Source organism: Canis lupus, chromosome 25, assembly GCF_048164855.1.
Source record: "Canis lupus baileyi chromosome 25, mCanLup2.hap1, whole genome shotgun sequence".
NCBI classification, from domain to species: Eukaryota; Metazoa; Chordata; class Mammalia; order Carnivora; family Canidae; genus Canis; species Canis lupus.
In genome coordinates this window covers 1,896,225-2,168,847 of record NC_132862.1, presented here as the reverse complement: position 1 = coordinate 2,168,847, position 272,623 = coordinate 1,896,225, and the positions used below count along the sequence as shown (strand labels likewise).

At 52.8% G+C, this 272,623-nt stretch overlaps 15 protein-coding genes, 3 long non-coding RNA genes and 2 pseudogenes across 60 annotated transcripts in view; 13 read left to right on the top strand and 7 right to left on the bottom strand.

Annotated features, from left to right (window-relative positions):
- LOC140617026 (uncharacterized) overlaps window positions 1-11,341 on the bottom strand; it is a 15,710-nt gene extending 4,369 nt beyond the window's left edge. For both annotated transcript variants that reach the window (XR_012017301.1, XR_012017302.1), the window contains exons 1-2: window positions 11,202-11,341; window positions 10,747-10,936 (exon numbers count right to left, since the gene is read on the bottom strand). This is a non-coding gene — a long non-coding RNA (uncharacterized lncRNA). The remainder of the gene's footprint in view (window positions 1-10,746; window positions 10,937-11,201) is intronic.
- Window positions 11,342-11,435: 94 nt separating this feature from the next.
- Window positions 11,436-43,975, top strand: EIF4B (eukaryotic translation initiation factor 4B). Of its 4 annotated transcripts, none has more exons than XM_072797808.1 (15): window positions 11,436-11,648; window positions 20,436-20,573; window positions 21,528-21,736; window positions 25,544-25,660; window positions 27,422-27,476; window positions 28,098-28,232; window positions 32,692-32,829; window positions 32,915-33,088; window positions 36,786-37,014; window positions 38,082-38,194; window positions 39,852-40,065; window positions 40,624-40,679; window positions 41,225-41,330; window positions 41,613-41,685; window positions 42,010-43,975. In XM_072797808.1, exons 1-15 carry the CDS (start codon window positions 11,636-11,638, stop codon window positions 42,088-42,090), a joined length of 1,851 nt encoding a protein of 616 aa, XP_072653909.1. In that variant the 5' UTR covers window positions 11,436-11,635; the 3' UTR covers window positions 42,091-43,975. The 4 variants fall into 4 exon arrangements, with proteins under 4 accessions (XP_072653909.1, XP_072653908.1, XP_072653911.1 ...); XM_072797807.1 differs by having other exon boundaries at window positions 41,222-41,330; XM_072797810.1 differs by having other exon boundaries at window positions 11,491-11,648; window positions 38,082-38,179.
- Window positions 43,976-47,547: 3,572 nt separating this feature from the next.
- TNS2 (tensin 2) lies at window positions 47,548-62,764 on the top strand. 6 transcript variants are annotated; one of them, XM_072797803.1, is made up of 29 exons: window positions 47,548-47,640; window positions 51,855-51,963; window positions 52,451-52,488; window positions 53,354-53,392; window positions 53,702-53,740; window positions 53,867-53,916; window positions 54,037-54,208; window positions 54,454-54,504; window positions 54,835-54,957; window positions 55,055-55,119; window positions 55,978-56,061; window positions 56,495-56,607; window positions 56,700-56,760; window positions 56,998-57,073; window positions 57,307-57,436; window positions 57,532-57,597; window positions 57,694-57,807; window positions 57,920-59,131; window positions 59,244-59,394; window positions 59,513-60,105; window positions 60,223-60,312; window positions 60,533-60,658; window positions 60,832-60,924; window positions 61,016-61,093; window positions 61,245-61,322; window positions 61,564-61,732; window positions 61,806-61,874; window positions 61,985-62,014; window positions 62,141-62,764. In XM_072797803.1, the coding sequence occupies exons 1-29, from the start codon at window positions 47,563-47,565 to the stop codon at window positions 62,277-62,279; spliced, it is 4,236 nt and encodes a 1,411-aa protein (XP_072653904.1). In that variant the 5' UTR covers window positions 47,548-47,562; the 3' UTR covers window positions 62,280-62,764. The 6 variants fall into 6 exon arrangements, with proteins under 6 accessions (XP_072653904.1, XP_072653906.1, XP_072653902.1 ...); XM_072797801.1 differs by lacking the exon at window positions 47,548-47,640 and adding an exon at window positions 48,136-49,218; XM_072797804.1 differs by lacking the exon at window positions 47,548-47,640 and adding an exon at window positions 49,308-50,173.
- A 217-nt stretch (window positions 62,765-62,981) lies between these two features.
- On the bottom strand, window positions 62,982-78,877 carry SPRYD3 (SPRY domain containing 3). Of its 2 annotated transcripts, XM_072797811.1 has the most exons (11): window positions 78,721-78,877; window positions 75,972-76,118; window positions 74,483-74,558; window positions 73,843-73,967; window positions 73,385-73,520; window positions 72,352-72,537; window positions 66,130-66,279; window positions 65,693-65,750; window positions 64,930-65,049; window positions 64,670-64,842; window positions 62,982-64,350 (listed from the first exon to the last, which is right to left on the bottom strand). In XM_072797811.1, exons 1-11 carry the CDS (start codon window positions 78,741-78,743, stop codon window positions 64,216-64,218), a joined length of 1,329 nt encoding a protein of 442 aa, XP_072653912.1. In that variant the 5' UTR covers window positions 78,744-78,877; the 3' UTR covers window positions 62,982-64,215. The 2 variants fall into 2 exon arrangements, with proteins under 2 accessions (XP_072653912.1, XP_072653913.1); XM_072797812.1 differs by lacking the exon at window positions 64,930-65,049.
- LOC140617027 (uncharacterized) lies at window positions 67,055-75,315 on the top strand. Of its 2 annotated transcripts, none has more exons than XR_012017303.1 (2): window positions 67,055-67,502; window positions 68,063-75,315. It is a non-coding gene; the product is annotated as an uncharacterized lncRNA (long non-coding RNA). The 2 variants fall into 2 exon arrangements; XR_012017304.1 differs by having other exon boundaries at window positions 67,055-67,538.
- A 13,448-nt stretch (window positions 78,878-92,325) lies between the features above and the next one.
- On the top strand, window positions 92,326-96,172 carry IGFBP6 (insulin like growth factor binding protein 6). Its single transcript, XM_072797800.1, has 4 exons — window positions 92,326-92,715; window positions 94,840-94,982; window positions 95,165-95,284; window positions 95,826-96,172. Exons 1-4 carry the CDS (start codon window positions 92,385-92,387, stop codon window positions 95,946-95,948), a joined length of 717 nt encoding a protein of 238 aa, XP_072653901.1. The 5' UTR covers window positions 92,326-92,384; the 3' UTR covers window positions 95,949-96,172.
- A 68-nt stretch (window positions 96,173-96,240) lies between these two features.
- SOAT2 (sterol O-acyltransferase 2) lies at window positions 96,241-106,383 on the top strand. The gene is made up of 15 exons (XM_072797799.1): window positions 96,241-97,466; window positions 97,949-98,004; window positions 98,516-98,652; window positions 98,969-99,028; window positions 99,484-99,591; window positions 100,504-100,780; window positions 101,119-101,188; window positions 101,756-101,840; window positions 102,344-102,389; window positions 102,595-102,724; window positions 103,878-103,975; window positions 104,388-104,486; window positions 104,982-105,117; window positions 105,576-105,721; window positions 105,924-106,383. Exons 1-15 carry the CDS (start codon window positions 97,391-97,393, stop codon window positions 105,972-105,974), a joined length of 1,575 nt encoding a protein of 524 aa, XP_072653900.1. The 5' UTR covers window positions 96,241-97,390; the 3' UTR covers window positions 105,975-106,383.
- Window positions 106,384-120,188: 13,805 nt separating this feature from the next.
- Window positions 120,189-121,043, top strand: LOC140616928 (small ribosomal subunit protein eS17-like; annotated as a pseudogene).
- A 1,128-nt stretch (window positions 121,044-122,171) lies between these two features.
- Window positions 122,172-155,242, bottom strand: CSAD (cysteine sulfinic acid decarboxylase). Of its 4 annotated transcripts, none has more exons than XM_072797789.1 (15): window positions 155,092-155,242; window positions 135,027-135,163; window positions 134,640-134,766; window positions 134,481-134,571; window positions 134,122-134,228; window positions 133,596-133,711; window positions 133,058-133,137; window positions 131,803-131,857; window positions 125,581-125,697; window positions 125,440-125,504; window positions 125,090-125,171; window positions 124,471-124,670; window positions 124,262-124,313; window positions 123,898-123,987; window positions 122,172-123,010 (listed from the first exon to the last, which is right to left on the bottom strand). In XM_072797789.1, exons 2-15 carry the CDS (start codon window positions 135,150-135,152, stop codon window positions 122,837-122,839), a joined length of 1,482 nt encoding a protein of 493 aa, XP_072653890.1. In that variant the 5' UTR covers window positions 135,153-135,163; window positions 155,092-155,242; the 3' UTR covers window positions 122,172-122,836. The 4 variants fall into 4 exon arrangements, with proteins under 4 accessions (XP_072653890.1, XP_072653892.1, XP_072653891.1 ...); XM_072797791.1 differs by lacking the exon at window positions 155,092-155,242 and adding an exon at window positions 154,337-154,409; XM_072797790.1 differs by lacking the exon at window positions 155,092-155,242 and adding an exon at window positions 153,576-154,021.
- Window positions 154,176-164,660, top strand: ZNF740 (zinc finger protein 740). 7 transcript variants are annotated; one of them, XM_072797792.1, is made up of 7 exons: window positions 154,176-154,441; window positions 155,622-155,943; window positions 158,795-158,944; window positions 159,283-159,372; window positions 159,847-159,970; window positions 160,298-160,416; window positions 161,361-164,660. In XM_072797792.1, the coding sequence occupies exons 2-7, from the start codon at window positions 155,935-155,937 to the stop codon at window positions 161,448-161,450; spliced, it is 582 nt and encodes a 193-aa protein (XP_072653893.1). In that variant the 5' UTR covers window positions 154,176-154,441; window positions 155,622-155,934; the 3' UTR covers window positions 161,451-164,660. The 7 variants fall into 7 exon arrangements, with proteins under 7 accessions (XP_072653893.1, XP_072653897.1, XP_072653899.1 ...); XM_072797796.1 differs by lacking the exon at window positions 161,361-164,660 and adding an exon at window positions 160,765-161,105; XM_072797798.1 differs by lacking the exon at window positions 161,361-164,660 and adding an exon at window positions 160,758-161,105.
- A 449-nt stretch (window positions 164,661-165,109) lies between these two features.
- On the bottom strand, window positions 165,110-180,289 carry ITGB7 (integrin subunit beta 7). 8 transcript variants are annotated; one of them, XM_072797769.1, is made up of 17 exons: window positions 180,138-180,289; window positions 179,074-179,134; window positions 174,055-174,172; window positions 173,397-173,600; window positions 171,547-171,748; window positions 170,938-171,108; window positions 170,094-170,335; window positions 169,586-169,744; window positions 169,231-169,326; window positions 168,981-169,070; window positions 167,931-168,077; window positions 167,434-167,627; window positions 166,870-167,093; window positions 166,424-166,643; window positions 166,064-166,272; window positions 165,586-165,746; window positions 165,110-165,352 (listed from the first exon to the last, which is right to left on the bottom strand). In XM_072797769.1, the coding sequence occupies exons 4-17, from the start codon at window positions 173,595-173,597 to the stop codon at window positions 165,272-165,274; spliced, it is 2,397 nt and encodes a 798-aa protein (XP_072653870.1). In that variant the 5' UTR covers window positions 173,598-173,600; window positions 174,055-174,172; window positions 179,074-179,134; window positions 180,138-180,289; the 3' UTR covers window positions 165,110-165,271. The 8 variants fall into 8 exon arrangements, with proteins under 8 accessions (XP_072653870.1, XP_072653873.1, XP_072653871.1 ...); XM_072797772.1 differs by having other exon boundaries at window positions 174,126-174,172; XM_072797770.1 differs by having other exon boundaries at window positions 179,074-179,158; window positions 180,138-180,274.
- An 828-nt stretch (window positions 180,290-181,117) lies between these two features.
- On the bottom strand, window positions 181,118-201,834 carry RARG (retinoic acid receptor gamma). 11 transcript variants are annotated; one of them, XM_072797779.1, is made up of 12 exons: window positions 201,607-201,834; window positions 200,987-201,190; window positions 200,539-200,602; window positions 200,346-200,393; window positions 196,495-196,825; window positions 185,963-186,111; window positions 185,608-185,749; window positions 184,822-184,982; window positions 184,493-184,669; window positions 183,946-184,150; window positions 183,376-183,534; window positions 181,118-182,420 (listed from the first exon to the last, which is right to left on the bottom strand). In XM_072797779.1, exons 5-12 carry the CDS (start codon window positions 196,676-196,678, stop codon window positions 182,221-182,223), a joined length of 1,377 nt encoding a protein of 458 aa, XP_072653880.1. In that variant the 5' UTR covers window positions 196,679-196,825; window positions 200,346-200,393; window positions 200,539-200,602; window positions 200,987-201,190; window positions 201,607-201,834; the 3' UTR covers window positions 181,118-182,220. The 11 variants fall into 11 exon arrangements, with proteins under 11 accessions (XP_072653880.1, XP_072653879.1, XP_072653883.1 ...); XM_072797778.1 differs by lacking the exon at window positions 200,346-200,393; XM_072797782.1 differs by lacking the exon at window positions 200,987-201,190.
- On the top strand, window positions 192,160-206,553 carry LOC140617020 (uncharacterized). 4 transcript variants are annotated; one of them, XR_012017299.1, is made up of 6 exons: window positions 192,160-192,765; window positions 193,248-193,293; window positions 194,256-194,441; window positions 203,571-203,798; window positions 204,321-204,470; window positions 206,401-206,553. It is a non-coding gene; the product is annotated as an uncharacterized lncRNA (long non-coding RNA). The 4 variants fall into 4 exon arrangements; XR_012017297.1 differs by having other exon boundaries at window positions 205,251-206,553; XR_012017300.1 differs by lacking the exons at window positions 203,571-203,798; window positions 204,321-204,470; window positions 206,401-206,553 and adding an exon at window positions 195,633-197,025 and having other exon boundaries at window positions 192,161-192,765.
- A 1,929-nt stretch (window positions 206,554-208,482) lies between these two features.
- Window positions 208,483-209,241, top strand: LOC140616927 (uncharacterized). Its single transcript, XM_072797584.1, has one exon. The coding sequence runs from the start codon at window positions 208,570-208,572 to the stop codon at window positions 209,239-209,241; it is 672 nt and encodes a 223-aa protein (XP_072653685.1). The 5' UTR covers window positions 208,483-208,569.
- A 6,685-nt stretch (window positions 209,242-215,926) lies between these two features.
- On the top strand, window positions 215,927-218,282 carry MFSD5 (major facilitator superfamily domain containing 5). Its single transcript, XM_072797764.1, has 2 exons — window positions 215,927-216,110; window positions 216,667-218,282. The coding sequence occupies exon 2, from the start codon at window positions 216,685-216,687 to the stop codon at window positions 218,035-218,037; it is 1,353 nt and encodes a 450-aa protein (XP_072653865.1). The 5' UTR covers window positions 215,927-216,110; window positions 216,667-216,684; the 3' UTR covers window positions 218,038-218,282.
- A 7,024-nt stretch (window positions 218,283-225,306) lies between these two features.
- On the top strand, window positions 225,307-248,553 carry ESPL1 (extra spindle pole bodies like 1, separase). Of its 2 annotated transcripts, none has more exons than XM_072797763.1 (31): window positions 225,307-225,459; window positions 225,944-226,036; window positions 226,200-227,258; window positions 227,726-227,830; window positions 227,978-228,098; window positions 230,854-230,990; window positions 231,926-232,119; window positions 232,426-232,665; window positions 232,894-233,038; window positions 233,140-233,278; window positions 233,481-233,620; window positions 235,578-235,712; window positions 237,308-237,427; window positions 237,916-238,087; window positions 238,363-238,491; window positions 238,591-238,747; window positions 239,235-239,344; window positions 240,610-241,598; window positions 242,014-242,350; window positions 242,546-242,707; window positions 243,313-243,526; window positions 243,618-243,808; window positions 244,349-244,476; window positions 244,612-244,734; window positions 245,990-246,145; window positions 246,255-246,425; window positions 246,550-246,654; window positions 246,808-246,923; window positions 247,589-247,672; window positions 247,806-247,970; window positions 248,211-248,553. In XM_072797763.1, exons 2-31 carry the CDS (start codon window positions 225,956-225,958, stop codon window positions 248,410-248,412), a joined length of 6,327 nt encoding a protein of 2,108 aa, XP_072653864.1. In that variant the 5' UTR covers window positions 225,307-225,459; window positions 225,944-225,955; the 3' UTR covers window positions 248,413-248,553. The 2 variants fall into 2 exon arrangements, with proteins under 2 accessions (XP_072653864.1, XP_072653863.1); XM_072797762.1 differs by having other exon boundaries at window positions 225,308-225,464.
- On the bottom strand, window positions 246,278-247,744 carry LOC140617010 (large ribosomal subunit protein eL30 pseudogene; annotated as a pseudogene).
- Window positions 248,554-250,061: 1,508 nt separating the features above from the next.
- PFDN5 (prefoldin subunit 5) lies at window positions 250,062-253,608 on the top strand. The gene is made up of 6 exons (XM_072797761.1): window positions 250,062-250,239; window positions 250,420-250,522; window positions 250,778-250,809; window positions 251,787-251,861; window positions 251,978-252,083; window positions 253,396-253,608. Exons 1-6 carry the CDS (start codon window positions 250,168-250,170, stop codon window positions 253,470-253,472), a joined length of 465 nt encoding a protein of 154 aa, XP_072653862.1. The 5' UTR covers window positions 250,062-250,167; the 3' UTR covers window positions 253,473-253,608.
- A 190-nt stretch (window positions 253,609-253,798) lies between these two features.
- On the top strand, window positions 253,799-259,604 carry MYG1 (MYG1 exonuclease). Its single transcript, XM_072797760.1, has 7 exons — window positions 253,799-254,032; window positions 254,121-254,233; window positions 256,903-257,062; window positions 258,535-258,687; window positions 258,821-258,943; window positions 259,054-259,235; window positions 259,377-259,604. The coding sequence occupies exons 1-7, from the start codon at window positions 253,814-253,816 to the stop codon at window positions 259,576-259,578; spliced, it is 1,152 nt and encodes a 383-aa protein (XP_072653861.1). The 5' UTR covers window positions 253,799-253,813; the 3' UTR covers window positions 259,579-259,604.
- Window positions 259,605-259,863: 259 nt separating this feature from the next.
- Window positions 259,864-270,460, bottom strand: AAAS (aladin WD repeat nucleoporin). 2 transcript variants are annotated; one of them, XM_072797759.1, is made up of 16 exons: window positions 270,212-270,460; window positions 269,214-269,341; window positions 267,138-267,193; window positions 266,751-266,842; window positions 266,512-266,558; window positions 266,183-266,281; window positions 265,718-265,861; window positions 261,768-261,888; window positions 261,414-261,538; window positions 261,208-261,268; window positions 261,026-261,116; window positions 260,772-260,865; window positions 260,626-260,693; window positions 260,409-260,490; window positions 260,244-260,328; window positions 259,864-260,118 (listed from the first exon to the last, which is right to left on the bottom strand). In XM_072797759.1, exons 1-16 carry the CDS (start codon window positions 270,332-270,334, stop codon window positions 259,894-259,896), a joined length of 1,641 nt encoding a protein of 546 aa, XP_072653860.1. In that variant the 5' UTR covers window positions 270,335-270,460; the 3' UTR covers window positions 259,864-259,893. The 2 variants fall into 2 exon arrangements, with proteins under 2 accessions (XP_072653860.1, XP_072653859.1); XM_072797758.1 differs by lacking the exon at window positions 270,212-270,460 and adding an exon at window positions 269,597-269,733.
- Window positions 270,461-272,623: the final 2,163 nt, after the last annotated feature.

Below are 272,623 nucleotides of genomic sequence, written 5' to 3'. Positions count from 1 at the left end.
AGTCTGGAGTAATCCAGGGAGGCTTCCCAGAAGAGGAGTGGTCTCAGCTGGTCCTCAAGGGATGGGCAGGATTTGCAGAAGAGAAGAGGGAGGAGACCAAACCAGGCAAGGCAAGGTCAAGGTGGAAAGAGTATATAACTTGGCCAGGCTCTGTGATGGGTTCATCCCCAGCTCCTTCCCCAATCACATTTATCTTTACTTTTTTTTTTTTTTTTTTTTTTTTTTTTTTTTTTTTTTTTTAGAGTGGGAGAGGGGCAGGGGGAGAAGAAGAGAGAATCTTAAGCAGGCTCCATGCCCGGAGCGAAGCTGGATGTGGTGCTCTATCTCACCAGCCTTAGATCATGACCTGAGTCGAAATCAAGAGTCAGATGCTTAACCAACTGAGCTACCCAGGCGCCCCTTACCATTACCTTTGATTGTCTATTAGAGAGTACTTCACGATTCATTTCTCATTTATGCACAGACTTACAAGAAAAACATTAATCAGATGAATTATTTACCAGCACCTACCAAGAGCCCACAATTAACCGCAAATAAGTAAACTCTGAGGAGCAGGGATCTGGCCTTTAATTGTTTCTTAAGCATTAAAAAGCTTGACCTTGGGATGCCTGGGTGGCCCAGCAGTTTAGCGCCTGCCTTCAGCTTGGGGCATGATCCTGGAGTCCCGGGATCGAGTCCCACATCAGGCTTCCTGCGTGGAGCCTGCTTCTCCTTCTGCGTAGGTCTCTGACTCTCCCTCTCTCTCTGTGTGTCTCATGAATAAATAAATAATCTTTTTTTTATAAATAAAAAATCTTAAAAAAAAATAAAAATAAAAAATAAAAAGCTTGACCTAGGGACGTCTGGGTGGCTCAGTTGGTGAAGCATGAGACTCTTGGTTTCAGTTCAGGCTGTGATCTCGGGGTCTTGAGATCGAGCCCCACGTCAGACTCTGTGCTCAGCGTGGAATCTGCTTTTAAAGACACTCTCTCCTGCCTCTTCCTCCCCATGCATGCTCTCTCTCTCTGTCCCTCAAATAAATAAATAAATCTTTTTAAAAAAAAATTAAAAAGTTTGACCTGGTAAGTGAGAAGGAAAGGACAAGAACTGGAACCTGCTACTGTCAAACAAAGCTGTCCTAGCAAAAAACCCCAGACTGCCCTCCTGCCTGGCTCCAGAGGATTCAGGCTTGAAACACTGCATGGGAAATCTTCAGCCAAAGTCCTCACCAGTCTCTCCTTTGACTAACAATCACCATCCCAGGAAGTGGGAACTATAGCAACTTTCATAGTGTAGGTTGGATAGAGGAGTGGGGAGACCACCTATACCCTTGAAGCATAAATTCTCATCAAAAAGATTACAAAGTACATGGCCTTGGAAGAGAAGAAACACAAACATGTATAAAAATACCTCCTGGAGTTCAATTAGGAGGATGAAATAAATCAAATACACAATTAAATAGGAGACCAGGCCAAGATGATGCCTTGGGATGCTGATTGGAGTAGGTAGGCTTCTCCTGCAAATGATCTGTCAAGACTGAGAAGGTACAGGCTATTCTAGGTGAGGAGAACAGTGAGTAACACTGGGAAATCTCAGGGCGAGGCAGAAGTAGGGAGTGACGGGTAAGGTTAGAGAAGCAAGAAGAACACAGTTTACTAAGTGCTTTCAAAGCTAGAGACTAGTGCCATGGAAAGAGATATGACACGTATTAAATTTCTCCAGAGAAAACAGAGCCAAATGGAGAGGGGAAGGAGGAAAGGGAGAGAGAGAGAGAAGAGATTTATTTAGGAATTGGCTCACATGATTACAGACACTGAGAAGTCCCATGATTTGCCATGTGTAAACCAGGGAACCAGGGAAGTTGGTGGTATAATCCAGTCAAATCCAAAGGCTGAGAACTAGAAGCACAGCTGTCCGGGTTCAGGAGTAGATGGATGACTTAGCACCAGCACAGAAAGCAAATTTGTCCTTCCAGCTGCATTTTTTGCTCTATCCAGGCCCTCAGTGGATTGAATGATGCCCACCAGCATCAGTGAAGGGGATCTATTCACTCAGCCAATCCAAGTGCTAATCTCTTCCAGAGATACCTCACAGAAGCACCCAGAAATAATCTTTTACCAGCTCTCTGGGCATTTCGGAGCCTAGTCAAGGAGACACAATAAAGTTAACCATCACAGAGCTCGGTTTTAGGAAGATTGTTCCAGGCACCATGTGCTGGGTGGACTGGGGAGACTGAGTGGAGATGAAGTGGAGACAGTCCAGAGTGGAAAAGAGAGTCATAACGAGAGCACGGGCAGTGAGGATGGATAGGAAGGGAAGGACGGGATAGTTGGGCAACAACCCCTACCACCCTCTCCCGTGCCCACCCCGTTCCAGTCACAGTGGTCTCCTTACTGGACCCCAAACACACCAGGCACACCTAGGGCCTTCGGCTTTGCAGCCCTCCTCCCTGACACCTGTCATCTCAATTCCTCATTTCCTTCATCTCTACACAAATCCCCATGACTACCAAACACAAAATAGCGCCCTTCCCCACCACGGCCCTCCTAGCTCTTTTGCTTTATTTTTCTCGATGGTACTTATCACTATCCGAGCTAATACATATTTATTTATTGTCTGTCCATTACTGATAGGATGTAAGCTCCATGAGGGCACAGATTTTTTTTTAGGTTCACCATTGTATCCTCATTGCCCAAAACAAAGCACGCAGTATGAATCCTCCATGAATATTTGGGTTGGGGGGCACCTGGGTGGCTCAGTCAGTCAAGCATCTGCCCTAAGCTCAGGCCGTGATCCCGGAGTCCCCGGATCAAGTCCTGCACTGGGCTCCCTGCTCGGTGGGGAATCTGCTTCTCCCTCTGCCTCTGCCTCTCACCCCGGCACATGTTTGCACTCTCTTTCTCTCTCTCTGACTCTGTGTCTCAAATGAATAAATAAAATCTTTTTTAAAATTACAAATAAAGAAATAAAGATGTCTAAGACGCCATCAAAAATCCAGAACGTAAAAAAAAAAAAAAAAAAAAAAAATCCAGAACATATCTAGAAGACACAGAGCAGAGGAGAGCAGAATCCAAATCTCCAATGAGTAAAAAAAGGAAAACAAAATACAGAGAAAAAACATTTACTGGAGAAGTGACAGGTACGAGGAGCATGATACAAGGCCACAGATGGGAAAGTAAATCACTAGATCAGAAATAATAAGGAAATGACTGGGTTGAACATGAAACCTATCAGGAAAAGGAGATGGGGTGACCACCACGAGAAAGAACCTTCAGGCCTTTTTCCCCCCAAGACCTTATTTATTTACCTGACAGAGAGAGGGAGGGAGAGCACACAAGTAGGGGGAGGAGCAGAGGGAGAGAGAAGCAGACTTCCTGCTGAGCGGGGAGCCCTGATGCAGGGCTCGATCCCAGAACCTTGAGCCAGAGGCAGACGCTCACCCAACTGAGCTACCCAGGTGCCCCTCCACTAGGCCTCTGACCAGGCTGCATCTATAGGGTGCTAGCCGTAGGGGGCCAGAGAGGACAGATGCACCACTCAAAGAACACACAAGAGCTGCCCTCCAGAACGTAGGCGGAGGTGAGAAACCCAGAGTCGGGGGCATCTTTTGAGCTCATGGAGAGCTGGGATTCAAAGATATGGTCTTGGGGATCCCTGGGTGGCTCAGCAGTTTGGCGCCTGCCTTTGGCCTGGGGTCCCGGGATCGGGTCCAGCATTGGGCTCCCGGCGTGGAGCCTGCTTCTCCCTCTGCCTCTCTCTCTCTCCCTATGTCTATCATGAATAAATAAATAAATCTTTAAAAAAAAAAAAAAGATATGGCCTTTGCCCCATCTGAACAGGAGTGACAACAGCAGCTTTGGGAATTGATGAGTCACTAGGAAGAGAACACGGAGCACGAGTTGCAACTTGTGGCCCGGGGCTCAATCGGCCCCCAGATGTGTTTTATTTAAGCTACACTTGGTTTTAATTGTTCCAATTAAGTCCACTTTCACATGTTGGAACTTTCACAAAAAAACTGCTCCCTTCTGGTTGATCTTTTAAAACCTGGAAGAGCTAGCGGGTGCCGGGCCCACGGTTGAGCGGACAGTAAGAGTCCGGGCCGCAAGTCCGGGTGGCATGTGTCAGCACTTGGTTCTGAGGTATAGAATTCCAGAGTGACCCATTTTCATCATCTGTCATTTTAAAAAAATCTTCTTTGTCTTCTGGCCTCTATCATTTCTGATACGCCCATGGCCATTCAAATTGTTCCCCTCTATGTGGTGGGGGACTTTATTCTAAATGCTTCCAAGATTTTCTCGTTATCGGTGGCTTTCATCATGTCGACCATCATAAGCCAATGCAGTTTTCTTTGTACTTATGCTGCTCAGGGTTTGCTGAACTTCTTGAATCTTAAACAAATGTGGGAAATTTCTTGAAATATTCTTCACCTCCCTCTCTCTCGCCTCTCCTGCTGAGACTTCAATAACATGTTACATCTTTTCATATTGTCCACAGGTCCCTGAGGCTCAGTTCATTTTTTTCCTCCATCTTTTTTCCCTCTCTTTTTCAGATTTGGTCATTTCTATTGATCTATCTCCAAGTATAGAGCTCTTATCCCTCTTTTGCTGTTAATCTCATCTCATGAAATTTATTTCAGATACTGTATTTTTCAATCCTAACATTTCCATTTGGTTTTTATATTTCTCTGCTTAGGTTTCCTAACTTTTCATTCATTACAAGTATATCTTATTTTATCTCAATGAGCACAGTCATACCAGCTGCATTAAAGTCCTCCCCTGATCATTTCAACATCTGAGTCATCTTAGGGTTGGCCCCTGTTGACTGCCTTATCCCTTGGGAATGGGTCACATTTTCCACGTTCTTAATGTGTTGAATGACTGTGATTGTATCCCGTACATTGTAAATGTTATGTTATGGAGACTCCAGATTCTGTTATACCCCTCTGTTGTAGGCAGAATAATGGCCCCTAAAGATGTCTGAATCCCTGGAACCTGTGAAAGTGTTATGTCACATGGCAAAGGAGAATTAAGGCTGAAGATAGAATTAAGGTTGCTAACTGGCTGATCTTAAAATAATACTGGATTACCCAAGTGGGCCCAACGTATCACAGGGGTCCTTAAAAGCGAAAGAGGGTGGGGACTGCCTAACTGGTTCAGAGGGTAAGACATGACTCTTGATCTTGGGGTCGTGAGTTTGAGCCCCACGAGTATAGAGATTACTTTTCTTAAAGGTGAAAGTGGCAGAAGGGAAGTCAGATGAGAGTGATCAATACAAGGATTCAACCTGGTGTTTCTGGCCTTGAAAATGGAAGAAGGGGACCATGAGTTGAGTCAAGGCACTAAAGGGAAGCTGGAAAAAAGCAAGGAAACAAATTCTCCTGGAGAGCTTGCAGAAGGAATGCAATCCTGCCAACATTTTGATTTCAGCCTAGCGTAGTTCATTTCAGACTTCTGACCCAGAGCCATAAGAGAATAAATGTGTTGTTTTAGGCCAGTCAGTTTGTGGTAATTTCTTACAGTAGGAACAAGAAACTAATGTATCCTCCAAAGGTGATCATGTTTTTATTTTAGCAAGCAATGAAATTGGTTAGATCCAAACTGCAAACTCTCTCTCACTTGAAACAGACAAGCAGCTCAGATCTTACTTTCAATTCATTCTCTCTCTTTCTCTCCCCCTTTCTTTTCTCAGCTGAACTGTTTACACCCTGCTTTAGGACTCAAGGACCAGCCAGATACTGGGGCAGAATCAACATCAGAACTCTCTCTTCCTTACAGGATTCCCTCTTACTTTGTGGGAGCAGAGACTGTCCTGGGCAATGCCTTCTTAACAGCAGAAATGCAGCAGATTTTCTAGCGAAGCTTGAGCCATCCTGAACCACACCTGCTGTAACACCCCACGTTGGTACCTTTTTCCAAGTTTCAGCTCCCACCCAAAATCTGCTTGTCTTTGTTCCACAGCTTTCAGATAGCTGTGGGGCTTTATTTTTTTTTCCAGTTAATTTTTACCTTTGAGAGAGTTAATCCTCTAGGAACCTATTTACCAAAACAGAAACAGAACCCCTATATAATCTTGATATATATTTAAAATTAACCTTACAGTCAAAACTCAGTGATAAAAAGACTTATATTTCAGAGAAATACATATCTTTAAAGCACTGATATATTTTGGTTAGGACATAAAGCAGCAATGATAATTTGATTATTTCAGCTACCCAAGCTTAAATGAACTATATTCCATTATTAATGGATTAACTTAGTCCTGGTTATCTAAGAATTGTCTTTGCCAGCTTTACCAGAAGGAAGACCATAATATCCACAATTAGCATCACAGATTCACAAAATGACCAAAAAAAAAGGTTTTTTTAATCATCTAGTTTAATACCCTCATTTTACAGATTAGGCTACCAAGGCTCAGAAAAAACAAAGAGAATGCTTTAGCTAAAATTTGTTAATTAGTGTACTTGAGATTTTTTTTAATGTAAAGCTTCCAGGGGCACCTGAGGGGCTCAGTCAGTTAAGCATCCAACTCTTGATTTCAGCTCAGGTCATGATCTCAGAGTTCTGATCAGGCTCTGTGCTCAGCAGGGAGTCTGCTTGAGATCCTCTCTCCCCCTCTCCCCTTCTCCCCCTCCCCCTCCAAAATGAATAAGTAGATCTTTTTGAAAAAGACAAATGACGGGGATCCCTGGGTGGCTCAGCAGTTTAGCGCCTGCCTTCAGCTCAGGGTGTGATCCTGGAGTCCCAGGATCGAATCCCACATTGGGCTCCCTGCATGGAGCCTGCTTCTCCCTCTGCCTGTGTCTCTGCTTCTCTCTCTCTGTATCTCTCAGGAATACATAAATAAGATCTTAAAAAAAAAAAAAAAAAAAAGACAAAAATGTCAAGTTTCCAGACATAATTATTTATATATATTAGGAAAACGGGAGTTTTCAAAAGAAAATTTGGACAATTTCAATTAAATTCTTATGTGAACCTCAAATACTAAATTAACCCAATTAGCTTAGTAAATTCAGAGTCCGGAAAACAAATATAAATTTACATGCATTCACTTGTTTGCTTTGTTTTTTTTGTTTGTTTGTTTTGTTTTTAGATTTATTTATTTGAGAGAGAGAGCATGAGAAGGGGAGAGGGAGAGGGACAAGCAGACTCTCCTGTGATCAGGGAGTCCGAAATGGGGCTTGATCTTGGGATCATGACCTGAGCTGAAGGCAGATGTTTAGCTGACTGAGCCATCCAGGTGCCCCCGTTTGCTTAATTTAGTTTCCAAACATCTTTCTACTTCTGACTAGTCTAAAGGAAGTAATCTTTTTTGCTTTATTCCTGTGAAAGAAGCCACTGCTTTTAAGGGCTGTGTTTTCTAGTTCAAGAATAATAAATGAATCCAGGCATATGAGTCAATATGCATCATGATAACTTCCTGAAAACCACCTCAGTGAATATAAATTCCTTGAAAATCTGACTTCAGCACCAGAAAATACATATTGAGCACCAACAGTGTTCCACATGCTGATGCACAAAGAGCACAAAGATAATCAACATGGATGTCGCCCTGAAAGAGCTGATAGGCCAGGAAGGAAGGTAGTTTAAGGATGAAGGTAACAAGTGTCAAAAGGAAGGTGAAGGCACAGTCCTGGTGGGGTTCAGAGAAAGAAGCTCGGAAAAAGCTTCCTAGAAAAGGTAACAACATTAGAAGAACCTCAGAAAGATAGATTCTTTGCTGACCCATTCGGTAGTGAAAGAGGAAAAAGTATTCCAGAGAGAGAAGAGCAAAGAGAGAGAGAGAGAGAGAGAAAAAAAAAAAAGACTCAACATTAGGAAAGCACAAAGTATCCATGGCTGGAACATTACAGAAACAAGAAAGGATAGTAGGGAATAAGTGCGAACCGGTCATTTGTGGCTGGAGAAAACACAACCTTCCATGTCTGCCTAGACCACATAGTCATAGAAGGTAATGGGTGGGGAAATGTGTTCTGACCTATGCTTTAGGATAATAACTCTGGGGGTTACGTATAACATGGATTGAGGCAGGGGAAGTCTATAGGCAGGAAAACTATAGGTTAGGAACTAGTATAATGGACAGGGTGAAAAATGACAGGGGAAATAATAGGAGCACGGAAAAGAAATTATCAAAATGAGACACTGCAAATGTCAAGACTTGGCAAATGATTTTTTTTTAAGTATTCTTGTTTTTAAGATTTTATGTATTTGAGAGTAAGAGAGATAGTGAGAGACAGCACAAGTGAGGGAGGGGAGAGGGAGAAGCAGCACCCCTACTGAGCACAGAGCCCGAGGTGGGGCTCCATCCCAGGACCCTGCGAACCATCACCTGAGCAGAAGGCAGACACTTTACTGAGCCACCCAGGGGCCATCTCCACCTCCCTTCCCCCAACCCCACTGCTGGGAAGTGATTTTTGATAACCACTTTCTGACCCACAAAAACTGAGATAAGAAATGTTTACTATTTTATGCCAGTAAGTTTTAGAGTAGTTCATTACATGACAATGGGTAATTAACACAGTTTATTCCTTCTGGATTTCTTCAGAACAAATGACACAAAGTGGTTACCATGGACTTATTTTGTGATTTTAACAGTTTTACTTATTTTTAAGATGTCTTTGGGAAACTGGAAATAACATGGACCTGATAGCTCTGCCACTTGCTGGCCATGTGCACTTGGGTTAGGTTACTTATTGTTTCTGAGCTTCGGAGTCATTATCTAAAAATAGGATTATTTACCTTAGAGGGCCATTGTGAGAATGCAATAAGCTAGTTTGTTAAGTGTTTGATATAACTCCTGGGATGTATTAGGTGCTTGGTCACTATAAGTCTCTCCCTAACCCACATGACCCTGCCTCATCTAGCTTTTCTGTGAACTTTCTAAAATCTACTGTCCCCAAAGGCCAATGCTTTTTTTCTTAATTTTCAAGTAACATTGCCTTTTAATGATCCAAACCGGAAGAAATACAGAGTAAGCCTTTCCCTAGTCCTATTAGATTGGAATCTAACTTTTAACAAATTCCCAGATGATAAGTAAATTCATCGAAATATGACAAGTACTGGACTAACCTAATATGACCAAAAAAGAGCCTATACACTTCTCTGAACCTGCCTCACCCCAGGCTTTGCCATGTAAGTAAATGGGATCATCCAGGTGTTAATGCCAAAAACACGGAGTCTTCTTTGATAGCTCCCTCTCCTGTTCCCCTCTCATCTAATCAAGCAGCAAGTCTAATTCCAAAATATATCTGCATCTGTCTCCTTCCATCCCTACACTCACACCTAAGCCACCATCTTCTCTCACCAGGACTACAGGAGCCAGGTCAACTTATCCGGGTATAGAAGGTGCAGTAGCTGAGCTCCACCATAATTTTAGGGACTCTCAAAAACATTTTAGTTTAAAATCATAATAAAAAGCAGGGATCCCTGGGTGGCTCAGCGGTTGAGCATCTGCCTTCAGCTCAGGGTGTGATCCCTGGGTCCCGGAATCGAGTTCCGCGTCGGGCTCCCTGCATGGAGCCTGCTTCTCCCTCTGCCTGTGTCTCTGCCCCTCTCTCTCTCTCTGTGTCTCCCATGAATCAATAAATAAAATACTTTTTAAAAACTATAATAAAACAGGGCAGCCCGGGTGGCTCAGCGATTTGGTGCCACCTTTGGCTTGGGGCGTGGTCCTAGAGTCCCGGGATGGAGTCCCGCGTCAGGCTCCCTGCATGGAGCCTGCTTGTCCCTCTGTCTCTCTCTCTGTGTCTCTCATGAATAAATAAATAAAATCTAAAAAAAAAAAAAAAAACTATAATAAAACAAAGGTTTAGGTCAAAACATGTCTTCATGTATAACATTAATATATTGGCCAGAAATCATAAAGTATAATTCTATAGTTAATTGTGAATTTTTACGTATACACCGATGTAACCACCTTCCACATCAAGATACTAAGTCATCCTTTTCAAAATTTTATTTCAAGTCATGACATTAAATCGTGTAACTTTACTGCATAAAATTGCATGAAATCCTTCCATGCTTTCCCACCCCCCTTGGAATAAAATCCAGGGACCCCCTAGGTGGCTCAGTGGTTGAGCATCTGCCTTTGGTTCAGGGTGTGATCCCAAGGTCCCGAGTTCGAGTCCCACATCGAGCTCCCTGCATGGAGCCTGCTTCTCCCTCTGCCTGTGTCTCTGCCTCTCTCTCTCTCTGATGAATAAATAAATAAAGTCTTAAAAAAAAAAAAAAGGAATAAAATCCCAACTCCGAAACCTGGTTTACAAAGCCTCACGTGACCCAACTCCCCACTGCCTCTCACTGGGCCTTGCATCACTCTTCCCCTTCCCTCAGCATCCCCCAGCTACCAGGCCTTAAATGCCTCGACTGGTCCAGGAAGCTCCTACCCTGGAGCGTATGACCTGCCTGCATCCTCTGCCTTCTTCTAAAGCTCTTCCTAGGGATGTGCAGGAGGCCACTGGCGATCTGTAACCCGGATCTCTTTATTTTTTCTTTTTTTTAAATTTTATTGATCTATTCATGAGCGACAGAGAGAGAGAGAGGCAGAGACACAGGCAGAAGGAGAAGCAGGCTCCATGCAGGGAGCCCAACGTGGGACTCGATGCCGGGTCTCCAGGGTCACACCCTGGGCCGAAGGCAGGTGCTAAACCGCTGCGCCACGCAGGGATCCCTACCGGGATCTGTTTAAACGTCACCTCCCCAGAGGCCTTCCCTAGCCGGGCCATCTAAAGTCGCACCCAATCATCTGTGAATCCAAGCACCTTGAAATCACCTGCAAAGTGTTCATCCTTCCTCAACATTCATTCACAGCTTCCCGTCTGTCCTTCCTTCACTTGGACTAGAACGCCCTTCGCAGTTGTGTTTTCCGTCGAATCGAGAAATGCCAAGAATCGTGCCTGACACGTGGCAGGTGCTCCACGAACGCTTCCCTGGAATGACATCCTAATACGGGACACGATAACCTAGAATAAAACGCAGCGTTAGCTGGAGGAGGCAAGGATGCCACTGGGCTGTGAAATCCTAAGGGCCTGCATGTGGATGAACGCAGCTCAAAAAATGAAGGGCTACGTAGGTCAAAGCCCATGGCAATCAACTTGCTCGGTATTTGCTCCTTATTCCTTCTTTTTTTTTTTTTTTCCCTCCATCCTTACGCAAGACACCGGGTTTGTTTCGCTTCGACAAAAAGCAATCAAAAAAAAAAAAAAAAAAAAAAAAACGTTCAGTAACTTAGCCACATCCGTCTCCACACGTGGAAACACCAAAAGTAAAGAAACTCAGCATCTTCCCTTTCCCTCCAAAGCCAATCGCAGCGCAGCATCCCGCGGCCCGGGCCGTCCAGGTCCCGCCCGCCTGGCCCCGCCCCTTCCGCTTACCCACCGCCCGGAAGTCCGCCGGGCCTGGGACCCGCCCCCTCGCCCGCGCGGAGCCCTGCGTAAAGCGAGAGGGACTTCGCGACAGCCCAGGCCCCACCCCTTTGGCCACATGTCGCGCAGGCCTTCCCGTCGGACGCCGCGCCGCCTCCTCGCGCTGCTTTACGAACCCAGAGCGGCGCCGCCCCGCCCCCTCCCCCTCCCAGCTTCGCCTCTCCTAGCCCGACGCTCCCGCTATAATCACGTGATCGCCTCATCCGGGTCCTTTGCGTTCTCTCTCCCTCTCCCAACATGGCGGCCTCAGGTGAGTGAGCGGCCGAGCGCGGCCGAGGACCAGGCTCGTTCGCCGCCCTCCGAGCCTGATCCGCGGGCTCCCCGGAATCGGGGGGCGGGCGGCAGCGCTCTCCTTCGGACTGCGGGGCTGCGGCGGGCTGGCGGCTCGGCCACGTGAGGTTATCGCCTCGGGATGTCGGGGGGGAGGGGACGGCGTCCTTCCCCTCCCCCTCACACCCTTTTCACCCCGTCAGCGCGAGGTTGGAGCGGGGAGGAACGCCGGCCTCCGGCTTGGGCCCGAGCGACGGGGCGCGGGGAGGAGGCTCTGCGGGAGGCGGGGGCCTCCTCGTGGGCGGTTGGCGCGCGGGCGGGCGCACGGCGGGCGACGTGTGCGAGGCGCGAGGCCGCGGCGGGCGGGGTGGGGGTGGGGTGGGGGCGGGGGGGCGGTTAGAACGCGGCGGGGAGGGCGCGGCGCGCGTGCGCGGTAGGCCGGGCGAGGGGCGCGGGCCTGGGGCGCGGCGGGGGCGCGGCGGGGCCGGGGGCGCGGCGGGGGCGCGGGCCTTGCTCTGCCTCCCGCCTGCCCTTGCGCTCGCTGCGCTCCTGTCGCCCGGTGCGGCCCGCTGCCCGCTGCTCCCCGAGGGTGGACGTCGCGGGGGTGGGGGTGGGGAGCCCGGTGCGGTGCGCCCACGTGTCGGAGCAGCGCGAGCGAGGATGGAGACCCAGATGGTCTCGAGGCCTTTTTTTTTTTCTTTTTCTTTTTCTTTTTCCCTCTTCCTTAATCAGTACGCCTTTACTGATCAGAAAGCAAGCCAGGCATGTTCTAGGTGCCGGGGAGGGACCACACACACACACACACACACACACACACAAAAAGGGGGGGGTGAACAAGATCAGATCCCTTGACAGCTTCCATTTTTGGTATATTTTGATAGGTCCGATAGTAGAAGTCAGCTTTTCTTTCTCTTTTCTTTCTTTTTTCTTTTTTTTTTTTTTTGTAACTACTGGGGAGTGCTTTTAAAATATTAGTGGATACAGTTGGGGTTTTTTTGTTTTGTTTTTTTGTTTGTTTATTTTAGAGGACTTTGGAGTAGGGAGTATCAGTCAGTGTCCTGCAAGTCTGCATTTCTCAAGGACTTGGCGATGGGTTTGGGAATATTTTCAGCATTCGCTTTAGTTTGGGGGATGATAATTTATTTCTCTGGCATGATCATGGGTTCTGCAAAACATTGCTTGCTATCCCTAAGATACTCATTTCTCATTAGAAATGGATTTTCTGGGGATTCCCCGGGTGGCTCAGTGGTTGAGCGTCACCTTTGGCCCCAGGGCGTGACCCCGGGTTGCTGGATCGAGTCCCACATCGGGGTCCCTGCATGGAGCCTGCTCCTCCCTCTGCGTGTGTCTCTGCCCCTTTCTCTCTCTCTCATGAATAAATAATTTTTTTTAATTGATTTTCTTTGTCAACCTAGGACACTAAGAATTAGGTATGTTTTTGGAAAATGTTGAGGGAATTGAGGTGCGCTTGAATATTATAATACTTTTCATTTGTGTAGCACCTGACAGTTGACCAGGCACTCTTGTGTATGTATGTTCTCATTTGATCCTCTGTTAGATAACGTGGGCAGATGGTGGTATCTCCAGCAGAGAAAGATTAAATTGTTCAAGGTCACATGGCTGCAGGTAGCAGAGCAAGGTCAAAATCTTGGAGACTCCTGACTGTCCTCCATTATCAACTTGGAAATTACAAAGTTGGCTTCCATGTGATCGTATTTTGGGGATCTACCCAAAAACTTTATCTGAATTAGAGTACTTATTTGGCCTGGATTTGCCATCTTGACGGCTTGGTGCCATAATTTAGTGAAAAGCCCATAATTCGTTTTTCACTAAAACGTGGCTTTTTTAGGGGTGGAAGACACGTTGGCAGTCTGTGCCCTGCATTTTACAGAACTGAGCGAAATCTAGACTAAAGGGATTTGCTTGGTGTCCACTTCTGTTCTTCCACGTTTACCCCCTTTTTGAGCCCCTCATCTCTTTACTTGGGTTCCATAAATCTTCTTAGCTTTGTAGTATGTGTAAGAAACAGTATCTTGAGTACGAGGTTACATCTGACAGTCTGCCCTTGGGGAATTTGGTATTTATCAGACTTTTCCCACTTTGCATCCTTTCCAGTCTCATTGGTTTTGTTGAGCGGCCAATATTACCAGATACAGCCATGTTAATGAGACTAAAATTCTTGGTGTATTTTCAATATACTTCTTGATGATGCTCAATGTCTTGTTGAAAATATGTCTTATATTTTCTCAGTGAAAATACCCTTGATATGATAGAACTTCACAGGCCCCTTGTAAATGAGACCAAAAAATTCTTTGCAGCAATACCAGTATCCAGTTGACCCTTCGATTTTCAAGAACCAAAAGTGTCCCAAAACGGACTATTGAACTGCTCTCCTTACTTGAGACAAATGCTTTCAAATTGGAAATAGTGGTTGTATGCACAGAAGACAGAAGGCCTTTCACTTGTATAGCACTTGAAAATGTCATCTTGTTTAATTATTTTCACAGGGATAGAATAGTTGTTTACATACAGTGCTTTTCCTTAAAGAGTAACATAGTTTCATTATATGCTGTTCACATACAGGTTTCCCCTGCTCTCCAGGGGTAGAGCATTTTGTAAACTGGAATGGCATAAAGCAAAGAAGCGATGACCATTAGTTTTTAGGGAAATTTTTTGGAGCATTCCTGGTACCTTGGGGTGTATCTTGCTAACAAGATAAAGCACAGATGTTCACAGACAGTTCAAAGTTTTGGTAGTTTGATGTTGAGTATAATTCTGGGGGAATGAGCTTGAATGTGGCACACTGTTGAAAGTGTGTGCTGCCTGCATTATGGCTTAATAGCAAAACAAACACCTGATGCTGTTTTTTGTTTTGGTAAGAGCAAAGATTCTCTCTAGGTTTCTTTCAGTTAGGGAAAACAGGTAATGATGTAAGTCTTTCATAAAAGCAAAATGGCATAATGCAGCCTTTTGAAAAGCAAGGGCTGGGGATCCGTCCCGCATCGGGTTCCCTTCCCTGCATGGAGCCTGCTTCTCTCTCTGCCTGTGTCTCTGCGCCTCTCTCTCTCTGTCTCTCTCTGTGTCTCATGAATAAATAAATACTTAAAAAAAAAAAAAAGGCAAGGGCTACCTATATTACTATTTTTTAATTCCATTCTCTACCATATGTTATTCTGGGAGTAGGATACCCAGATTCAGAAAGCCAAAACTAAACTGTATGAAAATTTAAATGCAGATACAAGGAGAGTGTCAAAGTAAAACATAGTGTTTCTATGTAGTTCTTAAAAATATATATATGTATACTTTTAGGGGTGCCTGGGTGGCTTGGTTAAAGCATCTGACTCTTGATTTCTGCTCAGGTCTTGATCTCAGGGTCATGAGAGCACTGAGTCAGCTTGAGATCCTCTCCCTCTCCACTCCCCTCCCTACTCACTGACTCGTGCACACACTCTCTAAAATAAAAATAAAGTCTTTAAAATATATATATATCTTTTTTAAACAGCTTTTTAAGTTCAAATTTACATACCATATGTGTATGGCTTGACAGTATATCCTACCACTTTGTTCATACTAGTCTCATAGCATCTTAGAATGTATTCACTTTTTATGAAGATGGGGGAAAGAATTAACCTCGGAGTATTGTTTTTTAAAAATTAAGTGCATATTTCTAATTAATTATATGTGTGTATACTTAAGTGCACACACCAAAGTCAATTTGTGTTTTTACATCAACAACCATATTGAGTGTGGAAAGGTAAGGGGAGGGCAGTATGGCATTTTCCTCCCACTGTCAGTATGAAGAAGTTGAGTCATGTAACTGAATTGGTGAGGTCAAGGTGGTGCAGCTTACTCTTACTTGGTTTTTATTCTCTACTGTGCTCAACTGTAGTGCAGTAAGGTGAGGCCTGTGGACATTATGATATTACATTGTATGAAACCTCATGGCTTGGCTTTAAACAGCAGCATAATTAATTTAGTTCTAGGCACTCTAGTATAGGTGGACTGATTTGCATTTATACGGTATTGTTTCTTTAAGGGAACATTTGTTGATCATTATTCGTTTTTAATTCTGCAAGATTTGGCAAGATTCACTTTCCAGAAAGAAATGCCTTGCCGTATTAGAAGTCATTTCTTCCACCACCAGCCCCCAATCTGTTTATTTGTATTTACCTATTCTTTTTTTTTTTTTTTTTTGTATTTATCTATTCTAAACATAAAAATGAAATCATACAACGTGGAGACTTTTGTTACTAGCTTTTTTCATTTAGCATATTTTCAGGGTTTATAACATTGTGGGATGTATGGGTACTCATTCTTTTTTATTGTAAAATCTGTTGTATGAATATTTACATTTAACTTATTCATTCATTGTTTGATGGGAATTTGAGTTGTTTCCCGTTTTTTTCCTATTATGAATAACGCTGCTGTAATCTTGTCCATACAAGACAAGTCATTTTTATGACATTTTCTGACTTCTTAGCCTGTAGATACTAACATTCAGAAGAATTGATAACCCTATAAAATAAGTGGGATTTAGTCTGACAAGATCTAAAATTAAGGAATGTAAGTTTTGACAGAGCCTCACATGAATGTTCGGACTTTGTGAATTCTTCCTAAATAAGAAATAATAGCTAAAGATGGAGAAGTACAGCTGCGTTGTACAACAAATAAGCTTTATTGCTTATAGTGCTTTAAGATGTCCTTTTGAAATTAAGATCTAGCAGCCAGTCAATAGACTTTGTCACTTCAGTATCTGACATTTGCTGCCTTTGTTGCTAATACAATGCAGTGGTAAAAGGAAAACATTCTGAGAAAACTAAAGGAATCCTATATTTTACATACAGCAGCCTGATAATCCTGAAGACTCAGTATTGCAGTCACTTCTAGTAGTGTGTTTTATACAGGGCTAGCATCTCCTTTTGTTTGTCCTTTATTTATTGATGTGAAGCCACCACTTAAACCAGTGTTTCTCAACCAGGAGACAATTTTGTCTCACCCGTCGAGGAGTCATTTACAGTGTCTGAAGGCATTTTTGGTTGTGACAGCAGGGTGGGGTTTTTGATACTAGCCTCTGATGAGCAGAGGCTGGAGATGCTGTTAAACATCCTACAATGCACTGGACAGCCCCCCACAACAAAGAATTACCCAGCCTAGAATTACCCAGTGGTGCAGAAGTTGAGAAATTCTAAATAAGAGTTAAGCTGGTTAGTTGTTTTGTTTTAAGATATTATTTATTTATTCATAGAGAGAGGCAGAGTCACAGGCAGGGAGAAGCGGGCTCCATCCCAGGTCTCCAGGATCAGGCCCTGGGCTGAAGACGGCGCTAAACCTCTGAGCCACCCGAGGTGCCCTGTATTTATTTTTATATCTGTTGTAGGAAACCCTGTTTATTAAGGACTCAGACGTTTTGTCTGCTAGACTGAAAGGTTTTTAATGCTATCTTTTAAGGTCTTTTATTTAACCTGTACAAGTATATAAAGAGCTTCAGAAGTACCTGGTACTTGTTCAGTAAATTGCAGTCATGATTAAGTCAGCAGACAGGATTTAGTAAAATTTCTAAGGTGTGTGTGTTTTCCCTTAGTCTGTGTGGGTCTGGCCTTAAATAATTGAGACACTTACTGTTTCTTACATGAGGTAGTTGGTTTAACTTTTTCACCAGTTCACATCAGATTTAAAGAAATTAAGAGTTGGACCAGTTTGATCACATGGCAAGTGATTATCCAGAGAAGACTTGAAATCCTAAGCATGTAATGGGCCTAGATAGATATTGGAGGAGCTAAGGGCATGGAGGATTTAGATAACATCATCGTTTCTCAGTTATTGGAGTGAAATAGAATGGAAAAAACACTAGCACCCACTTTAGTTTACTGATTTTACTTTCTAAGGGCTGGTTAGTTCCTTTAAATCTGTTTATATTTGTACTAAGTCAGTGCTGCTGCTAGATTTAAATGAACATAAGTTACAGATCCTGTGAAAGAATTTTATCTTGTCTTTAAATGAAGACTGCCCATCATCCAGTGATTTCTCAGCCAGAAGTTTTTGGAGGGGACAGCAACAGAATCAGAAGAGGGAGATGTATGGTTTAAAAAGATACTCTGAACCAAACAGTGCTCTAATTTTTTTTTTTTAAGTTACGGTGTTTATTATTTTGAAATTCTCAATAACATAAAAGGAAAGGGGGATTTGTTGGTCAAGAGTTGGGGAGAGGGGGTTAAAAAAAATCAAGAGATAAAAGTTGAGAAACCCTGATCTAGAAAGTTGGTAGAAGCCAAAGTCAGACCAAAGACAGGTTAATTCTAGATTCTGCTGTTTTGATATTAGATATGTATATAGAACAAGGGGGACAGGGGTGCTTTAATAAATTATTATTGTTTTTATGTTGAACTTGACCTCATGGACTGACCACCAGTTTTATATTTATTTCCCCAGTGACCAGGCAGATCAATAATTGGGTATTAGCTGATGGTACTAGGTTAAGCCCAAGAGAGTAAGGCTTTCTAGGATCATATTAGTCCCCAACACTTTTTGAATTAGAGGATGTGGAAAGGATGAAAATAAGCCTGTACAATGTGAACATTCTACTTCAGAGGCAGGCTTTATATCTTGTTCACATTTGCTTAATAAATTTTTCCCAGGCCTTTGCATATAAACCAGGTGTGCAAAATTCATGGCTACAGGACCCAAACTCTGGATAACTGCTTTCTTTCATAGCATAGAATAGATCCAAAATATAATTTGGTTAATCAGAAATGATGCTTTTATTTTTTTAATTTTTTTTTAAAGATTTTATTTATTCATGAGAGAGACCCAGAGAGAGAGAGGCAGAGACACAGGCAGAGGGAGAAGCAGGCTCCATGCAGGGACTGGATCCGATCCCGGGTCTCCAGGATCACACCCTGGGCTGAAGGTGGCGCTAAACCGCTGAGCCACCCAGGCTGCCCAGAAATGATGCTTTTAAAGCAGGATTGGTATTAAGTCACTTGGAAGAATCATGGAAACTACATCCAACACTATTTTCCCTCAGTATTATTGCAGCCGAGTTCATCTGGTTGGCACATTGAGACCATAATGCCTCAGGTTCTTAGTATGTCCAGAAGTCTGTTCATAACATTCATAGCAAGCAGGTCACATTTATTTCCTGAAAGTTGGGTGGGTTTGTTTGTTTGTTTGTTTGTTTGTTTGTTGAGGTGGGGACAGAGGGAAAGAATCCTTGCTGACTGCAGAACACAAAGACCCAAGCCTCAGGCTCTATCCCACCACCTTGAGATCACACCTTGAGATCACGACCTGAGCAGAAACCAAGAGTCAGCCACTTAACCAACTGAGCCACCCAGGAGCTCCCTGAAAGTTGGATTTTTTAAAAGAAAGGTGCCAGATGAGAGAGCATCCTTTGGTTAAACAAATGGTTGCATCATGTTACAAATTCTTAGTCTTCTTGGATTGAAAATGAGATGAGAATTGGAACATGGAGGAGGAACTCATGATTATAAAAGCCACAAAACTGGTCTTTGTTAGAACAAAGCTGCTTGCTTTTTTCTTATCATGTAGGGGCTGCTTTCAGGAGCCAATTTTAGGATTTCAGTCCTTTTGGCTCTTCTGCAGTAGCTGCTGACTGGTGCCATCTCAGAAAAAGTCCTGAGAGATAGTTAAAGAGATCAATCAGTCCTGAGATCAGTCCACTAAAAAGAGCCACTTGGAAATTGTAAAGATTTCATAACCACAGAAAACATTTGAATGTGTTAGTTCTTAGGGGTTACTTATGCTTTCCCCTTAGTACCCTGTCTCATCTGTGTAGTGTTAGGGTAGGTGAGGAATTTTTTTTTCCCAGCAGGCAGAGAAGTCCAGCTCTGTAGAGTCTTACATTGTGAACACTTTCAAATGACAGTGAGTAATACACTTTACCATGGTTATGGTAACCCCTGCCCCTCCTTCCATAGAACTAATAGCAAGCTCTTAGAGGCTGAGGCTCCTGTGGGAAGAGGTCTAGATTTGGTATCCAAAACCCTGGGTTTAATTCTAGCTCTGCTATCTAATATCTCTGTATCTGTAGGATAGTCATTTAACCTCTCTGAGGGTTAGTTTTCTTTTTTGTAAATTGATAGTAATGATTCCTACCTCATGTGGTCATTTTACAAGTATCAAACAATCCATATAAATGCCAAAATGAGTATGTTCTTAGGGGTAGGAGCTTTGTTTTAGTTCTTTGTATATCAGGAGCAGTGAATGTAGTTACCTGTCTTTTTTTTTTTTTTTTTTTTTTTGTCTTTTTTTTTTTAAGATTTTATTTATTCATGAGAGAGAGAGAGAGGCAGAGACACAGGCAGAGGGAGAAGCAGGCTCCATGCAGGGAGCCCGATGTGGGACTCGATCCCAGAACTCGGGGATCATGCCCTGGGCCGAAGGCAGACGCTGAACCGCTGAGCCATCCAGGGATCCCTAGTCGCCTGTCATAAACACAAGTAGTTACTAAATTAAAATTTTCCAATGATATGTGAGTGAATATAGTAGAAATAAAAGGTTGATCCCACCTGTCTTAATGCTGAAACTTTCTAGACCCTTCATACATAAGCAAATTCATTTTGGCAGTTTTCACTGAGTTTTCTTGCCATATGCCAGTGTATCGTGCTTTGTCCTCATTTATATCTGTATAGTATGCCGTCTTGTCTTTTGGTGGCTCTTCATGTTGCTTTAACAGTAGTGCACTGTACCACTCTTTAAATACCCAAGGAAATGATAAACGATCTTTCTTTTTGCTTTTTTAAAACAGCAAAAAAGAAGAATAAGAAGGGGAAAACTATCTCCCTAACAGACTTTCTGGCTGAGGATGGAGGGACTGGGGGAGGAAGCACCTATGTCCCCAAACCAGTCAGCTGGGCTGATGAAACAGACGACCTGGAAGGAGATGGTAATTTTTTTTTTTTATTTCCCACAGTGCTTGGAGTTTTCATTCTTTTCAAGGCCAAACCCATTCCATAGTAATAGTTCACACTTGTATTCTGAAAAGAACCTACTCATTTTGTAGAACCATAAGTTTTATGTATAGAATTTAAGGTTTAGGCTTTTAAGAGTTTATGACTAGGGGCTGAACAGATTTTTCTCAGGGTAGTATTATTTTATTTGCAAAGTTGAAGACTAGACTACTAAAATTCTATGACGTCCTGATATCACAATGTGATCTGCAAGCTGTTTATATTTCAGAACCAAGAAATAATTTCTTCTGGGAGCTATTTTTATGAAGTCAGGGGTAAACAAAATGATCTGAGGAACGGGATGGAATTGAGTTGTGTTTTGTTTCATTTTTAAGAGGAGGATAAACCACAAAGAAAACACTTTGTCCACCCAAAAAGTTAGGAATATGAGAGTTGTCAGCAGTGTTTAAATACATCTGGACTGAGAGGGACCCGGGTTTGAGTTCTGCCTGTACTAGGATTATCATCTCCTGCTCTGCCATCTTTGTAAACTTGATCAAGTTATTGAATCTCCCTGACATCTGAGTTTCCTTTTCTGTAGAAATGAAACAACCTCACAGGATTATTAAAAAGATAAGATGGGATATAATGAATATATAATACCTGGCTCATAGTAACATTCCATTAATAGTTGTTTCTTTTTCTTTGCTGCATAAGGAAAAAGAGTTACAATAATATTGTCAACAAAAGCCTAGGCCTTCAAAGGCCTCAAAATACTTAGAAACCAAGAGATAGTGAATACTGGTTGCATTGTTAACCTGGTTCTGACATTTCAGAAGCACTTTCTCTATGTAGCTTATTTAATCCTTGGCATTTACCATGGGTCCTCATCATACAACAGCAGTAAGGGAAATTTTCTCTAATTTCTTCTGTTTACTTTTCTATCCTAGTTTCAACCACTTGGCACAGTAATGACGATGACGTGTATAGGGCACCTCCAATTGACCGTTCCATCCTGCCCACTGCTCCACGGGCTGCTCGGGAACCCAATATCGACCGGAGCCGTCTTCCAAAATCGCCACCCTATACTGCTTTTCTAGGGAACCTGCCCTATGATGTCACAGAAGATTCCATTAAGGAATTCTTTAGAGGATTAAATGTAAGTGTAAAGGTTTAAGGAAGTAACTGCATATGGAGACTAGCATATTGGTAGTGACAGTCTGAATTTCTAAGCTGGGAAAGGTTCTGAGGCTGTCTCTAGACTTGGAAGAAATGGGTATATAATTGATGAAGTGGTGTTTAGGCACTCTGAGAATGTTCTCATCCCACACCAGTCAGATAGTCTTGAGCCTTAGTGATGCAGAAAAAAATCTCTCAAAAACCTACACCTCTTCTCATTAAGAATCTTCAAAGTGATATACCCAGGAGCACCTGGCTGGCTCAGTCAGTGGAGCCTACTCTTGATCTCAGGTCATGAATCTGAGCCCCACATTGGGTATACAGATTACTTTAAAAAAATAGACCAGTTATGTTGTAAGATTCAAAGTTTCTCTGAACTCAGTCATTCTGTTAATGACACTCAGGCTTATATCAAAATTACTTCTTAGTTTTATATATGAATACCTTTAACTGAGAAGATACATAATTTACATTAGCAAGAATGTGCTAAAATTATTAAAGGTTCTTGGCGCCTGGGTGGCTCAGTCAGTTATGCATCTTTCTTCGGCTCAGGTCGTGATCCCAGGGTCCTGGATTGAGCTCCATGTTGGGCTCCTTGCTCAGTGGGGAGCCTGCTTCTCCTCCCTCTGCCTGTCGTTCCCCTTGCTTTTGTGCACATGAGCTCACATGTTCTCTTTTTCCATGTCAGATAAAGAAATAAAATCTTTAAAAAAAAATAAGTTTCTGTGAGCTTGATGCCACATATAGTACAATTCACAGTGTTTATAGGCATGCTTAAAAAGCTTAAGGGAGGATGTTTGGAATGCTGATCTAGAAGATTTCAGAATGATTGAAAAGTGAATATACAAGTGCTTAGGAGAAGCTCTTTTTTTCAGACTTTGATTTAAAAATACTTAGGGGGATCCCTGGGTGGCGCAGCGGTTTGGCGCCTGCCTTTGGCCCAGGGCGCGATCCTGGAGACGCGGGATCGAATCCCACGTCAGGCTCCCGGTGCATGGAGCCTGCTTCTCCCTCTGCCTGTGTCTCTGCCTCTCTCTCTCTCTCTCTGTGACTATCATAAATAAATAAAATAAAATCTTTAAAAAAAATAAAATAAAATAAAATAAAAATAAAAATACTTAGGACCCCTGGCTGGCTCAGTCAGTAGACCATATGACTCTTGATCTCAAGATTGTAAGTTCAAGCCCTGCATTGGTTATAGAGATTACTTAAAAAAAGAAAATCTTTTTAAAAAAAGAAAGAAAGGTGGGGCGCCTGAGTGGCTTAGTTGGTTGAGCGTCTGCCTTTATCTCAGGGTGCGATCCCGGAGTCCTGGAGTTGAGTCTCACATCAGGCTCCCTGCATGGAGCCTGCTTCTCTCTCTGCCTCTCTCTGTGCGTGTATCTTATGAGTAAATAAATAAATCTTAAAAAAAAAAAAAAAAAAGATATTTAGGATTTCAAAAATCAGAATGAGTCACAATTTCCAGTTCTCGAGTTTTTCTCCAGGGTCTTTGCCAATGGCAACGCATTAAAAAATACATTTCCTTGGAGCGCCTAGCTGGCTCGGTCTGTAGAGCATGTGACTCTTGATCTCAGGGTGGTGAGTTCAAGCCCCGTGCTGGGGATAGACTTTACTTTTTCTTTTAAAAAGTGCATTTCCTCTAAAGATCTACTCTCTCCTCCACTTTTACTTTGTTTATTGACTCCCTTCTGAGATCCTGTTCTCTGCATGGGCTACTAGCTTTTATGGCTGGATTTTCTGGTATGATTTAAGATTTTATTTTTAAGTAATCTCTGCACCAAATGTGGCTTGAACTCCCAGCCCTGAGATCAAGATTCGCATGCTCAGGGGCCTAGGTTGGTTCAGTTGGTTGAGCATCCAACTTGGTTTCAGCTGGGTCGTAGGATTGAGCCCTGCCTCAGGCTCCACACTCAGCGGGAAGTCTGCTTGAGAATTCTCTCCCCTCTGCCCTGGCTCATGTGTTCATTCTCTCTCTTTCTAAAATAAGTAAAATCTTTTTTTTTTTAAGATATTATTTATTTATTCATGAGAGACCCAGAGAGAGGCAGAAAAGCAAGCTCCGTGCAGGGAGCCCTACATGGAACTCAATTCCAGGACCCCGGGTCACACCCTCGGCTGAAGGCAGGTGCTCAACTGCTGAGCCACCCAGGGATCCCCTAAAATAAGGAAAATCTTAAAAAATAAAGTCTCATGCTCTACTGACTGAGCCAGCCAGGCACCCCCACAGTGTGATTATATTTTTGACTGCCACCTATAAATCTTCCTCTCTGTACAAATAGGTAGTACAATTAGAAGGCTGACCTGTTTTTTATTTCACTTTCTTGGCCTCTTCTATAGAGTGTTAAGTAACCTCTGGCCTATTCAGAGCTTTTCACTGTTAATGCTCTAGAACTGTATTTGGAGCTACTTCTACCTTTTATATTTTGTTCCTTTTGGAGCTACTTCTACCTTTTATATTTTGTTCCTTTTCCTGCTATCTTCAAGAGTTGCGTTAAATTAGATTTTTTTTTCTTAAACTAGAATTTAAAGAGGCTATAACAAAATCTGTATGTTGGGAGTCAGAATAAATTATCAAATCAGTGATGTAGAAGAATATAATTTGAATACATGCAAAATACCAAAGAAATGAAGTAAATGGGTAAGAAAACATGTGGAAGCCCTCAAAAAGCTGGCCAAAAATAGTTTAAAATATTTGGAAATGAAGAGTAGTATGTACCTTGTTGTAAATAACAAATACAAATTAGTGCCACGGAAAGTTTTATGAAAATTGAAAAGAGGGAATCCTGCAAACCTACAATTAGAAAACACAAGGTAACCTCAAAATCAGGTTAGTATAAATTTTTCCTGTACTTTAAGAGTAAAAATGCAATAGTTTGCTATCTTAGAATTAACAGGAGGTAGGGTTTGTGGGGATTTTACAATACAGTGTTTGATTCAGTAAAAAATTGGTTAATATATGAATTAACTAACATTTCTCAGGTAAGGTCTCCAAAAAAAATACACTATTTAGAAAACTATGGCAAAAATGGAGTCAAATTTCTGAGATAGAAATATACATATTAAAACCAAGTACAATATAAGCGTAAAGAGATAAACTGTGGAATGGGCAGTTGCTCTTTATTGAAAAATATCTAAAAACTAGACTTGTAAAATGAGGCAAAAGTCAGGGACTCAGAGACTACCCTGAACTCATGTTTGGGTTTTTTTTTTTGGGGGGGGGGATATTTTTAAGGGTTAAATTCATAATCAGATCGGGAAGGTTTAATGGCATAGAGTGAAGTCTTTCTTCTATCTCTTTGCACTGCTTTCTCTTCTGGAGACAATCAGGTTCTTGTGGTTTGAGTTTTTTGTTGTTGTTATTTTAAATAGGCTCCAGACCCAGCATGGAGCCCACTGTGGGGCTTGAACTCAAGACCCTGAGATCAAGACCTGAGCAGAGAATAAGAGTCAGACACTTACTCTGAGCCACCCAGGCACCCCAGTTCTTGTGTGTTCTATTTTTTTTTTTTTTTTTTTTTTTTTTTTTATGATAGTCACAGAGAGAGAGAGGCAGAGACACAGGCAGAGGGAGAAGCTGGCTCCATGCACCGGGAACCGGATGTGGGATTCGATTCTGGGTCTCCAGGATCGCGCCCTAGGCCAAAGGCAGGTGCCAAACCGCTGCGGCACCTAGGGATCCCTCTTGTGTGTTCTTTAGAGAAATTCACTGCATATGCACTGGTTAGGGGGGAAAAAGACAGATGGACAAGAACACTTAATTGGGAATGTTTCTTTACTCCTTCAGATCAGTGCAGTGCGTTTACCACGTGAACCCAGCAATCCAGAGAGGTTGAAAGGTTTTGGTTACGCTGAGTTTGAGGACCTGGATTCTTTGCTCAGTGCCCTGAGCCTCAACGAAGAGGTAAAAGAAAGAAAATAAGGTGGGGAGTTTGAGGGGTGGGAGCTAACCAATCTTATGTTTATCAATATGTTTTTGGTTGGGTCACTAGCTATTTCAAAGTATTTCATAATATCTACCCAAAAAAGCACGGTGTAACAGTTAATATTCAACATCTAGCAAGTCTCATTTTCCTCAGGCAAGTTCAACAGGCTCCAGTAACTCAGGGAGGTAACTTAGGTGGAAAATAATGGAAGAAACCCACCACACCAAGTCTTTAATAAAAGCTCTCGTTCATTCATTCATTCATTCGCAGCTTTGTCTCCGCTCTTAGGGCTTTGCTCTTTCAAAATAATCTTACCAGATCAAAGGAAATAGAAAAGTTGTGTTAATCATTTTAGTGTTAAAGGCATTATATGGTTTTTAAGGAAGTTAATGGTGTTTTTGATAATTTTAAGAGAGTTTGGAAACGTTTCTCATTGGGATGTCATTTGTAATAGGGAATCTCTCAGGAAAATGACAGTAAACATTTAGTGCTTCTGCTTTTTAACATTGCCCAGAGATGTTTTTCTGTCCAGACACACTAGAGATTTAGTAGGAAAAGGAGATTGAGCTGTTAATACATTCGGGGCTATGAGGATTAAATCTAACTCTAATGACAGTTTGAGTGATTTGTGTCATGCAGTGATCCTTAAGATAGCCCAAGCAGGATATTGAAGCATTTAGTTAGTTACCTATTAGTAATAGAAATTTCTAGTATAGGACCTGCATTTTTTTTTTTTAAACTTCTAGTGACTAAAAAACAAACTAATTATATCTGGGAAGGAAAAGGACACCCTTTTTCTCTCTTCATTTGACACAATTTAAATCAATACCTCTTAAAATACTCCTCCTGTCTCATAATTAAGTACAACCATGGTAATCTGAAGGAAATGTCAAAATTAAATATATGAAAAGCTTAAAGATGCTCCAAAGTTTTTCTTCTCAGATCATTTTTAGGTTTTATTAACATGACTAATTTTTAACTTCTCAGTCTAGATAAGGGAAAGAATACCATATGGTTTTATTGTTTGAAATTTGCTGTATTATTATTATGTAAAATGCTGTCATGGTCCAGACTTAGGAGTTCCTTTGTTTCTAGAGATTTCATCATGGTGATATTTAATATAATCCTAGGTGTTTTCAACTAAAATTCACTGTTATCCTTCTTCAACTGTAGATTCTACTGTGAAATGAGGAAAAATCAGCAGTAGAATTAATTGGGTTCAAAGTGTATAAGTAATGATGTGGGAAAGGGAAGTCAGAGGGTGTCCTGGAGGAACTGATTAATCCAAAGGTAATACTGAGTGAAAGAACTGGAGATCATACATATCATACTTACTGCGCTTTTGCTGGTGCATAGTAGGGACTCTGCAAATGTCTGAGTGAATAATTGCTCTGAACCCAAATATGCCTTTTATTTTAGCTAGTTGCCACACTTGATAAATTGCCTTTGATAGTTAAAAGGCTAATATTGTGGAATACAACTTTATAAAAATAGTAAGATGGTTGTTGTGACGTTGATATAAGCCCAACTTAAATTTGTTAATTCTAAGGGGTTATTTCAGTTTTCAAGTCTTTATAAAGGATTCTTTAGCCAACAAATTGGAGTGTTGGCTAGATTACAGTGTTTTTCCTTTATCTTCCTTCCCCCAGTGCTTCTGCTATGCCCAGACGTTCAAGGTCACTCATGGGATTTGTGCATAATGGGGCAAAAGGTTGGTTAATGTGGTCCTATGCTCTCAGTCTCTAGGTAACAGGAGAATTCGAGTGGACGTTGCTGATCAAGCACAGGATAAAGGTAAGAAAGCTGATAGAAATCTTTGTTTTGTTTTGGTCCTAGGATGACAAAGCAGAAGTACCTCTTCTCAGAAGTTTTTAATAGAAGTGGAGAGCATAGGCCTGCTTGAAACTGGAACACTAGTTCTCAACTAAGATGATTTTGCCCCACAGTGGACATTTGTCGATGTGTGGAGACAGTTTGGGTTTTCAGAACTGAGGAGTACTGCTGACCCCTACTGGGCAAAAATACAGGGGTTGATCATAGGATGTGCGTAGGACAGACCGCTTCCCACAGCAAAACACTAGTATTGATTGAGTTGGAGAAACTGATTGATCTAGTAGAACATTTAATATGTAATAGATTAGGTGTACCTAGGAGCACCAGAGGGGCTGATTCGTTTATACTTCAGGGGCTCCTAGCCTGTACACAAAAAGAGACCAATAAGCATTAGACCATGTGAGGAAATGAATTACTCGGTTCAGTTGAAGATGCACTTACCGGACTTGGGGCAGCTTCATGGTGGTGCTGAAACATGAGGAGGAAATCCAGTGTATTGGAGGAGGGGTCTGAACATATGAGAAATACCGGGCAGAAGATTTTGTGTGCTAACTTGTGTTTTTTAAATTTATATATCTACAGACAGGGATGATCGTTCCTTTGGCCGAGATAGAAATCGGGATTCTGACAAAACAGATACAGACTGGAGGGCGCGTCCTGCCACAGACAGCTTCGATGACTACCCACCTAGGAGAGGTGATGATAGCTTTGGAGACAGTAAGTTTATTTTTATCAAGTGGGTTTCTTCTGTGTTCTGGGGACTGTTTTGTAATAGGACAAGTGTATGAATGTAAGTGATCACATTAGCGGAAAGGGAGGGAGCAGTAGACACAGAAAAATTTTAGAATATCCAAAAGAATTGATAGATACAGAAGAAGAATTTGATAAATTTAAATTAAAAAAAAAAAACTTACTAGGCAATAGATGGGAGATTTTTCTCTTTGGAGAAACAGTTGTTTAGGGGGCGCCTGGGTGGCTCAGTCAGTTAAGTGTCCAACTCCTGATTTCAGCTCAGGTCATGATCTCAGGGTCATGAGATCGAGCCTTGTGTGGGTCCCTGGGCTGGACATGGAGTCTGCTTAAGATTCTCTCCCTTTGTACCCTACCCAAAATAATACTAAAATAACGTAAGAACAATTGTTTACAAAGAAACCCAACAGCCGTCTGCCTTTGGCTCAGAGCGTGATCCTGCTTCCCAGGATGGAGTCCCGCATCAGGCTCCCTGCATGGGGCCTGCTTCTCCCTCTGCCTATGTCTGCCTCGCTCTCTCTTTCTCTCTCTCTATGTGTGTCTCATGAATAAATAAAAACTTTAAAAAAAAAAAAAAATCTTGTAAAGTAAGGCACTAACGAAAGGTCAGCAAGATTGCTGGGTTAAAAACATACAAAAGTTAGTTGCATGACCAACAGTCAAAAATGGAATTTTTTAAGGTATCTTTTAAAATAACTAAATTCATTCTCTTCAAAAATAAGGGTCTACCATGTGCTAGATAGTGTTCTAAGCTCAGGATATAGTGGTGAACAAAACAGACAAAAATTCTATCCTCATTGGACGTTCTTTATACTAAGGAGAAAAAACCGTGCTCAAATAACTAATTTAGAGAAAAGAAAAGGGAAATAGAGAATGTTATGGGGTAAGAGTTGGAGTGAATCAACAACTTTCTGCTGTGAATCAACATATACTGCTGAAGTACAACAGAAGATAACCAAAACTTTTATGGGGAAAACCAGGCAACTTTATTGAAATACATGAAGAAAGAACTCTACTTCAGTGAAGAAACGATGAGATAGTGGTTTGTCCATATAATGTAACATACAGATAATGATCCAGATAAAATTCAAAATCTAACATTGAGAGGGTAAGAGAAAATTGTGTAAAAATTTGAAAAAACTGTCATACAGTGTTAATACATAAGTCCCAAAAATGTATGCATGGTAACCTTCATGACTGTGAGTGAGAGTAGAAGGGAGCCCTTTAGCTATGTTTGTAATCCTACTAAAAAAACTGAAGTAAACACGGCAAATTATTGGCATCTCTGGGCAGCCCTGGTGGCACAGTGGTTTAGTACCGCCTGCAGCCCAGAGTGTGATCCTGGAGACCCAGGATCAAGTCCCGCGTCAGGCTCCCTGCATGGAGCCTGCTTCTCCCTCTGTCTGTGTCTCTCTCTGCTTCTCTCTCTCTCTCTCTCTCTCTCTCTCTCTCTGGGTCTCTCATGAATAAATAAATAAAATCTTTAAAAAAAAAATTATTGACATCTCCTAAACCTAAGTACAGTTACAGAAGTCTGGTGTAATTGCTTCTGTATTTTCCTGTTTGAGATAAGTAAAAAGAAGTAGGACAATCTCAGTTCATAAGCATTTTATTTATTTTTTTTTTTAATTTTTATTTATTTATGATAGTCACAGAGAGAGAGACAGAGGCAGAGACACAGGCAGAGGGAGAAGCAGGCTCCATGCACCGGGAGCCCGATGTGGGATTCGATCCCGGGTCTCCAGGATCGCGCCCTGGGCCAAAGGCAGGCGCCAAACCGCTGCGCCACCCAGGGATCCCCCTCATAAGCATTTTAATTCGGTGAGACATCTTGTGAGTTCTGTACCAAATAAAATTGAGGAAGCAATAAGGGAGAGAATTCGCATTTTTGAATATAGAGTCCTCCCTAGCCTAATAAGATGTCTGGGAAGGAAGAAAGAATCAAGTTTATATCTGACTTTGATCAAGACTTTGTGACCAGGCAAAGCTTTGGGAAGAACTCCCTGGGGTATTTTACTTTAACATTTATGCAAGAGGTTGTTAATGGGAAGAAATGGCTCTTAAAAGAAAGAGCAGTCTAACCAAGGGTCTTGTTTTGAATCAAGGGACATGACTACTTTTTCACTTATGACCTTGAACTTAGAGCAAGCGGGGTGAATAATAAGAAAGGGAAGGTGCTGTAATTACCCAAAGTTCTCAAGTTTGTGAGACTAGTTGATGGCCCAGAAGTCAGCCCTTCCAAGACGTTACAGACTCCTGTTCATGCATTGGGCCCATAAGAGACATGGCGGCAGGGGGTGGGTAGTTGTACTAAACGCTATTGTAAAATCTCGGCAAACACTTGTATGTTTCCTGGCCAACTGTTTTAGTGAGGGCAAGATTATTATCATTTTAATTAAGCAAAATTAAGTATACATAGAGTTCATTTGCCTCTCTAGAGATCAGATATATATTCCAAAATAAACACAAGGTTGATTTTTTTTTTCATGAATTCTGTTTTAGATTCTCTTCTGTGTATAATGGTTTACCAACATTAGCATATCCTTTAACTTACAAATTTAAACTAGCAGGGAATGTAGACAAACTGATGTTTCAAAAATTCAAACATTGTCTTAAAAAGAAACTCGTTGATTGATCTGCATGCATAAATTAAGTGCAAAAATGTTAAGTTTGTTTTTGTATTAAAATTGAGGTTTTTCGGGATCCCTGGGTGGCGCAGCGGTTCGGCGCCTGCCTTTGGCCCAGGGCGCGATCCTGGAGATCCGGGATCGAATCCCACGTCGGGCTCCCGGTGCATGGAGCCTGCTTCTCCCTCTGCCTGTGTCTCTGCCTCTCTCTCTCTCTCTGTGGTGTGACTATCATAAATAAATAAAAATTAAAAAAAAAAAATTTAACATTTAAAAAAAAAAATTGAGGTTTTTCATATAAAAATGGGGATTCCCAGCTTTTCCAGAAAATTGGAACATCTGGCAGGCTAGCCAAAGCTAAGTAGCCCCTGCCTCCTTTTATAAATGCCTTACACCATGTAGTTTGCCCCTGAGCTCTACAACATTCTTTTATACTAATTTCTGGCATTTTGGCACCTGTGATCCTGATATTTGTATATGTGTGTAAAATACAATTCTCAAGTGTTGTGAACACATATACAGTAAGTATTTTTTCATTCCATTTTTAACAGTTGCTTTGTATAGATGCCACTGATTTATTTAACCCATAGCTTGTGAACTCGATAGCCTGAATTTTAAAAACAGCATTGTAGGGGCACCTGGGTGGCTCAGTCAGTTAAGCATCTTGCCTTTGGTTCAGGTCATGATCTCAGGATCTTGGGGTTGAGTGCCTTGTCCTGCTCTCTGCTCCTCCCTCTCCCTGCCACTTGTGCTCTCTCTCTCTTTCTCTCTCCTCCCTCTCTCTCTCAAATAAATAAAATCTTTAAAAACATATAAAATTAACAACATTGCAGTGAGCCTCCTTGTACATGTCTTTTTAATATGTCCAGTTATTTTCTCAGGATAAATTCCTAGAAATTGAATTGTTGGCCCACAGGGTACACATGATTTTAAAGCTCTTAGTGTATAGTTGTGAAGCAACTTTCAGAGTGGTTGTGCTGTTTTAGACTCTGCACCAGCAAAGGAATTGACTTATTCCCCTAAATTTTACCAACACTGAAAGTATTTTTTATTTTAAAATCTTTGCCATTTTGGTGGTGGGAGATGTCCTGTTAATTTAGTTTCTGGGGCAGCCCAGGTACCTCGGCGGTTTAGTGCCACCTTCAGCCCAGGGTGTGATCCTGGAGACCCAGGATCGAGTCCCACGTCGGGCTTCCTGCATGGAGCCTGCTTCTCCCTCTGCCTGTGTCCCTCCCCCCCTCCCTCCCTCTCTCTCTCTCTCTCTCTCTCTCTCTCTCTCTCTGTCTCTCGTGAATAAATAAATAAAATTAGTTTCTGTTCTTTAAGTAATAGCCAATTAATCCACTGTCCTATGTCATACATATTTTTCTCATTTTGTTTGTCTCTGATTTGGGTTTGTGTGTTTTCCAATGCTAAACTTTGTTAAGTGGCCTTTGATTAGTTCTTTAGAATGAATAAAAAATAGAGATTCCAATTATATTTTTTTCTAGTGTATTTCAGTCTTTAATGCTCAAAATTCATTATGAGATACTTAGAGATTTTTTTCTTTAACTCTTAAATTATTAGCTTAGCAGTGTTTATTGAACCATCGGAGAAAATTTTTTAAATCAAATACCAAGAAAACAATTCAGTGCACATTTTCACACTTTGAATTTAAAGGGGTTTATTTTTTTATAAAAACAACATAGCAGTGACTGTCAAGTCACGAAAGCAAATTGACTTCATGGGCTATCATGCTTCTTTCTGTTAATGGTGTCAAGGGAAAAGGAATGACATTACCTTGTCTGTTTTCTCTCTAGAGTATCGAGACCGTTACGATTCAGACCGATACCGTGATGGATATCGGGATGGGTATCGTGATGGTCCACGCCGAGATATGGACAGATATGGAGGCCGGGATCGCTATGATGACCGAGGCAGCCGAGACTATGACAGAGGTCATTACAAAGCACAACTACGTGAAATTGCTTTCTTGCCTTTCTTCCTCTGGTGTGATGATCATAATTGGGGATATATTTACAGGCTACGATTCCAGGATAGGCAGTGGCAGAAGAGCATTTGGTAGTGGGTACCGAAGGGATGACGACTACAGAGGAGGCGGGGACCGCTATGAAGACAGATACGACAGGCGAGACGATCGGTCCTGGAGCTCCAGAGATGATTACTCTCGGGATGACTATAGGCGTGATGATAGAGGTAATCATTTTCTTTTGCTTACTAACAGAGCAGACCACTGAAGAAGCTGATTGGAAAATTACCGGTTATGTCTCAAACCCCTTAAGTGGAGTTTTTGGGAGGAGGGGGGTGTTTTTGAAGATTTTATTCATTTGACAGAGCACAGGCAGAGGGAGAGGGAGAAGCAGGCTCTCCACCGAGCAAGGAACCCGATATGGGGCTCAATCCCAGGACCCTGAGATCACGACCCAAGCCAAAGGCAGACATGTAACCTGTTGAGCCACCCAGCGCCCCCTTAAGTGGGTTTTGAAACAGGATGAATTTACACGTTGTAAAAGGTGTGGCACAGAGTAAAGCAGGAGGAGCACTGAGGAAATAGAGCAAAGTCTTTTGTTTTGTTTTGTTTTGTTTTGTTTTAAGATTTTATTTACTTATTCATGGCAGACACAGAGAGGGAGAGGCAGAGACACAGGCAGAGGGAGAAGCAGGCTCCACGCAGGGAGCCCAATGCGGGACTCGATCCAGGGTCTCTAGGATCATACCCTGGGCTGAAGGTGGCGCCAAACCACTGAGCCATCGGGGCTGCCCAAGTCTGGTTTTGCTTTAGCTTAGAGATTTTTCACTTAAAATTTATTGAATATACAAATGGGCCAAAGGAAAACATTTGCCACAGTCTCCTAGGCACAGCAGAGTTAAAAACCAAGCAATGATGATTTCAGTGCTTTGGCACCACAAGTAATTGATACTCATTAACTAATGGTGAGATGTCAGGCCCCTAAAATGATCTCTCAAAAAGTATCGGTAAATGGCCAAGATTCATGTTCTGACTTCATTAATGTCATCAAAAAAGTAAGATGTCTGGCCCAGAGTTTTTCTCTTCAATTATTTTTAGACAGCTTGCCTGGCCTTTTAACATCCCCCCATGTTAGTGCTGACTGTGTGCCAAGTGCCTTTTTTTTTGTTTGTTTTCCAAACAAAACTTTCAGTTCATTCTTAAAAGCATTGCTGTTAACTACTTCCTCTATTTCAATGTGTGCAACTTAGAAATACTAACGCTGAGCATTTACTCTGCACCACAAGTGAGCTGAGTGTTCTCACAGGTATTATACAGTCTTAAGAATTCTATCTGGTATAGATAAGATTCTCATTTCCAATTTACTAGAGAGAAAAGTGGAGGCCTGGGTGTGGGCTTCGAGTCTCCTGGACTTACGACCTTTTCCTCTCTCAAACCATTCTTGCCTCCCTTGGTAACTGCATCCCTCATCTTTTTTTTTTCCAGTGATCTTGCCCCGGGTTCCCTCTTAAGATCTGCCCTTATTTCCAGAGTCACTGCCATTGTTTATTCTTCATTGCTATATCCACATTACTAACAAATTTCCCTTCCTCCTTTCATCTTCACACTGGCCCAAACTTTTTGGAACAATGGCTAATTAGATTATTCTGTTCCTAGTCTCTCCGTGGCCTGAAAGGTAGCCTTTTGGGGTTTTGTTTTGTTTTGTTTAAGATTTTATTTATTCAGGAGAGATACAGAGAAAGAGAGAGGCAGAGACACAGGCAGAGGGAGAAGCAGGCTCTCTGTGGGGAGCCTGACACAGGACTCGATCCCAGGTCTCCAGGGTCACACCCTGGGCTGAAGGTGGCGCTAAACCGCTGAGCCACCCAGGCTGCCCAAAGACAGCCTTTTGTCTGACCCCTGACATATGTGAGTCCTCACTATTCTACCTACAGTTTATCTCTTTAGTGCTGTCTGGCATTAGGTGCTTGCTCAGTTTTCTAGACTTTCAGGAGTTACCACTTTGAAACCTTCACAGGCTTCCCCAGACACAGTCACAGTCTAAGAACTTCTTTGTGGTTAAATCTGTTTTGTAGAGCTTAGCATACTGTATTCTTTTTTTTATTCTGATCCTGCCACTAAATTGGGCTCCTTTCAGCAGAAACTAAAAACTACCCAACTGTCATATTCCTGGCCTTAGCACAGTATCTGAAATATAGGAGCTCATTGAGTAGGTAAAAAAAAAAAAAAATGGAAATTATTAGAGGAGAAAGAAAAGAATGTTACTATAGTGGGAGGAATGTAGAGTTCTTTTGATAATAGCAGATTTCATCCTTTGGACCTCCAGGTGTTAGGTGTATGGCTTAAATAGTTACTCTTTCTGATCCCCAGTTTTACCCTTTAAAAGGGCTAATGGGCCCTTCGCAAAGTTACACATAATAAAACTGGATCTGGCATAAGTTCCTGGCTGGCTCAGTTGGTGGAGCGTGCACCTCTTGATCTCAGGGTCTTGGGTTTGAGCTCCTTGTTGGATATAGAGATTACGTAAAAAACAAAATGGTTTTTGTTTTTTTTTTTTAAGTATCTCAGAAGTTTATATAAATTGCCAGCCTTTTTTTTTTTTTTTTTTTTTTTTAAGATTTTATTTATTTATTCATGAGAGAGGCAGAGACACGGGCAGAGAGAGAAGCAGGATCCTCACAGGGAGCTCAATATGGGACTCAATCCCAGACGCTGGGGTCATGCCCTGAGCCAAAGGCACTCAATCACTGGGCATCTGCCTTCAGCCCAGGGTGTGATCCTGGTCCCAGGATTGAGTCTCACATCAGATTCCCTCCATGGAGCCTGCTTTTCTCTCTGCCTGTGTCTCTGCATATCTCTCTCTCTCTCTCTTTCATGAATGAATAAATCTTTTTATTTAAAAAAACAAAAAAACCCTTATAGAAAACTTAAATTTCGGTAAACCATCCCCTCTTTGCAGATACATTCGTATGTCCTTTAGTAAAAGTTTGCATGGGAATGATAAGCCCCAAATTTGAGCATAGAGGTTATAAGAACACAGCTAGGTGTGTCATCAGGGGAAAGATAATCAGGAGCCTTCAGTGGACTTTTCGAGTGTTTTATTACTTAAGCCAGTGGTTGGTATACGTAAGCTTTATCTTTTGTATGTTTGAAATTATTTAGGATAAACACTAATTTTGAGAAATACAATTCCCTTGAAACACTAAGGTTTGTCTTAAAATATTCTGACAGTTTGGATCCAAGGAGAAATCAAATTCCTTTAGAGTTTATATTTAGCCATTTGGTACTGTATGCTTTGCTCCATGAATCATTATGAGATTTAGATTCCACACAGAGCCAAGAGTATAGGAAGTAGAGTCTTTCCCGTTGTATTGTCACAAGCTCTTCTCAGCCTCCTGAAGTAGTTCATCTTCCAGACCACGTTTTTTACCAAGATACTTGCATCCAGTAGTTTATCATAGTTGACCATTTCTTCCTAGTAATAGTAGCTGTGATGACTCACCATGTAAGTCCTCAGTGTGTAGCACAGCCTCATGGGTGGCGTAGTGGGAAGATTGATTGTCCTTGGTTGTTTAAACCACCCATTTATTTTCTAATGCTCTCCCTTCTCTACTGGATTGGCTAGGCTGCTACTCTCCCGTGTGGCATTTTCTTTTCTTTTAAGATTTTTATTTACTTGCTTATTCGTGAGAGACACAGGGAGAGGGGGAGAGACATAGGTAGAGAGAAGCAGACTCCTCGCGGGCATCCTGATGTAGGACTTGACCCCAGGACCATGGGATCACAACCTGTGCCAAAGATAGATGCTCAACCACATGTCCCCCCATGTGGCATTTTCTAAGAGCTGTGTCTGGGCATCTGACTTTTGGCCATCAGCTTCTGAGGATTTTGAAAAACTGTTACTTAGAGTTTTATTTAACTTAGGTCCCCCCCAAAGACCCAAACTGAATCTAAAGCCTCGGAGTACTCCTAAGGAAGATGATTCCTCCGCTAGCACCTCCCAGTCCAGTCGAGCGGCCTCTATCTTTGGAGGGGCAAAGCCTGTTGACACAGCTGCTAGAGAGCGAGAAGTAGAAGAGCGGCTGCAGAAGGAGCAGGAGAAGCTGCAGCGCCAGCTGGATGAGCCAAAACTAGAGCGACGGCCTCGAGAGAGGTGAGGCTCTCTTCAGTTACGGATCTCTGATCTGGGAACAAATTGCTTCCTGAAGGACGGGTGTGGTACACATCCCAGGGCACATCTGGGAAATTCATGCAGACGTTATTAGTTGTCACTTAATAGCATCTAGTGTACACAGGCTGGGGCCAGTAGGTGCGCTGCAGTATATGGGACAGTTGAACCCTATGAAGAGTTAGTTGCCTGCCGGCCCTCGTGGCTTTTAAAGGGGCTTAACTGGGCTTAACTTCTGACAACTATAAATTGATGATCGATTAATAGAGGAGTAGGCAAATTACGGCCTATTCCTCCCCCCGCCCCAAATCCATTTATTTGAGAAAGAGCACAGAGAGAAGCGGACTGCTGAGCAGGGAGCCCGATGCGGGGCTCCATCCCAGGACCCTGGGATCACGACCTGAGCCGAAGACAGACATTTAACCAACTGAGCCACCCAGGTGCCCCAGTGCTGTTCCATATTTTGTAAATAAAATTTATCTGACCCATTAAAAAATTGACCAAATCTTGCTTTAGTATATGGGGTAAAGCCACCATTATGAGATGAGTGGAAGTGCCTCTATTCGAGTTGCTGGAATAAAGAGAAAATGTTTTTACTTCTATAAAACATAAACTATATATAAATTATTTTACATTTATTTTTACTCGTGTGTTATGTCAGGTATATTATTTAAGGATATTTCAGGATGGTAAAGGAGTCGGTAGTGAAGTGTTGGTTATTAAAAAGTGGCATTGGATCTAATGGGGTAGAAACCTGTAAAATGGCCTAGTTTTAAATGGCTTTTAGAGTTGTGTTACCAGTAAGGGAGGGCTGTAGGTTAGGTAGGAGAATATTCTTCATTTTAGTTGAAGCTTCAAGTGTTTAGAGCCAAAGTGTATTTATCTTTGTAGCTTTCAAATGGTTTGAGAGAAACAAGATGTGCACACCCACCCACAAATACAGCAAGCCTGAGGAGTATGAAGTGATGGTTCTTGAGGGGTCAGCATGGGTCCAAAGTGGCCTTCAGTGAGCTGGACATAAGTTGTTTTCTTTTTTTAATCTCTTTGTACAGACACCCAAGCTGGCGAAGTGAAGAGACTCAGGAACGGGAACGGTCCAGGACAGGAAGTGAGTCATCACAGACTGGGACCTCGGCCACAACTGGCAGAAGTAAGTCAGACCAGGGTGGGTATCACGTGTTATTGCCTCTTTCCATAAATGAGCCATAACCAAATTATGCAGTCACTGTGGGGTATTAAACTCAGTCATGGGGGCTTTATTTCGGTTAGCATAGGTTGAGCAGAATATTACATCTAGTCTGAAAAATCTAAGAAAATGGCATCAGAAGAGATTTGGGCGACCTGTTTAATGATCTTCTACTAAAGAGTATACTTGACTGTTAGATTTGTCCCTTCTTTTTGTTTTGACATTCCAGAATTTTCCTTTATTTAGAGCAGTCACAGTCCTACAGCTCTCTTGCCAGCCTTTTTGGATGTCCTGTACGACCAGAGCAATGTCTGGAGCAATGATCTTCTACTCTTGATCTTTCTTTCCTTCCTTCCTTCCTTGAATTTATCGATTGGTCACAAACATCTTTAGTGTTTTGGAAACTGAACTATTAAATCATAACATCTCTCTTCCCTTATTGCGAACCAGTGTTTTGTTTTTTAAGTTTCTTCCTCCCACCTCTAAGTTGATTTGTACTTGAGCATTTCAAAGCGTGGCTCCAGACTGAGATGATTTGGAAGTTCATCCAAGTGTTGTAGAAGTTTTCTGGAAATTATTCATACTGGAGTAGCCACCCTTTTAGTAACAGGAAGGTAATGTCTGTTTGTGACTAGGTGGAAGTGTGATGGTTGGATTGATACCTCCTGAGGAGGCTGCACTTAAAACGTAGAAAGAATCTGACAAAATAAACATTTAGTTGGTTTTCTGGTTTTGTTTTGTTTTTTTGCTTTTTTTTAAGATTTTATTTATTCATGAGACAAAGGCAGAGACAGGCAGAGGGAGAAGCAGGCTCCATGCAGGGATCCCGATGTGGGACTCGATCCCGGGACTCCAGGATCACACCCTGAGCCAGAGGCAAACACTCAACCACTGAGCCACCCAGGCATCCCAAAACTTCTAGTTTTGAGAAGACATTTACTGCCCTTTAAAAAAAAAAAAAAAGATGGCCTGTTTTTCCTATATATCATAGTGTGTGTGTGTGTGTGTGTGTGTGTGTGTGTGTTGAGCCTCCAACTTGGAGTTAACTCAGTGGATCCTGGGGTTTGAGATTTATCAGAGGTCCTCTTCACACACATATACATATTCTCTGGTGTAGATATTTTTTTTTTTAATTTTTATTTATTTATGATAGTCACAGAGAGAGAGAGAGATAGAGAGAGAGTGGCAGAGACATAGGCAGAGGGAGAAGCAGGCTCCATGCACCGGGAGCCCGACGTGGGATTCGATCCCGGGTCTCCAGGATCACGCCCTGGACCAAAGGCAGGAGCTAAACCGCTGTGCCACCCAGGGATCCCTGGTGTAGACATTTTAACACTGAAAACGTAGCAAGGCTATAATCCTAAAATAAAGAGTACTCATTTCTAGGAACAGTCAGGTGGCTTTTCTTGGAGAGCCATTATTTTTCCTATTTTTCTTGAATCATTAAAACATTTCCTCAAAGTGATAATTAATAACCACTGATTTAGGGATAATTTCATCTATTGGGAGCCATATCCAGGTCTTTAAGAATAATGAAAAGAGGTCAATTTGGGTGGGGACCATTTTCCACTCTGTTGAGATCCTAATAGATCGCTGCTTTTCCTGATAAGGTAACCTTACCACTCTGATTTCACAGATGCACGAAGGAGAGAGAGTGAGAAGTCTCTAGAAAATGAAACACCGAATAAGGAGGAAGACTGTCACTCTCCGACTTCTAAGCCACCCAAATCTGAACAGCCTCTGAAGGTAATGCCAGCCCCTCCACCAAAGGAGAATGCTTGGGTGAAGCGAAGTTCTAACCCTCCTGCCCGATCTCAGAGCTCGGACACAGAGCAACAGTCCCCCACGAGGTGAGTCAGCGTGCAAGTGTTGCTTAGCTGTAGAATCTCAAACCTTGTGATGTCATGCTGGAAAGTGCCCTGACTGTTGGTCTTACGTAGCGTCTTTTAAGTTCTGCTTTCTTGGCTCTCAGCTCCCATTCAGCGCGTGCTGCTGTGCTGCCGCGGGCTCATTTAAGCCATTGTTCAATTCTCTAGAGTTTTGATAACTGGTTGGCATCACTTTGGCTACTCAAAATCTGCAGATTGGTATTCAAGACCTGCCACCGCCACCTCCGGCGGCATGGCTTTTAGGGGTCAGATTACTTCCTTAGGTCTTAGGATTCTCATTTGTAAAATAGAGAGTCCTACTCCCCCTGCAAGATCAGGATGATTCTGCAGGACAGGGTACTTCTACTTAGTGAGTGATCAAGTAGTCGCTTTCATTGTTGTCTTTCCTATATTTCAGTGTCCTACAACGTTAAGTATATATTTTTGGTTCTCTGTAAAGTTGACTGTTTGGTGAACGATTGGAAGTTCATCTGTTCCTTCCCGAAGACTAGTGAATGTAATTATGTGCTTTTCTTCTAGTGGTGGAGGGAAAGCAGTCCCGGCTCAGCCCCCGGAGGAAGGACCAGCAAGGAGAGGTAAGACCAACAGGAAGTCCGTGTTTCACGTAGTAGCCGGAGTCCTCAGTGAAAAGCCTGCAGAGGACTCCAGAAACAACCCGTGTCCTCCTGCACCTGTTTTGTGCTCAAGGTTCTTAAGTTACCTACCCTTTTTTTGCCAGTAGAGGGCAGGAGTGGTCTCTTTGGAGAAAGCACAGCCCTGCCCTTTCCTGGTAGAACATTTCTTTGGAAGGGAAAAAAAAGAATCGGAAGGAAATTCACATGCTCAGTCCAGATTAGAATGTCACCATCTGTAAGGCCAAGGTCACTACTGAGCGTCACAGTCCTTCATTTCCAGTTTGCTCTTCATGATCCATCACCCTACCGTGGAACTTTTTAGTGGGTCTTAACTTGGGGTGAGGGGAACGTGGGAAGAAGGGCTTGGGAGGGAAGTCTGGGTTGGGGTGAGGCTGAGTTTCCCTCGATGCACAGGGGCACGCTTTTCTGCAGCTCAAGGGAAACTAGGAAGGAGACTGGTTCTTTTACCTGCTTTTCATTTGTTCTTGGCATCTCCACTCAAGCAGATGAAAACAAAGTAGATGGGGTGAGTGTCCCAAAAGGCCACAGTGGGAACTCCAGCCGTGGTCCAGGAGACGGAGGGAACAAAGACCACTGGAAGGAGCCAGACAGGTACGCATGTTCTCTCCTCACTCACACTCTCACCTGGTGCTGCATACGTGTCTTGTGGTTAAGCCGCCCTTGGTCCTCCGAGCACTGCCAGGTCTCCTACTGTAAACAAAGGAAGGTCAACCAGACAGTTATAACGCGTCCTCCTAAGAATCTAGAAACACAAGTCCACACAGATAGCAAGGACTGCTGCCTGGAGGTACCTGCGCAGTGCCCTCCCAGTGGCTCGTGGGTGTTGGGACAGTCCCCTCCTAAAGATGTGGTTTTACACTCACACCTCTGCAGGAAAGACGGCAAAAAGGATCAAGACTCCCGATCTGCACCTGAGCCAAAGAAACCTGAAGAAAATCCAGCTTCCGTAAGTGTGGGGTGCTTGCTCGTTTTTTGCCCTTGAGCCCCTTTACGTTTGGGGCTACAAGCAGAGTGGTGGGAAGTCAGGTACTGCTGCTTGTTGGGAGAGCACACACAGCCTAGTGCTCCCCTCCCCTCCCCTCTCTGGGGTGAAAGATGGTGTAAGGGCCTGTGGGCTTCTGACCTGCTCTCCCAGGGGAAATGCTAAGAAAGCCAGCGGGTGTGGCCTGGGCTGGCCCCTCCTTTTTGCCCAAGTAGCAGTATCCTGTTTCTTGGTTTGGGATGTGAGAGTTCAAGGCCTTAGAGATTTTCTCACTCTTGTCCCTTCCAGAAGTTCAGTTCTGCAAGCAAGTATGCTGCTCTCTCCATTGATGGTGAAGATGAGAACGAGGGAGAAGATTACACCGAATAGACCTCTGCATCCTGTGCTTTCTCCTAGTCTCTCCACCCTGGAACATTCGAGAGCAAATCAAACCTCTATCCAGACAAGACAATAAAACTCACCATCTCCTGGAGACCTTTCTTAACTTTTTTTTTTAAAAAAACAAAAAACAAAAAACAGTGAAATGAAATTCTTTTGCATGCTGCTGCAGCCTTTAAAGTATTGAACTAACTGGAGAATCGCCAATGTAGCCAGAGTGAGAGAGACGTACAGCTTTTAACAGAAAAGTTGTGCATTTTTCCGACACATGCAGTTGCTGTGTGATTAGGGCCTGGGGGCCTCCATTTAGCAAAACGGCAGCGGCAGCGGCGGTGGTGCCGAGTCTGGAATGTGGGCAGCAGGGCAGGCTTCAGGAAGAGGGAGGGGCTGCCTCCCGATTCTCACTGATTCTCACTGATTCTCACTATCCTAGTGCGGCGTGCGGGAATTCTCAGGCATCCCCTGAATACATTTCCATCCTTGGAAAGGTAGGTTTAGTCTCTGAAGTGGTTGTAGTCTCAGGAGGCTGCCTGCCCCCCTGATTTAACTCTGAGTTACTGGGGGAATTTCTTCACTTTTACCCCCGGGGGTGGTTGAGAGTCTGTAGGCCGCTGAAGAACAGGGCTGCTTGGTGACCAAAATGAGCGGGAAATCGTGGTTTAAAAAGAGGCGCTGGGGAAGTGAGAAGTATCTTGCACCAGTGATGGGGGGAATGCCGTGACCTCCAGTGACCCCTGGGGCAGGGAGCGCTTCGGGGTCTGGGAGTCCCCAAGTCTCCTGTACATCCCGGTTTTGCCGTCTCAGACACTGTCCTCCTGAAAGTTCACACGTACCCGCATTCTGTTGAAATCTTGAAGCTTTAAAAAACGTAGACTCTCGTCCCGGGCTTCCGATCCTCGTGCTCTTTGCCGTCACCCCCCAGAAGCAGCTTCTGTTGAAATCCCCCAATCCAGGCGTTCTCTGTGCCCCCAGGAGCAGAGGCGAGCGCGGAGTCTCGCTCCTCTCCAGCAGGTCAGGGCTCCTTGGCGTCTCGCGCGCCTTCCCTCCTCTCACACCTCAGAGCTAGGTGGGAGGGAGGGCAGATTGTGAGTCGTCCGCCACCTCGATGGGGCTTCTTGGTTCTGCTCTGACAAGGCTTCTCTCCACTCAAGTCCCACACCAGTGTGCGGTTGGGGCGGCTGTGGGGGTTTGGAGGGGTGTTTTAAGCTTCCCTTGAGAGAACAAATGATAATGGGGAGAACCTAACCAGGGCCTGGTTTCTGCTGCAACACAGTAGCTTCACTTGCCTGCTTTTATGTGCACCTTTGTACTGTCCGCCCAGGAGCCGGCGTCCTGAGGGGCGACCCCTTCCCCCCCTCCCCCGCCTCTTGTTGGCAAGGCCCCTGCCATCGGTCCTGCTCGGCCCCTCGAGCGGCGAGCGGGGTGGGAGTCTGCAGCAGAGCTAAGGAATCCTTCACCCCGTGGACAGAAAAGACTTACCAAGTGGAGGGACTTTAAATAATTGGCTCGACTGGCCGGTAGCCAGGAAGTGGCTTTGAGAGAGATACCCAAGGCTGAAAGGGTTTGGTTGGGGGTTTTTTTTTTGGTTTTTTGAACCATTGAAAAGGTAGGTTTTGCCCTCTTCAGGTCTATTTCCAAATGGTTGTATCCAAAAAAAACTTTTTTTTCCCACTCCCCACCTGTCCCCCTGTTGCCACAGAAGCAGGGGCCCTGTCCCGCTCCCTAATACGTGTAAAATTTGTACAAAATATCTTCTATGAAAATGATTTGTAATCTGTAGACTTAATACCTGGGAGATGTCTTGAGATGTAAAATCCCATCCTTTGGGTTGTGGGGTTTTTTGTTTTCTCCAAATAAATCTGATCTTTAAAGTTCACCTTAATGCTGAAATTCTTTTGACCATATACCTGTGCCTTTCCGTGGCTCCCGCTCGCTCCGTAGCCCCTCGGCATTCAGGTCTGCAGGTGCAGGGGTGGGTTCCGGGGGGGCCCGTGTTTGGGGCTCTGAGAAGGCGAATTTGCATCCGCTCCCGCCAGCGTTTTCGCCCGGTGCCAACTTTTACCGTGACCTTCCCGGAGTCCGCTTCCTGCTTCGTGGCCGGGAGGCCGGGCCGCGACCTGTGGCCTGCGGGGCTCCTCGGGCCGGTTGGCGCCGAGGCCCTTTCCCCTTCGTTATTTTTTTAATCTGAGGTTAATTACTGCCAACAGGAAGTTGGCCTGTTGTGGTTTTTTGAGAGAAAGGGGGGAGGGGAGAACCTCAAGCAGGCTCCGCACCCAGCGCAGAGCCGACGGGACCCCGCGACCTGGGCCAGCCGGGCGCCCCCTTCCCCTCCTGCCGGAGCTCAGGCGGGATCTTCCCAGGGGCAGGAAGGCGGCCGCCCCGAAGGAACCTGGGGGGGGCAGGGAGCCCAGGAACCTGCGCCCAGGACTGGGAGGAAGATGGGGCCGTGCAGACACCTGGGAGCCCAGCCGCCAAGGCCCCACACAGGCCTTCGATCGGACCCATGGCTGCGCCCAGTGGCTGAGGCGGGCCAGCTGCGGCGGCGGGGCGGGGGGGCGGGCACGGGCAGGCCCGGTGGAGCGCAGGTGCCGTGGCGACCGGCCTCACGTGACGCCCCCCAGCTGTGCTGCAGCAGGAGCCTGGGATTGGGGCGCCCGAGCAGCGCCGGGAGGGTCGCTTCCGGGGTGCCTGGGCCCCGCAGGCCTGGACCCGGGGGGGCGGGGAGGCCCGGGGGGGGGGGGCGGCGGCTCCCAGCATCCGGGCCCCAGGAGGGGGCGAGCTCCACGGCTGCCCCCATCCGCCTCGACCCCTCACCCAGCAGGAGCCCGAGGAGGCGACCCCCAGCACCCGAGCCCCACCCGGTGCTCCCCGCAGCGCCAGCCCGGCCCGAGCACTCGCGCGGCGTGGGGTGACCGCAGGCCGGGGGGAGGCGCACCCGCACCGCCCCGCCGCTTGACACGGCGCCTTCACCCTCACCTTCCTCACAGCTGCCCTCCGCCCCGGCCCGGCCCGGCCCTCAGTCTGAGCTGAAGTCCGGCCACCATCTGGGGAGCCCCCGGTTCCGGGGAACCTCACGAGTCCCCCTGAGGGGCAACACCGCCGGCCTGAGTGGGAGGCTCGAGCCCTGCTCCCCTTTAGGATGAAGACCTGGGGCGCCGCCCGGCTCAGGAGAGCCTGGGACGCTTGATCTAAGGGTCGTGAGTTCAAGACCCACGCTGGGTGTAGCGACTGCTCAAATAAATAACAACCTTATTTTAAAAAAAGAAAGAAAGAAAGCTTAAAACTGACCTACCCCCTTCGGCAGGCCTCCCGGGCTCCTCGTCAAAGACCTTAATGACATCTGGGAAGGACGAGGTTCTAGAAGAGCTAGCTATAAAGGGGCGCCGGGCTGGCTCAGTCGGTGAAGCGTCCGACTCGATCTCAGAGGTGTTGAGTCCAGGCCCCGAACTGGACTCCACATTGGGCCTGGAGTCTACTTAAGAAGAAAAAATTTTTTTCTTAATTCAAAAACAAAAGAACTGTAGACTCCAAAGAAGCAAATTTTCACATCCTATGTATCTGGATTACATAATCAAATCTTCCCCCAAATACCCAGAATGACCCTCAGCCCTGCCCCCTGGCCACTAGCCTCTGATCCCCGTCGCCTTCCTTGGGGCTTCCCCAAACTCCTACCTGTCCCCTCCTCCCAGTGCCTCCTCACCTTTGTCCTCCCCCACCCCCGCCCCCTCCCTCCAGTGGTTCCCACAGCTCGGACCCTGCTCTGACCCCGAGACCCAGGCCCTCTAGACCTACTGGACACCAACCCAGCCAAGAGCAATAAGATCTAGGCTCCCCAGTCCAACCCACAACCCCCCCCCAGTTCCAAATGCCAGTCTCTGAGGGACCCACACTGTCACCATGTCTCTCCCCAGCCGCCAGACTGGAATCAGAACCAGGTTGGAATCAGAACCTTTGCCAAAGGCCAGGGGAGCACAGAGGCAACCCAGTTGAGAGCTGAGACAGGGAGGGACGATGGCCTTGGAGCTGGTGGCACTGGCTGCCTTGGCAGGCCCTGGACATTGAGCCCTGGGCACCGGCTTCTCAGAACCCACACCCCCCACACGCCAGTTTCCAGCGCGGGAGATCCAGTGGGGAGGGGGAGGGGGCAGGGTCGGGACGTGCTCAACACTAGAGACCCATGTGGAATCTGAGAATGGGAGAAGATGCAGAGTTTCTAGAAAAACCTCCGTCCCTTTCTTCCAGCTTTCCCTCCAGGGAGACCCAAATCACGCGAGGGCCCATGGGATGCTCCCCGGCACCGGGTCCCCACACTGCACAGGAGCGGGGGTCAGTGCCAAGGGGACGCGTGCCGAGTCGTCCCTAAGCCCTGAGGATGGCTTTCTCTGTGCTCAGGAGGGAGGGAGGGAGGTCCAGCGCCAGCTCCGGCTCTAGCTCCGGCTCCAGCTCTGGCTCCAGCTCTGGCTCCACCTCCAGCTGCTCCAGCTCCAGCTCAAGCTCTGGCTCCAGCTCCAGGTTTAGCTCCAGCTCCAAGCACCGGCTCCAGTCCCAGCCCCAGCTCCAGCTCCAAGCACCAGCTCCAGCTGCAGCTCCAGCTCCAGATTTAGCTCCAGCTCCAAGCGCAGGCTCTTGCTCCAGCAGCTCCAACTCCAGCCCCAGCTCCAGATTTAGCTCCAGCTCCAGCTCCAGCAGCTCCAGCTCCAGCCCCAGCTCCAGCTCCAGCCCCGGCTCCAGCTCCAGCTCCAGCCCCAGCTCCAGCTCCAGCTCCAGCTCCAAGGGGAGGCTCTGGCTCTAGCAGCTCCAACTCCAGCCCCGGCTCCAGCTCCAGTCCCAGCTCCAGCTCCAGCTCCAAGTGCCAGCTCCAGCTCCAGATTTAGCTCCAGCTCCAAGCGCAGGCTCCAGCTCCAGCAGCTCCAACTCCAGCCCCGGCTCCAGCTCCAGCCCCGGCTCCAGCCCCAGCTCCAGCTCCAGATTTAGCTCCAGCTCCAGCAGCTCCAGCAGCTCCAGCTCCAGCCCCTGCTCCAGCCCCTGCTCCAGCTCCAGCTCCAGCTCCGGCACCAGCCCCGGCATTTTTCCGCCCCCTCCAAGCGCCGAGGGCTGCTGGGCCGCCGGGGGTCCCAGGGGTCCCGGGGTCGCGGCCTGGGCCCCGGGGCGGCGCGGGGCGTCCTCGTCTGCCTGGGGCGCGGGGACCCGGGGCCCTCGGAACCGTGTGCGCGGCCTTCCGGGCTCGGCCGCCGTGTCCCGCGCTCCGCCGGGCGGCCTTCCCGTCCCCGCGTCCCTCCGCGGCCCGAGCCCCGGGAGAAGGCGGGGAGCCGGGAGGGAGCGGGCGGGGGGAGGGGCGGGGAGCGGGGGAACGTGGGGATTGGAGCCCGACGGAGGGAGGGGAGGGCGGCGCGAGGGCGGCGCGGGGCGCGGGCCGGGCGGGAGCGGGCGAGCGCGGCGTCGGCGGGGCGCGGGCCGGGCGGGATGGGCTGGCCCGGGGGCTCCCCCTGCTGCTGCCCCGCCCCCCCGGCGCGCCCCCGCCCCCCCGGGCGCCCCCCGCAGGTGAGTGGCCGCGCCGCGCGGGCGGGAGGGCGGCGGCCCGGGCGTCACGGAGGCCGGGCGGGGCCGGGGCCCTCGGGAGGCGGGGACGGGGGGGATGGGGACGGGGACGGGGATGGGGACGGGGGGCCATGGGCCGGGGATGGGGACATGGGGACGGGGATGGGGACGGGGATGAGGACGGGGATGGGGACGGGGACCGAGGGCCGCGGGCAGCCGGGAAGGGGAGCAGGGGGCGGGGCGCGGCCCGCGCTCACACGGCGGTCCCCCGTCCCCCTGCCCCCCGTCCCCCGTCCCCCTGCCCCCCCGTTCCCCGTCCCCCTGCCCCCGCGTCCTCCGTCCCCCCGTCCCGCGTCCCGGCCCCGCGGCCCACCCGGGCCCCCGCGCGCCGCAGCCGCCTCCCTGCCCTCTCCCTCCCCGGGCCTCACCCCTCCTCCGCGGCGGGCTCGCGGCCTCTCCTCCAACCACAGCTATTTCCAGGAAGGGGGAGTGTGGGTGGAGGGGTTTCTCCAAACAAACCCGAGGCTTGGGAGTGAGAGGGGGGCCGGGCCGGGGAGAGACTGGCCGGCTCCGGAATGTTCCAGGCAGCAGGAGGGTGAGGGTCCCAGGGGTCTCTGCCCTGAGCGCCCTCCCCCTCCACCCTGGCTCTCCCATCCCCATCGCCCCGCCAGTGGGGAGGGACCCAAGCCGCTTCCCCGCCACCGACCCAGGGGTTAGGGAGCCCCCCAGAGGGAACCACCAGGTGAGGGGACTTCTCAGGCCCTCTGGGGGCGGCAGGTGTAGGGAGAAGGGGGTTCCTAATCAGGGGCCCCCCCAACCTAGCCACCACCACAGTGCTCCTCCTCCCTGCAGCTCCACTGCGACCCAGACCAGGCCGGGCCCAGTTGCCCACACTGGCCAGGGCCCTGGAATGTCCCGGGGCCCAGCCGGGGTTGGTGGGATGGGAGTGGGTTTGCACAGCCAGTGCCCCTCTCCAGTTACACGCTAGGGACCCAAGCCTGGCCACAGAGCTACCTCCGGGCCAAGGTACTCTGGGGACAGACTTCCTGACCTGGAAGGGGAATTAGAGCTTCAAAGGCGAAGCCTCAGCCCAGACCCCTGCCAGGCAGGCCCTAAATAGTGTCCTGAGTGGACTCTGAAGGGGGCTCGTCCCAGAGGAGGCAGGATTAAACCAGCCCTCGGGCACGAAGGCGGGAGAAGCCTAAGGACCTGGTGGGAGAAGCCCGAGCTCTGGTACATTCAGTAAATTCCATGCAAATGAGGGAGGCACGTTGGCACATTCTTCCAAGTGACAGCTCCAGCCAGCCTAAGGGCTGCCGGCCAAGGCTTAGGCCTGAGGACCCCGTGGCCCTTAACCCCATATATTTTTGGCAGATCACTCCCCCCACACACACCCACTTCCAAGGCCCCAATCCACCTCCTTCCCTGACTCCCGGGACAGGAAGTTGGCCCTGTTCCCAGGAGGGAGGCAGGAGGCCCACGGAGGGGGTTGGAGCATGTGTTGGGAGGGGGCCTCCTGTCCAGTCCTTAGGCCTGGGACAGCTGCAGAGCAAGGAGAGCAGAGCTAGGAGGGCCATGAAGGTAGTACTCAGGCTGGGGGGGGGGGGGGGGGCAGGGCCCAGCCCTAGGGCCTGGGTGGGGGGCTGACACAGCAGCCTGGGAAGAGGGGCTGAGGGGCCGGGAGGTCTGGCCGGAAGAGGCCAAGGAATGGGGGCGCGGGGCAGGGTGTGGGGAGGACATGGGGACTGTCAGGAACAGAGCAGCGGGGTGCTCTCAGGAGAAGGCCTTGGTCTGGAGCTGAAGGCTCATCTTGGGGCGAATTAGGCCTTCCAGTGGGGGAGGGGGAGGGGGAGGAGGCCTACTTCCCAACCCGGGGAACTGAGGCAGGAAGCTGCCCCTCAGGAGGACTCCCGATGCTGGGCTGGCTGGGGCAGTGTTCCCAGCTCCCCCTTCCTCCCCACCAGAGGTCCCCTGAGAGCCCGACAGTCCAGGCTGGGAGGCTGGCCTGACAGGGACACAGCGTTCCCCACTGGCCCTTGAGCCCTGCCCTGAGACCTGAATCCTCACCCTGCCCCCACGCACCCCACGGAAGGTGGGGGCTGGATCTCAGGATCCTTGTAGATCCCTGGACAGGGTGGATCCCTGCAAGGAACAGCTCCAGAGCAAGGGGACTGGGGGGCCAAAGATCCAGGACAGACACTCCCAGCAGGGTAGATCCTGGGAATCTGATCTCCTGGCCTCCCCCACATCCTCCCCCCCCCACTTCCTGGAGCAGCGACCTGCCCCTTTCCCGCCTGCACTCCCCTCCACTTCCAGGGCCGGGCTTCTCCTCACACCAGCCAGACAGCCTGCCCTCCACCCAGGGGAAGCAGCTGCCTCCGCCAGGCCGCTTCCAGGAAGCCCCGGGCCGGGCCCCAGCATTGTTCGGGCCCGCGGTCGGCGCCCCAGCCCGCCGGACACCATGAAGTCCAGCGGCCCCGTGGAGAGGCTGCTCAGAGCCCTGGGGAGGAGGGACAGCAGCCGGGCCAGCAGCAGGGTAGGAGTGCCCGCTGGCGGGGAGGAGGTGTGGGCAGCGGGACGGGACCAGGACTGGGCCAGACCCTGCCCGCGCCCTCCCGGCTCTGCCGCTCTGGGGCTCTGCCTCTGGAGCGGCGGGGCTGTGCGCGAGCAGCACAGTCTGGATCAGAGCAGACCCCGCGTCCACCCCGCTCCACCCCGCGTCCACCCCGGCTCCGCCGACCTCCCGGCCCGAATTCAGGCCGGCCCTGGGGATCCCCGCCCCCTAGAGCTGCACTGGGTATACTTCACTGTGGGACCTCTCCAGGCACTATCCTGGAGCCCCAGAGCAGGATATCAAGCCCCTTCCCTGAACCTAAGAAGTTTGGGGGAAATGGGGTGGAAGTGGCAAAGGGAGGGGGCGCGGCGGCCAGGTCTGGAACGTGCTTTAGATTCTGGGGCTTTGCCTGCCCTTGACATCATCCGTGCATGCTGTTAATGCCAAGATGCACCCCACTCTCCTGACAGGTCCAGCAAGGCTGGTCCGGAGAGTTCAGGTGGTGGTTAATTCAGCTGCTTCAGGACAGCCAAGAGAGCAGAAGTGCTTCCCGGGGCCCCAGGATGGCGGGCCAGGAGGCCTATCACTCCATCTCCCCACATTTTCTCAGCCTCGCCCCCCAAAAGAAGCAGCTCGAGGCAACATGAGACAATATTACTGCGGCGGGGGGCTGGGGCAGAGGTGCAGGGGGGGGACGGAACTTGAACTCCCCAGGGAGTGGCCAAATGCCTCTTAGGAGTTTGGGGGCTTGATCAGGATGGACAAGAAAGAAACCATTCAGTGCAGAAAAATGGGTAGAAGGGAGAGGAGGCATGGGTCCCCGGATGGAGGAGTGAAGGGGACCCACAGCGGGAGGAAGGGACTGAGGGCCCTAATGGGGCCTCCCCACCTCACTGCACCCCGGGTAGGGAGGGGCCGATAGGGCATCTCGTCCACCCCTGCCCCCATCCCATGCTGGAATCCCCAAATGACAGGGAGCTCCCTACATCCAGAAGTCGCAAGAAAGCTAATGTCTCCAGGCCGGCTCCTGTCTGCCTGTCCCTCCAGCATCACCGCCCCCTCCTTACACAATTGCGGCCTGCCGGCCTGCCGCCTCAATGCACAATGAGTAAACATGTTGTTCTGACAGAGGGGGAGGAGGGCATGTCAGCTGTCTGAGCGTGGGGACAGCGGGAGCCAGGGCAGCAGAACTGGCTGAGGCCGCTCCTGCCGGGTCAGTCTGGGTGTTGGGCGGCTGACATCCCACATCCGTGTCTGGATCCCCCTCCTGCTCACTCTCCACAGGGACCTTCATCTGGGGAGGGCATATGGGAGGAGAAATGGGGAGCCCTGGGCAGAGAGCACCCCTCACCCAGGAGGGAAGCTCCAGCGCTCGGGGAGGCAGTGACCACCCGGGTTCACGCACCAGGGCCCTCCGAGGGGCCCGAGTGATTCCTCAGAGAGGAGGTGAGCCAGCTGGGGTGATGCAAGGGGGCAGATTCCACACACCCTCAAGGACAGGCCCCGCAGTGGCTCAGAAGCAGGTGTGGCCGAGGGCCTCTTAGGAGTTTGGGGGCTTGATCAGGACGGACGGGGAGGAACGCAGAGCGGCACCGAGACCCAGCCCAGACCCAGAGACGGCGCCGAGCCCTGACACTGCGCCCGCGTGTCCCTCCACCCCTAGCCTCGGAAAGCCGAACCACATAGCTTCCGGGAGAAGGTGTTCCGCAAGAAACCACCGGTCTGCGCGGTGTGTAAGGTGACCGTCGATGGGACTGGAGTCTCATGCAGAGGTGAGGTGCCCTGTCCCATGACTCAGAGCCTCCACCCAGCACCACTGGGGGCACAACTCCAGCGGGCGCACTCACAGAACAGCGGCCGTAACGTGCGTGCTGCCCCTGGACTGGGCAACATGGGAACCAAGAGGCAGCTGCCTCCCCTCCGCACAGGCCTCGCTCCCCATGAGACACCCCCACCCCGCAACCAGGAGACCTCTCTTACTCTCGGCTGCTTCCCCACTCTGACCTGTGATGGGGACCTCCTTCCCTCGCCCCCACCCAGCCTAGCACGTTAGCCCAGCCTGGGCAGTACTACCCCACTGCCATATGCTTCCCCTGAACTGCCCCTGTGCCCCCGCCCCCTGCTCCATCTCAGCACAGTCTCGGAAGTCCCAAGATCTGGTCCCAGGACCTGGGGGGGTAAGGGGTGGGGAGGGCCGCCCCCCCCCCGCCCCAACAGGCCCTTGCTAACCTCTCTCTTCTCCCCACCACCCCTCTCTAGTTTGCAAGGTGGCAACACATAGAAAATGTGAAGCAAAGGTGGGTGCTTGATTGGGGGAGGGGGACTAGAGTCCCTTGCTCTGACATAGGCTCCTCCAGCCACACTGGCATCAACCTTCCACCCCTCATCACTGGGGGACCCCTGCTGGGGTGGGAGAGGGTGCTGTACTGGGCCCTTTAAGAACCACCCTACTCCACCCCCTGGAGGGCTGGCCCAGGCCGGTGGACAGGAGACAGCGTTTGTCTTGGTGCTGTGCCCAGGCTGCAGCTGGCGAGAGGATGGGGGTGGGGAAGAGGAGGAGAATGAGGAGGAGGAAGGGTGGGGTGGGTGGGTGGGGGAGCAGGATTTCAAAGACTGGGCAGCCGGATGGGCTGTGCCTTCCCTCTGGGGAAGGGTCCTCAGGATGCCTGGGTGGGTCTGGTCCTGGGCCCTGGACAAGGCAGGGCAGATGGCACAAGATAGCAGCACTGTCCACTGGGGACCCGAGACAGCCCCATGTCAGGAGGTTCCCCGGTCCTCCTCCTGCAGTGCGGGGGGTCCCGGGGCTTGGAGTTGGCCTGGGGGGGCTGTGTGCCCAGGGGCGGGGTCTCCCGGTGAAAGAGGCCAGTGTCGTCCCTAGCCATGGCCTGCCTACATGGCTCTATATATAACTCCGGCCCCGCAGCTGGATGAATGGGGGTCTGTGTGGGCAGGGGGCTGGGAGCCAAGAGCAACAAGTGGGGGGCCCAGGGGTGGGGGACCGCGAGGCCAGAGGGGAGGCTCCCTTAAATAGAGGCACCTCGGCTGGAGTGTGTGGCCAGCTGCTGAGAGCCCCTCCACCTTGCTGAAGCCGGGGGGCAGCCCCATCCTCAGGCGCAGGAGAGCCTCCTGCACCAGCGCAGTCCCCCCTCGGTGTCCTTCCAGGTGACTTCGTCCTGTCAGGCCTTGCCTCCCGCCGAGCTGGTGAGTGTGCGGAGGGGGGGGGGGTGTAAGGAACCTGGCTGAGGTGCCCCAAGGTCTGGCGGCCACCCCGAGGGCCCCCAGGAGGCGCCCCTGGGTACCTGGGTGGACTGCTGTGGGTGTCGCTCGTCCCGAGGGACAGGGAGGAACTGAGCCCTTCCGCGCTTCTTGCCCGTGGGCCGGCTGGGGGCAGGACTCCGTGCCCTCGGCCCGACAGCCCCCGACAGCCAGCCGGGGCGCCCTCCGCACCGTCCGGGGTCCCCCTGGGCCCCGCCCCGCCCTGACCCCGCCCTCCTCCCGCCCCTCCTCCAGCGGAGAAACACCGCCCCCGTGAGGCGCATAGAGCACCTGGTGAGTGATGCCGGCGGGGGCGGGAGCAGGTGCGCCTGGGAGCGCGGCCCCCCGGGGACCCCCCGGCGCTCTGGGGGGCGCCTGGAGCGCGGCCCAACCCGTGCGCCGTGTCCTCTCCCCCACCAGGGATCCACCAAGTCTCTGAACCACTCAAAGCAGCGCAGCACCCTGCCCAGGTAAGCGAGGACGCCGCGGGGGGGAGCCCCCACCTGCCCTGGGGACCCCGAGGCCTCGCGCTGCGCCCCCGCCGGCCCCCGGAGCCCCGGCGCGTGCCCGACGCTGGCTTCGCCCCGCAGGAGCTTCAGCCTGGACCCGCTCATGGAGCGCCGCTGGGACCTGGACCTCACCTACGTGACGGAGCGGATCCTGGCCGCCGCCTTCCCCGCGCGGCCCGACGAGCAGCGACACCGGGGCCACCTGCGCGAGCTGGCTCACGTGCTGCAGTCCAAGCACCGCGACAAGTACCTGGTGAGGGGCGGGGCCTCCCGCAGCCAGCCAATGAGCGGCCCGGGAGGCCCCGGGGGCGGAGCCTCCCGCTGACGTCGCGCTCGCGGGGCGGGGCCTGCGGGAAACGCCCCGCCCCCCCGGGCCGTCCGGGCCACACCGAGCCTGCGACCCCCCCCTCGGGTTGGGAGGAAGACTTTGCTTAGGGCCACAGCAGGGGCGCCTCGCTCCTGGAGGTCACTTCCGTCAAAGCCCCGCTTCGCTTGCAGCTCTTCAACCTTTCAGAGAAAAGACACGACCTGACCCGCCTAAACCCCAAGGTAGGAGGGGATTAAAGCCATTAAGCTGAGCCCCCCCCAATCCCCCCCAAACTGCCCCCCCCAAGCCCCTGCAGCCTCATTAATAGTAGCGATTGGCATCCACCTCGTTCTTACGCACTTTCCCGGATGACTTGCTCCCCGAGACACTCCAAAGCATGGCGCAGCAGGTACCAACCCATGTGCCAGCGAGCAAGTGTGAGGCTCTCCTGGAGGACCAAGAGCCCCTTGACCCTGGCCCCGACTGACCCTACACCCACTCCCTCTTCCAGCCCCACCCGTCTCTCTCCGGTCGCGGCCCCCACCCTCAGTTGTACCCCCACACCCGCCCAGGTCCAGGACTTCGGCTGGCCCGAGCTGCACGCGCCCCCCCTGGACAAGCTGTGTTCCATCTGCAAAGCCATGGAGACGTGGCTCAGTGCTGACCCACAGCACGTGGTCGTACTGTACTGCAAGGTGGGCTGGGACCTCGGGTTCACGGGGCTGGGGTGCCCTGAGCCTGGGGCGCCGGCTGGCCCTCCATTCCCCTCTCTCTCTCTCTCCCTGTCCTCAGGGGAGCAAGGGCAAGCTCGGCGTCATCGTCTCCGCCTACATGCACTACAGCAAGATCTCTGCAGGGTGAGGCTCCCTGGCCCCTGACCGGCCCCTTCCCCAGTGACCCTGTCTCCAGCTGCCGGTGATGGGCCCATCCCCCTTGAAGCCCCCCTTTGTGTTTGGAGAGCCGTTTCCTATAAACTTGGCCTTTCCACCTCCTTTTTTCACTTGTATCTCACCACAGTTCCCAGCAGAGGATTTGTATCAGGTTCCCAGAGCTGCTGTAACAAAATGTCACAGACTGACTCAGTGGCTTAAGACAACAGGAACTAGTTGTCTCCCTGGAGACTAGGAGTCTAAAACCGAGAGGCCGGCAGGGCCGCGCTCCCGCTGAGACCCCGAGCAGGACCCTTCCTTGCCCCTGTCTAGCTTCTGGTGGTGACCAGCAGTGCTTGGCGCTCCTCGGCTTGCCGCTGCGTCCCTCCAGCCTCCGCCGCGGTCATCACGTGGCTTTCTTCCTGTGTGTGTGTCTGTGTCTGTCTGTCTCTTCTCTTCTTCTAAGGGCACCCATCATAGTGGATTAAGGGCTCATCCCTACTCCAGTATAACATCTTAATTAATTCCATCTGCAACGACCCTATTTCCAAATAAGGTCACGTTCTGAGGTACATATCTTTTGGGGAGACACAGTTCAACCCATAACATGGTCTCATCACCCCCGTTTTACAGAGGAGGAAACTAAAAACTCAGGGAACACTTGCCTGAGGTCCAGCGAGTAGTCAAGTGACTGTATGTGGGGCTTCTAGTTCTTTCCACCTCCACCCCGGGGCTTCCTCTAGAGTTAGGGGATCACACATCTCCTCCCTCCCCTGGGGCTTGGGGTTGGGAGGCCTGGACAGATACCAGCCCCTAATCCCCCACACTTGGCCCTGCGGTCCCCAGGGCAGACCAGGCGCTGGCCACGCTTACCATGAGGAAGTTCTGCGAGGACAAGGTGGCCGCGGAGCTGCAGCCCTCCCAGCGCCGGTGAGCAGCCGGGGTGGGGCTGGGCCACCGGAGCAGCGCGGGCCCCCGAGGCCGAGGGTCGCTCGTAGGAGCAGCACACCCGCGGGACACAGGGCCTGCGCTGAGACCTCAGGCCCAACACGGTCCCTGCTCTCACGGAGCTTGTGGGAAAGACAGACTTGCAGGACAGTCGGAGCCCACCTCGTCATGGGAAGCAGAGGGCTGGGGGGAAGAGCAGGCTAGGCGGGGGAGCCAGCAACTACAGACCTTTGAGACGGCAGAGGGTTGAGGTTAGATGTGAGGAAGAACTTTCCGGTGAGCCGGGAGACGGGAGGGGCGTGCTGAGAAGGGCCGGCCTTCCCAGGCTGGGCAGGGGTGTGCTTAGTAGAGATGAAACAGAGGGACCTCCAGGGGCGAGGCTTACGTCCCCCCCTCCTGCCCCCGACCCCCGCAGGTACATCAGCTACTTCAGCGGCCTGCTGTCCGGCTCCATCAGAATGAACAGCAGCCCCCTCTTCCTGCACTACGTGCTCGTGCCCGTGCTGCCAGCCTTTGAGCCCGGCACCGGTGAGTGTGCCCCGAGGCGCCCCGCGGGGAGGCCTGTCCTCCAGCCCCTCCGCTGAGCGCCCCTCCGTGCCCTCTCCCGCCTGCCCCTCCAGGCTTCCAGCCCTTCCTCAAGATCTACCAGTCCATGCAGCTGGTCTACACCTCGGGAATCTAGTGAGTGCTCTGCTCCCGGCCTTCCTGCCCTTCCAGCCTCCCCAGGCGCCCCCGCCTCCAGCTCCGGCCACTGTACCTGGTGCACCAGGAGGGAGAGGCTGATGCTGAGCAAGCTGGAGGCATCTCACTGGGGCTCAGACCCCAGGCTCGCGGCTCCCTCCTGACGCCCCACACCCCCGCCGCCACCCCAGCCCCACTGCCTCCCATTCAGCCTCTGTCCCGCCCTCTCCTCCTCAGTCACATCGCCGGCCCCGGGCCGCAGCAGCTCTGCATCAGCCTGGAGCCGGCCCTCCTCCTCAAGGGCGATGTCATGGTGAGGGGGCCATCCTGGGGAGGGGGTGCATGGGGGGGCGAACCCGCCAGCTGCACGGTCTCCCGTGAGTCATCCAGAGGCCCACTGGCCGGCGGAGAGCCCGTCCCCAGCGAGGGCATCGCCTTGAGCTGAGGCAGGGCAGAGCCGCAGCCTGACAGTCCCCAGGACGGAAGCACAGAGGGGACGCCAGCGGACAGGAAGGCCTGACCCCCGGTCTCCCTTCCCTCATCCAGGTGACCTGCTATCACAAGGGTGGCCGGGGGACAGACCGGACCCTTGTGTTTCGAGTCCAGTTCCACACGTGCACCATCCACGGACCACGGCTCACTTTCCCCAAGGACCAGCTGGACGAGGCCTGGGCTGGTGAGTGGGAGACAGGTGTGGGGCCGGAGCCCGGGGCGGGGTGGGGGCGGCCAGGGGGCCTGGCTCCTCACCGTGTCCCCCGCCTCCCCTCCCAGATGAGAGGTTCCCATTCCAAGCCTCCGTGGAGTTCGTCTTCTCCTCCAGCCCTGAAAAGGTCAAAGGTGAGAGCCAGCCCCGGTCGGGCCTACAAGTCGGGGCTGCAGGTCGGGGCTGCAGGTGACACCCCGGCCCTCAACACCTGGGTGGCCCTTCCGCAGGCAGCACCCCACGGAATGACCCTTCGGTCTCCGTTGACTACAACACCGCAGAGCCCGCCGTGCGCTGGGACTCCTACGAGCACTTCAATCAGCACCACGAGGACAGCGTGGACGGTGCGGGGCCGGCCCGGCCGCCCACTCCCTCCCTCCCCGCCGCAGACGCCCCTGAGCTGGAGCCTCCGGCAGGCCCCCGGCATTCACTCCCTCCCTGGTCCTCTCCCGCCAGGCTCCCCCACCCACACCCGGGGACCTCTGGATGGCAGTCCCTACGCCCAGGTGCAGCGGGCCCCCCGCCAGACCCCGCCGGCACCCTCCCCGGAGCCACCTCCGCCCCCCATGCTCTCCGTCAGCAGCGACTCCGGCCACTCGTCCACGCTGACCGCCGAGCCGGCCGCCGAGTCCCCTGGCCGGCCTCCCCCGACGGCCGCCGAGCGCCAGGAGCTGGACCGCCTCCTGGGGGGCTGCGGGGTGGCCGGGCCGGGCCGGGGCGCCGGGCGGGAGACGGCCATCCTGGACGACGAGGAGCAGCCCCCCGCGGCCGCGGGCCCGCCGCTCGGAGTGTACTCGGGCCGCAGGCCCGGCCTCAGCCGCCACTGCTCCTGCCGCCAGGGCTACCGGGAGCCCTGCGGGGTCCCCAACGGGGGCTACTACCGGCCAGAGGGAACGCTGGACCGGCGGCGGCTGGCCTACGGGGGCTACGAGGGGCACCCCCAGGGCTACGCCGAGGCCGCGGTGGAAAAGAGGCGCCTCTGCCGCTCGCTGTCCGAGGGGCCCTACCCCTACGGCCCGGAGCTGGGGAAAGCCGCCAGCGCGGACTTCGGCTACCGGGCCCCGGGCTACCGGGAGCTGGTGATCCTGGAGGACCCGGGGCTGCCCGCCCTGTGCTCGTGCCCCGCGTGCGAGGAGAAGCTGGCGCTGCCCACTGCGGCCCTGTACGGGCTGCGGCTGGAGCGGGAGGCCGGGGAGGGGTGGGCGGGCGAGGCGGGCAAGCCTCTGCTGCACCCGCTGCGCCCCGGGCACCCGCTGCCCCTGCTGGTGCCTGCCTGCGGCCATCACCACGCCCCCATGCCCGACTACGGCTGCCTGAAGCCGCCCAAGGCCAGCGAGGACGGGCACGAGGGCTGCTCCTGCGCCCTGTGCCCCGACGGCAGGTATGGGCATCCGGGGTACCCGGCCCTGGTGACCTACGGCTACGGAGGAGCGCTCCCCAGTTACTGCCCGGCGTACGGCAGGGTGCCTCAGAGCTGTGGCTCCCCGGGTGAGGGCAGGGGGTACCCCAGCTCCGGTGCCCACTCCCCCCGGGCCGGCTCCGTCTCCCCGGGCAGCCCGCCCTACCCACCACCCAGGAAGCTGAGCTACGAGATCCCCGCGGAGGAGGGAGGGGACAGGTACCCGATGCCTGGGCACCTGGCCCCAGCAGGACCCCTGGCATCCGCAGGTGAGGACGAGCGCCCAGGGAAGGGAGATGGGGGGGGCGGCACAGAGGGAGACAGGGCCAAGCTGGGCAGCGGGGGCCGCAGGCTCATGGCCCCTCCTGTCGCCTTCCCCAGAGTCACCCGAGCCGGCGTCCTGGAGGGAGGGCCCCAGCGGGCACAGCACCCTGCCTCGCTCCCCCCGTGATGCTCCACGCAGCGCGCCCTCTGAGCTCTCGGGGCCCTCCACGCCCTTGCACACCAGCAGCCCGGTCCAGGGCAAGGACGGGTACGCGGAGGGGCCGGGGTGGGGGCGCCCAAGCAGCCCGGGGGGCGGGGTGGGGGGAGCGGCTCCCGCCGGGGCTCCGCGCCCTAACCGCCCGCCCACCCGCCCTCCCAAACTGCAGCACCCGACGGCAGGACACCACGTCCCCCACCTTGGTGCCCACCCAGAGGCCAAGTCCCGGCGAGCCCTTGCCGTCCGTTCCCCAGGGAGGCGCCGAAGAAAAGGCTCCCGAGGCGCCAGCGAGGAGCGGGCTTGAGCTCCCGGCCCCGAGCCCCTTCCCCGCCGCCTCCCCGCCCGGCTCACCCCACGACTGGCCTCAGGAGAGGAGCCCGGGGAGCCGCTCGGACAGCGCCAGCCCCCGGGGCCCCGTGCCCACCACGCTGCCTGGCCTCCGCCATGCCCCCTGGCAGGGCCTCCGAGACCCGCCGGATAGTCCGGACGGGTCCCCCCTCACCCCCGTGCCTACCCAGATGCCCTGGCTCGTGGCCAGCCCGGAGCCGCCGCAGAGCTCCCCCACGCCTGCCTTCCCCGTGGCCGCTTCCTATGACATCAGCGGCCCCTCGCAGCCGCCACTGCCCGAGAAACGCCACTTGCTGGGACCTGGGCAACAGCCAGGGCCCTGGGGCCCCGAGCAGGCCTCCCCACCAGCCAGGGGCACCAGTCACCATGTCACCTTTGCACCTCTGCTCCCGGACCAAGTCCCCCAGCCCCCAGGTATAAAGGCCTTGAGGAGGGCGGGGCCCCCTTGGGAGAACCCTGTCCACCTCCCAGGGAGAGGGACACGACGTGGGCGCTAGGAAGCACCGGCGAGCCCAGTCCCTCCCGTCCTAGAGCCCCCTGCGCAAGAGAGCCAGAGCAACGTCAAGTTCGTCCAGGATACGTCCAAGTTCTGGTACAAACCACACCTGTCCCGTGACCAAGGTGAGAGGCCAGCGTGCCGCTCCCATCCCCCTCCAGGCTTGGCCTTGGCTCCAGGACCCGTCCTTCCAGTTGGCGCCCTTTCCCTGGGCTGAGTCTCACTAGCAGGTGGTTCTGGGCTTTGGGCCCAAGGAGGTTTAGACCCGACAGTGCTGGGGCGGCGGAGGCAGAGGGGCAACCCGGGGCTCAGGCAGCCACTGACACTGCTCCCGCCTCCTCCCAGCCATTGCCCTGCTGAAGGACAAGGACCCTGGCGCCTTCCTGATCAGGGACAGTCACTCGTTCCAAGGAGCCTATGGGCTGGCCCTCAAGGTAGCCACAGCTCCACCCAGCGCCCAGCCCTGGAGAGGTACGCGTGCCCAGACCAGAGGGAAAGGGGAGAGGAGTGGAGGGGACAGGCTGCCAAGGCAGGACAGGGCAGGCTGGGCTGTGCCACCTGCTACGGGGGAGGCAGGAGGTGCCCAGCAGGGGCAGAAGCTGGGCCCTAGGGTGTGACCGAGCCTTCCTGTCCCCTCCCCACAGGGGACCCCCTGGAGCAGCTGGTGCGCCATTTCCTCATTGAGACTGGGCCCAAAGGGGTGAAGATCAAGGGCTGTCCCAGCGAGCCCTACTTTGGTGAGCAGGGGGTACCAAGGTCAGAGGTTGGTCCAGGGGGGCCGGCGGGAAAGCTGGGGGCGCCTCAGGACCTGCCTCCCTCCTCCCGCAGGCAGCCTGTCCGCCCTGGTGTCCCAGCACTCCATCTCCCCGCTGTCCCTGCCCTGCTGCCTGCGCATCCCCAGCAAAGGTGGGTGTCCTGTCGGTGTCCTGTTGTCCGTCCGCCCGCTCCCCGTCACCCGCTGAGCCCAAGGCTGTGCCCCCTTGGGGCAACAGAGTCTTCAGCTCCCAGGGAAGGTGACTCCCCGCTCAGCTCCGCCCTTGGCCCTCCCTTCCCTCAGATCCTCTGGAGGAGACCCCAGAGGCCCCGGCGCCCGCCAACATGAGCACGGCGGCAGACCTCCTCCGTCAGGGCGCCGGTAGGAGCCCCCGGGCACAGGGGGGGTGGCGCAGAGAGGCCCTGACGTGGGGGGGGGCGGGTCTCTGACCGGGGGGATCGTCCATCTGGGACCTCAGCATCATGGGCACCTGCTAGAACGCAGGCTCCCGGGGCTCCTTCCGGCAGCTTCCACCGTGGATCCGGGGAAACCGTAGCGTCTGCCAATCAGCAGGTGCGCGGAGGGGAGGGGAGGGTAGGGACGAGGCCTCTCCTGCCCCTAGCCTGCAGCGTGCTCTACCTGACCTCGGTGGAGACCGAGTCCCTGACGGGCCCGCAGGCGGTGGCCCGGGCCAGCTCGGCAGCTCTGAGCTGCAGCCCCCGGCCGACCCCAGCCGTCGTCCACTTCAAGGTCTCGGCCCAGGGCATCACGCTGACAGACAACCAAAGGAAGTGAGTATGTGCACCAAGCCCAGGGAGCCCAGGGGCCCCCGCTTCTGGCTGTGACCCCCCATCCTCCTCGCAGGCTCTTCTTTCGCCGCCATTACCCGGTGAACAGTATCACCTTCTCCAGCACCGATCCTCAGGACCGGAGGTGAGCGTCCCGGCTCCCACGGCCCACGCTCCCGCCAGGCAGCCCCCCCCAGACCTCCTCCGCGACACACACCCTGGGTGCATGGCTTCACCGTCCTTCTCTTCCCGCAGATGGACCAACCCCGACGGGACCACCTCCAAGTGAGCCTCCCACGAGCCCCTGCCCCCCACGGGACCCAGGCGCTGCCTCCCTCTCCAGCCGTGGCTCAGCAGTGTCTTGTGGAAGGGATGTTGAGCCCCGTCCCCACTCTGCCTCTGCACCCCTAGGATCTTTGGTTTCGTGGCCAAGAAGCCGGGAAGCCCATGGGAGAACGTGTGTCACCTGTTCGCAGAGCTTGACCCAGACCAGCCCGCGGGCGCCATTGTCACCTTTATCACCAAAGTCCTACTGGGCCAGAGAAAGTGAAGGCAGAGGCCACAAGCTCGGAGCCCACGCCAACACCGCGCACCTCTCAGCACCCCACAGTCCTCACTTCCCCGGGCCCAGGAGCCCCAGGAGCCAGCCCCCTCCGTCGGGAGCGGGGAGCCCGGGACACTGCTCTCCTCCCTGCCCCCAGCCTGCTAAGCCAAGTGGATGGGCCTGTGAGAGGACCCCGCATGTGCGCAGATGGCAGAGACGGGCGTGTGAAGGGTGAGGCGGCATCGGCAGTTGGACCCCGGGGGGATCTGGACAGCCCCGCGTGCAGAACGTCAGGCCTGGAGGGGAGACAGGGCTTGCCAGCTCCACCCAGCTGCAGGTCCCAGCCTGGCAGGCCGGGGAGGCGGGCGGGGAGCAAGGCACTCCCTCCTCTGCCTCCCCTCCGAGCAGAGGGATCAGAGTGGGATCACATGAATAGGGGAGAAAAAAAAAAAGAGTCTATTTTTGTCTAATAAAGAATTTCTAGAACATTACCTCGGAGTCGGAGTCAAGCCTTGCTCATGGGAAGGTCAAAGCCTCACGTCTCCTGGGGCATCCCAGGCCACAGCCAGGTCCACAGAACACACACGATCCCCGTCCTTGGCCTCACACTGGTCCAGGTCTCCGGCGAGCAAGCTGCCTCAGCTGCGCCCACCTCTAGCCCTGCCCCTGCCCTATAGACTGGAAAGGACGCCCCTGTCCAGACTGTACTGATAAATACAGAAACTCCGTCTTTATTGGCTGTATAAACATCTCTGGGCTGTACATACATTTCATACATCGTAGCGGAGGGCCGAAGGGGGGACCCCAGCCACACAGCAGCTCACCCCCTTTCCCCAAGGCCCACCCACTCTGTGCAAACCAAGGCTAACAGCTCCCGCCCCCTTTTCCTCCCAGGAGAAGTCACTGTATGGGAAGGGGGTCGGGGTCAGGCGGCAGGAGACAGGAGGGCTTGGCTGGGGAGGACACATGTAAGTGCTAGAGTCAAACACTGAGGCAAAACAGGCAACTGGCACAGGCAGCAAGCTGGGGCCTGGGTGGGGTGGGGAACGGGGGCGAGGGGCCACACTGCCCTCTGGGCTCACGACCACGGCTCTGGGGCTCGGCCTCACCACGGCAGGAGAGACTGCTCTGGACTCTGCCTACAGCCCAGGGAACCAGAGATGGGGCGCCATGGGTAGCCCAAGGCTGGCCAGGAGGGAACGGGAGCCAAGGCCCAGCCCCCTCACCAAGCAGCCCCTCTCACTCCGTTAAACACACCACGGACACCCACCTAGGTGTGTATGGCTGCGGGGAGCCGGAGACCCAGATTCTCTGTGGGACTCTACGGCACCTGAGCAGGCGGCGAGGGAGCAAGCGGGCTGTCAGGGGAAGGAGCGGAGACCCCGGAGGAGCATTCCTGGGACAGCAGTCAGTGGAAAGAGAGGGAAGGCCCGAGAGAGCCCCCCTAGCCCAGCCAGGGGGGACGACAGCAGCAACTGGTCCACACGATGAGGACAAGGAACAAAAAAGAGAAGATGCAAAGAGAAATACTGTGATAAATAGGGGAGTGGGCAGTCTCTACTCCACCCTCTGCAAAGCCTCATGCCCAAATAGCAGCTGAGACGGGGCCCACTCCTCTCCACTTGCACGGCCCGTGGGGAAAAGCGGGTGCGGGAGTCCACCAGCCAAAGCAAGGGGGACCCACCAGTATAGCAACACCATCCTTTGGACCTGTTCCTTTCCAACCAGGGACTTAGGCCCAAGACTGACTGATGGTCAGGATGGCACAGGTCAGGAACGTGGGCACAGAGGGGCGTGGCGGGGACCTGTCCGAGAGAGGCAGAGGGGCTACGCACTCCCTGGGGCCTGCTGGGTAAGCAAACCCGGGGGGAGGCAGGAACTGGGCACCTGGTTCTGCAAAGGGTGAGGGAAAGGAGGCAGGGCAGGTCTAGGGGAGAAGCCCCTAGCCACTTAGGGGATGGAGATCCACTTTGACTTTCTCCCCACAGCTCAGCATCCCGATGGTGGGGAAGAAGCCCCCAGAAGGTACAACAGCATCCTTCTTCCCGATGATCTTGCCGTTCCGAGTGAAGAAAACCTGGGGGTGGAGGCAGGGCGAGGAGTGGAGCAGGCTGGCTCTGGCCCCCTCTGCTGATGCCACAGACACACAGGCGGGACCCCAGGGCACCCCCCCCTCCCAGGCCCTCCGAGGGGAGCCTCAGCGGGAAGTGGCCACTAGGGGGCGTCTGGAAACCAGGTCCCACGGCGGCCCAGGGGCACGTAGCTCCTCAGAGCAGCAGCCCCTGCCAGGGCTCCCCTCATCGGCGCGCTCTGGCTCCCGTCCTATCCCCCAAGGGGCAGGCCCCCCAGACCCAGGAACCCTAGTCCAACCCCCATCCCACACCCGCCCCACTCACCACCACCTTCTTGCCCTCATGCTCTTGCTCAATCTCTTCCCCATCTTCTTCCTCTTCCTCTTCCTCCTCTTCCTCTTCTCCCTCCTGGTGCAGGTACATGACATTGCGGACGTTCCGGACGGCACGGGCAGTGGGGGATAGGATCACTGTGTCACAGCTGTCATCACTGTCACCTAGGAGGCCGGGAAAACGTGAGCCCCTGTGGTGCTGCCCCCACCGTCGGCCCGACACGCCTGGCCGGCCACCCTCAACCCACTCACCCTCACTGTCCAGAATGTAGTCCCGGGGGAACATGATGCCACAACCCATGATGTCCCCTTTGTAACAGCGTGGCCCGAAGGGGTCCCCCACGCCACTGCCATGGAAGATCTTCCCATCATCTGTTGAAGGGAGGGGAGAAGAGGAGACTTGCACCCAAAGGAGGGGCTGATGCTCTGCCCCTGCACACAGAGAGGTCCCTGCTTCAAGCAGAATGCTGGCCTGCCTCCCTCTCTGCCCCACCCCCGGGGGTGGGGGGGTGTCAAGGTGAAACAAAAATGGAGACAGAAATAGGAAGAGGCCCCAGATTTAAAAAAGAGACACTCTGTTCAAGGGGCTGAGGGACAGACTCCCTCAGGGAGCTGGAGGGAGAGGGAGAGGGCTGAGGAAGGGACGGGGTGGCACCAGGAGCTCAGGGCAACTGCTTTCTAAAGAGAGCCCTAAAGGAAATCAAGCTGATCCAAAAAAAAAAAAAAAAGGCAGGATCTACAAGAAGGCGCAGAGGGAGCCAACTCAGAGGCCTGGAATGTCCAGTTTGGGCCCAGATCCCCCGCCCCTGTTCGGCTCCCCTGGCTTTTCAGGCTACGAGGAAAATCAGGAGAAAGCACTACCAGCCTGGGAAAGGGAGAGGAGACAGCAGCCGGGGAAAGTCTCCCCTGCCAGAGGCTGGAGGGGAGACCATCCGCGGGGGGTTGGGGGGTGTCAGGAACAGGCGTGTCTCTATGCCTCCACATACCCCGCAGCTCTAGGGCAGCCCCCACTCACCTGCATGATAAGCCACAGAGCCTCTGCTCCAGCCAGGGTGTCTGTTCTTGGGATAGTCCTGCACCAAGAAGGAAAAAGAAAACCTACGGTAGGTACCATGTGCGGAAAGAGGACAGGACAGAGGGCGTGTGAACCTTCAATCTTTTCAGACAGATGGCTGCTCACAACCCTGTGGCCTCCCACGCCTCTCGGGCACTAGAGAAGCCAGGGAAGCAGGGAGGGGGACGAGGGCACTTGGCTTTCCCAGCCAGGGCTGCAGGCCACCCCATCCCACCTTCAGGCCGACCTTCCATTGGGTCCTAGGTCATGGGGGGAGGGGGCTCTGTCCCAGGTTAAGACCCTCCCTCCACAGCCTGCCCACCTCCCCCCAACTTTCCCAAGAGCTTCGGGACCCCATCCCGCCAGCCCCGGAGCAGAGCAGCTCTACAAGTGCCCACCTTCCGGGCCAGCCCCAATGCGATGTAGCACTTCTCTCCAGGGTCCACGATCTCCACCTCAAAGTAGTGGCTACGGGTGCTCAGTGGGTGCCGCGCCTGGGCCAGCCCCACGTCGACGATGCTCTTGCCTTTGCCTAAGTACTCCAGCAGCTGCGGGGGGAGAGCCAAGGGCAGAATGACACCTGCCCCAGAAACCTGGTCCCAAGGCACTCAAGAGCAGCTTCCTGGGTCCAACAAAACCTCTCGCCAAAAGGGAAAGGATCCTAGAGGTGCATCGTGGGCCCCAATGTCCTAGGCAGGCATGGGAGAACGGGGCGCAGTGTGGGTAGCAAAGGTGGCAGCAGGGGCGGGAGGGCCGGGCCCCACAGCCACCTGCCACCTGAGCCGAAGACGCTCTCCTTGCCTCGGGAGAGAAGTGGGCAGCAGCGCAGCAACCAGGCGGCCAGGCACCAGTGGCCATGCTGGGGGCCTCTAGGCTCCGGCACCCCCTCCCTGAGCACCTGCTGGACAAGGCCTCCCCGGGGGCCCTGGGTGCAGAGAGGACCCCTGGAGGGGCCTAATGGGGACAAGGAGGGCACAGAGGGTAGGTGGCAGCTCCAGATGTCTGAGGAGCAGAGGAGAGCTCAGAAACCAACGTGCCTGGATGGGACTACCAGAATGCCTCAGGGCTGTTCTACTTGGCTTTGGACAGAGCTGGGCCGGGGGGCTGCCAAGGGGAGCCGGGGAACCCAGAACCACCGGCTCTACTCCTTTACCTAATGGCTCTACTCCTTTACCTAACGGACGGCAGCGGGACAAGACACGAAGGCAAGCCTTCCTGTTCACAGCCCCCCACAGCTCTCTCATACCACAGGGGTGGGGGGGCGGGGGCAGAGGGGAGGCGACTGATGGACTCTTGGGGCTCTTTGGTTCCACAATGGTCCTGCCTGGGCATGATGGGGCGGCAACCCCCAAGCTGGGCTGGGAGGATTTATTTATCAGTTGTCATGGTAACGGTGGGGTTCTGACTCAACCCCATCCCCTCTTGCCCCACCCTAGCATCACCTGGGAGTCCTTAATCCCTTTTTAATTAGCCAAACTGCCCCTCAAGACTTTACTCTACCCTCCAGCTCCTCCAGCCCCTCCAGCCCAGAAGAAAACACTGCCTGGGGACCTCCTCCACTTATCCCTGGCAAGCCTCTGGACCCTGGCCTCTCACCACCAAAGAACTCCTGCCTGAACAGGAAAGGAATTACGTTTGCCTGCACCAGCGTGGAAGCCTGTGTGTGTCTCCGGCAGACGCAGGGCCTCCATCCTCACCACTTTCTTCAGAGAGGAACCAGAAGGACTGGGTCCGTGCTCAGCCTTGGCTCCCCAGAGCACCACCACCCCAGGTCCATCCTCCCCTCCTCTCCAAAAGAGACCTGGAGGTGGGAACGGGGCGGGGCGGGGCGGGGGGGGGGGGGGGGGGCGGACGACAACCAGGGGAAAAGCCAGAGCTGCGTGGGCAACCTCCTACATCCACACTCAGGCTCTTTTTCAATTTCCTCCAGCCATGACCCTCTGTGTTTCGGGTTATGCTGGCCCTTGCATGTTTACGCCCCAGCCCAGGTGTCCTCCATTGGCTCACACTGCTTTCTTTCTGCAGAACGGGGTCCCTGGCAGGCCATCTTCTGACTTTCAGGGTGCTCATGAAGGCCCGTGTGGCTGGAATTCCCCTCACGGCCCCCTGTGTTCTCAGCTCAGCCTGGGTTCCTCCTCTGAGTCTCCCCACAAGCGGGAGGGGTGGCGCCTGGTGCACATTCACTGGCTTACACTCCACCCAGCAAGAGCAGCCCCCAGCCCACCCTCTCCGGCCAGCATTGCAGAACTGGGTGGGGGACCCCACAGCTGCCCTTGACCCACTCCATCCAACTGGCCTCAGTGTAGGAAACACAGTGTTCTCCACTCCCAGAGCCAAGAGCCAGCCGCTCCAGCTCCTGATCCTTGGGAAAAACCCGCCCAACCATCCCCTCGGCCTCAGCCCTGAGGAGGGCCGCCACTGCAGTCTTGTCTGTGGACAGGGTGGGGACGCTTCCTCCAGCTAAAAGGTCAGGAGGATGAAGCAGACGACGGTGCGACTCTGAAACCCACTCCCCAGCCGGCACAGTGCTCAGACAGGCAGATGGATGGACAGATGGACAGACAGCTGCCAGCTGGGAGGCCAGGTCCCTGCAAATGCTGCCCTCCACACGAGAGGGACACCCACCCCTCAGGGCAGAAGCTGCCGGAATTCTGCTCCTCCCTCAGCTGCTCTCCCCTCCTGCCCAGTGATGTCCCCCGAGTCCTCAGAGGAGTCATCCAGAGCTTTCTCAGCACTTCCGGGGGCAGGTGGGCACTGTGGGCTCCCCGACAGCCTGGCTCCAGTTCACTCCTCCCTCCTCAGACAGGGCTGTTGGCAACCGAGAGTGGACGGAGGTCAGCCCCGATCAGCCCGATCGGGGCCGCCGCAATCTCCACGCTGGTCCCTCAATCTGCGCCTCAGAAGCCTCAGTTGGAAAGACAATCACACAGTAACTCCTGTGACTTACGAGCCCCTTTGAGGAAGTGACTGGCTGCTTTAGGCCTCAGTTTCTTCACCAGTAAAAGAGGGTTACTACCACCCGCATTTCCAAACAGACTAAATGAAGTGCGGCAAGTGCCGGGGGTCATTACACGGCTGCCTTTCCCTAATCAGGAAGTGGGGTCTAGACCGGAACACACCAGCTCGCCAATGCTTAAATGCTTAACAGTCACCCCAAAGCTACAAAAGACCAGACGTGCCAATTGCAGAAGGAAACAGCCCTCCATCTCAGCCCTTACCTCCAACTACAATGGCTTCTGAGGCTCCCAGAACTGTCACCTTTCCCCCTAGGAGAGGAGCACGCCCCAGATTACTCTATCCCCTCCAAGCAGCAGTCCCCTCTTAGTGCTTCTCTGCAAACAATGCCCAGCCAACAATGCCCAGCGGATGGGTCCCCTACATGTTTGGTGGGGGGAGGGGCGCCCTTTCCTTGGGGCTCTCAAGCCCCCCTGACTCCTGCGCCTCCCTCCCCACACCCACAAAGCCTTGGGAGGCCAGACAGGTGGACTGGAGGGCACAGAGCTGAGGCTGCAGAGGCAAGTGCAAAGAGCCTCCTGCACTCCAACCCCCACCTGGTACCAACAGCACCACCCCAGCCTCCTCTCTCCCGCTGGTACCCGCCCTCCTCCTCTTGCCAGCAAAGACCCTAATCCCTCTTGACAGGAGCAAGGCTCAGTGCCCTGAGGCCTAGAAGCAGCTGAAGCAGGAACCCAGAACGTGCTCCCCACCAGCCAGCTCAGGCCCCAACACGGTCTCCTCCTGGCTTGGATCCGGGAGGACCCCTGGAGGGTGGGGCCTCAATCACCCCTCTTTGTGTACCAAAGCTGTTGCCCCGTCACTAAGGAGTTGTCAGAGGAGCTATGTGCATGAAACAAAGACAGAATGAGCCTAATCCCCCAGCTTTACCTCCTGCCCCCCACCCTCCACACATGACCTCACTTTGCAAGGCCTGGGGGCAGGGATGAGGTGAGGAGCAACACCCCCATCCCTAAGCAAACACAGCAGCAATTCTTCAACACCCTCATAGCTCTGCAAAGGTGGGGGGACTCTAGGAGGGGAAACTGAGGCCATAGGACATAGGGGCAAGACTTCCATTCAAGAAGAGCCAGGTCTGTCTGTATAAAAACAACAATTGAAGCTAGGTAGTGGGTAGATGATGGATGCTCACTGTATCATTTCTTCAACTTTTCGGTACATAAGAAATTGTTCATAATTTAATGTCAGAACCAAAAAAACGGGGGTCAGGAACTTGCTCTTTGTGGGAAGAACCAGTGAGAAAGGAAGGGAGAAGAGATAACTGAGATTCCAAACTGAGAGAGAGGCCCAGGAGGCAAAGGGTCCCATGGCAGCCCAATAAACTCACCTAGAAGGGCTGTGGCTAAGGGAACCGGTCAGGAGACTCACAGGGAAAGTAGGAACTTAATCCTGGGAACTCCAGATCCATCTTATAAGAAGGGCCAGGAGGAGAGATGACAGGCTACAGAAGGGGGGCTGGGGAGAAGGACACAGCACGTATCTGGTAGTGAGTGGACAGGGCAAGGGCAAAGGATCAAAGAATGAATATCCAGGCTTGGTTTTGCTGCTAATTCACTGTTTGACGTTTGAACAAGTCTTTTCACTTCTGTTTGGGGCTGTTTTTTCATCGGCTGCACCAGAAGAGATCTGGGAACAAAAGGGCTGTCACAATGACTATGAGAGGTTGCTCTAAGTCATCCTGGGTCTGGGCGCCAGGGATGCTAAACATCTTGCACGTCAAGTAACGGTCTCCAGCTCCATGCTGGGAAGCCCTGGACTAGATGGCATCAGAGTTTCTCCCAAACCATTAATGTTCTAAAGGACATTCTACTGGAAACGTCACCCAAGACGGTAGAAACAGGCTCCAACCAACAACAGAGGTCTGAGGCCCCAGGGAAAGGCTCCCCACAGAGCGGACAGGAAAACAGGAAGAGCAAAGAGAAGAAACAGCTGAGCTAGACATCTTTAGAAATGGGAGGCACACGCATGGCCCAAATGACCTCTCCCAGGCTCCTCCAGGAAACACAACTCTGGTGGCTGGATCAGAAACACAGTGGATGGTCAGAAGCGACAAGAGGGCGCAGGGCAAGAGACAAGTGGGGATGGAGGAAACTGGGTAAGTCACTCTCATTTGGAAGATGGGGTAGTTGGCAAGAGGAGACAACAGGCATACAAGCCTCAAGAGGCTCACGCCCAGTCTCTTCCCCAGAGGACCAGGCGCTCAGGGAACAGTGTGCCCACCCTGCCACCTGTCCCAAGCTGGGGTGAGGGTCTGAGAGAAGAGCCAAACGTCACAGCTTACGTCTAAGAAAGAAAAAAATTATCCAATGTGTGACCTAAGGGCATTGGGGGAGGGCAGAGAGGAAGGAAAGCTATTTTTAAACGTCTACAGGATCCTACATCAATTAGAAAAGATTGCCTGGGAGGAGCTGGGGGCAGAGTGGGGACAGGTCCAGGCAGGGAAAGGATGCCAGGAAAACACTCTTGAGGAGAGGTCAGGGATGAGAGCTGGAACACCGCCCTGGCTCAGTCCCAAATTCAACTCTGTAGATGTTGTCAAATGATGGTAGAAGGGGGAAAAGAAAGGAGAGAGATGAGGGTCAGGGAGTGGGCATATGAAGCCCCCGGCTTACAGCCATCCCGTCCTCAGACTCCAGTGCCAGAGGGGGTGCAGAGTGTCAGAAGCAGCAGGAGGGCACATGGTCCATCTTCCCTAAGTCTGACTCACCTCAAACTCCAGAATGGGGGGAGCCTGGCTCATAATCTACTCCCACCCCCCACTGTTTCTGTTTTGCTATCAAAGACTGAGTTGAAAACAGCCTGGGTTGGGGTGAGAAGGCCAGAGGGTGGAGAAAAAGGTTGAGCCGGAGCAGGAGGGCAGCACAGGGACAATTCCAAGTGGGAGGTCCGAGCAGCCCACCAGAGGTCAGGGCCAGCACCCTGACTCAGCATCCACTCACACCCAACCCAGGACAAGGCATAGAGGGTAGATGTGAAGAATTTCCCTCTCCCGAGGTCCATTTGCTCCCCCAAGAAAGTTTCAAATCCAGGGAGAGACCAAAGCAGGTAGGATGGGAAGATGTATAAAAAAGCAAGCTTTGGAGAGTCAAGGATTCTCATGGAATCTTCCTCTGCCTTTATTCTCGTCTATTAAAATGTAGGGATAGACAGAAGACACTGACATTTACACTGACTCCAAACGGATCTCACTTGGTGGCTGGAACAGAAACACAGTGGGTTTGGGGTAGGAGTAGGACTTGTGACCACACATGCCCCACAGCACAGTGAATGGACAGCTCCAAAGGCACGTGTGCAGAGGGCAGCAGAGGGTACCCGATGCAGAAGGAAGCAAAGAAGGCAAAAGAGAACTTACTGCTGTTCTGAGAGCAAAGCAACTCACCTGAGCTCTCAGGGACAGGGAAGGGAAGGAGACAACCAGCACTAAGGAGAACACAGATCTGGATTCTAAGAATCATGTCAAGGCCCCTGATACCCATTTCCCAAGACCCTGCAAGAAACACCACCTTGCTCCCCATTCTAAGCAATTCAGACACGCGTATATGGCCCGGGGGGTGCGGCCCAGCCCTCCCTGGCAATGACCACCGCATCCCATGCTTCTCACTTACAGTTCCGCAGACTCTGACATCATGCAGCCGGCCCCACTCGTCCTCGTAACTGTCCACCATCATGACGCTGTCATCCTCGCGGCCCAGCTCAGCATTGAGGTGCAGCCGCACCTCCTCACCCAGAGAGTGCATGCCCACTGCTGGGAACAGTCCATCTGGGGACATGGGCATGATGGTGGAGCCCACCTGGAGTGGAGGGAGGAAGGGAAAGAGAGAGCTGCCGCCAGGCTCCCTTTTCCATAGCTCACCTGATTCTCTCCAGGGTACTTTCGAGATGATGCAACAAATAAGACAGACAGAAAAACAAAAGTACAGAAAAGTTGGAAAAGTTGCTAAGGACTCCTGGCCAAGCAAGGTATCCACAGAGCTAGATGGCAAATGCAAGTCTCTTGACTTACTGCCAAATAGTTTCGGTACATGTGAGTGTGTTCTGGAGCAGGTTAGTGAGGAGGCATGGATCCTATGGAGGGACAACCTCGTGGCCAAGGCCTGGGACAGCGATCCTCCCAGGGTGGGAGAGGGAGCTGGGTAGGAGAAGTAAAGAGCTAGGGGGCTCTCTCTCTCTCCTACTTGCTCTTACCCATCTCTTCATCACTACTAGCCTCTCTCTGAAGCAGGAAGGAAAGAACAAGTGAAACAAAAGAACACACAGAGGGGCATATCCTCACATCTTCCAGTCAAAGCTCCAAAGAGGACCTCTAGCTTATGCATCCAGGCTGTAACTTCTCCCTCTCTTTCTGCTCAAAACCTTCCCCTAAATCACCTGATCCTTTCCCCAACAATCTCTGCTCACCCTCCACTGCACAAACCTACCCCTCTGCATCTATCCTCTAGGCTAATGTCCCAGCATCCCTGGGCAGGGGCGGTGTCTTCTCCAAATGCAGACTTCAGGAGAAGCTCAAGATGGCCTGAAGGAGATGGGAATTCAGCCTCGGGGTCCCTGGGCAAGCCCCAACCAGTAGATCATTTGCATACCCACAATTCTTCGGATGGCTTCAAGCCCCTCAAATCCCACCCAGAATTTCCCACTCACCCGCTTCCCATTTTTGGTGAAGAAGATCTGAGCAGTCTGCACATCAAAGGACACAGGCTCAATGCCACAACCAATCCGGTCCCCAGAGTTGCACTTTGACCCAAACTGGCGGCCTTTGGCTCGGCCGTTGTACAGCCTGTGGACAGAGCAGCACAGACACAGGACCTAAGCCTGGCCTCCCAACTTCTCCACGGCACAAACCCCTGGGGCCTACCTTGCTGCTCCCAGTCACTCTGCGATGGCATCTACTTGTGTCCACACATGAGCTCCACCCGCCCCTCTAAGTCCAAGAACCTCCAAGTCTAGCTATTAGGCCACCTTCCCATCCTGATCAGAAAAGTCCACGAAAACATGCCAAGATAGGTGACGGAATGGCAGAAGCAATCCAGGGCAGTCCTTGGTATCTAAAGTTCCCGAATCCATAGGAAAGGGGTCAGGTTCCACAAGAGGCAACTCACTTGCCATCATCAGCATGGTAGGCTACAGAGTCAGGCAACCAGCCAGGCTGGTGATCCAGGCTGTAGTACTGAGGGACCAGCCCCACAGCAATGGTGCCCCGGACCCCGCTGTCCACAATCGACACCTGGAGGAAGGAGAGCAGGGCACAGTTAGCAGGTACCAGAAATGCAATGAATTGCTGGGGGTGCTGGGGAAGGGGAGCAGACATCAAAGACTCAAAGAGGCTCAAAGAGACGAAAGACATGCGGATTGGAGAAAAGACAGGGCACTCTGAACTGGGAAGACTAGGGCCCTACTTTATCATGATTACTCAGAAAATCATTTCCAAATCATGGGAAAAGATAGGACATGGAGCAGAGGCTGGGCTTGGGTTAGCAGGTGGGAAAGGACATGGGTCAGAGCCTGAGATACGGGTCAAAGCTACTACCTAGCTGAGGGGCAGGAGAGCAGAAGGACCAGGGTGACAGGACTAGGGCACCTATCTCTCATCTGAGACGCCTTGCTATCCTCTGCCCTTTTCTCAGCTAAAAAGACAGCCCAGAGGGAAAATTAAAAGGATCAGATCAAGAATCTAATAAAAGAGCTCCCTGGAGCTTAACATGCTCACCCCCTGCTCTGCCCACCCACTGCCTTGATCACCTCAAAATAATTGCTGTCCTTGGTCAGAGGTCGAGAAGCCACGTAGCAGCCAACTTCCCCGGAGTTTCCATGGTAACTGATGGAGGAATGAGGGCGGAGTTCCATTAGCAGCCTAGCCCAGGAGTTGGGGGGAGGGCCTCAGATCCCCACCCTCCCAACCCCACAAGGGCCAACACAGAGGAGAATCCATCAGGTCACACTTCAGGACATCTGCACAGACACCAGAACAAGATACTTGAGGTCACCTACCCCTCCTGCTGCCTCCAGCCAGGGTCCAACCCACACCAGACAAACACAAGCCCAGCTCTTTCATTTCCAGGGGGAAGAGAACTAAGCAGAGCCTCGCTTAGTTGCCTAATAGGGGGTCTCACAACCCTGTCTAACCTCAATCCCTCATGCTGCAGCTTCGGCCCTTTCCCTCTGGCTCTGGCCTCAGTGGAGCTGAAGAGCCGCGAGTCTTTATCCTCTGTACCAAAGCCCTTCATAGACTGGAAGATGGTTATTTGGTCCCCACGCCTCAGCTTTCTTGTCTCCGGGCTAAAAAGCACTACTTCTTCCCCGGTTCAGGGACAACTTTGAGAGAGAAGCAGGCTCAGGAGGAGTCAGGAAAGGGGTCAAGTCAGAAAACAAAGAGAAAACAGGAGATCCCCGGGTGGCTCAGCAGTTTAGTGCTGCCTTAGGCCCAGGGTGTGATCCTGGAGACCCAGGATCAAGTCCCACATCGGGCTCCCTGCATGGAGCCTGCTTCTCCCTCTGCCTGTGTCTCTGCCTCTCTCTCTCTCTGTGTCTCTCATGAATAAATAAATAAAATCTTAAAAAAAAAAAAAAAAAAAGGGAAAACACACACACACACACACACACACACACACAGCACAGGGCTGGAAAGTGGTGGGCAGGATGTACTACAGAACCATCCTTCCCAAAACAGGAAATCCACTGCCTCTGAATCCACGGCCACTCTCCATTGGACCCAACCCGACACGCAGGCTGAGGAGACACAGACACCCCACACGCCCCTGGAGTCCTCTCTTCCCCACAAGGCACTTGGGCAACTCGAGACGCCAGCGGCTTCCTACCTCTGACGTGAGTGCTTGCAACACAGACCAGAACACAGTGACCCAGAGAAACAGGCAGAAGGGGGCATGGGGTGTAGCCGCACACACTGCTCCACTCAGAAAGGCCTCCAGGGTCAAAGGCCCTCCCGGTACAGTGCAGACAGTCTTCTGCTTCAGAAAAAGCCCTTTTCATCTCTAAGACCTGGCAAAAATGGGGATCCCCGGTGGCTCAGCGGTTTAGCATCTGCCTTCGGCCCAGGGCGTGATCCTGGGGTCCCGGGACCGAGTCCCCCGTCAGGCTCCCTGCATGGAGCCTGCTTGTCCCTCCTGTGTCTCTGCCTCTCTCTGTGTCTCTCGTGAATAAATAAATAAAACCTCAAAATAATAAGATCTGGCAAAGCAAGGAAAATGTGGAAGCACTCCCCTAAACTCACCTCAAAGTGTCTCCATCTACAAGAATGTGCTTGAACCTCTCCTGGTATCGGAAAGCTCGGACCTCTCGAATCTCCCGGATCCTCCGGCGCCAGTTCAGAAACCGGTAGTGCAGGTTGAGGTCATCCATCTTGTTCATGAGAACAAACCTGTCACGGAAAGAAGGGGACTGAGAAGGAAGTGGGGCCCCGAGCAAAGCACCTCAGCCTGTTTGACCCAGAATGTGGAGAGGGCACTGGACGGATGCGAAGCCAGCCCATGATCCCCATCCTCATTCTTCCACTCAGCAAACGTTTACTGAGCTCCTACTACGTGCTCTGTTCCTGGTGCAAGGGGTATGGCTGTGAACAAGATGGGTGGAATCCAGGCAGCCCGGGTGGCCCAGTAGTTTAGCGCCGCCTTCGGCCCTGGGCCTGATCCTGGAGACCCGGGATCGAGTCCCACATCAGGCTCCCTGCATGGAGCCTGCTTCTCCCTCTGCCTGTGTCTCTGCCTCTCTCTCTGTGTCTCTCATGAATAAATAAATAAAATCTTTAAAAAAAAAAAAAAAGATGAGTGGAACCCGTGCTCAGCACTTCCAGTCTGGTCAGGGAGACACGACAGGTAAGACGTGGACCCAACAGCGCCAGACACTGGAGGACACAGCCGCGTGGTGTCACACAGAATAATGAGTCAAACTCTAAAAACGACTTTGGATACAGTGGACAGAGGAAACCTCTCTAAGCTGACATCTGAGTTGAGATGAGAAGAGGCCCAAGAAACAGTATTTCAGACAGAGGGGACGGCCGGCAGTTGAGTCCTGGGGCAGAAGGGGGCAGGCATGGCAGAGGAACAGACAGGCCAAGGTGGCTAGTCCGTAGGGAATATCCAAGAAGAGGACGGGAAGAAGGCAGGGGCCAGCAGGAGGCTCTAGGAGGCCCCATGGGCCACGCTAAGGAATCTGGATCTTATCCCAAGTGGGCTGGGCAACCTCCGGAGGGCTTTAAGCAAGGAAATGATAGGATTTCAAGGTTCAAAAAATAAAAAATAAAAATAAATAAAAATAAATAAAAGAATTTCAAGGTTCATCGGGTTGTTCAGGTCATTCAGGTGGCTGGCTCCGAACTGATCATAAGAGAAGCAAGACCCCAAGGGGCAACCAATTCGGCAGGCGGTTGCTGCAGCAGCTCCATGAAGCCACGGCATCCACGGGGATGGAAGCAGTGAAGGCGGAGAGGAGGGCGGTGGAAGAGGACCGGGGGAGTTGAAGCCACCTGTGAAGCTGATGGATGCATGGATGGATGGATGGATGGATTTTATGAATGAATGAATAAATGATTTTTTTTTATTTTTATTTATTTATGATAGTCACACACAGAGAGAGAGAGAGAGAGGCAGAGACACAGGCAGAGGGAGAAGCAGGCTCCATGCACCGGGAGCCCGACGTGGGATTCGATCCCGGGTCTCCAGGATTGCGCCCTGGGCCAAAGGCAGGCGCCAAACCGCTGCGCCACCCAGGGATCCCTGAATGAATGATTTTTTTTTTTTTTTCCTGGAAGCCAAAAGTGAGCAAAAACGGGAGGTACGAATGAATGACTGAGTCAATGAGAGAGTGAGTGAATGAATGAATGAAATTTTCCTGGAAGCCGAAAGTGAGGAAAACGGGAGGTACGAACGAATGAGTGAGTCAATGAATGAATGAATGAATTTTTCCTGGAAGCCGAAAGTGAGGAAAACGGGAGGAACAAACGAGTGAGTGAGTGAGTGAGTGAATGAATGAATGAATGAATGAATTTTTCCTGGAAGCCGAAAGTGAGGAAAACGGGAGATACGAACGAATGAGTGAGTCAATGAATGAATGAATGAATTTTTCCTGGAAGCCGAAAGTGAGGAAAACGGGAGGAACAAACGAGTGAGTGAGTGAGTGAGTGAGTGAATGAATGAATGAATGAATGAATTTTTCCTGGAAGCCGAAAGTGAGGAAAACGGGAGATACGAACGAATGAGTGAGTCAATGAATGAATGAATGAATTTTTCCTGGAAGCCGAAAGTGAGGAAAACGGGAGGAACAAACGAGTGAGTGAGTGAGTGAGTGAATGAATGAATGAATGAATGAATTTTTCCTGGAAGCCGAAAGTGAGGAAAACGGGAGGAACAAACGAGTGAGTGAGTGAGTGAGTGAATGAATGAATGAATGAATGAATTTTTCCTGGAAGCCGAAAGTGAGGAAAACGGGAGGTACGAACGAATGAGTGAGTCAATGAATGAATGAATGAATTTTTCCTGGAAGCCGAAAGTGAGGAAAACGGGAGGAACGAACGAGTGAATGAATGAATGAATGAATGAATTTTTCCCGGAAGCCAAAAGTGAGGAAAACGGGCGGTCCTCTTCCTGTCGCCCAAGCCCCGGGCAGCCGGGGCCGCGCCCCACAGCGCCCGTCAGCCGCCCCGCGGCCGCCGCCGCCACCACGCGGCCCGGAGGGGTGGGCTCCGGGGGCCGCCAGCGGCGCCCCACACCCGCGTCCGGCCGCCCGGAGCCGCCCCGCGCCCCGCCTCCCGCCTCAGGCCCCGGGGACACCGAGACCCGGGGCCGGCGTCCGGCTCGTCAGGGCGTCCGCGCGGCGTCCCGGGCCCGGCGCCCGGCCGGCGAGGGTCCTGAGGCGGGAAGCCCCGAGACCGCGGCGCAGGCCCCGCCCCGGACCCCCCGGCGCCCCCGCCTCCGGCTCCGGGGACACCCGAGGCCTCCGGGACCCCGCCCCCGATCCCCGCCTACCGGGGCCGCCGCGTCCTCCTCATCCATAGGCCTCTGAGCGCCTCGCACTAGCTGCTCGGCCGCCGCCACCACACACATCCGGGTCCCCGCCCTTCCTACGCTCCCCGAGGCCCGCCCCCCCGGGCCGGCCAATCCGCAGCGGCGCAGCGCGACCGGCACCCGCAGCAGCCAATCGGAGGCCGCGGGCGGGGTCGGGCGCGGCCCGCGGAGCCGGGCGCCAGCGCGGGGCAGGGGCCGGCGAGGCCGGGTTCGGAGGCTGGGAGGCGGCGACGTGGCGGCGCGGACGGCGCGCTGGGCGGTCACGGGGCGGCTGCCGCGCGGCGCCGGAGGGCAGCCCCGGGGAGCGCCCCGACGGCCCAGCAGCGCCGGGCGGCCTGCCCCGCCCGCGAGGACCCCGAGGCCGGCCGCCGCCCGGGCCCCGCGGAGCACGTGCTGCCCGCGCTGCACACGCCCCGTGCCGAGGCGGGGACGACGGCCCGGGGGACGGGGCCAAGGACGCCGCGCGGCGCCGACGCCCTGGCCGCGACCCCGGGGCCCCTAGGGAGGGCCTCGTCCCCGCAGCCTCTCGTCCCGCGGTCTCCCCCTCCGCACTTCTCTTACTTTCTCACCGCCCTTCGTTGTTTGGAGGCCGCCTCGGCGGCGCGGTCTGCCCCTGCTCGCCCGCGGCCGCCTGCACGCCCTGGGCCCCGACGGCAGCCCCTCGGCGTCGTGCAAACAAGCGCGGGGACTGAACGCACGCGGGAAACTGCGGAAGCCGCATTAGGGCCTCACTTCCGTGCGCCTGAGCTCGACCCCTCAACCAGAATCTTGAGGGCAGCCCTGGGGGCTCAGCGGCTTAGCGCCGCCTTCAGCCCAGGGCGTGACCCCGGGTCCCGGGATCGAGTCCAACGTCGGGCTCCCTGCATGGAGCCTGCTCCTCCCTCTCTGCCTCTCTCTCTCTCTCCCTGTGTCTCTCATGAATAAATAAACAAATAAAACGTTTAAAAATAAATAAATAAAATAAACAAGAATCTTTTTTTTAAATTTTTTTTAATTTTTATTTATTTATGATAGTCACAGAGAGAGAGAGAGAGAGAGAGAGAGGCAGAGACACAGGCAGAGGGAGAAGCAGGCTCCATGCACCGGGAGCCTGACGTGGGATTCGATCCCGGGTCTCCAGGATCGCGCCCTGGGCCAAAGGCAGGCGCCAAACCACTGCGCCACCCAGGGATCCCAATAAACAAGAATCTTGAACCGTGTGGTCTCTAGGCTCCCATCCACCCCCTGGATGACATGAATCCCCCGACTCATCTCCTGCGTCCTTCATTGCTACTCTTTGACCTCCTCTTCCCGAATTACGAGAACACCCCAAGCCTCAGCTCAGCTCTTCCCAAAGGCAGCCAAAAAGCAACTCCCAGAGTCAGGCCAAGGCTACTCCCAGAGTCCCAGCCATCCCACGTAGGCTCTCCTGGCTCCCTCCAGAACCCAGCTAGCTAGTTAGGGCACGGAATGTGCAGAGGCAGAAGAAGGTGTTCCCAACATGTTACTGATGGTTGGTGATTCCACTCAACCTTTCCTCATCTTCAGGTTCCAGATGCAGGGCCTCGGCCCTTTGGGTGAATCCTCAATCTGTTGGCGTTCTCGGGATTTAATTGGCAATTTGTGCTTGGTATCTAAATCCATTTGACTAAACGTTATTGGGATATAATTGACATGCAATAAGCCCCGCATATTTAAGGTGTACAGTTTGGTGAGTTAGGTATACACCCGCGAAAACGCCGCAGTCGAAATAGTGCACATATCATTACCTCCAGAAGTGTCTTCCTGCTCTTTTTGAAATCTCTCCCTCTCACCGTCTCATCCCCAGGAAACAACTAATCTGCTTTCTGTCACTAGTTTAGTTTGCATTTTCCAAAATTTTACATAAACGAAATCACAGAGTATATGCTCTTGTGGGGGAGGAGTGTCTGGCTCCTCTTATTTGTCAGCATAACTATCTTGAGATTCGTCCATGTTGTGTCATGTCTCAGTAGTTTATTCTGGAATTTTTTTTTTTTTTTTTTTTTTTTTTTTTTTTTTTGCTGAATAGTATGATTCACCTGTTGATGGATGGACGTTTGGTTGTTTCCAATCTTTGGCTGTTGCAAATAAAGCTGCTAGGAACATTTATGCCATATCTTTGTGTGGAGACACATTTCATTTTCTCTTTAAGATTGTATTTATTTATTCATTCATGAAAGACACAGAGAGAGAGAGGCAGAGACACAGGCAGAAGGAGAAGCAGGCTCCATGCCGGGAGCCGAAGGTAGGACTCATCCCGGGTCTACAGGATCACGCCCTGGGCGGAAGGCCACGCCAAACCACTGAGCCACCAGGCTGCCCTTAATTTGCATTTTCATAATGACTAATGATATTGAATATCTTCACGTGCATATTTGTCATCCATATATCTTCCTTGGCGAATATTATTATACTTCCTTTTTGCAGATGAAGATCCTGAGGCTGGCCTCCGTAACTAATCCCAATAGGTCCACAATCAAGATAACGAACATGTCTGTGCAAGTCATTTGCCCAGTTTTAAAAATCGAGTTGCCTTACTTAATATTGCATTTTGAAAGTTTTTTGTATATTCTGAATTCAAATCCCTTATCAGATTTGCGATTTACATTTCTTCTTGTCTTCTCATCATTTAACAGTGTCCTTCAAGGAGCAGAAGTTCTTAATCATGAAGATGTACAATTTATCAAGTTTTAACTTTATGAATCATGGTTTTGGTGTCCTATTTAAGAAATTTTGCCTAACCCGAGGTCACAAAGATGTTCTCTTGTGGTTTTTTTTCTAGAAGTTTTATGGTTTTAAATTTTTACATTAAGTCTATAATCCATTAATACATTTTTTTAATTTTGCTTTTTTTTTCTTTTTTTTTCCTTTTTTTTCCTTTTTTTTTTTTCTTTTTTTCTTTTTTTTCCACTGGTTCATTTTTTTTTAATTTTGAAACCAATTATACTTGCAAAACTAGTACATGGACTTCCACATGACTTTAGCCCAGCTTCCCCTAATATTAACATCTTACCATAGGTTAATCGTTGAAACCAGGATATTAACATTGGTATAATACTGTTAAGTGATTTACGGACCTCCTTCAAATATTGCCTACTGTTCCCCTAATGTCCTTTTTCTTGTACAAAATCCAATCCAGGATTTCACATTACATTCACTTGTCATCTCTCCTTAGTCTCCTCAATCTGAGACAGTTATTCATTCAGTCCTTCCTAAAGGGTAGTTAACCCTTGAACAACACAGTTTGTTTTTTTTTAAGATTTTATTTATTTATTCATGAGAGACACAGAGAGAGGGAGAGAGAGGCAGAGATTCAGGCAGAGGGAGAAGCAGGCTCTATGCAGGGAGCCCGACGCAGGACCCGATCCCAGGACCCCAGGATCACGCCCTGGGCCAAAGGCAGGTGCTAAAACACTGAGGCACCAGGGATCCCCCGAACAACACAGTTTTAAACTGTGCAGATCCACTTATATGTGAGTTTTTTCCTGATAAACACAGTACATTTGTGTATAACTTTTGACTTCCCCAAAACCTAACTGCTAACAACCCACTGTTGACCAGAAGACTTACCAATGACACAAACAGTCGATTAGGTATTTAACAAAAGACATTTCATATGTTTTATATATATATATATAATATATATATATATTATATATATATATATAGTATTCTTATGACAAAGTAAGCTAGGGAACAGAAAATGTTACTAAGAAAATCACAAGGAAGAGAAAATACATTTACAGTGCTCTACTGTATTTATCAAACAAAATCCACGTATAAGTGGACCAGTGTACTTCAAACCCATGCTGTTCAAGGGTCAACTGTATTTTATTGTGATGTATAAGGATGTAATTGCTATCTCCCTAAATTTACTCTGTTTGTTTAATATTAAATTCTAGGCTCTCAGGCCAAAATTTTAGGGAGGAAAAAAGAAATATTTGCTACAATCAATGTTATATTAGAGCCTGGGATACTTCCTTCAACAGCTTTGCCAGAGATAGGTTATAAAGAGGGCATAGCTGGCCTGCCCAAAATGGTAGGGACCCAGACCTCAAAAAGCCCCAGGTTGCCTTTGGAAAAATCCCAGACTCAGGCTGGGGATAGTCTCACAGCTCAAGAAGGAGAAAAAGAGGAGATCTAGTGTTTTCATGACTTGCCAGGGACCTTTTACCTATGATCTTATTAATTCTTTTTTAACTTCTTTTCTTTTTCAGTCTGTGCTGTTTATCATAATTATACATTTCTTGTGTTTATTCCCACCCTACCCCCAACATAAGGCTACCCTTCCTTTTTTTATTTGCCTTAAAACAACCTCTCTCTAGCTCTAGAAATTACATGTGGTTTGAGTATTTCGACAATTTAGCAAAGAAGTCTGTATTTAACTTATCCAAAGTCTTTGTTTTTCTAAATCATCAAAGTTTTACATTGAAGTAAAAAGAGCATTCATTGAACTTGGAATCCAGTGGATCCCACCATCTAACTGTGTGGCCTTTGGCAAGGTATTTAATGTCTCTAAATATGTCTTCTTATTTGCAAAGTAGACATGGTAATGGAACATTGTGAGAATTATGCAAAATGTGAATAACCAGTCCATGAACTTGAGTTGAATCTAAATATCTGCCTCCTCGTCAGATTGAACAGCCCTCATCTGTTTGGTTAGCTCTCACAGGCTAGTATCCTTGCCCTGCTGTAACATTGCTGAAAGATCTGGATCCTTTCCCATCCAGTGAGGCCTCCCAGAGCACAGAGTTCAGAGGTGAACATGATTTTGAACCAGGGTAGGATCATTCATTCATTAAATGCTAGGTACATCAGTGTAGGCCAGGAACTGAGTTAGACACTTTATTCATTACAGGAAAACAAAAACAAAAACACGGAGTGCCTACCATGTACTTCACATGAATTTCAGCTAACAAACTCACATTAATTCTGTCAAGTAGGCATTGCAACCCACATTTTATAGAGGGGAAATAGAGGATGTGGCCCCTATCCTAAAGGCGTCCAGAAGCCAGTTAGAAGAAGATAAGATACAGTAAATGAAAAGCTGCTAGAAACACAAGACAAACTGTAAGAGATGCTAGGAGAAGATATGTGATCAACAGCCATATGACTGGTAAAGACAAATACTGCTCCCTCTGCCGAGAAGCCTTCCCCTCAGTCCTTCCCTAATAAATGTTTACTCCTCCAAGAATCAACCAAAGCATCGCCTCCCCTGTGAAGCCTTCTCTGCTTCTCCAGGCAAACCTGAGTTCTTCTTCTTGTGTCTCACTTAGCTCTCGATCCCTCCTACCCTTACATAGTGTCATTGTTGATGTGCTTGTCTGTTTTCCCCAGACACTGCGAGCTTCTTGGGGTCAGGGTGAACAGACTTACTCAACTTCACCCACAGCTTCATAATAAAAATTAGAGAATACAAGGTTAGAGAAGGAGGGAAAGGTTAGGAGTGTGATTATGAATAAAAGCTCAGGGTATGAATTTAAAGGGCCTATTTGGTCAAGGGGTGGGTGGTTCTTGTAAGATAATGATACGGGTTTTAGAACAAGTGGATTAAAAACCCAGGATTTGGACTTGATCCTGGAGTTATTAGGGAGTCATTAAAGGTTTCTGAGCAGACGAGTCATATGCTATATTTTCATTTCAGGAAGAATAGTCTGGGTAGAGAGTGGGTAGTATCTGAAAACTGGGCAGTCCGTGGTCAACTATCAGCGTGGTCCAGGTAAAAGACAATGAGAGCCCCAAACCATCAGGATGGCCATAGAAATGGAAACCCTTTAAGACCAGGTGTGGGGGGGGAGGTGGGCAGCAGCACCTGGGTTGGTGTAGTCTAACTGACTATTCTTGATCTCAGCTCAGGTCTTAATCTCAGGGTCTGAGTTCAAGCCTCACTTTGGGCTCCACACTGGGCATGGAGCTTACTTAAAAATAAAAAACAAAAACCAGATTGGGGAACCAACAGAAATAGATAATTTAAGGAGAAACGAGTGGAGGATGACTGGGAAATTAGGACAGTGATGAGACCACTGACAAAACAGGAAAGCTGAGGAATGGTTTGTGGGAGGAGAGAATAAGTGTGGTTTTAGATGCGTCGGGCTTGAAACAGGGGCAGGTGGGACATTCTATTAGGATCCCAGGTAATAATAATAAATAAATTATAAATAATAAATAAATGAAATAAAAATAAATAAAAAAATTTTTAAAATAAAAAAAAAAAAGGATCTCAGGTAATGCCTTCTGGTTTACTTCCATATTCTTCCTTCCAATGCCTACTGTTCTGATAGCCATGTTGGCTGTAGCAACCTCTTAAAGGCTGAGAATTTAATCACAGATGCTCTGTGGAATGACCTTTTTCCCAATCCAAGTAATCATGTATAAAGAGGCTTTTCAGGGATCCCTGGGTGGTGCAGCGGTTTGGCGCCTGCCTTTGGCCCAGGGCGCGATCCTGGAGACCCGGGATCGAATCCCACATCGGGCTCCCGGTGCATGGAGCCTGCTTCTCCCTCTGCCTGTGTCTCTGCACCTCTCTCTCTCTCTCTGTGACTATCATAAATAAATAAAAATTAAAAAAAATTAAAAAAAAAAAAAAAAGAGGCTTTTCAGAGATGGATTTGCCCAGGAGATGGTTCTAAGTAAAGACCTCCAGCGACACAGTTAAAGATAACTAGGAGGCTGGCGACAATGAGCCAGGTCACAGAGGGCTCAAGTGAGATGTGAGTTCAAACCCCTGCTCCAACACTTCTCTCTGAAGACTCCGTGATTCCCTATAAGAATAATTATGGGACTAAGTACAGCGTCCACCTTATAAACTTGCAGTAAGCATTAAAAGTAAAGTGCTTAGTGTAGTTCTCAGCATATAGAAAGTATTAGATTATTAATTAGGATTATCATTGTCATTGATGTGGCATCCTCTGTAAACTGACCTCCTTGGAAGCAGGGGCCATCTTACTTATTTCTGTAGCTTCAGCTCAGGGTACAGGACATATAAAATTTTTGTTTATTTGTTTGTTTAGAAACATTTAAACCATTACTATGATATATATTTTTAATAAGCCTTTTATTTTACGATAATTTTAAATTTATAGCAAAGTTGCAAAGATAATACGGAGAGTTCCCCAATACCTCTCACCCAGTTCCTCCCACTGATAATATTTACATGTCCATAGTATATTTGCCAAAACTAAGAAACCAACACTGGTACATTACTCTTAACTGTATTCCAGACTTTATTTGGATTTTTTTTTTTTTAAGATTTTATTTTTAAGCAAACCCTGCACCCAACATGGGGCTTGAACTCACAACCCTGAGATCAAGAGTTGCATGCTCTACCAACTGAGCCAGCCAGGCATCCCCTCAATCCCACTTTTTTTTTTTAAAAAAAGGTTATTTGCATTTGATCATTTTTCCGCCGATGTCCTCTTTCTGCTCTGGGATTCAGTCCAGGGTACCACACTGCTTTCATTGTCATCTGTCCCCAGTCTCCCCTGGTCTGAGGCAGTTTCTCAGTCTTTTTTTGCTTTTCATAACCTTGACAGTCTTGAGGAAAACAGGCCAGGTATCCTGTAAAATGTCCCACAATCTGGATTTGTCTGATGTTTCTCTCGTGGTTGGACTGGGTTATGGATTTGTGGGAAGAAATTCACAGAGGTGAAGTGCTTTCCATGTCATCATATCAAGGGGCACATGAATACCCACCTGACATCTGTGGTGAGGTTAACCTTGATCACACGGTTAAGCTAGTGTTTGCCCGGTGTCTCTCCTATGAAGTTACTATTTTTGTTTCCTGTACTATATTCTTTTTCTCTCCCCTCTCCCCGGTACTCTTGGAAAAACCCCTTTCACCCCTGTACTCTATTCTTTAGAAGCATGGTCACCAGGTCTAGCCCAAGGCAGGAGAGGTGTTAAGCTCTGCCTTCTGGAGGACAGAGTACCTACATACACTGGAAGTCTTCTGGAAGGAAGATTTCTTTCTTTCTTTCTTTCTTTCTTTCTTTCTTTCTTTCTTTCTTTCTTTCTTTCTTCTTCTTCAACTGCTTGTTTATATCAGTGTTATGGACTGAATTGTGTCCCTCAGAAGAAGAAATGTTGAAGTCCTAACTGCCAGTACTTCAGAGCGTGACCTTATTTGGAAATAAGGTCTTTGCAGATTTAACCAAGTTATGATCATTAGGGCAGGTCCTAATCCAATATGACTGGTATTTTTATTAAAAGGGGAAATTTGGATAGATGCACACAGAGGGTAGTCAACGTGAAAATGGCCATGTGATTACAGAAGCAGAGATTAGCCTGATGCATCTGCAAGCCAAGGAACATCAAGGACTGATGGTTACCAATCAAGTGAGGAAACAGCAAGAAAGGGTTCTACCCAGAGTCTCAGAAAGAGCGTGGCCCTGCTAGCACTTTGGTTTGGGGCTTCTAGTCTCCAGAACCGGGAAGCAATAAATTTCTGTGCACTTTGTTACAGCAACCTTAGCAAATGAATACAATCGGTCTGCACTTGTATATTTTATTTTTTTTATTTATTTTAAGATTTTATTTATTTATTCATAGAGATGCAGAGAGAGAGAGAGGCAGAGACACAGGCAGAGGGAGAAGCAGACTCCATGCAGAGAGCCTGACCTGGGACTCCATCCAGGGTCTCCAGGATCACGCCCCGGGCTGCAGGCGGCGCCAAACCACTGCGCCACCAGGGCTGCCCTATATTTACTTTATACCGTATTTAATTCAGTATGATATTATGTATTTGTTGCACAAAATTTTTTCAGCTTGACCTTTGAGAGTCCTTTCAGGTTGGTTCTTATGTGTCTCTAATATGCTCCCATCCTTTTGTTTTTTGAGCACTTCTTTACTTGCTAGTACTATAAGAAGCTCTAGCTCCTCTTCTGTTTCCCTATACCAGGCCTAGAATCAGCTATTCCTGGAAGGAGTTTTGCTTCCTTTTATTGGAGACTGGTACTTAGAAACCAAGATCTGGGTGCTAGCTGTGCTCACCGCTATTGGGATGCCATTGCTTCTAAACCCTTACATGAATGGAGTTAGATAATATGTATGCTAACTCATGTATATACACAAACCTAGCGTTGTTTCTTTCTTTTAAAGATTTTGTTTGTTTGTTTGTTTATTTATTTGACAGAGAGAGAAAGCACAAGCAGGGAGAGTGCTGGGCAGAGGGAGAGGGAGAAGCAGACCCACTGCTGAGCAGGGACCCCGATGCAGGGCCCTGGGATCATGACCTGAGCTGAAGGCAGATGCTTAACCGACTGAGCCACCCAGGAATCCCTAGAGTTGTTTCTAGCAATTGCCCATCTATATGTATATCAAGCTAAATATAAGTTCATATTGCGGTCTCTGACTCCTAACCAAGCACCAGAAGATACATTCTAGCCTCCCCCCCTTACTTATCAGTGACTTCTCCCACCAACAAAGAGAAACCTGGCTCCCAATATCCATAACTTGTTTGTTCAATCCCAGTATATATCCAAGGCAGCTTCAAAAATTTGTAACCTGGGGCGCCTGTGTGGCTAAGTGGTTGAGCATCTGCCTTTGGCTCAGGGCATGATCCCAGGGTCCTGGGATCGAGAGTCCTACATCATGCTCCCCGCAGGGAACCTGCTTCTCCCTCTCTGTGTGTCTCTCGTGAATAAATAAATAAAATCTTTTTTAAAAATTTGTAACCTATAAGCCTGTGAGAATATTTATCAACTAGAGCACGGTGTTTATGTAGATTATGCTGTGCCTTTAATCGTTAACCTTATAGTTTCTAGTCAACACACGGTTTTCTAGAGTTGCTTAGGTCAGCACCTTTTTGCCCCTCACCCCCTTCAGTATGTTTATGTCATAGATCTAGAATACAGTTAGATTTATTTGCAACAGTCTACATTCTATCCTGGAATACCCTAGAATCCTTGTTGGTTTTTAAGTGTTTATGAGGTGTGTACTTGATGGACATATATAAATTCTAAGCTCTCTGAGAGCACAATTTCTCTCTATTTGTGGCCATATTACCTATTCAGATCCACATAAATAGATGCTCCATGAATCTACTGAATATTCTTTTGTTCATTTAATTGCAAAGAAGCAAACCTCAGATCTGCAGTTGCTGTTCCTTGTCCACTAATGATCCCCAATTCCCAAACTGTCTGGCTGATTCCAGCCCAATCTAGAAAAATGCCCTGCTGTCTTCCCAAACTTTCCCAAACTCTATTATAAAGTTGTATTCTTTAGAAAGCCCTCTTTTATTTAATCTGGAGCCAGGTTTCCCTCTCCTATTGCACCCTGACCACCCTCTGGGCCTCTTAGACTCTTTGGCCTTTACTTTGGCCAAAGCAAGGGGAAGAAAAAAAGAGAGGAGGGCTGAAGAGGTGGGCGGGCCAGGAGACCTCCTGGGGTAGGCTGAGCTAGCCCAGAAGTTCAGGAGCAATGGTGGAACCTCCAGAAGAGGTACCCCCATAACCTCTCAATGCCCTCCCCCAGGACTACCTTTGTTCCCACCAGAAACACCAACCTTTACTTAAATCAATTCCAAACTCTTTATATGGGAACTGGGGGCCTAGAGACAAAGAGCATGTAGGGCCCCTGTCCTCAAAGTACTCACACTCTAACTGGAAAAGTAAGACACATGACTAGATAAACAAAAATTTAGGACAGCAACACAATAATGTGGATGAATTCAAAGGAAAGCAGACAGCTGGCCCAGCAGGTGAGGAAGAGGGGATAGAATTTGGTTTGTATTGAGGGAAATGAGGATTCTATTCCTGTGAGCTGAAAGCTTGGAGTCCAGAGGAAGAAATCACCTCTGAGCACCAATTAGGGCCACACATTCACTTCCCTAATCTCCATTCAGGCCCAGAGATGGGAGACTGCCAGGGGGTTCTGGGGAAGGTGATCCAACCAGCTGGCTGAACCAGGGCTCACTGTCCACAGGGCCCTGAATGGTAGATGGGAGCACAGGTTTTATCCAAGTGGGATGTAGGGGACATGACATACCACAGAGGCCTTCAAGGAGGAGAGAGTCATATGAGCAGGACTGTGGGCAGCAGGACCAGCTGGAAGGTTGTGTGGGAGACAGATCGCCGGGATCAAAGACCCAAGGCCAGCTGAGTTTATCACAACAGTTCCCATCCAAGCCACACCAGACTTGGGCCGCGTTACTGATCCGCATCCTGGGGGGCTTTCTGCCTGTGAGATGGGCCACCACTTGAACTCAAAGCTTAAAAGGGTCTAGGCAGGCCCTTTCCGTTACCCTTTCCCCTCAAAAGGAAGTCAGCACCTGGGGTGCTGGGGACTTGGACAGACAGGCTGGCCATGAGAGACAGCATAAGGGATCCAGAGAATGGAGCGTCCTATGCAAGAGAAGGAAGAGGCCCAGCAGAGTTTACTTCTGGAAAAGCCTGTTTTCCCAGCCCTGGCAAAGCTCTCAGCAAAGTCTTCTCTCACAAGGAGGCCAGAGTCCCAAAGGTCTGCACCTTGGCCCACACTCCATTCTGAGCACTCAGCATCTGCTTCAGATCCCACTATTTCCGGTGCTGTGGTAAAGGGCATCCCAAAGGGAGGAAAAGCAGAGTCCAAGTCTCAGCCTGCAAGAAAGAGACTGGTTAGGCTCCAACAGCCACAGAGTGCAGCTCTGGACCTCCACGCTGGAGGAGCAGGGGAAGGGCAGTGTGGTGCTGGCATGGTGGTGGTACTGGACTGGGCCGTCCAGCCTGTGCTGCAGGGAAGGAGAAGCTGGGCGGTGGGGGCAGTAAACAGGGTAGTTCTGTTGTAGGGGTGCTGGTGGTGCAGGAGGGGGAAGGGGGTGTGAGGAGGGGGTATGGAGAAGGAGTGGTGGATGTGAGAGGCTACCCAAGTAGGGGGCTCTCCTGCAATATAACCTACAAAGGAGAAGTATGAACATTTAGAAAGTCACACTGGGATCCTGCAGGGAGGACTCCATCTCCTCCTCATCCCAAACTTCTGATGGCCTTCCTGTTTGAGGTGGGAACAACACGCTGGAACCCATGCTCAGGGCAGAATAAATAGTGATAAGAGTTTGGGGACAGGATGAAGCTAGTTCTCCACCCTGAGGTCAGAGCTTGGGGCAGGAGGTCCCAGAGTCTCCGCAGAGTGGGGGAGAGCTCTCCCCCACTCCCTCTCCTCCCCTCCTCCCAGCCTGTCCAATCTGCCTCTGCGGCCCGGAGCTACTGCAAGACACTGCTCCCCAAATTCCTGTTCTAGGGTCCCAGGGTAGCCAGGGAAGGCGGTGGAGGGGGGCCGGGAGTGAAGTTCTTTTTTGGTATTTACCTAAAAGCTCAGGAAGCCCTTGCTGACATTACTGCTTGGGGGCCCAGAATTTAAACTTAGTCACTGCCCAGAGCCCTTGTTTTAGGAAAGAATGAGATGGCTCTTGTTGCGTAATCCGGAGCAGGGCGGGTGTGAGCTGCCAAGAGAAGCGGTCCTTCTTCCGGCCTCTAGGAAGGCGGGAAGGCGGGCGCAGCTCGGAGGCTGGGATGGGTGGGGCAGTGCCCCGGGAGGGGAGGTGGGCAGCGCGGGTGGGGGAGCCGGGGGAGCGGAGGCCGCCCAGACCAGTCCCAGGCCAGCACCCCCTGGCAAAGCTGAGGAAACCGATGAATCCAGGCAACCCAATGGGTGATACTGGGAGTTAAGGGGCAGATTCTAAGAAAGGAATGGAGGCCAACCTGGATGAAGGAGAGAAGTGGGGGAGGGGATGGTTGTTCTCTGTCCACTGTTCCCAAGAGCACCCAGAGTGTGGGTTCCCCACCCGCCTCCACCTCCATAATTGCAAGGGGCCAGTCTCTCACACTGCCCTGTCCCCACCTGCCAGGTGTTCAGCTATTCCCCACCCTTGCACACTGGTCCCTCTGGGCTACTCTGGTGGCCCCACCACCATCCTAGGGTTAAAGCCTACACATTGGAGGTGTGCCTGCCCACCCTCTCCCCACCTCTCCCCTTGCTTCCCCCCAACCCCTTCTACAGCCTTAGCCCAGCCTGGCCCCCGGCCCCCGTTTTCCCACAGTAACATGTCAAACCTTGCTCTTCCTCTCCTCTTCCCTGGGCTACTTTCTCCCATCAGCAGTCGCTTATCTCAAGACCGCATTATCCATCATCGGGGCCTTCTTTTCTTTCCCTTTACACACATCCCTCCCGTGACTCCCACACCCCATCCCTTCTCCCTTCCTTTCAAACAGCACCCCCTCACTCCCCACCAGAGACCCCGCGCCCCTTCATCGCCCACACATACACATGAACTGGGTTCCTGGATTTCCCTTCATCCCAACTCCCGTCCTCTCCTTCCACCCCTCCCCACCCTCTAGTGCCTGCAGCCAGCTGTCCAGCTCCCAAATTCCGGCCCGAGAGTCCCGGGAACAAAGCAAGAAAAATCAGAGTAATTTGGGAAGTAAACAGAAACTGGGAAGGGAGGGGGCAGAGTAAGTGGGGAGGACCCAGGTGGGGGGGGCCTCTCCAGTCCCACCCAGTTTAGGGAATGCCCCTGCCTTCTCCCCCACCCCCCTTCACCTGGCTCTTAAAGGGCCCGGCCCCTGGCCGGCGGCTACTTAAGGCAGAGGGGCGGCGGCGGGCGGCAGCTGCTGCAGACTGCCCTGCGAGGAGCGGACGGGGCCGACACCCTGACCATGACCCCCCGCAGGCTGCTGCCGCCCCTGCTGCTGCTGGGCCTGCTGCTCGCTGCCCGCTCGGGAGCCGCCCTGGCGCGGTGCCCAGGCTGCGGGCAGGGGGCGCAGGCGGGCTGTCCCGGGGCCTGCGTGCAGGAGGAGGACGGGGGGCCGCCGGCGGAGGGCTGCGCCGAAGCGGGGGGCTGTCTCAGGAGGGAGGGGCAGCTGTGCGGGGTCTACACCCCCAACTGCGTCCCGGGACTGCAGTGCCAGCCGCCCGAGGAAGACGAGGCGCCCCTGCGGGCGCTGCTGCTGGGCCGCGGCCGCTGCCGCCGGGCGCGCGGGCCCCCGGGTGAGTCCCGCCCCGCCCCCCGCCCCGGAGCCCCGCCCCCCGCCCCGGAGCCCCGCCCCCGCCCCGGAGCCCCGCCCCCAGAGCCCGGCTCCGCCCGGAGCCTCGCCCCTAGCCCCGCCCCCAGAGCCCAGCTCCGCCCGGAGCCCCGCCCCCGCCCGTCTGGAGCCCCGCCCTAGCCCCGCCCCCAACCCGGAGCCCCGCCCCCTCGCGCGGGGTGCTGCGGAGCGGGGTGCGGGCGGCCCCGCGAGCCCCTGGGTTCTGCCCCGATGCTCCGTCTTCCTCACCCTGGGGAGCGGGGCAGGTTTTGGGGGGCGAACGGGCCAGGGCGGGAAGCAGCTAGAAGCCTGGGGCGCGGCCGGAGGCCCTGAGGGCAAAGCAGGGAAATGTCTGAGCTCTCCATCTCTTCCCCCCCCACACCCCGCTCTGTTTATTTTCCCTGGAAGGGAAAGGTGGGGAGGGAGGGGTTTCGGGTCAGGTCCTAGGCCACAGCATCTCAGCTCCTTCCCTCGACCCCATCCCCCCGAGCTGGAGAAAGGATCCAGACGGTGTTCCCAGCTTCCATTTGGAGAAAGAAGGAAGGGAACCCAGACTCCCAAATCCCGCACGCACTGAGAAGTATCCCCCCTTTTCCCCTTAATATCAGGGTGTCCAAAGCACCTGAACGTGAAGTCTAGAACAGAAGATGCCCCAAACCCAGAATTGTTTCAGACTAGACTAGGGTCAGAGGGCCGGCTCTGGGGGCCTCCCGAGAAGGGGACAGAGGTGGGGAAAGAAGGAATCTGCCAAATCAGGGTTACGAGCTGCTCAGAACCCTCCACCCACCCTACCCCACCCTACCCCAGGGAGGAAAATAGAAGGCTGAGTCATTGGGTGGGTGGGACAGAAGTGAGTCAGAATCCAAAAGATGGGGGGCAGCACGGGACAGAGGGAGGACAGGAAATGAAAGCAGTCGCCCCCACCCCGGGGCACCCGAGCTCCTGGTTCCTTCCGAGGCAAGGGAGGAGATGGTAATGTGAAGTTTCTTTCAGTCCTGAATGCCTGGGTCCAGGCTGCTAGGGGTTGCCTGGGTGGGTCAGAGGAGGCAGTGGGAGCATGGGGGAGGTAGGGTGCTAAGTGGAGGGAATGAGGAGCATGGTCTGAGAAGGGCAGAGGAAGAAGGATGCCCAGGGAGGCAGGGCTGCAGAGGGAATGGCTCTGGGGTGGGAGGGAGTAGGCAAGTGGGAGCAACTGTCTAGGTTTTGGGATCAGGACCTTGAGCAGAGCTCGTCTTTGGACACGGAAGAGGAGAGATGATGCCTTTAGGGGCCACAACATCTAATTGTACAGCTGGGCCAAATTCCAAGCAGTGCATACTTCCCTCCCTGCCTTTTCCTCACCCTGGCGTCCTGATTTATTTCCTCACCCCCTTCCATCCTGAGCTTTCCCCAAGCCGCCCAGACACCATGTGTGACACTTTCTCCAGAGCCAGGAGCAGCCCACAGGTTAGAAGCCCCTCATTCCCTGCATCTTTGCAACCTGCCCTCTGCCTGTCCCTGCTCCTGGGACCACTGGGGTTGGTTGGGCTGAGCCATGGGGGACCAGAGAAGGGAGAGGACCCCGCTGCGGTGCCCCAAAAGTAATCATGTCTGAAGCCTGGGAAGGGTGGGCTGAGTCACAGCAGGGTCACACCGGGGACACACATTCCACTTGGGTCCCTGCTAACCCCCTCCCACATGCCCGGCTCTCCTTTCCTCATCCCTCTGGCTTGGTGCACCCCCTGCTGGCTTCTCGACGAACATTCAGGTCTTCCCCCCCACTCCCCACCCCAAGCCCAAGGCCTCCCAATATATTTGTATTTGTCCTCTGTGTCTGCTTTCCAAAGTGCTTCTCCCTTATAAGACCTAAGACTAGTCTGGGGGTATTGTCAGGAAAGGTCATATAACCCTTTGTCAGAGAGAGAAACTGAGGCCAGAAGAAGGTAAAGGTGGAGGCAGGTTCTAACCACCCTCATTTCTACTACTTGGAAAGACCTTCTCTTCCTCCCACTGCAGGGAGTCCGGGTGAGCAAGGCTCTCTTCCATTTGGTTCTGGTCTTTGACATCTGATTCTCGGACTCTCCCTTCCTCGTTCCTCTTGTGGCTGTAGGGGAGAATCCTAAGGAGAGCAAACCCCAAGCAGGGACCACTCGTCCACAGGATGTGAACCGCAGAGACCAACAAAGGAATCCAGGGGCCTCTACTACAACTTCCGGCCGGCCCAATCCTGGTGGTGTCCAAGATGCTGAAATGGTGCGTGTGCGGCTGGCAGAGAGCAGGAGGGGTGGGGAGCCCTGGACATTCCATCTGAGGCTGTCACCTTGAGCTTGGAGAGGTTTCCCACGTGGGTCCTGGAGCCTGGCTATGGGGGGAGCCAGGGGGCCATGTCCTGGAGGCTGCAATGGTTCAGAGTTGCCTGCTGTCCCTTTTCCCAGGGCCCGTGCCGCAGACATCTGGACTCAGTGCTACAGCAGCTACAGACCGAGGTGTATCGAGGGGTTCACACCCTCTACGTGCCTAATTGTGACCATAAGGGCTTCTACCGGAAGCGGCAGGTGAGGCCCCTCCTCTCCTCTCTTCCACCTGGTCCAGCAGGAGGCTCCTGCCAGGGATGGGACGAGGGGAGCTTATAAAGGGGCATAAGGAAGACACTGCCCCTGTCTTCAAGATCTCCCAGCTTTAGGGCCCACACAAACGTAGAAGAGGAGCCAGACCGCCCAACTCAGGAATGCCTAACTCGGAGGTTCACATTTATGAGGTGGCTCAGAGTCACCTAGGGGCTGAGAACAGGTGGATGGCTGAGCCTACCACGGAGTCTGAGGATTTGCATTTCTAACACAGCCCCTAGTATTTTGAGAACTAGGGTTCTGGTCTAGAAGAATAGGCCCAGTTTAGTGGGTAGAGAAGAGGGGAGCAAGAGAAGGGAGCCCAGAGAGCCTCCCTGTCCTAAGAGTTCTCAGATGTTTCTGCATATTACGACGGGGGGGGGGGGGGGGGACAGAGGGACAGAGCCCATCCCCACCCATGGGCCCTCGTGTCCCTCCCGCTGGAGCCTCAGCGCTGCTGCACCTCTGATCCCTGTGCCTCTCTCCCCAGTGCCGCTCCTCCCAGGGGCAGCGCCGAGGTCCCTGCTGGTGTGTGGATCGGATGGGCCAGCCGCTGTCGGGGTCCCCAGATGGTGATGGAAGCTCCTCCTGCCCCCCTGGGAGCAGTGGCTAAGCCTGGGGGCAGGGCTGGGGGCACTGCCCGGCCAGTGGAAGGAGCATGGGGCTGTCCTCTTGGGTCGTTTGTTGAGTGATGAGTAACTCGGAGCCCTGAGCCCCACACTCCACCTTCAGGCGCCCCCCCCCACTACCCCCCGACCCCCCAGGACCCTGCACATGGAAAGATTGTTGGTGTGGGCTTGGGGTGTTAATAAAGCTGTGTTGGGGGTCTCTGGCCTACGTTTCTGAGTCCACCTCTCACATTTGTGGAGCCCCTGGCCCCTCTGTCTCCCCCTTTCTGCCCCCACCCCAAAGCCCCCAGTGGAGCTCTCCTTCCCTGTGGACTGCTTGCTGGTGCTCCTGTGGTACTTGGAATGCAGGAGACAGACAGTGGCAGAGGTTTTCAGCCCTGGAGCCTCACCCAACACCCACCAGGGAGTGGGAGCAGGGGAGACATGGAGGCCGTGGCCTCTGTCTGAGCTTGTGACCTTGTTTCTAACACTAATATTTGGACACAACGGGAGAGGGGAGAGGAGGGATTAATAGTTAATCCCCAGCAGGAACCCAATCAAGAGGAACTCTCAAAGCACTTACCTTTCTGCTACATCCTCCTAAAAGGGGAAGGAAATTCTTACTTATCAAGCCCCTCCCAGGGGCCAGACCCTGGGCCGTGTGTTTTTATGTGGATTACCTCATTTTGTGCTTACAATAAGCTTGTGAGGTAGGGACTTTTGCCCCTGTTTGTTCAGAGAAGGAAACTGTGGCTTAAAATATTTGGGTCACTTGCCTGAAGTTACACAGTCGGTAAATGATCGAGGGAGGATTGAAATCTTGTTCTTCCATCTGTGCCAATGCCTGGAGTCCCCCAGGCACTGAGTGCTCCTTTGGCCTCCTTTCTGCCTACGCGCTAACCCAAGCAGGTGTAAGGAAGAGCAGCCGCCTAGGGGCCCTGGCGCCCAGCACTTCCTGGAGGGGCCGCAGCATCACCTTTGTCACAGGTGTCAACCCCATCAGAACATGAATCACATGCATGGAACACATCTTATCTCGTGGTCTAAAGGAGCTGAGGGCACCTGATGATCCTTCAGGCTGCGGGGAGGGAGATCCAGCAGGCAACTCAAGCTAGGCGATAAGCCCCAGGGAAGCCCAGGCCCCCGCCCCACGACACAGACAGGTGCAGAGCTGCAGAGCCGCTGTCCCTGTGGGAGGGGCAGCTCACTCAGCTAGGCACCTGTGTGGTGGGTTGGTCTGTTGGGGATTAGTGACCATCCCTGGGGCAGCCAGCAGAGCGGAGCCTGTAGCTGAGAAGCGTCACCCTCCGGACCGGATAACCTATCGGTGCTCCCTGGAAGGACTTTAGTCTTTGGAGCTGATGAGCTGAGTGAGATAAGAGTTTGGCAGCTGCGAAGGAGGGGAGGGAGCACTTCACAGCCGGCTGCTGCCCAGTCGGGACACATCATGGAGCCAAAGGCAACCCGGCTGCGGAGGGGAGAAGGGCCGAGAGGAGAGCAAGAGGACCGGCCCTCCGGAGAAGGTGAAACCCCCTCTGGGGGTGCAGAGAGCTGGGGGGTGCTGGAGGTGGGGACGCACCGTGGAGAGGGCGCTCCTGCGGTCTCGGGAGGCTCGTGAAGGCAGCCGCTGCCCCTGCCCCTCACTGCCCAGCCACGAGAGGGAAGTGGAGAGATACTCAGAGCTGGGGCCCTGCCTTATCTTGTAGACTCTTTCACCCCCCCAACCCCCACCCCTGGGAGGGGAGGGGTGAGTGACCGGAGTAGCTTCCTGTTTCCCAGCTAGTGTCATCAGGCTCCCAGTGGCCTCCTCATCCCCTGCAGGAGTATAACTTCCCCTTCTGATGGCCCCCCACGATGCTAGATACTCCACTGGTTGGGGGCAGGGAGGCTGCTGAGCTTGGTCGTGGAAAACATTTCCTGGACAGAGGATGCTTCTGGGTCCAGTACTGGGCAGCAGAGGCCTGACTCCTCCCCCTTGGGTGTGCCCTTTGACCCCTCCTCCTAGGAAGCACCGAGAAGGATAGAGGCCTGGACTTGGTGCAATGGACGAGACATATGGAGGTGAGGAGGTCAGAGGTCAAGGTGGACAGGTCTTGGAGCAGAGGGAGGGAGTAGGGGCGAGGACTGGCTCTGCAAAGGCGATTTGTTCTTGGGTTCAAACCCCTCAGATCAGCTTACAGCCAAGGATTAAGATGGAGGGGTTCGAAATACAGGTCAGCAGGGCAGGGGCCAAAAGTCAGCCAGTGAACAGACTTCTGTTAGTGGGACCAGAGGGCAGGAGAGGGAAGGCTGAGGACAGGGAGAGGACAGCAGGGTGAGGGATGGCAGGCGGTCGGCATCCAGACCCTGGCGCTGGAAGGGTCTTTCCGGGTTCCCCCCTGCTGCCCTGGGAAGCCAGAGAGAAATAAACTGCGGGGCGAGGTGGGGGCCGCACGGGCTGTGCTTGTTCACCATTCTGTCCCCAGCACTTAGGACGCACCCGCACCCAGAGAAGCTCAGTAAGTATACGGCGAAGGAGAGGAGAGCTGGCTGGCTGGGGAGACAGCGGGCCCTGCCCTGCTTTGTCCTGTAGGTTGTGAAGACACAGTTGCTAGAACATGCACAGGGACAGCTGACGGAGCTGCTGGATCGGGCCATGTGGGAGGCCGTACGGTCCTACCCGCCGCAAGGCGGACCTCTGCCCTCCACGCCTCCAGATTCCTTGAGCAAGTAAGAGCCTGAGGGACTGGGGCCTGGGGAATGGCTGGAGCAGGCTCCTCTCTCATGAGGCTTGTGAGCCCTAATGTCACCTCGCACCTCCTTTGCCAGCACTGACATGACCCCCACGTCCACCTTCTCTCTTCCGCCCTCATCGCTTCTGCCTGCCTGACACCGACCTCCACCTCTGGCCTTGTTCTGCCCCGGCCCTGACCTCCCACTTGGTCCTGCCCTCTGGGGGCCCTCACTCTGACCTTCCTCTGCTACTGCCCTCGGCTCCCAAGTCCTGACCCTTTGGGTCCTGACCCGAACAACTGTCTTTATTCAGGGGCCGGGAGCCATCCCCCGGGAAACGGAAAATTTTCATCATCCGGAAGTCCCTGCTCGAGTAAGTCCACATCAAGGACAGGGGGTGGGAGGAAAAGCAAGAGCTTTGGCTGGGGTCCAGAACCCCTCATTCCTACTCCTCAGGCTCTAGGTGTTTGGAGGGAAGACTTGGAGAGGGTTTTTTTTTTTTTTTTAAGATTTTATTTATTTAATCATGAGAGACACAGAGAGAGAGGCAGAGACACAGGCAGAGGGAGAAGCAGGCTCCATGCAGGGAGCCCGACGTGGGACTCGATCCCAGGTCTTGGAGAGGTTTTCTAACGTTCGGTTTTCCCACTTCCCCCGGCTGTAATTGTGGAAGAAAGGCCCCAGCACGAAAAGGCTCAGCCATGTCCCTGCCCTTAGCGACAAGTTCCCAATCGCTAGTCCCCTACCTCACACGTGTACAGTGCTGGAGCTGGTCCGCACGACCTCGAGGACCCTCCTACACCGACACTCGGGCCCCTGTCCCTGCAGCGAGCTGATGGAGGTGCAGCATTTCCGCACCATCTACCACATGTTCATCGCCGGCCTGTGCGTCTTCATCATCAGCACCCTGGCCATCGACCTCATTGATGAGGGCAGGTAGGAGGCCTCCCGCCTGGGATAAGCACATAAATCAGACCCCCAAGTCTCCAGTGTCCCATTTGCCATTGGCCAGATGAGCACAGGCCCCCCGCTTATTGATCCTTTGATTATTGGACACACATCAACATTGCCTCCAACAATCTTCCCAGCTAAAACTCATTCTTAGACTTCTTCTTCCCACAGCCTTTTAACAGTTTTGAGAGTTTCCCTCCAGCACATTTTCCATGTCTTGGCATCCACATGTATATAAGAACCAAGAGGGGGTATGTTGTGGGGTTTTACATAAATAAGATACCCACTCCTTAACAATTTACCTTCCTATCTTAGAGATTGTTCCATGTCAGCCCATTGTTATTGATGACTGCAGTCTGGCACGCCGGCTTTGGTCTTTTCCTAAGGGACATTTAGGTGGTTTCCAATTTTTCACCATTACAAACCATACGGTCTTAACATGAGCATGAGGTGGTTTCCAATTTTTCACCATTACAAACCATACGGTCTTAACATGAGCAAAAACACCCAACAACCTACTTTCTACTAACTCCCGTCTACAGCTATAAACACTCCAAAAGAACACAACTAACGAAGATCGAGGCTAAATTCTAAATACCTCATATTCTAATAATACCTTCGGCATATGAAGCTCTGAGCCCTCCTGCGCCACCATAAGATGCAGAGGGCTCTAAAGGTCATTCATAAGCAAGCCCGTCCCATGATTGAGTCTTTCCGGCAACACCTTGTGCTACAAGTGCAGGACAACAGAGGCACACCTTGAACACCTTCAGATATGGGGCGCTGGAACCCTTAGCAAAATGCCTGGGTTTACCTTCCAAGAGCTCTGACTGCAGAGGGAGGGGCAGGGGTGGGCCACACATTGGTCTACGTCATTTCTCCCTCTCCATTTCCAAGGCTGATGCTGGAGTTTGACCTCCTGATCTTCAGCTTCGGACAGCTGCCCCTGGCGCTGATGACGTGGGTGCCCATGTTCCTCTCCACCCTGCTGGTGCCCTACCAGGTCCTGCGGCTGGGGGCGAGGCCGCGGGCCGGAGGGGCCTGGGTGCTGCGGGCCGGCCTAGGCTGCGTGCTGCTGGTGGCCCACACCGTGGGGCTCTGCGCCCTCCCCGTGCTCGTGGCCCTGAAGTACCAGCTGCCACCTGCCTCCCGCTGCATCCTGGTCTTCGAGCAGGTGACCCGGCGGGGCGTGGCTGGGCGGGCCCCGCGGAAGGGGAGCTCTGGGGGTTGGGGTGCTCTGCAGGCTCCAAGGAAATGCTCGGCTGGCTTTGCGGGGAGCCGCAGGGGTTGGCTGGCCCGAGGCCCCGCCCTGGCCTCGCAGGTGCGCCTTTGCCCTGGGCTCATCCCAGCAGCTACCTGTTAGGCTGTGAGACTGTCCCACGAAAAGATAAAGTCTGGGCTTTGACCGCATAGATCTTGCAATCTGCCCGCCTCCCTTCCCTAAGCGAGGCACAGAGATCCTGACGTCATCACAGCCCCGCAGCAGCTTACCCTCCCTTCCGTTCGTCTCAGGTCAGGCTCCTGATGAAGAGCTACTCCTTCCTGAGAGAGGCTCTGCCCGGAACCCTTTGTGCCAGAGTAGGTGAGGCCTTGGGTGGCCCTGCTGTGAACTCAGGCCTTTAGGCTGTTGGAGTGAACCAGCGGTTGGGAGACTCTCATAGAAGCTTTGGCTTCCTAAGGCCTGTTGGCCTCCAGCTGGGCTCTGTGGGCCGCAGTCTTCGGGGTTCTCAGGTCCCGCCTCTGAGATGTGGCGCCTCTGTTGCCCGGGACTTCTGGCACTTTCCAATGTCCAGGGCTAACTTGGAAAGACCCAGGGTATGAGAGCCTTATCTCAGGAAGTCAGAACAGAAGGAGAGAGAGAACGTGTGGTGGAACTTGAGGTGCCACATGAAGCTCCTACCACAGCAGGTCCTGCACCAGAAAGTTAGGGTGCAATGGAAGCAAGAGTGTCGCAGAGCAGCTTCAGCTCCTGCCTAGTCTCCCCTTCCCCAGCAAGCCTCCAGATCCAATGCCAGCCGCTCACCCATCCCCATCCCCTGAACCCCTGTCCTATCCAGCCCCCCACCCACCAGCCCCAGCCCTTCCCCAGCCTCCATCATCACCCCCTTCCTTCCCCCCTCACTGATGGCTCCTTCTCACTCCTCCCCAGGTGAGGGCATGCAGGCCCCCAGCTTCTCCAGCTACCTCTATTTCCTCTTCTGCCCCACGCTGATCTACAGGAAGACTTACCCCAGGTAAGACCTGCACCTCTTTTCCAAGTGCCCAGGCCCATCAGGGACCCGGCCCTTCTATTTTCCTCTCTCTGAGGTCTTTGGCCTCACCCCAGACACTGGCCACTTTCTCAGGACGCATCCCATAATTAAAACGGGAAGTAACTGGCAGGTAGACTGCCCCTTCTCCTTTGCACAACCCATGGTGACACGAGAGTGACCAACTGTCCCGGTTTGCCAAGGACTGTCCCAGCTTTAGTGCCGAAAATCCTACCCCCTGGGAAACCTGTCGGTCTGGAGCAGACTCCTGATGGTTAGTCACTTTAGTTGACACTGGAGCAAAAAATCTGTCTGCCGTGTCTATTACAGAAGGTTCCAAAGTGTTCTAGACCCTTACCTCCCAGATAGTCTTCCCAAGGCCTGAGCAATTGAGGGAGCTTCGGAGAGGGGGCTCTAGAACCTGTGCCCCAACGGGCAGGGAACAAAATAAAAGGACGAGAAACATCTTATCCTCCTTGCTGCTGCAGGACACCCAACGTCAGGTGGAATTATGTGGCCAAGAACTTTGCTCAGGTCAGAAGATGGGGTAGAAGGATGGACTTGTGGTGGCCGAGGGGGAATTTCTGGGAGGGAGGTGAGGAGGCCCGGGGAGGGAGGAGGTCGGAGGGTGGTGCTAAGGTAAGAGGAGGTGGGTGCTGGGCCCGAACCCAATTCCAGAGCGGAGGGGCAGCTGCGTGACGCCTCCCAAGTGTGTGTCCCCCGCCCTCTGCACCCCCAGGCCCTGGGCTGCGTGCTCTACGCCTGTTTCATCCTGAGCCGCCTCTGCGTTCCTGTCTTTGCCAACATGAGCCGGGAGCCCTTCAGCACCCGGGCTCTGGTGCTCTCTATCATGCACGCCACGTTGCCAGGTACGTGGCCGCCCGAGGGCAGGGCCGGGAGGGCTGCACCTGGTGGAAGGTTTCCTGGCCGGGCTGCCTCCCTCCCCTCGCTCTTTCCCTTCTGTCAGGTTCAGCACCTCCCGCCTCGGAACCTCTCCCACGGGTGCCCCCCCCCCCCATTGCTCATTGCCAGGGCCTCAGGTCGGCGCCACTGCACTCTCACTTTCCACGTGGGCGTCCTCACCTGTTCCCTTACCCCTCCAGCGCTTCCTTTCCCGCCTGCCCTGACGCTGCCGCCCGCAGGAACCGCCCTCCTACAGGTTATCATTCCCCACCCTTGGCCTGGCATCCAAAGCCCCCCAGCTGGTCTTCTCATCCTACCACAAGCTCTGCTCTTCCTTTTTTTTTTTTTTTTTTTTTTTAAGATTTTATTTATTTATCCCTGAGAGAGGCCGAGACACAGGAGAAGGAGAAGAAGAGGGAGAGCAGAGAGAGAAGCAGAGGGAGAAGCAGGCTCCCTGTCGGGAGCCCAGTGCGGGACTCGATCCCCGGACCCTGGGGTCACACCCTGAGCCTAAGGCAGAGGCTCAACCGCTGAGGCCGAGCGCCCCTCCGCTGTTCTTGAGCCCTGATCCTTCACGCCTCCTGGCCTTTGCTCAGCTGGGTCCCTCAGCTTGGAATGGCCTTTCCTCATTTGCCAGCTGTGAAATCTGATCCCTTTTTGTTTTTTGTTTTGTTTTGTTTTCTGATCCCTTTTTGGAGGCCTACACTGAGTCCTCCTCATCTAGGAATCCTGTCAGTGTTAGCCTTCCATCACCTCGACCTACCCCTGCTCTGCCCTCCCAGGTGCACCCACGGCTACCATGCTTAGCTCCCAGCACATCCAACCTTGATGCACGGTTCCATATGTCTCTGCCTCTGCCTCTGTCTGTCTCTCCCTCTCTCTCTCTCCAACCACTCTGTGAACTCCCAACGGTCAGGGACTTTGGGGTTCATCTCTGCATCCCCCACACCCGCCATGGGATTCATGAGCAGATGGACGGAGTAATATGCATGAATCAATGAGTGACTAATAAATGGTTGGTAGGAGTCGGGGCCCTGGTTGCTGATGAGGGCCCCTCAGAGCTTCCCGGGGGATCCAGGTGGGCCAGGCTGACCTGCAACCCTTGTCCCCACTCACCAGGCATCTTCATGCTGCTGCTCATCTTCTTTGCCTTCCTCCACTGCTGGCTGAACGCCTTTGCAGAGATGCTACGATTTGGAGACAGAATGTTCTATCGGGTGAGGCCCAGACCTGGCTGCACGGGAGCTGGATGCAGGGAGGGCTGGGCAGTGATCTGGGGAGGATGGTAGCTCCATTGGGTGTCACCCCAGCTGTGCTGTCAACCTCCCACATGAGAAACGCGCTCCTCCAGGTGTGGCTCCAATGCCAGCCCTCCACCCCCGACCAGTTAAGGCTAACTGCTTTTGTGTGCACGGTGCTTTGGAATCCTCTTCTCCTGAGAGGGGGTGAAGGAGGGAGGGCGGGCCCCAGGTCCTGAAGAGGCAGCTGGAGAGTGCTTGCTGTCTCTCTTCTGCCAGAGGCCAGCCCTTGTGGAACACTGGGACAGGGTAGGGTGCAAGAAGCAGGGAGGAGCGGCTGGGGCCTGGAAGAGTCAGGACCCTGATGCTCTCCTCCTTCCCTCTTCCCCAGGACTGGTGGAACTCGACGTCCTTCTCCAACTACTATCGCACCTGGAACGTGGTGGTCCATGACTGGCTGTACAGTTACGTCTATCAGGACGGGCTGTGGGTAAGGGCTCTGACGACCCCTGGGCCCCCACAGTTAATGGAGCCTCTCCAGGACATTCTCCCTCCTTCCGTCTACACCACCTACCTTTTCCAGACCTAGGGGCCCCCTTGACTCCCTCTACCCTCTTCTCCCCAACCCAGTGGGCAGAAAATCCTCCTTATGGTCTAACTTCCTTCCTTCCTGAGCCTTAACTCCGCCCCTCCGCAGAACATTCCTCTTCTCTTTAGCCTTCTAAGGACCCTGCATATAGTAACTCTCAGTTGCCAAGACTTTCCACGTACGCAATCTGCACGGTGCCCTGAGAAGCGAGTGTTATTATATCCCCTTTTAAAAATTGCACATAAGGCCCAAGAGCTAATACAGCGCTCTTAAATAAGCCAATTCGGCCCCTCAAATACCATATTCTATTCCGTTGTGCTGTACACTCTCCTGGCTTCCTTGAGGAGGGGGCTCTGTGGGGGAGTCTTGGGGAGACTCACCCCACCCCACCCCCAGCTCCTTGGTGGCCGGGCCCGCGGGGCGGCCATGCTGGCTGTGTTCCTGGTTTCTGCAGTGGTCCACGAGTACATCTTCTGCTTTGTCCTGGGATTCTTCTACCCTGTCATGCTGATACTCTTCCTGGTCATCGGAGGTGAGCTTGGCCTCTGTGCCACTGGCCTCTGTGTGCCTCTCCAGCCAGAGGGCGGAGCCCCGGAGTCCTGCTCCTGGAGATTCCAGACGCACGGGGAAGACACCCACCCTTGGGCGACGGGGAGCTTGGGAACAGGGCGGGGGGTGGGGGGGGCAGCAGGGATGTAGGAGAAGATTTCTGGCTGCAGAGGAGCATCTGAGCGGGGCACACATGGGGGGCAAAGGGGAGAGCTGGCGTGGGGCTGCCGGGGTTAGCATGAGACCCAGGATGCCGACGTATGAACCGAGGGGTCCTGCTTTTACATGAGCCCCTTAGAGCACCGCGTGTTGCTGGAGCCGGGCTCAAGATCTTGCCCCGTGGTGCCTTCCTGTCCCATCTCCCCCCAGCGCCCTGGGATGGGAGGCAGCCAGGGACACAGGTGTCTGGAACCGGAGTAACAGCCCTTCCTCCTGCATCAGGGCTGATGAACTTCATGATGCATGACCGGCACACAGGCCCCGCGTGGAATGTGCTAATGTGGACCATGCTTTTTCTGGGCCAAGGCATCCAGGTCAGCCTGTACTGCCAGGAATGGTATGCTCGGCGACACTGCCCCCTGCCCCAGGTAAGGGACCACGACCCTCACTCAGCTCCCCATCCGGAGGGACACACCCCCCTCCCCAGCAGCCAGCCCTCTGTTGTTACCTAGTTCAACTCTCGGGGTCTGGGGCCAGGGCCTGGTGTGGGGGTGACGCGCTCCAGTATCTCAGATGTGTGGGGTGGGTACAGGAGGGAACTCATGCACAGTTCACCCTTCTCTGGCACAGACAACCTTCTGGGGGCTGGTGACACCTCGATCCTGGTCCTGCCATACCTAGAGGTCAGGGCACCCTCACTGCCCAGATGACACCACCACGTTCCTCTCAGCCTGCAAAGCCTGGGACCGTGGCTCCTCTGCCCGCACTCACAGACCTGGCTCCAAGCCACGGGGGCCTGGCACGCATGACCCCATCAGGGAACTCCAGGAACTGCCATCGGTGGACCTGTAGGACAGCTGAGCACAGACTCAGAATGGTGGTGGCTCTTGAGCCGCCAGCCCCCTCCGCTGGGCACAGAGCCCCCTCCTACCTCATGACTGCCCAGATTTGAGAAAACTTGAAGGATCTTCCAGATTTGGTGAAGGCAGGATGACCAGAGAAGCCGGAGCCCCCAAGGTCTGAGAGGGGTTTGGCCCGCCCTTCATATGGCTTCCAATACAGTAATAAACTCTGTGTCTCTTTTTATTCATTCATTCGTTTATCCTTCATTCATTATTTGTTGAAGGCCTGCTCTTGGCAGGCACGACAGATGGATTGAAGAGTTGTGCCCGCAGAGCCAGACTTGCAGGTGGAGGGGCTGAGGGTCTTGAATGCCCTCCCCTCTCCTAAACCCAACCTCACCTTCCCTTCCACGTCTACTCCTTCTTCGGCTCACATTTCCACAAGCCCTAATCCACCCAGGGATCCCTCCAATATTTTGCTCTTATAAAGAATTCTGTGGGCAGCCGGGTCGCTCAGCGGTTTAGCACTGCCTTCAGCTCAGGGCGTGATCCTGGAGACCCGGGATCGAGTCCCACGTCGGGCTCCCTACATGGAGCCTGCTTCTCCCTCTGCCTGTGTCTCTGCCTCTCTCTCCCTCTCTCTGTGTCACTCATGAATAAATAAATGAAATCTTAAAAAAAGAAAAAGAATTCTGTGATGAACTCCCTCTTGTATATATACACATCCTTGTGCATTTTCCTACAGGAATTTTCTAGAAGCAGAATTACTGGAACATTGGGCCGTATTACTTTCAATTTTATATATATTGCCAAACTTCCCTCTGGAAGGTTTATCTTTTTTAAGATATTATTAAAATACGAAGTTTAAGGCATACCATGTGAGGAGCTGACATATGTATACATTGCAAAATGATTACCACAAAAAGGTTAGTTAACACCTCCATCCTCTCACAGCATTACCGGCATGCGTGTGTTTGTGCACGTGTGTAGTGATAACATTTGAGATCTTCTCTCTTAACAACTTTCAAACACATAACCCAGTATTAAGTAGAGTCACCACGCTGTACGTTAGCTCCCGGAACTCACGCCTCTTACTGCTGGGAGTTTATGCCCTTTGACCAACATCTTCCTTTTTTTTTTTAATATTTTATTTATTTATTCACGAGAGACAGAGAGAGAGAGAGAGGCAGAGACACAGGCAGAGGGAGAAGCAGGCTCCGTGCAGGGAGCCCCATGCAGGACTCAATCCCGGGACCCCAAGATCATGCCCCGGGCTGAAGGTGGCGCGAAACCACTAGGCCACCCGGGCTGCCCAACCAACACCTTCCCATTTCCCTCCTCCTCGGCCCCTGGCAATCATCGATCTACTCTCTACTTCTATGATTTCTTTTTTAGAGTTTACATATAAGTGAAAACATCCAGTATCTGTCTTTCTCTTTTCTCTACTTGATTTATTTCACTTAGCACGACGCCGTCTCTCATGAATAAATAAATAAAATCTAAAAAAAAAAAAAAAGATGTTTTATTTTCCTGGTACTTCTACCCAGAGAAGAGAGACCTTTACACTGCTTCCCACCCCAGGTTTGGCTGAGAGAGCACAGTGCTTAGGGTCCTAGGTGCACTTAGGTGTCCGTCCAGCTTCGTGAGCGCTTAACAGCAGGAAACTCGGCCAAGCGCCCTGCTCACCGCAGGCTTTGTCTCCCCGTTGTCCTCCTCTATTGTGACTTCTCTATTCTCTAACCAAATTTTTGCTTGAGTATTTTTCTCAGGTGAGATAAAAGATTGATATACTCTTTATAGCTCAAATATCTTTCTTTTGCTCTGACAGGTGAGAGCTTTTCCGGCAGGGGATGAGGTCCCCGGGCCGCCGATCCTTTTCTCTCTCACTGTCCCCACGTTTAGTTTCTCGTGCTGCAGGTGAAGAGTCCAGGGTCAATTTGATTCTTTCCTCTTTATTTTTTTTCTTTTCTCTTTATACAGAACTTGCTCTTTCTGTCTAGAAACTTGAAAATGTTTTTCTTTAATCTTGGAATTCAGAAGTTTCCTGCTTAGATGTCTGTTTTTTCTTTTTTTTCCTTCTTTCTTTCTTTTTTCCTTTTTTGTGTCTGCCTGTGTCCTTTCGGTCTGCAAGCTCAGATCTTTCAAGTCCCTGAAGTATTTTTCTATTTTTAAATTATTGCCTCTCCTCCATCTATGCCTTTTTGTTCTTTTGGAGCTAATATATTTGAATGTTAGGACTACTGGATCTCTTCTCCAAGTCTCATATTTTCCTCGTTATTTCCATCTCTTTGTATTATTTGCTCCGTGCTTGGAAATATTTTTTCCACTTGTTCTTCCAAGCCACTAATTTGAGTGTCAGCAGTGACCAGACCTCTCTCTTTTGATGCATACACTAAATTTTTGGTTGAAATAACATTTCTTTAGTTCCAGAAAATTTGTTTTTGTTTTGTTTTGTTTTGTTTTGTTTTTTTTGTGGGGTTTTTTGTACACTCCTCAAATCTCTAAGTGCTCCTAGTATTTTCTGAAACTGTCTTACAACTCTTCAGTGGTTCCTGTGCTGTCTGGTACGCAGGAAGAGCAGCCACGATGACCTCATCCCTGTAAAGCCAGGGTCCTCTGAGTCATGTTCTTGCAGGATCGCCCATGGTCCTGACCTCTGCTTAGGGGCTCTCCAGAGCTGGTCTCCAGACTCCTACACGGTGAGAGTGAGGAAGCTCCTCACCACGTCTGCTCATTAGGCCTTCCCCTTACTAACTCCAAGTTCAAGCGATCACTTGCACACCCTGCCCCTGGCCCCAGCAGCAAAATGGTTAAGGAGAGGCAGGTGCTTGGAGATGGGATGGAAATTCCCTTAAAACGGTGGCTGTCAACTTTGAGCACGCCCTCAAATCGCCTCCAGGGCTCGCTGGGAGAGATGCTGAGCCCCACCCCAGGAGTTTCTGATTCATTACGTCTACGGCATGGCCTGAGATTTTGCACATCTAACCAATTCCCAAGGAACGCTGATGCTGTGGGACTGGGAACCCCACTTTGACAACCACTGCATGAGAATACACGAAACCAAGCTGTCCTCCTCCTTCAAAATTATAGGGTTTTTTTTGTGGTAAGGAAATTAATCCAATGTCAGGGAGGTATTGTCTCCTCATTTTACCTTGGGTTCTTCAACTTGTTCGTAGTCCTGAGGCTTGTCCGTGACGGGGCTCCATCCAGGCCCCCTCACCACCCACCAAAGCCCCCGAGGGTGCTTCGCTGCCCTGACTGCTGGTGTGAGAAGCGGGGAGTGGCAGAGGGTCAAAAGGCACCCCCAGCAGAACACCTTTGGGCTGCACCGAAGTGGAGTAGAGGTGGGCCAGGCCAGAAAGCCTCCTCCTGCATAGGCTCAGGACCCCCCGGTACCCCTGTTTTACCCTGGTATCTGGAGGGTGGGAGCAGAGTTTCCCCACCTCTCCCTCCGGGTGGTCAGTGGGGATACAGGGTGGGAAGCGCCCCGAGTGAGGGTACCCTTGTGAGGCGGGAGGACGCTGCCGCCACCTTCCCACCCAGCAGGGCTCTCCTCCTGGGCTACGAACCACCTTGTCTTCCTGTCTGGGGTCTCCTTGCTGCTGCCCTATCTGTACCCCTCAAACTCTATGCCCATCCTCTACCTCAAACACCTTCTCTTCACCCCTTTGATGTTTGTCCAGTCTTTTCTCCAAATCTCCTTGCTTGTCCTGGGATCCCCGTATAACAGCCACTCCCCTCTTCTGTGGTCCCCTCTTCCTAATCTGTGCTGGCCCAGTGGTCTGTGGCCTCCATAACATCTCATACTCCACTAGTTGGAGTTCCTCCTTCCCATGGTACTCCTCCCTCGCTCTACTGCTGGGGGCACCCCTCCTATACACACACTCCACAATTCTGAAACACAACTCAAATGGGCATTTCAGTGATGTCCAGTGATCCTATTAATCTCGAGGACTCCTTTTCCACTCTCCAAAAGAACAATTTCATTTCTTCTCTCTTTTCCCACCATCCCTCTCCAACTCTATAGGTCCACCCAACAACACACACACTCCCCAGCTTTCCTCACTCCAAGTTCCTCCTATGAGCTGCAGGAATTTGCCCTCTTCACATCACAGGCCATTCTCTTGCCTCTCACACCTCAAACACTAAGTCTCTTTTATGGGTTCCAGGCGCCACCCCCTCCTTTCTTCTCTCTACCACATGTCATCAGCACCCATGTATGCTCCTCTACTATGTCCCATCTCCAGCTTTCCCCTCCTCACCCCACATCCTCATCAAGCTGTCCCACTTCTCAGCTGCCTGTCATAACCAAACTTCTGGAAAAAGTTGTCTACTCACTATGGCTGTTTCCTCACCTCCTTTAACTTTTGTGCTAATCATGGGTCTACAAAGATGTCTCTTCCTAGTTTAGTATGGCCATTACTCCAGCACCCATCCCTTCCTGTCATCTCCTTTCTCACTGTAGGGATCCATTCTAGTACACGACAAATCTGTGTATATTCTTGAAAAATACGGTGCTGTACTTTACCTTTTTAATTTATATCAAGTAATTTATGCTATAAATCTCATTCCATTTTATTCATCACTGTTTTAAAATATAGAAATGGTGCTACTTTAAATATGTAATTTTCTGCTGATACCTGTGTAGTATTCCATCATATATATATGTATATATATATATATATATATACTACTTTTTAAAAATTTCTTTATTTTAGAGAGAAAGAGAATACGCACATGTGCAAATTGGGGGAGGGGCAGAGAGAGAATCTTCAAGCAGACTCCCTGCTGAGTGTGGAGCTCCACATGGGGTTGGATGTGAGGCTTGATCCCACAACCTTGAGATCATGGTCTAAGCAGAAATCAAGAGTTGAATGCTTTACTGACCAAGCCACCCAGGTGCCTCAAACTCTTTTCTAAAGTTGTTTTTGGGGTCGCCCAGGTGGCTCAGTCAGTTAAGCATCTACCTTTGGATCAGGTCATGAACCCAGGGCATTGGGATTGAGGCCCACATTGAGCTCCCGGCAGTAGGGAGCTTACTTCTCCCACTCTGTCTCCCTCTGCCCTCCCCACCCTGGTTTATGTGTTCTCTCTCTTTTTCTCTCTCTCACATGAATAAATAAAATCTTTTCAAAAATTGGTTTTGGCTATTCTAGATCCCTTGTATTTGTATATGAATTTTAGAATCATCAATTTCTACAAAAACCATGCTGGGATTTCTATAGAGATTACACTGAATCTATAAATCAGTTTGGAGAGAATTGACTTCTCAGCAACATTAGGGCTTTTAATCAATAAACATTGTATATCTCTCCATTTAAGTCTTTAAAAAAAAAAAAGATTTTATTTATTCATGAGAGACAGAGAGGGAACCAAGCTCCCTGTGGGGAGCTCTTTGCAGGACTTGATCTCCTGCAGGACAGGAGTCTTTGATCTCAGGACTCCAGGATCACAACCTGAGCCAAAGGCAGATGCTCAACTGCTGAGCCACTCAGGCGCCCCTCCATTAAGTCTTTTTTTTTTTTTAAGATTTTATTTATTTATTCATTAGAGATACACAGAGAGAGAGAGGCAGAGACACAGGCAGAGGGAGAAGCAGGCTCCATGCAGGGAGCCCAATGTGGGACTCGATCCCAGGTCTCCAGGATCACACCCTGGGCTGCAGGCGGCGCTAAACCTCTGAGCCACCCGGGCTGCCCCCTCCATTAAGTCTTAATTAATTTCTCTTACCAATGTTTTTTAGTTTTCAGTGTGTGGGATTTGCACATCTTTCATCAAAGTTGTCCCTACATATTTCTCTCTTCTTTCTTGATGACATTATAAATGATATTGTCTTTTAATTTCAACTTCCAATAGTTTGTCACTGGTGTACAGAAATACAATTAATTTTTGTATATTGATCTTGTATCTCACAAGCTTGCTAAACTGGTTCTAGTAGCATTTTCATAGGCTTATGAGAATTTTCTACATAGATGATCATACCACCTGCAAATAAAAACAATTTTACATTTTCCTTTCCAATTTGTATGTCTTTTTTCCCCTTGCCTTATTACCTAGCAAGAATTTCAAGTACAACATTAGATAGGAGTGAGTGTGGACTCTGTCTTGTTCCTGATCTTAGAAGGACAGATATATACATATATAGTATATCAGCTTTATTCAAATATATATACTTCAGGATTATTCAAATATAATTTATATACCACTCAATTTATTATTTATTTATATAAATTTATTTTTTATTGGTGTTCAATTTGCCAACATATACAATAACACCCAGTGCTCATCTCATCAAGTGCCCACCTCAGTGCCCGTCATCCAGTCACCCCCACCCCCCGCCCACCTTCCCTTCCCCGACCCCTAGTTCGTTTCCCAGAGTTAGGAGTCTTTCATGTTCTGTCTCCCTTTCTGATATTTCCCACTCATATTTTCTCCTACCACTCAATTTATTTAAAGTGTACAAGTCAATGATCTTAATGTGTTCACAGATTTGTGTAAGCATTACCATAATTAATTTTAGTACATTTTAATCACTGCCCTCCAAACTCTTGTACCCATTAGGAAACACTTTTCATTCCCCTCTAACCCTCCAGCTTTGGGCAGCCACAAACCTACTTTCTATTTTGGAGATTTCATATAAATGGAAACACACCATATATAGTCTTCTGAGATTGCCTTCTTCTTTTTTTTTTTTTTTTTAACATGATGTTTTCAAAGTTAAACCATGTTGTAGTATATGCAAGTACTTCATTCCTTTGTGTGGTCAAATAACACTCCACTGTATGGATAGCCCACATTTAATTTATTCATTCATCAGCTGATGAATATGATGGTTAATTTTATGTTCCAACTTGACTAGGTGAAAGGATGCCCAAATAGCTTGGTAAGTCATTATTTCTGGATGTGTCTGTGAGAGTGTTTGATTTGGTAGACTGAGTAGAGAGATCCCGTCTCACCAATCTGGGCAGCCATTCTTTGAGATCATCCAATCTTTTAAGGGCCCAAATGGAACAAAAAGACAAGAGAAGGGCAAATTCTCTTCTTGAGCTGGAAAATTTATCTTTTCCTATCCTCAGACATCAGAACTCCCGGTTCTTGGGCCTTCAGCCTCTTTCTAGGAGTTATACCAGTGACTCCCTGGTTCTCTCATGCCTTTGGACTCAGAGTGAGTTATACCACTGGCTTTCCTGGCCCTCCAGTTTGCAGATGGCAGATTGTGGAACTTCTCAACCTTCATAACCAGGTGAGCCAACTACTATAGTAAGTCTCCTCTCTCTCTATCTATATATACCCTCCTGATTCTGTTTCTCTAGAGAACCCTGACCAATACAATAACGTTTGGATTGTTTCCCCTTCGACGCTTTTATGAATAATGCTGCCGTGAACATTTGTATACCCGTTTTTGTGTGGATATATGATCACATTTCTTTTAGGTATATACCTGGCAGTGGGATTCCTGGGTCATATGATGACTCTATATTGAACCTTTGAGGAACTGCCAAACTGTTTTCCAAAGTCGCTGCACAAGTTTGCAACTCTACCAGCAGAGCATGAGGATTCTAATTTCTTTATGTTCTCACCAACATGTATTATTTCTCCCTTTTTTGTTGTTGTTGTTATAACTGTCTTAGTGGGTATGACATGGTATCTCATGTGGTTTTGATTTGCATTTTCCTGATGCCTAATGACATTGGGCATCTTGTCGTGTGCTTACTGGCCATATGTATATCTTCTTTGGAGAAATACCTATTCAGATCCCTTGTCCATTTTTTAATTGGGTAATTTGTCTTTTATTATTGAGTTGTAAGAAAGCTTCATCTATTCCATATAAAAGTCCCTTATCAGACATATAATTTGCAAGTATCTTCTTCCATTCTATACATTGCCTCTTCACATTTTTTTTTTAAGATTTTATTTATTTATTTGAGAGAGAGCACATGCACATGAATGGGGTGGAGGGGCCAAGGGAGAGGGAGAAGCAGACTCACCAATGAGCAGGGAGCCCCATGTGGGGCTTGATCCCAGGCCCCTGGAATCATGACCTGAACCAAAGGCAGATGCTTAACCCACTGAGCCACCCAGGTGCCCCATCTTTTCACAGTCTTGATGGTGTTCTGTGAAGCACAAGTTTTAAATTTTGATGAGGTCCAATTTGCTTATTTTTTCTTTGATTGCTTGTGCTTTTGGTGTCATATGTAAGAAAAATTTGCCCAACCCAAGCTCACAAAGACTTGCTCCTCTATTTTCTTCCAAGATTTATAGTTTTAGCTCTAATTTTTAGTTCTATAATTTATTATGAGTTAATTTTTACATATGATGTAATAAAGGGGTTCAACATCATTCTTTTGCATATGGGTATCCGGTTGCCCCAGGACCGTTTGTTGAAAAGACTATTCTTTCTGCCAATGAACTGTCTTGACATTGTTGAAAATCAATTGACTGTAAATGTGAAGGCTTATTTCTGGATTCTCCATCTATTTCTTTGGTCTGCATGTCTATACCGTAGACCACATTGTGTTGATTACTATAGTTTTGTAGCAAGCACAGCTTCCATTTCCTCAGGAGATGTTACTCTTTCAGCACCGATGTGTGACAGTATGCACCAAATACTGCCAATCTGGAAAACTCACCTGGATAAAGATCAGAGCAGAAATTAAGTAAGAAGAAAAACAATTAAGAAACTCAGTAATACCACGACTGGTTCTTTGAGAACATCAAGAGCAAGAAACCTCTAACTAACTGAACAAGAAAAAAAGAGAGAAGACACAAGTCATCAATATCAGGAATGAGAGGTAACAATATTATAGATTCTACAGATATTAAAAAGGTAATAAGAAAACAAGTTTATATCAATAAATCCTGCAACTTAGACAAAATAGACCATTTTTTAAAAATATAAAAATACCAAAGCATACTCAAAACGAAACACCCCTTAACTGCCTTCATCTATTAAAGGAATTGAATGTGTAGTTTAAAATCTGCCCCCCCATGGGCAGCCCGGGTGGCTCAGAGGTTTAGCGCCGCCTTCAACTGAGGGCCTGATCCTGGAGACCCTGGATCGAGTGCCACGTCGGGCTCCCTGCATGGAGCCTGCTTCTCCCTCTGCCTGTGTCTCTGCGTCTCCCTCTCTCTCTCTCTCTGTTTCTCTCATGAATAAATAAATAAAATAAAAAATAAAATAAAATAAAATCCCCCCCCCAATCCCAGTATCAATACCTGGTATATTTAACCCTCAAATCTATCTTCCTTTGGCAGAAAGGAACAGCACCAAAACACCTCCAGCTGACATTAAAAACGCTTAAACCTCTCATCCAACTTTAAAATGTATTTGGTTATAAGGAAAAAACTAAAAATAACATGCTACAAACTAAGGAAATGTGCAAGCTAATTATGTTGGCACCGGAGAATTTGCTAAAAATGAACTTCAGGAATTTTTCAAAACTAGGCCATCAGACTACTGGATTCCTCTAACATGTGGAAACTGGATCTCAAGAACTGACAAAATGTCAATCTAGGAAAGAAAGCACAGAATGGTTGCACTGGGGGGATACAATTAAAGAGACGGTGGCTTGTACAAGCAAATGATATTTGTTTAGTATAAACTATATCTTCTGCTTAAGAGACACTTTTGTGACTTTGTCAAGAACCTTAGCTTTGCCCAGCCTCAGTTGCCTTATTTATAAAATACTGGTTAAAAAATTCGCCTAAAGCCAAGGTTGTATCAAGTGAGTACTTGTACAGGCCTTTCAACTCCAAGACCTAATATTTTATGACACTTGTAATGTCAACGCTAAACCAGGGGTTGAGAGAATGTTGCCTTCTTTATACAAAGCCCAACCTTCCAAGTACTCCATTTAACATTTAAAAACCTTTCTTTCTTTTTTTTTTTTTTTTTTTTCATTTAAAAACCTTTCTAAGGGCAGCCTGGTGGCTCAGGGGTTTAGCGCCGCCTTCAGCCCAGGGCCTGATCCTGGAGAACCAGAATAGAGTCCCGTGTCGGGCTCCCTGCATGGAGCCTGCTTCTCCCTCTGCCTGTGTCTCTGCCTCTCTCTCTCTCTCTCTCTCTCTCTGTGTGTGTGTCTCTCATTAATAAATAAATAAAATCTTAAATAAATAAATACCTTTCTAAAAAAAGAAAGAAAAAAAGAAAATAATCAAGCACCCCAATTCAGTACCTCAACCCCCCACCTACCATCCTAGGTTATCACCCCATTTTCTCTGTTGCACCTGTGGTATCTCCCAGGGGAAGGAACATCACTTCTCCCTTTAAAGCTCTGGCCTTTTGTTTCCCTTAGCACAATTAAGACGGGTTGGGGGATCCAAAAGGATGTGAGTTTAAATTTTAAAAGTCCATAGATCTATCCAGTAGCTATGAACATACCTGGTGCCTAGATCATGGTTTCTTTTCTTTTTTAGTTACTTAATTAATTTGAGAGAGAGAGAGAAAGAACATGTGTGAAGGGTGGGGGGAGGAGAAGAGGGAGAGGGATAAGCAGACTTGGTACTGAGCACAGAGCGCTCAATCCCACAACCCTGAGATCACCATCTGAGCCAAAATCAAGAGTCAGACGCTTAACCGACTGAACCACCCCACCAATCTTGGTGCCCCAAGATTGTAGTTTCTAAATGCCATTCATTCTCCACAGAAAGGAAACAGGGTTCCTTGAAGACATAGCTGATTCCAAGTGGAGCAGAGAAAGCACAAGATAAGCCTGGAACATTTATGTTGTGCCAGGAACAGAGGCAGTGCCAAGACAAAAAAAGTCATGGTGAAAGGACATGGGAGCCAGATTAATGGGGCTTCTTACAGTCAAAAGTGGTACAATTTGAGCATTAAAATAAGCAAGGATAGAAATGGATTATAACTTACTGGATAAAACAAAGGCCCGTCTTGATAGTTAATCGTTGAATGAACGAATGAGGAGAAGGGAGGGTTCTCCTTTGTAGTTGAATGCCAAATGATAAAAGTGGAGGGAATGTTGGAGTCAGAAAATCACCATTTTGCAAACATTATGATGAAAGTTGGCTTGGGCAAGGATCATGAGAGGATAGTAAGTCTAGGTGGGGAAGCACAAGCAGAACAGGGTATTTGTGTATTCTCAGAATGTCTCCTCCTAGATTGTGTATTAGTTGCAAATATTAACTATATTGTGGGGAAACCAGAAAACACCTTGATCAAATTACATCACCAATAAAAAGCAGATGGACATTGTGGGCCTTGGCATTGGCTTTTCATTCCCTGAAAAGAACACACAAGATTTATGTCATGTTCCAGCTCAGAATGCAGAACCTGAATCTAGTCAAGAGGAACCATCAGGAAAAACAAATAGATGAACATTCTAGAAAATGACTGGCCTGTATTCTTTAAGAAGGTCAATGTCATTAATGACAAAGAAGGCTGAGGAACCATTTCAGTTAAGTTTAGTTTACTTTAGTTTAAGGAAGCAGAAATATGACCACAAAAGGTGACACATGATCCTGGCCTGGGTTCTCGTATGAGAAGGAAAATGCCTGAGCGGGCACTCTTGGGACAACTGACAATTTTGGAATGTGGACTTTAAAGTACAGTGTCAGTGTGAAATTTCCTGAATTTGATCATTGGGCCATGGTTATTTAAAATAATATTTAAAATAATATTCTTGTTCTTAGGAAATATGCAGTTTCAGAGATAAAGGGGTATATTGTATGAAGCCAATTCTCAAGTGGTTCAGAACAAAAAAGTTATAGTACACATATAAAAGAGTGATAAGAGGGGCACCCGGGGGGCTCAGTGGTTGAGTGTCTACCTCTGGCTCAGGTCCTGATCCCAGGGTCCTGGGATCCAGTCCCACATCAGGCTTCTTATGGGGAGCCTGCTTCTCCCTCTGCCTATGTCTCTGCCTCTCTCTCTGTCGCTCACGAATAAAGAAGCAGATAAAATCTTTATATTTTTTTTAGGTTTTTTACTTATTTATTTATTCATAGAGACACAGAGAAAGAGGCAGAGACACAGGCAGAGGGAGAAGCAGGCTCCGTGCAGGGAACCCGAGGTGGGACTGGATCACTGGTCTCCAGGATCACGCCTCGGGCTGCAGGTGGCGCTAAACTGCTGAGCCACCCGGGCTGCCCAATAAAAAAAAAAAAAGAGTTGCCATCTCATAGGTGCCCCACCCAGCTTTAAGCTCCTCAGCCCATGGCCTACTTGTGAAGGTACCATTTTCTTTCCCCAGGCCTGTGGAGTCTGGCCACTTGAGTATTTTGACCGCTGTAAACCAAAACCAAACCCCAAAACAAACAACCTATCCCAACACGCAACTCACCTAGGTAGGTATTCCCCACATTCTTGTTTCCTGTTTGATGAAAATACGATTTCCCCAGGCCAAGGGCAAGATGGGTATTCGAACCTACACATGGCTTCATTCTTCATTCTTCCTGAAAGCAGCAGATCCACAGCATATAGATAATAAAACGGCCCTGACAACCACACATCTATACATTATGTACGTGTGACAACAGAAGCCGTCTAGGTCCATGGGTAAGTGCTGGAGGGAGATGGGCTAAATTCGACTTTGACTCCACCACTCACGCAGCCCTGTGACTGACAGCAAGTCAACCACTACGTGGAGCCCGTTAACCATTCACTCAACATCACCCATCCAGGAAGTACTAGACTCCACTCTAGGAAGCAGTGATACAAAATCCCTGCTCCCAGAGCTTACATTCTAGTTGGGTGAGACAGAAAAAAGTTAAATAAATATATTGATAGATGATAGATAGATAGATAGATAGATAGATAGATAGATAGACTGAAATATAGACTATGCCAGATACTTACACATGCCGTGGAGAAAAACAGGGCAGATAATAGAATAGGAAGCGCAAGAACTAAGGGGGAAATGTATTTTAAGTAGAATATTCAAGGAAAGCTTCACTAAGGAGGTGACATCTAAACAGAAATCTAAAGTCAATAAGGGAGCGAACTATGTTAGATGAACTTTGAGCCAAAAGGGGGCAGCAGGTGCAAAGGCCCTGAAGCAGGGACAGGCCTCCAATGAGGGAGGACTACTTAAATCTTAAACTCTTTGAAGGCAGAGAAAGGAATTACACACAGCAGGAGCTCCGTAAATGCAGACGGGAGAGAGGAAGCCGGAGACTGCCACACTGTGTCCAGAGATTTAAAGGTTGAGCTCTGAGAATAGGAGAGTAGGAGCACCTGGCTGGCTCAATGGGACTCTTGATCTCAGGGTGGTGAGTTTCCAAGCCCCATATTGGGTGTAGAGCTAATTTAACAAAACAAAACAAAAACTCCACACAATAGAAGAATAGAAGCATCAGCTCATAAAGCTGGAGAAAACCTGGTAATTAACTGAATCCGGGTCTTGTCTTTCTGATCTTCGCTTTAAAATATTTCTCAGAGGGGATCCCTGGGTGGCTCAGCGGTTTGGCGCCTGCCTTTGGATCAGGCTGGGGATCGAGTCCCACGTTGGGTTCCCTGCATGGAGCCTGCTTCTCCCTCTGCCTCTCTCTCTGTCTTTCATGAATAAATAAATAAAATCTTTAAAAAACAATATTTCTCAGAAAAAAAATATATATTTCTCAGATAGAGATGATTAAAGGATCTTGGAGATTTTGGTTTTGTTTTTGTTTTCTAGCTTTGTTTTGAGTTGAAGATCTTTTTTTAGTTTGTCTTTTCCACAAAGTTTAAGACATTTTGCAGATATATATAGAACTCTTTAAAAATAGGGCTTAGAGGGGCACCTGGGTGGCTCAGTGGTTGAGCATCTGCCTTCAGCTCAGCGTGTGATCCTGGGGTCCAGGGATCCAGTCCCACATGGGGCTCCCAGCAGGGAGCCTCCTTCTCCCTCTGCCTGTGTCTCTGCCTCTGTGTATCTCTCATGAATAAATAAATAAATAAATAAATCTTAAAAAAAAGAATAGGGCTTAGAGTTCAAATTATTAATAACCTCAAACAATTTTATTATTTGGAAGAAGTCAAATAGCATTTGTGGGAAAATAAGTTTATAGGGGGAATTATTAGTAATTTATGAATAGAAAGGCTTTTTCCCCCTGCCAGATGGTCAAGAGAATTGGGTCTACGATTTTTTTTTTTTAAGATTTTATTTATTTATTCATGAGAGACAGAGAGAGAGACAAAGGAAGAAGCAGGCTCCATGCAGAGAGCCGGACGTGGGACCCCATCCCTGGTCTGCAGGATCACACCCTGGGCTGAAGGCGGTGCTAAACCACTGAGCCACCAGGGCTGCCTGGGTCTACGATTTGGATGTTCTTTCACTATGGTTTGAACAGTCTGTATTTGCCTCTTCAAATAACTTTGGATGACTTTTACATGACCACATTATTGTTTTCATAAATGGTATTTTCAGGAATTGGAAATAACATAAAGTTCCAGTAGATTTGCCACGTGTCCTTAATAACTTGTGCAGCGCTGTTTCCTCTTTTACCAGGTCCACCAACGTGGGCTGAGCTTGCACGGAAGGCATGAAGAAGGTGGGCCGGGTGGTCATTGAGAAGCAGTACATGCCCCTGGGCATCGATTCCACACCAACAAGCACACGTGTAAGGAGGCCTCGTTATTCCCCGGCAGGAAATTCCACAACAGAACAGGCTGTCACAGGGCAGATGGAGCAGATTCAGAGAGGCCCAGTGAGAGGGGTCTCCATCAAGCCGCAGGAGGAAGAGGGAGAAAGGTGAGAGAATTACGTTCCTGAGGTCTCAGCCCCGGATCAGGAGATCAGGAAGGCAGACCTGACACTAAGGAAATGTTGAAGGTCTCAGACTTTGGTGGTCTGTCCAAACGGCAGGTCACTCAGCCTAGAGTTGAGAGGAATTTCAGACCACCACATGGAGCCATTTGACTCTTCCTGCTGTAATTATCTTCAATAAACCTTGGACAACAAAACAAAACCAAGCAAATAACTCGTGTAGCTAATGGCCTCTTTCCCCAAAAATGACTTGAAAAGCAACACCAGCCCAGGACTGTAAGTGTAAAATGGATGTCTGGTTGCTGGGTCTTTTTCTTTCTTTCTTTTCTTTCTTTCTTTCTCTCTTCTTTCTTTCTCTCTTTCTCTTTCTTTCTCTCTCTCTTTTTTTTTCTTTTTTTTTTTTAATTTTTATTTATTTATGATAGGCACACAGAGAGAGAGAGAGAGGCAGAGACAGAGGCAGAGGGAGAAGTAGGCTCCATGCACCAGGAGCCCGATGTGGGATTCGATCCCGGGTCTCCAGGATCCCGCCCTGGGCCAAAGGCAGGCGCTAAACCGCTGCACCACCCAGGGATCCCTCTTTCTCTCTTTCTTTCTTCTTTCTTTCTCTCTTCCCTTCTCTCTTTCTTTGTCTCTTTCTTTTAGCTTGGTTTCTGTTGTTCAAATTACAGAAGGAAAATCCATTCTTAAAAAAATTTACGTATGTATATATTTAAGTAAGTAAATCTCTCCTGGGGGGCTCAAACTCACAACCCCAAGATCACAAGTTATATGCTCTATTGACTGAGCCAGCCAGGCACACCTATACAAGGAGGTAAATTCTTCCTTTGTTTTGTGTGTGAGGATTTTTCGAGAGTGATAAGTGGACACAGCTCTGGTCTCAACATAATCAGTACCCAGTTTGTTTTCAATGCCACTGAAGTATAGTTAATTTAGAGCTACTTCACTTGTGGTCTTTCCTCTCCTACTATAGATTTGAGAAAAAAGTTTCCCATTTTTAGCCTCTCTTATACCTGCTTTTTGGGTTTTTTGTTTGTTTGTTTGGTTTTTTTTGCTTTTTTTTTTTAAAGATATTATTTATTTATGAGAAACACAGAAACAGACACAAGCAGAGGGAGAAGCAGGCTCCCTGCAGGGAGCCTGATTTGGGAATCCATCCTGGATCCTGGGATCATGACCTGAGCCGAAGGCAGATGCTCAACTGCTGAGCCACCCAGGCATCCCTCTTACACTTGCCTTAAAAAAAAAAATAAATAAATAAATAAATAATAAAAAAATTCACATTCTCTATTATTTGGTTGAAAGGTATCAAACTTTAAAACATACTAAAATGATATAATCGAAATTTTAACTTTATTATTTCCCTATTGTAAAAGTAATGTATATTCATTACATAATAAAAGGGGGAACACAAAAGGTTTAGAAATGTTAATTTTTTAAAAATTTTTCAAAATTATTCATGAGAGATAATAGAAGCAGAAACACACGCAGAGGGAGAAGCAAGCTCCTTGCAGGGAGCCAATGTGGAACTCAATCCCAGGACCCCAGGATTACACCCTGAGCTGAAGGCAGGTGCTCAACCGCTGAGCCACCCAGGCATCCCTAGAAATGTTAATTTTAAATTGCCTATAATCCCATCCCAGGGAAAATTATTGACATTGGGCATATTTCATTCTATCCATCTTCTATGTATGTTCAAACACCCTCAGATATTACTATACACAAAGTCTTGTTTCCAGCTTTTCCAGTAGCACATTATTTTTTTCCTATCAATAAAAATATTGTTTGTAAATATAATTTTAATGGCAGAGAAACATTCCATCATATGGATATACTGTTAGTTTATTTAAATATTTTCCTAATGGCAAATATTTCATAGGAGAGTTAGCGGGTCAACACACTCAAACGTGGTTAAGGTCACTCTGTTCTTGGAGCACAGGCGAATGCACAGAGACAGCGAGGGGGGGGTGGGTGCCAAGGCCAGCAGTGAGGAGGAAGCTCAGAGGTCCTGGCCTAGCCTTTCCAGCTCGTTGAGAAGGAAGTCCATATCAGCCTGGGTCAGCGCGGGGTTGGCCACAACCATGCGGAAAAAGTTGCCCCGGGTCCCGTGGGGCTGGTAGCCAATCATCATGGAGCCCGCCTTCACCATGCGCTCCTTGAGCACTGGGGCCACCTGCAGAAGAGGTGGAGAGAATTTCCAGCGGCAGCCTCGGGGGCAGGTCCCCTAGGTGCACTTCCCTCTCACTCAGCTACCTTTCCCAGGGAGGCTCATCGCTCAGCTCCTGAGGCCCCAGGTCACCTTTTCCACTACATCCCACCTGCTTGTCTCCTCCAGCCTCTGCATTACTCCCATCCTACCTATCTCCAAGTTGTCACATGGGCCATTTTCTGCCCAATCCTGACTGTTCCCTGACTCCCAACACTGCTTTCGTCTAACCCTCTAGCCCTGGACAGCCCTGACACCTTCTTCTCCCCTCTCTGAATGCCTGGGATGTTTGCGATCTGCACCCTGTAATGTAACACACAAGTCACAAGATTGCCTCAAACCTATTGGTTTCAACTAGGCAACTCTGCTCTTCTAAATAACTCCTTAAGGGCAAGAACGTTCTTGTCCTTCCAGATTATCTGCGGCACCTAGTACCAATCTATCCTCAGGGACATGACATAGCTCCTTTCCTCCGGGAGGCACGTCTGGACGGCCTTGTAGGGCTGTAGGGCTGCTCGGTGGCAGGCGGCAGGGAATGAGGCCTCACCTGGCTGTCCCAGCCCCGCCCCGAGCTCCCAGCACAACTCCCACGGGCCACTACTGCGCACTGGTGACCTCTCCCATGACATCCCTCTCGGTCCTCTTTTCATTTTCCAGAAACATATCTTATTTCCTATCCCACCCCCATGGAAATGAGGACAAATTGGTGGCGTCTCCCAGTTCCCACCCCCAGCTCAGGAGCAAGGCCAGCCTCGGAGGCCGCCGCTTCGCCAGCAGGGGGCAGGGACAGCCCGCAGCAGCCCGAGGCAGCAGTTCCCGACAGTGGGCTCCGAGGAGCCCAGAGGAGCGCCTACCTTGGCCAGCCTTTCACTGTAATCCGGGCACTTCTGCCTCCCCCGCAGGCTGGGGGGCACGAACCAGAAACACACATTGACAAACTCGGGCTGGGAGGAACAGGAGGACAAGGTGTGCGGGCTGTGGAGGGGGGCTGCCCCCCTCACTGGCCCTCTTGCCCCCTGAGGGCTTTGTGTGTGGGATGGACAGGGGTGGGGGGGTGGGGGGTAGGGGGGAGTAGAGGGGGGTAGGGGGTGGGGGGTGGGAGGCTAGAGGGGAGTAGGGTAGTGGGGGAGTGGGGGCCTGGGAGGGTAGGGGGAGTAGGGGGGAGTAGGAGGTAGGGGGTGGGAGCGGGGCCGCAAAAGAGCGCAGACTCGCTCCTACCTCCATGACCAACTCAAATCCTTCTCGCTTCTTCAATTCCTCCACCAGGTACCTGCACACCGAGAGGGAGAAATCACAAACAGAGGAGGAAAAGCCGAGCCACAGAAACAGAAGAGCCCCCGACAATGAGCCAAGAGACCCTGAGGGCGAGGGAAATGTGAGGCGCAGGGCCGCGGGCGGGGGCAGGACCTCCGACACCCCCCTCCTACCAGGCAAGGGCAAAGGCCTGGTCGACACGCCGCTCCAGCCCTTGCCCGCCCTGCGCCTTCCACATGAGCCACAGCTTCAGACAGTCCACCCGGCGGCCACACTGCACCACCTTGTCTCCAGTGTCCAGAGCCACGTCGTAGAACTTGTCCTGCTGGAAGAGGTAGCTGGCCTGGGACCCGTGGCAGCGCCTAAGCAGGTTCTGTAGGTTGGAGGGGCGGGGGGAGGCCTGTCAGACCCCCTCGCTGCCTCCAGAGCTGCACCTGCCATTCCTTAGCTCAGCCCACCCGTTCCTCCCGGCACCGGCTCTGGGGGCGCTGGCCGCAGACTCGGGCCCCTTTGGGTTTCTCCCAGAGTTCTTCCCAAGGTCGGCCCAGGATCCCCTCGATTACATCAAGCTGGGAGCTCTTCCCTTTGCCTGCAGACAGGCGGCGGGGTGGGGGTGGGAGGGTGGGGGGAGAAGCAGACAGGGGGTGAGGGCACTACAGGGCTGCAGGTGGTCACGGATACGTAGCTTCGTAGCTTCGGACGGGGCGGGCAGGGGGGAGGGCACAGCAAGGCCAGCACCCTCTCTGAGGTAGGCCAGAGAAAAAGACGGAGGTCCAGGGTGAGCCGACCCACCGAGGTGTCCCGGAGAAGAAGAGCTGAACACTGCAGGCCCGCTGTGAGCAGCTTGTGGGGGTTCCAGGCCACCGAGTCAGCCCTGGGGTGCGCAGAACAAAGCCGGGTCAGCTGGCTGCTCCTCAACCGGAGACCCCTCCTCTACCAAACCCTCAGTAAAGGGGCTTTCGTCTCAGCGGTAAGAGGGACTTCTGACCTCCCAGCCCTCTCCATCATCTCTCCATCATCTCTCCAACGCCCCTCCCGCCAACCTCCTTCCCTCACTGCCGTCAGAAGCTCCCTAGTCCAGGACTATTCTCTGGACCAAGGATTTGAAGGGTGGGATTCAGGAAGCAGGTGGCCATATGCACCTCTGGATCCCATCCAGGAGATGTCTATGTGTCTGTGACAACAGGACGCTCCCACCCCAGGCAGCCTGTGGAGTAAAAGGAACAACGTGGGCCTTGGCCTTGGTTCAGCCCACCGCACCCTCAGGCCCAAGTCTCACTCACATCCACATGGAGCCACAGCCCATGACGCTGGCACACGTCAGCGATTGCCTCCAGGGGGTCAAAGGCCCCTAGCACAGTAGTGCCAGAGGTGGCACTAACCAGGAATGGCACAGCACCCTGCAGCAAACATGCAGAAGAAAGAAGCTGTGAAGGTCTCTAAAAAGCTACCCAGAGCCCGGGGCTGAGCCATCTCTACACTCTTACTGCATCCCTGACCTGGGCCCTTTCAACCTCACAACACGCTACTATCCCATTTAATTTGCAGGCGAGGGTGCTAAGCTTCAGAGGTATTAACAAAGTTAGCCCCCAAGCCTAAGCTCCAGAGATGGATTCCAATCCTAGGTCAGTCTGCTGGTTTATTTCCAAAGCTCATACACTTTCAAAAAATGTTAGTGTCTTTACTGGAAGATCAAAATGCTATTTAAAAAATTCTAATAGTACAAAAGTTCATGGAGAACTTGAATTTTTATTTTTAAAAACTACTACAGGGCAGCCTGGGTGGCTCAGCGCTTTAGTGCCACCTTCAGCCCAGGGCGTGATCCCGGGTCCTGGGATCGAGTCCCTAGTCGGGCTCCCTGCATGGAGCCTACTTCTCCCTCTGCCTGTGTCTCTGCCTCTCTTCTTTGATGAATTCTATAATATGTTTAAAAAAGAACTCATACCAGTTCTTCACAAAAATCCCCAAAAAACAGAAGAGGAACACTTCTGAATTCATCCTATGAGGCAAGTATTATCCTGATACCAAAACCAGACAAAACATCATGAGAAAACTACAGATAATACCTCTTTGAACATAGGTATAGAAATCTATAAAACATTAGCAAACCAAAATTAGCAACATATAAAAAAATTATACATTATGACAAAAGGATTTGTCCCAGGAGAACAAGCTCAGTTTAGCATCCAAAAATCAATTAATGTAATACACACTTATCAACAGAATAAAGGGGAAAAAACACATCTCAATAGACACAGAAAAACATGTGACAAAATCCTACACTCCCGCTTGATAAAAATACTTAACAAACTAGGAGTTGAAGGCAATGTTCTCAACCTAATAAGGGACAACTACAAAAAGCCCAGAGCTAACATCATACTCAATGCTGAAAAACTGAAAGCCTTCCGCTTAAGATCAGGAACATAACAAGTGTGGCCACTCTCCCCACTTCTATTCAACATTGCACTGAAGTTCTAGCAGTGCAATTAGATAAGAAAATAAAATAAAAGGCATCCAGACTGGAAAGGCAAAAAGCAGAACTATCTCTACTTCTGAATGACATAATATAATAACTAGAAAGTCTTAAGGAATCCACTAAAAAAACTATTAATAAATGAGTTCAGCAAGTTTGCAGGGGTACAAGATCAAGACTTAAAACTGTATTTCTACACATTAGCAACGAACAATCCAAAAATAGAATGAAGAAAACAATTTCATTTGGGGCGCCTGGGTGGCTCAGTTGGTTAAATGTCTGCCTTTTGCTCAGGTCATGGTCTCAGGATCCTAGGATGGAGGCCTGCATCAGGCTCCCTGTCAGCTGGGAGTCTTCTTCTCCCTCTGCTCCTCCCACCCCTGCTAGTGCTCTCTCTCTGAAACAAATAAACTCTTCTAAAAAAGAAAGAAGAAAGAAAGAAAGAAAGAAAGAAAGAAAGAAAGAAAGAAAGAAAGAAAGAAAGAAAGAAAGAAAGAAAAGAAAGAAAGAAAAGGAAGGAAGGAAGGAAGGAAGGAAGGAAGAAGGGAGGAAGGAAAAAAGAAAGAAAGAAAGAAAGAAAGAAAGAAAGAAAGAAAGAAAGAAAGAAAGAAAGAAAGAAAGAAAGAAAAAGAAATTTTCATTTATAAGACCATCAGAGAGAATGCTTAGGAATAAATTTAACAAAAGCAGTGCAAAACATATACTCTGAAAACTACAAAGCATTGTTGAAAGAAACCAAAGAAGATGGAAATGGAAAGACATCCCATGTTCATGGATCTACCAATTGAACATAATCCTTATCAAAATCCCATTTGGTGGGATCCCTGGGTGCCTCAGCGGTTTAGTGCCTGCCTTCAGCCCAGGGCGTGATCCTGGAGTCCCAGGATCGAGTCCCACATCGGGTTCCCTGCATGGAACCTGCTTCTCCTTCTGCCTGTGGCTCTGCCTCTCTCTCTCTCTGTGTGTCTCTCATGAATAAATAAAATCTTTAAGGAAAAAAAAAAGTTTAAAAAAAATCCCACTTGGCTTCGAAGCAGAAATTGACAAGCTGACCCTAAAATTCATATGGAAATTTAGGGGCCCTGGAATAGCCAAAACCATCTAGGAAAGGAGCAGGGTGGGAAAGCTCACAATTCCTGATTCAAAACTTACAACAAAGGTATCTTAGTCAAGGTAATGTGGTCTATAGTATAGACGTGCAGATGGATGGAACAGAATTAAGAATCCAGATCCAGAAACACCACCTCACATTTACAATCAACTGATTTTCTTTCTTTCTTTCTTTCTTTCTTTCTTTCTTTCTTTCTTTCTTTCTTTCTTTCCCTTTCTTTCTTTCTTTCTTTCTTCTTTCTTTCTTTTTTAAAGATTTTATTTATTTGAGAGAGAGAGAGAGAGTACAGGCAGTGGGAAGGGGCAGAGGGAGAAGCAGACTCCCCACTGAGCAGGGAGCCCTATGTGGGCCTCGATCCTGGGACTCTGGGATCATGACTTGGGCCGAAGGCAGATGCTTAATCAGCTGAGCTACTGAGGTGCTCCAATAATCGACTGATTTTCATCAAGATGTCAAGATAATTCATTGGGGGGGATCCCTGGGTGGCTCAGCAGTTTGGCGCCTGCCTTTGGCCCAGTGCATGATCCTGGAGACCCGGGATCGAGTCCCACATCGGGCTCCCTGCATGGAGCCTGCTTCTCCCTCTGCCTGTGTCTCTGCCTCTCTCTCCCCCTATGTCTATCATGAATAAATAAATAAAATCTTAAATAAATAAACAGACAAATAAATAAATAAAATAAAATCTTAAAAAAAAACCTAAGCAAAGTATACAAATAGGCTTTTCTCCAAAGATATAAAAATGGCCAGTAAGCACATGACAAGATGCTCATCATCATTAGTCATTAAGGAAATGCAAATCAAAACCACAGCGAGGCAACACTTCACACCCACTAAAATAAAAAAGAGAAATAAAAAAATAATAATAACCCAATTTTAAAATGGGCTTGGGCGGGGGGGGGGGGCACCTGAGTGACTCAGTTTGTTGGGTGTCTGCCTTTGGCTCAGGTCATGATCCTGGGGACCCGAGATCAAGCCCCGTGTCGGGCTCCCTGCTCAGTGGGGAGCCTGCTTCTCTCTCTGCCACTCCCCCTGCTTATACTCTCTCTCGCTGTCAAATAAATAACTTTTTTTTTTAAATGGGCAGAGGGAACGCCTGGCTGGCTAAGTCGGTACTGGTGGTTGCCAAAGGGGAGGTTGGGGGAGGATGAGTGAAATAGAGTGGCTTAAGAGGTACAAACTTCCAGTTAGAAAATAAGTCATGGGGATGAAAGTACAGCATAAAGAATCTAGTCAATAATACTGTAATAAGGCAGCCCGGGTGGCTCAGCGGTTTAGCGCTGCCTATAGCCCAGGGCCTGATTGTGGAGACCCAGGATCGAATCCCATGTCAGAATCCCTGCATGGAGCCTGCTTCTCCCTCTGCCTGTGCCTGTGCCTCTCTCCTCTCTGTATATTCTCATGAATAAATAAAAATAAAATCTTTAAAAAATAATAATAATACTGTAATAATGCATGGTGACAACACTTATTGTAGTGAGCACTGGGTACTGTAGAGATAGAACAGTTGAATCAATATGTTGTACACCTGAAACTAACGTAACACTTTATGTAAATCATACTTCAACTGAAACAAACTAGGAAAGAAAGAAATAACAAGTGATGGTGAGGATGTGGAGAAACTGGAACCTTCATACGCTGCTGGTGGGACTGGAAACTGGCACCACCACTTTGAACAACAGTCTGGCAGCTCTTCAGAAGTTAAATACAGGGGCAGCCCAGGTGGCTCAGGGGTTTGGCGCCGCCTTCAGCCCAGGGTGTGATCCTGGAGACCGGGGATCAAGTCCCATGTCGGGCTCCCTGCATGGGGCCTGCTTCTCCCTCTGCCTGTGTCTCTGCCTCTCTCTCTCTCTATCTGTGTGTGTCTTTCATGAATAAACGAATAAAATCTTTAAAAAAAAAAAAAAAAAGAAGTTAAATACAGAGTTATCACGTGAGTCAGCAATTCTGTCCCCAGGTATATAAACAGGAGAAAGGGAAAAACGTGTTCACACAAAAACGTGTACACAAATGTTCAGAGCGGCATTACTCAAAAAAGCTGAAAAGTGGAAACCCCAATGTCCATCAACTGATGAACAGATAAATGAAATACGGTAGATCCATACAACGGAATATTATCCAGCGATCAAAGGAATGAAGTAGTGACACATGCTACCACGAGGATGAATCTTGAAGACAGCATGCTAAGTAAAAAAGTTCATCACAAGACACCATGCATAATGTAAGTCCGTCTATATGAAAAAAATCTAGAACAGGCAAATCCATAGAGAGACAAACTAGCTTAGTGCTGCCTAGTAGGAGGTCTGGGGAAAATTGGGGATTGATGGCTAAAGGTTTCCTTTTGGGGTGATGAAAATGTTCTGATATTAATTGTAGTGATAGTTGCACAACTCTGTTAAAAACCACTGAACTGCACACCACAAGTGGGCATGCATGTGCGTGCTCTCTCTCCCCCCAAATAAATAAATAAATAAAACCTTAAAAAAATATTGTAGAGGGATGCCTGGGTGGCTCAGCGGTTGATCGACTCTCACACTGGGCTCCCTGCATGGAGCCTGCTTCTCCCTCTACCTGTGTCTCTGCCTTCTCTCTGTGTCTCTCATGAATAAATAAATAAAATCTTAAAAAAAAAAAAGATATTGTAGGGCAGCCCCGGTGGCGCAGCGGTTTGGTGCTGCCTGCAGCCTGGGGTGTGATCCTGGAGACCCGGGATCGAGTCCCACATTGGGCTCCCTGCATGGAGCCTGCTTCTCCCTCTGCCTGTGTCTATGAATAAATAAATAAAATCTTTGAAAAAAAAAAAAAAGATATTGTAGACATAGTGCCAAAAGGTAGAGCATAGGGAATATAGTCAATGATACTGTAATAGCACTGTATGGTGACAGATGGCAGCTACACTTGTGAGCATACTATAACACAAACATGCTGAATCACTAAGTTGTACACTTGAGCCAAATGGAACATTGTGTGTCAACTATACTTCGATTAATACATATATGTGTATATGTGTATATGTATGGGCAAAGCATTTGGACATTCGATTTACCAAGAAACCAGTAAGATAGCAAAGAAGTGCAGTAACAGATACTCAGATACTCAACATCATTAATTCTTTTTTTTAACATCATTAATTCTTAAGAAAATTCAATCACGAAGTGCTATTGCTGCATAGTTATTAGAATAAAAAAAAAAACACACAAAAGCAAAATTTAAAATCCTTGCAGATAGGGGATCCCTGGGTGGCGCAGCGGTTTGGCGCCTGCCTTTGGCCCAGGCCGCGATCCTGGAGACCCGGGATCGAATCCCACATCGGGCTCCCGGTGCATGGAGCCTGCTTCTCCCTCTGCCTGTGTCTCTGCCTCTCTCTCTCTCTCTGTGACTATCATAAATAAATAAAAATTTTTAAAAAATATTAAAAACATAAAAAAAAATTAAATAAATAAAATCCTTGCAGATACAAAGAAAAAATTGTATAGAGAGTGCCAAATGCCCTTCACGATGGCTGCAGCAGTTTCCACGCGCCCCGAGCGTGCAGGGCGCCTCCGCATTTCCCACTGCCCAAATCCCGCCCTCCTCACTGCCGGCTGGCACATCTTCCTGAGCTCTCCCTGCACGGAGCCGCGCAGCTCACGGAAACCTTCCACGCTACACTCAGGCCCCCAACATACTCCCTGCTGGTGCTGCCTAGGGACTCCACTCCGTGACTCAGGCCTGTTCCTGACCCCGGGGGTCTGGTCCCACCTGCAGGTCTCAGCAAAGCCCCTGAGAGCAGCACAGAGTGTCCTGATCACTTCCGCTCATGGGGGACATGGGCACAGAGGTCAAGAAGAGGGATGAGCTCTTCAGTGGGGAGAGCCCAGAGGAGCCTCTAAGAAGAGACCAAGGGGTCCCGCTCCACTGCCCCAGCACCCCTCCCTCACTCACCTCAGCTTCGGCCAGACCGATCTGCCTCTCCAGATCCTCAGGAATCATTTTTCCTCTAGAAAAGAAAACCGAGGGGATCCCTGGGTGGGTCAGCGGTTTAGCGCCTGCCTCCCGCCCAGGGCATGATCCTGGAGTCCCGGCATCGAGTTCCGGGCTCGAGTCCCGCATCGGGCTCCCCACGGAGAGGCTGCTTCTCCCCCTGCCTGTGTCTCTGCTTCTCTTTCTGTGTCTCTCATGAATAAATAAATAAAATCTTTTAAAAGAAAAATAGAGGGATCCTTGGGTGGCGCAGCGGTTTAACGTCTGCCTTCGGCCCAGGGTGTGATCCTGGGGACCCGGGATCGAATCCCACGTCGGGCTCCCTGCATGGAGCCTGCTTCTCCCTCTGCCTGTGTCTCTGCCTCTCTCTCTCTGTGTGACTATCATAAATAAAAAAATAAAAAACAGGGATCCCTGGGTGGCGCAGCGGTTTGGCGCCTGCCTTTGGCCCAGGGCGCGATCCTGGAGACCCGGGATCGAATCCCACATCGGGCTCCCGGTGCATGGAGCCTGCTTCTCCCTCTGCCTGAGTCTCTGCCTCTCTCTCTCTCTCTCTCTCTCTGTGACTATCATAAATAAATAAAAATTAAAAAAAAATAAAAAATAAAAAAATAAAAAATAAATAAAAAATAAAAAATAATAAAAATAATAAAAAATAAAAGAAAAATAGAGAAGAAAACAGAGTGGGTAAAGAAGTAATCGGTTTTCTCAGCTGGAAGACACAACTGTTGAGAGTAGGATAATATGGGGCTAGCTATGCAGAGGCCACAATGTTGATTTTTTTTCCCTAAAGGGGTAAATAGGGGTAAATAGATCTCAGGGGCTCCAGTAGCCTCCAGTAGGCACCAGTAGGCAGAAGGGACAACCTGTGAAGGAACAGAGAGGGATGCCTGGGTGGCTCAGTGGTTGAGCATCTGCCTTCAGCTCAGAGCCTGATCCTGGAGTCCTGGGATCGAGTCCCACATCGGGCTCCCCACAGGGAGCCTGCTTCTCCCTCCGCCTGTGTCTCTGCCTCTCTCTCTCCCTGTGTCTCTCATGAATAAATAAATAAAATCTTAAAAAAAAAAAAAAAAAGAAGAAAAAGAAGAAGAAGAAGAAGAAACAGAGAGGGGAGACAAACCCATTTGGGGCATGGGCCCGAGGCCAGAGCTCCTGGCAGTGGTGAAGTACACTGTGCCAGGCTGGGTCTGAGCCATGTGAACAGAAGGGCCTTTACCTCTCATCTGTCTTGACTACTCGCACACTGTCAGTGCCGAGTCCCAGAAAAGCAGCTCCCTTCTTGATGGAGTAATGACACTGTGGAGAAAGGCAAAGGGCAAATTAGGCTAGCGGCGAGAGGGCAGAGAGGAGAGGGAGGAGAGAGACTGGTAAATGTGTGAGCCGCAACAGATGAGACTGTAGACCAAGGCTTCTCGAATGTTCCCACGCCTACAAATCACCAAGGCTCTGGTTCAAATGCAGATCATACTCGGTACATCTGGGGTGGGGCCTGAGATTGCACATTTCCAACAAGCTCCCAGGTACTCCTGATGCTCCTGGTCCACAGACTACACTGGGAGTAGAAAGGGTGCGGCACTCGTCCCTTTGCTCCCCACACAGAAGGCAAGGGGAACGGAGCACTGACTCAGCCCCCTGGTTGGAAGGAAGCACTTCCGGCTGGAGGCAGGCTGGCCCTGGCAACAGGTAGGGGCAGGGAGGCTCAGTGGCCGGACAGTAGAGTCAGGAGCCCGCGGTAGGCCTGAGCCTCCTCCCACCTCCTTCGACGTGAAGAGTGCCAGGGGCGGCAGGGCCCGCAGGCCCCTCTGCTTGCAGTCCGGGTAGCGCTGATAGCGGGCCAGGTTCACAGCATACATGTTGGAGATGGAGCCACCTGTCGCAGGGAAGGCGGCAAGAGGGAGGAGCAGCGGGTCAAAACCGGAGCTGGCCGCCCCGACCTCTCCACCCAAGGGAGCGGCTCCAAGCAGCACGAGTGATAAGCTCCGGGGCTCCGGGACGGCTGCGATGACCCGATGACCTGGGACGGGCGCCCCGACCGCTCCCCTCCGGACCCCAGGCTGACCCAGGACAGCGCCTCCCCTCCCGGGCAGGCACTGGAGGGCTGATCCCAAGGCTGTTTGGCAAACACGAGGATACAGGGGCCTGGGCAGCTTCTCCCCGGTTTGGCCCGAGCCCAGCTGGAGAGGAAACAAAGAGGAATCGCCCCTCCCGGCCAGCACAGGGCAAGAGGGCCGGGGGAGGAACCCTGCGAGGGCCACAGGGGGGCCGCTCCTTCTCACCTACCCGGACAGAAGACCCCGTCCCCGGAGCTCCAGCCCACCAGGGCCCGGAGCTTCTTCAGCACCTCCTCTTCCATGAGCACAAACACGGGGGCGATTTCATACGTGTACCTGCCGGGAGACGGGCATGAGGCAGGGCGAGCGGAGGGGGGGTGCCCAGGCCCGGCTGGGGGGGGCAGGAGGGGGGACAGCCAGGGAGGACGAGCTGGCGACCAGGAGCCAGGGACGGACAGGGAGGAAACACTGGGGTCAGGAGGCCTGCGAAAGCTGGGAGAAAGGGGCCCGAGGGGATGAGCAGAAAGACAGACGTGCCAGCGGCGCTGCCAGCCGAAGCGGGGTGGGGGCCGGGCCCGGGGCACTCACTGGCTGGTGTTGAGGCTCTCGGTGACGATGCGCCCCGCCAGCGCGTGCGGGTCCCACCCCGAGAAGAGCTGGTTGAAGAAGCGCGGGTGGCCTGGGGAAGGAGCCGGAGCTGAGCGCGGGCTGCGCCCAGGCCAGAGCCCCCCGCGGCCCGGCACCCACAGGTCTTGACGCTGTAGCGGATGACGGCCCGGCAGCGCGCCAGGATCTGCTCCGACGCCTCGCCCTGGTTGCGCAGCTCCAGGTCCAGCAGCTGCTTCAGCTCCTCGGGCTCCTTCCACTCGCAGACCTGGCGGGAGGGGGCAGGGGCGGAGGTCCTGGGCCCGGGGACCCCCCTCCCCCGTGGCTGCCCCAGCCGTGTGCACCTGCACTCAACGCGCTAGCGCTGCCTCCCAAGCAACTCAGGAACCAGGGCCAACAGATACAGGAGGACCCAGGACGCGGCCCCGCGGCGCACGGGGAGACAGTGATGAATTCTGGGGTGAAGGCTTGTGGCAGGAGGCGAGCTGTGAGCCGGGCACGCGGGCGGGAGGAGGGGGCAGGACCCACCTTCTCCGAGGCACTGGTCCCTTTTCGAATGACCTCATCCACAATAATCCCAAACACATCCCGGAGCAAGGCTTCTGCAGCCATGGGGTCCCCGTCACGGGAGCAGAGTGGTTTAGAGTCAGCCATCGGGAGGAAATCTGTGAGCAAAGCCGGAGTTACTCCCCACCCAGCCTGCGCATCCCCTGGGCCCGGGCGGCCAGGACCCCACAGCCACAGCAGGGCCCGGCCGCCTGCAGCTCCGCCCCAGCCTTCACTGCACAGACAAGGGCAAGCGGGTGCCCAGGGAGAAAGTCAGTAAGCAGCAACAGGTGGGGAACAAAGAGGCAGCGGGAGCCGAGCAGCTGGAAACTCGTGGCCACTGCCTGCCTAAGGCAAGGACCAGAGGCTTACCTTCCCACTCAGGTCTCCGTTCAGGTGGCTGGAGGCAGGGCACACAACCAGCTTTTGAGAGTGTTAGGATCAGGACAGTGGAGGGGGTGAGGTATAGGCAGCAGTCACATGGCCATGAGATCACTCTCGTGACCCTTGCCCTAAAGAGAACTTAGGGATAGGGGACGGCTGGATGAGACAAGTCCCTGAATAATCATTAGCTGGCTCGAAGAAGGGGGAAACGAGATGAAAAGCAAAAACATTAACATCAGGGCTGAGAGAGCAGCCAGCAGGAAGAACCACTGTGAATCAGAGGGCTGGAGAGGGGACTTGGCCACCACGTGCAGAATGTTTGGACAGGAGACAAGGGGAGGGGAGGGGAGGGGAGGGGCAAGAAACTGCTGCCAATGACCCCGAGACACAGGGGGAGGGAGCCAGAGAGAGATAGGTGGAGGTGAAATGGCTTGTCTCGGGGATCCCTGGATGGCTCAGCAGTTTGGTGCCTGCCTTGGGCCCAGGGTGTGATCCCGGGATCCTGGGATCGGATCCCACATCAGGCTCCCTGCAGGGAACCTGCTTCTCCCTCTGCCTGGGTCTCTGCCTCTCTCTGTGCGTCTCTCATGAATAAATAAATAAAATCTTAAAAAAAAAAAAAAAGAAATGGTTGGTCTCTTTGCATCCCCACCCCCAGAGAGGGCTTTCCAGAACTATCTTCATTTCTAAAGCCCTCTCCTGGAGCAGGAAAGAAAGGGGGTTATGTTGAGGAAACATTTTGTTTAACAAGTGGAATCCTGTGCCTTGCAGGCTGAGAGTGCTCAATACAGACAAAGCGTTATCTGAAATGAGCACCAACTGCATTCACGACAGGTTGCAGGCGACAGAAAGAGCCTCCCTGTCTGCTGGGAGGACACAGATGCGTGTGCAACAGTCACAGGCTGAATGCTGCCCCCGTATGCTATTGAGGAAAAGAGGAAACGGATGGCAGATGGCGGCTGAAGGCTGGGGAAGATCTGCAAGCAGGACTGGAGCTGAATCTTGAAAGTGGGCAGAAGTGAGATTAACAAAAGGGAGGGAGGGAGGCATTGGGGGTAGGGGGATGCCATGAGCCAACAGGGGAAAGATATGGCTTGATGTAAGGTCGGGGAAGGCACCTGGCTGGCTGGAGGGAGGTCTGCAAGATGAGACTGGAGCAAAGGCAAGGTGGGCAGAGTTGCAGGAGATTCTGGGGAGCCCTGAGTGCCAGCCAGGCCCAAGGATCTAGATTTTATCCTGCAGAAAACGGGAACTCATTGGGGTGCCTCAGTGGCTCAGCCGGTTAAACATCTTTCCTTCAGCTCTAATCATGATCTCAGGGCCCTGGGATTGAGCCCCGAGTGGGGCTCCCTGCTCAGCGGGGAGTCTACTACTTATTTTTTCTTTTTTTTTTTTTTAATTCCTGAGAGACACACAGAGAGATGCAGAGACACAGGCAGAGGGAGAAGCAGGCTCCCTGCAAGGAGCCCGATGTGGGACTTGATCCCAGGACTGGGATCACATCCTGAGCCAAAAGCAGATGCTGAGCTAGCCAGGTATCCCCGGGGAGTTTACTTCTGCCCATCCTCTGCTCGTGCTCACTCTCCCTCTAATAAATAAAATCTTTTTTTTTAATAAATAAAATCTTAAAAAGAAAAGAAAAAGAAAATAGGAACTCACTGAAAGACTCGGTGGCAAGGAATAATGTGATGAAACTGGTGCTCAGACCAGTGTAGGGCACATACAGAATGCACAGGGTGTTGCTGTAAACCAGGCAAGAAGCAAGCCACAATTTGGATAAGGGTGGTGTGGGGAGGAAAGGACCGAGGAATGAGGAGGTCGGCCCAAAGCTCTGATGAGCTGCTAGAAGAGAGCAGATCTGAGAGTCGGGGTACAGCTGAAGCCTTGTGATGGGCTCCATTTCCCATGGGATAAAATGCTCAGTGAGATGGCCAGGGAGAGGGGAAAACACCAAAGTCCAGGAAGCCCCCAAATGAGTGGGGAAGAGGATCAAAGAACCATAAAGAGAAACCTTCCTCAAAGTGGGCTGCTCTCCTATAATCCACTGTTGGCAGCCACTGGACCCCAGGCTAGTTGAAAGTACAGGTTCAGGGAACCCTAGTGATCCAACCCTTAACTTTTTCCTCAGTAGATTGGGTTTGGGGGAGATAGGGGAGCTGACCCAGGCCTTGAGAATGAAAGAGTCAATCCTTCATCAGTGTCATTTTAGCTCGCCTGAGGGGTAACAGCAGTGGGGTGTTTGGGCAGAGAGGCTTGAGGAGGAGAAGCAAAGAAAGATAGGTACCAATGAAGCATTCTCCACATGCCACGCTCAGTACTTGATATGCATTATCATCTTACAACTGTTCAGGGCGAGCGTATTACCCACTTTAAACGGAGATTCCCGAGATGCTATGTATATAACTGGCTCAGATCACGCAGCCGGCACATGGCCAAGCTCGGTCTGAACCCAGGCGTGTTGGGCTCTGAAGCCCCTGTTCCTCACCATCACTCTTGACTGCCTCTAGGTGCCTCTCAGGCATTGAATTTGCTGCAGTGCAAAGAACCCTGGACCAGGAGTGAGGACACCCCAGGGTCTTAGTTTCTGTAAATTAAGGGGTTTTCAAGAGAGAAACTCCAAGGCATCTGCTGGTGTTCATAGGACTCAGGCCAGTAGATATGACAAGTAGGCCAGGGGAGGCTTTTCTATCACAGCGGGGATAGAAAACAGGTTGCAAGAGGGAACAACTGGTGAGCAAACAGAGATCGCTAGCAGGAGGGACGCTTTTCCCAAAGCTCCAAAGAAAGGATCTGTAGGGAAGACTTTATCCTCCCAGGACCTTCTTCATCTATTCCACCTCAGGCATGGCTCAGAAATGAAATCTGGAGGTGAGAGCTCTGAACACCCCCAGTTTTCTCCAGGGATAAATAGAGAGGTGAGACACTGCCACCCTTGTTCCCCATACAGAGTCCTGCCCTGGGTACCAGACAGAGGGAAGAGCCTCTGCCTGCAAAGAGGTTTCTTTTCTTTTTTAAAGATTTATTTACGAGAGAGAGAGAGAGAGAGAGAGAGAGAATGTGCAAGAGCAGGAGTAGGGGGAGGGGCAGAGGGACAGAAACCTCAAGCAGACTCTGAGTTGAGTGTGGAACCCAATCCAGGGCTCAATCCCATGACTCTTGATTTTGGCTCAGGTCATAATCTCAACCTGAGCCAAAATCAAAAGTCAGATGATGCCCAATCGACTGAGCCACCCAGGCAACCCCAGAGTTTTTCTTTTTAAAAGAAAGGACATTAACCTGCAAGATAGAACAACAAAGCAAAGAAACATGAATGGATTAGGGACAGGGCTTCAGCCCCTGGCTGAGAAGATGCTGGTAAGACCAAGTAGGGTTTGTTAAAAAAAAAAATCCACAAGTTTCTTCTGACTTCATGGGATCTCTAGCCCATCAACTCCTCTAACCATCAATTCCCTCATATCTTTCTTTTCTTCACTTATGCAACCTAGACTGTATGTTCTGTTGTTTCAACCACTCTTTGTGCAAAATCCTCAACTCTCCAGCCCTTTGGTCCTTCCACCAAATCCACCTGGTGAAAACCCTATCCAATTGGTGAGCCCTTCTCTTACCAATCCACCAGGATTGCTAGATTTTGGTAGCAAAAGCCACCCAACCATTCAAACTGATATCCACTGATAACCATTCAAATTGATATAAATTCATGGTCTCTGGGCTCATTCCAATTAAACACAGCAGATTAAACACCTACGTTTACCACTATTCCTCCCTGAAACACTACTAAAATTACATGAGTGGAATTTTAAATTCGGAAGAATAAAACAAATGAGAAGAGAGACAAGAGATGGGAGATGTCAATACTCACAGAAGATAGAAAGCAGATGAGAAGTGGCAACTGGTTTAGCACATGGCAGAAAGTCAAAACCGGTATGTCCACAGAAGGCTAAGCAAATGGGAAACAAGCTGGCTCTTGGGGCAGAAACCCAGAAAGGTTCAGGAATCGGAAACACTAGCAATCTTGGAAGGCAGGAAGGGGTTGTAAAAGTTTGTATAAGGAACAATTAGACCCTGGCTCTTCTCCCCTACCTATTCAGTTAGGCAACCCCCTCCTCTCCCCCTACTTCCAAAGAAGCAAAAGACTTGTTTTCTAAAGAAACTGAAACAGGTAGGGTGGGACTTAGGGAGGCCAGGACTTAGAGACTTGAGGCACAGCAGGTGAGCATGAGGCACTGCACTGAGTACAGGAGGATTAGAAGGAAGTGACTATCAAATCAACTCCTGTCTCCTAACCAGCATTCAGAACCGGTGGCCAGGGGTAAACCCTCCAGGGCCAGGACGCTAGAGCATTCCTCTCTGGAAAAACTGACTTCCAAAACCCTAGAGAAAAGACCTCCTAATGCTCTTCTTTCAGTTCTCACCTGATCACCTGGTCAGTGGTGCCCACAAGTCAATATGGCCTAGCCTTGCACTTGGGCCTTCCAACATGCCTCAGTGTGAGCAGCCATCCAGCCAGAGATTACCAGACACCACAGGAAAGCCCCTAGCCTGAACCACAAAGGTAAAAACAGGCAAGCTGGGGGGCGGGGGGGGCGGGGGGGGGGAAGCATTCGGTGGAAGAATGTAGGGAGCAGAAGCAAGCCTCAAAATTTCCAGAAGATACAGCATTCATTAAAAAATAGGTCGCCCTCAAAAAGGAATACTCAGAGAACAGGAAGAAACTCTAGGATTTTAAAAATACAACCGAAATGAAAAATTAGAAATAAAACGATGCCGAGAAAATGACACAGAAAGATAAAAATACAAAGAGATGGACAAAGAAAAGAACTCTAGATCAATCCAAAAGGCCCAATAGTCAAGTAACAGAAGTTTCAGAAATGGAAGGGAAAAAGGAGGAAAGAAATCAAAGAAAGCTTTATAGAACAGAAGCATAAATTAAAAGGATCCACTGAATGACCAATATGAAGACAGATTATAATATCGTCTTAGAATAGTGGAGGATCCAAAGGCTTCCAGAGGTTAAACAAAATGAACAAATGAACCAAAACTGGGTCATAGACAAAAGACAGAGAATCAAACCAAATAAACCACCTCCAACACAGAAGAGAGGTGAGGGGAATACAAAGGGCTGTATGTAATGAGGGTAGTAACCACATTCAGAGGATAAAAGCACTTAACTTTTGTTATCTGCTCCCTGGATCCTCACCCCCTTCTTCCTTCTCTTCCTCCCTTCCTTCTTTCAATATTCGTTCAGTATCGAATATGTGCCAAGCATTCTGGGGCACCTGGCTGGCTCAGTTGAGAGTTCAAGCCCTAGTTGGGCATTGTGCTTGCTTAATAAAATAAATTTTAAAAAGAGAAGAAGAAGAAGAAGAAGAAGAAGAAGAAGAAGAAGAAGAAGGAGGAGGAGGAGGAGGAGGAGGAGGAGGAGGAGGAGGAGGAGGAGGAGGAGGAGGAGGAGGAGGAGGAGGAGGAGGAGAAGGAGGAGAAGGAGGAGAAGGAGGAGAAGGAGGAGAAGGAGGAGAAGGAGGAGAAGGAGAAGAAGGAGAAGAAGGAGAAGAAGGAGAAGAAGGAGAAGAAGGAGAAGAAGGAGAAGAAGGAGAAGAAGGAGAAGAAGGAGAAGAAGGAGAAGAAGGAGAAGAAGGAGAAGAAGGAGAAGAAGGAGAAGAAGGAGAAGAAGGAGAAGAAGGAGAAGAAGGAGAAGGAGAAGAAGAAGAAGAAGAAGAAGAAGAAGAAGAAGAAGAAGAAGAAGAAAAGGCCACAGCCCTGCCCTCATGAAACTCGCAGTCTGAGCAAAGCACAGAGGTGATTTTGTTTGGTTTGCATAGCATGTTTTGTCTTTTTTTTTTTTTTCCTAAGTAATGTCTATGCCCAAAGTGGAGCTCAAACTCATGATCGAGAGTCACATGCTCTACCAACGGAGCCAGCCAGGCACCTCTCCTTTAAAGCTTTTTTCTTTTTCCAAGTTAAAAATTCCTTAATTTTTTATTCCTGTATGATATCACTACCACAATTTACAGGCCAATATACTTCATGTAAAAGACAAAGCTACAACAGATAAAAGACCTCAGGGATTTACACCTAACTGACACCACATTGCATTAACCAACAGCTGCACTGTTTGCAAACTGTGGCTATGACAGTCCTGAACAAGAAGGGTTCCGGCTGAAGCTGTAGTCGCTTCTGTGACCACGGATCAGCATTCCTTCTGTGGCAGATGTTCACAGTTCCTCTAATGCATTCGGGGCGACCGTCTCGAAGTAACCTGCAGCCTTCCTGACAATCCTGGCTCTCTCTTCTGCTAAGAACTGTAGCCCTTTTCTTCTGAAATTGTTTAGAACCTTCTGCTGCTACACCATATCCACCACTTTCACCACCAGATCCATAACCACCACCAGAGCGACTGCCCGAGCTTCTTCCACCAAAACTGCCCTCCTTCACGGGTCCATAATTTGATGGCTGTTGTCCACTGTAGTTTCCAAAATCAGTCTAGTTCCCACCACCACCATAGTTACCTCCAAAACTTCCTCCTTCAGAGTAACCATCATATCCTCCACCACCACCTCCACTTCCTTGGTTTCCATATCCCGGTCCACCACCACCGGAGCCTCCTCTACTGCTATAACCAGGACCACTGTCATGTTGCCACTGTCACCTCCAAATCCATTATACCCACCACCGCCTCCTCCATAACCACCTCAGCTGCCGCCACCTCCACCACCATAGCTTCCTCTTCCACCAAAGTTTCCGCCACGGCCAACATTACCACCACCTCCAAAGTTTCTCCCACATCCCACGAAGTTGCCAGCTCCACCTCCACGACTTCTTTGTGATCCAGCAGACTGCATCTCTTGTTCAGAAAGGGCCTTTTTCTTTTTTTTCTTTTCTTTTTTCTTTTTCTTTTTTTTTTTTTTTTTTAGATTTATTTATTTATTTATTCAGAGAGAGAGGCAGAAACACAGGCAGAGGGAGAAGCAGGCTCCATGCAGGGAGCCGGACGTGGGACTCGATCCCGGGTCTCCAGGATCACACCCCAGGCTGCAGGAGGCGCTAAACCGCTGCGCCACCGGGGCTGCCCAGAAAGGGCCTTTTTCACCTCACAATTATGCCCATATGGTATTTCTGATCAACAATTTTATCAACTGTATCATGGTCATCCAAAGTTACAAAAGCAAATCCTCTCTTTTCTCCACTGTCTTCCATAACTTCTATGGTTTCAACCTTGCCATACTTTTCAGAGTAGTCTCTCAAATTATATTCTCCTCCATCTTCTTCAATACTACCAACAAAAATCTTCTTCACTCTTGGATGGGCACCAGGCTTGACAGAAGCCTCTCTAGAACTAGCTCTCTTTGGTTCCACTACACGCCCAACAACCTCGTGTGGTGGGGCACACATTGCTGCATCCACCCCTTCAACACAAGGGTAAGTCACAAAACCAAACCCCTGGAATGTTTTGTTGGGGGTCTCTCATCACTATGCAATCTCTAAGTGTGCTCCATTTTTCAAAATGTTCCCTTAAACTACCATCTGTAGTTTCAAAGCTCAAACCACCAATAAACAGTTTTCTCAACTGCTCTGGTTCCTTTGGATCATGGCCCTCCATTTTGAGACCCGACTCACCTCTTCCATCTCAAGTTTAATACGCTGTTTTAAAGCTTTAAAAAGAAATAATAAAATAATTTTAAAAATAAAGCTTTTTAAAAATAATTGTTAATACTGAAACTTCCAGCTTCTCGTGAAAAAAATCAGAAGGCCGAACAATACTAAGTCTGAATTAATAAATAGCAACGATCACCTGTAGTTGGAGTTGGCCCTTTTTATTATTGTAGTTTTGCATTCATTATGCTATCTTTCCATTTTTTAAAAATTCTTGAGTAAGCAATATGTTCAGGTAGCTCAAAAATCAAAATATAAAAATATTAATGGTGAAAAGTCTAATTACCACCCCATTCCATGTACCCCATTCCCACCTCCATCCCCACAAGTAACAATTTCTAATAGTTTTTTTTTAATGTTTTTTTTTTAAGAATTTATTTATTTATTCATGAGAGACATGGTGGGGGTGGGGGGGAGAGGCAGAGACACAGGCAGAGGGAGAAGCAGGCTCCATGCAGGGAGCCTGACATGGGGCTTGATCCCAGGACTCCAGGATACACCCCAGGCCGAAAGCAGACGCTTAACCGCTGAGCCACCCAGGGATCCCCTCTAATAGTTTTTTGGGTAACTTTTAGAGTCTTTAATGCAAATACTAACAAATGTGGGTATATATTCCTATTTTTCTCTGTTTTCACACAAAGGATAGCATATAATCACTGATTTGCACCTTGCTTTCACTTAACAATACACAGGTGATCCTTTATCAGTACATACAGAACTTCCATGTTCTTTTTTTTAATCAAACAGCTTTATTGAGGTGGAATTCACACGCCATAAAATATAACCCTTTAAATTACACATTTCAGGGGTTTTTCAGTATAGTAACAGAATTGCACAATGACCACCAGTCATTCCAGGACAAATTCATCACCCCCCCAAAAAGAAACTCTTTAGTGGCCACTCCTCATTCTCCATTGCCCATCCACCTGCCCATCCCTGCCTCCAGCCACCACTACCCTATTTTCTGCCTCTACAGAGTTGCCTATTCTGGACATTTCATATAAACAGAACCATACAAAATATGACCTTCCTTTGAAGACATGGCTTCTTTTACTGATCATAACGTTTTCTTCAAGGTTCATCCGTGTTAAAGCATATTATCAGCACTTCATTCCCTTTCATAGCCAAATAATATTCCGTAATATGGATATTCCACATTTTATTTGACTATTCGCCAACGAAAGTACATTTGGATTGTATATACTTTTTGGCTATTGTGAACAGTGCTGCTATGAATATACATGTACCAGTTTTTGTGTGGGTACATGTTTTCAATTCTCCTAGGTTCAAACCTGGTAGTGGATTTGCTGAGTCATACGGGAAGTCCAACGTTTTGAGGAATAGCCAAACCGTTTTCCGAGGTGCTGGTACCATTTTTACAGTCCCATCAGTACTGTATGAGGGTTCTAATTTTTCCATATCCTTGGCAGACTTATTAGCTTTTTCTTTCTTTCTTTTTTTTTTAGCTTTTTCGTTATAGCCACTGCATTTGTAATTTTGATAAGGATTGCCAACATCCACGGAGGTCGTACCGGTGTATGCAAGTGCTTGCGTTCTTAGCCTCCGTAGCAGAGTATGCTGTCAAACTTCTGCATCTTTTCAGCTTGAGCAGTAAAAAATGATATCTTAGTATGGTTTTATGTTAGTTGAACAGCTGCATCGATCAGTTTTGCTGTGGTAACTAATGGCTTCACGATCCTACTGGCTGGCAACAACAGAAGTTTCTTTCTCTTTCATGGTTTATGTTGATTGTGTGGTTGGCTAGAATTCGGATTCATGTACCTTTATTCCAAGACCTAGGCTGAAGGAACAGCCCCTACCTGGGACACAATGTTCTCAAGGCAGAAGGAAAGGCGCAAAAGGCAGAGAAAAACCATCCACTCTTAAAACTTCTTGGCCAAAAAAAAAAAAAAAAACAAAAACTTCTGGGCAGCCCTGGTGGTGCAGCGGTTTAGCTGCCTCTTGCAGCCTGGGGTGTGATCCTGGAGACCCGGGATCGAGTCCCGCATCGGGCTCCTGCATGGAGCCTGCTTCTCCCTCTGCCTGTGTCTCTGCCTCTCTCTGTGTGTGTTTCTATGAATAAATAAAATCTTTAATAAAAAAAAAAAAACTTCTGCTCCTCCCTGGGATATGGCCCATGTGCTCCCACCCTGTTGACCAGGGCACACCCCAGAGCAGCGGGATGAGGATGTGCGTTCCTCCCCCTGGTGTGCGCTGCAAAGCTCATGGCCCTGGTGGAGATGTAAACTCTTGTCGCAAGGCCAACTGGACATCAGCCCTCAAAATTTTGCATTCTATTTCGCCTCAGTCCACACCAGTCCACCTCACACATCCGCACATCATCTACCTGCCTGGTCCTGTAGATAACCGAGTCGGAGCCCCTGGCCTAAAGGGTCCTCTCCTCCTCCCTCGGGGATGTCCTCATTATCCCCCCTCATTTCTTCAACTCTCCTTCCTACTATCTCTCATAGTGTTTTATTTATTTATTTATTTATTTATTTATTTATTTATTTATTTATTTATTTATTTATTTAATTTATTTTTTGCTCCTTACATTTTCTTTTCTTTTTTTTTTAAGATTTTATTTCTTTATTCATGAGAGACACAGACACTCATAGTGTTTTAAATTGTTTAAACCTGTCACCCATTCCCCATCTAGCCACCTCCTCGTCACCACCAACCTTCTGAAAAGAATGGTCTCCACCCCATTTTCACCTTCCCTCCTCTCACGCTTTCCTCAGCCCACCACCAAATCCGATGGACACACATCACTTTTATCCCAGAAACATTTTACTTCACTGGCTTCCATATGATTACCGCCTGCCATTTCTTAGTTGCCTTCACACTTTCACCTTCCTCTGGCCCTCCCGCAAATGCTAGAGGCCCTCGGGGCCCTGTGAGTGCCTCTTTTACCTGTTGAACTCTGCACCACCCTCTGGACAATCGCATCCTTCCCTAGGGCTACCTGCTGGTAGCTCCTCCACTCCAGACCTCTCTCCTGACTCCAGGTCCGAGAAGCCACCTGCCTAATTTAGAAGTCTCATGGGCACCTCGTACTCAGTAGGCCCAAATTTAAACTCCATCTCAGCCCTCTCAAATATGCTCTCATTCTTAGGTTCCCTGGTTTGATGAAAGGCACCATCTTCTACTGGTTACTCAAACTTAGATTCTTTTTTTTTTTTAAGATTATTTACTTATTTATTTATTTATTCATGAGAGATACAGAGGGGGGTGGGGGGCAGAGACACAGGCAGAGGGGAGAAGCAGGCTCCAAGCAGGAAGCCTGATGTGGGACTCAATGGGACCCCAGGACCACGCCCTAGGCTGAAGGCGGCCCTAAACCGCTGACCCACCGGGGCTGCCCTCAAACTTAGATTCTGATTGATTTCCTGTCTCCTCATCCTTCACTAATTTTTTTCCTTTTCATTTAAACTTCAAATATTGGTGATCCCTGGGTGGCGCAGCGGTTTGGCGCCTGCCTTTGGCCCAGGGCGCGATCCTGGAGACCCGGGATCGAATCCCACAACGGGCTCCCTGTGCATGGAGCCTGCTTCTCCCTCTGCCTATGTCTCTGCCTCTCTCTCTCTCTCTCTCTCTGTGACTATCATAAATAAATTAAAAAATGATAATAATAAAAATAAACTTCAAATATTGTTACATCTTTCTCTCTCATTCAAAAACATCAGCACACAGTAAAACGTGGTAAACCTTCACATTTTTACTATAGGCTATGTTGTAAAATTCTTTTCCTTAAAAACACTTCAAAGGGAAAATGGTAACCTTATAGTGGAGAAACCTGGTGGACACCTCCCTACCCAAGTGATCGAGGCAACATCACTAATAATGAACAGACTGACATACGGTCCTCCTAACGTGAGGCACTGAAAGCACTCAATAGCACTCCTGTTACATTTCTGCCAAATATGCATAATCCAAATTTAATTGTAAGGAAACAGATATATCTAAATTGAGGGGCATTCTAGAAAGCAGCTAACCTGTTATTTTTCAAAAATGCCAACGTCAGGATCCCTGGGTGGCTCAGCAGTTGAGCATCTGCGTTCGGCCCAGAGCATGATCCTGGAGTCCCAGGTTTGAGTCCTGCATCGGGCTCCCCTCGAGGAGCCTGCTTCTCCCTCTGCCTGTGTCTCTGCCTCTCTCTCTCTCTCATGAATAAATAAATAAAATCTTTAAAAAAAAATCAATGTCATGAAAATCAAAGAAAGATTGAAGAACTGTTCCAGAAACAGAGACATTACAATCAAAAGGAATGTGTGAACTTAAATCAGCTCCCAGATGAGGAAGAAAAAAATCCTGCTATGAAGAACATTATTGGAACAACTGGTGGAAGCGGACTGTGCATGGCATCACAAATATTAGTATTCTATGTTAAATTTCCTTAATTTGATCATTGTACCATGGTTATGTAAGAGAATGTTCTTATTCTGAGAAAACGTACTGAAACATTTAACAGAAAAGGAGTATGATATATGCAACTTTCTCTTAGTTCACAAAAAGACAACACTGTATCTATAAGCATTTTTAGAAGAATAACAGTTTTATTCAGATATGATTCACATACCATAAAGTTCATCCTTTTAAATTGTATAATTCAGTGGGTTGTTGTTTTTTTTTTTTTAGGATACTCACAAAGTTGTGTGTTGTTCACATTATTTAATTTCAGAACATTTTCATCATCCCAAAGAGAAACCTCATACCTATTAGCAGGTATGAATCACCATGCATTTTTCAAAAGACTGAAAGAGATGGAAAAAGCCTTCAAAATATTAAGTATGGTTATTACTGGCTATTGGAATTATAGACCATTTTAATTTTCTTATTTATCTACCTATACTTTTATAATTGTATATAACTTCATATTACTCACGTAATTAAAATAAAGGATTTTTTGATCGACAAGAAAGATTAAGGAGGTTAAGGGGCAATGAAAACTCCAAAATATACAAACCACCAGGCTCAAGAATGGCCCTGGTACAATCATGTGGTTTTCCCAGTCCCCAATCCACTCTCTCTTATCAAAAAGGTCTAACTGGTGACAAAAGTAGCCCTATGCTGCTCATTTCTATTGCGCAGCCCAAATGGAGAGAGAGGAACAGGTTTATCTAGCTCAGCAAACACTGACTCAGTATCTATCCCTGGCACGGGCACTACCTGGGGGGGAGGGAGGGCACTGTGTCTGCCCTGTGCCCTCCAGCTAACAGGCCAGTAGGGAGGTGGGCAGACGCACTTGCCACAAAGGAGTGGAATGTTCACCAAGAAAGGCAGGGCTGGCTAATTCTGCTCAATTGGCCCAGGGCAGCCTTCAAAGAGAAAACATGCCAGACTTAAAGCGATAGAGAGCTGGTACAGGAAAAGACTAATCAGTAATCATTACAATACTATTTGAATAACTGATAGGGTGGGCCTGAGAGGAAGAACTGTGTCACAGAGGTTAGGGAAGGTCACACAGGAGGAAACCTGCCTGTAGGCATAAAAAAAATCAGGGCAGTTGCTTCTTAAAGCATTTTCGGCCAGGCTTCTAATTAGAAAATGACAACACTGACCTCCATCCTATCTACCTGTTCACAAATCCCACAGACTCAATACCCACATCCATAAAGGCACCAATTCTCCTTATGTGTACAGTGTTTTCTCCTCCTTCTAGGTTGTAAATTCCTGGGGGTTAAAAACTTATCTTTAAGGAAAGCACTAAATACAAAAAAGGCACTCAAAAAAATGTTAGTTTTCATCCCTCCCCACTCTCCTCTCTCTTCCCCTAAGGTCTTGCACAAAGACACTCAACAAACATCTGGGTGAATTGACCAACTATTTCCAGGTACTAAAAAATAATGCTGCATTCTACATACATTTCATTTGCATAGACCAAAAATCTGTATTAATGATAATTTAGAAGATTTGCAAAGGGACTTTTCTCTGTCAAAGCCTTCTCATCAAAAAAAAAATTTTTTTTTAATTAAAAAAAAAAAAAAGCCTTCTCATCTATGACTTCATTTGATCCTCACAGTAGTGCTGGAAATCAGACTGAAAGGTATTTACTTATTCACTCTGGTTTTCAAGATGAGGACCAGAGATCAGTTCAGAGTTAATTTGTCCAAGATTACACAGATGACACAAGAACATGCCAAGATCTCTGATTTTCTGAATTCTAGGCTAGTACCTCTCCCACTACATTACTGGTTACTTTTAAGTCTGGCATTTCTCACTACCTCTCACCACACACAAAAATAAACTGCAGCTAAGATAAAGACATAAGCTGAGGGATCCCTGGGTGGCGCAGCGGTTTGGCGCCTGCCTTTGGCCCAGGGCGCGATCCTGGAGACCCAGGATCGAATCCCACATCAGGATCCCTGTGCATGGAGCCTGCTTCTCCCTCTGCCTGTGTCTCTGCCTCTCTCTCTCTCTCTCTGTGACTATCATAAAAAAATAAAATCTTTAAAAAAAAAAAAAAGACATAAGCTGAAAATACACAACTATAAGAATGTCAAATGGGACTACAGGGAAATATTTTTGTAATCTTGAGGTAGTGTCACAAAAACCCCAGAGCCACAGGCAAACTTGATTACATAAAACTTTTAAAATCTGTGTAAATAAACACACCATTAAAGTGATTAAAAAATGAAATAAAAAAATAAAGTGATTAAATATAACTCATGGCTTTACCCCACCCCTCATTATTTTACCCATTCCATGTTTTCCAAAGTGATTTTTGCTCTCCTTGCAATTATTCTTTTCCATGAAAATTTTAATATTGGGTTAAATTCCATGCAAGGTCCTGGGTTTTTGTTTTGTTTTGTTTTTAAGATTTTATTTATTCATGAGAGAGAGGCAGAGGGAGAAGCAGGCTCCATGCAGGGAGCCCGATGTGGGACTCGATCCCAGGTCCCCAGTATCAGACCCTGGACTGAAGGTGGCGCTAAACCACTGAGCCACCCGGGCTACCCGCAAGGTCCTGTTTTAATTAATAGCAAAAACTCACATCTCTACAAAATGGTCTTTCTATTCACAGCCATGGTAAAACTCTCCATTCAACCAAGACCTTTTTGTCTTTCACTAAAACAGTCTGAATTTTTTTTTAAGAGATCTAATTTATTCATGATAGACATAGAGAGGCAGAGGGAGAAGCAGGCTCCATACTGGGAGCCCGAAATGGGACTCGATCCCAGGACTCCAGGATCACATCCTGGGCCGAAGGCAGGCGCTAAACCACTGAGCCACCCAGGGATCCCATGAATTTCTTTTTTAAGAAGATTTTATTTATTTATTTGACACAGACAGCACAAGAGCAGAGGGAGCAGCAGGCAGAGGGAGAAGCAGGTTCCCCAGTGAGTAGGGAACCCAATGTAGGGGTTGATCCCAGGACCTGGGGATCATGACCTGAACCAAAGGTAGACGTTTAACTAAGCCACTCAGGCACCCCTAGAAATGTAGTAATATTCTTATTGTGAGATTATTTATTTCACATTTTTATGGATGCTATTGTTCGTATATTTTATGTACACAATTTTTGTTAATTTCATATCTGAGCATACTGAACTCACTAGTTTTCATATTTTGTCAATCAATCCTCTTTCTAGTTGAATATATCATATGAAAATAATGAAAATAAATAAATAAATAAATAAATAAATAAATAAATAAATAAATAAATAAAATAAAGGGCAGCCCCGGTGGCGCAACGGTTTAGCGCAGCCTGCAGCCTGGGGTGTGATCCTGGAGATCTGGGATCAAGTCCCATGTCGGGCTCCCTGCATGGAGCCTGCTTCTCCCTCTGCCTGTGTCTCTGCCTCTCTGCCTGCCTCTCTCTCTCTCCGCCTCTGAATAAATGAAAGAAAGAGAAGAAAGAAAGAAAAAGAAAGAAAAGGAAAGAAAGAAAGAAAGAAGATAGAAAGAAAGAAAGAAAGAAAGAAAGAAAGAAAGAAAGAAAGAAAGAAAGAAAGAAAAGAAAGAAAGAAAAAGAAAGAAAGAAAGAAGAAAGAAAAAATAATGAGACTTTTCGGTGGCCAAGAGCTCCAGTAAAATATTAGCTTTAATGGTAAACATTCTTATGTTATTTCTATTTTTGATAGGAATGTTTCAGATAATTTCCTGTAAAGCATGATTTGCTGTAAAAAAGAAAAGGCTGATAAACAAAAAACTAAGAGAAAGTATTTTAAATGCAAATGACAAACGAAAAGTTAATATAACTTAGAGAAGATGCAACAGAGGTTGCTAAATTCCACTACTGATGATACACAAATTTAAGCAATGAAATTACTATTTTTCATCTATTAAATTGGCAACTCCACTAAAAATTCATAGTATCCAGTATTGCTATGTTGCAGGAAATGGGGACATTCACTCCTGTTTCTGAGTGAGTCTGTAAATTATTACAAACTGAAATTCAACTTTACAGAATTGACCGAAATTTATTTTTTTTAAAGATTTTATTTATTCATGAGAGACACACACAGAGAGAAAGAGGCGGAGGGAGAAGCACGCTCCACGCAGGGAGCCAGATGTGGGACTTGATCCCGTGACTCCAGGATCAGGCCCTGAGCCCACAGCAGTGCTAAACCACTAAGCCACCCGGGCTGCCCTTGACTGAAATTTAAAACGCACATATCCTATCTACAAATCTACTAATGCAAAAGGATAACCATATGAAGATCTTCCTTATGGCATTGTTTATAAGCCAAAATAACGAAATTAACCTAAATGTTCATCAGGATGAGTCTGGACAAAAAAAAAAAAAAAAAAAAAAGGATGAGTCTGGACAAATCAAAGTACAAATAGAAGTTAGAATATTACGCAACAATTGTTAAAATATTAAAGAACTTAGATGTCTACAATCTAACACTTCTGTCCAGCACTGAAGGTGCTCAATAAATACACTGGATGAAAAATAAATTTGTGCAAGGGGTAACTGGGTGGCTCCATCTGTGAAGCATCTGCTTTCTGCTCAGATCAGAATCCCAGCACCCTGGGATCCAGCCACGTTGGGCTCCCAGCTCAGCCCGGCATCTGCATTTGCCCCTCCCTCCTGTTTTTCTCTCAAAAAAAAAATAATTAAAAAAAATATTTGTAGGAGTTTAGAAAAAGACCTGAATGTACATTTGCCAAACTAATAAAAGTGACTATCTTCAGAAGTACAGAAGAAGAAACATCACACTTCTTGCCTTTTATTCTTTCGTGTGTGCGCATCTGTCAAAATAAATATGAGCTAATTTTTTAAAAAATATTTCAAAAAAAATTTTTTAAATATTTATTTCAGGGCAGCCTGGGTGGCTCAGCGGTTGGGCACCTGCCTTCGGCCCAGGGCGTGACCCGGGGGTCCTGGGATAGAGTCCCGCCTCAGGCTCCCTGCATGGAGCCTACTTCTCCCTCTGCCTGTGTCTCTGCCTGTGTCTCTCTCTCCTCTCTGTGTTTCTCATGAATAAATAAAATCTTTTTTTAAAAAAGTAGAGTAAATAATTTTTTAAAAAAATTTGTATGAATATAGAAAAAGACCTGAAGGTACATTTGCCAAACTGATAAGAGTGACTATCTTCAGAAGCACAGGATAGTAGAAGAAAAAACTTCACACTTCTTGCCTTTTATTCTTTCGTGTGTGCAGGATCTGTCAAAATAAGTATGAGCTAATTTTTAAAAAAAATCCCTGGGTGGCGCAGCGGTTTAGCGCCTGCCTTTGGCCCCGGGCGCGATCCTGGAGACCCAGGATCGAGTCCCACGTCGGGCTCCAGGTGCACGGAGCCTGCTTCTCCCTCTGCCTATGTCTCTGCCTCTCTCTCTCTCTGTGTGACTATCATAAATAAATAAAGATAAAAAAAAAATCATTAGGGGGATCCCTGGGTGGCGCAGCGGTTTGGCGCCTGCCTTTGGCCCAGGGCACGATCCTGGAGACCCGGGATCGAATCCCACGTCGGGCTCCCGGTGCATGGAGCCTGCTTCTCCCTCTGCCTGTGTCTCTGCCTCTCTCTCTCTCTCTCTCTCTCTCTCTCTCTCTGTGACTATCATAAATAAATTTAAAAAAATTTAAAAAAAAATCATTAAAAAAAATATTTATTTCAAAAAAAAAAAAGAAAAAAAATTTATTTCAAAAATAAATAAATAAAAAATAAAAATTTATTTCGAGGCAGCCCGGGTGGCTCAACGATTTGGCGCCTGCCTTTGGCCCAGGGCGTGACCCCGGGGTCCTGGGATCGAGTCCTGCGTCGGGCTCCCGGCATGGAGCCTGCTTCTCCCTCTGCCTGTGTCTCATCAATAAACAAATAAAAACCCTTAAAAAAAATTTCTGATAACATTTCTCTATTTCATCAATTTCATCATGAGTCTAAGAGCACAAAGATTTGCTGTCAACGGCTCAAAACACAAAGCGCTGGGGGAAACGAAACCCGTGTACAAAGGGATAGTTGGGAATGCCTCTTTTTTTTTTTTCACAATTTAATTTTTTTTCTTTTGACATCTCAATTGGTGTTTCCTAAACCCACAGCCTGACAGCACCTGCAGCAGAAGCTGGGCCTTAAACGGAACCGACAATTCCTTCCATTAGGAGCACCTGGCACAGTCCATCATCAGCGGGGCCTGCCCCCAACGGCCGGGGGTGGGAGACTAAGGAGGGGTCACGGTCTCCGTTTCCTTAGCGCGGACACAGGCGCCGCCGCGGCGCTCAGGCTCGGATGGAGCTGACCGTGCGCTGAGCCGGGCCCCACGGCGTCCTCCCGGCGGGGAGAAGATGCCGCCCGTCCGCAGGCCTGGGCTGGCGCAGCGCGGTGGGGCACCCAGGGTCGCCTGGGGGCCTGGCTCGAGTTCACCCCGCAGAAAGTTAACTCCTCCCGGCCGGCTGGGCGGCCCAGGCTCAGAAGCGACAGGGAGACGGTCGGCGAGCGAGGGAGGCCAAGGCGCGTCCCCAACGAGCCTTAACCGACCCACCTAGCAGAACCCTCAAAGCGCACCTGGCGCGCGTCACCTGACGGTCTCCGTTCCTGCCCTCAGCCAAGATGGCCGCCGGGGGGCGCGCCCACGGCACGGCGCACGCGCGCCGCCGCCGGCCCGCCCCCTTTCCCGTCCTCCCGCGCGCCGGCCCCGCCCCCTCGCCGGCGGCGCCCCCTCCCAGCGTCCTCGGCCTCACCCCCTTTCTGGCTGCTCCCGCCGGTCCCCGGCTCCGAGCCCGGAAGTGGATATCGCTGCTCGGCTGAGGGGGCGCGGGGGAGGGGGAAGTGCTTCCGGGGAAACGGGCCCCGGGTTGGTGTTTGTAAACTTGCCTCGGTCCCGGCAGGGCAGCGGCGGCCCCAGGCTTGGCACGGGGCGCTGGGGCCTGGAGGAGGCGCCGCGCGGCGGGGGAGGCCGCGGGAGGCCGCGCCCGGCAGGTAGGGGCGCGCCTCGGGGAGCGCGGCGGCGTCCGGGCGGGCGGCAGCGCCTCGGCAGCGCGCAGGCCGTGGGGCGCCGCGCGGGAGGGGGAGGGGGAGGGGAAGGCGGGAGGGGGCCGGCCGGGGCGGGCCGGGGAGCGCCGGGAGCGCCGGGGACGCGCGCGCTGCGCCCCCCGCCCGCCTGGAGGGCCGCGTCCCCGGCCGGCGGAGGGGTGGCCTGGCGGGGGCGCGGGCGCGGGCGCGCTCGTCCTCGGGGCGGCTGGAGGGGAGGGGAGGGGGAGGAGGGGACGCGCGGCGCCGACCTGCCCGCCTGCCTGCCTCCCTCCTGCCGGCCTGCCCGCCTGCCTGCCCGCCTGCCTGCCCGCCTGCCTGCTGCCGGCCTGCTTGCCCGCCTGCCTGCCCGCCCGCCTGCCCGCCTGCCCGCCTGCCTGCTGCCGGCCTGCTTGCCCGCCTGCCTCCTGCCTGCTGCCCGCCCGCCTGCCCGCCGGCCTGCCTGCTTGCCGGCCTGCCCGCCTCCTGCCTGCTTACCCGCCTGCCTGCCTCCTGCCTGCCTCCTGCCCGCCTGCCTGCATGCCCGCCTGCCTGCCTCCTGCCCGCCTGCTTGCATGCCCGCTTGCCCGCCTCCCCGCCGCCGCAGCGAGTCTCCGTACCTTCGGGCGGACTCGGGGAGCGCGCACGTGTGGGCCGGCCCGGCGCACCCTGCCAGTCGGCCTGCTGCCTGGCTGCCCGGCTGCCCGAGCGAGCGTCAGGCGGTCGCCTCCGAGCATTTCTCTACTCCCCGGTGCTGGCCTCCTTAATAAAGTGCGAGCTTTGCGGCCCGGCCCACTCGACACAAAAGCCCCGAAGGGCCTCCGCCCCCTTCTCTTCGTAAAAAGGCAAATCCAAGCCGTGGGCCTGTTGCAGTTCCTCCATGAGCGCCCCCCACCCCCCCCCCCCGCCGCCCCCTGGTCGCTTTTACTCCCGTTGGCAGCTCCTCTTTGCCCTGGAGACCAGTTTCTTCTTCTGACCTAGAAAGAAAATTCTGCTGGACTAACGTCCTCTTTCTGAGGTTCACAGAGAGCACCCAGCCAAAAACAAAAACAAGACAAAACAACAACAACAAAAAAGTTCAGCCTACCGCGCACGTCCTTTGGCCTGAGAATGTTGCACCTAACAGCCCCGTCTCCCTTTGTGGTTTCAGGTTTCTGAAACGGAGCGTGGAACTTCAACGAGAAGATTTCATTTGGAAAACCCAAGACTGGCCGACTGTTTCTTCAGACCATAGACAGGAGCCAGGCAGAGTCCAGGGATTCTTGGAACCTCTATCTTCCCCCCCACTTGGAGGACACTAAGTTCTATTTGAAGACAAAGGCAGTTCAATATGGCAGCGGGACTGAAGGGACACGAAGGAGTTGTTACAGTGATTTGGTGACAGTTCTTCACACAACAGTGTCTTAGGAAAGGTGGACCAAGAAACTCCTGAACTTTTGGGTTACATTAAGTGAGAAATCAGCATGGCTCAGGTAAAAAGCTATAGAATCCTCCTCCTTCAAGATCACTGGGAAGCGTGTTTGCAGTTTCACTCTTGAATGCTGCCTTAGTCAACATATTGACCAACCCAGTGAGCCGAGCTCTGTATTAAGCACCAGGGGGAGATCTAGAGGAAGGAAAGGAGACAGGCCACAGCCCCTGCCTTCAGGGAGCTTCCAGTCAAATGAAGGAGGTAGGCTATTCTGCATCACAGGCACTGATGGGACTTTTGTAAAACTGCTCAGTTTACACTTGGTACGTTGAGTGCTGAGGGGCATGAGGGAGTGAACAGTGTGGTGAATGCTTCGTTTGTTTTTTTTTTTTTTTTTTTTTTTCCAACGGGAATTAATTGAGCTCCTGTTACATGCAAGGCATTGTGCTGGGGATACAAAGATGAATAAGATTGTCCCCCTCCCCAGCACGCTTCCAGGCTAGTTGGGTTGGGGTGGGGGGAAATGGAGAGATAGTCTATAATTTATATTCACAATACCTTGCATACTGGTTGGTTAGCAGTAGAAAAATCAATGGATCTGTTGATTGAAGAAACGTGCAATAATAAAGGTATGTACACTGCGGAGGAGAGAAGGGTACCTCTGCCTGGATGAAAAGAAGCAGATGAAGCTTGAAGAATGCATGGGATTTTGCTAGATAAACAAGCAGAACAGGGCATTCATACAAGGAGAACTGCATGGGCAGAGACTTAGAGGCATAAGAGAATGTGATGAGGTTAGGAGTACTGCGGGTAGTTGGCTAATTAAGAAGGAAAGAATTTAAATGGGTTATGGGGGGGCGGCCCAGGTTATGGGGGGTGGCCTGGTTGGCTCAGTGGTTTAGCGCCACCTTCAGTCCAGGGCGTGACCCCGGGGCCCCGGGATCCAGTCCCACATCAGGCTTCCTGCGTGGAGCCTGCTTCTCTCTCTGCCTCTCTGTGTGTCTCTCATGAATAAATAAATAAAATCTTTAAAAAAAAATTTAAACGGGTTATGGGGATAGGGTAGTTAGTGATAAAGGGAAAAGTTAGGATGAGGGAGTTGTTTCCTGGAGAAGTACAAGTATAACCCAAGGGCCTTTTATGCCTTGCTAAGGAATTCAACTTTATTCTGTAGAGAATGGGAGCTTTCTGAAGAACGTTAAGAGTAATGTCAGATCAGTGCATCTAGAAGGTAATTGTCATTGTGAGGGGACAGGATGGATTGGAGAGACAGGATGATCTGTTAGGTTGTTTTAAGGGTGGATAGCAAAGCTATGTGCAGGCATCCTCAGAGCTGCTCCCAGCTTTCTTCCAGGGACCCTCCCTTACTAGTCTCACCAGGATGACAGCCTGATTATAGTATAATTGGCTTTCTTCCAGCCACATGCATAGCTTCCTCCTTTTCATGCCGATTAGGAGCCCTTCGTTTTCTTCTTCCTTTGTTTGCAACCCACTTCATGGCATCATGTTCACTCTTGTTCTGAGAAGACTGCCTTTCACTGATCACTAACTTTGTACTGGGTACTGCTAGGCATTTGTATCTTATTTTCATTCTCATCAACCCTGCAAGAGTAGATGCTCTCATAAACATTTTGCATTTAAGGAAAATGAGATCTGAAGAGGTGGAGTAATTTGCCCAAGCTCACATGGTGAAACAGCAGAACTAAACTTTCCACCTCTAGACCTTTCTGTCCAAAGTCCTTGAAGGAGAGAGAGGGGGTCCCAGGATATACTAAAAGGAATTTCTAAAAGAAATTTTTTTTAATTTTTATTACTTTTTTTTCCCAAAAGTAATTTTTTTTTAATAAAATCACTTGTGGAAGTTTACTGATCAACTATTTCTTTAGTGTTTCTTAAAAAAAAAAAAATTTTTTTTCTAAGTAAGAAAAGTACATTCTCTAGTGCTGTCTAAACAAAGTCAGTTTGGAGAATATAGCCATGAAAAGAAATTTTTTTAATCGTTCCTATTTCAGTAATTTTTAAGGTGTACATAGAGTAGAGAATGTGAAAATGGATATAACGGATTATATATGGAAAACAGCATATATGGATTTGCACACAGATAAATGGACTTGGGGGTCAAGAGAAAGTGATACTCAATGGTAAAATCTTTCCAAGTGATTTAATTTCTGTACCCGTTATAATTGATGACACTTAGGAAACATAAAAATCTAAGGGGAGAATTGACCTAATTTTGCTGATAAGCATGTTTATGGGACCTGATAGAATATATATTTGGCACCAGTGAGGTCCGCCCATCATAAGTGGCCCCTGAAGCTGCTATTGAGAGGAGGAAGGATGGGGATCCCTGGGTGGCTCAGCGGTTGAGCATCTGCCTTCAGCCCAGGGCCTGATCCCAGTGCCAGGATCGAGTCCCACGTCGGGCTCTCTGCATGGAGCCTGCTTCTCTCTCTAGGTCTCTGCCTCTGTGTGTGTGTGTGTGTGTGTGTGTGTGTGTGTGTCTCATGAATAAATAAATAAAATCTTAAAAAAAAAAAGAGGAGGAAGGTTTGCTCTCCCATTTCCATGGCTCAGCAGGGTTAGCCGACCCTCCTGCCCATTCACAGGGCCTAGAAGTACCTAGTAACACGTTGACACACTGTCCCTACCACATTGCTAATGACCGAAGTGTCAATGATACCTGGCTATTGACTTGATGTGTATCTAAATGCTGATGAGTAACAACTGACTCCTGGTGAGGTGAGTTAGGGAGGACTCTTGAAGGAAGCAGTTTCGTGAAGAGTGAAGAGGGATGCTCCTTAGGGAGGCAGTTTGTTTGTGGCTGGGTGTGTAAGGTAGTTCTACGGAAGATGGCAGCCTGTTTTTGCCCTGCCCTGCCAGGTGACCTGACACCTCATCTCCTTTCAACTTAGGCAAGTCTCCTGGCTTGTGAAGGCCTAGCAGGTGTGAGTTTGGTTCCTACTGCAGCCAGCAAGAAGATGATGCTGAGCCAGATTGCCAGCAAGCAGGCCGAGAATGGAGAGCGGGCAGGTAGCCCTGATGTGCTGAGGTGCTCGAGTCAGGTACAGCGTTTGAGTCCATCGTGGCACCTGGGGGTCGGGTGGCCCAAGCTCTCTGCCAGGAGATGCCAAGCTTTGATTTCTCAGCGCTTCTGTTTAGGGAAGTGGGAAAAAGGGATCCAGCTGGGGAATGAATGAATGTGGGTATATTAGAGAGCTAAGGAAGGACTTTTCTTTATCTCTAACCCCTTAACACCATAGCACTTAGGAAATGGATGAATACCGTCTCTAAACCTTTGGGGCAGGTGGTTACTCTCATTTAGAAGTCTGCAAGCAGCATTTGGTTTCCTGTCTTGTGTGCAGAGATAGACTGTGAGCTTAGCTTTGATTTGTTTTAAAAGGGCCACCGAAAAGACAGTGATAAGTCCCGGAGTCGCAAAGATGATGACAGCTTGGCTGAGTCCTCTCATTCAAAGAAGACTGTTAAAAAGGCAGGTAATGGGGTAATCCCCAGTCTGGTACCATTTGGTAATGGGGTTAATCCTCCTTTTCTTTCCTCTGTGGTTCAACCTGGAGTTTTCCCTAGATGTTTTGGTCACTCATAGCCAGTGAGTGTGTCACTGATTTCCTCCATAGACCGCGTTGGTCTTTGATCTCTGCACTCTTTGGAACATCCTTGGTAAAGGAACAGGAGCCAGGGAAGTGTGGGATCCTGTGGCAAAGGGCAGGCAGTGTCCCCCGCCTCCCCAGCCTCAGGTCATATTCGGAGGTGTTGGGTTTGATGGGCAGACAGCTTACCCATGCCCACCTCCTGCCTCAGAGGGTCTCTTAACTCTAGGGATGAGGGAGATGACAACATCAGAAAGATTACTTTGTCCAGCAACTGGAAATTGACTCAGAGTAGGATGGGGGCCGAGAGGAGGCTGAGAGGATAGCCTTATGACATGCCTGATTGTTGCCCCTAGGTGGTGGTAGTGGAACAAAACGGCTCTTTTCAAGTAAAGATTCCCAAAAATTTTATTTGTGAACACTGCTTTGGAGCCTTTAGGAGCAGTTACCACCTGAAGCGGCACATCCTTATTCATACTGGTAAGTCTTTTGCTCATAGTCAGTAGTTTGTAGTTTTTAGTGTGTGTGTGCAGCTCTTGTTGGGTTTGTTTTTAGAGGCCGATGTGCTCACTTCAGCAGCACACATACTAAAAAATGTTTCAGAGGCTGAGCGTGAGAAATAGAGGAAGAAGATAAGTGAATTAGCTGGAGAGATTTCTAGTGTCACTGAGACCAGCAGCTTTGAGGACCTTTCCCAATTAGGTGTCTGCACATTACTAAGAATTAAACGTTTCTGGGAAAATAGCTGGAATGAAGTCCCTGCCTTGTGTACCTCCTAATACTAACTTCTCTCTCCACCTGGGCCAGGTGAGAAGCCATTTGAGTGTGATATATGTGATATGCGCTTCATCCAGAAGTACCACCTGGAGCGTCACAAGCGTGTGCACAGTGGCGAAAAGCCCTACCAGTGCGAACGTTGTCATCAGGTAAGCTCACGTCATCCATCCGCCCCACACAGCAAACATTTCCTTCACCGAGAACCAGGACTAGCCGCCATCCTCTGCCCAATAGGAAGCCACCTCACACTCCTGGCCACCATAGACTTACTACCTCGGGGTGAGGTGCATCTCTCCGGCCTTATGCAACTGTTTTGGGGGAGGGGCCGTGGGAATCATGGTCACAACAATAGCAGCATTTCTTGAGTACTTCTGCACCAGGCACTGTGAGAGCATATTTGCAATAGGTTATTTTTTTAATCCTCATGTTAACTCCGTAAAGTAGCTGTGTTGCCATCATTTGGCTTTGGGGGAAATTGAGATTCAAAGAGAGTTAAGTTTCTAAGGACACAGTAGATCGAGGGCAGAGGCAGGATTCAGTCAGACTTCAGAGCTGGTGCACCTGGAAGAAGAAAGACGCTCTCTGCCCTGGGGGGGTTCAGTGTCTGATCTGATGGGAATGTGAGAGGACCAAAACAAGACACGAACAAAAGATGAGAAATGATAACAGCTAACATTTCCTGGATGCTTTGCTCCACTCTCTTACACTGAATCTCAAAACGCTAGAATGGAAGTTCCATGAGGCAGAGATTTTTGCCCCTCCGGTTCTCCACTCTATCCTCAGCCCCAAGAACTGTACCTGCCTTGAGACAGACAATAAATATTGGATGAATGACGTAGCCCTTCTGTGAAGGTACTTTTAGCCTCGTTACAGATGAGTGTCCAGATTGAGTGCTGTTAGATACCGTGGCCAAGGGCGCACAGCCAGGACTCAGACTTGAGAGCCTGTGCTCTTAACCACTGTGTGCTCCTGCCATCTGCGTACTCGTTGAGGGCTTGAGGAACAGGATGCGGCCCCCGTGTGGGGAAGGCAGAGCTAGCCAGCAGGTAGCTGAGGTTCTCCTCTCAACACTTAATCCTTCCTTTCTTCTCAGTGTTTTTCTCGGACAGATCGATTACTCAGACACAAACGGATGTGCCAAGGGTGCCAGTCCAAGACTTCCGACGGGCAGTTTTCTCTATAGGCGCAAGGGGCCCTGGGTGGTGGGAGTGATCAGAAGAATTTACCGAAGAGCGCACCCTCTCTGGTGTGATGGTGCCACCACCACCCCGTCTGTACCTGTCCCCCTCCTGGAGGAGTGGACCCAGGAAACCAGAAGAGTGCATCAGGGGACAGCGGCCTCAGAGCCTCAGCTCTGTAAATAATCTGAGACTATGAGTATCTCTGGGACGTTCCTCCAGCATTCCTGGGTAGGGAAGCTAGTCCCTGGACCCTTGGCTGAGGTTATAGGTGGGGACTGAAGGTACAGGACCAAGACTGGTGTGGCTCCCACAGCCTTGGACTCCAGCTGGCAGCTGACATGGAAAGGATTGGGGAGAGGGATTTGTTTGTTCTGTTCTGTTCTTGTTTTTGTTTTTCCAAAAGCAATTTTAGCAGCTACACTGTGGATACAGGTAATATGGAGGCATAGAGCCCTGGTCAAAGCAGGGACTATGGCTGGTCCAGCCCTCCCCAAAATTGAGTTTTTGGTTGCAGTTGATCCTCAGTGTTCACAGCCCTGCACCTCACCTTCTGTTTGAAGGAGAGTAGTATCAGGGATGGCAGCTGAGTTTGCATTGGTCTCCTTATACACTGTAGGGACAGAAGGAAGAATGGCGGGAGGAGCAGACAAGGGCTGGGTCCAACTAGAGTGGGCAGGTACCTCTTACTTCCTCCGGGGACAAGCAAGAGCTATGCCCACGGCTGTTGCCATGGCCCAGGCCACCCAGTACCTGATGGGGTCAGCTCAAGTGCCTTGTGGAGGGAACTTGGGTGAGAACGGCCCACGGAGCCCTTCCATGCCCTCTTGGGCACTCGATCTTGGAGATAGTGTGTGGCTACCTCGCTGCCATGGACTCCTGAGCCAGACAGAGGTGTTGAGCGCGTAGTCATGGATATCAAAGTGGGGCTGTCTCTCCTTGTGTCGTCTTAGGAACAACCTGAGACTAGTCCCAAGTTGAGCAGCAACTGTTCAAGAAACAAAGGAGTTTGGTGTCCCCTGATGTGACTGTTGAGCAGCGTGAGCTGCTCTCCCTGCCCAAGTCCTATCACTGTATTCAGGTAGAGGAGATAGGGTGTGGCCTTCGGTTCCAAAGAATAAGATCTTCGCTTCCTTCTTAATGGCCATCCCTACCCAACCAAGAATTAGGGGGGAAAGGGGTGCTGCAGAGAAAGGACTGAGGAAGAAACCTATTGTAGGTTTTGTTCTTAATCACGTTCTTTGCTCCTCTCTGCCCCAACACCACCACCCTATCCATCCCCAAAAAAGTGATCAGGGGTGTGTGTGTGTGTGTGTGCGTGTGAGAGCGTGCGTGTGCGTGCATGCAGGAGTGTGTTCATTCACATGTGTGCTTGCGTTTGGAGATGGCATATTATTGAGCCAAACCCTTCTCTGGCCCTCAGCTCAGGGGAGGATGAGCATGAAACAGCCCCCCCACCACCACCACCACGGAACCTGAAGGGTGCTTGAGGTCCCAGAAGGAGCTGAGGAACTCGATTTAGGGGAGTGAAGGGCTTTGTTTTGGAGGGGGGTTTGGGATTGATTCAGCAGGCTGGTTAGGGTGTTTAACCCAAGCCAAAGCTTGTAAACATGAATTTTCTAAAGTGAAATTAAAAAAAAAAAAACCTTGTTGTGGAAGGTTCTGGGGTTTGGTTGGCCCCCACTGTGACCTGCCCTGACCTGGAGAGGGGAGTAATCACGGAGGCTTGGTGAACCTGACCATGCTGTCAGTGGGGATCTAGGATGGCAGCTCCAGGCGGTGTGACTTCATTTCCTGGAAAGTGTAGGGAACAGCCGCAGAAAGCTCCCGGCTGCTACCTATTTGGGAGGGCGGGGGGAGGGGGGCTCTATACCTCTGAAATGTGAGGATTTCAGGGAAAAAGAAAGGCGTGGCACCCTACAGACTTTCCCTAATGGCACCTGAGATCCTTTGGGAGAGACACGGGGCGCGTGTTTGCTGCCTGTGCTCTCCAGCTTTGTGCTGGCACTTCCATTTGATACGGTCCAGAACCTAGACCTCAGTCCTCGCAGCTGCCCTGTGGTCCCCGCAGGCAGGGGTCTTCCTGTGTGTGAGGGCTGTGCTGGGGCTGGGGCTGGAACTGATCCTTCACTTCTGGGAATACATTCTTGGAAGGAAGCTCCATCTACAAAACTATTCTCCCACGAGCACTTTTGAAAATAGGAGGCTTCGTTCCCTGCCACTTGCAGCTAATCTGTTGAGGGTTGGGGTGTGTGTGGAGAAAATCCCATGAGTGACCTATGCCCCCACGTGTGCGGATGTGTGCTTAGGTCACAGTGCGCCCTGGACCCCCACGGCCCCAGCCTCCTGCCAGGGTGGGCGGAGGAGAGGCAGTTTGTGAGCAGATGTATAAAGAGCCATACCAGAAGCACCCCTGCCAAGGATTGGGTGTGGGGGAAACTCAGGAGCAGTAGGTGGTTAGTTCAGTCGTCCAGGTGCTGAGCTGCTGGGGCCAAGGATGTGTGAGGAGAGAGGAGCAAAGAGGTGAAAGGAGTGATTCAGCCTCCCAGGGGGCCCAGGAGCCCCCTCACAACCCCAGGGAAACCACAGACTAAGCGCTGCAGAGGCACCTGGGCCCAAGGCCCCCGCCCTCCTCAGCTCACGGGGCCTAGCACTGGACAGATGCCTCAGGTGCATTTGGAGTGAAGGGAAAGGGAGGGAGGGCAGGCTCTCAGAGACCAGGACATGGGATTTGGGGGTCTGGGAGAGTAGCACCACTTCTGGGTGGGCCCTTGGACCGGGCCTTACCAGCCCTGCCCTTCCCTGCACCCCAACTCTTCTCCGTCCAGCCCCCAACAGCCTCTTTCATCACTTAGCTACTGATTGTGCCCTATGGCTTGACCTTGGAGGGTTAAATGAGACGTGGGGTCCCGCCACAACTTCTAACCCTCTCCCCAGATGCTCTTTGCCTCTGCTGCAGTCCTGGGGCTTTTATCTTAACAATCCCTCCTACTCTTCCTCTCTGTCCTCTTCTCTCTTTCTCTCTCTCTTTTTTTTTTTTTTAATATACTTATTTTGCTATTGGGGGAGGGGAATATCAAATGAACAAGATCACTTTTAAATGGTAGTTTTTATAAGATGTTATAAACTTGTATCTTTTTACCATTAAAGTGCAGTGTATGTTCCTTCGTGATATATTTAGGATATTTAAATAAAAAGAAAATGGGGCTTTTCTACATACTATCTCTTTTTTGGGAAAGCTTTTACCTTGGGGCCAAAGTGGTTTTCCGTCCCCCCCCCCCAACATAACTACCCTAAACGTCCAGCATCCTGGAAACCACCGGTTTAAAACTCCTCCACAGAAGAGCAACAAAGGAAAGTAGAAACAGGGTATCCCTTCTGAGTAGGGAAAAACCCAAAGCCCTGCCCGCCAGAACAGAGGGAGTTTAGGGTACCAGCGAGCTGCTCGAAGCGTGGCTCTGTAGCCTAGGTCAGCGCTACCTGAGGATTGAGCAGCCCACCTCCACCTGCTGCGCCCCCACCCCGGCAGCCACCTGAGTTTCCTGCACGTCAGGTAGACTCTCCCTGGCCTCAGGTGGCAGGGGGAGGAATGCACTTGGGTTTTCCTGAGGCCCAGGCTCCACAGCCTGCTCTGGCCTTGGGTAAGGCACGATGACAGCTGTGCTCTGGGGGGAAGACTTTATTTGCGTTCGGGGAGCAGCAGGGGCTACGCCCCACTCCTTGTGAGGGAGGGAAGCCAGGCTGCAGCAGGAGGCCCCTCGGTGTCCCTCGGGGGATGAAGCAGGCGACAACCATTCCTCAGGAGTCCTGAGTGTTCTCCCCCACTTCAGGAAAGGAGACTCCCTGTCTCCTGAAACTGGGGGTTGACCGTGGTCGTGATGGCGCTTCTGTAGAGAGGATTGTTTTCCTGGGGAAGAAGGGCAGAAATGATGAGGAAAAGCCCCAGGGCTGCTCCCCTGTCTGATCCCAAGGGGCCACCCTGGAATCGAGCAGCGCCCTAAGAGCAGGGCATAGGGCACAGCAGACACGGACCAAAGTGGGGGGGCCAAGGTGAAAGGAGTCGAGGCTGGGGGGGGCGGGAAGCGGCGAGCCAGGCGGTCCTAACCAGGGAAGGCCTGGGGGGTAGGAGGCAGCCCCCACCTGCTTCCAGTTGAGGTGCTTCTGCTCCTTCTCAAAGCGGCTAAATTCTCGGCGGTCGTAGATTTCCACAGAGAGCCGGTAAGCCAGGACCAGCCCCAGCCCCACTGCCACGATGCCCCCTACACAGCCCAGCACGATGGCCTGGGTGTGATCCGCGCCTCCTGCGGGAGGAAACCACGCGGACTTCCGGGGGCCCGGCCACGGGGACTGACGGTTGCCCGTAGCGGGTCCAGCCTCCCAGCCTCGCTTGCCATTAAAACAAAGGGACCCAGCAAGGTGCAAGGTTCTCCTCAGGGCCCAGGGCCTTAGCCTTGTCCTCTTGGCCCATCGCCTCCACTTTTGCCTGGACTCCCTGCTCTACTTCAGCTCCTGGCCTGGTTTCCTCCCCTCGTCACCTCCCCAACCCCAGTTCTGAGGCCCTACCCTTCGAATTTCCGGGGCTCCCCGTGGTGTGTCCACAGCATCCCTGCCCACTTACTCTCTTGGGGTCTCACTGTCAACACAACCATGCCTCCGGCTTCCTCCTCCACCAGGAAGAACAGCAGCTGGTTGTCTAGGGTCCTCTCTTTGCACCAGCCGTCATCCAGGACAGGGACCAAAGCCAGAGTCACGTTGTAATGGGCACAAGCCACGCTGCAGTTGGTGGCCAGGGGACCAGTCCCAAAGGCCCCACACTCAGCACAGTCCCTGTCCGGTGGACACCAATAGGTTACCAGCTGGGCAGCAGTCGCTCGCACCACAGGGCAGGGAGGGGGCAGGTGGGAGCGGCTCCGCGCACCCCGACCCCCGCACCCCCCCCCGGGCCCCTGCTCCCAAGTTGCAAGACCCAAGGCCTCACCTGTGTCTCTCACATGATGTCTTGCAGCCTGAGCACTGCTCACACAGGGCACCGAAGTAGCCGTCCCGGCACTGGCAGCGGTTGCACTTGCAGTCCCCGTGCCCGCTGCAGACCTCCCCCTCTGGACCGAGACAGCTGTCCGTGTCCATGCTGCACTCGCACGCTGAGCCGGTGCGGTTGGCGTGGCAGTGACACCTTCCACACTGGCAGTGGCCAAAGCCTGGGGAGAGCCACGCACAGGGTGACAACCATACTCCTCACTCCTCATGGGTGTCACACGCCACCATGGGCTGTTCCTGTGCGTCCAGTTCCCTCTCGAGTGTGCCAGACCCCTCCAGCTCCTACACCAGAAACTTTGATACTTTCCCTTGGGCCATGAAGTTCCAGAGCCGAAATACCCTTGGGACCCACTCTGACCCCACCCTTCTCCCAAAGTCCACAGGTACCTCCACAGAGGATGCCCTCGTGTCGCTCACAGCTGGCATCATCACACTCGCACAGAGGCCCGGAGCTCTGTCCACTGCAGCTGCAGCGTCCACACTGGCACCGTCCCTTCCCGCTGCACAAGGGCCCTGTCCCGTTGGGGGCCCGGCACCCAGACTCCAGGTCTGGGGAGGACAGCTCAGCCTCCGAGCATTCACAGAGCCTACCCAGGCGGCCGGGGGCACAGCTGGGAGGGGAGGAGGAGGCAGGGTCAGCACAACCAGGGGAGGAGAGGTGGGTCTGACCATCCCTTGACCCATCGTCCCCAGGATCCTCTAAGCCTAAGATCCCAAAAGAGTTGGAGGGAGATGAGCGGCTGAAGGGACGCCGATGTGTAGCTGAGCGCCGCGGAGCAGAAGTGTGGAGGGAAGGGTCTCGGCGCGTCCGGGAAGCTTTAGGTGAAAGTCAGGGTGGCATCTTGAACAAGAGGTCTAGAGACGCCAGTGGGGGACAGAAGACGGAGGAGGAATACCCGGCTCGGGCGTGTGCTGGGAGCCACGTGGGGAGAAGGCAGCAGGCGGCCTCACCTGCATACCCCACACTGCAGGAGCCCCTGGCCGTCACTGCAGTGGGGCGCCTGGGGCTGGGTGTCGCTGCAGTTACAGTCACACAGTGTGTGCAGCTCCACAGTCAGCTCTTCTGAGAAGCCAAGGGCTCGGAGCCTCAGAAGATGGGGCTCTGGGAGGCAGCGGGTAGCTTGGAGAGTAACCAAAAAGTTCACCTGAGGACGCGTGGGCAGAAATCAGACTCAAGATCCTGTGCACGCGCGCACACGCACGCACACCCCAAACCCATTCATCATCCAGAACCTTGGTCCTTCGGAATTTAAGGGAGAGGGTCATGCTGACACTCATCTCGCAGAGCCCCCCTGGAGGAAGCCGCTCCTGAAGGCCTTTCCAGAGGACACGAGGACTACCCCAAGCCTCTGCATTGTTCTCCGTGTCTGCCCCATCTCTTCCTGCGGCTTCAACTTCCCTCCCCCGCCCCCACTTCCTTCCTTGGGCCTGTCCGGGCCGGCTCTCACCGTGTGGTTGATGGGGACGTGGCTGCACTGGCCGCGGTCCCCAGCCTCAGCCTCCCTCTTCTCAGGATCCCCACACAGAGACTCATAGGAGATGTGGACCCCAGGAGGGAGCGCGGAGTGTTCGAGGGTCACAGTGGATGACAGGCTCTGTGGAAGGGAGACAGTGAGTAACCAGGTGAAGGCAGGACTCCCGCCCCACCTCGTGCCTTCTCCAGCCCTTCCAACCTTCACCCTAACCCTGCCCTCGGCCGCCTTGGGGCCCCTCGCCCCCACCAGGCTGCCCAGGCGGGAGGCATCTCTGCAGGAAGAAGTGTGAGCGCTCCGAGGGACCACATGGGGCAGTGCAGCCGCAAGGGCCCTGCCGGGGGCGGGGACACAGGCACTGGCAACGCGCAGCGGCCGCTTCTCAAACCCCAGATCAGGATATATGGCCTACGCCCACGAGGGGCTCAAGGGCAGTCTTCGGAGGGAGTTTGTCCTGAGCACTTGGATCCTGCCGCAGATTTTCTCGCCGTGGGTTGAGGCCATGACCCGTCATAAGCCTGTGGCATGGTTACAGGGATAAGACCTCAGCCCAAGAAACCCTGGTGGATCTTTGCGGTTCCTTCTACCTGTAAAATCCTATGGTTCCCGTGAAGAGAATCTCTGAACTATTTGTAAGCTTAGTGAAGGCAGGCTCCAGGCGGACTTAGGGGCGCCAGTGCCAGCCCTTCGGTCTCTTATCTGCATGAGCCTGGGCAAGTCGTTCAGCCCTCTGTGTCTGCATCCCCATCTATAAAATAGGGGCAATAATCGTCAGCCAACAGGGATTTAGGGGGGTCAACGAGATGGCAAACGGCAAGTGCGCTAGGACAGCGCGTGGCATGAAATAGCAGCTCAGTGAAGCTTCCTTTCCTTCCTGGCCCCGAGCGGGGCTCCGTGCTCTGTGCAAGCCAGACGCTTCAGCTCTCCAGATGTGAGCCAGAGCGAGGGGCCTGTGACGGAGAGCCTGCAGACCCCTCTCCGGTGACCCGTCCCCGCGCTCGCCCAGGCCCAGCCCCAGCCCCTCACATTGTACGCGTCCATGATGAGCTGTACCACGTTGCTGGAGTCCTCACTCAGCTCCCCCACTGCGGACTTAGGAATCAGCTTGCTCAGCTCCTGGGTTATTGAGGAGTCCGGGGCAATGGTGGGTCGCAGTTCGGGGGAGGTGGGCTTCTGGGGGTCTGCAGCGGGGGCTTTCGGGGAGGAGGAGCATGGGTCTTTGAGGGAGCCGAGAAAGGCTCCAGGTGGGAAGCTGTGGCATTCAGCGGGCTCTCACCTGGTAGACAGGCAGCGTGGCACTGGTGACGGCAAAGATGGGCTGGATGTTTGCTGCGGACAGGGCCTGGGCTACCTGGCCCACAGAGGGGTAGTCCTGGGCACGGGAGAGGGGACAAGGTGAGCGCCGCAGGTCCCCCCAAACACCATCCAAGGAAATGCGCAGGAAGTCCAGGAACCAGGCTTCCACCAGCTAGTGGGACCCTGGAGGCTCAGCAGGAGGAGGGAGCAGCTGGGGCGGGGGGTGACCGAGCAGCGGGGGGACATGGAGAGGAGGAGCTGCTGGGGTGGTCACTGGTAAGGCTGGGGTGGGGGTCCTCGGGGCAGAGGAGCTGTGACTCAGGGCAGGGACTCACAAACTCTGGGCTGCGACTGTAGAGGCCGTTGCTGTCCAAGTGGCAGTGCCCATCGCTGGGCATGAAAATGCCACCCAACTTCCCATCCCCAGCTGTGTGGAACGTGTCGTCTGAAGTGAACACCAGCAGCCGGGACACGTTTCTCCAGCCGATCTTCTCCTGGGGCCGGGGGAGTGGGGTGGAGGTAGGCTGTGCACCCGGGCTCTAGGAGCCAAAGGTTGGCCAGCCCCGTTCTGAGTCAGCTTGCGTGTGCCCGGGCCGGCAGCGCCTCTGCTCCCCAGCCGTCCAGGCGGGGTTGGGTTAGTTGAGGCCTCCTCATGAATTAGGAAAACCTGCCTCTCCCTCGCGATCTTTCACTCTAATCCACCAGGAAATTGTTAAAATAAATATGCCAACCACGGAGGCTGTAGTCCAGAGGGCTCCCCTAGGATTGGGCCCGGCCAGACCCGGGGTGGCAGTCTTGGCCCCAAACGGGGCTTCGGCCTCCGGTCCCTTGGCAGCGCCTCACCTGGCAGAGCGCAGCCTGCAGAATGGCATCGAAGCCGCCTTCGGGCGAGTCCAGGTTGCCCGACACGCTCTGGCGGCCCACCTCTCGCTCGAAGGCTGTGGCATCGCCGGTCAGGGACAGCACGTGGCGGAAGCTGAAGGGCGGCTGGCAGCGCTCCAGCCGGGTGGGGCAGGGGTGGCGAAGCTTGGCGGGCACCGTGCTCACGAAGGGCAGCACCGTCTTGTCCACGAAGGAGCCGAAGCCTGGGAGGGGGCATGGTGAAGGCTGGGCCAGAGGTCACCGGCCGGCGGCAGGTGGAAGGCCGCTGCGGGGCGCAGGAGGCACAAAGCTGGGGGGCGCGGGGACAGTCAGGGCAGGGCGGCCGGGCTGTTCAGGGGCTCGGGCGGTGGGCGGTGGCGGAGACCCGAGCGGGCCAGGTGGAGGTCGCGCAGGGTGTCCCGAGGCGGAGAGCAGGGTGCAGGGTGCAGGGCGCAGGGCACAGGGCGCAGGGTGCAGGGCGCAGGGCGCAGGGTGCAGGGCTCAGGGCACAGGGCGCAGGGCGCAGGGTGCAGGGAGCAGGGCGCAGGGCGCAGGGTGCACGGTGCAGCCGGCGGCAAAGCAGGGGGTCGAGGGTGCAGCGGCGACTGGGTCCCGGCGAGAGACGCGGGGCTGAGGCGGGCGGGGGCGGGGGCGGGTCGCTGGGGCGCGGCCCTGGGCCGAGGGGGGTGGCGCCCGCAGCCTCCAGAGTCCCTGCGGGGCCCCTTCGGCAGCTCTGGGAGGAGGCGGCGGAGCGCGAGGCCGCGCCCGGGAGGGGAGGGGCGGGGCGGGGCAGGGCGGGGCGGGCGGCCCGGGCGCGGGGGCTCACCGATGCGCACCGACTGGGTGACCTCCCGCAGCCGCACCAGCAGGTCGTGGCCGAGCTGGCGCACGCGCTCCAGGTCGTCCTTCATGGAGTAGCTCAGGTCCATGAGGTAGTACAGGTCCACCGGGTAGCCCTCGGCCCGGCGGAAGCGCACGGCCAGCCGCTGCGGCTCCCCTGCGGCGGGCGGGGGCTCAGCTGCGGGATCCCTGGGGGGGGCATCCTCGTCCCCCACCCCCCATCCTCCCCCATCCTCCCCTCCCATCCCCCATCCCTCCATCCCCCCACCCCCGTCCTCCCCCATCCCTCCATCCCCCCACCCCCGTCCTCCCCATCCCTCCATCCCCCCACCCCCCCGTCCTCCCCATCCCCCACCCCTCGTCCTCCCCATCCCTCCATCCCCCCACCCCCCCCCGTCCTCCCCATCCCTCCATCCCCCCACCCCGCATCCTCCCCCCATCCTTCCATACTCCCCATCCTCCCCCATCCTCCCCTCCCATCCCCCATCCCTCCATCCCCCCACCCCCCCGTCCTCCCCCATCCCTCCATCCCCCCACCCCGCATCCTCCCCCCATCCTTCCATACTCCCCATCCTCCCCCCATCCCCCCACTCACCGGGGCGCAGCGCCACGCGGACCCGCTGCGGCGTCAGCTGCGTGGCCCCCTCGCCGCGGAGGCCCGAGCCCAGCGGCCGCTCCTGCAGCACCTCCTGCCGCCCGCGGGGCTCCTCCAGCGCCGTCGGGGCGCAGCCGCGGGCCAGCAGCTCCTGGGCGGGGCCGCAGCGCCGCTCCTCCGCTTCCCCCGACGCCGTGAAGTTCTGGGCCAAGGGAGGCGAGTCGGGACCCCGCGGCTCTCGGCTCGCGGGCAGCTCCCCCCACCCGGGCCCCCGCCCCCGACCCCGCGGTGGTCACACACGTCCTTGTCACCCCAGGCCTCCCCTCCCGGTCCCGCGGTCACCCCCCCGCCCCCGGGCCTGGTCACAGCCCACTTCCTAGAGCACCCACCGCCGCCCCCCTCCTCGAGCACCTACCCCCCCAGCACCTACACCCCCTCGAGCAGCACCTACCCCCCCAGCACCCACCGCAGCCCCAGCAGCCCTCACCTCGCAGGCAGCTCCCCAAGCCCCCATGCCTCCCCTCCTGCCCTGCGGTCTCACACAGGTCCTTGTCACAGCCCACTTCCTCGAGCACCCACCGCTGCCCCCCTCCCCAGCACCTACACCGGCCCCCTGCAGGGCCGGCCACAGACTTCCTACAGCTATGGGGGGGGCGGGGGGGGGGGGGGGGACTCACTACCTCCAGGGGAGGAGCAGCCTGGCCTCCAGGTCCAACCTGCCTGCAGGCTCAGGCCCTCCTCCCCTCCCTCACCCCCCCCCCCCCCGCGGTACCTGGGGGCTGGGAGGCGCCGGAGGGAGGGAATGCCTACAGTGGCTGCTCCACTGGTCCTGAGGCCCCCGGTAGGTACAGATACCCAAGGAGGCAGACACATGCCTGGTGTCCCCAGGCCCAGGCCTGGCACCTCCTGCTCTGCCTGCTGCCCACCTGGCTCCCAGGGCGCCTGTCTCAGGGGGCTGTCCCCTCTCCCACCCAGCTCTCCCTCTGCCTGGGACCCTGTGGTGGCTGTTGTGCAGGCAGCCGCCAGGCCCTGGCACCCCGCCCTGGGCCCTGTCCCGAGGCACAGAGAGCAGCCCTGACCAGCCGGGCAAACACGCCTCCCGAGCGCCCACCGGGGCAGCCTCGGCCTCTCCCCAAAGCCCACCGGCTCCCAGCTCCTCCCTCTGCTCTCCCAGCCACAGGCGGCTCCATACCTGGGAACCTCATGCGCGCGCCCCAACACAAACTCAGAAACCCAGTCACCCACTTTGTGCTAGGGACTAACACCCAATGTGACGGCATTTGAAAATGGGAAGAAATTAGGGTTAGGTGGGAGCACGGAGGGAGACCCCTCGCGCCCTGGGATTGCTGCCCTTACCAGAAGAGGCACCAAAGAGCTGGTCTACACCTGTGTGCAGGCCAGGGAGAGGGCCCTCCCCAGGAACCAAATGGGCTGGCGTCTTGATCTCGGATGCCTAGGCCCCAGAACTGTGAGAAACAGATGCCCGTTGCTTAAGCCACCCGGCCTGTGGGATGCTGTCATGGCAGCCCAGCTGACAAATGCACTTTCCCACATGTGTATGTACCACGGCTCCCTCTACCTACACACGAGCGTGAGTTCCAGCTCCAGAGTTATGGTCACAACTCTTCTCCATATACACACAAATACACGGATGCATAAACCTATACACACAGAACCTTGCATGCATGTGTACACACACAGTCACACACAGGAGTCCCATGTGCACAAACTCACACATGGGACTGCAGAGTGCACCCAGAAAATCACACATTTGCTCACACAATCACACACGTATCTCTGTTCTGCACAAACACATACACCGGGTTCAAAGGCCACAGGCCCATCTTTACCAGTTGCTTGCACCACGCACAACTTGGGTGTGAGAGGATGCATTCCCGGCAGGAGGGGGCAGGCTGGCAGGACCCCAGCAGGGACAGGTCAGGATCCCTCCATTCTGTGGCCTTCTCTGCGGAGGAGATCTTGGCATCCAATTCACTCTCCCCTCTCCTCAGGGCCAGCAGGAGAACAAGGACCGTTAACAAAGCCACCATGGCCTGCAATGGAATATCGGGGTCACGTGGGCCCTTAGGGAGGCCCTCCAAAGTCTCAGTCCTCTAAACTTAGCCTGTGGTTGTCACTCTCAAAACTACCTCCGGGGCACCTGGCTGGCTTAGTCGGTAGAGCAGCTGACTCTGATCTCAGGGTGGTGAGTTCAAGCCCCACCTTGGGCATAGAGCTTACTTAAGGGGGACGGGGAGCCCACGACCCCAATTCATCTTTTTTTTTTCCTTAAATCCCAATTCTTTATCTCCCCTCACAGCCTTCCTGTGGATTCAGCAGTTTCTTTAAAATGTCAGGAAGAGGCAGGTACCACACCTGGGTGGGAGCCTGGGAGAAGTCCCTCCTGTGTGCAGACTTCACTAGGCCAAGGTGGGCAAAATGGCCTAACAAGGGTCTGGGGACTGGGCCTGGAAGCGCTCAAGCCTACACCCGCCCAGGTCTATTCACCAGGATTCCAAGCCACAGCGGGAATAACCGGACAGGAAACAGCGGATTCTGGTCCTGCCTCGGTCACTCACTGGCTTACGGCAGGTCAGGCTGTTTCCCTGGACCTTGGCTTCCACATCTGTAAGGAGACAGAGAACAAGTAATCGGACGGCCTTTGCAGCTTTCATAATCTTGGATTCTAAGTGAAGGAAGAGGGTCAAGGGTGCTAAATTTAAGGGAGGAAAGTCAGGAAATTGGAACGAGAGGAAGGAAGGCTGGAGCTGACGAGGGAGTATTGGAAAGAGGCAGGGAAGGCAGTGAGGGGCATAAAGATTAGGCCATAAGAAAACTTTCTAGGGGATCCCTGGGTGGCGCAGCGGTTTGGCGCCTGCCTTTGGCCCAGGGTGCGATCCTGGAGACCCGGGATCGAATCCCACGTCGGGCTCCCCGGTGCATGGAGCCTGCTTCTCCCATGACCTCTAGGGAAAACGAAGCAAATTTCTGATTTTTAAAAACGTATTAATTAAAAATTCGAATAGGCAAGCCATAGCCATGCTTCAAAAATCAAAAAGTTAAGGGGCTTCTGGCTGGTTCAGTGGATTCAATGTCTGACTCTTGGTTTCAGCTAGGGTCGAGTCATGATCTCAGGATTGTGGGACTGAGCCCCACATCTGGCTTTGCACTCAGTGGGGTGTCTGCCTCACATTCTCTCTCTCTCCCTGTCTCTCCCTCTCCCCCTCTGACCCTCCCCACTACTCTCTCTCTCTCTCTCTCTCACACACACACACACACACACACACGTACTCTCTCTCAAATAAATAACTAGATATTTTTTAAAAAATCAAAAAGAGGGATCCCTGGGTGGCGCAGCGGTTTGGCGCCTGCCTTTGGCCCAGGGCGCGATCCTGGAGACCCAGGATCAAGTCCCACATCGGGCTCCCAGTGCATGGAGCCTGCTTCTCCCTCTGCCTGTGTCTCTGCCTCTCTCTCTCTCTCTATGTGACTATCATAAATAAATAAATAAATAAATAAATAAATAAATAAATAAATAAAAAGATAGGGATCCCTGGGTGGCTCGGTGGTTTAGTGCCTGCCTTCGGCCCAGGGCGTGGTCCTGGGGTCCCGGGATTGGGTCCCAGGATCAGTCAGCGTCAGGCTCCCTGCATGGAGCCTGCTTCTCCTTCTGCCTGTGTCTCTGCCCCCCGCCCCTCCCTCTCTCTCTCTCTCTCTCGAATAAATAAATAAAATATTTTTTTAAATCAAAAAGATAAATCACAATGGCCTTTAATTACAGAGATGGAAAAATTGGTCCTATACTTCCTACGGAATTGCATGGGACCCTGAACAGCCAAAACAATCTTGGCAAGAACTCGCACTTCTTCCAAAATTCCTAGAAATCTACAGTAATCTAGGCAGTGCGGTGCTAGCATAAGTGTAGGCATATGGATCAATGGAATGAAATTGAGAGTCCAGTAATAAATCCATCCATTTATGGCCAAATGATTTTCAACAAGGGTGCCAAACTATTCAATGGGGAGAGAACAAGCTTCAACAAATGGTGTTGGGATGACTGGCGATCCACATGTAAAAGAATGAAGTTGGACTCCTACCTCACAACATATACAAAAATTAACTGAAAATGGATCAAAGACCCAAATGTAAGTCCTTGAACTATAAACTCTTAGAAGAAAATGGGTAAATCTTCATGACCTTGGATTTGACAATGGATTCATAGCTATGACATCATGACATCAAAAGCACAAGCAACATGGGCAGCCCCAGTGGCGCAGCACTTTAGAGCAGCCTGCAGCCCAGGGTGTGATCCTGGAGACCCAGGATCGAGTGTCGCGTGGGGCTCCCTGCATGGAGCCTGCTTCTCCCTCTGCCTGTGTCTCTGCCTCTCTCTCTCTCTGTCTCTCTCTCTCCCTCTCTGTGTCTATCATGAATAAATAAATAAATCTTAAAAAAATAGATAAACTGGACTTCATGAAAATATAAATGTGCAAATAGGAAAGTTTTGTGCATCAAAGAGCACTATGGAGAGAATGAAAAGACAGACTACAGAAAGGGAGGAAATACTTGCAAACCATCTATCTGGTAAGTATCCAAAATATATAAAGAACCCTTACAACTCAACAACAAAAAGGCAAACCACCTCATTTTTTTTAATGTTTTTATTTATCTATTCATGAGAGACACACACAGAGAGAGGCAGAGACCCAGGCAGAGGGAGAAGCAGGCTCCATGCAGGGAGCCCGATGTGGGACTCGATCCTGGGACTCCAGGATCACGCCCTGAGCCAAAGGCAGGCACTCAACTGCTGAGCCAACCAGGTGTCCCAAACCACCTCATTTTTAAACAGCAAAGGAGTTAAGAAGGCATTTCTTTGAAGAAGATAGACAAATGGCCAACAAGTGCAGAAGAAAGATGCTCAATTCCATTAATCAGGGATCCCAGGGTGGCTCAGTGGTTTGGCGCCTGCCTTTGGACCGGGGCGTTATCCTGGAGTCCCAGGATTGGGTCCCACATCGGGCTTCCTGCATGGAGCCTGCTTCTCCCTCTGCCTGGGTCTCTGCCTTTCTCTCTCTCTCTCATGAATAAATAAAATTTTTTAAAAAAATCAAAACATTAGGATAGTGAGAATCTCCCACTCCTATCCCCCATCCTCCCATTTATTTGCACACCTTACTCCAACTAAATGACCATCTTTTTCCATGATCTCCTGTTGTGTACAGTCCTAGGGATTGTTCATGCACACAAACCAATGTGAGTATATATACTCCTCAAATGGTAGAATCTAATGATGGAATCCTACAATCACAATTCTACCGTACACACCATTTTGCCCTTTTCGTTGTCTTTTAACTACTTGGAGATCCTGTTACTCAAGAAAGTAAAGAACTTGCTTCTTTGTTTTCACAGCCGTATAGGTTTCCATTGCATAGATGGATGGACTACATGGCAGTTAGTCTCTCACGGGGATTTATTATTTTTTTTAAAGATTTTGTTTATTTATTTATTTATTCATGAGAGAGAAAGAGAGAGAGACAGAGACACAGGTAGAGGGAGAAGCAGGCTCCATGCAGGGAGCCCGACGCAGGACTCGATCCCAGGACTCCAGGATCATGCCCTGGGCCAAAGGCAGGCGCTGAACCGCTGAGCCACCCAGGGACCCCCTCTCATGGGGATTTAAATTGTTATCTAATTGTTCATTGTTAAAACGAATGCTGCAGGGGCCCCTGGGTGCCTCAGTCAGCTAAGCATCTGCCTTCAGGACCCTCCCGGGGTCCTGGGATCAAGCTCCGCATCAGGCTCCCTGCTCAGCGAGGAGTCTGCTTCTCCCTCTGTTCTCTCTCTTTTTCTCAAATAAATAAAATCCTAAAAAAACAAAACAAAACACTAAAGCTGCCATGAAGATTTCACATGTGTGCAAGTGAATCTGTAGGATAAATCCCTGGAAGAGGATTTGTAGGGCCAAGAAATAGGTATCCTTTGTAATGTTGGCGAGTATTCCTGACATAGCCTCTCTGGCAGCTAGGCCAGGTATATTCCCGCCAGTGGTGTGTGAGAGAGGGCGGCTAACTCTGGCCTGGAGCATCCGCATCCCCCTCAGCCTGGGCCTAGGTTCAGACTGATGTTCTACACAGTGTGGGGAAGGGTGAGGTGCCACGTTGTTACCTCAGCTATCCTCCTCCCCCGCTTGCCACCACTTGAGACCTCAGGTGCAGCGTATATATGTCACTGAGCCACACGTCTGTGCGAGGCCGGCCCAGGGCTCAGCCTCTGTAACCTCAGCCCCGCTTGTTCTGCACGCCTGTGGTCGAGGAGGTTGGAGATGCTACAGCACAAAACCCAGTTTTGACTCATCTGTCACAGGTGGGGCCCCCAGGATTAGACAAACGCAGAGATCTCAAACCCTCTCATTTCCCCTAAAGGGAGCCCCCTGGGGCTCCCTGCACAGGACTCCCCAATTTTCCTCCTACTCCCAGTTTTCCTCCTCCTTCCTTACTTGGGGACACATGAACTTCTGCTTCTTTCTGCTCATCTCTCTCTCCCTCCCCTTCCCCGCCACCCCCACCCATTCAAAAATTTGATGACATCTTTCTGTTGCTTTTCTCTTCTCCACTTCTTTACAGCTCTTTGTTTTACTTCCTTTTCCCTCATATCCTGACCATAGAGCAGCAGGATTGTCTACTTCATCCCCCTCTTTTTACAAATGGAACCCTGAACCCCAGAGCGGCAAGTGACTTGCCCACCATGGTCACACAGCGAACAGGGACCAAGACAGGTGAGGCTCAGTTTGCCACTTCCCTCCCTTCCAACCCAGGCACCATCATCATCAAAAGCTGTGCCTTCTCGCCACCGGCTCCAGTGGGCTCCACTCTGGGGCGGGACGGGACAGGGGTCTTCTTCAGTCTTCCCTTCTTTCCCTCCATGATTTTCATTTTCCTGGCCTCAATCCTGACTCCAACATACACCCTAACATCCCCTCAGCACCTGAGAAACAGAGCATTTCTCCAACCACCAGATCTCCCAAACCAAGTGGAATCCTCTGCTGCCCACTCAGCAGCACGGGGAGGGAAGAGAACTGAGCCCCTGGGCCACGGTCTCCCAGGACTGTGGTATCCATACCAACGTGCCACTGGCAGATCTGAGCTGAGCACCAGCCACCAGGCAGCAGGGGTAGAGCTGGGGAGTCATGTTGGGAGAGCCCTACCTTGACATAATCCTTGGCACGTGGGGGGCACTCACATGATAGCAGCTTCCCCTACCTTCTTTGCCTCCCTCCGGCCCCACTTTTGGGAAACCCATGCAGGAGAGATGGACGGAGGGAGAGCTTGAGAAACTAGAGGAGGGAACTAGGATGAGGATCTTAGGAATGCAGAAAAGAGTTCAGAGTCTTTCTCAAGTCTCAGCCAGATCCTGGGTGTCCATCCTCAGGTCAGAGCCCCCTGGAACCCTCTTTCATGGAAGTTGGGGAGCAGGTGGGGGTTGGGCCAGTGAGGAGAGGAGGCTGGAGGGCTGTGCCCTGGTACTCACAGGTGCGTGCAGAGCAGCCCTTCCTCCGGCAGCGGTGGCCTTTGTGTACTGATCTGGGAGGCTGCAGAGGAGGAAGTGACACGCCCTGGGGTGGGGTGGAGGAGATTTCGGGGTGGTGGGGTAACTGACCTAGGAGAAGGTGGAGCCCAAGGGGGTGGAACTGAGCCAAGGGGGTTGACGATGACGATGAGGGATCTGGAAGGAAGGCAGGAAGCTCGGCTGCCTTCTGAGCGCCTATCACACACTGGGCACATCACCATGCTGTACCTTTCCCAGGACACAGCCCCCCAGTTTTACAGATGTAGAGGCTAAGAGGAAAGGGAGATGTTGAGGCCCAGAGGCAAGAAATACAAGTCTTTGCCCAAGGCCACAGAGCCATCCATTGGCTGCTGGGGGGGCTTCGATCCAGGGCTGCCCGCTCCCCAAGAGGCTGTGCCGTCTCCACTTCCTCCTACAGGGGCGGGACAGGGGGGCAGACGGTAGGGGTGGGGGGATGAGGGATCATGCGCACTAATTTTGAAAAGCCGATGCCCGGGGTACCAGTGGGTGCTGGACCCGCGGGCCGTGGAGCCGGAGCGCCCGAGCCCATCCCGGGCCCATCCCCGGCCCATCCCGGCCCCTGGCCCGGTCCCCGAGCCCATCCTGAGCCGCTTGACCTTCCTGCGCCTTCGTCTCCCGGCTCCGGGGGAACCGAGCGCTGCGGAGAACTGAAGGAGGTGACACGCGTCAGTGGCTCCCCAGAGGACCCGGCCCACCCGAGGCCTGGGAAGAGGCTCCAGGCCTCGGGGGCTGAGAAAGATGGGGAGCAGCGAGAGGCTGAGAAAGTCCGGGTGCGGGAGCTGGGAAGCTGGGGACAGGCGAGGCCGGCGCAGGCGGGGACGGAGCAGAGAAGGGGAGAGGCCGGGGACAGGGCACCCCCCCCTCCACCCGCCTCACGCTTGGCCACAGGGAGCTTGGAGCAGCACCGGGCCCGCAGATCTGTGTCCACAGGTGGCCCTCGGCTGCCAGGAGGCCCCTGGGCGCAACAGGGACCGAGAAGCCACGGCCCCTAGGCCAGTGCCCACCTGTCGGCGGGTGGGAGTGAGTGGCAGGCGGATTGGAGGAGTGGCCGGGCCAGGGGAGCCCTTGGGGCTTGGGGGGCTTCTTCAGCCGGTCTCAGCCCACCAGACCTCTACCTCTACCTCGTACCCTTCCTTCCCCCACCAGGAGGGGTTACCATGGCGATGACCCCTCCTTCCCCGCAGGCCCTGAGCAGGCCCTGTGGTTTCCTCCAGAGCCTCTTTCACTTTCTTCTTCTGCTTTTCCCCACTCTTCTCTCCTACTCCCACATCCTCAAGCTCCCTCTCCCATTCGCACGCACAGATCATCGGTGAAGAAAGCCAGGCACAAGGTAGGCAGGGCGCTGCCCCAGGGAAGAAGGTGGGGGGTTGTGGAGGGGGAGTCGCAGAGGGCGAGGGGCACAGGGGTAGAGGCCACAGGCAGTGTGCGGAGGATGGGGCGTTGCAGAGGTAAGGCACGCAGGGGCAAGGAGAGATACTGGGACAGAAGGTAACAGTGGGGTCATGGGGTGAAGGGTTAGAAGGGACAGAGGGAGGGACTTCCAAGGCGATAGTGGGGTCCTAGAATGGGAAAGGGTTGGTGTAAAACAGAAGCACTAACTCAGATGCAAGCTGTGCTTCTTCTCCTCTGGGCCCAGAGACCCTCACGAGAACCAAGTGCAGCCTCAATGAACCCCCTCCCCAGAGAGCAGAGGTGCACATACACACAACCGGGGGTGTGGGGCAGCTTAAAGACCTCTGGGCCCATTCACACCATCCCAGAGGTCCATAGGGTCCAATCTGAGAACCACACCTGGTGGCTGTGGGAGGCCCAGACACCCAGGAAGGCCCCTGTGGGCTTCCTTTTCCCCACCCTCCTTCCATCCTCACCCAGGCACATTTCATCCCCATTTCTCTGGTTTCCCTAGGAAAGCTGCAAAATCCAGGAGCTCACCTTCCTCGCCGGGTCACTGCCCCTACCACTTCCCAGAGGGAGCGACATGTCGTGAGTTTCCATCACTTTATTTTGCAAAAATAGAAAACTCAGCAATATGCGATACAGCGGGGTGGAGGGGAGATGTAAACAGAGGGGAGGAGACAGCACCCTGACCCCCCAGAGAAAAAGGGGAGCCAGTGGGGATCTTATTTGGCAGCTAAATACAAACTGGGGATTGGAGGAAGGAGGGAGGGGTCACAAGGGCCCTGGGCTCCCCCTCCCAAGACCCCTGGAGGAAGGGGTCAAGTCCAGGGTGTAAACAAAAGCTAATAAATAAATAGAGGTTTCCTCTGGGTCAGGGAAGGATCAGCTAAGCAGCGCCCACACCCCCCTCCCTGGGCCAAGCTGCTCTGGAGATCAAGGGGGGGGAAGGCACTAGGGGGGAGAGGGGGTCCCCGGGCCCCTCTGTAGTGTAGGAGGGTCCCTGCCCCGGTGGCTGAGATGGGAGGCAGGGGAAGCCCAAGGCACATGACAGGGCTGGGGGAGGGGCTCGTAACGGAGGCCACAAGGTCAACTGTGGGCCCAAGCAAACCGTGCCCAGTGGACCTGCATCTGTCCCTTTCACCCTCTGGCCCCCAGAGAAATGCAGGGCCCAGCCTGCCCCAACCCGACCTGGTGCGACCTGGTGCGACGACGGGGCACAGAGGGCAGCGTGCATCCGGCAGGTGCGTGAGGCACCAAGGCCTGGGACAAGAGGGTGGGCTCAGCCCTCCCCCTACGTCCCCTTTTTGGTCTCTAGTGTTCCTGTTGGCTCCCAGAGGCCTAAGCACCCGGCAAAGGAGGGGGCTGTAGAACCGGCAGGGTCGTCCTCCTGCCCCGGGGAGCCCAGGACCCTGGGGTCTGAGGGGCAGTGCTGAGATCTGGGAGTCCACACTGAGGCTCACCCCTCCGCCCTCTCTCCCAGCGGGAACAGGGCAGGCCCCCGAGACTGGAGAGGGAGCCAGTTGGAGCAGGAAGGGGATGAACACAGAGGCACCCCTGGAAACTTTGGCAAAAACAAGGAGCTCACTGGAAGGGGTGGAGAGGGCAGAGCAGGTCCTCCCCCGGGCACTGGCGGTGTCTGGGAGATGGTCAGTCTGCTGCCTAGAGCCCCAACCCCCACGGCAGGGGAAGTCAGGGGCCCTGGTCAGGCGGGGGGCTGCAGCCCCGTTTGCCCTGGCCCCGGGGAACCTCATCCTCGCTAGAGGCCTTGGGGTGGGGGCCAGGCTGCGAGGAGTCGTCCTCAAACATTTCGGGGTTCTCCAGCATCTCTCGGATTAGGGGAGGCATCGGGCCCGGAATCTCCATCTTCAGGGTAATGGCCCTTTCTGCTCCTGTGACAGAGCGACAAAGAGGTTCAGGGGAGCAGAAGCCCAGGCCCCCTTGAGGCCACCTCCCCAACCTCTTCCCCAGGGGGCTCCCGGCACAAGCCCGCCACCACTGTCCCAGGTCACCGTCTCCTGACTCCAGGGGTCCCGGAGGCCACCCTGCCTGCCTCCTCGGCCAGTCTGCTGCCCACCCATCCCATCCTTTAGGTGGTCTCCTCAAGGGTCACACCGGGCCCGCTGCCAGTGCAACCCCCGCGCACCCCACTCCACCTTCCATGTCCACGGCCGGCCGGTGGTTCCCAGGCCTGTTCTTACTCATCTTTATAATCACAGCTGACATGTACCGAGCCCCTACCTGCCAAGCATCCTTCTGAACCATCACGGTCCGACAGAAATTTCTGTGATGATGGAACTATCTGCTTCGTAAAATACAATCCTCACTAGCCACTGAGCACCTGAAATGCGGCTACAGCAACCGACGGACTGCCTTTTTTTTTTTTTTTTTTTTTTTAAGATTTCACCCATTTATTTAAGAGAGAGAGAGAGCACGAGAGCATAAGCAGTGAAGAGGGAGAAGCAGGCTGCGCATCGAGCACGGAGCCCAACGCGGGGCCGATCCCCAGACCCTGGGATCATGACCTGAGCGGAAGGCGGCGCTTCACTGCCTGAGCCACCCAGGCGCCCGGAGGAGTTGCATTTTTAATTCCGTGTGTGTGGTGTTAGCTCCCTCCGCCCTCACAGTAACTGAGGGGGTCAGTCTACGTATAGCCCCGCTTACAAACAGGAAAACAAGGTTCAGTAAGTGACGGAATTTGCCCGAAGTCTCCCCACGAGCATGCGGCAGGCCTAGGGTTCCAGCGTAGACCGCCTGATTCTCTGTTCTGGTCTCTGCTTACCCGCTGCCTGACCTGAGAGACCAGCAGGTCCCGAAGGAGAGAGGAGAGGTTCCCTCGTGACTAACCCTTGGTGCTGATGCCCCGGAGGTCCGTGATCTTCATGAGCATCCTTGGGAACATGTAGGGCTGGCTGGGCCGCCGCCGGCGGGCGTAGAGCCTCAGGGCTTCTAGCAGCGGCTCCTGCAGCTTGTCTACTTTTTCTGGTTCCTCCAGGTCCATGCGGTCTACAGGGACAAGCACAGCGCAGTGAGAGAGGAAGGGGTGGGAAGGAGACGGTGACAGGCTGCCGAGTCCCAGACCCTGCCCCAGGGCTCCCCCCGGGCCCCCAATCTGTCCCATCAGCCCTCTGCCTGTCGTTCGGGAGCCTACCCAGGCCACCTCCCCTGCCCCGAGCCCTGCACCTTCTCCCCTCTGGCAAACCGCTCCTGCCCGGACCCCTCTTATCTGGTGCAGGTGCACCAGTTACATGGGGTCTCCTCTGCTCTCCCTCTGCTCTGCCCACCCTGTCCGCGTCATGCTCAGGGGTGCGCCTGAGAGGCCTGTGGACAGGGCAGGGGCGAGGTCAGCCTGGTCAGAGGGCCGGGGTGGGGTGTGGGGGGAGGAGCCCGAGTAACCGCCAGGGGGCGCCCCTGCACCTCCGCAGATGAGGCAGATGGCACTGAGCAGCCCTGTCTCCGTGTCATCCATCTCCAGCGGCAGGAGCTGCCCAGCGAAGGCAAAGACGAGGTCTGTGAGGGGCCCGAAGCCTGCATTGTGCATCTGGGTCCGGTTCAGAGTGAGCCCGTCGGAGAAGGTCATGGTGTCCTGTTCTGGGGTGTACCTCGTGCAGATCCGCAGCATCTAGAGGTGGGCACGGGGAGTTGTGGGTGCTGCGTCTGGGCAGGAGCACCTACCGGGTGGGGAGGCCCGAAGGAGGGCAACCTGCAGGACGCGCGGGGAGGGCGGCGGGGGTGGAGGATCCGAAGCTGGGGAGGGAAGAGAAGTCGGAAGGACGCAGGGCGTCCAGGAGCACAGGAGCAGGTCTTGGGGTGGGGGTAAGACCCAAAGAACCCACCTCAGGTTTAGAGGGGATCTGGGGAGGCCCAGACCAGACAGGGGTGGGAAAGACACTGAAATCTTTGTGCGGACAACTCCTTGGGCTCCCCCGGAGTCAGGCGTGGCGGGAGACAGGCCCCCACTCACCAGGATGTCCAGGCAGGCAGCCTTGAGCAGAGTGATCTGGTCCGCAATGCTGAGCCCCGTGAAGCCAGGCAGCCGCTTGGCAAACTCCACGATCTTGATGATGCACTTGGTGGCCAGCTCGCTGAACTTGTCCCAGAGCCCCAGGTCCAGCTGGACCCGGTGGTCTGCGCTGGAGTTCTAGGGAGGGCAGGTCGGAAGGCAAGCTGAGGCCTCCTTCTGCCCAGACCCCAGGCTCTGCCCTCTGCACTGCTGCCCTTCCTCGTCCTCGACACCGGACTGTGACCCCCCTACAACCCCGACCTCGTCCCCAAAGCCCTCACCGGACTCACCGTGGTGTATTTGCCCAGCTGGCAGAGTGAGGGGAAGGTCTCCTGATGGGCCTTGCTGACCTTGGTGATGAGCTCTTCTAACTGCGGGCTCAGCTCGTAGCTGTCAAGCGACCCCTCTTCCTTCACCTCCTTCTTCTTCTTATTCCTGTCATTCCGCACAGCTTGAAGGTGAAGGCGCAAGGAGAGGGTCAGGACCCTCAGAACCTCCCTCTGGTACCCCCCTCACCCCAATTGTCACGTGTCCACTCCTTATCACTGCCTCAGTTTCCTTAGCTGGTACATTAGCTCCCATTCCCAGGCTGGCTCTCTCCAGCCCCACCCAGGGCCTGCAGCCCCTGCTCCCTCCCCAAGCCCTTTGGCTCCATCCTGCCCTTCCTGTCACCCTGCAGGAGCTGGGGAGGGGGGGGGCAGGATATGCAGGCGGCAGGATATCCACTTATAGCCTTGGCAGCACAATGGCGCAGGGGGGGGGGGCGCCCCAGAACCACCTCAGGCTCAGTCTTGGGAGCAGGGGAGGGACCGGCAAGCCCCCCCCCAACCTCCCCATATGAAAGAGGGCCAAGTGAGCCAGCGACCCCCCTTCACTCATTCACAGGAAGGATTAAGCTCTGAGAGGGAGAACCCAAGGGGTGGGGCCTCCCGGGTGAATGGCACTGACCACACAGGCCTGGCCAGGGTGGAGGCAGCACCCCAGGGCAGGCCAGGTCTCAGAGGTCAGTGGGGAGAAGGCAGCCATGACCCGCAAGGACAGGAGGCTCCCGCTCAGGGCTCAGGCCCGGGGCCCACCTTCTTTGGACATGCCCACTTCGAAGCACTTCTGTAGCCGGCAGTACTGACAGCGATTCCGGGTCACCTTGTTGATGATGCAGTTTTTGTCGCGGTGACACGTGTACACCATGTTCTTCTGGATGCTGCGGCGGAAGAAGCCCTGGAGTTGGGGGTGGGGGTGGGCAGTGAGGCAGGCTGCTGGGAGTACCAGCCTCTCACAGGCCTGCAGGGTTGCCCCCGCCCGAGCTAGTGTAGGAGCCACCTCCGTGGGCAGCAGCCCCTCCCACCCCACAGGAACAGCTGCTCACTCGGGAGTCTCTCCCCCCACAACCTGGACAGAGGCCCGATGCTCCCACCCCCACTACTCACACACCTTGCAGCCTTCACAGGAGCTGACCCCATAGTGGTAGCCAGAGGACTTGTCATTGCACACGAAGCACGGCTTGTAGACCCGAGGAGGTGGAGGCGGCGAGGGCGAGCTGGGCACCATCTCCTCTGAGCTAGTGCTCTGAGTCTCCACCGCTGGGGGGGAAGCAGTGACATGAGGGTCGGGACCCCTCCGATCTCCAGGCATCCTCACAGCACACACCCCATCCCTACTTCTCCCTCTGGCTCAGAGGTGACAACACCATCCCCACCAGTGACTTCAAGTCCTCGTACAGCCCTAGAGTAAATACTTCCAGAAAGCCCCAAGCCATCAGTGCACCTCCTGCAGCCTGGCCATCTCCCTGCACCACAGTGCCAGCCTGAGCCCTCATGATCCTGCTCAGTTCCCCAAATTCCAGGCCAAGGCCACCCTGGATGGTAATGTCCCCGGCCTCAGATTCCCCAGCTATAAAGTGGGCAGCTGGAAGGGTCATGGGCTGTGGCTCTGCACTCTTTATCACTGCCTGTCCCGCCGGTCCACCCAGTAGTCTAGCCCCCACCATCCTCCTTATGAGGCAACAGATCTGGGCCAAGTACCGGCCACCTGTAGCTAGCGCCTGGCTAAGCGACCTGCTGGGGTACTCAGTGGGCCCCAGGGGACCTTGTTTTCTCCCAAGTAATACGGGGTAGATAATCCCCCTGCTCTTCCCTCTCCAGCCACTCCCCAAATAGCTGCCAGGGTCCTTTTCCCCAGAAACCACTGAGGCAGTGGAGCACACGGGACACAGGAAAGCAGATTAGAGGATATCCAACATCCTCATTTTACACCTGAAGGGACGGAGGCCAGGAGAGGGCAGTGGCCAGCCCGGTGCCACCCTGCCAGCTGATGGCGGAGCCCAGGCTCTCGGGTCCCCTGACCAGATCGAGGCGCCGGGCGGCGACTCGGAGAAGCTGGGGAAGGCGAGACGGAGGTATCTGCTTAGAGTCTCAGGTCCAGAGCTGCTGGGGGTGTAGCGCGGTTGGGGGTGTAGCAAAGCAGGAAAGTCAGGTGCCGGTGGGTAAACGGCCCGTGGGGGAGGGGAGCTGGCGCTGGACTCTGAGCCTCCAAACTTCGCCCCGAAACGTGCCCCCCAGACTCCCAATCGCGGCTCAGAGGGGTCCCGGGGCTGCTCAGGGGGCCCTTCCTGACTCGGGGTTTCGGGTCTGTAGCTGATCTTCAGAGGCTGGAAAGATCTAGGAACTACTCAACCTGTCGGACCTGGCGCCCAAACCTAGGGGGCCCACGTCAAGGCGAGAAAGCGCTAAGACCCTCCATGGGGAGCAGCCCACGCACCCACCTGGGAGCACCTGGTTCCTCCTAACCGGCCTCAGCCCACCTGGTCCGACGTCCGCCCCCTGCCGCCACAGGCCGGAGGCAGCCCCGGAGGCCGGGGTCGGGCCAGCTCCACCCCCCCCAGGAGGGGAGCCCTCTCGCCATTAGCATAAGAATCCTGCCGGAGTGAGATTCCCCGCGACGGGCGGGGCGGGGGGCGGGAGCGGGGCCAGGCCTGGGGAGCCCTCCTGGGGGCCGAGCAGGGCACGGGTGCTGCCCGCAGCCGGAGGGGGGTGCTCACCCGGCGCTGCCGCCCGCCCTGCCCGCAGAGCGCTGCCTCATTTCCTCTCTTGCGAAAGGGCCTGGGTGCGGCCCGACGGCTGGGGCAAAGCCGGGCAATTACGGCCTGGGGGCCGCAGGGAGCAGGCCCCGGACGGCCCTTCCTGTCCCCGCGGTGCCGTCACCCCTTCTGGGCACCGCTCTGCCCCCTGAGCCCCCCAGGGCAGTCAATCTGGGGGTGAAGCGCACAAGAAGGCTAATCTGGTCAAGCCTGCTCAGATTCCCTTCTCAGCCCTGGGCCGAGACCCCACCGTCCCCACCGTCGGGAGGCTGCTCCCAGGCTAGGCAGGGGCCCCTGCTGGGGAGGAGGGGGGTGGGCTCTAGGTTTTTCTCCTTTTAAAGCCCAAATTGCTGAAATTGAGGAAATTCCTGGCCAGGCTGAGCGGAGCTTCAAACAAACTCTTTATAACCGGCTGTAAACGCTCCCAGCTGCGAGGCACAGGGCTGAGAAGCCCAGACTCACAATCTGACACACCTCTTCGGAGACGCTCTCACACATCAACAAGCACGCGAGGCCCAGGAGCAGACGCGCTACCGATGGGCTCCTTTACCCCAAGCGGCCCCTGGCACCGCGGAACACACAGGCGGGCAGAAAAGCACGCCCGCCCCAGCCACTCCGTGGACGTGGGCGCACAAGTCCTAAAGCTGCCACACAACATCCAGCTCGCGTTTGCAGGAGCGCAGCTCAGCGACCACACCAACACCCGGCCTGCGAGCGCAGCACCAGGACACCCGCAAACACCCACGAACACAGCGTGTGGCCCCCTCCACGAGGGAGCTCGTTCCCTCCCTGACTTAGACACGGGTCTAAGCTGCTTTCTCCCTCAAAGTGTGGGGAGCAGGCCTGAAGCCCACCAAGACCCTAGAGGCCAAAATGACTGGTCCAAATTGAAATGCAAAAACACACTGCCAGCCAAGTCCCAGGGACCGCCAGGCTCCTGAATAGAGGCCCCAGCCCCCATAAAGCCCCCTTCCGGGCAAGTCTCTCCCGCTCAGCACCCCTCCCGACATACCCCCAACTCCCCTTCCTATTGGGCACTGAAAGGAAAGTTAAGCATTCACCAGGATTTGATGCAAAGTAATAACAGTCCCATGCTTTCTCCACCCTATAAACGCCACACTTTTAATTCTTGCCGCACCCCACCCCAAAGTGCGGTCTCCGGGTTGCAACCTCCCTCCTCTAGTCTCCGGGCTGAGCTGTTAATCAATCTGAGCAGCTCTGCCCTGGAACCAGAAGACCAAAAAAAGAAAGAAAAGAAAGGAAAAGCAGAAAGCAAAGAACCGAGAAAGAAAAAAAAGATCAGAAGAGGGAAAAAAAAAAAAAAGAGAGAAAAAGCCAAAAAAAAAAAAAAAAAGGCCGCCGAGCACTGTCGTAAACAGCGCAGCCGGGAGCCAGCGAGCGGCGCGTTGGCGGCCCGGTGACCCCGCGCGCGCCCTCCCCCGGCGCCCGCCCCGCCCGCCCCGGGCTCCCGGCGCGCTCCCAGCCCCGGTGGATTCGGGGGTGTTCCCGGCGCCCCTCCCGGCTCCTCCCCGCACCCACCCCCGCCAGGCGCTCGGGCCCAGGCTTCAAAGCCGCCTCTCATCTGGACTTCATTTTTACTGCCTCTCAGTCCCCAGCTTTTTATTACCGCCCTGCACAGGGGTTCCAGGGCCCCAGGCCTGGCATCTCCCATTTCACAGGGAGGGGAGGATGGATATTCGGGGACCAGGGCTCCCACTCTCCCTGCCGCTGCCTCCTCCGCGCCACCCCCCTCCCCCGCCCCAGAAGCCGACTTTGCCTTCAACTTTTCGCTTTTCCGAGCGCAGCTGGAGGTCGTGGCCCTGGGGCGAGCCCCCCCCGGCCCCCCCCCGGCTCCCGGCCCCGCACGCAGCGCCCTGCGCGGCTCCTCGGGGCGGGGGAGGGGCGCCAGGGCCCGGCCCTCCGCCCGCGGGGCGCACCCGGGATGCTCCTCGTGCGCGGCGCTCCCCGACCCCGCCGACCCCCAGGCCGCGCAGCGCACACGCCTCCCCGGCCTCGCGCCCCCCGCGCGGACCTGCCAACGCCGTCGGGGCCCACGGGCGAGACACCCCGACGCCCACACCCACACCGCCCACGTAAGGGCTGCACCCTTCAGGGGTTCACACGCTCTGCAAGTGTTTTTCACGCTCCCAACTTCCCACATGGAGCCTACAAACGCCACCCACGGCCTTGGGTGCCGTATCCCCCCGGGCGCGAGCTGCAGGAGCACCCCGCTCCCTCCCCATCCTCAGAAATCCTGGGGCGGCATCAACCGCAGCTCCGGGTAGGCACCCACCCCAAGAGCCACACGCGCTCCAAACACTACTGCACACACCCAAAGGAGTCGCTGAGGTCCCCACGTTTAAAGGGCCAGCACCTCTGCTGCACACCCGCCGCTCGCAGAGACAGGGGGAGTCTCCGCTCGCACCCCACTTCCAGCGTTTACACACGCAAAGAGCGAGCCGCGGCCTCCCCTGCAGCCCGCACCCCGCCCCGGAGCTCCGGTACCTACACTGCAGGCTGGCGGGTTGAGGCCAGCCCAAGGACTCCAGTCCCGCGAAGCAGGAGCTGCCCGCGGCTCTGCGCAGCAAGCCGGCCCCGGGCCCCGACGCCCCGTACAGCCGGCGCGGGCCCGGGGCGAACGCTTCCATGCAGTCGTACATCGCGACCCGGCTTGGAGGGGAGCTGGGTGCTAGGAACACCGCGGACCCGCAGCCGATTCCCCCTCCTCCCCCGGCGGCGCCCCGCTCCTGGAGGGGGGGAGGGGGAGGGCTAGCATAGGGCGCCAGGCTGCATGGGGGGTAAGGGGTGGGCGGGGAAGAGGGGGATCCCCAGCAGGGGAAAGGGACTGGGCGGGGCGCAAAGCCAGGGCTGCCGCAGCGGCCGCGGTCCGGCTCACTCTGGGCGCCTCGGCGGCGAACGCTGGGGAGACCTTTTGTAAAAGCGAAGCCCGGAGGGGTGGGGGGTGGGGCTTGGAGCGCGAAGGGGGCCGGGCACCGAGAGGAGCAGAGCTGGGAGTGGAGCGCACACTTACACACACTCGCGCCCGGCGCGCGCGCCGGCCGAGACACACACCCGTGCATGCATTGATCGAGGCAGGCACCACGAATTTGCAAATATGCAACAGTGCGCGTGCTTGCAGCTGCACGCGCGTGGAGCCACAGATGCACAAACGCTTGTGCAGGCACATCCAGCTCGGGGGAATGCTAGCAGGCGTTCCGTCTCCACAGCCCCGGGGCTTTGCACGCATTTGCACTTGGGCGCGTGCCCTGGTCGGGAATGGGGGGGAAGCAGTGGAGGAACCGAGCACACGCATTTCCTTTTGCGTTTTCTCCCCCCGCCCGCCGCCCCCCCCCCCCGCACTCCACTCTTTGCACACAAGTCGGTGCAGGCAGGGGTGTCAGGGGAGACGGCGGAGAGGGCAACATGGAGGTTCCCCGCGCGCCGCGCTCCGGAGCTCGGGGACCTGCACCGCCTCCGCCCCCTCATTCCCAGGCCTGGCTCCTCCCTCCCCTCCCTCCCTCCCTCCGCTCCGCTGCCCTCCGCGCGCGCTCCGGGGCCGCAGCGTACATTCCTGCGGCTCGGCGCGCGCCGCCGCCTCCTTCCTTCCCGTCCTCCCCGCCCCCGGTCGCGGGGCCGGGGCGCGCTCCCGCCGTGAACTCTCCGGGAACCCCCCTCGGGGCGGGGGGCCGGGCGCGCTCACCTCCCCCTGACCCGGCCCCGCCCCGCCCCGCCCAGGCCGTCGCCAGCGCCGCCGCCGCGTCCCCCGCCCCCTCCTGCGCCGCCGAGTCTCCCTCCCGGCCGCGTCCCGGGCCGCCTCCCCGCGGGTCCCCTTCCTCGAGCCCGCGGCGCTTCGGGAGCACGAAGCCCCCGGCCGCCCCCACGGTGCCCCCGCGGGCCTGCCCCGGCGAGCGCGCCCTCCCCAGCCCGTCCTCCGTGCCCGCTGCCCCCGGGCGCCGGGGCCCCTCTCGGCCGCAACTGCGGGTCGGCCGCCCGGGTCCCGGGGCCACTGCACCCCCCGCGGCCGCGGTGCCCTCCCCTCGGTGGCCCCTTCCGGGCACTGAGCGCCCTCGCCCGGCGGAGAAGGGGTGAGGGGGGCGGGGGCCGGGCCACGTCAAGAGCTCGCCCTCGCCGCCGGCCGAGTCGGGGACCCTGGCCCCGGGACAGCGCCCGCGGCCGCGACTCCCGGAAACCGCCCCCTCCCCGCGCCCCCGCCCCGCGCCCCCGCCCGGCCCGGCCCGGTCAGCGCGGCTCCCCCGGGGAGCGCCCGGGAGCGGGGAGGGGGAGCGGCGGGGAGCGGGAGCGGCGGGGAGGGGCAGCGGGAGCGGGAGCGGCGCCCGACCCCCCCCCCCCCCCGCGGCTGCGCCAGGGCGGGGCGCGCTCTTCTAAGAATCTCCTGTACCGGGAGGGGGGCGCACGGGGGTGCCGCGGGCGGGGGGCGCCAGTTTGGAAGAATAAAGAGCAGGAAGGGGTGCCAGAGCGGGCAGGGAGGGGCAGGCGGGCGCGGGGAGGGGAGGGGAGGGAGGGGAGGGAGGGGCGGAGTGGGGGCAGGGCCGACCGGGGTGGGGGGGCGAAGTGCGGCCCAGGTGGGAAGGGCTGTTCCTTCTGACCCAGCGAGAGCTTCCCTGCCTCCTCGAATGCCCAGTTTCTGAGTCCAGCACCCCCACACACCAAAAAAGGGAGGGCGAGGATAGATTTCTGAATCAGAATCTGGGCAGCGTTAAAAAAAAAAAAATTAACTATAAAATGGGAAGTACCCCCAAAACCAGGGGGAAAGAGCTCTGATTAGTCAACTCCAGGCTCTCAAGCCCCCCCCCACCACCACCACCCCCTTCCTCCTCCGAAATCTGAAAGGTCCCAATTAAGTCAGGCCTGCCTGGTTGGTAATTAGAACCAGAAGTGGCCAGGCCACAGAGAGGGGGGTTGGGAATGGGGCACAGGAGGGGGGGCTGGAGGGCTCCAGGAAGTCATGAGTCTTCAGTAGCCCCCCTTTCTCTTCACCAGATGCACCCCACTCCTCGTCACCCCATCTGTGTGTTTCCCAGGCACTGCAGGGAGAGGGGGCCTTAGAAGGGAGGAGGCAGGACAGTGCCAGGCCCGCCCTTCCCGACAACCCCAACCCCCCCATTCTAGCCGGTCTTAGTACAGCCTTGAGGAGAAGGTAAGGGGATGGGGGAACCTAGTGCCCCCTCTTATCCCCAAAGTCCCCCCAGCCCTTATTGCAGCAATTAGACCCATTAGCCTTCTAGCATTTCATGGGAACCAGATGTTCTCCACCAGCCTGGTGGGAGTATGAGGGGGGGCTGCTGCCTGACTCACCCCCCCAATCTGTGATCCCCACCACCACGGTTCACCCCTCCCAGCCAGAGCCCCACAAAGGCAAGACCCCAGAGGCAAAGAGAAGCGCACCCCTCCCCCTCTAACAAGGCCCTTAGCGCCCAGAGTCCTGCAGGTCACCCCTCAGAGCCTCGACCACCCTGGCAAAGGATGAGTTTGGCCAACGAGGGGCTGTGGAGGGAGGAACAGCTAACCCCTCCGCCCCCCCCCCCGCCCCCCTCCTGCCACCTTCTGGATGGGGTGGAGGATCACTGGCTCTGAATTCCTCATGCTAAATTCTCCTTTCCTTCCAAAACCTTCCCTCAGAAAGGTGAAGAGGGGGCTTGTCAAAGCAAGAAGCCCCACCCCAAGGGTAAGTCCTAACTCAGAGTCCCACCTGAAGGGCAGCGGGGAGGGGTCTCTGGAGGAAGGGGCTGCCAAAGAGAGAAGGGAGGTGTGAATGAGGGACGGGGCCCAAAGCAGGGGTGCAGGCATCGCTGGGCAGGATGGGGGCTGGGACTGGGTAGGGGGCCGGCAGAGGGGGGTGCAGCCTGGGCCCCAGCCGCGGCGGCTTGCCCGGCTCCCCCCGCCGGAGAGGTTTCCTGTTGCAATCAAAGCCCCGTTTGTGTAGGCCTGGAGCTGGAGCCCGAGCCCAGCGAGACCGGAGGGGAGGGGAAGGAGGCGGTCGGCTGGGGTTTTTTCCTGGAGGAGGCCTCGCTGCCGCCCGCTCGCCACCCTTACCCTGGCCTGCTCCTTCTGCCGCCTCCTCTCCCAGCGTCTGGGTTCCCTCTGTTGGCTGTGCCGACCGACCGACCGACCGCCTGGGTAGTTCTCCGTCACCTCCTTTAGGTCTCGGAGTCTGTCTTTTTCAGTTTCTTTCAAGTAGAACTCTTTTTCTTCCTGTGCCAGCCTGCCCTCAGTTTCTCCATGTGACTTAGCCTGGTGCAGCCTGGGCTCCTTGCCCCAGGGACACTGTCACCACCAAGCTCAGAGGATGAACAGGGCTAGGTCCTCAGTACCACAGACAGCCTCCTTAAGACGGGGAAGAGGGCCAGGTTTCCCTTCCCTCCCATCCCACTCTGTTCCCTGCAGTCTTGACAAAGCAAACAGAGCACACCAGTGTTCCTAAACACAGAGACGCAGAGAGACACAGACTCGGGGCTTTCGCGGACACGTGTGAGCTCGTACACCCAGCGGCACACGTGCACACACACACACCACCCCTCTGCTTTCCCGTGCAAACAGGCCTGCACTTGCCCCCACAGCACATGCCCCCCTCCCCGTCCCCCTCCCCTCCCACCACACGGTTCTGAGATGCCTGCCTTACCCACTCAGGCCCCTGGAGAACCCCAAGAGGTGAAGCAAGCTTTCCCTTCTCAACGTGGATGTCTCCAAGGTGCTAGGGACCCAGCAGTAGGATCCAGGAGGCAGCCTCAGGGAGAAGTTCCAGACTCCTTCATGGACCACCCTCCCTCCCATAGACTAAGGGAGGGGGGGTGAAGAGAGAGACACAGACTCAAGGTGAGTGCGGCTTTGGCATCAGACAGGCCTCCAAGCCCTCTCCATTGGGTGGCCCCAGGCACAGAGGGACAGCGGGGTCAGAGAAATGAGAGACTACACTCTCACCCCTCAGCGGCTCTCCCGCTGTGGGAGGTCTCCCAGCCTCTGGGATCCCCTCCTTTCCCCTCTTCCTCCCTCTCATTTACCACTGGGTGCTGCATGCCCCACTCCCATGCAGGCTGTCTGGACCCAAGCCTTCCCCTTCTCCCCACCCCACCAGCACCTCTTTGCCCAGGCCTGTCCCCGCTGCCAGCAGCCGCACCCTCCCCAGCTACCTGCCCCGTTCTGGCTCCTCCCTTGGATCTCTCCTTTCAGTCCCCCTCCTTCAGGGTGGCCTCCAGGGGATAGAGCCCAGGGTGACCCCTTCCCCTGCCTTGACCTTACTACTTCCATCCCTGACCTTGATCCAGTGTGTCCAGGGCAGAGGAGAACTTCCCTGGGGACTTGGCTGCTGGCTGTCAGCATTCCCCCACCACCATCCTTTTCCTCCTCTCCCTCCTTGCTCCCAAACCTGGGAAAACCAAGTCCCAAGGGACCAAGTTGAATGGTTCTCTGCAAGCAGTACTTCCACGGGGGAGGGTGGTTTCTTCCTACCTCCTCAGGCTCAGGGACAGATTCATGGGGTGTAAATGAGGTAGGGGAAGCCCGGCTGGGCTGAGGTTTCCAGAAAGGAGGGCTTTGTGCTCTCTTGTTCACCTGCGTGCCACCCAGATATCCCCTGTTGGTCTACAGACACGCCACGGGCCGGTCTCACCGAGCACCAGACACACCGTCAGCAGCCCTATTAAATGTCGCCTCCTCACACTGACTCTTTGTTGCGCGCACTGGAATTCCGTGCGTGCGGGGAGAGTCTCGAGACATGCTGGACGTACGCAACTGCACGTGGTCTGCACACACGGGCGCGCACACACACCTTCTCCAGACGAGCACACTCTTTCCAGCAGAACGGCAGCCCCATCTGGTCACCCCCTCACACACCCACACAGCCCCCTGAGTGCCCCCCCCAAAGGCACGGCCCCCTTTCTCCCACCTCTTTCTCCCTGAGCTCCTGGAGCTCTAAAGGATGTCTGTCTTTTTATCTCCCTGTCTCTACGCCTCTGGTTTTCTGCCCTTCTCTGTGCCTCTCCTTTTATCACCTCCCCTTCTTTCCAGGTGAGGACTCTCTACACCTGCTCACATGCTGCCCCTTTGCCCCGCAGGACCCAGCGGCCTGGCCCTCTAGGTCATGGGCACCCAGGCCTGGAATGGCTGGGTCAGGAAGACCAACTACGAAGTAGGAGGAAAGGGGATCCAGAGGGAAAAGGAGAGGCCTAAGGCTTGTCTGCTGTCAGCATCAAAGGCTTAACCCGGAGAGGGCAGGCCTGAGGAACAAGTAGGGATCTGCACAGCACTGTGGGCACCATGCCAGACCCAGAGGAGGGGAGGAGTCGAAAACCCACATTGCTGGAGGAGAGGATGCTTCTGGAACACCCCCTGCACCTCCCCCAGACTACTTCTGGTGCAAGAGCTACTACCTTCTCTGCAGCCGCGTCCACCCTCCCCGGCACCAGCAGGAGGGTTCCCTGACCCCACACGTCTTGGGCACCTGGCACTATTTCATTTGCTTCTTGTGCTGCCTGTCTCTAACTCAGAACAATTTCACCTCTCGATGTCAGGCGGCTGACTGACCTCCCAGACTCCTCCACTGCCCCGGCTGCTTCCCCAGACCCACGGCGGCACGCAGCCTCAGACTTCACCAGGCCCACCCTTGGCTGCCCATACAAAGCCTTCCCCCTGCCGTTGACTCAGGAGGCCACTGTGGCCACGACACTGTAGGCACGTTGGGCAGGAGAACTCTCATTTGCAAACCAGTCCAAACCGCCTCCTGCAACTCCTGTCACCTACTCCGTTAGATCAGACCCCCGACCCCGCCAGCCGTGCTAACCGGGTACCACCAACTTTTCTATAGCATCCACCCTCTACAATGGCCTACTGTTTCCACCTGCCCTCATCCCCCAAGGACCCGGAGACTCACACAGAGAGGCCATCTCCTTGGGGAGGTCAGGCTGGCCCAGGCCCCGGAAGCTGGGACTCAGCATCTCGAAAGGTGGAGACCCCCTGAGAGCCCCTGGGAAGGCAAAGGGGAAGCCAGCCCCTGGGTAGCCAGATCCAGGCCCCAGGGCACCAGCCGCAAAGAGTCGCTCCTTATTGGTGGCCATGGCAGCTGCGGTGAGGGAGGCCGAATCCCCGGGGGTCTGCAGCGGGCGGGGGAGGTCTTCAGCCGCAGCCCCCGCCCATGCCCACTGCCCCAGCCTGGGAGGCTCCGTGCCGCCCTTCCTGGCCTGCCCACTGGGCCTCCAAGAGTCCTAGGGAGAAAGAGACGAAAGGGAGGGATAAGAGAGCGGTCACCCTAAGGCCCCGAGCCCCGGCCCTCTCCCCCTTGGAGCCTTTTCCCTCCAGGCTTCTAAGATCTGTGCTGCCCTGGCCCAGGGGCCTCCACCACATGGCAGGAAGGGGAAGGAGCTTAGGCAGGTTGAGAAAAACTCTCCAGGGAAGGGGAAACTAGCTCAGGTCTTAGGACTCCGGCAGGGGCGGGGGGGGGGGGGGGGGGGGGGGGGGAAGAGGACCCCTAAGCTGAGAAGGGACCGTTGAACACAACAGTGCTAGACACTCGGCTTAACCTTCACGTCAATCCTGTGAAATGTGAAGTAGGAATTATGATTCCCATTTCACAGAGGAGGAAACTGAAGTTGAGTGACTGGCTCAAGGTCACGAGGCCCTAAGTGGTGAAGCCAGGATTCAAACTCTCGGCAAGCCTGGCTGGTTCAATCGGTAGAGCATGAAACTCTTGATCTCGGGGTTGGGAGTTCAAACCCCATGTTGGGCGTAGAGCTTACTTAATTAAAAGAAAGAAAGAAAAGAAAGAAAGAAAGAAAGAAAGAAAGAAAGAAAGAAAGAAAGAAAGAAAGAAAGAAAGAAAGAAAGAAAGAAAGAGAAGGCTATTTAAACTCCCTACCGGGATCCCTGGGTGGCTCAGCGGTTTTGCGCCTGCCTTTGGCCCAGGGCATGATCCTGGAGTCCCGGGATCGAGTCCCGCGTCAGGCTCCTGGCATGGAGCCTGTTTTTCCCTCTGCCTGTGTCTCTGCCTCTCTCTCTCTCTCTCTCTCTCTCTCTCTCTCTCTGTCTATCGTAAATAAAGAAAAATAAATCTTTAAAAAAAAAAACTTTGAAAAAATAAAAATAAATAAAAATAAACTCCCTACCACTCTGGGGAAAGCTAACATATCTCTGAAGTAACTTTGAGGCCCTGCGTGTCTCTGGAGAGGAGTTGTGGTCCAGTGATGAGGATCATGGACTCAGGCCGGGCTACCTGAATCGACCCCCACCACTCCCTAGCTGGATGTTGGGCGTGTTACTTAATCTCCCTTTGAGTTGAGTTTCCTCATTAGTCAGTTGGGAATAATAGGGCCTGCTGCATAAGGTGGTTGTGAGGATTTAATGATTTCACATATGTAAGGTGTTTAAAATAATATAGGGCACATATTAAATGCTACGTGTGTCTCGTGTTATTTCTCTCTGTACCTTCTCTTCCTCCATAGCTCTCTTGTAATCCCCGTTTCCTTCTGGCTCGATAGCCCCTCTTCCAGTTTCCCCTCCCAGTTCTATCTCTGTCTCCAGGTGTCCCTCACATCCTAACCTGCCTTGCATACTCTCCTTCAAACCCACAGGTATGAATGGAGGCCCCGCTGTGTGCCAGGTGTGATGCCAGGGAGCAGCTCCTCTCCTGGTCCTCACCTTACTTAACTTCCCCATCTCCTTTTCTCCGTCTTCTCTGAGCCCTCTGCTTCCAGGAAGCCCTCCCAGACAGTCTCCCCTTCCTCAAGGGTAGCCTGCCCCAGGAGATTTTTAACCGGAGGCCAGAGAAGGGAGAGACGAAGGAGGGAGAGAGGAAAGGGGAAAGCACCAAGGCTGGGCAGGTGCTTTCTCTCCCGATGCTCCTCGGACAAGGGAAAGTTTGACTTTCCCAGGAGGCCCAGAACCACCCACTCTAGGGGAGTTGGAAGGAGTCACCCCAGCCTAGACACCTCCTCTAGCAGCCAGAACCATCATGGATTGAGGGACAGAGGGACAGAGGACTGGGAGTGAAACAGATATAGACCGTGGGGTGGGCAGGCCCAGCGGTAGGGCAGGCATTTCTGCATCTCTTTCCATCCGTCTTTGCTTCCAGGATCTGTATCTCTCCATCTTTGTACCTCAGCTCGCCTGTCTGCCTGCCTTCCTCCCTTCCTTCCTTTTTTTCTTTCCTATCTCTCATCTACCTTGGCCTTCAAACTACTGAAGGTAGGCTGTCGTGGAGGTTACAGAAACTCAGACCCCAACATCACCGCCCTTCACTCAGGCCTGATGGGTGAAGCAACCCCTGCTCCTCACGAGGCATCACGCATACCCCTGGTACCCTCAAATTCCTCAGCCCGGTGTCTCCCCAAGCTTAAAAGGCTGAGTCCCACGCCCCCAGGGTCCTTCTCCTTTTCCTTCCCCTGGTCCCTCAAGTCCTCATCCCTAGTTAAGCCCAGGTGGAGCCAGGAGTCCCGGCCCCAGAGGCCCCTGGGCCATAGCTCAACAGGCTGGGCCACATTCCAGGTAGATTAACCCCTCCAATGCCAAGGATGAGAAGCTACTGGAGCCCCCCCATCTTCTTCAGACTGCCTTCGACTAGGCCCCCGGGCTCTGGTTCCGGCACCCAGCGTCTTTGCTTCTCACTTCCAGGTGGGAAGCAGAGACCTGAGTGTGGGGCAAGAGGACCTCGGGGTCCCAGAGAGGGATGCTCAGTCTCCTTCCTGGTCCTTACTGAGGAGTGAAGCTGCAACGAGTAAAGGCCAGCCCAGCTCTCCCTGGGCTTGCTTCTCTTTTGCCTCAGAGAAGGGACCTGAGTGTTGATGGAGAGGGGAAGGAGACAGAGTCCTCCGTTTCTGAGCCCGGGCTCCCCTGCCCTGGCTGGGAGGGGAAGGAAAGGTCTTAGGTCCAGGGTGGAGGAAGGGACCAAGGGATGGAAGACAGTGGTACAGAGTAAAAGGGAATCCTACGTTAGGGCCCCAGATGCCTTGGCTCTTTGGGGAACCTGTGGAAGGAAGAGATGCCACCTCAGATGGAGGTGGGGCTGACTAGGGAAAAGGGGCCCTTACAAAGCTGCTTCTCTTAGGGCTGAGGTGGAGCTGAGGGAGGGCATGGATGAAGGGGGCTGCCGGATGGGGGGGGGGGCGCGCGTCTCCCGGCCGCCCTGCCCGCTCTAGAGCCCGGAACAAAGCTGCTCTTGTCGGCTGCTCTCCACCCGCTGCCCCCCTCCCCTCTGTATAAACACGACCACCTTTTTCCATGACCCCATCCCCAGCCTGGGCGGAGAACCCAGGCATCCTCTGCTCTAGCCTGGGCCCCCAGCCTGCTCCCCAGGAGGCAGCGGTGGCCTGGGTTTCCCTGGCCTTGTGCCACCCTTGGGGGAGTCCAGACCCTTGAGTCTCCACCTCTCATCCCCAGGTGCCCTCCCTCCACCCCACTGGCCCCAGGGAGGGGCAGTGCCCAGGAGGCAGGCAGGCAGGCAATGCCAGTGGAATGTGTGTGGGCAATGGAGGGCACGGGCAGGGTGGGGCCGAGGGGGGAACTGGAGGTGCCAGTTAGGTGGCTTTCTGAGCCAGGGGTGGGGGTGTGCCGGGGCGGGGGTGTGTGCCCTGTACTCCTACCAGGCTTTAAGCTGCAGCATGCATATGCCTGTGTGTGTGTATGTGCATGTGTGTGTGTGTGTGTGTGTGTGTGTCTATTTGGGATACCCAAGCTCCAGGCACCCTGCACACACTGCCCCCTGCCCCCCAGCCCGTTCCTTTCTCTCCTTGCCTCAAGGATACGGGACACTTCCTGTGGTCCTCAACTCCAACTCAGCATCTGAGGAGTGACAGCAAGGGCAGGAGCCTCAGACCTGAGGGACTGCACCCCCCTGGACTCACGGTCATCTCAGCTTCTCGCCCTGGAGACCCCTCCTCCTCCTGGGGCTGCCCTGTCCCCCCCAACCAGGCGTCGGTTCTCTTACCCTCCGGCCACCTGCAGAGATGCCCTCCTACATTCTGGGTCAGGCCGAGGGACCTGGGCTGTCACTGGTGAAGACAGAGAGGCCGGTCAGGGGGGCGCCCAGGTCGCCGCCGCCCTCCTGCTCTTCCCCCCTTTGCTTTGGGCTCCCCGGGAGGGCGAGGACTCCCAGGACCCCCCTCCCGGCCGGAGAGGGCCAAGTGGGCGGGATGCAGAGCCGCGCCTTGGGGGCCCCCAGCCCCCCCCAGTCCACCGGCCTCCGAGCGGCGGCGCCCCGGGCCTGGCGGGCTCCGGCCCTTCCGACGGCCCGGCCGGGAGGAGGCGCTGGGGCCGCTCGGGCTCCGGGACCCCGCGGACGGCGGGGGCGGCCCTTCCACGCCCGGCAGCTCCCGCGTGGGCCCGACCCCGCCGCCCGCCGCCCGCCGCCCCGGCCTGCTCCCCGCCCGGCTCACCTGCACGGGAGGCGGGGGCGAGCCCGGGCCCGGTCGCGTCGGGCGCCCCGGGATGCGGCGGGGGCCGGGGCCGGGGCCGCGGCGGCGGGGGCCGGGGGGGCGCGGGCTCTAGGCTGGGACAGTCCCGGGGCCTCTCGGAGCCCGCCCGCCCACGTGACCGCCCCAAAATATCCGACACATTTTCTCCCAAACCGCACACTGACTCTGCAGGCGGGGACACGGAAAATATTTTCTTTCTTTTTCTCCCTCCCCACCCCCCCTCCCTCCTCCCCCTCCCGCCCTCGCTCCTCCCTCCCCTGCCGCCTGCCCCTGCCCGGCTCCCTCCTCGGTGCCCCGGGGCCGGGGGCGGGGCGGGGCGGCCCGGGACGCCTGGGTCCCTGCCCTCCCGGCTCGCCCCCCCACCCCCCCGGAGGCCGGGCCGGGCCAGGCTGGCCCAAGCGCTCGGCGTGGCCCGGGATGCCACCCTGCCCTGGCACCTCTCCCCTTCCTGCCATCGAGGGGACCGGCCGGGTTGTCCGCGGCTGCGTGGTTGAGCGAGGCCGGGCTCTGCTGCCTGCCGAGGGGAGGCCAAGGCGCAGCAGTGATGCCCCAGGGCATGACCCCGGTGCCACCGTCTTTACCCTTCGCTTAGCCTCCCTGCAGGCCCTGGGGGGCTCCACTTCCGCCGGCCTGTCCCAGGTGGTCCTCGGTGCCAGGAGCAAACTGCTTTAACTAGTGGGATGGGGGGTGCGGGTGCTGAGGCTCCGGGCCGGGACCTCCTCCTCTCACCCGCTGAGGGGGCCGGGGTCCCTGGCTGCCAGTGTCGTCTCCACCTTGGGGCTTGGATCTGGAGAGGGAGAGGCTGGTGAGGAGGGCAGGAGGAACTGTGGCTGCGGGTGGGAGGAGCCTTGGGCTGGGTGTGAGGGAGAAAGCCCGAGCTGAGGGTGTGTGTCGGCCTCAACCAGCGCCTGCTTGCCTGGTAGATGCGCCACGAGTGTTGTTGACCCGGGGTGTGCGTGAGCGAGCTTGCCCGGGGTCAGCGTCAGTGTGGGACACGGGGACGCCGACCACCAAGACTCTCAGCCGGCCCCTGGGAACCCAGGGGTTTGTCTCCGTTCTACCGCACACAGAGTGAGGGGAAAGGAGGGGTCTGAAGTCCACGCTCTGTGAGTGGACCCCAAACACTCCCACGGGGATCGAAGGTGGGGGTGAGAAAGGAGAGAAGGAGAGCAGTAAAGGGGGCCCAGCTGGGCCGGAGAGACGCACCCCAAGGACCTTTCCCCAGTAACACTCCCAGGGTGGCCAGCACTGGGGACGTGGGCTCCTGATCACGTCATCACATTTTCCGTACCGAAATTACTCTGCTCTGTCCTCACCACCACCCTGGGGGCCAGGTGTCCGCCCCCCTAGGAAAGGCCGCCTTTGGTAGCCAGAGTCAGGTGATGGAGAGGGGGAAAGAAGGGGCGTGCTGCGGCCATCTCAGGAGAACAGGAGACGTCAATGGGGGTGCAGACAAGGCCCTCCTTTTCACTCCAGGGGTGGAAAGAGCTGGGAATAGGTACTCCAGGGTCCCGTCCCCAGGTGGCCTGGCTGCTGTTGACTTTGCTTGGTTACCCTGGGAGCAGCACTCAGCAGCGTGGGAGGGGCAAGTGTCGGGGAGTTGGACCCAGGCATCCAGGCTGGGGTGGGATGGCGCCCGCCTGTGTGGCAGGGATCTTGCCAGGAGGCTGCAAAGTTAACCCCTCCTGCCCTGGTGGCTGGCGGGAGGAGGGCCAGCCCAACTGCGGTCTGCGAATGTGGCCCTAATTCCCCCTCCCCGTCCCAGCACATCTGTACTTGGTTTACAGTGAATGAGTCTCCTGTCCTCATGACCGGGGAGGGCACCACTCCCTCCCTGGCCCTGGGCCGGGCATCCTGACACACACCCAGGCACCACCCCCGACACTCTTCCCGCTGGGTATCTCCTCTCCCTGCACTTTCCCCCTCTCCTTCTTAAAGGGGCTCAGGGGCTGGTCGAGGTCAAGAGCTAGAGCTCTAGGACTGTGCAGCTGGGGCAGCAGATGGAGACAGGGAAGCTAAAGGGGGGGGGGGCTGAACACTTGTGGGGGGCTGGAAAGGGTCAGCAGCTCCAAAATTCCATCTGTGTCTGCCCTTCTCTTTGTTTTGGTTTGTCTGTCTGTCTGCCTCTGTCTTTGTCTCTGGTGGGTGTTTGTCCATCCATCCGTCTTTGGTAACTGGCTCCTCCCTTCTGGTGGCCTGCTCCGTCCCCAGCCAAGGACGCCGGCCAGGGGGCGATGCCCAGGAAGACCCGCCCTGAGCCGGTCCCTCCCCTCGGGATCGCCGCGCCTCCGCCCCCGCCCTCCCCGGGACCCAGTGACTGGGGTCTGTTCCGAAGTCAAAACAAAAAGCCAGCAGACTGGGGATCTGGGAAGTGGGGCATTGTGAGGGGGTCAAACTTCCTCCTCTGTCCCTCTTGCGAGGCAAAGGCAACCGGTGTTCTGCCCAGGGATTCCGGGGTGAGACTTGGGAAGGGGGCCTCCTACGCTGGAGGCCGTGGAGAGAACTCCCCTCATTTCTTCTTCCCTTCTGTCATCCCTATTTCTAGCCTGTGCTCTGTTTGTGGTTGTTCCACTGGGTCACCCTGGCAACTTGGAGAAATGATGTCTTGGGGGCCGCAGGACCAGGCTTCCTTTGCTTCCCTCATCACAAAGACCAGAAGGGGACACTGTGAGGACAGGACACCTGACCCACCTGTCCTGACTGTGCTTCTTTGCCTCACGACCCCCAAGTAGCACCCTCCCCTCTCCCCACCAGCCAGAGGACTGTTGAATGGGTAAGCATCCCATATGCCTACTCTGGTGCTGGGGGGGCCGTCCTGTGCCAGGCTCAGAGGTGGCTGGCAGATGTCTGTGGGCGGTGGGGGAGCTACGCTACAGCCCCCAGGGACATCATTAAGGCATGGAAGTGCCATCGGAGCTTGGAGGCCAGGGCACCCAGGGAGGGTGTGATGAAAACATGTTTTGTACAACACGTGTCTTCTCTTTTCCCTTCCTGCCCTCCCTTCCCACCTCCTCCCGCTCCGCCAGCCTGAGGCTGGGGCCGGCGTTGCCCCAGGTGCTTGCCCAATGTCCTCCCTTTGGCCAGGCCTCTTCTCCCGCTGGCCAGTTTTTGGCTTTCTTGGTGAATGAATCTGTGGGTGGAAGGCCCTTACCATCCTCAGTGCCACCCAGATCCCCACACAGAATAAGGCTTTGAGTCTGAAACACAGGATCTGGGGACTGGCCTAACAACTCGCGATTTCTTCCTTGAGCATGCGCCCTTCATTAATTCAACAACTTTTTTTTTTTCTCTTGAGTATCCACCGCATGCCAAGTACTGTACTAGACCTTGGGAGTACCCAGGTATGGTTCTGGCTGCCGTGGGCTCATATTCTGGTGGAGGAGTCAGATGTCAACCAAAAAATCCACAAAACTGCAGGTGATAAACCAGCGTGCAGAGGCATAAGGTACGATGGGAGTGAATAATAGACAGATTTCTCCCCCAGCCAAGGAGATCAGGAGGGGCTTCTGGGCAAAACTGAGGAAGAGAGTGGAGAGAAAGGAAAGCAGCAAAAGAACATATGCAAAGGCCCTGGGACAGGGTCCCTGCTCCCAGTCACCCTGCCCCCTCCCCGGGAAAGAAGAGGGCCCCTCCATTCCTGTTCCTCACCCAGATTTGGAGATGCTTCAAGGGACAGACGATAAGCACCTCCTAATGGCCAAAGGGGGGGGTGCGGGACACCTGGTGACCCCACCCTGGAGTGATTCCACCCACTCCTTCATTTCCTCCTCCGGAAAGGGAAATAGAGGCACAGATAGGGAAGAGGAAACCACAGGCTTAGGCCTCAGATTATACACAGAAAACAAGGCCCCACGCCGTTGGCAAATCCCCCAGAGTGAGGGATTCCTGTGCTTGCCTAGCCGCAGCCTCACCAGGCAGAAAAGCCTCCTCCTCCAAGCTGCTCTGCCTTGCACCCTTCCCCCTCGGGGTCTGGCCTTGACCGGCCCCCTCCCTGGAACCCCGAGCATGTTCAGTTGCCTGGAGTACGGTGAGGCGAGGCGTGAGGTGAGAGCTGCAGGGGTCTGCCCGTCGTGGGTGGCTGTGGGTGTAGCAGTGTTTTGTACAGAGCCTCAATCCAGGGGTTCCAGGGTTAGCTGTCCTCCATCCACGGGGCGGGGGGGGGGGGGGGGGGGGCTTCCAGTGCCTCTTGCCCAGACACCGAGGTGCCAAGATTCTTCCTTTCTAGGGAAAAGGAATGAAGGCCCTTTGGAGGAGGGAACAGGCTTCTTTGTGGCTGCGCCGTCCCTGGAGCTGGCAAAGAGGTCATGGGACCAATGGGGTTAAATTCCAGCCCTGCTCTGACCCACTTTCCTCCCCGGGCCCACATACCCTGGAGCCAGGGTGTTGGGTGGGGCCAGCCTGGCACCCCCGCACCCACACCTGGGACTTCCCCTGGATGGAAACTCCCAGAACCCTGGTGTCCTATCTCCTCTGCCAACTCCCATCGACTGCCTGGGATCAGTTTAGCTTCAGCTGGCTCTCCCCAGTCTGCCAACTCTTCCAGACAACAGCTCCACCTTGGCCCCAGGGGCCGCCCCCAAAGGTGTTGCCCCTCTCTCTGGGGCCATCTTTGATGTCTGGCTGGTGCCCCCTTCTAGCAGATTCCTTTGAAGAAAAGATGCGGAGCTAGGGCCAGGGGGTCTAGAAGCTGTCCGTTGTTGAGCACCTACTGTGTTCCAAGCACTGTGCTCGGCATGTACCTTAATCCACACAGCAGGAGGCAAGGGAGCAGTTATTTCACGAAAGAGGGAGTCAAGAACCAGAGAGGTTAAGCAGCTTGCCCAAATCACACAGCTAGGAAGTGGCAAAGCTAAGCTGGGAACCCAGGTCTTGGCGCTCTTCACCGCAGCAGGCCTCCTCTTCTGCAGCAGCCCCTCTCTCCATGGGACGAGAGACGGGAACGTCAATGCAGTGCAATTCAAACATTTATTATCCGCCTCATGCCAGGCACTGATAGGTATCAGAAATAAAGGGAAGGTTGCTGCCTCTCCTTGAGATCTGGTGGGAAAGATAGGTGTGGACCAGGAAGTATCTGACTTCAGTGTCATGATCTGAACAAGGTGGCATGGACCAGAGAAAATAAAATGGTACTTTATCTTCTTTCTGTACACAATATATAAATACATTATGAATAGGGTACAGATAAATTGAGATAAATCAAGTGCCTACTTAACTGCCATCCAAGTCAAGAAATAGTGTTTCCTGCACTCCAGAAGCTCCCATGTGTTCTTTCCATAATGCCTTCCCTCCCCTAAGAAGTAACCACCATCCTGACTTTTGTGATAATTATTTTTCTCTATTTTTTAAATTTTTAAATTTTTATTTGTTTTTTAAAGATTTTTAGGGACACCCAGGTGGCTCAGTGGTTGAGCATCTGCCTTCAGCTCAGGGTGTGATCCCGGGGTCCCAGGATTGAGTCCAGCATCGGGCTCCCGGCATGGAGCCTGCTTCTCCTTCTGCCCGTGTCTCTGTCTCTCTCTCTCTCTCTGTGTGTCTCTCATGAATGAATAAATAAAAAAATTTTTTTTAAATCTTTTTTTAAAATTTTTATTTATTTATGATAGTCACACACACACAGAGAGAGAGAGAGAGAGAGAGAGAGAGGCAGAGACATAGGCAGAGGGAGAAGCAGGCTCCATGCATCAGGAGCCCGACGTGGGATTTGATCCCGGGTCTCCAGGATCGCGCCCTGGGCCAAAGGCAGGTGCCAAACCACTGCACCACCCAGGGATCCCTAAAATTTTTAATAAAATAAAAAAAGCATATATCACGATTTATGTTTTCATCCTCCTGTTGGTAGATGTTTGAGTTGTTTTCAGTATGCCTGTCATAAACAATGCTAAGAACATTCTCGTACACATTTCCCAGGACATATGTGCAAGAGATCTTCCAGGCTGTAAAACTGAGAGTCGGCGGGGGGGGGGGGTGGGGGGGGTGGGGGGGTGGGCCTGGCTGGCTCAGTCCCGAAAGCATGCAACTCTTGATCTTGGGGTTCATGAGTTCAAGCCCCACATTGGGCATAAAGCTTACTTCAAAGACAAAACCTAAGAGTCGAAGTGTTCCTAAGGGCCATCTCAATTTATCAGATAATGCCCGACTGTTTCCCAAAGTGGTTACACCAATTACAAGGGAAGCAGAACCTTCTAACCAGGGGCAGGCGGGAGACCAAGATCAATAGACTTTCTTGCTTAAGACCCTCCCCTATTTTCCCTTTTATTGGAGTAAGATCCAAACCCCAGCCGGGGCCTGGCGTGAGGGGCCCCTGCCTTGCTTTCCACCTGTGCCTTAGGACTCTCCCCTTTGCCCCCCCCTCCCCCAGGGTCCAGGGTTGCCCCTTCTGCTCCCTCGCTCAACCTTCCGCTGAATGCCCTCCCACTAGGTCTATCCAGGGCTCTCTCCCTCATTTCCTTCAGGTCTTTGCTAACATTTCCCCTCTCCGTGGTGACACCTTCCCTGACCACCAAATATTAGATTGCAACCTGCCACATTCCTTATCCCTCCCCGTCTTGTTTTTCTCCACAGCCCAGCCACCAGGGATCCATTCAGCCTCAGGCAGCTCTCCCCTGGTCTGCTGGGCCTTGACAGACTGCTATTTCCCACCGAAACTTTAAGCGTTGTCATACCTGACTGTCTGGGGGTCCGCTAGCCGCCCCTGCTGGACCTACCTGTGGGAGCCACCTTTCATCAGGTTTGCCCCGCATTTCTCACAGCCATTCTCATGCTCTGAAATAAGCTCACGTATTTGTTTGTTTACCTGTTTCATTTTGGTCTCCACCCTGCCCCACCCCTCGCTTTTATGGGAGCTCTATAAAAGAGGAAACTTAGCTGCCTTATTCACTACCTGATACTTGATAAGTCCTCAAATAATAATTGTCCAGGCTGGTTGTCAGTCTTCCAGAGACAGCCGGGCATTGCTCCCCCCACCCCACCCCACCCCCCGCAAACACCTGGGATTTGCCCTGTCTGGAAATCCCCAGAACCTAGGCATCCTCCTTCCACCGTCCGCTCTCGCCAACATCCCTGGCTCAGGGTCTCAGACAGCTCTGCTGCTGCCCCCGCTGCCCCCCTAAATCCCTAGGGGGTGGCTATCCTGGAGCTGGAGGCAGCCTTTCTGGCCGTCGGGGCCGGAGGAGCATCCGGGCAGGGGGCCTCACCCAGGCAGGTGTCAGGTGCCTGGCACTCAAGAGAAACCTTTTGACTGAATAAAGGGGAAGACTTCAGGGATGAGAGACCGTCACCAGGCAGGGAAAAGAAAAAGAGCATCCGGAGCCCAGCAGAAGAACAGTGGGAAGAAAGGGCTGGAGGCCTAGCGGGAGGGTTCTGCTCTGGGCCGCCGGAGGGGGAGGGCTGGCCGGGGAGGTCCGAGCTCCCGAGCTCCCGGCAGGATCCGCAGAGGCTCAGCAGGGTCTTAGGTCTAATCCTGCCCCCACCCCTGCCTCGCTCGCCCGCCCCGCCTACTTCACCCCTGCCCTTCCCCGAGCCCCAGCCGGCCGCTCCGCAGGGGAATGGACTTCTCCCTGGGCCTGCGCCTGGGGCCTCGGAACCAGAGGGCCACCCACCCACGGCCGCCGAGCCCCCCCAGGCACGGCCCCCCAGCTGCCCCGCCCTGGCCGCCCGGGCCGCCCTCCGCCTGTGTTTGCCCCTGCCCTGGCTGTCCTCCTCCCGCCTGCTCCTGCCCGGCTTATCCCTCCTATGCAGCTACCTGCCCCTCCTGTCCCGGCCTCCCCGGACCCCCCTGTACCTGCTCCTGCCCCCCCTGCCCCACCTGTCCTCCCTGGACTTGTCCCCACAGCTCCTGCGTCCCGGGCTCTGGTCCGCACTTGAGCTGCTGCCGCGCCTCGCCCTGCCCGGTCTACCCCTGCTCCAAGGGCCCAGCGGCCTGCCAGGGCCCCTGCACCCCCTACCCCTGCTCCACAGGCCCCTGCCCCCCCTACCCCTGCTCCAAGGGCCCAGCGGCCTGCCAGGGCCCCTGCCCCCCCTACTGCTCTGAGGGCCCAGCGGCCTGCCAGGGCCCCTGCCCCCCTTACCCCTGCTCCACAGGCCCCTGCCCCCCCTACCCGTGCTCCGAGGGCCCAGCGACCTGCCAGGGCCCCCGCCCCGTCCACCCCTGCTCCGAGGGCCCAGCCGCCCGCTTCAGGGGACAGCGCAGCGCCCAGAGGCACTGTCTGATAGTCTAGGGGGCTCTGGGCCCCCGAGAGGTGGTCCGTCTCCCCAGCTCTCCTGCCACCTGCTTCCTGGGGACGCAGAAGCTCTGAAGGGACGAGAGGCCGGACAGGTAGAGGCGGGGGCTCCCCCTCAGCCCTGAGAGCAGGCCATGAGCTTTGGTGTTCCTCTCTGCTTCTGCTTCTGCTTCTGGTCCCGCCGGCTCCAGGGCCTCCTCTTCCGCGACTTCTGGAACAGAAAGCGCTTCTCAGAGTCTCCCTCGCGGCCGCCGAAGGTGAGCACGTTGGACAGCTTCTTCCCCAGCCGGCGTCTGCCGGAGGAGGGCCTTCTTGGCTCCCGTCTAGTGTGCGTGGACAAGGTGCCTTCCTCCTCTACCGGCAGGAGGGGATTCTGGTCCAGAGGCCACCTTTTTGCCCCGTGGACCTCCACCCATGTCCCTGGCTGACCAAGAGGCCCTGGACCCCTTACCTCTCATCTTCAGTCAGACCAAGACGGTCAGTGGCTCTTGGACCAGAAGAGAAGGTGAGCAGGGGGTTCCTGGCTCTTGCCCCCCCGGATATTATGACACCCTTCGTGGTCCTTTGCTACTAGGAACCTGGTGTTCTCTGTCTGGATACCTTGTCTTTCTTTTCTTTCTTTCTTTTTTTTTTTTTTTTGGATGTCTTGTCTTTCATGACTTCAGCCTTCCAGCAATAACCCCACCTGTGACACCGATGCTCCTCCGGTACAGGGACAAGGGCGGTTAGGAACCCTAGACTCAGGCTCCCAGTGATCCCATCCACTTGGCTGCTCAGAATCCCTGTCCTTAAGGGCTGAGGGTTTGGAGAAGCCACCAGGGGAAGCTGCCCAGGACTAAACCCTAAGCCGAGAGCCCCCAAGTGCCCCCCCACATTCCTCAAGTCCTCAGATACTAGTCTGTTCCAGTGTTCTCTTCCTCAGCCTCCTCCTCTGGGGCCCCTTGTTCTTTCCTTTCTACCCCTGGGTAGCCTTCTCTCTACCCTTCCTCTGTCTTCCTACAAATCTCTCTCCATTCCTACTTTCTCCTTGCGTCCCTGGGACATTCTGCCTTCAGCTAACTTTGTTTCTATGTCAGTTTTCCCTCTTCTCTCTCTATTTCTCCCTCCATTTCCCCATCTGACTTATTTTTAATTTAATTTTGTTTTTTAAAGATTCTACCTACTTATTTATTCATGAGAGACACAGAGACACAGGCAGAGGGAGAAGCAGGCTCCATGCGGGGAGGCCGACGCTGGACTCGATCCCGGGACTCCAGGATCACGCCCTGGGCTGAAGGCAGTGCCAAACCGCTGAGCCCCCCGGGCTGCCCTAAAGATTTTCTTTTCTTAAGATTTTATTTATTTATTCATGAGACACAGAAAGAGAGGGGCAGAGGGAGAAGCAGGCTCCCTGCGGGGCGCGGAACTCGACCCGGGGACCCCAGGATCACGCCCTGGGCCGAAGGTGGCGCCAAACCGCTGGGCCATCGGGCTGCCCGATCCCTTTCATTTCTATTTTCCTTTTTGTCCTTGTCCCCCTGTCTTCTGCATCTATCTGCTTTTCTTTCACTTCTCATCTCTCTCTTGCCTCCCCATATCTGGCTTTCTCTCTCTCTCTGGGGGTCCTAGAGGTACCCGCACACCATGCCTGTGTCATGCCCATCTCACTGCTACATGAGATTCAGGACAGTGAGTCCTCCAATGTCTGTCTGTTCCCACATGCCCCAAGCACTGATGTGAGCAAGGGCTGGACACAGCTACCTTCCTTTCCCCTTCCATGATCCAGGCCCTCCATCCCTACTCAGGTCTAAGCTCAAACGTTTTATTTTTTTATTTTTATTTTTAAAGATTTTTATTTATTTATTCATAGAGACACACACACACAGAGAGAGAGAGAGAGAGAGAAAGAGAGAGAGAGGCAGAGACACAGGCAGAGGGAGAAGCAGGCTCCATGCAGGGAGCCCGACGTGGGACTCGATTCTGGGCCTCCAGGTTCACACCCCAGGCCACAGGCGGCACTAAACCGCTGCACCACAGGGGCTGCCCAGCTCAAACGTTTTAAAAATGGTGCTTCTTCCAACTTCTTCTTTTTTTTTTAAGGTTTTATTTTTTTTAATTTATTTTTTTAAAAATGTTTATTTATTTATGATAGTCACACACAGAGAGAGGCAGAGACACAGGCAGAGGGAGAAGCAGGCTCCATGTACCGGGAGCCCGACATGGCACTCGATCCCGGGACTCCAGGATCAGGCCCTGGGCTGAAGGTGGCGCTAAACTGCTGAGCCACCCGGGCTGCCCTTCTTTCAACTTCTTATTCTGAATATTAGCAATTAAAAAGCAAAAGAATTGGGGCATCTGGCTGGCTCAGTCAGTGGAGCATGCAAGTCTTGGTCTTGGGCTTGTAGGTTCAAGCCCCACACTGGGTGTAGAGATTACTTAAAAAAAAAAAATGATCTTTGGGGAAAAAAAAAGAATTAAGTATTTATGCTGCTTGTCCTATATAAACTATATTCCAGGGTAGCCAAATAGCTCTAAGTGGTGGAGAGAACTTCTCATTTACGGCAGAATTCCAGCTAATGTGGAAGGAATATGGAATTAGAAAAACCATTTTGCAACTCTTAGTGAAATAATTAATCAAAGGGAGAATCATGAATGGAGGAAACCAAAGATGATGGTTGATGGGGAACTTTACAATGGAGGAATCAAGCTGTCACCACCTGACCCCACTGATGAATCTTACCACCACTGAAAGGGGCACAACCACCCACTTCGTACATCCTGATGTGATCTAATCTGAAGCACTCAGCACCACCAAGAAAGACTCTTGCCAAACAATAAGGAATAAACACACAAAAAAACCTGAATGTGATTCAAATCAAACTTCTAGAACTAACTTCCATTTAAAAGGAAATCTCAGGGATGGAGGAACAATTTAAATGACACAGTAAGAAAGTAGGAAGACACATTCAGAATGTGGAAACTTTTCAAGGAAATCTGACCCAACTTCTTCAACTAGTCAATGGCTGGGGGAGGTGGGGAATAATAATAAAGAATAATTAAAGGACAACTATTATATGGAGCATGTGGATCTTGTTTGGTTCCTGATTTGGACAACCCAATTGTAAAAAAGAGCATTTTAGAGCCTTTTAATTATGGACTGGTTATTTACAATGCCAAGAAATCAGTATTGATTTTGTTAGATGTAAAATGGCTTTGGGGTTGTGTAAGAAAAGGGCCTTATTTCCTAGAGATGTAGGTCAAAGTATGGAGTGAAGTGACATACTTACTTTAAAAAATTTTGGCAAATAAAAAGGGACTGAAAGGAGTAGAAGGAACAAAGTGACAAAATTAATATTATTACATTTATATAGGGGTTTGTAGAACTACACTCTCTACCCTTGTGTATGTTTGAACACTTTCATAATACCAGTTTTAAATGATGCTCCTCTGGTGAGCAGGGTTCCTAGTTATCCCCAGAGCACTCTCCCACCTTCCCTGAAAACAGGACTTCCCCTGTGGCTCTCCAATACACAGACCTCAGCCCTCCTTGCCCTCTAATAGAAGCATGTCCTAGAGATGGGTTGTGCTCACAGGCTGCCTTTTATCCTTTCCAGTCCTCTGCTGGCACATTTCCCATGTTAGGATGTTTCCCAGCTGTGCTTCACAGTTCTGTAGGGGACAGGGGAGACTTAAGACTAAACACATTTTTAATAGGTCCCACAATAGGCCAAAGACAAAAAAAAAAAATCCAAAATAATGTAATCTTGCTGTAAGTCTCTCTTTGCCAAGTGCTTCTGAGCAAAATGCAGCTCAACAATGGGAGAAAATTGGCCTCCCTCCTGGAAAAGAGGCCAGGAATGTAAGGCCATCCTGCCCCACTCTTGCCTTCATTCAGGATGACCTCCTCTCCAAAAGAAACAGGTGTCATGAGTTCGAAGAAGCTTTAGTCCAGGACTAGGATGGAGAGTATTTGGGTTACTTATCCTCTCATTCACTGAATTACCTTGGGGAAAACATGGTTTTTAATCTTTGTGTTTCTATATGAATGCATGGGAACCATGGAACCATTACCCCTTCCTACTCTGTAGGAGTTTGCCAGTTGGGAATAAACTCTGGAACTTGTAGGTTATCTTGGTTGTTTATTACAAGAAAGTATTCCTCCAAGTGTCTGGGTGGCTCAGTCAATTAAGCATCAGACTCTTTTTTTTTTTATTTTTTTAAAATTTTTATTTATTTATGATAGTCACAGAGAGAGAGAGAGGCAGAGGGAGAAGCAGGCTCCATGCACCGGGAGCCCAACGTGGGATTCGATCCCGGGTCTCCAGGATTGCACACTGGGCCAAAGGCAGGCGCCAAACCACTGCACCACCCAGGGATCCCAGCATCAGACTCTTGATCTTACTCAGCTCAGGCCTTGATCTCAGGGTGGTGAGTTCAAGCCCTGTGTTAAGCTCCACGCCCAGCGTGGAGCTTACTTAAAAAAAAAAAAAAAGTATTCTCAAGATGTAATCCCTCTGCCTTCCAAGCTTTAGCATAAAGGAAACCAACATTTACTAATCGCCTGTGCAAATGAGTAAACTCATTTAATCTTCTCAGAAACCACATGAGAGTGGAACTGGAAAGATCTGGGTCCCAGTTCTAATTCTACCTCTTACCATGAGACTCTGGGCATATTATATAACCTTTCCAACTCTCAAGGATAATAATAGTACCTATCTTATGGGTTGTTGTGACAGTTAATTGGTCTATAGCAGATAGCCTAGGAATTCTTTTTTTTTTTTTTTAAGATTTTATTTATTTATTCATGAGAGACACACACAGAGAGAGAGGCAGAGACACAGGCAGAGGGAGAAGCAGGCTCCATGCACGGAGCCCGATATGGGACTTGGTCCTGGGCCTCGATCTTGGGTCTCCAGGATCACGCCCGGGCTGAAGGCAGTGCTAAACTGCTGAGCCACTGGGGCTGCCCTAGCCCAGGAATTCTTTTTTTTTTTTTTTTAATATTTTTATTTTTTTAAATTTTTTTATTTATTTATGATAGTCACAGAGAGAGAGAGGCAGAGACACAGGCAGAGGGAGAAGCAGGCTCCATGCACCGGGAGCCCAACGTGGGATTCGATCCCGGGTCTCCAGGATCACGCCCTGGGCCAAAGGCAGGCGCTAAACCGCTGCGCCACCCAGGGATCCCTAGCCCAGGAATTCTTAAAACAGAGCTTAGATGCATATAGATGACTGATGAGAGTTACCAGCTAATAGGGGCCAGCACTTTTTAGACTAATTTATCTAGATTAATTTATTCATTTCTTCATCAAATGTTTATTGAATGCTTTTTACTTACCAATAACTGTTGGGGTTTTTTCTTCAACTTCATTTCTTTTTTTTAGTGATGTCTACACCCAACATGGGGTTAGAACTCCCACTTCCACCCCACCCCCAAGACCAAGAGGCAAATGCTTTTCTGACTGAGCCAGCAAGGTGCCTCCCCCCACCCCACTCCCCACCCCAGTAACTGTTTTAAGTACTGGAAACACAAGTGAACAAATAGATAAAAACCTTTAGGGAGAAGAGATAATAAATAAATAAAATACATAATGTGCCAGATGGTGTTAAGTGCTATGGAGAAAAGGCAGCAAAGGGGAATGAGGCTGGAAGGACAGCAGGTAGATCTCTAGTGGAGGTGGCCGTGTTGCTGTTTTCAACAGGATGGCCCGGGAAGGCCTCTCTGATAAGGCAGCCTTGGAACAGGAAACCCGAGGGGCTGAAGGAGGGAATCATGTGGGTCTTTGGGAGAAGAACCTTGCAGGGCACAGTGTGCAAAGGCCCTGGAGGTCCCCAATACAGATGGAGTAGGAAGAGTCTGGAGAGAGGGATGCCTGGGTTGCTCAGTGGTTGGGCGCCTGCCTTTGGCTCAGGCCATGATCCCGGGATCCAGGATTGGGTCCCTTGTTGGGTTCCCTGCATGGAGCCTGCTTCTCCCTCTGCCTGTGTCTCTGCCTCTCTCTCAGTCTGTGTCTCTCATGAATAAATAAATAAATCTTTAAAAAAAAAAAAAAGAGTCTGGAGGGAGAATTGTAGATAAAGTCAGAGAAGTGGCAGAGGAACCCGACACAGAGGGTTTCTAGGTCATCACGAAGGCCTGGGCTTCCATGCTCAGTGAGGTGAGAAGCCGTCGAGCCACTCTTAAATCTGGAGCACAAGGGAAAGAACCTTTCCAGGGGAGCACGGCTGGTAAGGGGCGAGAGGTGGGCTGACCCTTCGCCCTTTTTCCTCGGGCACTGCTCCCCCCTGACAGCAGGCAAAGAAATTGGGACACTAAGTGACGGATCTGGGGTTGGGGCCTCGGCCGGCTGCGTCCCCAGTCCCCAGGCCCTTGACCCACACCGCCTCCCTCAGGTGTCTGCGCCGCACCACGTCGGGGCCCAGGGCGCTACCGCCGGACCGGCCCGCGGAGGGCAGCCCGCGCGTCGGCAGGACTGCGGCACTGCCCTGCGACGGAGGAGAGAGAGGAAGTGGGTCTTTATGTGGAGGCGGCGCCGCAGGTACCCGGGAGTCGGAGGAGCGGCTGTCACGGGAAGGCCGCGGGGAGGGCCAGCTGCCGCCGCCGCCACCGCCCTGCTCGGCTGCCTCCGGGAGCCGGGGGCGGGGCCTGGAGCGCGGGGGCGGGGCCTGGGCGGGCCGGGGGCGGGGCCTGGGCGCCTCACCCCGTCACGTGACGGGGCCATCATGGCGGCGGCCAGAGGCCTCCCCGGCTCCCGGAAGCGGGCTGTGAGGGGCGGGCGCGCTGCTGGAACCCGAGCCCGAGCCGGAGCCGGACGTCGAGCGGGCTGGGCGGCGGGGCGGCCTGGAGCCGGACGCGTCCGCGGCGTCCCCGCAGCCCGGGGCAGCAGGTGAGCCGCGGTTGGGGCGAGGCGCGAGCAGGCGTGGCGGCGCGGGGGCGCCGGGCTGGGGCTCGGGGGCGCGGCGGGGGGGCCCGGGCCCGGGGTGCGCGCGCGGGACCCTGGAGCGGCCCTGGAGGCCGGCGCGGGCGGGACGCTCGGGGGCCCAGTGCAGCGGCCCGGAGAGCGTGGGGGTGACGCGCCTGCGGAGGCCGAGCTGGGCGAGGGCAGCAGCCCCTCCACCCGCGCGGCCGCCGTCGCCGTGTCGAGGGGACCCCCTCTTTGCTGCGCCGGGCGAGGGTGGGGCGGATGCTCCTTCTCCCCTCGCCCCGCCCTGCCCCGCAGTGTCCCGGGAGACCCGGCCTGGCGGGCCGCTCCTCCCACCCACCCAACTGGTCCCTCCGGTCCGAGCTCCGGGGGAGTGGAGCTGAGCGGCGGGGAAGTGCAGGTGGCGGGGGTGGGGTCGGGTGGGGGGTGGGTGCAGCTGCTTCTGCGTGGACACCCGCCCCTTGGCAGTGCTGCCCGGGCAATGGATGTAAATCCCACCCCCCCTTCCTCCCCTACCTAGGTCGTCCGGGGGCCCGCCATGCTGGTGACTGCCTATCTTGCTTTTGTGGTCCTCCTGGCCTCCTGCCTGGGGTTGGAGCTGTCAAGATGCCGGGCTAAGCCCCCTGGAAGGGCCTGCAGCAACCCCTCCTTCCTCCGGTTTCAACTGGACTTCTATCAGGTCTACTTCCTGGCCCTGGCGGCTGACTGGCTCCAGGCCCCCTACCTCTACAAACTCTATCAGCATTACCACTTCCTGGAGGGGCAGATTGCCATCCTCTATGTCTGTGGCCTTGCCTCCACAGTCCTTTTTGGACTGGTGGCCTCCTCCCTTGTGGATTGGCTGGGTCGCAAGAAGTCCTGTGTCCTCTTCTCCCTCACTTACTCTCTCTGCTGCTTAACGAAACTCTCTTGGGATTACTTTGTGCTGCTGATGGGCCGAGCCCTCGGAGGGCTGTCCACAGCGCTGCTCTTCTCCGCCTTCGAGGCCTGGTACGTCCATGAACACGTGGAGCGTCATGACTTCCCTGCTGAGTGGATCCCAGCTACCTTTGCCCGAGCTGCCTTCTGGAACCATGTGCTGGCTGTAGCGGCAGGTGTGGCAGCTGAAGCGGTGGCCTGCTGGATGGGGCTGGGGCCCGTGGCGCCCTTTGTGGCTGCCATCCCTCTCTTGGCTCTGGCTGGGGCCTTGGCCCTTCATAACTGGGGAGAGAACTATGATCGGCAGCGTGCCTTCTCAAGGACTTGTGCTGGAGGCCTGCGCTGCCTCCTGTCGGACCGCCGCGTGCTGCTGCTAGGCACCATACAAGCCCTGTTTGAGAGCGTCATCTTCATTTTTGTCTTCCTCTGGACGCCTGTGCTGGACCCACATGGGGCTCCGCTGGGCATTGTCTTCTCCAGTTTCATGGCAGCCAGCCTGCTTGGCTCTTCGCTGTACCGCATTGCTACCTCCAAGAGGTACCACCTTCAGCCCATGCACCTACTCTCCCTTGCTGTCCTCATCGTTGTCTTCTCCCTTTTCATGTTGACTTTCTCCACCAGCCCAGGCCAGGAGAGTCCAGTGGAGTCCTTCATAGCCTTTCTCCTTATCGAATTGGCCTGTGGGCTGTACTTTCCCAGCATGAGCTTCCTGCGGAGAAAGGTGATCCCCGAGACAGAGCAAGCTGGTGTACTCAACTGGTTCCGGGTGCCCCTGCACTTGCTGGCCTGCCTGGGGCTCCTAGTTCTCCATGACAGTGATCACAAAACGGGCACTCGGAACATGTTCAGCATCTGCTCTGCCGTCATGGTGATGGCTCTGCTGGCGGTGGTGGGACTCTTCACCGTGGTCAGGCACAATGCTGAGCTGCGGGTACCCTCACCCACCGGGGAGCCCTATGCCCCTGAGCTCTAGCCCGGTTCCAGGACAAGGGGGACTGGGAAGGACTCTCGAATCCCACCTCTCCGGGGTGGTATACAGATCTCTCCGTGACAGACTTTGCAACTGTCTGGGCCTCAGCCTGTCCTGGGGCCCCTCCTGCCAGTGCTTTGGGTTGGAGAGTACATGGGGGTGATGGCCTGGAAAGAAGATGCCACAAGTTGCCTCTGTGTTACTCCCTCTCCCCTTTCCATTTAAAAATAAACACTTTTAACTGGTCATTGATTGGATTTGCTCATCCTCACCTGCACCCACCTCAGTAGTTTCTGGTGTGTGGGCAGCCGGAGAGTTTGAGGCTGAAGGTGGGCTTATTAGCAAAAGGCATTTGTAGTTCTAGTCTCCAAGACTGTCTCCAGTTTAAACCGAGAGCTGTGGCATTGCCCCTTTGCTGAAATGGGTGGGGACTGCCTGAGGCTCCTGGGTCTTCTATATCTTGTTGCCCTGGGGACAGGTACCCTCTCCAGTTGCCCAGCAAGACCCTTGCTCCACAATCAGGGTGAGACAGTCTCTGGAGCAGGTGGTGTGAACAGAGATTCCAGGGGCTTGAGTTGCCTCTGTGACCACCCCTTGGGGCAAATCTGAAACCTTCCTGCAGAAACAAGCTTGCACCTCAGCACACATATGCTACCTGCCTTCTGTCTCTGTGGCAGAAGGGACTGTTTGTCCCGCACCACGTGCTCCCACCAGGTCCTGTGTCCTGTATCCTTCCATGAAACCTAAGTGAAGGACTACCAAGGGGAAAGAACAGTGAATGGCTGAGGGACTGGGACACTTTGTCTGGACCTGATTCTTCCCCACCCAGCCTGAATGAGGGTGAGGAAGCCATCAGGGCAGGAAACAGTACCAGTGGGAACACCAGTTCTGTGGGCCCCTCCCTGCCTCACCTGATTTTATCTCCCTTTCCTCCTCCCACCAAAACCCAGGCTTCTCGGTAGAAGGAGAGCCAGTCTTAAGAAAGGTGGGGATGAAGGGAGGGTAGGCTCAAGGGTATGTCCCAGAATGTGCTTGAGCTGGCATGGAGGATCCACCCGTTTTGGAAAGGGATTGACACTATTTCCCCAGGTCCCAGTCTACCTTCCAGACAGGAAGATGCAAGATGTACCGGAATCTGCGAGTTTCAACATGTGCAGAGAGATAATATCAGCTGGTGCTGCAGGAATGCAGCGTGGATGCGGTTCTGACAGGGAGGCAGAGGAGGAGGAGGAATGGGCGGGGGGCTCAAGTCCCTATTCAGTGAAGAAAGGAAAAAAAAAAAAGTTCCCCCACCCAGACTGAAGGGAATAGAAGTTGAGGTTAAGTACAGAAAAACAGATACCTTTTCCTTCCCCCCCCATCTTGAGACTGAGAGGCTCTTTCAAAACTCCACTTCCTTTTTCTGCCCCATTGAGCTGGACCGAGTCATATTTTTTTTTTTTTTTTTTTTTGGTCGAGTCATATTTTAGAGTTATTTGTAGACTTTCCATCTCTCTCTATAGTGTGGTCTGAGGGCAGGAGCCAGTGCTGTCTTCCTGCCTCTGTGTCCCCGATATATACCCGTAGTGGGTGCTTTGCCCGTGGCTGTGCTCAGTAAATACCTGGAAGGAGAGGGGTGAGCTCACACCTGGCTTTTCAAGAGCTGCCTATCTGGGGAGTCTTTTGACTAGAGTCCAGAGCCTAGTTAGTGATTTGTTTTTTGGGATGACAGTGATTACTTACTGATGGAAGCGTGAGGGGGCCCCACATTTCTAAGTGATAACGAAATAGGAAGAAGAGACAGACCAATGGCGTTCCTTTAGTTTTGTCCCCGCTGACCTTTCCCCAAAGGGGCTGGTGGCAGATAAAGAGTGGGGAAGGCTCTCTCCTGTCAGATGCACAGGGTGTTAGGAGCTCCAAGGCATCTTGCGCATTGTCCATTCAGTCTTAAATATATTTTTATTAAGCACTTACTGTTTGCCATGCAGTGTACTAGTAGGTGCTGATATATATATATATATATATATATGTTTTTTTTTTTTTTAATAAAGAGCATGAAGCAAGTGAATGGCAAAGCCAAAGCTAAACTGGGCTCCTTGCTGCCTACCTAGTGCTCCTTCTATGACATGTACTGCCTGTGTCCCCTGGGTCTTTGCTGACCTGCCTTTTCCCCTCTAGCCTTGCTCCCTCATCCCAAGCCCTGTCCTGGCACAAGGGCAAGAGACCAGGAGTGTTTGGCCTCAGCCATCTGGTCCACATTTTCGTATCTGCCCATATGGGTCAAAGGTGAGATTGATTCACCGGGAGCACACTGCCTGCAAAACACCGCTTATGATGCTCTGCCAAGAGGCAGTATCGGCAACCGGTTAAGAGCAGGGAACCAGAGCCTGACTACCTGGGTTCAAATTTGTGCCTTAGTTTCCTCATCTGTGAAGTAAGGATGATAATATAGTCTCTACCTCATAGGGCTCTGTTGAGGACTAAAAGCATTATTGTATTTAAGTGCTCAGAACACCACTTGGCCCACAGTGTAAGCACCACATAAGTGTTTGCTTTTATATTTTATTTTAAAACTTTTTCAAAAAAAATAAATAAAACTTTTTCAGTCCAGCTGAGCCTAACTAGATCAGAATACGAGAGTGAATGGATGAGGCTGTCATGGGGTATAGAACTTTCCAACACATCCTGGTGGTGGGGTGATTCCCAGAAGTGTTTATCCTTGGTCCTGGCCCAGATAGAAGTCTCAAGCTATTTGAGGCCTTCGACTCCAGGGTATGTGAGCAGCTGAGTAGGGTGTCAGTATGTTCCACTTGAACTCATTTCCTCTTCCTCAAGTGGGAAGGTCAGCGTGGTGTCAGACTTGATACACACCACCATCTTTCACTAAGAGGCTCCTGATTCTCTGACTTCCCATCCAGCTGGATGCATGATTATTTGATTTGGAACTTTTAAGAGATCCTGAGGAGAGCAGAAACATCCCAAGGAACCAGGAGCCAGCGGACAAGAAGGAAGGAGGGTTGGGTCATGAGGATGGTGCTGGGTTCTGAGACCTGGAGGACTATCTCTTCCTGGAAATTTAGTCCCTGCTCAGGAAGAGGAGGGGCTTTGCCCCACTAATGGCCATAGCCCTTTGGCTAGGTCGAGGTTCTACTCCCCATCACTGTTCCTCCCACCCCAACCCTGTGGTTCTCTGTTCCTTTTATTATTATTTTTTGCCACCGGTTCCTCACAGAAGCACAGAATAGAATTATAAAACAAAAATTTGTCATGCTTGGGATTAGATCTAATGCCATAAAAATACTTCACATTTGCTTTACAGTTTTTTTTTACAATAAAGTTATATGAACTCATTGTAAAATGATCAAATGAAATACAGAAATATATGTTTAAAGAATAGGGATCCCTGTGTGGCTCAGCGGTTTAGTGCCTGCCTTCGGCCCAGGGCATGATCCTAGAGTCCCGGGATCAAGTCCCACATTGGGCTCCCTGCGTGGAGCCTGCTTCTCCCTCTTCCTGTGTATTTGCCTCTCTCTCCGTGTCTCTCATGGATAAATAAATAAAATCTTAAAAAAAATTATACAATTTATATAAAAAATGTAAAAAAACAACAGGCTCCCTTAATCTCACTCTACATACCACTATTAAATGTTTGGAGTCAGGGATCCCTGGGTGGCTCCATAGTTTTGCATCTGCCTTTGGCCCAGGGCGTTATCCTGGAGTCCCGGGATTGAGTCCCACGTCGGGCTCCCTGCATGGAGCCTGCTTCTCCCTCTGCCTGTGTCTCTGCCTCTCTCTCTCTATGTCTATCATAAATAAATAAAAATAAATCTTTAAAAAAATAAATGTTTGGAGTCTAATTCACAGATTTAATATTAGTTTTTGTTTTTTTTGTTTTTTTTTAGTAAACTCTATACCCAACATAGGGCTCAAACTCATGACCCCAAGATCAAGAGTCCCGTGCTCTACTGATTGAACCAGCCAGGTGTGCCAGTTGGTTTGTTTTTTAAGATTTTATTTTATTATTTATTCATGAGAGACACAGGCAGAGGGAGAAGCAGGCCCCATGCAGGGAGCCCGATGCGGGACTCGATCCCGGGCCTCCAGGGTCATGCCCTGAACTGAAGGCAGACGCTCAACCACTGAGCCCCCCAGGCGTCCCTGTTTCTGTTTTTAATAAAAATTGAATCAGGGGCACCTGGGTGGCACAATCAGTTAAGTGTCTGACTCTTGGTTTCAGCTCAGGTTGTGATCTCAGGGTCCTGAGATCAAGCCCCATATTGGCCTCCACGCTTAGCGCAGACTCTGCTTAAGACCCTCTCCTTCTGCCCCTCTCTGCCACGTGCTCCCGTGTGCTCCCCTTGTGCTCTCATGTGCTCATGTGCTCCCGCGCGTGCTCTTTCTCTCTCTCTAAAATAAATCTTTTTTAAAAATTGAATCAAAGGGGCAGCCCCCGTGGCGCAGCGGTTTGGCGCCGCCTGCAGCCTGGGGTGTGATCCTGGAGACCCGAGATCGAGTCCCACGTTGGGGTCCCTGTGTGGAGCCTGCTTCTCCCTCTGCCTCTCTCTCCCTCAATCTGTATCTCTATGAATGAATAAATAAAGTCTTTAAAAAAAATTGATCAAAGTGTTGAATCATGCTCATCTGCAACTTTTTTACATAACAATGTATCTCGTTTTTCTGTTAAAACAATTAAAATCCTCGGGAAGACAATAGAGTCATTCATGCACCTGACATCTTTTGTCAGTACATGCAAGACATACTTCTTTAGTGGCTGCAAAACATTGTTACAGCCTGTGGAAAGCATTTCCAGGCTATTCTATTGGAGGCCAGCAGAAGCCCTGGGAAGTAGTAATGTTACTATCCCCATTTCCCAGACACATAAAATGGAACTGGGACTAGAATCCCCCTCCGCTCTCCAGACTCAAATTCTAACTTCTTTCCATCATCCTGTGCTGTCTCTAGAGGCTAGGGCTTCAGGTGAGGGATTGAATTTTGTGACTCATGTTTATACTGGTCAGTATTTATCACAGATATTTATCAATATCTTGAGATATTTATCTAAGATATTTATCAGGGACACCTGGGTGGCTCAGCAGTTGACCATCTGCCTTTGGCTTGGGGCGTGATCCTGGGGTCCTGGGATTGAGTCCCACGTCGGGCTCCCTGCATGAAGCCTGCTTCTCCCTCTGCCTGTGTCTCTGCCTCTGTGTGTGTGAGTCTATCATGAATAAATAAATAAAATCTTTAAAAAATATAAGTATCAATATCTTAATACTTAAGGAACTTCCTACGTCTTTAAGAAGAAGAGGAATAAAAAAGGATAAATTCTCTGCCCTCCCTCAAGGAGTGTAGAATCAAGTAGATGTAATAAATACATAGGAAGAAAGGCCTAGAACACTCCCTACACACATGTAAATAGGCACTGATTGCTAAGAAGAAATGAGTAGTGTGAGAATTGATGTATTCACTGGTCATTTAGGAAGACAAGACCTCTATTGGGTCCCTCACCCTGTGGAGATAGGTATGTAATGCCTATAATGTAATTTTGCACCAACATTAGTATTATTAGTCAACACTGAGATTCTTTGGTGATGTCCTTGTCTTTGCTTTTTAGAATAGTCTTCTCTGCTAGATTCCGAGCTCCTAAAAGAGGTTGATTATGACGAAGATGATGATGAATCAAGACGATGATTGGGGGGCACGGCTGGCTCAGTCAGAAGAGCATGCCAATCTTGATCTCGGGGTCCTGGGTTCAAGCCTCACCTTGGGTGTAGAGATCACTTAAATAAAACTTTCAAGCAAGCAAGCAAGCCTGATGATGATAGATAAGGACGAGTTATTCAGTAGAGGCCATCAGGAAAAAGTGAATTGGAAGACCAGAGTTTAGAAATGAGTTCTTTGGCGGAGAAGTAGTACTTAACAAACGTGAGCTATTAAAGACGGTGAAATACTCCAGTGAATACGTTTTCCCTTAACCCTCCCCCCTCCCTCCCCCACCAAGGAGCGCTGGATCCTCACACAATCCATCTGCTGGAATTGATGTAAAAGAGCAAGGCCGGAAGGCAGAGAGCTGGAAGCAGCCCTGGAACTCCTTTTTCTTTTTTTCTTTTTAATTGGAGTTCAATTTGCCAGCATATAGCATAACACCCAGTGCTCATCCCACCAAGTGCCCCCCTCAGTGCCCGTCACCCCCACCCCCCGCCCTCCTCCCTTTCCACCACCCCTTGTTCATTTCCCAGAGTTAGGTGGCTCTCATGTGCTGTCTCCCTCACCGATATTTTCACTCATTTTCTCTCCTTTCCCTTTATTCCCTTTCACTAATTTTTATATTTCCCAAATGAATGAGACCATATAATGTTTGTCCTTCTCCGATTGACTTATTTCACTCAGCATAATCCCCTCCAGTTCCATCCATGTTGAAGCAAACGGTGGGTATCTGTCGTTTCTAATGGCTGAGGAATATTCCATTGTACACATAGGCCGCATCTTCTTTATCCATCTTTGGATGGACACCGAGGCTCCTTCCACAGTTTGGCTGTTGTGGACATTGCTGCTAGAAACATCGGGGTGCAGGTGTCCCAGCGTTTCACTGCATCTGGATCTTTGGGGTAAATCCCCAGCAGTGCAATTGCTGGGTCATAGGGCAGGTCTATTCTTAACTCTTTGAGGAACCTCCAGTTTTCCAGAGTGGCTGCACCAGGTCACATTCCCACCAACAGTGCAAGAGCCTTCCCCTTTCTCCACATCCTCCCCAGCATGTGTGGTTTCCCATCTTGTTAATTTTCCCCATTCTCACTGGGGCGAGGTGGGATCTCATGGGGGTTTGGATTTGTATTTCCCTGATGGCCGGTGATGGGGAGCATGTTCTCAGGTGCTTGTTGGAGCCCTGGAACTCCTGTCAGTGCCCTCGGAAGATTCTACAGAATTCCAGGAAGGGCTACGCCCTATTTTCCCAGTAACCCAAACCGCATGAATTTCCAAGTAAGTTCTTTTTGTTGTCTAGCCTATTTCTCTCTCTTGAAATTTAAACTCTTTCTGAGCTCTGAAGATAAAGAGAAGGAGCAGAGAGCTGGCGCTCCCGATAGCCACTAAGCGACCTGCAGGTGAAGACCCGCGGCCTCGGCCCGAAAAAGTGGGGAAACCCGCGCCCCCAAGAGGCCTTAACGCCCACAGCAGCACGGCCCCGCGGCCGGCGTCACGTGCCGGCGCAGCGCAGCGGGTAAACTACAACTCCCATCGCGCCGCGCGGCACGCCGGCGTCGCAAAGCCTCTCGCTGATTGGTCAGTGGGGATATTTGAAAGGAGGGGCTGGCGCGGAAAACGAAGGTTGCGTCCTGGGATTCTTGCTGAGCGCTCGCCCCGGCGAGCGAGTCCTGGGCCTGGGAAGGAGGCGACCTGTGGGGCAGTGAGGCCTGGAGCTACTCGTGGGCGTGTGTTCGCGCCCCGGTGAGGTGGGGTCCGCGGAGCTGGCTGGAGGGAGAGGCGGGGCGGCCCCGCGGGGGAAGGTCGGGTGGACCTCGGGGCGTCCCGGCGGGCGCGGAGCTCGGTGCAGGCCTCGGGCATGGGGCTTGGGGTGATGGGCTGCGGCGGGAGGCTCGGGAGCCACCCGAGGAGGAAAGCGGAAGCGTCGGTTTATAGCGGAGCCCACTGTCCTGGCATGGGCTTTTCCCCACGATGGGATTTCTTTCCTTTTTTTTTTTTTTTTTTCCAAAAGGTAAACTCTACACCTATCGTGGGGCTCGAACTCACGACCCGCAGATCAAGAATCATGTTCCACCAACTCTCACAGTCAGGCGCCCCTCAGACAGGATTTCTGATGGGATTCTTTGCCTTCCCCCGCCTTCCGCAGCCTTCACGCCCTTCTCCTGGCCTTCCTTTAGCTCCATTCTGAATCTTCTCCGCCTCCTCTAATCCTTCTCCTTTCCCCTAGCCCTCCCACGCCATGAGAAGCTTCAAAGGAATCGACTTCGGGACCTTGCTAAGCAACCCAAAGGAGGCTGAAGAATTGCTGCCTGACTTGAAGGTAGGGCTGCTTTCTGGTTCTGGGTACACCTGGCTTTTCAAGATGAGCTGTTTTGTTTTTGTCTTAAGAAACAGGTTAATCGGAGATCCCCTCCTGAGCAACCCCATGGCTAGTTCTCTTTCCCTACCTTGATAGTCCCAATCACACGTTCCTCTCCTCTTAGGAGTTCCTGTCCAAGCTTCCAGCTGGTTCACCCAGCTGCCGATCTGATGCCGAGAGGAGACGAGCATGTGATGCCATCTTGAGGGCTTGCAACCAGCAGCTGACAGCCAGGCTGGCTTGCCCTAGGCACCTGGAGAGTCTGCTGGACCTGGCAGAGCTGGCTTGCGATGGCTACGTGGTGTTCACCCCCCAGCGCTCACCCCTCTACCTGGAACGAATTCTCTTCATCTTTCTTCGGAACATTGCCACACAGGGAATCCCAGAGGCCACACTTCGATTCGCGCAGCCCCTCCATGCCTGTTTGGTGCAGTGCTCTCGCCAAGCTGCTCCCCAGGACTATGAGGCTGTGGCCCGCGGCAGCTTTTCTCTGCTTTGGAAGGCGGCAGAAGGCCTGGAGGATCAGCGGGCTGCATTCTCGGCTCGGCTGAAGGCCTTGAGTTTTCTGGTGCTCTTGGAGGATGAAAGTACCCCTTGTGAGGTTCCCTACTTTGCTTCTCCAACAGCCTATCGAGTGGCAGTTGCCCATCAGCTATTTGATGCTACTGGGCATGATCTGAATGAAGCAGATGCTGATTTCCTAGATGACCTGCTCTCCAGGCATGTGATCAAAGCCTTGGTGGGTGAGGGAGGGGGTCCTCCTGGTCCTCTCTCTCCCCAGAGGGCCCTCTGTCTCTTGGAACTCACCCTGGAACACTGCCGTCGCCTCTGCTGGAGCTGCCACCATGCCAAGGCTACCAGGGTAGTGGAGAAGGCCCACGAATACCTAAGGGACACCGATTTGGCCCCCAGCCTCCAGTTATGCCAGCTTGTGGTTGAACTGCTACAGACCGGGGAGGGAGAACCTCAGGCTCTGGCCAAGCTTCTGATCACGGCATCAACTATCCTGAACAACAGCGTGGAGGCCCCATCACCCACCCTGCGGGCATTGTGTGACAGCTGCCAGTTCTTCCTCTCAGCCCTGGAGCGAGGCATCAAGAGGCGCTATGGACCTGATGCTGTTCTGGGCCTCTTTGCTTTTCTCAGGGGCTACTATTCTCTCATCCGGCAGCTGCAGGACAGTGTAAGTTAAAGACCCTTGAGGTGGGTTGGGAATGTGGTTCTGTAGACTGTCAGGCTAGGGTCTTTGGTAAGATCTGAACGCCTTGGCTCCCTCCTTGGTAAGCCATTCTCTGGATATGCCTAGCCTGCAGGCCAGTAGCCTAGTCTACCCTGAGAAGGCAATGGGCTCTCCTAATGTCCTTTATTTAAATAAATTAAAACAAAGATATTATTTATGTATTCATGAGAGACACGCAGAGGGAGAAGCAGGCTCCATGCAGAGAATCTGATATGGGACTCGATCCCAGGACCCGGGGGTCATGCCCTGAGCCAAAGGCAGACGCTCAACCACTGAGCCCCCCCAGGCGTCCCTTCTAATGTTCTTCCTATTTTTCTGGGCCGAGTCAGCTTTCCAGGACTCTGGGCCGGTCTTCAGCTTGGAGCTCATGCTTTGTCTCTGCCCCTCAAACCAACCCTTTCCTTCCTCAGGTCGGTGGGGACTCCTCCAAGCAGCGGCAGTCTTTAATCCAGATGCAGTTTCAGGGACTTCATCTCTACACTGTAGTGGTTTATGACTTTGCGCAAGGCTGTCAGGTACAGTCTGGGAGTCAAAAAACCTGCACGGGTCCTGGGGCCCGGGGTTGCTCAGCTGCCCTTGTAGAGCTTTGGGGTGGCTTTGGCTTTGGCTTCGGGGTGGGGTTGATGTCACCTCTCACCCTCAAGCCCTTGTTACTTCTTCAGGTAGCTCAAGTGGCTGACCTGGCCCAGCTAGTGGAAAGTTGCAAATCTACTGTGGCCTGGATGCTGGAGGTCTTACAGAGCCTGTCAGGCCAAGAGCTGACTGACTACCTGGGCATGACTGGTTAGTGTCCTGGGGCCCAGATGCGCGGGGGAGGCTCGTCGCTCACTAGGTAGACAAATAGCATTTGCTGGATGGTTCTGACTACCGAGGGGGCTCCTTGTGGCTTGAGGAGGCAGTGGAAAAAAATGATTAGAAGTCCGAGTGACCCTACATTTAACAGCAGTAGAGAAGTAATGAGGTTAACTTATAATAGCAGATACAAGGTTTTCCCCATTGACTTTGTAATATGATTTGGTGTTGCTTTCATGAAAAGGTTTGTACCCAGGGATCCCTGGGTAGCTCAGCAGTTTAGCGCCTGCTTTTGGCCCAGGGCCTGATCCTGGAGTCCCGGGGTGAGTCCCATGTCGGGCTCCCTGCATGGAGCCTGCTTCTCCCTCTTCCTGTGTCTCTGCCTCTCTCTGTGTCTCTCATGAATAAATAAATGAAATCTTTATTTTTTTTATTTTGATTTTAAGCATGACATTTTAAAAAATTTTTATTTATTTTTCATGAGAGACACAGTGAGAGAGAGAGAGGCATAGACATAGGCAGAGGGAGGAACAGGCTCCATGCAGGGAGCCTGACATGGGACTTGATCCCAGGTCTCCAGGATCACGCCCTGGGCTGAAGGTGGCTGTAAACCGCTGAGACACCCGGGCTGCCCAAATGAAATCTTTAAAAAGAAAGAAAGAAAGAGACAAAAAGAGGAAGGAAGGAAGGAAGGAAGGAAGGAAAGAGAGAAAGAAAGAAAGAAAGAGATAGAAAGAAAGAGAGAGAGAGAAAGAAAGAAAGAAAGAAAGAAAGAAAGAAAAAGAAGGAAAGAAAAAAGGTTTATACTTGATATGTGACTTTATGACCTTTCTAGATGTTTAAATTTTTTTTCAAGATTTTATTTATTTGCGAGAGAGAGCACCAGCAGGAAGCAGAGATAGGGCAAAAGGAGAGGGAGGAGCAGACTCCCCACTGAGCAAGGAGCCCAATGCAGGGATCCCAAGACCCTGGGATCATAACCAGAGCCAAAGGCAGACGCTTAACCCATTGAGGCACCCAGGTGCCCCTTATATGTTTAAGTTTGGTTTTTTTTGTTTAAAGATTTTATTTATTTATTCATGAGAGACACAGAGAGAGAGGCAGGGACACAGGCAGAGGGAGAAGCAGGCTCCATGCAAGGGGCCCGACGTGGGACTGGATCCCGGATCTCCAGGATCACACCCTGGGCTGAAGGCAGCACTAAACCGCTGAGCCACCAGGGCTGCCCTGTGTTTAAGTTTTAAAGAACATTTATAACTTAAAAAACAAACGTGAAAATGCTTTAAAAATCAAACTGCACAAAAGGACTCAAAATCCAAAGTCACCCTCCCACTCATAGTCCTAGTCAACAGGTTCCCCTCTGCAGAGGCAATTATTAACCATTTTTTAGGTATGGTTCTACTAGAGATAGACTGTGTATATATAAGCCAAGCATATGTACTTCTCCCCACACTTTTAGTTGACATGAACAGACAGAAAAGTGCTAAGATCATAAATGTATGGTTTGATGGATTTTTTTTACAAAGTGAACATACTTTGTAACCAACATCTAGGTCAAGTAAGAGCATGACTTAGACCCTAGGAAATCCGTCCTTCTGCCTCACTTTTTGAGATCTCCCCCCACCTCAACAGCAACCATTCTCCCTACAGCATAGATTGGTTTTGTCTATTTTAATATTTTATAATACATTTCCCCCTCATTTTATAAAAAGCGTGGCTCATTAGTTTAAATTCTACAAACCCAATGAGTTCAATCATTGGAAGGTTTCGGAGAACTTTTCATATTCATATAGTCAGTGGTTGAACCTTCCCATTGAGATGAAAATATGATCAGGAGTCACAAAAATTACTAGCATGAGAATTCTTCCCAGAATATCGAAGACTGAATTTTTCCCCAACCATCTACGTTAATAGCCAGGAAGCTGTATAAACTAAAATTTAGGAAAATTTTATTCATCCAACAAATACCTATTGAGTACCTACCATGTGCTAAGCACTGTCCTGAGTACTTGGGTATATCAGCAAACAAAAGGTCCCTGCCTTCACGGAGCCACATTCCAGTTGGGGGAGAATGATGATAAGCAATAGAATAATTATCAATATGTTAGCAAGTGATCAGATATGGCAGGAAAGGAATAGTAGAGCAGGATAAGAACGGGCGTTAGGAGTTCAGGGTGGATGAAGGGGCAAGTTCCTGTTTAAGGTAGGGTGGTCAGTGTAGGCCGCATTGAGAGGGTGACATGAGCAAAACTTGGAGGTTGGGATGAAGTTGACCATGTAGACACCCGGAAAAGGACACCATCCCTGGAGGATGTCAGGCCAAAGCCCTGAGCAGTAACTGGTCTGGTGTGTTCAAGGAATAGTAAGGAGACTACTAGTGTGGCTTCCGAGGAGTGAGGGCAGAAGGAGGTAAGGGACAGGCCAGCGTGTGTCCCCAAAAATGCTGCCCTTTAGAGCAAGATGAAAACAAAAATTGGCCTGCGAGGTGAGATGAACCCTATGTGGGAATGAGGACTCAGCTCTTAAAGACACAGGCCGAGGGGCTGGCAGGTGTGGGTTTGCTTTACTGGAATGAGGTCATGGAGTGACTTGCAGCAGGAAGGGGAGAGCTGCCCCCCAGCAGTAGGGGTTCCTGTCTGACCTGGCGGCTGCTGAGCCCACCAAGGTTGAGCTGCCCCCTACCGCCTCTCCAACAGGAGGAGCAGGGGGAAGTGTCCTCCTGACAACTGCTCTCTCTCACCTGCAGCCTCCTACACCAGTAACTTGGCCTACAGCTTCTATAGTCACAAGCTGTATGCCGAGGCCTGTGCCATCTCTGAGCCCCTCTGTCAGCACCTGGGCTTGGCGAAGCTGGGCACCTATCCTGAGTTGCCTCCTGAGAAGGTAGGAGGGCAGGAAGGGAGGTTCTGTGGGTGTCTTGAGCAGCATGAAAGAGCCCGGCCAGAGCTCAGCCTTGGAGTAGGGTGTTAGGAGCCATGTGTTGGCACCAGTACTGGGGGGCAGTGTGTTCCATGCCTCACTTGTACTGTTTCTAATTTTTTTTTAATTGTCTCACTTTTTATATTAAACCATGTCCCAAGTTGGTGGCTCTCAACCTGGGTGGTTGCACATGAGAATCACCTGAATTAGCCTCAAGCTGATTGCAGCAGAATCTCTGGTGCTAGAACCCAGGCATCTGGATATCTTCAAAGTTCCCCTAGGAGGTCCTTTAAGTAACCAGAGTGACAGCCACCCCCAGGATACCTGTGAAGGGACGGGTTGGCTAGATTGGCAGGCGCGATGGGTGGTGGAGGGCCTGGGGTTTCATCGTGAGTGAGGTCGATGAGGTGCTCAAGGATTTAAGGGAAGGCGTGATATCGGATTGGCATTTGGGGTTTCTCTGGCATTGTGGGGGCGAATGAACGGGGTGCAAGGACAACACTGGGCACCTGCACCTCTCTAGTGGCCTTGGCGGGAGAGGGTGGGTGTGAGGATTCCAGGATTAATCTGGCGAGTGAGGGGCTGTGAGGAAGGGAGAACAGTCCAGGAGGGCCTGGCATTTCCGACTGAGGAGAAGGCGCCGACCTGGGGAGAGGGGTTGCAGGAGGAGGAGCAGGTGTTCAGGGGCATGAACATAAGTATGGGGATGGGCTGGGCTTGAAGCCTCAGGTTGCAGCCCTGGGGTATTTAGTGGAAGGCCTCTTCTGCCTCGACTGGCTTGGGGCGGCTTGGGGCGGAGGCCCACCTTGTGGTGGCCCCTGTGCAGGCCCCTGCCCGCCCACCCATTGTTGCAGCCTCATTGGTTCCTCCTTGCAGTTTGGTCTGTTTTCTCCGGTCAGTTGCACAGATGCTTCCGGCTGCACGGAGAGAGTTTGAAGAAACTGGGTAAGCAGGCCGAGGGCTGCACGATGGTGACTTTGTGGCTGGCGGCCCTGCGGCCCTGCGGCCCCCAGCACATGGCTGAGCCAGTCACCTTCTGGGTTCGGGTCAAGATGGATGCAGCCAGAGCAGGAGACAAGGAGCTACAGCTGAGGTGAGGCGGGGAGAGGGACAACCCTGTTTGCTCGCTGGCTCGGGCTGGCATTTGGGATTCACAGTCCTGTTCATCCTTCCGTCTGGCAAAGGCACTGATATTCACTGTTATTCGTCAAGCGCCTACTGTTTGCCAGCTGCTGTGCTGGGTGCTGGGGGGGAACAGGGGCCACAGGCAGTGCTCTTGCTTCCATGACTGGAAACTTTGCAAGCTCACAGCAACCCAAGGCTGGGACTCCTTGGCACGGGGCGCAGGCTTCATGGTTCGCGGGCTCCCTGACCTGGGGCTGGGCCTGCCTTCTCTCAGGACCCTGCGAGACAGCCTGAGTGCCTGGGACCCGGAGACCCTGGTCTTCCTGCTGAGGGAAGAGCTGCAGGCCTATAAGGCTGTGCGAGCGGACACGGGGCAGGAGCGGTTCAACGTCATCTGTGACCTGTTGGAACTGAGCCCTGAGGAGACACCGGCTGGGGCCTGGGCTCGAGCCACCCACCTGGTGGAACTGGCTCAGGTGCTCTGCTACCACAACTTTGCCCAGCAGACCAACTGGTGAGGAGGCATGGCTGGGGATGCCACCCTTGCTTCTTGCCCTAGGTCCTCTTGCCCTCTTCAACGGCTGTTGCCCTCTCCGTGTCCCTGAGCATCTGCTGTGGTCACTCCTGTGGCCACAGGAGCTCATTCACAGGGTGGGGCCGGCTGTTCTGCAGAAGGCCCTTCCCAGGATGCTGTGGCAGGTACGTGTCGTGGGCCTGGCTTCAGTGCCCCCTCTCCCTACAGCTCTGCCCTGGATGCTATCCAGGAAGCCCTGCAGCTTCTAGAGTCTGTGAGGCCCGAGACCCAGGCCCAGGATCAGCTTCTAGATGATAAAGCACAGGCCCTGCTGTGGCTCTACATCTGCACTCTGGAGGCCAAGATGCAGGAGGCAAGTGTGGCTCTGCACAGAACTGGGTATAGGGCCTGTTCTCCCCAGGGCCATGGTAAGCTGGTGCCAGCCCTGTTTTTCATCGTAATCTCCCCATCCAGGGTATCGAGCGGGATCGGAGAGCCCAGGCCCCTAATAACCTGGAGGAATTTGAAGTCAATGACCTGAACTATGAAGATAAACTGCAGGAAGACCGCTTCCTGTACAGTAACATCGCCTTCAACCTCGCTGCAGATGCTGGTGAGGGCTGTGAATGTGGTGTGGTGGGATACGGGCTCCTCTGTGGCTTCCTGCGAGCAAAATGGGGACCCTGGGGAGGGGAGAGGTGGGCCCGGAGGGTCGGGGGTGGGCACAGAGGGCAGAGAATGTTCTGAAGAAGGCTGCGCTCTCCCCAGCTAGCCCACTCTGAGAGAATGGCTGGTCTCTGTCTTCTGACTCCTAGCTCAGTCCAAATGCCTGGACCAAGCCCTGGCCCTGTGGAAGGAGGTGCTTACGAAGGCACAGGCGCCTGCTGTCCGTTGTCTCCAGCAGACACTGGCCTCTCTGCAGACCCTAGCAGCCCTCTATCAGCTGGCGGCAAAGGTAACGGGGCAGGGTGCTAATACGGCCTAGAAGCCCAGCTCTTTCTTTCTCCTTCTTTGGCCTGGTAGCTGCTGAGAAACCATGTAACCCAATCGGGCTCTCCCACCAGCCTCCCTGAGTTGAAATCCAAGCTCCATCCTTTATGAGTAACTCGCCTTGGCACGTGACTTAACTTCCTAAGCCCAGAGTCCTTATCTCTCTAAAATGAGGACAGGAATAGTACAATAGTACTGCGAGGACCGTGTCGTCAGCACTCAGCGAGATAACCCATGTTGTGCCTAAGTGCAATATTCAAATGTCAGCAATAACTTTATTAATGCTTAGATAGTTTGAGGCCCCTGTACTCAAACATACAGAGATACTTAGAGGCCCAGTGTTACACTTTTACATGCAGTGTCAGGCCGTTTCACAGACTCCCTGAAGCTCTTCCCTGGACGCCACATTCGGAACCTCCAAAAAAAGAACATTGCACGTCAAGGACCTTTGTTACTGTGGCCATTATCAGGCCATATTTCTAGCTTGAGGACTGTGGGAAGCTGCCTCAGCCCTGGACCCGAGTCTTGGCTCTACCCCACACCTGTGCTGTGAACTTGGACAAGTTGCTGAACTCATGTCATTCGTAATCTTTTAGGCTATAGTCCTCTATACAGTTCAGGTTAGGTTAGAGGCATTGTGAAGATTGAGTGGGTTGATGCACATGAACCTCTTTTTTTTTTTTTTTTTTTGACAATCTGATATTTTTATTATGAGACTTTTTTTTTTTAAGATTTTATTTATTCATGAGAGACAGAGAGAGGCAGAGACACAGGCAGAGGGAGAAGCAGGCTCCCTGCAGGGGGCCGGATGTGGGACGCGATCCCAGGTCTCCAGGATCACACCCTCAGACGCTCAACTGCCCAGCCACTCAGGCATCCCTATTATGAGACTTTTGAAGTTTCATTTCAAGTTTTTTTTTTTTTTTTAAGCACTCTCCACACCCAACGTGGGGCTCCAGCTCATGACCTCAAGTCAAGATCAAGAGCCCCATGTTCTTCCAACTGAGCCAGCCAGTTACTCCTTCAAATTTTTTTTAATTGAAATATAAATGACATACATTATATTCTTTTCAGGTGTACAACATAGTGATTTGGCAATTTCATATATTACTCAGTGCTCAACACCATGGGTGTGGTCACCATGCAACATTATCACAATATTATTAACTATATTCCCTATGCCGTACTTTTCATCCCTGTGACTTTTTTTTTTTTTAAAGATTTTATTTGGGACGCCTGGGTGGTTCAGTGGTTTAGCACCTGCCTTTGGTCCAGGGTGTGATCCTGGAGTCCCAGGATCAAGTCCTACATCAGGCTCCCAGCATGGAGCCTGCTTCTTCCTCTGCCCCTCTCTCTGTGTGTGTCTCTCATGATTAAATAAATAAAATATTAAAAAAAAAGATTTTATTTATTCATGAGAGACAGAGAGAGAGAGAGGCAGAGACACAGGCAGAGGGAGAAGCAGGCTCCACGCGGAGAGCCCAATGTGAGGCTCAATCCCCGGACCTGGGATCTTGACCTGAGCCAAAGGCAGACGTTCAACCGCTGACCCACCCAGGCGTCCCATCCCTGTGACTTAAATCTATTTTATAACTGGAAGTTTGTGCGTCTGGATCCCCTTCTCCGATGTTGCCCATGCCCCCACCGTCATGGAAACCTCTTAGCACGGTTCTGGTCCATAATAAGCTCTCAGTAAATCCCAGCTGTTGATGCTGACTGGCACCTAAGCTTTCAAACAGGAGGGTAATTGGTGGTAAGCTCTCATCTCAGGCTCCTTGAGGGTGGCGGAGGGTTACTATGTGTGTAGCCACACTCCATCCAGGCTCTGAGGTTGGATCAAGGTCTCAAAGGGTTGGGGAGCTGAGGGTAAACATGGAGGTTTGAGCAGGAACCAGGTAAACTTCCCACTTCTGGCCGACCAGCCCCTGCAGGCCCTGGAGGTCCTCCAGCTTGTTCGGATCGTCTCCCAGAGGTTGGAAGATCACGCAAAGGCAGCTGGCTCCTCCTGCCACACTACCCAGCTGCTCCTGACGCTCGGCTGTCCCAGCTATGCCCAGGTGAGCACCCAGCCAGCCAAGCCTGGAGCTGCAGGCGGGATCCAGCTTTAGGAACCCATTTTTTCCCTGAGAAGATAAGATACTGAAGGGCCATCTTCCCTGCCTTCGACCACCACTTCCTGCTGGAAGATCGTAAAGCGTGGAGTGGTTGGGAGGCAGCTGTGGGAAGAGGAAGTGTCTTTCCTTCTCACCGCCAAAGCATTGTTCACTAAGTCTTACAGATCCTGCCCCAGGAATAGGCCGCTAATCCTGTATTTCCCCGCCGCTTGCCCTGGTCGCTCTCTGCTCGTGTAGGACTGTGCTGCCACCACCTAGCTGGGCTCCCTGCCCCCAGCTTCTCCCTCCTGCACTTGGTCTTCTAACTGCTGCTGACATGATCTTCTTAGGCACAGATCTGGTCTTGTCTTTCTTCCTGCTGATGGGATTTCATTGGTTTCTTCATTACCTGAAGGATGCTGTCTACACTCTTTGCTCGGTGTTGCACACCTGGCTCACTTTCCCTTGCTCCCCCACCCCCCGTGGGACGGACGTCCATCCGCACCAGTTACTGTACAACCTTGTATGTGCCTCCCTCTGTGGTTGTGTCAGCTCCTCCACCCTGAATGCACCTCCCCACCCTCATTGTTCATCCAGCCGACTTCTACTTTCTTTTCAAGGCCTAGCTCGATCGCCCTTCCTTCATGAAGTACTTTATACATCGTCTTCTTCAAGGGCAAAATCCTCTACTTTCCCTGGGTCCCCACGTATCTTGATCACACAGTGTGCCTGCATCCCATGGCACTGCAAGCTATTGGATGGAAAGTCTTGCTTTTTTTCTTAATTAAAAAAATATATATATATATATATTTTTTTAAATATATATTTTTTGGGTGGGAGGAGGGACAGAGGGAGAGAATAGAATAGAATCTTAAGCAGGCTCCAAACCCAGTGTGGAGCCCAATGTGGGGCTCGATCTCAAGACCTTGAGATCATGACCTGAGCCAAAATCAAGACGCTTAATTGACTGAGCCACCCAGGTGCCCCTTTAATATTTTAAAGTAATCTCCACACCCAGTGTGGGGCTGGAACTCATAAGCCACAGATCAGGAGTCCCACACTCCCCTGACTGAGCCAGCCAGGCACCCTAGGTCCTGCTTCTTGCTTCCTTTTTTTTTTTTTTTTTTTAAAGATATTATTTATTTATTCATGAGACACAGAGAAAGAGAGAGGCAGAAACACAGGCAGATAAAAAAAAAAAAAAGACACAGGCAGAGGGAGAAGCAGGCTCCATGCAGGGAGCCCGACGCAGGATTTGATCCCGGGACCCCAGGATCACGCCCTGAGCCCAAGGCAGACGCTCAACTGCTGAGCCCCCCAGGGATCCCTCCTGCTTGCTTCTTCCTCAGCTTGTGTTTCTAGCGTAGGGGTTAACGGGAAAATGCTAACTGAACGTTTTAGCGAGTGAATGAATAACTCTCGTATAGGTTATAATATTTGAAATCCTATTCGGTTGTATGTGTCTGCATCTCACTTGCAAGTGCTTTACTCCACTTAAATGTGAAGTCCGGCGGCCTCTCCTCGCCAGCGTGCTCACACACCCCGCGGTTATTCCTTAGCTGCACCTGGAAAAGGCAGACGCCAGCCTGAAGCTTCTGGATCACACCACTGACACGTACTTGCTCCTTTCGCTGACCTGTGACCTGCTTCGAAGTCACCTCTACTGTGTTCACCAGAAGGTATATCTCACTTTCTCAATCCCCAGTGTTCCCAGGTAATGGGAGGGTTCCAGGGTTTTCGTGATTCTTGTACGGCTTCTGAGATTGCCCTGGAGCTCGGCGAGGACCCCTGACCCTGAGAGGCCGCTGTTTCCCAGCCTTGGCACCCCACCCCTGCCATGGAGTGTCCCCCGCACTCCTCTAGGAGACGCGTCGCCTGCCCCTTCTCTCCCGGTTTCCTCAGTCGCACCGTCTGGCCCCATGACTAGAAACTGGGATGACCGCGGTCTTGGGCAGGCGCTGGAGCCTAGGGTGGGAATCAGGTGGGGTGTGGAAGCCCCGAGGCTCCCCAGGACCCCGCGGTGGGACTGGCTGACCGCACGAGCCCCGTCAGACTAGTCTTCTCCGCGGTCGTTATCGTTCTCGAAAGCGAGGCCCAGGCCGGAGGGTCCCCGGGGCGTCCCAGGCTCTCCGTGGCTGATGGCACTTTGCTCCCTCCCGCCCCCCAGGTGCCCGAGGGCGCCGCTCTGCTGCTGTCCGTGCTGCGGGACCCCGCCCTCCAGCGGCCGTCCAAGGCCTGGTATCTGCTGCGTGTCCAGGCCCTGCAGCTGGTGGCCTGCTACCTCGGCCTCTCGTCACACAGCCTGCCGGCCCCCCTGCGGGAGCAGCTCTGCACCCAAGGTGACGAGGCAGGGTGGGCGCTGGCCTGGGCCTTCGTGGTCAGATCGCGTGGTTAGTCTCTCCAGGCTCGTCCCGAGCCTTTGTCCACACAGCCGGGGCCAGTGTAGGCCCGGGGCGGCGTGTGAGCATCTCTTGGCTAGAATGCTCTTCTGACGGGGGACCTGAGGCCCCGTGCGGCCAGAGGGAAAGGGCTCTGGGCACAGGAGGAGCGGCCGCGAGCCTTAGCAGGTGGTAGCAGTCGTGGCTGCCGCATCTCCTGTCCCTGTCCCGCACAGGCTGGCAGACACCCGAGATTGCACTCATCGACTCGCATAAGCTCCTCCGAAGCATCATCCTCCTGCTTATGGGCAGCGACGTGCTCTCGACGCAGAAGGCAGCTGTGGAGACCCCGTTCCTGGACTCCGGTGAGCCTGAGGCAGGGAGCCGGGGCCTGAGGGTGCGAGCGGCCGTCAGGAGCCGGGCTGCAGCCCAGTGACAGTGGGCCCGTCTCTCCTTCGCTACAGGGGAAAATCTGGTTCAGAAGTGGCAGGTTCTGACCGAGGTGCTGAGCTGCTCAGAGACGCTGGTCTCCCGCCTGGGCCAGCTGGGCAGCGTGAGCGAAGCCAAGGCCTTTTGCTTGGAGGCCCTGAAACTCACGACGAAGCTGCAGATGCCACGCCAGTGAGTACAGGGCGGGAGGCTGAGGCCAGAACCCGGGTGCCCACACGCTGGACCCTGGGTGCCCACCCTCTCCCACAGACGAGCACGTCCTGGACGGGCTGGGAGAACGTGTTCCGTGGCTAAGGGAGTGGGGCCTGTACATGTTCACATCCCGTAGGACTTTTCACATCCTTAAACAGGCTAATCCGCGCAGTAACTCCAGAAGGGAGATGGCGAACATACCGTGTTTCCCTAAATCTCTTTGCCACAGACTTTTTTTCTTCTTTTTTGCGGATTGCCATTTGAGAAATCCTGTCCTCATGAGCAAGGATGACTTGGGATGACAAAGCAGCATAGAGGGTTTTTCTCCCAGGGAGCCATGAAGTCAGCTGGAGGCAGGAAAGGCCTTTCAGAGGCAGGAGACCGCCGTGGCTCCGCCTGTGAGAGGGGCCGAGAGGCAGACCCGGCAAACAGGCTTGCGAGGGTGGGTTGTCACCTCCTCTCCCAGGTGCGCCCTGTTCCTGGTGCTGAAGGCGGAGCTGGAGCTGGCACGCAACGACCTCGACCTCTGCCAGTCGGACCTGCAGCAGGTTCTGTTCTTGCTGGAGTCTTGCACAGGTGAGCAGCTGTGCCACGGGCGGTGGTCAGTGTGTGGTGCCTGGGAAATCAGAGACTGACCTCTGGTCCCTGGGGCGAAGCTCCTCCTCCTAAAGTCAGACCACTGGTCTCCCTCCTTCAGATGGCTTGTCCATGACGAACCCTTCCTGGCTCTAGTTTTCCACACTAATACATTTTGGTTATTTAAATTTTTTAAAGATTTTATTTATTCATTTAGGAGACACAGGGAGAGGCAGAGACACAGGCAGAGGGAGAAGCAGGCTCCCTGCGGGGAGCCCGATGCAGGACTCTATCCCAGGATCCTGGGATCACAGCCTGGGCTGAAGCCAAACGCTCAACCACTGAGCCACCTAGGTGTTCTTAAATTTTATTTTTTAATTAAAAAAAATTTTTTTTTTTAATTTTATTTATTTATGATAGTCACCACAGAGAGAGAGAGAGAGAGAGGCAGAGGGAGAAGCAGGCTCCATGCAGGGAGCCCGACGTGGGATTCGATCCTGGGTCTCCAGGATCGCACCCTGGGCCAAAGGCAGGCGCTAAACCACTGCGCCACCCAGGGATCCTAAAAAAAATTTTTTAAGTAGGCTCCATGGCCAGCATGTGGGGCTCGAACTCACGACTCTGAGATCAAGAGTGGCATGCTCCACCAGCCTAGCCAGCCAGACGCTGCTGCCTGTTTACAATTCATTTAAATAAAATTTCAAATTCATTTCCCCAGCCACTTGCCGCGTTTCATGTGCTCAGTAGCCTCATGGACAGCACAAATGTAGCGTCCTTGGAGGGCTTAAGTTAATAACAAAATCGCTTATTTATAGTACATTTTTTTCTTACCAACCACTTTTACCTCTGGTATTTCATTTGACCCACACAAAAACCTGGAAAGTCAGGTAGACACATAGATTTTTTTTTTTTCATTTGTAAAATGAGGAAGTTGAGAAATTCAGTGTTTGGGGCCAGGATCATGGGCCTCGAGGGGGCGGGAGCCAGGATTGAGACGTGGGCCTCCTGGCACCAGCCTGCTATCCTGAGCCACGCAGCCGCCTCACCTGCAGGGATGGGGGCTTTGTGGGCTCTGTTAATCCATGTGGAATGGGATTTTATTGGAAAAAATAATAAGCCATATTAACGTTTAGTATGTTTGCACAGTAACCAGTACAAGTAGTTAGTAAATAACACCGATGTTAGGGAGTTGGGCCTCGGGGTGGCTCAGGAAGCCCTTGGTATGACTTCTCCCAGTTGTGTAATTCTGGTTCCACTCTTCCCAGACTTTGGGGGACTAGCCCAGCCCCTGGACTCTGTGAAGAAGGTGCACCTGCAGAAGGGCAAGCAGCAGGCCCAGGCACACCGTCCTCCGGAGCTTCCAGAAGAGGAGCCCTTCCTCAGAGGCCCTGCTCTGGAGCTGGTAGCCACTGTGGCCAAGGAGCCTGGCCCCGTAGTGCCTTCTACTAACTCTTCCCCTATCCTGAAGGTGAGGACCCCGCCCAGCGCCGGCTTCCTGACCCACCTGCCCACGTGTGACTGCCTCCTCTGTGCCAGCCCTGTCCTCTCGGCAGTCTGTCTGCGCTGGGCATTGGTCACCGCGAGGGTGCGGCTGGCCACGGGCCATCAGGCCCAGGGTCTGGATCTGCTGCAGGCCGTGCTGAACGGATGCCCTGCAGCCACCGAGCGCCTCACCCAAGCTCTGCAGGCTTCCCTGAATCACAAAGCACCCCTGTCCCCTGTCCCGAGGCTTCTGGATGAGATCCTGGCTCAGGCCTACACACAGCTGGCACTGGAGGGGCTGAGCCGCCCGTCAAACAAGAGCCTGGGGAAGGTCCTGCAGTCAGCGCTGAGGTTTGTGGCAGCGCAGGCTCCCCACCTGGAGCCTTGGCGAGCCAGCCTGCTCTGGGTTCGGGCCCTGGCAAAGCTGGCTGCCCTCAACTGTTGCGCGGCCCAACTTTTTGCAAGCTCCTGGGGCTGGCAGCCCCCGTCCGTGAAATCGCCCCCAGGCTCAGAGCCGTCTAAGCCTCGGAGTCAAAAACATTCTGGAAGAGAGCATCAACAGGCAGCCTCTTGCACCCCGTCCCTCCGTAACACCTCTCTGAAAGGTCCGGAAGGTGGAGGACTGCCCTGCACACCTAAGCCCCGGGGCCAGGCCAGGCAGGCAGGCCCTCGTGTCCCTTTCACCGTGTTTGAGGAAGTCCTCTCTACAAAGAGCAAGCCTGAGGTTCCCAAGGCCCCCAGGGTACAACAGAGGGTCCAGACGCGACTCAAGGTGAGGTGGGACCGTGGCTCGCCGGTGTTGGGGTCAGGTGGGTGGTTCTGGAGAATTCTGCAGAGCAGGTGTCTCCGTGGGATAGCTTCCCAGGGCCCAGTGGGACTGTTAGCTTTGCTGTTGCCTGCAGGATCCTACATCTTCTACAGGACAGTCCTTTGTTTCAGACAGAAGCTGCTTTCCTTGACTCTCTGGTTCCTTTCCGTTTTCATCCTTCCTCAGCTTCTGTTCCCTCCTCCTCTCCCTCCTTGCACACCCAAGTCCCTGCCCGAGATCCAGCTCCCTGCCCTAGATCAAGCATGGTGGGTGTCCGTGTGCCCCAAAGGCCTCTGCAATAGCGCCTCCGCAGTGCCACCTGCTGGCGCGGTCTTGTCACTGAGGCCCTTGGCCCTTCTGTCTTTCCCGCCCATCCCAGGTGAACTTCAGCGATGACAGTGACTTGGAAGACCGGGTCTCAGTTGAGGCACAGCTTGCAGAGGGGCCCAAGAGACGGGGCACTGCTTCCCAGGGCCGGGGCCGGGCCAGGAAGGGCTCGGGCTTGAAGACTGTTTCAGTGGCAGCCCCAGCTAGTGCCCCCCGGCGCCCTGGCCTCAGTGGCAGGAGCCAGAGGGCCAAGAAGGTGACACCAGGGCACCGTGAAGAGCTGGGCCCTGAGATCATGAGGACCATCCCCGCGGAGGAAATGACTGACGACCAGATGGAACTGAGCTTTGAGATCCTTAGGGGCTCTGATGGAGAAGACTCTACCTTAGGTACGATGGCAATGGGGGAAGGGAGAAGGCACGTACATTTTTAGGGGGTTACTCCAGGACCGAAGCACAAGAAAGAACTGGCGCCAAAGACAATACAGAAATAAAGCTTTTTTCCTGGCTCTGGGACTGGATCCTAGAAAGGACAAAGGGGATGGCAGGAGGAAGGAAATACAAAAAGTCCCGTTCTCTCCTCAGATGGGAAGGCACCCGCTCCAGGACCTGACACGGCCATAGGCGAATGTGAGGTGTTGAGACGTGATTCCAGCAAAGAGGAGCTGCCCATCCCACGCCCAGACAAGGAGAGAGACAAGGACTTCGGTCCTCGGCTCCGGCTCCCCTCAGCCCCTACAGCCATTGGTGAATACGCTGACTGCAGCGGTCTGGTCACTTGGAGAGGGCAAGCCTCTGGGGCTCTTGATCCTCATGCCCTTCTAGTCTGTCCACGGTTCTGTCTGTGGATCCCCATCTACATCTGGTCGCCTTGGAACCTGGGTTTCAATCCCTGCAGTCTCCACTAGCTGTGCACAAGTCACTCCGCCTCTCTGAGCTGCTATTTACTTTACCTATAAAATGGGGTTTGGGAAGATGGAGTGAGTTGATGTGAGTCTCGTATCATCCCACTTGGCATGTTGCCCTTCATAAATGATAGCTTTTCTTTTTTAAGATTTTAAGATTTTATTTATTCATGAGAGACAGAAAGAGGCAGAGACACAGGCAGAGGGAGAAGCAGGCTCCCTATGGGAAGCCTGATGCTGGACTCGATCCCAGGACCCCGGGGTCACACCCTGGGCCAAAGGCAGATAGATGCTCAACCACTGAGCACCACCCCCAGGCATCCCAATAGCTTTTATTATCCAAGTGGGAGAGGAGGTAGGGCCTTGGAAAGCTGGAACTTTCGTGGAAAGTTCAACCAGCTAAGAGGTACAGGACTCCTCTACAGCAAGTATTCCAACTTCCTGTAGGTGTGTCCACCCTGGATTCCATCTGTGACTTGCTGACCGTTGCTTTCCGTGGGGTGAGTCACTGCCCTCCGAGTGGGCTCTATGCTCATCTCTGCCGCATCCTGGCTTTGTGCTTGGGGCACCGGGATCCCTGTGCCACTGCCTGCCTCGTCACCGAGTCTGTGTCCATCACCTGTCGCCACCAACTGCTCACCCACCTCCACAGGCAGCTCAGGTGAGTCCCTGAGGCCCTTGCCGAGGCAGACAGGAAGGAGGCTTTGGGTTTTGGAGGAGGGAGAAGTCACCCGTGCTTGTGTTGCCCGCAGCAAGGCCCAGAAGCACCGGGGATCACTCGAAATGGCAGAGGAGCTACAGAGGCTGAGCCTGGAGGAGAAGCCTAGAGATGTCCCCCTGGCCCGCATCCAGCACCTCTTTTCCTTCGGGGCTTCGGGTTCCGGTCAATTCCCTGAGCCCGAGAAGGAGAGTTTCCAGGAGCGCCTGGCGCTCATCCCCAGGGGTATGGCCGCAGGCTTCGGCTGGCTCTTCTGTCCCTGTCTGCCTCTTACTAAGGAGTTAGGTGAAGGAGCTTAAGGCATTCGTTAATATAGATCTGTGATGTTTATGGAAGGACGTTCATACTTTCTCATTGATTAGTCATTTTGTTACTCTCACCAGAGACAAATACCCTAAATCTGAAGGTTTTTTTTTTTTTTTTTTTCCTCCTTTAACCTCAGTGTTGAGTTTCTAGCACATTCAGTGCCTTTCTTCAGGGCTAAGTTCAGGTGTCCAGAGTCTCCCTGTGCTCATGGAAAACATGTTAGCAGATTTGCATGCCTCCCTCTGTTTCTCTGAGGGACACAAAGTAGTACGAGATGTGGACTGTGGCCACAGGAAGCCGTTAGGGCAAGGGAGAGCTCCTTGAACTCTAGTGACGAGGAAAGAGTTCTTGGAGTTGTTGGGAGTTGTCTTGAGTGACGGCTAGGAATTGAGTGCAGAGCATAGAGAAGGGAATTCCTCGTGAGAGCCGAAATGACCCAGGGTATGCTCTGTGTGTCAGGCGTGACTGTGTGTGTGTTGGCTCTGGCCACGCTCCAGCCTGGAACTGTGGGCAACACCCTGCTGCTGACCCGGCTGGAAAAAGACAATCCCCCAGTCACTGTGCAGATCCCCACTGCCCAGAGCAAGGTAGGTTTCCTGGGTCGGCAAGCAGAGTTGGGCTGGGGTGGGCTGCTGGTCCGGCTGCTCACATTCTGTAGCCGGGGGATGGAGAGACGGTGATCCCGAGGACCAGGAGAAAGCTCACAATCCCATTTCCCCAAGCTTCCTCTGAGCGCAGCCCTGAAAGAGTTCGACGCCATCCAGAAGGAACAGAAGGAGAACAGCAACTGTACAGACAAACGAGAATGGTGGACTGGGCGGCTAGAACTGGACCACAGGATGGAGGTGTGTGTCCCCAAGGTGGAGTCAGGTCAGGCCTGCCCTGGGAGTGGCCCTGGGGTATCAGTGTCTTCTCTCTCGGGGCAGGGGATGGGGGGGTGTTTCTGTCAAGGGCCAATGCTGAGTTACCTCAAGTCGTCCTTTCTGGAAACATAGGCCTAAATTTAAAAATGATGTCACCTGGGAAAGACTGTAAACAGGAGCCCAAAACCTGAAGGTGCAGTGGTACCAGAACGTTTAGAGACACATACAAGGAGGGATGCCTGGGGGGGCTCAGCGGTTGAGCGTCTGCCTTCAGCTCAGGGCGTGACCCCAGAGTCCCGGGATCGAGTCCCACGTCAGGCTCCCCTTAGGGAGCCTGCTTCTCCCTCTGCCTGTGTGTCTGCCTCTCTCTCTGTCTCTCTCATGAATAAATTAAAAAAAAAAAAAAAGATATATACAGGGAAAGGAATATAAGCCCAAGTGTCAGCTTCCTGGGTTTAGCTTTCATTGCCTGCCTGTTTGCATTTGTCAAAACGTGGTGATATGCAATAAATCATCTCATCTGTCCTCAAAGTCTCAGCAAATGAAAAACATTTCTAGCTTCTTGCCTTTTTTTTTTTTTTTTTTTTTTTTTTTTGAGGGGGAGAGAAGAGGGGAAGGGGAGTAGAGGGAGAGAGAGCATCTTAATTAAGTAGAGCCCGATGTGGGGCTCCGTCTCAAGACCCTGAGATCAGATTGACGTGAGCCAAAACCAAGAGTCAGATGCTTAACCAGCTGCACCACCCAGGCACCCCGGGAGAGAGAGGGAATCTCAAGCAGGCTCCACACCCAGTGCAGAGCCCAACCCAGGGAGATCCTGAGATCATGACCTGAGCCGAAATCAAGAGTCAGATGCTTAACCGACTGAGCCACCCAGGTGCTCCTCTAGGTTCTTACCTTTTTAACTGGCGGAAAATAACACAAGACAAATACACACGTTAGAAACCCCATTTCCAGGGGATCCCTGGGTGGCGCAGCGGTTTGGCGCCTGCCTTTGGCCCAGGGTGTGATCCTGGAGACCCGGGATCGAATCCCACGTCGGGCTCCCGGTGCATGGAGCCTGCTTCTCCCTCTGCCTGTGTCTCTGCCTCTCTCTCTGTGTGTGACATAAATAAATAAATAAAAAGAAGCTGAAAAAAAAAAAAAAAGAAACCCCATTTCCTCATATCCAAAATGTTGGCGTCCGGGGGGCCAAGAGACTCCACTCCTCTGACTGGAGGATCTGTTCTTCCTCATTCAGGCTCTCATCACTTCCCTGGAGAAGCATGTGTTGGGCTGCTGGAGGGGACTGTTGCTACCATCCAGTGACGACCCTGGCCCTGCACAGGAGGCCTCCCGCCTACAAGAGTTGCTGCAGGAATGCGGCTGGAAATATCCTGACCCAACTCTGCTGAAAGTGAGTGGAGACATCAGGGAAGGGGATGGAGCTCAAATGAATTCTTGCCCACGTGCCATCGTAACTGGAGGTGGGAGCCGTTGCGCTCACTGACCACGTTCCCCTGCAGATCATGCTCCATAGTGCCAGAACCCTTGCTCCCGAGGACATTCAGACCCTGGCCTATGGGCTGTGCCCAGCCCAGCCAGAACGAGCCCAGGAGCTTCTGAGTGAGGCCGTAGGACGTCTGCAGGGTCAGACGGTACCAAGCAACAGGCACCTTGTCTTAGTGCTAGACAAGGTAAGGAGCTAGGGCTGGAGGGGTGGTGTCTGGTGGGCGGTGGGTACCGACTCCCCCCTCATGCCCCTCTGGACGCTTGTGCATCCTGGCTAGGGAGAGTAATCCGTGTGTGCTTTCTGCCCAGGACCTGCAAAAGCTGCCATGGGAGAGCATGCCCAGCCTCCGGGTGCTGTCCGTCACTCGGCTGCCCTCCTTCCGCTTCCTACTCAGTTACTCCATCATCAAAGAGGTGGGGTTCAGGGGGTGAGGAATGACTGATCGAGGGAGGTCTTGGGAGACAGGAATGGGTCTTAGGGACCGGTGGCTCATTCGTGAAAGGGCTTTGGAGTTTGCTGAAGGTTGAGCCAGACCAGGGTCCTGACCACCAGTGTCTTCTCCTCAGTCTGGGGCCTCGTCAGTGCTAAGCCAAGGGGTGGATCCACGCAATACCTTCTATGTCCTGAACCCTCACAATAACCTGTCCAGCACAGAGGAGCAATTTCGAGCCAATTTTAGCAGGTCAGTGGGATAAGAGTAAGAGAGGGGCTGGGGGCGGGTAGAGACAACGTAGAGGGGCAGTATGCCCTTTTCGCCTCCGGAATCACGTATTGCAGCCCACCTTCTCCTGGTATTCCCTCTGCTGACTCCATTTCTTTTCTTTTTTTTTGTTTTTTTTTTAAAAAAAAAAAAACAAAAAAAAAACAAGGTCTGGCCAGTTTTATTAAAGAAAAATTTTTGCGTGATTTACTTTCCACCCGTCTGTTCTGGCATGCTTCTAATGATATCAGAATCACCTGGATCCATGATAGCCAGTGTGCATACTCTGTAGCATTTCCCACACGCTGTGCCCAATTCAGTATTACTGCCACTGTAGTGATGGACACCAGTTTTGGCCAACATGGCGTAGTATTCTATTTCAGATTTCCTCAAAGCCGGGCAGTTGTCGGCCAGGATGACCAGTTTCGCTTTGCCGTGTCTGATCATTTTCAGGGTCTGCTTGTACCCCAGCACGTACTTTCCACTTTTCATAACCGGTTGGAGCCTAGAGTTGATCGACTCCAGCGACTTTTTTGTCTTCTTTGCGGCCACCATCTTCCTGCCTTAGATGCGGGACGACCCCAACCAACAGCAGCCGCCAAAATGGCCCGCTGACCCCAATTCTAATCCCTACCTTTTCTCTGCAGTGAAGCTGGCTGGAAAGGTGTGGTTGGGGAAAGGCCAAGCCCAGAACAAATACAGGCGGCCTTGACGGAGCACGACTTATATATGTGAGTGCTTAAGGCAGGGACGGGAGCGGGGGTATCACCGTGGCCTGCTATGGGGCCTTAAAGGACGCCCCTGAAGACATGGCCGAGGCCGGGTACTGCTGGGTCAGACTCATCTCCCGTCCCTCTGCCTTAGCTACGCAGGGCACGGGGCTGGGGCCCGCTTCCTGGACGGACAGGCCGTCCTCCGGCTGAGCTGCCGGGCGGTGGCCCTGCTGTTCGGCTGCAGCAGCGCGGCCCTGGCTGTCCACGGGAGCCTGGAGGGAGCTGGCATTGTGCTCAAGTACATCATGGCCGGCTGGTGAGTCTTGAGGGCCCAGCCCAGGTTCCTTCCCCGGCCTGAACCCTAATGCCCCACTCTCCTCGCGTTCTAGTTCTCTGACATGTGGGGGCCTCAAGCCTTTGCCCTCCTCTACCCTCCTGGAACTGTGGACCAGGCACTTCCCACTGGCTCACTCCGCTTTCCTCACCCACCATCAGCAGTCGCGTTTGCCCGCGTGTTACGGCCCTCACTTTGCAGCTCTTCCTTGTCTTTTCCCAGTCCCCTGTTTCTGGGTAATCTCTGGGATGTGACTGACCGAGACATTGACCGCTACACGGAGGCTCTGCTGCAGGGCTGGCTGCGGGCAGGCCCAGGAGCCCCGCTTCTGTACTACGTCAACCAGGCCCGCCAGGCTCCCCGACTCAAGCATCTTATTGGGGCTGCACCTGTGGCGTACGGCTTGCCCGTCTGCCTGCGGTGACCCCCTGGAGCTGCCCCAGCGCCCTCAGGAGCCACGTGACAGTTCCACATCCTCTTAGATATTTTAAGTGATTTTTCTGTGTTTTATATGAAACATTTCCCTTTGACTTAACCTTAATATAATAAAGTTGTAATACTTCAACCCTGTTCCGTGGGGTTCATCCCACTGCGTGGCGGAAGGGGTGAGAACCTTGCAGGAGTTCAAGTCTGAGACTGTGGGGAAGAGGCGAAAGCACAGGGCGAAACTGGCCCGGCTTGGCGCCGCGGACAAAGCTGAAGGAGAACAGGATCAAAACGCTCAGTGGAGGGATCCCTGGGTGGCGCAGCGGTTTGGCGCCTGCCTTTGGCCCAGGGCGCGATCCTGGAGCCCGATGGGGGATCGAATCCCACGTCGGGATCCCGGTGCATGGAGCCTGCTTCTCCCTCTGCCTGTGTCTCTGCCTCTCTCTCTCTCTCTGTGTGCCTATCATAAATAAATTTAAAAAAAAATTATTTAAAAAAAAAACGCTCAGTGGGGACAAAGCCTCCAGGGAGTGGGAGAGTACCGAGCGCCGGCGGTCCGGCTCCGTGCCTTCAGCTATCCTGGGAGCGCCGGGAGCTTTTTTTTTTAATTTTTATTTATTTTTACTCATGACAGACGCACAGAGAGGCAGAGACACAGGCAGAGGGAGAAGCAGGCTCCACGCAGGGAGCCCGATCCAGGACTCGATCCCAGGTCTCCAGGGTCTGCCCTGGGCTGAAGGCGGCGCTAAACCGCTGCCCCCCCCCTCCCCCCGGCTGCCCCGTCCTCGTCCCCCTCCCGCGTGGGTGAAGAGGCCCTGTCCCCACATTCTTCTGTCACACTGGTCGTCGGGAACTTCAGCAGCGGATCCTCCGGGATCCTGCTGTTGGTGGACGGTTTTTCTCCCCCCAACTGGACCGTTAGGTTCCCGGGGAGCACAGCATCTCCCACTCTGCGGGCACCTGGCAAAACGCCGTTTTGATGAGTAAACTCTGCGCCGCACGCGGTTGGGAGCTGCGTCCCCATTCTCTCCTCACGCCCCCGCCTCACGGGCCCAAAGCCCCACGATCCGAGGCGACTTCCCGGGCCCTCGCCTGTGGTTCGCTGGGTTCACACCGCCCACGCGCAGCACCACGCATTGCTGTGCAAGGCTGCCGCTGTGCGTGGGGGATTTTTAAGATTTTTTTGAGAGGAAAAAAAAAATTTTTTCTTTGAGAGGGACGCCCGGGGGCGCAGCGGTTTAGCGCCGCCTTGGGCCCAGGGCGTGACCCCGGGTCACGAGATCGAGTCCCGCGTCGGGCTCCCCGCGTGGAGCCTGCTTCTCCCTCTGCCTGTGTCTCTGCCTCCCTCTTTCTGTGTCTGTCATGAATAAATAAATAAAATCTTAAAAAAGAAAAAAAGTTTTCTTTGAGAGCGCGCGGGAGTGAGGGGGAGCCCGAGGCGGGGCCGCCGCAAGCACGCAGGGCCGGGCCGCGCGGAGGGCGACGGGCGCCCAGGCCTCCGCTCCCTCAGCTCCCTGAGGCCGGGGTCGAGGCCGGGGTCCTGTCGGGCCCGCGTCACGGCGCCGGGCCGCGGAGGTCCCGCGAGAACGCCGCGCGCTCCCGCGAGGCGGGTCCAGCCCGCAGAGGCCGCGGCCCCGCCTCCCGCGCGGGGGCCACAGAAACGGCGGCGCAGCGCGGCCTCGGCGCGCGGCCATAGAGAGGCGCAGGCGGCGGCTAGAGCGCCGCTTCCGCCCCGCCGGTCCTCCTTCCCGACATGGCGCAGTCGGTTAACATCACGGAGCTGAACCTGCCGCAGCTAGAGATGCTCAAGAACCAGCTGGACCAGGTGCGGACGGGCGGCCGAGACGCCCCACGGCCGCCCCGCGTGCGTCCTGCCCTCGCGTCCCCGAGGAGACGCCGCCCCCCTCCCAGCCCCGTGGACCCCGGCGGCGCCTCTCTCTCTCTCTCTTTCTCTCTCTCTCTCTCTTTCCAGCCCCCACCTCACCGCGTCTCCCGTCCTCCGTAGGAAGTGGAGTTCCTGTCCACGTCCATCGCGCAGCTCAAGGTGGTGCAGACCAAGTACGTGGAAGCCAAGGACTGTCTGCACGTGCTCAACAAGAACAACGAGGGTACGGGGTAGGCGCGCGGCGAGCCGGCCCCTCCCGTCCCGGCCCCTCCCCAGACGCGACGAGACAGCCGTCTTCTCCGCCCCGTGCCCCGCTGGGAGCCCTCTAGGGTCGGCTGTCCAGGCCTGGAATGTGCCGGACATTCCTCCGCTGTTGTCCCCGTTTCTGTTCTTAATTCTCTCTTACCGCCCCTGCCGCATCGGAACGCTCTGTAACGTCTTCACCTTCCCCAGATGTTTGTCTTAATTGCTTTCACAGGGAAAGAACTACTCGTCCCACTGACGAGCTCTGTATCCTTTCCACAGAAACTGCTATATCCTGCTAGCTCTCTCCTTTTGTCTCTCCTCCCTCTCCTGGAAAGAAAGAAAGAAAGAAAGAAAGAAAAGAAAAAAAAAGGATGGGATTCATTTTTGATTACTGCAGAGCGTCCCCATAATTCTGAGAACACGCACTATACACTGTTTGTACCTCTCCTAACCTGGGGTTGGCAACCAGCTAATGCCTTGCGAGCACCAAAGCATATGCAGAATCAAGGTGCGATTATTTCCTTTTGCTGTTTGAGAGTGTCCTCTAATACGAAGGCGAAACAGGTGGGCTTACGCTTCTACTAATGACTTAGAAGACATAAACGATGGAAGAATTGCAGGGTACAGAAACAAAGAAGGTTGGCTCTATTTATGAATCCTCAGTTTTGGCTTAACTGTAGCTCTTATTTCTAAATTCTTATTACCAAGAAACCTGGATCGTGGCTGCCTGTTGGGTGTTTTCCTTGAATGAGTAAGGTAGGGCAGTAGGGCATCTGTAAGCTATAGTTGGAGAACAGACAGGCTAAAAAAGAAATAGAGAAGTAGTGTAGTAGGGGCCGGCTAAATAGCATTTAATCCATTAGGAATTAGCTAGGGATTTCACGATTGGGGCTGTTGATGAAAGTGAGGCCAGCTTTTTATCACTCTTACTATACATCAGTAGGAAAATATCGTTGTGTCTAGTTCTTCTGGAGGAAGTATTGGGAGGAACTGTAAGAACTGCTTGGAGGACGGGAGATGGGATCAGGGCAAGAGAGTGTTGTAGCATATGTCATTTTCTCCATAAGGAACCGACTTCTCTGTTCCTTCCCATTCGGAATGTATAGGTATAGTTCTAAGGCCTCCAGATTCTTCAGTCCTTGTGGCTTGTAACTTTTTAGAAAAGAAGGCCAAGCAGGCTAGCTGACGGGCAGTCGTGACACTCCTGCTGGGCTAGTTTTCCCTTAATCCTTGCTTCTTAGATGTATGTCCCTGGGAAGCTACATGATGTGGAACATGTGCTCATCGATGTGGGAACAGGCTACTATGTAGAAAAGGTGAGTGGAAATAACCACATGGATACCCCTCTGAGCAGGGAAAGGAAGTTTAGGGGAAGACCTAGAGTGCAACATGGGGTCTCCTCTTAGCCCTTCATTCACCTCTGACTTTGCAGACAGCGGAGGATGCCAAGGACTTTTTCAAGAGGAAGATAGACTTTCTTACGAAGCAAATGGAGAAAATCCAACCAGCTCTGCAGGAGAAGCATGCCATGAAACAGGGTAAGGTTGGCCTGGGGCACCTCTTCACCCTTTCTACCATGATAAAGGGCATGGATTCCAGTGTGAACTGGGGGTGTCCCCTTTGCTAGATTAAAACCATGTCTTTCCCTTTGGTGTCTAGATGTGATCTCTAGATTCTTTGCATTGCATACCCACTATCTGTAGATTGCACAGTTGGGTGCTTGAGAAATTTAGAGGAAGGAAATCATATCTTTGTTCTTGGGTGTTCCTATTTAATGGGGATGGAATGAAGGAGATGATACGTGTAAATGAATAGACAGGAAGGAAATACAGCCCTATTAACTAGCCATTACAATGCTGGCTACACATTAGAATAACCCAGGAAGTTTAAAAAGGAAGCCCATGTCCAATCCAAACCAATTAAATCAACCTAGGAAGGGGGGATGGGGAATTCTAGAGGATCGGTGTTTTTTAAAAAAACTCCCCAGGTAATTCTGTTACAGTCAGGATTGAGAACCATTGTTCTAAAGGTGAACATCTTATCCATGGTTATGTTTGACTCTTTTAATACTGTATTTGTTCATTTTTATGTCCCACTGGTTACCATATTTACTGACACATTGTAGAGTGTGAATTTGTTTGTGTGAGTATGTCCCACAGTGGATCACTGTTAAAAGTGGGTATTTTTTTTTTTTTTTAAGATTTTGTTTACTTATTCATGAGACAGAGAGGCAGAGACACAGGCAGAGGAAGAAGCAGGCTCCATGCAGGGAGCCTGATGTGGGACTCGATCCTGGGTCTCCAGGATCACACTCTGGGCTGAAGACGGTGCTAAACCACTGAGCCACTCGGGCTGCCCAGTTTTTGGTGTTTTTAAAGATTTATTTATTTAACAGGTGCCTGGGTGGCTCAGTTGGTTAAACATCTGCTTTCAGCCCAGGTCATGAATCCAGGGTTCTGGGATCAAGCTTTGTGTTGGGCTCCCTGCTCTGTGGGGAGTCTTCTTCTCCCTCTGCTGGTCCCCCATCCCACTCATGTCTGAGCTTTCTGTGTCACATAAAATATTCTTAAAAAAAAATGTTTTTGAGAGAGTGCATTGGGGAGAGGGGGAAGGTAGAGTCTTAAGCCGACTCCACACTGAGCACAGAGACAGGCAGGGGGGCTCCTCTCAGGACCGTGAGATCAGGACCCGAGCCCAAACCAGGGGTACCACACTTAACCGACTGCACGCCCCAGGCACTCCTCAGTGTTTTGTTTTATTAACTGTTTAACTTTTTCTCACGGTTCCTAACTCTGGGTTCTCCACTTAAGCTCCAGACCAGGATCTGACTCCTCTTTCCCTCCCCCACAGCTGTCATGGAGATGATGAGCCAGAAGATTCAGCAGCTCACAGCCCTGGGGGCAACTCAGGCGACGGCCAAGGCCTGAAAGCTCGGTTCAGAAACGGTTCAGAAACGGGCCAAGTGCTCCTGCGGCGGGAGCTGGGACCTTGTGGGCGTGGCTTCCCGGGGCCCAGGACGGGAGGGGCTTGCTTCGTGCTAATAAACGTGCCCGCGGGGCCCAATGTTGGTGTCGGTGCTTTCCGCGGAGGCTGGAGGTGCGCGGGGGGCGGGGCGGAGGTGCTGCGGCCCCGCCCGGCACTGAGCGTCTCGAGGCGGGGGGCGGGGCCCGGTGGGCGGGCCCGTTGCCGTGGGAACGGCCTCCGGCGGAAGTGCGGCTGTGCGGGCGCCTCCCCTTCCGGGTCGTGACCCGCGGGCCCCGGAGGCCGCATGGGCCGCGGCTTCCCGCGCGCTCTCCTCCCGCGGCTGCTGCGGCCGCCGCCCCCCGCGCGGCCCGGACCCCGGATGCTCCGCGCGGAGCCCGTCCCGCCGCCCAAGCGACCCCGCGGCGGCCTCATGGCGCCGGCCCGAATCGGGACGCACGACGGCACCTTCCACTGCGACGAGGCGCTGGCGTGCGCGCTGCTGCGCCTCCTGCCCGAGTACCGGGTACGGCCGGGTCGCGCCCCCGCCCCGCCCCGCCCCCGGGCTCCGCCTGCGCGACCCTGGCCGCCCCCTCACCTCCTGTGCCCCGCAGGATGCGGAGATTGTGCGGACCCGGGACCCCGAGAAACTGGCAGCTTGTGACGTCGTGGTAGACGTGGGTGGCGAGTACGACCCTCAGAGGCACCGGTACGACCATCACCAGAGGTCAGTGCCCGGCGCCCTCGCTCTGACCTCGACTCCGGCGGCCCGAGGGCCCCGAGGGAGCCGAGACCCCCGTCAGGTCAGCGCTTCACTGTGCTCCGACCCGGGAGCGCGTCCTGTCCGGGGGGGCCTCCCGCCCTCCCTCCGGCCCCCAGCGCATCGCGCTCCCGCAGTGAGTCACCCTACCTCGTCCTCCGTGCTCTTTTTTCTTTTTAATTTTATTTATTCATGAGAGACAGAGGCAGCGACGCAGGCCGAGGGAGAAGCAGGCTCCATGCGGGGAGCCCGACGCGGGACTCGATCCCAGGTCCCCGGGGTCCCGCCCTGGGCCGACGGAAGGCAGGTGCTCAACCGCTGGGCCCCCCGGGCCGCCCATTCCTCCTCCTTTTCAAAGGAACTTGAGCCTTTCCAGTGTGCAGGTTCATAGCAGCACCCGTCTGCCCCAGGGCTTATACTTCCTAAAACTCTGCCCACGCCCTCCCATCTGGAAATCAAAGGACTGGGGCAGCCCCGGTGGCTCCGCGGTTTAGCGCCGCCTTCGGCCCAGGGCGGGACCCCGGGGACCTGGGATCGAGTCCCGCTTCGGCTCCCCGCATGGAGCCTGCTTCTCCCTCGGCCTGGGTCTCTGGTTCTCTCTCTGTGTCTCTGTATCTCTGATGAATAAATAAGTAAAATCTTTGGGGGGAAAAAAAAATCAAAGGACTGAGTAAAAAACCCTCCCTCATACACCACATTGCTTACAGTGGTGATCTCTGAGAGATTGACGATTTTATTCGTAGGTATTTCTGTTCCTCTTTGTTAAGCGTACATATTACATTCATAAATTCATAAATAATATGGAGGGGGAATCCTGGCATTTATAACCTCATCGCTTACCCTCCCTTCTCAGCCTTTTTTCAGAAGAGCTGACCCTGGTTGCACATCCCTTCCACTTCATTCAGTTCATCCATTTAGCTGGTCCTCTCCCAGTCTTTCCCTTGGAAATGCTTATGAAAAGGTTATGCTTATGAAAATGCCTTATGAAAATAAATCACACATTTATTAACACATTTTTAGGTGGGTTCTTTCTTTTCTTTCTTTCTTTTTTTTTTTTTTTTTTTTTTTTTATGGAGAGAAAGTGCACACAAGCCCAGGGAGGGGCAGAGGGAGAGAGAGACTCTTAAGCAGGGTCTGTCTGTACCTGGTGGAGACCCTGAGGCCAGGGCTCAGTCTCGAAACTCAGATCATGACCTGAGTCGTGAAGAGTTGGCGCTTAACCGACTGAGCCACCAGGCACCCCAACGCTTTTGGAATATAAAGCATGTAATGAACACCCAACGGCCAATCTCCCAACCTAAGCTCTAGAAGGTTACCGTTATATTCGCACCAGTACGCAGGCACTTTTTCCCTGTCCCATGTCCCGACCTCCCCAGAAGTAGGCCGTGTCCTTAATTCTGTGTTCATCATACCCCCGTTTACTGTGTAGTTTAGCACATCTGTTTCTCTCAGTAGTTTAGTTTTGCTTTTTGGATTTTTACCTGGGGGTTTATTCTGTATTCATTTTTATGCCTTATGAATGTTTTTTTTTTTTTTTTAATTTTTTTTAATTTTTATTTATTTATGATAGTCACAGAGAGAGAGAGAGAGAGAGAGAGAGGCAGAGACACAGGCAGAGGGAGAAGCAGGCTCCATGCACCGGGAGCCTGACGTGGGATTCGATCCCAGGTCTCCAGGATCGCGCCCTGGGCCAAAGGCAGGCGCTAAACCACTGCGCCACCCAGGGATCCCCCTTATGAATGTTTTATAGATGTTTTTATATACTCAGTAATAAAAAGCACAAAAAAATAAGCTCTAGGTGATTCTGATGGACGGGTATTTAGAAATTACGGCTGTAGCTTCTGCTTCCCTAAGATCTGTCATATCAGTAGAATTCAGGTGTGTCTACCTTTCTCACCCCTGCCAGCACTGCAGGTGGTCTGCATTTCCGCATGCTGCCTGGCACAGCGCTCTACCCTGAGCTTGTCCGCTCAAGTTCTCAGGTTCCCTACTCCCAGACTCTTCTATATGGTGGACGAGGCCTGCCATGATCTGGCCCTTGCTTACCCTTCTAGCTTTGCTTTTTTTTTTTTTTTTGCCACTCGTCACACCCAAGCTGCCTCTCTTGCAGTTCCATGTAGAGACCTGTCTCAGCCATCATACATGTTGGTCCCTCTGCCTGCGATGCCTTTTCTCCTTCGCCTTTTGTCTGGCCGGCGAACACCTAATTCATCTTTTAGGAATGACCTGAAGTCGCTCTTCTCACCCCACCCCCATTGCCTTGTTTATAACCTACCAAGAGCATTAGCCTGGTGGTGTGCCTGCGTGTCTGCCGGTAGTAGGTGAACTTGAAGGCAGGGACATGGTCTCAGGGTTTGCTCTATCCCTGATGTGTAAAACATGAAGCCTGGCGTGTAGAGAGCAGTGAATTCACCATTGTCAAATGAAAGCATGAACAGACTCCAAGCTGAGGTCCGTGTTGATCCCCATGGAGAAGCTGAAGCTCCCGCACCCAGGCGCTCTCCTCCCGACTCCTGAGCGTTCTCCAGCCCCGCCCCCTCGTGCCTATACACACACACACACACACACACACACACACACAGTTGTGGGTTCACTGGGGCAGCTCGGCCTCAGCCCTGCCTCCCTGTGCTCCTCAGATCTTTCACAGAGACCATGAGCTCCTTGTCTCCTGGGAAGCGGTGGCAGACCAAGCTGAGCAGTGCGGGACTCGTCTATCTGCACTTCGGGCACAAGCTGCTGGCCCAGTTGCTGGGCACCAGCGAAGAGGACAGCATGGTGGGCACCATCTATGACAAGGTGGGGACCCAAAGACAGAGATGACCCGTAAAAGCATCTCCAGCAGCTGGGAGTGGCACTCAGCAGGACTGGGCCTCAGGTCAGGACTCCTGGCCCAGAGCTGGCCCAGCACCGTCTCCCTCAGTCAGGCTTGCCTTTTTCACCTCTGAGAAGGTGAGGTAGTTTAGGGAAGGGCTTTGAAAACCATAAAGCAGTGTTTCGCGGTCCTTTTCTTGATCGGCCATCATAAAAAATGATTGTTCAACAGCTTGGTAATAGAGGAGGCAGCTGGTTTTGGGAAGCACCTGGCTTGAGGTTCTGGCTCCCTCCTGAAGGTGAGGGGGGCAGATCTTGGACCCCCGCATCGGAAGTTGAGCTGGAGAGGATTTGATTATGAAAGTATCGTCAGGATCCCCCGGCATCTCCTTTGCAAGCAGTTCCACACGCTTCTGCTACAGGAAAGGGAATAGGGCTAGTGGCCCCGGCACGCAGATCCGTGATTCTAAGGACGCCGACTTGCCCCCACTCCCGTGAAGTTCACAGGTCAAGCTTCAGATTCCGTCAGTGCTGCTTTTGCAGAGGTCATTGAGTTCAGTTCTGTTGTAGCTCACCTGTCCTCTGCCTCCTGTGACACAGCATTTGTACGATCTGAAGAGGTGAAGAAATGTGAACTATAGGGTCAGAGTTTGGGGAATACTATGGTTTTTAGACCGTCTCGGTCAATTTTCCCTTATGCTGAGGGGCTTCTAAGCCGGGGGAGTAGATTACCCCAAGTTCTAACTAAGCATCAGGTTGGGGTCCAGACCAAGAGATGCTGGGCAGGAAGCAGTCTTTCTCCGCTCTCCCGAGGAGCGCTTTCCCGCATACCGCAGCCGTGCTGCCGTTACAGGCCTACACGCAGGGCCGTTCTGCTTCAAGCACTGAAACACTGATGTGCCGTGTCCTTTCTGCCCCCAGACTCCTGAGGCACTGTCCTACTATTTCTGTGGCCTTGGGAGATGCAGCCCCGGCTCCCACCATGTGGCACATCACAGGCTGCCCTGGGACCGCATCCCGGCTCCTAGGTCTCAGCCAGCACTCCCTCTCCCACCTGACTCGAGTTCGGCCAGACTCTTGTGGACCTCATTTACCAGGTCACTGAATAGCCTGCTCAGCCCACCTGGAGCTTTACCGTGTCCTGGCCACGGGGATCCACGCCCAGAGCCTCTCCTGGAACTTGAGACCTTCCTAGCTCCGAAGTCAGCAGCCCCCTCCTCACACGTGCTGGCCTTGACTTAGGCTTTGCGCGGTTGTGGAGGGGGCACTGGACTAGAAGTCAGGCCATCTGACCGAAAGCCGCTGACCTCCCCAGTTCCCCCTTTCTTCATCCGGCGAACGTTGAGAGACCCTCACAGGGTTGTTGCAGACTGGTGGGTGCGCCCATCCTTTGAAGTCTATAAAACTTGATGCAAATGGTAGGTGCCCTGGAGCATTTTCTCCTGCTGCTGCCTTAGATGTACGAGAACTTCGTGGAGGAGGTGGATGCGGTGGACAATGGGATCTCCCAGTGGGAAGAGGGAGAGCCTAGATACGTGCTGACGACCACCCTGAGTGCCCGGGTCGCGAGACTTAACCCCACCTGGAACCAGCCCAACCAAGACACCGAGGTAAGGGGAGCCCCGGGGGCAGAGACCACGAGGCACGCGAGTACTTCGGGGGAGGAAATGAGTGGTCGCCTCCTCCAGTCCTAGCCACGCCGGAAGTTGGGGCCAGCACCATGGTTCTGATCCCGATTCCCAGGCCGGGTTCCAACGCGCCATGGACCTAGTTCGAGAGGAGTTTCTGCAGAGAGTAGACTTCTATCAGCACAGCTGGCTGCCCGCCCGGGCCTTGGTACAGGAGGCCCTGGCCCAGCGATTCCAGGTACAGGCCCGGGGCAGGCCCTGGGGTTCGTGGCTTAGTGACCCTGGCAGGCTGCCGGCCAGTGGGGCTCCCACTTCCAGCCTGACCTTCCAGCCATGCCTCCCTTCCAGGTGGACCCAAGTGGAGAGATCGTGGAACTGGCAAAAGGTGGATGCCCCTGGAAGGAGCACCTCTACCACCTGGAATCTGGGCTCTCTCCCCCGGTGACTGTCGCCTTTGTTATCTACACTGACCAGGCCGGACAGTGGCGGGTACAGTGTGTGCCCAAGGAGCCCCATTCGTTCCAGAGCCGGTAAGGTCCTAGAGGACCACCTGCAGGCCTCAGGCCTGTCCCACCTTATCTGAGGGGGCCACAAGCCTTGGCCCCTGCCATGCTCCCCCCCACCCCCAGGGCCTCCACTTGCTCCCACCACCTTCCTCTTCTCACTTGTAGGCTGCCCCTGCCAGAGCCATGGCGGGGTCTTCGGGACGAGGCCCTGGACCAGGTCAGTGGGATTCCTGGCTGCGTCTTTGTCCACACCAGCGGCTTCATTGGTGGCCACCGCACCCGAGAAGGTGCCCTGAGCATGGCCCGTGCCACCTTGGCCCAGCGCCCAGCACCTCAGCCTCCCACAAATCCCCCCTTAGCCCAATAAAATATCATCTGTGTCATACTGATCAAGTCCTTGCCCCATTATTGCCCTGTATCATTTGGGGAATTGCCAAAACTTGGGAAAAGTGAAATATCTATTATATGCCAAAGCCTATGGTAGGTGTTTTCTGCTTTGCTTTCCAAATCATCTGAAAACGACCCAGTTCGTAGAGTTAAATAACTTGCCCAAAATCATAAAAAGCAACAAAGCCATCTTAACCCAAAATCCACACTTTTTTTTTCTTCACTAGATCCCAGTCCAACTCCCTGAAAAAGTCTCGTAACAGAGTGGAAAATGATGAAGGGACTTTTATTATTATCAGAAGTGGGAGTGAGGGGAGTGGGACAGGCCAAGCGATGGCCCCGGGAGAGGGTCCCACGGGGCAGAGGTTGGGGATGTCTCCGTGAAGAGGGGCAGGTCGTGAGTAGAGCCTCCACCCCCAGCTGGGGGCTCCTGGGTCCGGCCAAGCACTGGGCTAAAGCGGGGGAACTGGGCATTAACAAAGTACAGAGGGATGTGGGCGATTCGGCCTGTGGACCAGCACTGCAGGGGACAAGAAAGACCCATCAGCCCGGGCCCAAAGGCGGCCACACGGGGCAGGGGGGCAGGGGGGCAGCCTTTGTCCTCGGCTCCGCCTCCCCCAGAAGCCCAGCAGCCTGTCTACTCACCACGCTGAGCAGAGCCCCCTTGTTGAAGGAAGGATGGAACGTGATGAGCTGCGCCTGGGCCCCGGGTTCCCCCTGGATGATGCCACTAGGGGAGGAGGTGAGCGGGTTGGCGGGAGGCTGGGAGGGAGCCCGCACCCGACGGCCTGCCCCCTGCCCGGCCCTTACCAAGGAAGCAGCTCAAACACAGGGCTGTTCCGGGTGCGAAAAAGGAGGATGACTGGTTTACCGTCCTGGACCCGTGGGTTTCCTACGGGAAATGGATGCGATAGCGAGGTACCCCGGCGGCGGAACCCCAGGCAGGGCAGAGAACTGCACCAGGACGCCGGCACCCTCCACGAACGGGGCGAGGGCTGTGGCCTGGGCAAAGCCCCTCCCAACTCACCTTTCATGAGCACGGCCAGCCGCTCCCCACTGGGGTCCCAGACCATGGAGTGTGCCTCTCCCCCAAGCCTGTGAGGCAGAGTCGGGAGGGCTCAGCATGCTCCCTCCCTCCCACCCGCCCTGCCCCTCCCTCTGCCCCGAGCTCACCTTTCCTCTCCGTCCGGTGTCTGCACGGTGGTCTCCGACAGGTCGGCCACGATGGTGGCTGACTTCGCGCCTCCAACGCGCCCCTGTCCTTCCCCTGCAAGAAGCGCAGCGGCTCTGGGGTACAGGAACCGGGCGTCTCCCCTCCCCCCTACCCCACCCCACTCCGCCATAAGCCCCGCCGCCTCTCAGGTCTCGAGCTGACTTGACTTCCCTTTACCCTTCGGAGTAGCCTATTCAGAGGGTCCCTGACTCACCGCCGCGCTCCGGGAATGCCAGGGAGTAGATGAGTGGTTCCCCCAGCACCGTGAACAGCAGCCGGTTCCCATCCGGGCTCCAGCAGCCAGTCTGGGGGCGGGGGCAGAGCACGGGGTCACTGGCGTGCGGGGGCGCGGGAAGAAGGGCGCGGGAGACCAGCTGGGACCGCGGCCCCCCTCACCTGACACCGGCCCGAGAGAGTGGGCCACCGCTCGCAAGTCCACATCTGCGCCTCCCAGACCCTGCGCCGGAGAAGCGCGTCACGACCTCGGGCCTCTGCGGTCCAAGCCCACGTCCCTGCCTCCGCCAGTCCCGGGCCGGAGGGAGAGAACAGGGCGGGGGGTCTGCGTGCTGGGGGCTCCCCGTCCAGTCATCCCCCCCACTCACCGGAAGACAGCTGAAGGGGTGGTGGCCAGGACTTTGCTGCCATCCGGCGACCAGAGCAGGTTGGTGACCCCGCCTCCCCGAAACCAGGGAAGGGGCACACAGGTCTCGGTGGCGACCTCCCAGACCTGGGGCAGGAGGGCCGGGGGTGAGGGCGCAAACCCCCGCGCCCCGTCCTCTCGGGGCCGAGGGACGCCCAGGCCAGGAGGGTCGGTTTCCGCGGCCGCCAGCGGCGTGTGACGGCCCCGCTCCCGGCCGCAGCCTCTCCTCCCACGGGACACCTGCCCCCAGACGGAGGCCGCTCCCGCCGGGGGCTGAGGGGGCTGAAGCGTGGCCACGGGGTGGGGACCGACTCACCAGGATGGCAGCATCCACGGGCGACGCGGACAGCAGGCGTCCCCCGCTGGGCGCCCAGGCCAAGCTCGTGACGGGCGCGTGCCCCGGGTGAGCGAGCACTTGGGCGCAGCCAGAAGAGGGTCTGCCGAGGGGACACGGGGGACACGGGGTCAGGAACGCCCGCGACTTAGGCCGGCGGCCCCTCCAGTCTCCGGAGGGAAGTGGAGGTCGCGGAGGGGAGGACAAACCAGAGCGTAAGCGGCGCCCAGTCCCCACCACGAGGCCCACGGACGGGAGCGAGTGCACGGGGCGAGCGCCCAGCGTCGCCTGCGGACGACACCGGCCGGGGCCACCCGGGCCACCCGGAGCCGAGGGGACAGTCCGCCGCCCGACCCTGAGGCCTGCACCTGCGTCCCCGCGTCAGTCTCCCAGCGCCGCCTCCTGGGCCGCAAACCCTGCCTCCCCGGCTCCGGCCACAGTCCCCTGCTCCTGCGGGGTGTTCTGCTTGTCCCAAGGATGCAGCGCGGGGCTCAGCCTTGTGCCTCCAGAGCCGCCGGACCGAGCTATGATCCGAGCTATGACCGCCCCCGAGCCAGGGACCCGGCCGCGACCTACAACCCCGGCGGCTTCCCAGCCACTTCTTCCAGGCCCAGAGACCCGGCTCAGTGCCCGGTGGCTCCGTCGCCTCTCTCCTGAACACATACCCTACAGGGATGCCCTCCGTCTCCGTAAAGGGACGTTTCAATTGTTTGTAACGTTCTATACGTCACAAAACGTTGCAAGAAATATTCCCTTTATCTATATCCTCATGAACTCATGTTACTATGTGTCCAGGATTTGGGGTAAAAAAGGCTTGCACTTTTCAAAAACTAAATATGCCAACAAATAATTTTCTGAGAAGTTTGTACCACAATACGGTTTTTCCGCCAAGAAAAAAAAGTACCCCTTTCCTAGTCTTGCTAGTACTGGATACTATCAAACATTGTTTTTTAATATTTTATTTATTCAGAAGAGAGAGAGAGAGGCAGAGACACAGGCAGAGGAAGAAGCAGGCCCCATGCAGGGAGCCCGACGTGGGACTCGATCCCGGGTCTCCAGGACCACGCCCTGGGCCTAAGGCAGGCGCCAAACCGCTGAGCCATCCAGGGATCCCCCAAACATTTTTTTTTTAATTAAAAAAAATTTTTTTAGAGATTTTATCCACAAGAGACACACACAGAGAGAGAGAGAGGCAGAGACGCAGGCAGAGGGAGAAGCAGGCTCCATGCAGGGAGCCTGACGTGGGACTCGATTCCGGGTCTCCAGGATCAGGCCCTGGGCTGAAGGCGGCACTAAACCGCTGAGCCACCCGGGCTGCCCCACATTTATTCTTTAATAAAAACTCAGCATATCACTTTGTCCAGTTCAGAAAAATAAAACCCAGAATTCTGGTTTCGAGTCTACTTAATTTGACATTTCTACGACGACACACTCCTGTCCCGGCAGTGTCTCTCGCACTTACTCAGCCCTTGCTTAATGTTCTCCCACAACTCTCTCCAGGGCTCTAGTAGATTAAATACATTTCACCACTCATTCTCAGGGAGCTCAGCAACTACACATTGGAAATAGAATATTTTTTTCCAGGGATCAAATCCCACATCGGGCTCCCTGCATGGAGCCTGCTTCTCCCTCTGCCTGCGTCTCTGCCCCTCTCTGTGTCTCTCATAATAAATGTATAAAATCTTAAACCTTTTTTCTTGTCTTGCTGCATTCACTAAAATCTCCAAAAATAACGTTAATAACAGTGATAATGGGGGGTACCTGGCTGGTTCAGGAGATAGAGCATGTGATCGATCTTGGGGTTGTGAGTTTGAGCCCCACACTCCGTGTACAGATTACTTAAAACCTTAAATAAAAATAACAGTGATAATGTATCTCTGTCTTGATCTTGACAGGACTGGAAGCGATACCTTTAGTATCTCGTATTTCACTGTCTGACCTGGTAGCTGATTCTGAGTACTCTTTTATTTTTTCTCAGTAAATACTCCTAGGTCATCTCTTTGTGTTCCTATTTTACTTTGTTTTCAACTAGAAAGTCTGCTTTTTAAGAAGGGCATTTATGGATATAAGCATTTTTCTCCTTTAATTTTCTAAAGTAATAAATCATGTTAATAGATTTCCTAATGACAAATAGTCTACTTTCTGGAAAAATCCTACTTGGTTAAGATTGTTTAAAAATATACTTCTGGGGGATCCCTGGGTGGCTCAGCGGTTTGGTGCCTGCCTTTGGCCCAGGGTGTGATCCTGGAGTCCCGGGATCAAGTCCCACGTTGGGCTCCCTGCATGGAGCCTGCTTCTCCCTCCTCCTGTGTCTCTGACCCTCTCTCTCTATCATAAATAAATTTAAAAAAAATAAATAAAAGAAATAAAAATAAAAAATAAAAAATAATATACACACACTTCTGGACTCTACTTACTAGTATTTTCTTTAGGATTTATAAATCTATGCTCAAATATTGTCTTACACTAATTGTCAGGTTTGGGTTTTAGGGTTGAGCTTTATAAAAATAAATCAGGATGGATTCTGGAACAGAAAGGACATCAATGGAAAAACTGGTGAAATCTGAAGTCTGAGTTCAGTTAATAACGTACAAACAGCAGTTTCTTAGTTTTGACAAATGTCACAAGGTAACGTAAGATGTTAACAGTAGTCGAACTGGGTGACAGGTATACGAAACTCTGTACTATCTTTGCAGCTATCCTAAAAATCTAAAATTTTGCCAAATTTTATTAAAAGAGAAAAAAATCAAGAGCCTGATTTCTAAACATTTCCAAATTTGTCTGTGGTCTAGTCTAATTCAAGTAACATGGAGGGGAGCCTGACTGGTTCAGTCCATAGAGCATGTGACTGGAACCTCAGGGCCATGAAGTCGACCCCCACACGCGCTGGGCACGGAGCCTACTTTAAAAATGAGCAACATGGAGATTATCTTTTCTTTGAAGAGAAAACTCTCATAAAGTCATCTCAGCATGGCATTTTTTTTTTTAGTAGTAGAGGTCATCCATTTTCTTATACAATCCATTTAGTTACAGATTTTGATAGAGAATCAAATATTTCTTTTTTTTTTAATTTTTTTTTTTAATTTTTATTTATTTATGATAGTCACAGAGAGAGAGAGAGGCAGAGACACAGGCAGAAGGAGAAGCAGGCTCCATGCACCGGCAGCCCGACGTGGGATTCGATCCCGGGTCTCCAGGATCGCGCCCTGGGCCAAAGGCAGGCGCCAAACCACTGCGCCACCCAGGGATCCCGAGAATCAAATATTTCCTTTCAATTTTCGATTTGTAGGTCTAAACTTGTGTCTGATATTCTCTAATAATTCTATTTTCTTCCATATCTGCAGTTATTTTTCTTTCCCATTCTGAAAAATTGTGTTTTCTCTTTTACCCCAACAAGGCTAGCCAAAGGTTTTATTCTTTATCCATAATTTAAAAGACTAGTTTTTTTTTTGTTTTGTTTTGTTTTAAGGTTTTACGTATTTATTCCTGAGAGACACAGAGAGAGGCAGAGACACAGGCAGAGGGAGCAGCAGGCTCCATGCAGGGAGCCCGACGTGGGACTCGACCCTGGGTCTCCAGGATCACACCCCAGGCTGCAGGCGGCGCCAAACCGCTGCGCCACCGGGGCTGCCCATTGACTTATGTCTTTATTTATTCCCTTCCCTGCTGCCTTTACATCTGACAGTTCTCTGGAAAAAACAGTCTTTCTACTCTATGATCCACATATACACAGTCCCCACAATTCCAGAAGCTCCTAGTTCTGTCCGTTTCTCTACGTTACAGCATTCCCAGCAGCTCAACAATGACCTTACGTCGGCTTCTCCCACAGCCCTGGGAAGATAAAGAACTTCCAGACCTGGCCACCCACCTCCGCTAACACGGCCGCAAGCCTCAACCCTCAAGGTAAGACAGATGCTGCTGCTGGGACTCACCGGGTAGACAAGGAGGTGGGGTCCAGGGTCCAGATGAGAATGCAGGTCTGGCAGGCCACAGCCAAGACAGAGGCACTGAGGGGCTTCCAGGCCAGAGCGGCCACGTTCCGCTGCAACCGGTGCTTCAGGGAGGGGACTATAGTGCTGTGGTGAAGGTGAAGGGCCTGGGTCAAGGCAGCGACACTACAGCTCAGGGGATAGGAGCTCCCTTGAGGAGGGAAGGCCAAGAGAAGAAGGCTGACCACCCAGGGCCCAGGGGGCTTGTGAGACGGAAGGATAGGATAAAGGTTTGATCTGGAAATAGGACACCTCAAGTCAGTTGTAGAGAACCCGAGCCTGGTTCTAGAAGGGGTGCTGTGGGCCAGGCCCAGGAACCTCCAAGAAGCCCTGGAACCAAGGCTGGTGAAGGAAGACTGACTTACGGAGACCAGAGAGTCAGAGCCCGCCCAGCAGGTGAGCACATACCTGTTGGCGTTGTACACACGGATTGAGTCATCTAGCAGAGCCACTGCAAACTTGTTGGTGTGGGGGTGCCAGGCAAAGACCCGCAAGCAGCAGCTGGACCTGTGGCAGGAGTGAGCACAAGGAGTCTGAACCCATCCCCCAGCCCAGAGGCTCAGATTCCCTTTCACACGAGGCCATTACTGGTTTTCACTTTTTATTTCTTTCTTCGGGAGTGAGAATGTGGGTAACAGTCAGGAAAGGGGTGGGGAGGGCTCTCTGCCTTGACTTCCTTCTCCAGGGAAGCTCCAAGGACTCCCGTCCCACACAAGTCTCAGAGCTTGCACACTTACCAGTTTGTGACTTGGGCAAATTCAGCAATCAGATCTTCGCTCCTGAGCTGGAAGAACAAAGCGGATAGAGGACGCCCTGGGACGAAAGCTTAGCCCCTCAACGTTCCACAGGGGAGCTGGACCCCGCCCACCCTCTACAGTCTTCCCACCCCACCCTGACCTTCAGGGGCGGGAAGTGGAAGAGGGTGGGAGTGGAGGAGAGGCAGCCACAGAGGGCCAGGGGAGGAAGCCAAACTTACGGACAGATGGGGGAACAGGGACCCGTGGAGGGAGGAGGCCCATCGACAGAGTGCCAGGGCCCAGCTGGACGCCGTCTTCACCCACTCGAACACTGTGGGGGTGAGGAAGCAGCTCTGATTAAACCATTCACAGGGCTGTCACCAGCACCCTTGGATAAGGAACGAGCAGGGAAAGGACAAGCATTCCCCATACTCTGGGACACGGGCTCTGGGGTATGGGAATTAGGCAGAGAGGAGAAAAGATGGCACCAGCATAGACAACTGGGGCAGGAAAAACACAGCTACAGGGAAAGGGCCTGGGCCAGGAGGCACTGGGATGAGTTAGGAAGAAAATGAAGGGGAGATACCAACCACAAAACTAGAGAAAGCTAGAGAGGAAGTACTCACCCTCCTCCTCCGAGTTTGCAATTTCATTCAGCACCCCAAAAAGGCCCATATCACGCCTGATGAGAGGAAACCGTGAGTCAGAGGAAACCGTGAGTCAGATTACTCTGATCCCTTCCGTCTCCCTCTACAAGTTATACTCATTCAATAACGTATTAAAAATAAGAGCAGGCAGCCCGGGTGGCTCAGCGGGTTAGCGCCACCTTCAGCCCAACGCATGATCCTGGGGTCCCAGGATCGAGTCCCACATTGGGCTCCCTGCATGGAGCCTGCTTCTCCCTCTGCCTGTGTCTCTGCCTGCTCTGCCTGTGTGTGTGTCTTATGAATAAACAAAATCCTTAAAAAAAAAATATATATATATATATATATAGTGTCTTTGTGGGAGGCCTAGGTGGCTCAGGGGTTGAGCATCTGCCTTTGGCTCAGGGCATGATCCTGGGGTCCTGTGCCGAGTCCTGCATCAGATCTCTCCCCGCATGGACCCTGCTTCTTCCTCTGCCTGTGTCTCTGCCTCTCTCTCTGTATCTCTCATGAATAAATAAATAAAATCTTAAAAAAAAAGAAAAAGAAAGATCAGTATGACTAAAAATTAGAGGAGCACAAAAACGGAGAGAAGGAGATGGGTGAAGAGGCTACTTCAGAAGTCTGGAAAAAAGACAAAAGTGCTCTGAACCCACAGGGTTGGAGAAAAGCAGATAGATTTGAGAGGCTGAAGTAGAATGAACAGAATTTGACGGCCAATTAGACATTAGTAAGAATAATATCAAGGGAAACACCTAGATAATAATTATAGCAGTTAAACTGCACACAGTACGCCAAGGCTGGCCTAGATGCTTCGCACACATTATCTAGTCAACCACTATCACAACTCTGCAAAATAGGTTTTGCCAAGACTCGCATTTTCAGATGAGACAACAGAAGCATGAAAAGGTTAATATCATCAATGTGATCTCAGTAGGAAGGAGCAGCATCAGGATTCAACCTGCCTGTCGGCTTCGGAGCCTACACTCAAACCACTGGCTCCTGAATGAGTGGTAAGGCAATCCCTTGGGAGGAAAAACACAAGGTAGAAGCAGGTTTAAAATGGAAAATGAAGGGACGCCTACAGGGCTCAGCGGTTGAGCATCTGCCTTCGGCTCAGGGCTTGACCCCAGAGTCCCAGGATCGAGGCCCACGTCCCGCTCCCTGCAGGGAGCCTGCTTCTCCCTCTGCCTGTGTCTCTCATGAATAAACAAATAAAATCTTTAAAAAAAAATTACAAATGAACATCCCCTTTGAAGCACCTACTGGCGTTGTAGGAATTTATATTTTTTTAATTTTTTTTTAATTTTTATTTATTTATTTATTTATGATAGTCACAGAGAGAGAAAGAGAGAGAGGCAGAGACATAGGCAGAGGGAGAAGCAGGCTCCATGCACCGGGAGCCCGATGTGGGATTCGATCCCGGGTCTCCAGGATCGCGCCCTGGGCCAAAGGCAGGCGCCATACCGCTGCGCCACCCGGGGATCCCTGTAGGAATTTATTGTACACGTGTCAGTGATAATAACTAATCCTGGAAGGGATTAATAGGTACGTGCCAGGCACTGTTCTCTAAGTGCTTTATATCTATTAACTCATTTCATCATCACTACAACCTTGTAAAATGGGTCCCATTTTACAGATGAGGAAAGCGAGGGACCAAGTTAATCAAGTACCTTACCCAAAATCACACAGCTAAAGAGTGACACGGCCACAAACTGAATCCAGGCGGTAGGGGTCCACTCCTAAACGCGCTAACTGAATGACCTAAGTATGTGATCGTCCCCTGCTACGTTATACCTAACCTTGCTGAGCTTCAGGTTAAGGTTCGGAAGAAGGGGCAGGGAGCAGGCTCGCTTATGCCAGAAACCAAAGCACGTCGCTGGAGATGAGATGAACGACTGTCCACAGGTTCCCCAGTAAGGACTACTAATTTGTTACGATGATTGACATCCGATACTGAACCACAGAGGGCGTGGCGGCCCGAGGCAGAGGGGTGGTGACCCCATTTTCCCCAGGATCTGCAGACCGGGGTCCAGGAGACCCTTTGCCACATCTCACCATACGTTGATGCATCTCTTCCACACTTGCTCGCGGTGATGGATGAAGGCGGTTCTTGTGCCGTGGTCCAGCCTCCCAGGGGCCTTCAGGGGATCCTTAGTCAGGTTCAGCACAGGAAGATTGATCCACTATAGGCCAGGAGTGCAAGGTGGGACAACGAGTCAGTCTCCTCCTGCGATCGCTGCTGAATTCCCGGCCACCCCCAAACCGCGGCTGGGCTACGAGTAAGAGGCCTGTTTCCCATCAGAAACCCAGCCCTTGTGGGAAAGGGAAGCGGAGCTTAGCTCTCTCATCTGCAAAACTAGCCCATTTCACGGAGTTGCTGTGATCATCAGCCCTTAGAGCATCGGCGAAGCACACCGGACTCAGACTCTCTTACACACCAAACGCTCAATAAATAGCAGTTTCTCTCCCTTTTCCTTCGCGGGATCGCCGTGGGAAAAAACGCTCCGGGTTGTGCCTCTCCAGGTCTCCCAGATACTGCCCCCAACTGCTCAGCAGTTCCCCTGAAGCCCCCCGCATCCTCTCGTTCCCTCTAGGCCCGCCCACAACCGCTCAACCTCCCTCACCCTGCAGCCCCGGCCCTACACTGCATCCCAGTCCCTGGGGTCTCGGGCCTGGGCCGGGCAGCTCCCGCTCCGCCAGGCTGAGCCCTGCGACCCCGGGCCGTCCCCCCGGCCCCCTCCCGCGCGGGCCCCCTCCCTTCTCGCCCCGCCCCCTCCCCGCTCCGCCCTCCCGCGGGCCCCGCCCCCTCCCGCGCGGGCCCCCTCCCTCCTCGCTCCGCCCCCTCCCGCGGGCCCCGCCCCCTCCCCGCCCGGCCCCCTCCTCCTCCCTGCGGGCCCCTCCCTCCCTTCTCGCTCTGCCCCCTCCAGCGGGCCCCGCCCCCTCGCTCCGCCCCCTCCCGCGGGCCCCGCCCCCTCGCTCCGCCCCCTCCCGCGGGCCCCGCCCCTCGCTCCGCCCCCTCCCGCGCGGACCCCCTCCCTCCTCGCCCCGGCCACCTGGCCCCGGAAGTCGGGAGGCGGACTCTCATAGCTACTGCCTGTCGCCAACTCGTTATTGTGCTCGTAGAGGGTGACTTGACCCCTGGGCGGCGGCGGCGGGAACAGCCCCAGGGAGCACATCCTGCCGGTCCCGAGGACGCCCGCAGCCGGTGAGCTCCCGGATCCCGCCTCCCTAAGTCCTAGTTCCCGGGCTCGATTCGGATCCCTACGGGTAGCCGCCTGGGACAAACGGCCAAACTCACCGGAAGTGAGCGGAAGCGGAACGCGGACCGCGTGCGCATGCGCAGTCCCGGACGGCCCCCACCCAGGGCGCCCTCGCGCGCCGCCTGGCGGCCGGAGGGAGCGCGGCGGGGCGGGGCTCGCGCTGGGGAAGGGCGGGAGCGGCGGTGTCGGGGTCCTCCGTGAGCCTGCCTCCCCCCAGATCCCACAGCCGCAGCACAGCTCCCCACTCCGGCTCAGCGTTCGGAAAGCCGCAAACAAGCCACGTTCAGGGAAGCGTCTGATTAAACCCTCGCAGGACTGTGCATCGTCCGGAGGAAATGACCGAGCGAGCCCCCGGGAGGAGTGACGTCACGGGAGACCCTGGAGGGACAGGGACGCGCCTCCAAAGCCTCGGGCCGGGCCCGGGGTTAACGGGAAGGGCGAGTGCGCTGCAAAACAGTGACATTCCCTGAGTGTTACCGCAGAGTGCGTGTAAGAGCCTTACAGCCAGCCCGAAGTACTGTTCTGGCACCTCGAGGAGGGAGAGGCGCAGGGACTTTGCACCTAAAAATACCAAAGCCAGGCGCTGCGGTGTAAGAATAAAAGTGAGATTGGGTGCTTGGCTGGCTGAGTCGTTGGAGCCTCGACTCGATCTCAGAGTGCTGAGTTCTGGCCCCATGTTGTGTGCAGACTTCACGTAAAAAATAAATCTTAAAAAAAAGAAAAAGAGGGGCACCTGGGTGACTCGGTGGTTTAGCTCCTGCCTTGGGCCCAGGACGTGACCCTGGATCGAGTCCCACGTCGGGCTCCCTGCATGGAGCCTGCTTCTCCCTCTGCCTGTGTCTCTGCCTCTCTCTCTCTCTCTGTGTCTCTCATGGATAAATAAAATATTAAAAAAAAAAAAAAAAAGGAAAAGAAAAAGAGGGGTACCTGGGTGACTCAGTTAAGAGTCGACCTTTGGCTCGGGTCATGATCGCAGGGTCCTCCCATCGAGTCCCTCCTTGAACTCCCCGATCCGCTGGGAGCCTGCTCCTCCCTCTGCCTTCGCCCTTCTCCCCAACCCCCGTCTGGGACTAGAGTATACTCTCTCCTCTCTCCGTCTCTAAATCTTGAGAAAGAAGAGGGAAATTGATTCCAAAAGCTGGAAGTCGAATGCAGGATGAGGGCTCCTCTTCTCACAGGCGTGTGACTTCGGGGAAGTCTCTGAATTCCTCGAGCCTCAGCCTCCTCACTTTTGCAGAGTCCTGCTTATTTCCCCTGGTTGTCTCCCACACGAGATAATGGAAATGAAGCCATTTAATACGTTGTAAGTACCAACCACTGGATTAGGCACAACTCTGCCGTGAACTTGGTGACCTGCTGTGAACCTGGTGCGCTGGGTGGTCGCCGGGCCGCGCCTCCCCGGGCACGTCGGGGTTCACAGGTCCTGGGGGGGGGCCGACCCCACCATGACCCCAGGAGAGAGTCACCTTGGGCTTTGGTTTGTTCATTTACTTATTATTATTTGTTTATTTATTTATTTATTTATTCATGAGAGACACACAGACAGAGGCAGAGACACAGGCAGAGGGAGAAGCAGGCCCGATGCAGGGAGCCTGACATTGGACACAATTCCGGACCTCCCGGATCAGGCCCTGGGCTGAAGGCAGGCCCTAAAACGCTGAGCCACCCGGGCTGCCCTGGTTTGTTCATTTAAACAAGAGTAAATGAGCAATTCCGGGATCCCTGGGTGGCGCAGTGGTTTGGCGCCTGCCTTTGGCCCAGGGCATGATCCTGGAGACCCGGGATCGAGTCCCACGTCGGGCTCCCGGTGCATGGAGCCTGCTTCTCCCTCTGCCTGTGTCTCTGCCTCTCTCTCTCTCTGTGACTATCATAAATAAATAAAAATTAAAAAAAAAATTTAAAAAAAAAAAGAGTAAATGAGCAATTCCAAGGACCATGCTCTGGGGACACAGAAATGTATAAGGCATAGTCCCCACTCCCAAGAGTTGCCAGTCTAGTTGGAGAACCTAGGGTGCATCCTGAGTTTAGCATTCTTGGGCTGGGTGTGCTCCTCCTTCGTGCATGAAAAGTTGCTCCCAGGAGAATTATTCCGGGGTCAGAAAACAAGAAAGCTCCAGAAAGCTTCTCTGAAAATGCCCTTAACACGGAGCAAGCCCCGGGCTCCTGCAGTCTAGTACTTCCCAAATGTCCCTGAGCACAGGCCCC

Excerpts from the sequence above, each read along its gene's own strand:
- EIF4B (XM_072797807.1), top strand. Across the intron at positions 20,574-21,527 it reads AGACGACCTGGAAGGAGATG|TTTCAACCACTTGGCACAGT; the intron begins GTAATTTTTTTT and ends TTTCTATCCTAG. Across the intron at positions 40,066-40,623 it reads GAGCAACAGTCCCCCACGAG|TGGTGGAGGGAAAGCAGTCC; the intron begins GTGAGTCAGCGT and ends CTTTTCTTCTAG.
- TNS2 (XM_072797801.1), top strand. The coding sequence starts at position 48,889 with ATGCAAATGAGGGAGGCACGTTGGCACATTCTTCCAAGTGACAGCTCC. Across the intron at positions 56,062-56,494 it reads CTGCAGCCCTCCCAGCGCCG|GTACATCAGCTACTTCAGCG; the intron begins GTGAGCAGCCGG and ends CGACCCCCGCAG. Across the intron at positions 60,659-60,831 it reads CAGCGCCCAGCCCTGGAGAG|GGGACCCCCTGGAGCAGCTG; the intron begins GTACGCGTGCCC and ends CCCTCCCCACAG.
- SPRYD3 (XM_072797811.1), bottom strand. The coding sequence starts at position 78,743 with ATGAGGAGGACGCGGCGGCCCCG. Across the intron at positions 74,559-75,971 it reads GTAGATGGAGACACTTTGAG|TTACCATGGAAACTCCGGGG; the intron begins GTGAGTTTAGGG and ends TTCCTCCATCAG. Across the intron at positions 72,538-73,384 it reads TCACCAAAAATGGGAAGCGG|GTGGGCTCCACCATCATGCC; the intron begins GTGAGTGGGAAA and ends CCTCCACTCCAG.
- IGFBP6 (XM_072797800.1), top strand. The coding sequence starts at position 92,385 with ATGACCCCCCGCAGGCTGCTGCCGCCCCTGCTGCTGCTGGGCCTGCTG. Across the intron at positions 94,983-95,164 it reads GTGTCCAAGATGCTGAAATG|GGCCCGTGCCGCAGACATCT; the intron begins GTGCGTGTGCGG and ends CCCTTTTCCCAG. Across the intron at positions 95,285-95,825 it reads GCTTCTACCGGAAGCGGCAG|TGCCGCTCCTCCCAGGGGCA; the intron begins GTGAGGCCCCTC and ends CTCTCTCCCCAG.
- SOAT2 (XM_072797799.1), top strand. The coding sequence starts at position 97,391 with ATGGAGCCAAAGGCAACCCGGCTGCGGAGGGGAGAAGGGCCGAGAGGA. Across the intron at positions 98,005-98,515 it reads AATGGACGAGACATATGGAG|GTTGTGAAGACACAGTTGCT; the intron begins GTGAGGAGGTCA and ends TTTGTCCTGTAG. Across the intron at positions 105,722-105,923 it reads GACACTGCCCCCTGCCCCAG|ACAACCTTCTGGGGGCTGGT; the intron begins GTAAGGGACCAC and ends TCTCTGGCACAG.
- CSAD (XM_072797789.1), bottom strand. The coding sequence starts at position 135,152 with ATGGCTGACTCTAAACCACTCTGCTCCCGTGACGGGGACCCCATGGCT. Across the intron at positions 131,858-133,057 it reads GTAGTCAAGACAGATGAGAG|AGGAAAAATGATTCCTGAGG; the intron begins GTAAAGGCCCTT and ends TTTCTTTTCTAG. Across the intron at positions 125,505-125,580 it reads GGCTGTGGCTCCATGTGGAT|GCTGCCTGGGGTGGGAGCGT; the intron begins GTGAGTGAGACT and ends TTTACTCCACAG.
- ZNF740 (XM_072797792.1), top strand. Across the intron at positions 159,373-159,846 it reads CAAAGAAGACTGTTAAAAAG|GTGGTGGTAGTGGAACAAAA; the intron begins GCAGGTAATGGG and ends TGTTGCCCCTAG. Across the intron at positions 160,417-161,360 it reads AGTGCGAACGTTGTCATCAG|TGTTTTTCTCGGACAGATCG; the intron begins GTAAGCTCACGT and ends CTTTCTTCTCAG.
- ITGB7 (XM_072797769.1), bottom strand. The coding sequence starts at position 173,597 with ATGGTGGCTTTGTTAACGGTCCTTGTTCTCCTGCTGGCCCTGAGGAGA. Across the intron at positions 167,628-167,930 it reads ACGTCCCCATCAACCACACG|GTGAACTTTTTGGTTACTCT; the intron begins GTGAGAGCCGGC and ends ACGCGTCCTCAG. Across the intron at positions 167,094-167,433 it reads CTGCAGTGTGGGGTATGCAG|CTGTGCCCCCGGCCGCCTGG; the intron begins GTGAGGCCGCCT and ends CTCCCCTCCCAG.
- RARG (XM_072797779.1), bottom strand. The coding sequence starts at position 196,678 with ATGGCCACCAATAAGGAGCGACTCTTTGCGGCTGGTGCCCTGGGGCCT. Across the intron at positions 184,670-184,821 it reads AGCTGGGCAAATACACCACG|AACTCCAGCGCAGACCACCG; the intron begins GTGAGTCCGGTG and ends TGCCCTCCCTAG. Across the intron at positions 182,421-183,375 it reads CCGGGGCATCAGCACCAAGG|GAGCAGAAAGGGCCATTACC; the intron begins GTTAGTCACGAG and ends GCTCTGTCACAG.
- LOC140616927 (XM_072797584.1), top strand. The coding sequence starts at position 208,570 with ATGGACTTCTCCCTGGGCCTGCGCCTGGGGCCTCGGAACCAGAGGGCC.
- MFSD5 (XM_072797764.1), top strand. The coding sequence starts at position 216,685 with ATGCTGGTGACTGCCTATCTTGCTTTTGTGGTCCTCCTGGCCTCCTGC.
- ESPL1 (XM_072797763.1), top strand. The coding sequence starts at position 225,956 with ATGAGAAGCTTCAAAGGAATCGACTTCGGGACCTTGCTAAGCAACCCA. Across the intron at positions 244,735-245,989 it reads AACTGGACCACAGGATGGAG|GCTCTCATCACTTCCCTGGA; the intron begins GTGTGTGTCCCC and ends TTCCTCATTCAG. Across the intron at positions 247,673-247,805 it reads ACGGAGCACGACTTATATAT|CTACGCAGGGCACGGGGCTG; the intron begins GTGAGTGCTTAA and ends CCTCTGCCTTAG.
- PFDN5 (XM_072797761.1), top strand. The coding sequence starts at position 250,168 with ATGGCGCAGTCGGTTAACATCACGGAGCTGAACCTGCCGCAGCTAGAG. Across the intron at positions 250,240-250,419 it reads TCAAGAACCAGCTGGACCAG|GAAGTGGAGTTCCTGTCCAC; the intron begins GTGCGGACGGGC and ends CGTCCTCCGTAG. Across the intron at positions 250,810-251,786 it reads TCGTCCCACTGACGAGCTCT|ATGTATGTCCCTGGGAAGCT; the intron begins GTATCCTTTCCA and ends CTTGCTTCTTAG.
- MYG1 (XM_072797760.1), top strand. The coding sequence starts at position 253,814 with ATGGGCCGCGGCTTCCCGCGCGCTCTCCTCCCGCGGCTGCTGCGGCCG. Across the intron at positions 254,033-254,120 it reads GCCTCCTGCCCGAGTACCGG|GATGCGGAGATTGTGCGGAC; the intron begins GTACGGCCGGGT and ends TGTGCCCCGCAG. Across the intron at positions 257,063-258,534 it reads TGGGCACCATCTATGACAAG|ATGTACGAGAACTTCGTGGA; the intron begins GTGGGGACCCAA and ends CTGCTGCCTTAG.
- AAAS (XM_072797759.1), bottom strand. The coding sequence starts at position 270,334 with ATGTGCTCCCTGGGGCTGTTCCCGCCGCCGCCGCCCAGGGGTCAAGTC. Across the intron at positions 265,862-266,182 it reads CGTGTGTACAACGCCAACAG|CACTATAGTCCCCTCCCTGA; the intron begins GTATGTGCTCAC and ends CCTTCACCACAG. Across the intron at positions 260,694-260,771 it reads ACACCGGACGGAGAGGAAAG|GCTTGGGGGAGAGGCACACT; the intron begins GTGAGCTCGGGG and ends TCTGCCTCACAG.